Source organism: Oncorhynchus nerka, linkage group LG7 (genome assembly GCF_034236695.1).
Source record: "Oncorhynchus nerka isolate Pitt River linkage group LG7, Oner_Uvic_2.0, whole genome shotgun sequence".
Lineage (NCBI taxonomy): Eukaryota > Metazoa > Chordata > Actinopteri > Salmoniformes > Salmonidae > Oncorhynchus > Oncorhynchus nerka.
Window position 1 is genome coordinate 55,035,799 of NC_088402.1, and position 288,358 is coordinate 55,324,156.

General features: G+C 43.9%; 2 protein-coding genes and 1 long non-coding RNA gene across 7 annotated transcripts in view; 1 reads left to right on the forward strand and 2 right to left on the reverse strand.

Annotated features, from left to right (window-relative positions):
• The first annotated feature begins 3,171 nt into the window (after nucleotides 1–3,171).
• LOC115131984 (protein bassoon-like) lies at nucleotides 3,172–240,014 on the forward strand. The gene is given in 13 exon segments (XM_065020637.1): nucleotides 3,172–3,370; nucleotides 71,854–72,355; nucleotides 149,630–150,907; nucleotides 213,439–213,885; nucleotides 214,520–220,991; nucleotides 220,994–221,166; nucleotides 224,490–225,243; nucleotides 225,246–226,928; nucleotides 227,461–228,299; nucleotides 229,407–229,515; nucleotides 239,312–239,443; nucleotides 239,604–239,659; nucleotides 239,877–240,014. Coding segments are annotated over 12 exon segments (12,603 nt in total). The 5' UTR covers nucleotides 3,172–3,197; the 3' UTR covers nucleotides 239,645–239,659; nucleotides 239,877–240,014.
• Nucleotides 125,441–128,068, reverse strand: LOC135572526 (uncharacterized). Its single transcript, XR_010464369.1, has 2 exons — nucleotides 127,672–128,068; nucleotides 125,441–126,371 (listed from the first exon to the last, which is right to left on the reverse strand). It is a non-coding gene; the product is annotated as an uncharacterized LOC135572526 (long non-coding RNA).
• A 22,074-nt stretch (nucleotides 240,015–262,088) lies between the features above and the next one.
• The window catches only part of LOC115131987 (oxysterol-binding protein-related protein 2-like), a 27,882-nt gene continuing 1,612 nt past the window's right edge, over nucleotides 262,089–288,358 (reverse strand). Inside the window, exons 2-14 of one of the 5 annotated variants that reach the window (XM_029664130.2) lie at nucleotides 276,083–276,270; nucleotides 275,002–275,125; nucleotides 274,558–274,633; nucleotides 274,241–274,375; nucleotides 272,964–273,061; nucleotides 272,524–272,706; nucleotides 272,198–272,305; nucleotides 271,242–271,331; nucleotides 270,728–270,848; nucleotides 266,045–266,170; nucleotides 265,483–265,606; nucleotides 265,080–265,170; nucleotides 262,089–264,938 (exon numbers count right to left, since the gene is read on the reverse strand). In XM_029664130.2, the coding sequence (XP_029519990.1) occupies nucleotides 264,836–264,938; nucleotides 265,080–265,170; nucleotides 265,483–265,606; nucleotides 266,045–266,170; nucleotides 270,728–270,848; nucleotides 271,242–271,331; nucleotides 272,198–272,305; nucleotides 272,524–272,706; nucleotides 272,964–273,061; nucleotides 274,241–274,375; nucleotides 274,558–274,633; nucleotides 275,002–275,125; nucleotides 276,083–276,119 (1,416 nt within the window). In that variant the 5' untranslated portion in view covers nucleotides 276,120–276,270 and the 3' untranslated portion in view covers nucleotides 262,089–264,835. Of the gene's footprint in view, nucleotides 264,939–265,079; nucleotides 265,171–265,482; nucleotides 265,607–266,044; nucleotides 266,171–270,727; nucleotides 270,852–271,241; nucleotides 271,332–272,197; nucleotides 272,306–272,523; nucleotides 272,707–272,963; nucleotides 273,062–274,240; nucleotides 274,376–274,557; nucleotides 274,634–275,001; nucleotides 275,126–276,082; nucleotides 276,285–288,358 lie in introns of all 5 variants that reach the window. The other 4 variants (XM_029664127.2, XM_029664129.2, XM_029664128.2 and 1 more) reach the window with 4 other exon arrangements.

The following is a 288,358-nucleotide window of genomic DNA, read 5'->3' on the forward strand; positions in this document are numbered from 1 at the left end:
TTCTTAGTATTGCAAATTAAAAGAATGGCATTGAAAGCAAAACATAAATCCCAAAGTATTGAGAGCAAAAAAATATAATACAGCAAGGATCTTTTTTTATGGGAGAACAAATGAATTGTAAATAAATGTAAAACAAAAGCTTTCAGCGAAACATGTTTAATTATAAACAATTGAGATCAAACGCCTCCCTCTTTGCCTGTATTTTTTTTAAATTTGATGTTGGTTACATCATCACCCTGGCTTGTGCTTTCACTGCCTTCTCCATACATTCCAGCAGGTTACCACCTGGCGACCCACTGCTGGTTTGCCTCTGAAGCAAAGCAGAGTCGGTCACTAGATGGGAGACCAGATGTTGCTGGAAGTGGTGTTGGAGGGCCAGTAGGGCACACTCTTCCCTCTGGTGTTAATATCAAATCCCAATGCCCCAAGGGCAGTGATGGGGACATTGCCCTGCCAAGGCTGCTATCTTTCAGATGGGACATTAAAAGGATGTCCTGATTCTATGTGGTCAAAAATATCCCTTGGCACTTATTGTAACATGAGGCTGAACCATTACTCCGAAACTGATTGACCAAGCAGGTAATCAAAGAGCTTTTACATAGTAAAGGGAAACCTCACCTCATCCACAACCAATGTGTGGCAACTATTTTTTGCCGGAATGCTCACCACGCAACAGCTAGCATGGTTGAGAGGTGAGGAGTGATACAGTGGGGCAAAAAAGTATTTAGTCAGCCACCAATTGTGCAAGTTCTCACACTTAAAAAGATGAGAGAGGCCTTTAATTTTCATCATAGGTACACTTCAACTATGTCAGACAAAATGAGAAAAAAAACAGAAAATCACATTGTAGGATTTTTAATGAATTTATTTGCAAATTATGGTGGAAAATAAGTATTTGGTCACCTACAAACAAGCAAGATTTCTGGCTCTCACAGACCTGTAACTTCTTCTTTAAGGGGCTCCTCTGTCCTCCACTTGTTACCTGTATTAATGGCACCTGTTTGAAATTGTTATCAGTATAAAAGACATCTGTCCACAACCTCAAACAGTCACACTCCAAACTCCACTATGGCCAAGACCAAAGAGCTGTCAAAGGACACCAGAAACAAAATTGTAGACCTGCACCAGGCTGGGAAGACTGAATCTGCAATAGGTAAGCAGCTTGGTTTGAAGAAATCAACTGTGGAGCAATTATTAGGAAATGGAAGACATACAAGACCACTGATAATCTCCCTCGATCTGGGGCTCCACGCAAGATCTCACCCCGTGGGGTCAAAATGATCACAAGAACGGTGAGCAAAAATCCCAGAACCACACGGGGGGGGGACCTAGTGAATGACCTGCAGAGAGCTGGGACCAAAGTAACAAAGCCTACCATCAGTAACACACTACGCCGCCAGGGACTCAAATCCTGCAGTGCCAGACGTGTCCCCCTGCTTAAGCCAGTACATGTCCAGGCCCGTCTGAAGTTTGCTAGAGAGCATTTGGATGATCCGGAAGAAGATTGGGAGAATGTCATATGGTCAGATGAAACCAAAATATAACTTTTTGGTAAAAACTCAACTCGTTGTGTTTGGAGGACAAAGAATACTGAGTTACTTCCAAAGAACACCATACCTATTGTGAAGCATGGGGGTGGAAACATCATGCTTTGGGGCTGTTTTTCTGCAAAGGGACCAGGATGACTGATCCATGTAAAGGAAAGAATGAATGGGGCCATGTATCGTGAGATTTTGAGTGAAAACCTCCTTCCATCAGCAAGGGCATTGAAGATGAAATGTGGATGGGTCTTTCAGCATGACAATGATCCCAAACACACCGCCCGGGCAACGAAGGAGTGGCTTCGTAAGAAGCATTTCAAGGTCCTGGAGTGGCCTAGCCAGTCTCCAGATCTCAATCACATAGAAAATTCTTTGGAGGGAGTTGAAAGTCTGTGTTGCCCAGCAACAGCCCCAAAACATCACTGCTCTAGAGGAGATCTGCATGGAGGAATGGGCCAAAATACCAGCAACAGTGTGTGAAAACCTTGTGAAGACTTACAGAAAACGTTTGACCTCTGTCATTGCCAACAAATGGTATATAACAAAGTATTGAGATAAACTTTTGTTATTGACCAAATACTTATTTTCCACCATAATTTGCAAATAAATTCATTAAAAATCCTACAATGTGTTTTTCTGGATTTTTTTCTCTCATTTTGTCTGTCATAGTTGAAGTGTACCTATGATGACAATTACAGGCCTCTCTCATCTTTTTAAGTGGGAGAACTTGCACAATTGGTGGCTGACTAAATACTTTTTTGCCCCACTGTATATACAATTTAGGTGGCTATGATGGAATGGGGCCAGTTTGCCAATTTAGCCAGGACACTGGGACTAGCACCGCTACTTTTACCATAAGCGCCACAGGATTTTTAATGACCACCGAGGGTCAGGACTTCTGTTTCACATCACATTCGAAAGACGGCACCCTATGCAGGGTAATGTCCCCATCACTAGCCTGAGGCAATGGGGTTTGACCAGCAACATCTGATCTCCCTCCCAGGGACTAACCAGGACCAACCCTGCATAGGTTCAGTGGCAAAACCACAGTGGGATTTATGGTGGAGTACTGCTGGAATGAATCAAAAAACGTGCAAGTACAAAAATACATAGCCGAAGATAGGGAACATTGAAGAAAAATGTTTAACTGAAAACGAATTGTCTTGCATTCATTTACAATTCATTTGTTCTCGCATTTCTTAACAATTTTCTTTGCTATTTGTTTGTTGTTGCTCTCAACACTTCTGGGTTTATGTTTTGCTTTCAATATCATTATTTTTGTTTGCAATACTTTTGTTCTCGACGTCATAAGTTCGGCTTGATGTTAAAATGCCACGAAAGTAACTCAGACATCTGCATCCTACAACAGATCATCCCCCCAAGATATCCTCTAGGCTGTCTCTCTCCTCCAAGAACCGGGAGATACTTCTGATATAAGAACGCGCACGGCAACCTCGGCGTCAGCAGCAGAGCTCGTGCCCTGGCTGTTTCTCGCCTCCGTCTGTGCGCGTGCCCCATGCAGGTCTCTGGATCGGAGGTGATGATGGCGTTGGAGGAGCAGCATCGCTGAGTTCGCTCCTCTGAGCCTTTGATATTATTATAATTATAACAACGGTCGAAATACAATTACTCGCCTCGATCTCCTAACCAGAAAGGATGGGGAACGAAGGGAGCATCGAGGGAGGCGGACAACCCGGGGAACCGGGCTCCATCTCTATGGCGGGAGCGCCTGGTTCCATTTCAGCACCACTGGGCTCTGGACAGCTCATCAAGCCCGCCAATGGTGCTGCTGCCGGGGGAGGAATGGGTGGCGGACCGGGAATTAATAGGTAAGACCTGTCATTAGCAACCGGTGCAGTTGATGCCGAGTATTTGACAAATTATAGATTTGATATCCTTATACACTTGACATTGTAAATGATTGCTTTACATCATTTATATCGTCAAATACTCGTGTTGTGTTGTAGTCAGGGAAACGATGCTGTTAGGCTTTGGCACTTGGTTTTGTGATGCTTTTACGATTTAATTGGCTTTTGCCTAGCTGTTGGGACCTGTCATGGGTAGCGTTACCCCTTCATCAACTGCAAAGTCATTGGTAAAAAAAAAAAAAGTATGTAGCATTAAAAGAAATGACCACTGAATTGTGGCTTATTTTGAGGTTGTCATGAAGGATGCTCGAGCTCATTCGTTTCTGCATGGGTGCTTGCAGAGGAGGATGCTTTTGCTGCTGCTTTGTGTGTGTGTGTGAGAGAGAGTGTTGTTTAGCCTAGTAGTATGTAGGCTATCGTAAGACATTGAAGTACGTGTCGCCACTCTCTCGATAATGATGTGCAAACGACCCCATCTTCAGATTCTGGATGTTGTGTGTACCAGCTCGCATCAGTGTTGGGATGGCTGGAAGAATGACATTCATTGGTAATGCATAGCCTAACAAATATTGAATTGAACATGCATCGAATGATCAGTCCTGTATATTATTTCGATTTGTACATTGTGTTGTAGAAAGACAGACATATTAATGGCTTGATAATAACGTGTAGCTTAACACAGCATATCCGTCATTATATAATAGGTTAGATAGCTTCCAAAGGATGACAGCTCGTAGCTGCTGCAGGAAAAGTGACATTTCTGCATTTGAAATGAAATAAATTCCAAGTATTGACACACAAGAATGTTATTATGTAAAGTCCCAGTTGATCATAACGGTGGCGGGTTGGTATAACGGCATAATACAAGTCCATGTGAACCTATCTAGTCACGTGCAGCGTGAATTTGCTCGTCACCCTTTTGCGCGATTATCGCTCTATTGGTGGTTGTATAGTTAGAGGAGATGTGTTAGGCTTGTCCCCTGCTAGGACATTTGGACACGAGTGTGACTGTGATATGACAACACAGCATATTTATTTTTTTCCCCTATTTTGTCACCTTCGTCTAGTCTTGTCATCACATATTACAAACTACAAATCACAGTTCTGGGTAATAAGTAGGCCTACTTGGTCTGTGTTGAGATGAGGTGTGAAAGAGCTAATCATGCTACTGTGTGTGTGCATGTGTTTGGATGTGGGCCTACGTGCGCTCCCTGGAGGGAATGGGCCCCAATTTTCATGTTCATTATGACTGACACATAGACCAAGTGTGTGTGTGTGTGTGTGTCCAACCTGGCCTCAGGGTGTCGATGAAACATAGTAAATGTACATTTGATTCCCTCCACATAGTATGATATGTTACATTCGGTATGATATGTATGAATATGTGGATGTCCGTCATCCATTTCATACGATATGCTACATCCTGCAATTGGTATGATACGTTCCAAACTCTAATTCGTACAATATGTTACAAATTCGAATTTGTTGTGGCTATTGGCTAGGTGGCTAATGTTAGCTAGGCTAGAGGTTAGGAGTTATGGTTAGGGGTAAGGGTGAGCTAACAAGTTAATTAAGAAGTTGCTAATTAGCTAAAATACCAGAGTTGTCCATGACTTGATTCAAAAGTGCAAAAGGGCTGCTAGACGTTCAAGTTAAACAAGGGATTTGGAAAGTATTCAGACCCCTCGACTTTCTCCACATTCTGTTACGTTACAGCCTTGTTCTAAAATTGATTCAATAGTTTTTTTCCCTCATCAATCTACACACAATACCCCATAATGACAAAGCAAAAACAGGTTTTTAGAAATGTATAAGAAATTTTAAAAAACTGAAATATCGCATTTACATAAGTATTCAGACCCTTTACTCAGTACTTTGTTGACTCACTTTTGGCAGCGATTACAGCCTTGAGTCTTCTTGGGTATAATGCTACAAGCTTAGCACACCTGTATTCATGGAGTTTCTGCAGATCCTCTCAAACTCTGTCAGGTTGGATCGAGAGCGTCGCTGCACAGCTATTTTCAGGTCTCTCCAGAGATGTTGGACCGGGTTCAAGTCTGGGCTCTGGCTGGGCCACTCAAGGACATTCAGAGACTTGTCCCGAAGCCACTCCTACGTTGTCTGGTCTGTGTGCTTAGGGTCGTTGTCCTGTTGGAAGGTGAACCTTTGCCCCAGTCTAAGGTCCTGAGTTATCTCTCTGTACTTTGCTCTGTTCATCTCTCTCTCAGGTCTGACTAGTCTCCCAATCCCTGCTGCTGAAAAACATCCCCACAGCATGATGCTGCCAACACCATGCTTCACCGTTGGGATGATATTGGCCAGGTGATGAGCTGGTTTCCTCCAGATGTGACGCTTGACATTCAGGCCAAAGAGTTCATTGTTAGTTTCATCAGACCTGAGAATCTTGTTTCTCATGGTCTGAGAGTCCTTTAGGTGCCTTTTGGCAAACTCCAAGCGGGCTGTCATGTGCCTTTTACTGAGGAGTGGCTTCCATCTGGCCACTACCATAAACGTCTGATTGGTGGAGTGATGCAAAGATGGTTGTCCTTATGGAAGTTTATTCTATCTCTACAGAGGAACTCTGGAGCTCTGTCAGAGTGATCATCGTGTTCTTGGTCACCTCCATGACCAAGGCCCTTTCCCCCCGATTGCTCAGTTTGGCCGGGTGGTTTGCTCTAGGAAGAGTTTGGGTGGTTCTAAACTTCTTCCATTTAAAAATGATGGAGGACACTGTGTTCTTGGGGACCTTCAATGCGCAGACATTTTTTGGTACCCGTACCCAGATCTGTGCCTCAACACAATCCTGTCTCGGAGCTCTACGGACAATTCCTTCGACCTCATGGCTTGGTTTTTGCTCTGACATGCACTGTCAACTGTGGGACCTTATATAGACAGATTTGTGCCTTACCAAATCATGTCCAATCAATTGAGTTTACCACAGGTGGACTCCAATCAAGTTGTAGAAGTATCTCAAGAATGATCAATGGGAACAGGATGCACCTGAGCTCAATTTCGAGTCTCATAGCAAAAGGTCTGAATACTTATTTACATAAGGTATTTCTGTAAAAAAAAAAATATATATATATATATATAAAATTTGAAAACGTTTAAAAAAAACTGTTTTCACTTTGTCATTATGGAGTATTTTAGAATAAGGCTGTAACATAACAAAATGTGGAAAAAGGGAAGGGGTCTGAATACTTTCCGAATGCACTGTAATCCTACCCATCCTCCCCAATCAACCAGCCTCTGGGTTTAGGATATTTACTAGCTCATACCAGTGACAAACGTAGCTAGCTATTTTATTGATATGGCAGTACACCAACAAAATCCAGAGATCCTAAGATCACAAAATAAAATTTCCCATTGAGAAAAATCCGCAATCCACCCCTCCATAGAAAGCATGGCGCTAGGGGCTTCTCTGAAATGCCCCCAGATCCGATCCATGGCTGAAGCGTTGCATAAACCCACACGGCCGGCTGAATAGAAAACTCTCCCGGAGCCACATAATAGCCGGATTACCGCAATTATACAGTAAGTGACCTCCGTTGCTGTCAAAACTGCTCTTTCACATAGGTTTGTATGATCTATAACACGACAGCATCAGCAGTTAGCTACCAACAGCTTGCAGACATGTTTACATTTGGTTAGTTTTATTAGTGTTATTTAGATGGAAGTAAATGCACTATAGCTAGCTAACGTTAGCATGGAGGTAGCCATGACCTGCTCACTTCCATTCTCACGGTATTTGCTGGTGCTGCTGGCTGTTTGAGATGCTTTAGAAGCCCCATTGACGCTAAGGGGCAGCATCCACGTTGAGAAGCAACTTCTAGCTGAAGCCCTCCTTCCTTTATTGATATTTGTAGAAGTTTTAAGTAATGAAATGTGCCACACATATTGACGAGTCGACTCCCAATTCTCCCGCCTCGTTCTCACAAATGTATCCCACTTTTTACAAAGTTTTTCATTGATCGTGTAACGCTGGCCGCAGGATGGTGTGGGATTATTTCCAAAATTAGAGTTGATTTGAAATTAACCTCAAACCCAACTTTTAGAACAACATTAAGATTATAACAATTGATTTAAGAATTTGGCAATGTGTTCTTGGGGTGCTCTAAATTACAGTATACTTACTGTCTCATGTAACCATACAAAACATAACATATTTTACAGCAAATTTGCAAGTGTTCAAATCTCAGTGTTAAGGTCAAAAGTGTTGTGAGTGTTATATCTGAGTGTAGATTCTAGTGGGGTTAACACCTGTGGGATTGAAATTGACAAAACATGCAGTGAATAAATGAAGTCTTATTTGAATCACAGTGGAATCAACACTGCCTGGTGTTGTTCTTACTCCACTGTGTCGAGTTCATTTCCATTAACTCCATTAACTGAAAAAGATGTGGGAGGGGAATTATCATTCTTCCCAGAATGTGTTGTTGCAAGTAACCCTAAAAGGTCAAAAGTGTTGTGAGTGTTATATCTGAGTGTAGATTCTAGTGGGGTTAACACCTGTGGGATTGAAATTGACAAAACATGCAGTGAATAAATGAAGTCTTATTTGAATCACAGTGGAATCAACACTGCCTGGTGTTGTTCTTACTCCACTGTGTCGAGTTCATTTCCATTAACTCCATTAACTGAAAAAGATGTGGGAGGGGAATTATCATTCTTCCCAGAATGTGTTGTTGCAAGTAACCCTAACCCTCCCCCCCAAATACTGTAACACAACATGTGTTATTCCCTAACACTCAAAAGGTGTAACAGCAACAGCATTTAAGTTGCAATTTGCAACACCCATGGTGTTAGGGACTGACACTCTAGGGGAGTTAGTTTGTGAACACGTTGAAAAGTGTTCGTTTAAAAATTCCGAACAGTGAAAATCAAGTTTTTTCATCAAATAGGACGATATATTGATCAAATCAAATCAAATCAAATCAAATTTTATTTGTCACATACACATGGTTAGCAGATGTTAATGCGAGTGTAGCGAAATGCTTGTGCTTCTAGTTCCGACAATGCAGTGATAACCAACAAGTAATCTAACTAACAATTCTAAAACTACTGTCTTATACACAGTGTAAGGGGATAAGGAATATGTACATAAGGATATATGAATGAGTGATGGTACAGAGCAGCATACAGTAGATGGTATCGAGTACAGTATATACATATGAGATGAGTATGTAGACAAAATAAACAAAGTGGCATAGTTAAAATGGCTAGTGATACATGTATTATATAAGGATGCAGTCGATGATGTAGAGTACAGTATATACGTATGCATATGAGATGAATAATGTAGGGTAAGTAACATTATATAAGGTAGCATTGTTTAAAGTGGCTAGTGATATATTTACATCATTTCCCATCAATTCCCATTATTAAAGTGGCTGGAGTTGGGTCAGTGTCAATGACAGTGTGTTGGCAGCAGCCACTCAATGGTGGCTGTTTAACAGTCTGATAGCCTTGAGATAGAAGCTGTTTTTCAGTCTCTCAGTCCCAGCTTTGATGCACCTGTACTGACCTCGCCTTCTGGATGATAGCGGGGTGAACAGGCAGTGGTTCGGGTGGTTGATGTCCTTGATGATCTTTATGGCCTTCCTGTAACATCGGGTGGTGTAGGTGTCCTGGAGGGCAGGTAGTTTGCCCCGGTGATGCGTTGTGCAGACCTCACTACCCTCTGGAGAGCCTTACGGTTGAGGGCGGAGCAGTTGCCGTACCAGGCGGTGATACAGCCCGCCAGGATGCTCTCGATTGTGCATCTGTAGAAGTTTGTGAGTGCTTTTGGTGACAAGCCGAATTTCTTCAGCCTCCTGAGGTTGAAGAGGCGCTGCTGCGCCTTCTTCACAACGCTGTCAGTGTGAGTGGACCAATTCAGTTTGTCTGTGATGTGTATGCCGAGGAACTTAAAACTTGCTACCCTCTCCACTACTGTTCCATCGATGTGGATAGGGGTGTTCCCTCTGCTGTTTCCTGAAGTCCACAATCATCTCCTTAGTTTTGTTGACGTTGAGTGTGAGGTTATTTTCCTGACACCACACTCCGAGGGCCCTCACCTCCTCCCTGTAGGCCGTCTCGTCGTTGTTGGTAATCAAGCCTACCACTGTTGTGTCGTCCGCAAACTTGATGATTGAGTTGGAGGCGTGCGTGGCCACGCAGTCGTGGGTGAACAGGGAGTACAGGAGAGGGCTCAGAACGCACCCTTGTGGGGCCCCGTGTTGAGGATCAGCGGGGAGGAGATGTTGTTGCCTACCCTCACCACCTGGGGGCGGCCCGTCAGGAAGTCCAGTACCCAGTTGCACAGGGCGGGGTCGAGACCCAGGGTCTCGAGCTTGATGACGAGCTTGGAGGGTACTATGGTGTTGAATGCCGAGCTGTAGTCGATGAACAGCATTCTCACATAGGTATTCCTCTTGTCCAGGTGGGTTAGGGCAGTGTGCAGTGTGGTTGAGATTGCATCGTCTGTGGACCTATTTGGGCGGTAAGCAAATTGGAGTGGGTCTAGGGTGTCAGGTAGGGTGGAGGTGATATGGTCCTTGACTAGTCTCTCAAAGCACTTCATGATGACGGAAGTGAGTGCTACGGGCGGTAGTCGTTTAGCTCAGTTACCTTAGCTTTCTTGGGAACAGGAACAATGGTGGCCCTCTTGAAGCATGTGGGAACAGCAGACTGGTATAGGGATTGATTGAATATGTCCGTAAACACACCGGCCAGCTGGTCTGCGCATGCTCTGAGGGCGCGGCTGGGGATGCCGTCTGGGCCTGCAGCCTTGCGAGGGTTAACACGTTTAAATGTCTTACTCACCTCGGCTGCAGTGAAGGAGAGACCGCATGTTTTCGTTGCAGGCCGTGTCAGTGGCACTGTATTGTCCTCAAAGCGGGCAAAAGTTATTTAGTCTGCCTGGGAGCAAGACATCCTGGTCCGTGACTGGGCTGGGTTTCTTCTTGTAGTCCGTGATTGACTGTAGACCCTGCCACATGCCTCTTGTGTCTGAGCCATTGAATTGAGATTCCACTTTGTCTCTGTACTGACGCTTAGCTTGTTTAATAGCCTTGCGGAGGGAATAGCTGCATTGTTTATATTCGGACATGTTACCAGACACCTTGCCCTGATTAAAAGCAGTGGTTCGCGCTTTCAGTTTCACGCGAATGCTGCCATCAATCCACGGTTTCTGGTTTGGGAATGTTTTTATCGTTGCTATGGGAACGACATCTTCGACGCACGTTCTAATGAACTCGCACACCGAATCAGCGTATTCGTCAATATTTCCATCTGACTCAATACGAAACATGTCCCAGTCCACGTGATGGAAGCAGTCTTGGAGTGTGGAGTCAGCTTGGTCTGACCAGCGTTGGACAGACCTCAGCGTGGGAGCCTCTTGTTTAAGTTAGCTTTTCCGAAAGGGGGGCGGGGCAGGGCCTTATATGCGTCGCGGAAGTTAGAGTAACAATGATCCAAGGTTTTACCACCCCTGGTTGCGCAATCGATATGCTGATAAAATTTAGGGAGTCTTGTTTTCAGATTAGCTTTGTTAAAATCCCCAGCTACAATGAATGCAGCCTCCGGATAAATGGTTTCCAGTTTGCAAAGAGTTAAATAAAGTTCGTTCAGAGCCATCGATGTGTCTGCTTGGGGGGGGGATATATACGGCTGTGATTATAATCGAAGAGAATTCTCTTGGAAGATAATGCGGTCTACATTTGATTGTGAGGAATTCTAAATCAGGTGAACAGAAGGATTTGAGTTCCTGTATGTTTCCTTCATCACACCATGTCTCGTTAGTCATGAGGCATACGCCCCCGCCGCTCTTCTTACCAGAAAGATGTTTGTTTCTGTCGGCGCGATGCGTGGAGAAACCCGTTGGCTGCACCGCATCGGATAGCGTCTTCCCAGTAAGCCATGTTTCCGTGAAGCAGAGAACATTGCAGTCTCTGATGTCCCTCTGGAATGCTACCCTTGCTCGGATTTCATCAACCTTGTTGTCAAGAGACTGGACATTGGCAAGAAGAATGCTGGGGAGTGGTGCGCGATGTGCCCTTGTCCGGAGTCTGACCAGAAGACCGCTACGTTTCCCTCTTTTTCGGAGTCGTTTTCTTGGGTCGCTGCATGCGATCCATTCCGTTGTCCTGTTTGTAAGGCAGAACACAGGATCCGCGTCGCGGAAAACATATTCTTGGTCGTACTGATGGTGAGTTGACGCTGATCTTATATTCAGTAGTTCTTCTCGACTGTATGTAATGAAACCTAAGATGACCTGGGGTACTAATGTAAGAAATAACACGTAAAAAAACAAAAAACTGCATAGTTTCCTAGGAACGCGAAGCGAGGCGGCCATCTCTGTCGGCGCCGGAAGTTAGGAATCCAGTTCAAAGCATGAAAAATAACTGTAGCTGGTACATTCATAAAGTTACTGGTCCCCTCCCCACATGTCAAACGCTTGGATTCAGGAGGTAGGCATTACCAAGGATTTACTTCCAGCTTTATACAACGTCACATAAAGACGGAAACGTAATACACCAATGGTAGCGTCTAATCATCTTAACTCATTTCAATATGTACTGCCTTAAAACCGCCGTCACATATGCGCCTGCGCCTTCCTTTTGGCTTTGTTTACAAACCGTAAGATAGCTACTGGTAGCTAGCTCAAGCAGAAAGTACGATCAAAGATACCGGTGACCTTTCATCTGTGGTGGGACTGCTAGCTAGCAAGCTACTTATGCCGGCAAGAGCACACTGCGTTGTGATTGGATGCCATACTGTGGAGGAAGAATGAAGACATCCGACAGCAGTGGCTGATTTTCATTTCAGGTGGACAGGCTGCACAGGAAATGATGACCATGTGCAGTGAACGTTTCAAGGGATGTTGCTTGATCAGTTGGGCAGAACATTTGATGGTTCTTGCCAGGAAGCTAATCCTGAGAACGGAGGCTGTACCATCATTGACAGTGGCTCTTGCAAGCGCTGACCATAATGTAAGTATCAGAGTTGGATGAGTCTGACACGGTAGCCAACATTTTGAGGGGATCGGGGGTCTAACATTAGATAATGCAACGGTGGCTGCTTTGACTTGTGAATGGTACATTTTCTGTAACACACCTGATAGTCACTATATGGTTTTTGTTCTTCCATCCCTAAACCCTAAGTGTCTGAGAACTGCCAGCGCACACAGCTGACACGAAGGAATGTTGTCCACAAAAGGAGTTGCGGGTATGTATAGTATTTGCAATTTACCCCTGAAAATCGTATTTTCTATTGTATTTGTATTTATTAGGGATCCCCATTCAGCAGCTACTCTTCCTGGGCTCCTAACACATGATCGCACAAAAATCTAAAAAATAAAACAGTACATCATAAAACAACATTACATCACTATATATCTACAATACAAAATGTGTAATAGCTTGTATCATTGGGGCTAATCATGATGATTGGGAGGGGTGGTATTATTATTTCACTTTCCATCTCCTGTTGTCTCTCCACTATCATCAAGCTGTAATGATAGACATTTTAGAAAATGCAACAACTACTCTGTCTGCACAGCTTCCCAGGCAACCACCACAGCAGGAATGCTGTGAAATAAAATGAGCTTTCCCAAGGCAAAGAAGGGGAGGGGAGGGGAGGGGGGGGGGATATGCTGTGAAGCCTGTGAAGACAGACCCAACAAAACTGTAAGTCATAGTTATTCATTTCAAATCTGCATCATATGAGCATTTCAGGCACACAAACATTCCAAATACAAACATTAAAAAGTTTCACCAAAAAAGTGCGCAACCAAATATTGAATATTTGAAATTTAGTACTTCAAAAACACCAGAAAACGCATTGTAGAATGAGTAGATCACTACGTCAATGAATTGGTAGCATCGTAACTCAGAACACTAAGTAAAAGGAAATGTAATTCACTAGCCGTTTAACGAACGTTTCAAAAACATTACAGTCTATGTAGACAGGCTCCTGGATCCCCTCTTCAACGATGTCCTCCTTGATCCAGAGCCAATATGTGGGGAACCTGTGCGAACTGTCCATCCCAGGAACCCTTTCTGCCCAGTGTGAGGAACCTGTGCGAACTGTCCATCCCAGGAACCCTTTCTGCCCGTGTGAGGTCTGACAAGGAGGAAGTCATAGCTGGATTTGTCCCCCTCCTCTCCCTCTCCCCATCAGTCTCTGTAGTTGGTTGCGTTTCCTAAAGCCTAAGGAATTCACTTTTACGCGATATGATATAGTTAGTTACTTCTCATAGTTGTTTTTCAAGCATTCGGACAGGAGATGAGTGTTATATGTAAATGTAAATAAATTGTACGAATCAATGGGTCCTGCACAATGTAGGGCAGCCGGGGGGGGGACTATGTTACGCTTTCTCTAATGATATATATTTTTATATCAATTGATGTCTCTGCATTATTTTGTCACCTTTATGTGTTCATGTTCATCAATATTTCAGCTATGCTGGCCTAATTGTATAAGATCAATAAATGCCTGATCAATACTTACAGTTCTGAACATGTTGTCGTTTATAATGGTAATGCAGAGGCACCTATACATTGTCCAGTTCACTTATCGTATGCAGTTTTTTATATGTGCATTCACTTATGTCTAAGCTTCTAAGGTGACTCCGGCTTTACTAATCCTTGTGAAGAAGTGTATCAGTGAACTGTATTCTGTAATTAGTCACAAAACAATAGAAATGCAATTGTGTATTGATTCTGTTTGTCTGATACCCTCCAGGCCATGTTCAGCTCTGTTGACCATGAGAGCATTTTGCAGAGAAAATGGGTCGAGGCCTACTATTTAGGCTCAGAATCTCAGAATGACATGCAGCACATTGTTTACCTTGTTACCTGGCAACAACCACAAGGGTGTTTCAAAGAGCTGTCAGTCAAGGAAAGTCAAGTCAAGGAAAGCTCATGAATATAAGCTCCACTGCCCACTCAGCCTGTTCTTTCAGGCTTCCTGATAGTTAGAGATGAGAGTAAAGGTACAATTTCTTCAATTCTTAACATTTTAATAGTGTACAAATATGACAGATTATGTTTTGGTCAATCAAAGGATCATTTGACTTGGGAGATAGGATGACTGTAATGGGGACATTTAACACTATTTTGGTGGTTCACATAGTTTCTAAGAAACTGTTACATTTAACATTGCGGGTGTTAAAATTCGGATGTCAGATTTGCTGTGTACGTTTACTATGTTCGGTCTAGTCTGAGAGGCCAGGCTGGTGTGTCCAGGTCTTTTCCAATTTATCAAAAAAATCCCTCCCTTACAATAGCATCATACTAGGGTACTGTAGTGGGCTACAGCATCCACTCCACTGCTCTATAAAAGGCCTAGTGGCTCCAAGGGGTTGAGCTGGTCTATAGTTTTTACATGCTTGGTCTTTGTCATTGAAAAGGTTTTGAAAATAGTTTTGTGTGTGTGTGTCTGTGCGCCTGTGTCTCTGTGACATTAAATGCTACAACTACCTGCATTGAAACAACAAACTGCATGGAGTGGTCAATGGTAAAGATTGTCTATGACCAGACTCCCTACTCATGGCTGTAGTGAATCCTGGCTACCAGTATCCATATGCAGAGGCCAGAGGGGTCGCAGACACATATCCGACTGCCAAAGATTCCAACTTCTACTATTTTCTGACCCAGTCATGGCAGCAGCATTTAAAGTGCAGAGATTTTCCTTAACATGACTCCTAAGTTAAAACTTCCTCGGGATCGGTGTCCCTTCCATGGGACGGTTGAGCTAGCGTAGGCTAATGTGATTAGCATGAGGTTGTAAGTAACAAGAACATTTCCCAGGACATAGACATATCTGACATTGGCAGAAAGCTTAAATTCTTGTTAATCTAACTGCACTGTCCCAATTTACAGTAGCTATTACAGTGAAATAATACCATGCTATTGTTTGAGGAGAGTGTACAATTTTGAACATGAAAAATGATTAATAAACAAATTAGGCACATTTGGGTAGTCTTTATGCCACATTTTTAACAAATATACAATGGTTCATTGGATCAGTCTAAAACTTTGCACATACACTGCTGTCATCTAGTGGCCAAAATCTAAATTGCACTTGGGCTGGAATAATACATTATGGCCTTTCTCTTGCATTTCAAAGATGATAGTACAAAAAAAATACAAAAGAACAGTTTTTTTTTTTGTATCATCTTTTTACCAGATATTTTGTGTTATATTCTCCTACATTCCTTTCACATTTCCACAAATTCCAAGGTGTTTCCATTCAAATGGTACCAATAATATGAATATCCTTGCTTCAGGGCCTGAGCTACAGGCAGTTAGATTTGGGTATGTCATTTTAGGCGCTGCGACAGCCTCTACTTTTTATTCCAACTTTTTCTACATTGACTGAAAGCTGTGTGGTCACAACCCACGTTACTTGGCTTATTTTTTCTAAGCATTGCACTGCACCCATTTCAATTTGGAGTCTGCAGAGCTTTGCCAAGCATAAAACAAAAAAAGTAGGCCTACTGTTTTACCACCATGAAAATAAGTAACTGGATTTTCCATTTAGGTCTGTTGATTGATGATTCCAAAGGTTTGGTCATATTTTGTCTGCTTTCTGATTGGCTGGTTTAATTGGCTCAAATCCCTCCCTCTTCAATCACACAAATCATGATTCCTTCACTCCCATAAATCATCTGTGTACTCCAGAACTGTGGGCTGTTGTAGGAGGCGAAAGATGGATTCAAATCTTCTGACTCAATGTCGGTCTTAGAGGGCTGAAACACTTGTGTTTTGAATCCTCTCCTTCTAATTAATGGACGAATTCAGACCTGGGACACCAGATGAGTGCAATTAACACCCAGGTAGAAACAAAAACCAGAAGTGTTTCGGCCCTCCCAAGACCGGAATTGAACAGCCATGCTCTAACACAGGTTTTCCCAAACTCGGTCCTGGGGCTAAACCTTAATCCTGAGTTGGTTATTTGAGTCAGCTGTGTAGTGCTTGGGCAAAAATCTAAAAGTGCATCCGTGGGAGGCAGGACTGAGTTTGGAAAACCCTGCTCTTCTGTAGCTGCTTCCCTTCCCTCTGCCCCTGTTGTTTTTCCCTCTCATATCTACAAAGGATAGATAGATGTAAACAGTATGGTAATACCTTCACTTTCCCTCGGGTTGGACTAATTACGTCAGTAAGATCATTTTTCCTGCATAGTTATCAACACATTTTGATTGGTGTCTTCAGAAGTCTAGTCAACAATGGCAGAGCGAACCCAGATAGCACATTTGGTTCCTTGGAAGTTGTGGGAATTTAAGTTTTGGTTCTCCCTTGATTCTGGGAACGAAGCCATATGTTTCCTGACTGGTAAAACTGCCTGTTTTTAAAAAAATGTTCTGAGAATGGATGTGAAAATGTTGCCTGTTCTGGGAATGTATCATTTTTAGGTTGCAGGGAGGTTCTGAGAATGTTTTACTATGGTCCCTGAAAGTTTTCCTGGGAGGTTCTATAAATTATAGGTATTTTGAAGGTGTTCTGAGAACATTCTCTAAATGTTGTGAAGTTTTTGAAGAACATTTTAAAGGTAATTTGGAGGTTTTTGAATAACTTCCTTAAAACGTTCGCTGAATGTTTCAATAAGACATTAACACTGCTAGCGTAACTGTTTTGAAATCCAAGCACAGATAGGACACATTGACATTTATTTGCTTAGGCATTAATCATGCAAACACATTTTGTTTTGATTGTGGCATGCCGTCAAGTGAGATTCAAACCTATGTTCTTCCGCTCTCTATCCATTGAGTTAGTCCACTGCACTCCACGATAGAACTAGCATGCCATGTGGTTTTTAATTCATACGAAGTTGTTCATTTTAGTCTATTCAAAAATACCCATTTTCAAAAGGAAACCAGCACTCATTAAGATCAGATAGGGTTGACATTTAAATGGGCTATGTAAACACTAATAATTAGGAAGAAGTGTATAATTTAGTAATAGTCCCTATGTGTGATTTAGAACACGGGAAGGAGAGCGAGAGTGCTGCCCCTGAATGAGGGACACCTGTCTCTAGTCTATTTTATCATTACCTTACGGGATACAACTATTTCCTTATGGAGTTATAGTTTTAATTTGATTTGTTATTCTAATGAGTTTATTTTTGATTTAACAGGCAGTGTTGTTGTTTTTTAATTACCGGTCCCCTGGGGCCTTTGGTAAATATGCACATTTGTTTCTTCACAAGTCTGCCTATAAAAGAAAGAAAAGTTTTTCCCATCTCTAGTTTATATGAACAAGTGTATTGCTGTTATTGTGTTTGTCTTTGCCTTGTTTTGAAACAAATCTCACCAGATTGGGTCTGCTGTACGGTCTGGATTTTTCCCTAAGGGGTAACTCTGCGGGGAGGTCGCCAGTATGGTAACGGAATATAAGCAAATTTGCAAAATGGTTTCAACAAGTGTGTTGTTATGCTCTTTGAGATTTGTCTTAGAAATGTTGGTATTAAGAAAATTGGGAAAGTAATAATTGTCATGGGGTGAATGTCTTAAAATGTTGTTTTGGTCTGTCCTCTTTCGAAGTTATGGCGATAGTGACTACAGATGGTATCTTGTGATGCATGGAAAGAATACATTGATGATAACAGTGTGAACTTCACCCCCCCCCTAACCAACTGAAGAAATGGCGTTCACTATGACCTTGTCCTTCACCACTCCTACCGTGAGACCTGCGTCCGAGCCAGCAACCAGTACACAGCATCCAGTCGAAGCTATCAACTGCCTTTTCTCTCATGCCTTTTCTCTCAGGAGGGCGACATGAGTCCACGTGGAGTGATCATGGAAAGAGATCCTGTCAAAACTTATTTCATTCCACTGGTGTATTGGTAGGAAAATGGACAAGACATAATGGACTGTAAAAGACAGAGCGGCTCAGGTGAGAGACATTATCAAGGGCCATCCATTTTGAATATGTGCCATTGGGAGGATGAACTGAAACACTATCTGAAGCAGAACATGAAGAAACACCAGAAGAAGAGTGCTGTGAAGGAGGGGGGTGGTCAACTGTGCCTGAAAATTGATTTAGGGTTGCCCTAAACTGTTTATTTGAAGTATCATGTTGATTTTGGAGGTCTAAGTTTATTAGAATTTAGATTAAAATACATTGAGATACCAATCTGTCATTACCACAAGTGATGAGAATTGTTCATGCTGGTGAATATATGATGAATATACTGTTTTGTAAATCAAATCAAATCAAATCAAATCAAATTTATTTATATAGCCCTTCGTACATCAGCTGATATCTCAAAGTGCTGTACAGAAACCCAGCCTAAAACCCCAAACAGCAAACAATGCAGGTGTAAAAGCACGGTGGCTAGGAAAAACTCCCTAGAAAGGCCAAAACCTAGGAAGAAACCTAGAGAGGAACCAGGCTATGTGGGGTGGCCAGTCCTCTTCTGGCTGTGCCGGGTAGAGATTATAACAGAACATGACCAAGATGTTCAAATGTTCATAAATGACCAGCATGGTCGAATAATAATAAGGCAGAACAGTTGAAACTGGAGCAGCAGCACAGTCAGGTGGACTGGGGACAGCAAGGAGTCATCATGTCAGGTAGTCCTGGGGCACGGTCCTGGGCTCAGGTCCTCGAGAGAGAGAAAGAAAGAGAGAATTAGAGAGAGCATATGTGGGGTGGCCAGTCCTCTTCTGGCTGTGCCGGGTGGAGATTATAACAGAACGTGGCCAAGATGTTCAAATGTTCATAAATGACCAGCATGGTTGAATAATAGTAAGGCAGAACAGTTGAAACTGGAGCAGCAGCATGGCCAGGTGGACTGGGGACAGCAAGGAGTCATCATGTCAGGTAGTCCTGGGACATGGTCCTAGGGCCCAGGCCAGTTGAAACTGGAGCAGCAGCATGGCCAGGTGGACTGGGGACAGCAAGGAGTCATCATGTCAGGTAGTCCTGGGGCATGGTCCTAGGGCTCAAGTCCTCCGAGAGAGAGAAAGAAAGAGAGAAGGAGAGAATTAGAGAACGCACACTTAGATTCACACAGGACACCGAATAGGACAGAAGTACTCCAGATATAACAAACTGACCCTAGCCCCCCGACACATAAACTAATGCAGCATAAATACTGGAGGCTGAGACAGGAGGGGTCAGGAGACACTGTGGCCCCATCCGAGGACACCCCCGGACAGGGCCAAACAAATGTAAATGTACATTCTAACCGTGTCTGTGTGTGCTAAGTTGAGGGTCTTGAATTTGAATGACTCGACGTGAAGCACTAAGGACTGTAAATTTGGGTTGTATAACCATGATGGGGACATTGATAGTAGGGGTTTTGTTTTACCATGCTATTATAATTAAAATGTTAATGCGAATCAATACATATGGCTTTCTGGATTATGCAGTACAATTGACTTGAGCATGTTTATAACTATAGAAGTGGACTAGAAGTAGTGACTAACATGTTATGGGTAAGATGGAATGATATATGTACTTGTAACCGGAGGCTATGTACATATGGGGCATGTATTTGAGACAAAATGTTTGCATAAGGGTGTTAGTTGCAGATTGTAGCAGAGATAGTGTTGTCATTTCATACACTATTGTCAACTTCAGTGAGGGGTTTGTTAAAGAAGGTACAACACTTGAAATTATAGCCACAGATCCCTGTATACAATAGGCCACCTCCAACTGAAGGGAAGTTTGCTGTAGTAGTAGCATCACATCTCCTGCAGAGTGTGCCAAATGATAGGTGACCATTGCTGTACATTCATACCCCAGGGTGAGGGTAACTTGACTACTGTAGTGGAACATCTGAAAGCAGTGATCTCGCAAACAAACACCAAGTGATTTCCTTGTCTGTGGTGATGAAGTGTGAACTGATGTTTAATTCAAATGTTCCTTTCCCCTTCTAAGAATGAATTGTACTATGTGAAGGTTTGAAAATCTGACAGGTAATTTACCATTTTTATGTACTAAGTGTAAGAATGTCTTTCCTTTTCACTCTTTCCAAATTATGTTCATGCTTGCTTGATGATAATACTTTTAGTCATTTTCCATTAGTTTGGGACTTAGTCTCAAAAGGGAGGAAATGTTGTGGAGAATTACAACATTAGACATACTATGCTGTTTTTACCTCGAATTGTACATTGTTATATTCTAGTGTTTTTTTTTGCTGATACAGTCTTGTCTTGTGTGACTTAGCCATACGTCTGGGCGTACAGATAAGAGCCGGGTGCGAACTCAGTATGTGACATCCTGTTTGTACTATCTGTAGGAACTCCTCTGTCTGGAAATTTGCAGGAAGGAACAGACAATGGTGGCAATGTCAGCTATCTTAATCTGCACAGACAAGCTAAACACCTTTTATACACTATGTTCCCCACCCCTGTTTGCACACATCTGCTTTCTGCCAAATAGACAAAGAGGTTGGACTTCTCTATAAAAGCTGAGAGCCAACTCTGTTCATGGAGCTTTCAACTCTGACTATTCTTCATTTTTGCAAATTTTATATTAAAATTGTTTGAAAGAATCTGCAGTCTCTCTTCTTATACAATTTCTCTGACACATACAGTGGGGAGAACAAGTATTTGATACACTGCCGATTTGCAGGTTTTCCTACTTACAAAGCATGTAGAGGTCTGTAATTTTTATCATAGGTACACTTCAACTATGAGAGACGGAATCTAAAACAAAAATCCAGAAAATCACTTTGTATGGATTTTTAAGTAATTAATTAGCATTTTATTGCATGACATAAGTATTTGATCACCTACCAACCTGTAAGAATTCCGTCTCTCACAGACCTTAGTTAGTTTTTCTTTAAGAAGCCCCCCTGTTCTCCACTCATTACCTGTATTAACTGCACCTGTTTGAACTCGTTACCTGTATAAAAGACACCTGTCCACACACTCAATCAAACAGACTCCAACCTCTCCACAATGGCCAAGACCAGAGAGCTGTGTAAGGCCATCAGGGATAAAATTGTAGACCTGCACAAGGCTGGGATGGGCTACAGGACAATAGGCAAACAACTGTTGGCGCAATTATTAGAAAATGGAAGAAGTTCAAGATGACGGTCAATCACCCTCGGTCTGGGGCTCCATGCAAGATCTCACCTTGTGGGGCATCAATGATCATGAGGAAGGTGAGGGATCATCCCAGAACTACACGGCAGGACCTGGTCAATGACCTGAAGAGAGCTGGGACCACAGTCTCAAAGAAAACCATTAGTAACACACTACGCCGTCATGGATTAAAATCCTGCAGCGCACACAAGGTCCCCCTGCTCAAGCCAGTGCATGTCCAGGCCCGTCTGAATTTTGCCAATGACCATCTGGATGATCCAGAGGGGGAATGGGAGAAGGTCATGTGGTCTGATGAGACAAAAATAGAGGTTTTTGCTCTAAACTCCACTCGCCGTATTTGGAGGAAGAAGAAGGATGAGTACAACCCCAAGAACACCATCCCAACCATGAAGCATGGAGGTGGAAACATCATTCTTTGGGGATGCTTTTCTGCAAAGGGGACAGGACGACTGCACCGTATTGAGGGGAGGATGGATGGGGCCATGTATCGTGAGATCTTGGCCAACAACCTCCTTCCCTCAGTAAGAGCATTGAAGATGGGTCGTGGCTGGGTCTTCCAGCATGACAACGACCCGAAACACACAGCCAGGACAACTAAGGAGTGACTCCGTAAGAAGCATCTCAGGGTCCTGGAGTGGCCTAGCCAGTCTCCAGACCTGAACCCAATAGAAAATCTTTGGAGGGAGCTGAAAGTTCATATTGCCCAGCGACAGCCCCAAAACCTGAAGGATCTGGAGAAGGTCTGTATGCAGGAGTGGTCCAAAATCCCTGCTGCAGTGTGTGCAATCCTGGTCAAGAACTACAGGAAACATATGATCTCTGTAATTGCAAACAAAGGTTTCTGTACCAAATATTAAGTTCTGCTTTAACCTCGAACAATGCACAGACAGGAAACAGAAACAATGATGCCTGGGGAAGGAACCAAGGGGAGTGACATATATAGGGCAGGTAATCAAGGAAGTGATGGAGTCCAGGTGAGTCTGACGATGCACAGGTGCGTTTAACGATGGTGACAGGTGTGCGCCATAACGAGCAGCCTGGTGACCTAGAGGCCGGAGAGGGAGCACACGTGACAGTGCCAAGGGCCTGCGCATCTTCCAAGAGCTTGGGGAAGCACACACATATGATACAGCTGTTGAACTTTTGGATGGACATTTTGCAAAGAAACGGAGTGTGCTTCTAAAGAGGCTGCATTTTCGGGCAGCAAGCACAGCACGTGGTTTAGTCAGTGACACAGTATGTCAATGATCTTAAAGGGATAACGCAGTCATGTCAGTTTGGTTATTTTAGAGATTAAATGATCAGGGACCAGTTAATTGAAAGAACCTCAAGCTCACTCGTGCGGGAGAGGCTTCTCCTTGAAGATGATGATCTGACTTTAGCAAAAGCTGTACCCATAGCTTCCCAAGTGTAATCAGTAGTTCACTGTGCAACTAAGATATCTGAGGCACAGACACATGATTCCAGTGCCATTCAAGCTGTGCAGCAGTCTTAGTGCTCATAGTGTAGCTGTCACTCAGACAGTGACATGATTGCCTCAGTGCAGTTGATGAGACCCCAGGCGTGTCAACGGTGTGCCAACTGTGGTTCCGATAGACACAAAGCATGTGCTCCTGACTGCCCTGCTTGTGGACAGACAAGTAGACAATGTCAGATACAAACCATTTTTCAAAGTGGTGTAGGTCAGCTCCATCCCAGGCCCCTGTGCTCCAACGCTCATGCCCCATGGACACACCCCTGCTGTCATGCACACGGTTGGCTCAAACCCGAGTGGGTTTTCCACTTGCGCTGTATACCTGGGTGACTCCTGCATTCCTCTCGTGCTCCTCAACAATGCTACCTACGAGCAGTTCTTGTCCCACCTGCGCCTCCAGCCACCCAGCTTTAGCCTGTACGGATATAGGCATTCAGTGATTGATGTCATCGGCTTTACACCCTCACCTGTGCAGAATGGCAACAGGGTCCTCACTCAGTTCCCCTTCCACATCAGGGCACTAATATCTTAGGCCTGGACCTGTTCACCAGCCTGGGGTTCTCTCTGAGGGACAACAGTGGCTTAACAATAGTGCACGTGGCCTCCCCATGGAGGCCCTCTTCAACGGCGTAGGTACCCTGACAACAATCACACAACAATCACACATAAGCCCCTCCTCGACCCTACGGTGACTCCAGTCATTCAACCTCTACGCCGTATTCCACTGGCTTTATGCAAGGAGGTCACTAAGGAGCTACACAATGGGTGTCCAACTCGCTTTCCCATGGGTGTCCAACTTGGTCATCGCTAAAAAGAAGTCTGGAGAGCTGCGGGTCTACTTGGATCTGAGAGCGGCCAACAAGGCTATCATACCTGATTGTTACCCTGCTGACCATGGAGGAACTGATCAGTCACTTCTACAGGTTGACGGTCTTTACAAACCTGGACCTTTGCAAGGGCTACCTCAATGTTTCCCCTACACCCAGAGAGTAGGAACGTGACAGCCTTTGTCACTCATATCGGGGTATACCGCTACACAAGGATGCCTTTTGGTCTCAGTTCGGCCCCCAGCTATTTCCGGAAGATAATGTCCATTGCTTGCTAATTCGGCCTGCTAACGGCTAGCTTGTCAAGCTCCGGTCCGCTAACTGCTACCTTGTCTAGCTCGGGCCTACGAACTGTTAGCTTGTTAGCACAGGCCTGCTAACCGTCTGAACCACCGCGTCCCAATCACTCTCTGACCCCATTTACTTTCTATCTCTTATTGATTTTTAATTTGTTTATACCTTCCGGAAACCTGCCTCACCCAATGTGATACGGAATCGCTATTACTTTTACTCTTATTTTTATTTTTATGACACACTCAAGAACCTCCAGACGCTAACCAGCTAACTAGCTACAAGCTAGTTAGTCATTGTTAGTTTTTTAAAAAACCTGGATAACACTCGCCAGCCCAGCCCCCTGCCCATCCACCGCTGCCCCCTGGACACTGATCTCTTGGCTACATAGCTGACGCACGCTGGACTGTCCATTAATCACGGTACTCCTTTCTGCTTGTTTGTCTTACCTGTCGGCCCCGTTGCCTAGTCAACGCCATTTTACCTGCTGTTTGTTGTGCTAGCGGATTAGCCTCGCCTACTGTTTTTAGCTAGCTTTCCAAATTCAACTCCTGTGATTACTGTATGCCTCGCTGTATGTCTCTCTCAGATGTCAATATGCCTTGTATACTGTTGTTCAGGTTAGTTATAATTGTTTTAGTTCTTTAGTTCTATACCCCTGTTACCTCCTTTGTCCCACCTCCCACACATGCGGTGACCTCACCCATTACAACCAGCATGTCCAGAGATACAACCTGTCTCATCATCACCCAGTGCCTGGGCTTACCTCCGCTGTACCCGCACCCCACCATACCCCTGTCTGCGCATTATGCCCTGAATATATTCTACCATGCCCAGAAACCTGCTCCTCTTATCCTCTGCCCCCAACGCTCTAGGCGACCAGTTTTGATAGCCTTTAGCCGCACCCTCATACTACTCCTTCTCTGTTCCGCGGGTGATGTGGAGGTAAACCCAGGCCCTGCATGTCCCCAGGTACCCTCATTTGTTAACTTCTGTGAGCGAAAAAGCCTTGGTTTTATGCATGTCAACATCAGAAGCCTCCTCCTAAGTTTGTTTTACTCACTGCTTTAGCACACTCTGCTAACCCTGATGTCCTTGCCGTGTCTGAATCCTGGCTCAGGAAGGCCACCAAAAATTCAGAGATTTCCATACCCAACTATAACATCTTCCCTCAAGATAGAACTACCAAAGGGGGCGGAGTTGCAGTCTACTGCAGAGATAGCCTGCAAAGTAATGTCATACTTTCCAGGTCCATACCCAAACAGTTCGAACTACTAATTTTGAAAATTACCCTCTCCAGAAATAAGTCTCTCACTGTTGCCGCCTGCTACCGGCCACCCTCAGCTCCCAGCTGTGCCCTGGACACCATTTGTGAATTGATCGCCCCCATCTAGCTTCAGAGTTTGTTCTGTTAGGTGACCTAAACTGGGATATGCTTAACACCCCGGCAGTCCTACAATGTAAGCTAGATGCCCTCAATCTCACTCAAATCATCAAGGAACCCACCAGGTACAACCCTAACTCTGTAAACAAGGGCACCCTCATAGACGTCATCCTGACCAACTGGCCCTCCAAATACACCTCCGCTGTCTTCAACCAGGATCTCAGCGATCACTGCCTCATTGCCTGTATCCGCCACGGAGCCGCAGTCAAATGACCACCCTCATCACTGTCAAACGCTCCCTAAAACACTTCTGTGAGCAGGCCTTTCTAATCGACCTGGCCCGGGTATCCTGGAAGGACATTGACCTCATCCCGTCAGTTGAGGATGCCTGGTCATTCTTTAAAAGTAACTTCCTCACCATTTTAGATAAGCATGCTCCGTTCAAAAAATGCAGAACCAAGAACAGATACAGCCCTTGGTTCACTCCAGACCTGACTGCCCTCGACCAGCACAAAAACATCCTGTGGCGGACTGCAATAGCATCGAATAGCCCCGTGATATGCAACTGTTCAGGAAGTCAGGAACCAATACACGCAGTCAGTCAGGAAAGCTAAGGCCAGCTTCTTCAGGCAGAAGTTTGCATCCTGTAGCTCCAACTCCAAAAAGTTCTGGGACACTGTGAAGTCCATGGAGAACAAGAGCACCTCCTCCCAGCTGCCCACTGCACTGAGGCTAGGTAACACGGTCTCCACCGATAAATCCATGATTATTGAAAGCTTCAATAAGCACTTCTCAACGGCTGGCCATGCCTTCCGCCTGGCTACTCCAACCTCGGCCAACAGCTCCGCCCCCCGCAGCTCCTCGCCCAAGCCTCTCCAGGTTCTCCTTTACCCAAATCCAGATAGCAGATGTTCTGAAAGAGCTGCAAAACCTAGACCCGTACAAATCAGCTGGGCTTGACAATCTGGACCCTCTATTTCTGAAACTATCTGCCGCCATTGTCGCAACCCCTATTACCAGCCTGTTCAACCTCTCTTTCATATCGTCTGAGATCCCCAAGGATTGGAAAGCTGCCGCAGTCATCCCCCTCTTCAAAGGGGAGACACCCTGGACCCAAACTGCTATAGACCTATATCCATCCTGCCCTGCCTATCTAAGGTCTTCAAAGCCAAGTCAACAAACAGGTCACTGACCATCTCGAATCCCACCGTACCTTCTCCGCTGTGCAATCTGGTTTCCGAGCCGGTCACGGGTGCACCTCAGCCACGCTCAAGGTACTAAACGATATCATAACCGCCATCGATAAAGACAGTACTGTGCAGCCGTCTTCATCGACCTCGCCAAGGCTTTCGACTCTGTCAATCATCATATTCTTATCGGCAAACTCAATAGCCTCGGTTTCTCGGATGACTGCCTTGCCTGGTTCACCAATTACTTTGCAGACAGAGTTCAGTGTGTCAAATCGGAGGGCATGCTGTCCGGTCCTCTGGCAGTCTCTATGGGGGTGCCACAGGGTTCAATTCTCGGGCCGACTCTTTCTCTGTATATATCAATGATGTTGCTCTTGCTGCGGGCGATTCCCTGATCCACCTCTACGCAGACGACACCATTCTATATACTTTCGGCCCGTCATTGGACACTGTGCTATCTAACCTCCAAACGAGCTTCAATGCCATACAGCACTCCTTCCGTGGCCTCCAACTGCTCTTAAACGCGAGTAAAACCAAATGCATGCTTTTCAACCGATCGCTGCCTGCACCCGCATGCCCGACTAGCATCACCACCCTGGATGGTTCCGACCTTGAATATGTGGACATCTATAAGTACCTAGGTGTCTGGCTAGACTGCAAACTCTCCTTCCAGACTCACATCAAACATCTCCAATCGAAAATCAAATCAAGAGTCGGCTTTCTATTCCGCAACAAAGCCTCCTTCACTCACGCCGCCAAGCTTACCCTAGTAAAACTGACTATCCTACCGATCCTCGATTTCGCGATGTCATCTACAAAATGGCTTCCAACACTCTACTCAGCAAACTGGATGCAGTCTATCATAGTGCCATCCGTTTTGTCACCAAAGCACCTTATACCACCCACCACTGCGACTTGTATGCTCTAGTCGGCTGGCCCTCGCTACATATTCGTCGCCAGACCCACTGGCTCCAGGTCATCTACAGGTCCATGCTAGGTAAAGCTCCGCCTTATCTCAGTTCACTGGTCACGATGGCAACACCCATCCGTAGCACACGCTCCAGCAGGTGTATCTCACTGATCATCCCTAAAGCCAACACCTCATTTGGCCGCCTTCGTTCCAGTACTCTGCTGCCTGTGACTGGAACGAACTGCAAAAATCGCTGAAGTTGGAGACTTTTATCTCCCTCACCAACTTCAAACATCAGCTATCCGAGCAGCTAACCGATCGCTGCAGCTGTACATAGTCTATTGGTAAATAGCCCACCCATTTTCACCTACCTCATTCCCATACTGTTTTTATACTGTTTTTTTTTATTTTTTTATTTACTTTTCTGCTCTTTTGCACACCAATATCTCTACCTGTACATGACCATCTGATCATTTATCACCCCTGTGTTAATCTGCAAAATTGTATTATTCGCCTACCTCCTCATGCCTTTTGCACACATTGTATATAGACTGCCCATTTTTTTCTACTGTGTTATTGACTTGTTAATTGTTTACTCCATGTGTAACTCTGTGTTGTCTGTTCACACTGCTATGCTTTATCTTGGCCAGGTCGCAGTTGCAAATGAGAACTTGTTCTCAACTAGCCTACCTGGTTAAATAAAGGTGAAATAAAAAAAATAAAAAAATAAATCCTTTCCGGGGTCACTGGAGTGGCTGTCTGCTTGGATGACATCGTCGTCCATGGCCCCAACACTGCCGTCCATGACGAACGACTGCAAGCAGCCTTCGCAGCGCTCAGTCAACACAACCTCACACTCAACACTGTTCTCAATGCCAGAGATCAACTTTGTCAGGTTTCGCGTATCAGCCCAAAGGTTCGAACCGCTGCAGTCAAACATGGAAGCCATCCATCGTGTCCTGGAACTGACATCTGCTACACAACTTGCCTCATTTCTGGGAATGACGGGTTACTGCACTTCCTGCCCCAGTACTCAGCCATCCCTTTCCCTGTGTCAGCTATTGAAATATGAGGTGTACTGGGCCTCTCAACGAACTGCTGGCCACTTCAACCATCCTGGCCTACTTTAACCTCACCAGGCCAACTCTGGTCACCTGTGACGCATCAGCTACAGCAGTGGGAGCAGTCCTCTCTCATCTTCAGTATGGTATTGAGAAGCCGGTAGCTTCCGCGTCTTGCACATTGAGCCCCACTGAACAGAAGGACTCTGTTGGAGAGAGGGAGGCACTAGCATGCGTCTGGGCCTGTGAGCGGTGGCACATTTACCTCTACAGACATTCTTTCACCCTGTGCACTGACCACCAGGTCCTCACAGCCTTGATGTCTACCTCCGGGTCGGGTCACAACCTCCTCTGCATGTATCGCTGGTCAGACCGCCTCCAGCAGTATACCTTTAAGCTGTAGTTTACATCGGACAGGGACAATGTGGTGGCCTATCTCCTTTCGCGCTCTGATTCCCCAGACTCCACCTGTGCCTAGGATGACTCAGAGGAGGACCTCATCCAGCTCCTACACTCATGTCTCCAAGACAAAGTGTCGCTTAAGGAGCTGACCCAAGAATCAGCCAACGACCCCATTTTCATGACCCTGAGGGAATACATAGCCAATAGCTGGCTGGCACAGCTCCCGTCGGAACCATATGCCAGGTTCGAACATGAGCTGTCATGCTGGAATGACATGTCTGGCTTGCGGAAACTGCACCGTCATACCAAGCGTCCTCAGACGATGAGTGTTGGCCATGGTTTATGAGGGCCACCTTGTCATTGTGAAGCTGAAGCAGCGCTGCCCAGACCTGGTGTGGTGGCCAGGAATCAATTATGATTTTGAAGGCCTAGTACGTGACTGTGCTCCTTGTCTTGTCAGTGGAAAGACAGGCCCACTTCCACCGCCACTGCAACCACTGGCCTCGCCCTCCCATCCATGGGAACATATCCAACTGGACATCTGCGGTGAACTCTACAATGTGTCACATCACTAACACTTCCAGGTGGTTGCCTCTGACCTCCATTCAAAATGGCCTAAGGTCGCGCCCATGGGTTCAGTCACTTCAGGGGCCATCATAAACTTCCTGAATAAGCTATTTTCTTGCTGGGGAATGCCTGCAACTCTGACCACGGACAACGGTCCTCAGCAAGCACATCAGAACAGCCTACTACCACTCCCAGGTCAACAGGGGAGGGGGAGAGACGTTTGATCAATCACTGAAAAACTGAATGAGAGCTCACCTACCTCAGGGTTGCTCCTGCCCTGAGTCCTTGTCGCAAACTCTGCTGCACTACAGAGCTGCTCACCACTCCACCACTGGAGTTTCTCCTGCAAAGCTGACGCGAGGACGTGAACTAGAGCTGCCCATATACAGGCTCAGACCCTCTGTCGGTAACCCGACAGCCTCGACAGTCCACGCAGCAATGCAAAGCCAACAGCGTAAAAGTCAGGAGCGCTACAACAAAAGAAAGAGAGCACAGCTTCCTGGAATCCAAGTGAGGGATTGAGTCAGGGTGCAACGACCACACCACGCAGACAAGCTTTGCACCTTCAGGTCAACAACACCATGTCAAGTTCAACTTCAGCTGGGCCGAGCAACGTTTAAACTGACTGACGGATCTTGCTGGCATGCCAACTGAGGAAGATGCCACCTCATGCCACCTCATGCATGTCCCCACTCTGCCATTGATGCCACCCTGAGTGGTTCACTACCAGTGGCACACACTCCCTTGGCCCCACCTGCCCCACAGGCACCAGTTGCTGTCGCTGCAGCACCCATTCTGCGGCCTGTAAGGGTGCACTACCGCCCTGCTTACCTTCAAGACTTTATCACCTCCTTTCATGCCTAGTTTAATGGTGGTGGTGGTGGTGGTGATGGTGGTGGTGGTGGGGTGGGGGGGGGGTTGTGTTCAGCACTGATTGTTTAGTGTAGCATCCATGATTCGTATCATCGATTGGACAGTATATTTTGTTTTTATCTGAAATCACTAGGTGATTTGGTGGTTCTATTTTTGTTGCATTTGAGATGCTATTTGTTGAGATTATCGGGTTTCAGGTAAGACCCAAGTGCAGACTGTGTTGAAGTAACAATGTTTATTACAGCAATAGGGGCAGGCAAACGACAGGTCAAGGCAGGCAGGGGTCGATAATCCAGAGTAGTGGGGCCAAGGTACAGGACGTCAGGCAGGCTCAGAGTCAGATCAGGCAGAGGTCGATAATCCAGAGTAAGGTCAAAGGCACAGGACGGCAGGCAGGTTCAGAGTCAGGACAGGCAAGGGTCAAAACCAGGAGGACAAGAAAAAGAGAGATTGACGAAAAGCAGGAGCTGAGGCAAAACACTGGTTGACTTGAACAAACAAGACAAACTGGCACCGACAGACAGACAACACAGGTACAAATACCCAGGGGATAAATGGAGAAGACACCTGGAGGGGGGTAGAGACAAGCACAAGGACAGGTGAAACAGATCAGGGTGTGACTAAGGTAAATGTCAGCCTCAACTGATAAGTGTTTGTTTGGTTCTTTTTAAACATAACACCATGACGAAATGTACAGAAAGTACTGAGATTCCCACAGAAGAACGCTGTTTCTCGACGTTCTGAGAACATAACTTTAAATAGAACCATGAGGAAACCTTTAGAAATCGTTATACTGAAATACTGAAATTCCCACAGAAGAACAATGTTTCTTAACATTATCTGTGGTAGTAGTACACTACAGAGAGTGGGTGGTAGTAGTACACTACAGAGAGTGGGTGGTAGTAGTACACTACAGAGGGTGGGTGGTAGTAGTACACTACAGAGGGTGGGTGGTAGTAGTACACTACAGAGGGTGGGTGGTAGTAGTACACTACAGAGGGTGGGTGGTAGTAGTACACTACAGAGGGTGGGTAGTGGAGGGTGGGTGGTAGTAGCACACTACAGAGGGTGTAGTACACTACAGAGGGTAGGTGGTAGTAGTACACTACAGAGGGTGGGTGGTAGTAGTACACTACAGAGGGGTAGTGGGTAGTAGAGGGAGGGGTAGTAGTACACTACAGAGGGTAGGGTAGTACACTACAGAGGGTGGGTGGTAGTAGTACACTACAGAGGGTGGGTGGTAGTAGTACACTACAGTAGTACACTACAGAGGGTGGTGGTAGTAGTAGAGGGTAGTAGTAGTACACTACAGAGGGTGGGTGGTAGTAGTACACTACAGAGGGTGGGTGGTAGTAGTACACTACAGAGGGTGGGTGGTAGTACACTACAGAGGGTGGGTGGTAGTAGTACACTACAGAGGGTGGGTGGTAGTAGTACACAGAGGGTGGGTGGTAGTAGTACACTGAGGGTGGGTGGTAGTAGTACACTACAGAGTGGGTGGTAGTAGTACACTACAGAGGGTGGGTGGTAGTAGTACACTACAGAGGGTAGGTGGTAGTAGTACACTACAGAGGGTAGGAGGGTGGTAGTAGTACACTACAGAGGGTGGGTGGTAGTAGTACACTACAGAGGGTGGGTGGTAGTAGTACACTACAGAGGGTGGGTGGTAGTAGTACACTACAGAGGGTGGGTGGTAGTAGTACACTACAGAGGGTGAGGGTGGGTGGTAGTAGTACACTACAGAGGGTGGGTGGTAGTAGTACAGAGGGTGGGTGGTAGTAGTACACTACAGAGGGTGGGTGGTAGTAGTACACTACAGAGGGTGGGTGGTAGTAGTACACTACAGAGGGTAGGTGGTAGTAGTACACTACAGAGGGTGGGTGGTAGTGGGTGTAGAGGGTGGTGGTAGTAGTAGGGAGGGTGGGTGGTAGTAGTACACTACAGAGTAGGTGGTAGTAGTACACTACAGAGGGTAGTAGTACACTACAGTACACTAGGGTGGGTGGTAGTAGTAGGTGGTAGTAGTAGAGGGCTACACACAGAGGGTGGGTGGTAGTAGTACACTACAGAGGGTGGGTGGTAGTAGTACACTACAGAGGGTGGGTGGTAGTAGTACACTACAGAGGGTAGGGTGGTAGTAGTACACTACAGAGGGTGGGTGGTAGTAGTACACTACAGAGGGTGGGTGTAGTAGTACACTACAGAGGGTGGTGGTAGTAGTACACTACAGAGGGTGGGTGGAGGGTGGGTGGTAGTAGTACACTACAGAGGGTGGGTGGTAGTAGTACACTACAGAGGGTGGGGTAGTAGTACACACTACAGAGGGTAGGTGGTAGTAGTACACTACAGAGGGTGGGTGGTAGTACACTACAGAGGGTGGGTGGTAGTAGTACACTACAGAGGGTGGGTGTACACTAGAGGGAGTACACTACAGAGGGGTAGTGGTAGTAGTACACTGAGGGTAGGTGGTAGTAGTAGTACACTACAGAGGGTGGGTGGTAGTAGTACACAGAGGGAGGGTGGCAGTAGTACACTACAGAGGGAGGGTGGTGGTAGTACACCACAGAGGGTGGGTGGTAGTACAGAGAGGGTGGGTGGTAGTAGTACACTACAGAGGGTGGGTGGTAGTAGTACACTACAGAGGGTGGGTGGTAGTAGTACACTACAGAGGGTGGGTGGTAGTAGTACACTACAGAGGGTGGGTGGTAGTAGTACACTACAGAGGGTGGGTGGTAGTAGTACACTACAGAGGGTGGGTGGTAGAGGGTGGTGGTAGTAGTACACTACAGAGGGTGGGTGGTAGTAGTACACTACAGAGGGTGGGTGGTAGTAGTACACTACAGAGGGTAGGTGGTAGTAGTACACTACAGAGGGTGGGGTGGTAGTAGTAGGGTGGGGGTGGAGGGTGGGTGGTAGTACACTACAGAGGGTGGGTGGTAGTAGTACACTACAGAGGGTGGGTGGTAGTAGTACACTACAGAGGGTAGTAGTGGTAGTAGTACACTACAGGGTGGTAGGGAGGGTGGGGTGGTACACTACAGAGGGAGGGTGGTAGTAGTACACTACAGAGGGTAGGGTGGTAGTAGTACACTACAGAGGGTGGGTGGTAGTAGTACACTACAGAGGGTGGGTGGTAGTAGTACACTACAGAGGGTGGGTGGTAGTAGTACACTACAGAGGGAGGGTGGTAGTAGTACACTACAGAGGGTGGGTGGTAGTAGTACACTACAGAGGGTAGGTGGTAGTAGTACACTACAGAGGGTAGGTGGTAGTAGTACACTACAGAGGGTGGGTGGTAGTAGTACACTACAGAGGGTAGGTGGTAGTAGTACACTACAGAGGGTAGGTGGTAGTAGTACACTACAGAGGGTGGGTGGTAGTAGTACACTACAGAGGGTGGTAGTAGTACACTACAGAGGGTGGGTGGTAGTAGTACACTACAGAGGGTGGGTGGTAGTAGTACTACAGAGGGTGGTAGTAGTACACTACAGAGGGTAGTAGTACACTACAGAGGGTGGGTGGTAGTAGTACACTACAGAGGGTGGGTGGTAGTAGTACACTACAGAGGGTGGGTGGTAGTACACTACAGAGGGTGGGTGGTAGTAGTACACTACAGAGGGTGGTGGTAGTAGTACACTACAGAGGGTAGGTGGTAGTAGTACACTACAGAGGGTGGGTGGTAGTAGTGAGGGTAGTGGTAGTAGTACACTACAGAGGGTGGGTGGTAGTAGTACACTACAGAGGGTAGGTGGTAGTAGTACACTACAGAGGGTAGGTGGTAGTAGTACACTACAGAGGGTGGGTGGTAGTAGTACACTACAGAGGGTAGGTGGTAGTAGTACACTACAGAGGGTAGTAGTGGAGGGTAGGTGGTAGTAGTACACTACAGAGGGTAGTAGTGAGGGTAGTAGTACACTACAGAGGGTGGGTGGTAGTAGTACACTACAGAGGGTAGGTGGTAGTAGTACACTACAGAGGGTGGGTGGTAGTAGTACACTACAGAGGGTAGGTGGTAGTAGTACACTACAGAGGGTATGTGGTAGTAGTACACTACAGAGGGTAGGTGGTAGTAGTACACTACAGAGGGTGGGTGGTAGTAGAGGGTGGGTGGTAGTAGTACACTACAGAGGGTGGGTGGTAGTAGTACACTACAGAGGGTAGGTGGTAGTAGTACACTACAGAGGGTGGGTGGTAGTAGTACACTACAGAGGGTGGGTGGTAGTAGTACACTACAGAGGGTGGGTGGTAGTAGTACACTACAGAGAGTGGCTAAATGGGAGAAGGAAGGAACATCCCCCTCTCAGCCAAATCCTTTGGCAGTGTTCATTCAGTGAACTTTTGTCTCAAGTCTGGGTCTGCTCTCCTACTCTACGTTTTTCTGGGCTGCCTATTGTCAGAGAGACAAAGAAAGAGGATTTAGGTTTTATTTGAAACTGAAAGGACGTGTCTCGTTTGCTTCTCTGTCGTTCTGTAGCCGTCATCTCAGAGTGAATATGTCCTGGTTGATTCAATTATATAATAGACTGATTATTCCAGTCTGACTGACGCCCATCTCAACGTGATAATCAGTGAAGAACCGTTTCTAACACACAGGAACTGGATACAAATGAGTGTGTCATATCCATGGTTACCATGTCCATATTCATTATAGTCAAAGAAAGATTTGAGAGACTATCCGAGAAAGTTCAACATGATTTGTTTTATACTTTCTCTTGATCACTGATTTAAGTGACCGAAAAACATGATGTGAATGAAATGTAAGTCCTTAGTTAATAATAGATAATGGTGATTAGTTAGTTGTTATACCTCATTCTTACCAACGCTGCTTCAGTATATGAGTTCATTATAGTGTCCTCCTTTCCTTTATTTTCCTGTCAAACCACTAATACTGCACGGTTTGAGTTCACCCTGGAATCCCAAGTACATTTGCACTTAAGACCGAACACATAAACACAAACAGTGTTAGAAGCTTTCCTCCCTCCCTCTCCGTTTTTCTGTACGCCCTGCAAAACACTTGTCATTGGGAAGCCTCTATGTTCATAGTTATTACACCAGTTTGCCAAAGCCTTATACTTTGATATAGCCTTGGTTCAGGGAAAGTCTTCTCCAGCTCAGGAGTAGAGACTGCATTCACCGCTTGGTAGGGCAAATGCACCACCGTTGACCACAAAGCGCTACATACAGAGGGTGGTGCGGACAGCCCGGTACATCACTGAGGCCGAGCTCCCTGCCATCCAGGACCTCTATATTGGGCGGTGTCAGAGGAAGACTCCAGCCACCTAAGCCATAGACTGTTCACTCTGCTACCGTCCACCGAGATAGCTTCTACCCCCAAGCCTTAAGACTGTTAAATAGCCATAAGACTGCTAAATAGTTCATTTAATGGTTACACAGATTACCTGCATTGACCCTATCTTGCACTGTCTCTATGCACACTCACAAGAATATACACTGAGGGTACAAAACATTAGGAACACTTTTCTAATATTGAATTGCACCCCCTTTGCCCTCAGAACAGCCTCAATTTGTCGGGGGTATGGACTCTACAAGGTGTTGAAAGCGTTCCATAGGGAGGCTGGCCCATGTTGACTCCAATGCTTCCCACAGTGGTGTCAAGTTGGCTGGGTGTCCTTTGGGTGGTGGACCATTCTTGATGCACACGGGAAACTGTTGAGCGTGAAAAACCCAGAAGCATTGCAGTCCTTGTTACACAGTCAAACTGGTGCGCCTGGCGTCGACTACCACACCCTGTTCAAAGGAACTTAAATCTTTTGTCTGGCCCGTTCACCCTCTAAATGGCACACACACAATTCATGTCTCAAATGTCTCAAGGCTTAAAAATCCTTCTTTAACCTGTCCCCCCCCTTCATCTAGACTGATTTAACATGTGACATCAATAAGGGATCATAGCTTTCACCTGGATTCACCTGGTCAGTTTCTGTCATGGAAAGAGCAGGTGTTCCTAATGTTTCCACAGATTTCAATGGGTTTCAAGTCTGGGCTTTGGCTGGGCCACTCATTGACTTTCACATCCTTGTTCTGAAGCCATTCCAGCATTGCTTTGGATGTATGCTTGGGGTCGTTGTCCTGTTGGAACATAAATCTTCGCCAAAGTCTAAGGTCATTTGCTCTTTGAAGCAGGTTCTCATCAAGGATTTGCTTGTATTTGGCTCCATTCATAGTTTCCTCTATCCTTACCAGTCTCCCAGTCCCTGCCGCTGAAAAGCATCCCCTGGCTGCCTAGCATGACGCTGCCACCACCATGCTTCACAGTCGGGATGGTGTTAGACACCTTTTTGTCTCATCAGACCACATCATCTTTTGCTTTGTGATCTGTCTTTCACGCCTGCTGTCATGTGCCGTTTTCTCAGGAGTGGCTTCCATCTGGCAACCCTCCCATAAAGGCCAGATTGGTGAAGCGCTGTAGAGTAGGGTGACCACATTTAAAATACCCAAAATGCAGGAGGGCAGGATGATCTTGCGGGACATTGGCGGGACAGTGTATATGAATAAAAACATTTGGCAGCATTTGCGTATGCATTTAGAATCTTCTCGAAATACTGTTTCGTGAGCAAATTAGAGCAGATGGTGTTAAACTACATAACCTTCCTGTATTTTATTTCAGTCGAAGCACATGCTGCCTGGTGGCACATGCTGTTGAGTTATTTTTACTATTCAGCTAACCATCCTAAAATCGCATAAGGAATAAGGTGGTGTTTTTTTGTGTGTACTTTATACTATGCTATAATATTTGATTCTGTTGTGTAGAATACTAATTCATCATTGTGTGATCTTCCAAGACATCCAAGATTCAGCTTTCATATAATAACTTTACTAAAAGGGAATGGTTGTGAAGTTTCGGTTGTGAGAAGTTTCTGGAGTGACACTCCACATGTGCACGCTGCGCCCGAACGAGCAATTGAAGTGTAGCCAACGCTTTTGCCTTGCGCAACATTTGGTGACGCAGACGCGAGAGACCACATGCTGTGGCTGTTTTGTTGGGCTCAGGAACAGTTCAGATGAGAGACTTTAAAAAAAAAGGATTGAGTGAAGTAGCAGCAACGTTGAATGAGCAACTAATGAGCATGGAGAGCCTCACAAGTTTGACGAAATTACATTATATCGTTCAGTCTAATACATTTACATTTACATTTAAGTCATTTAGCAGACGCTCTTATCCAGAGCAACTTACAAATTGGTGCGTTCACCTTATGACATCCATACGGCTATTTACTTACTTTTGTAGCTCTTCATCAGAAGCATGCTATTTGTTAGTAGTTATAGGAGTCATAATTGTCCTCTCCCAAGTTTAGCTGGAATTTGCCCAAAAGGATTTGAGAAATAATGGTTGATGATCGGCCTATGACTCTTCTTGGCTACGCAGAATATCAGATCTTAACAACAATTGGAGAACTGTTTAACATTGCCATTACATGCTGACCAGACCGGACACATGGCGTGCGCGAGCGTCGCAAATTAAATTTAGAAATCCATGTTATTCAATTATTGCACCCACACTGCTCGCACGCCAACGAGCGTCCGCGACACCAAGGGCTAAAATAGAAGTCATTCCTATTTCTGACGCAGATCGCTTAAAGTCCTGCCTCTCCCATCTCCTCATTGGTTTATAGAAGCGCGTACCCACGTGCCATCTCCTCATTGGTTATACCCACGTGGGTGACTGAAAGACAAACTGTTTTGCTGGTAGTTGTGGTAATACAATGAAAGTTTAGATGCGATCACCATATAAGTTAAACGATGAAAAAGCCTGGAAGGAGGAGAGATGACTAGAAACGATTCGGTTGGCCATTTTATGTGTGGATTAATTGTTGGAGTAGAGGTCCTTGTGCATTTCAGGTAAAATAACAACTCAATGTTTATATCCCAGGACAAATTAGCTAGCAACAGCAAGCTAGCTAAATAGGACAAATTAACGTTAGCTAGCAAAGGCAAGCTAACTAGCTAAATTGCCATACATGTTTAATGATTTTAGACCTGTCCCCAAATTAATGTCATTTGTTTTGATATTTTATCCTGTGTGTCGTGTTCGCTTTTGGTGTGTGTGTGTGTGTGGGGGGGGCAAAATAAATGTATGCACGATAGCGCACGATGGCGCACGCACGCAGCCGGTTTGGGTTCGTGTTAGGCTTAGGCTACCACATCCTTATGATATACATTATGATTTTTCATGAGTGCAACGCGACTGCAAGAGACAGGTTGGAATATCTGACTGAAATATGGGACAAATTAACTTTTTTTCCCTAAATTGTTGATGTTTGAATGTGCTGATAAAATGCGGGATATGATTGTTTGGCTGAGGGACAAAGGGACAAAATGCGGGACTGTCCCGCACAATCCGGGATATGTGGTCACCCTACTGTAGAGACTGTTGTCCTTCTGGCAGGTTCTCACATCTCAGTCAAGGAACTGTGTAGGTCTTTCAGAGGGTTCTTTGGTCACCTCCTTGACCAGGCTCCTTCTTGCCAGGTTGCTCAGTTTGGACGGATGGCCTGCGCTAGGCAGAGTCTGGGAAATTCTATATGCTTTTCCATTTCCCAATGATGGAGACCACTGTGTTCTTGGAAACGTTCAACACTCTAGAAATAGTTTTATACCCTTCCCCAGATATACAGTACCAGTCAAAAGTTTGGACACACCTACTCATTCAAGGTTTTTTTTTTTTTTTTTTTCCTATTTTCTACGTCGTAGAATAATAGTGAAGCCATCAAAACTATGAAATGACACATATGGAATCATGTAGTAACCAAAAAAGTTTTAAACAAATCAAAATATATTTTATATTTGAGATTCTTCAAAGTAGCCACCCTTTGCCTTGATGACGACTTTGCACACTCTTGGCATTCTCTCAACCAGCTTCGTGAGGTAGTCACCTGGAATGCATTTCAATTAACAGGTGTGCCTTGTTAAAAGTTCATTTGTGGAATTTATTTCCTTCATGATGCATTTGAGCCAATCAGTTGTGTTGTGACAAGGTAGTATTAGTATACAGAAGATAGCCTTATTTGGTAAAAGACCAAGTCCGTTGTTACGAATCCCTTTTGGCCAGACAGTCTAGGGGGGGGGTGGTAATGAGACCCATAACATAACTCATGCAAATTATTATTGTGACAAAGTAAAAGTGTGAACGAAATAACCACGACAACAGAAATCTACCGTCAAACTCCAGGTTTATTTATAAACACACGGTAATGGGGGGAGCAGGAAAAGGGGCTGAGCTGGACCCAAGGAAAGAAACAATAAGTATTCAAAAACACCCCTAAGCTAGACTAGCCTACTTTAACAACAGCTAACTAACTAACCAAAAATACAGTGGGTGGTCCACCCAGTTCTAACTAGTGTATTTAACAAAGTTCACCTACGGGTAGTGTATGCCCATGGGTGACTTGTCTTGGTTTCCCCTTTTCCCACCAGCAAACAAACACAAACACCATAACCAAAAACAATACTCACAGGTGATGACAAAGTGCTATGAGGTGCTTAAACAAAAGAGAGGTTAAGACACAAAGCGAGAGTGAAACACAGAGACCTACAGACATGGCATTTACAGAGAGATTGAGCTCTAGAACAAACAAATGATGGGGTTTTTAAACCATGGGGAAGGAACTGTGATAGGATAGGAAGTAGGAGGAGGTGTGTCTTCTGATTGATGATTGATTGTTGACTGATTGGGGAGTGATGGTTTTCACCTGTGAGGGGAGAAGGAGAGAAAAGAAACACACACACAGGATACACACACACACACACAGGATAACTGTATCCGTAACACTCCCACCCTTAAAAGAGCAACCCTAGGGGTTGCGACTACAGTATTTCAATGAATACTCACAACAAAGCAACAACCTTGCAAAACATACAGAAATAATTTTCACACACGAGACAAAGCATCTGCCAACACATTATCAGAACCATTTTGTGGCGGATCTCCAAATTATAATTTTGTACAATCAGCGCCCAACGCATAAGGTGCTGGTTCTGGTTGTACATTCGGTGGAGAAAAACTAAGGGGTTATGGTCAGTATATACAATCACGGGTAGGGCACTGGAACCAATATATACTTCAAAGTATTGCAGAGCCAACAACAAAGCAAGAGCTTCTTGTTCTATTGTCGCATAGTTTGTTTGACATTTATTACATTTACGTGAAAAATAACAAACGGGATGATCCACTCCACTCTTGTCCTGCTGCAGTAGAACAGCACCAGCACCTCTGGCACTAGCATCTACCTCAAGTTTGAACGGTTGTTCAAAATCTGGAGCAGCAAGTACAGGTGTACTACATAAGAGTGCTTTCGCTGATTCAAAAGCTCTCTTACAATCAGGGGACCACACAAATGATCTAGCCGGACTAAGCAAATTGGTCAATGGAGCAACTACAGCAGAGAAATTTTTACAGAAGCGGCGTAGCTCTCGTCTGGTGGTAGGTGCAGGGAATGCAGTTATAGCCAAGACCTTGGCATCAACAGGGCGCACCTGTCCATGGCCAACCTCTTTACCGAGATAGGTAACAGTAGCCTTCCCAAACTCGCACTTTGCCAAGTTCAGGGTTAGAGAAGCAGCTGCCAACCGTTCACATACTACCCTTAGCGAGTCAACATGATCTGACCACTCAGAAGAATAAATCACTAGGTCATCAAGGTATGCACTACAATTAGGAACGCCAGCTAATACGGAGTTAACCAGTCGTTGGAAAGTGGCTGGTGCATTTCGCATCCCAAAAGCCATGACTGAGTACTGTAGGAAGTTGTCTGGGGTCACAAAGGCAGAAATCTCAGAAGCACGTGAAGTTAACGGAACCTGCCAGTAACCTTTTAAGAGGTCTAACTTGGTTACATACTTAGCAGCACCAATAGTGTCGATACAGTCGTCCAGTCGGGGTAACGGAACGAATCTGGCATTGTGACAGAATTTACCTTTCGATAATCCGTACATAACCTGGACGTACCATCAGGTTTAGGAACCAAAATGCAAGGAGAACTCCAAGGGCTTGAACTTGGCTTAGCCAGGTCATTCTCCAACAAATATTTCACCTCATCCCTCATTATCTTCCTCTTGGAAGCGTTGATACGATATGGGTGTTGCTTGATAGGTGTAGCATTTCCAACAATAATGTCATGTTCCAACACATTTGTGCGAGTAGGAACGTCATTAAAGAGACATGGAAAACTGTGTAGTAGCCTCACAATATCATTGGCCTGTCCATCCGTTAAATGAACCAGACCGGATTGGATAGACAGCAGCATTTCTGAGTTGGGCAATCTAACACACTGCTGCTGAGTATTGCGCAACTCCAAGCCATCAACATCATCAATATGACAGTCCACTATCATAGCAGTAGTAGCAGAGGAGACAGCAGTACCTTCCTCTGTTTTTGAACTCTCTAACTGTGTGATGGGTCGGGTGTGGTAAGCTTTCAACATGTTAATGTGACACACACGAGATTGGCGTTGTCTATCAGGAGTTTGAAGCACATAGTCAGTTTCACTTATTTTCTTTTCAATTAAATAAGGACCCGAGAAACGAGCTGACAGTGAAGATCCTGGAACAGGTAATAACACCAGTACTTGGTCACCTGGCTGTAGTGGACGAGAAACAGCCTCTTTATCATAGTGTCTTTTCATGCTCCTCTGTGAGGAAGACAGAGCTTCCTTTGCGAGAGCACAAGCTTGGTGTAGGCGCTCACGAAAGCGACTAACGTAGTCCAACACATTCTCATCTCTGGTACACAACTCTTGGGACAAGAACTGTTCTTTAAGGACTTTCATTGGTCCTCTCACTGTGTGACCAAACACCAGTTCAGCCGGGCTGAAACCTAGGGACTCCTGCACAGTTTCACGAGCAGCAAACAAAACTAGAGGAACTCCCTCATCCCAATCTTTCTCAGATTCCAAACAATATTTCCGTAGCATAGACTTCAGTGTCTGATGCCATCTTTCAAGTGCACCCTGAGACTCTGGGTGATAGGCGCTTGACACACGGTGCGTAATTGACAAGGATTTTAACACCTGCCTGAAGAGCTTGGATAGGAAATTGGTACCTTGATCGCTTTGTACCACCCTAGGTAACCCGAATGTCGTGAATAATTTTATTAAGGCTTTACTCACTACCGGGCTGTAATCCTTCTCAGAGGAATGGCCTCGGGTATCTTGTAGCCATACACATTATCGTTAACAAAAACTGGTTACCCGATTTTGTCTTCGTAACGGTCCGACACAATCAACCACCACATGCTCGAATGGTTCACCTATGACAGGTATGGGACAAAGAGGAGCGGGAGGAATAACCTGATTTGGTTTTCCTGTTATCTGACATGTGTGGCATGTCCGACAGAACTGAGCCACATCTTGTTTTAAACCCGGCCAAAAGAAATGTCGAAGGATCCGATCATAAGTTTTTGTGATTCCTAAATGACCAGACCACTGGTGATCATGAGCAAGGGATAACACATTTTGTCGAAAGGCTGTAGGAATCACTATTTGGTAAACAGCATTCCAATCTCCATCCGCGTCAACATGGGATTTCCATTTACGCATGAGACACACTGGAGCACAGACACACTGGAGCATGGCTTGTCAGCAACCCTTCTTCAATCCGGTAAAAATCTAATTTGACAGTATTTACATGTCTTTTTTTTAGCCCCCATTATGTTTGAGTTTCAGGAGTCATTTTGGTGATTATTTTTGGTGTAATGTCCACAATATTTTTATATTCTGGACCCACATATTTTCCTCTAGCCCAGCACGCACTAGCACATCCGATGCAACTAAAATTAGTTGTAATGGGTCTGCTAGTGATGGGTTTAGTGGACTAGAACAGGACTGAAAAACATTGAATAGGTCTGTCGATATTTCCTGTCATTTTCATATCCACCTTTGACACCTAAAACCTTAAGTGATTGATATAATTAATGAAAGAAGGTAAGGAGAAAGGAAACTAACCGTTGAGATTGTTATTGGTTACACAATGCTTGATGTGGCCATTGTTAGTGTAACGGATGTGAAATGGCTAGCTACTCAACTGAATGACCTGATTAGTGTAGTGTTAGCTAGCTACATAGTTGTCTTTGCTGTCTTCGTATCCAAGATAATTGTGTAGTTTAGAGTGTGTAGTCTTAGAGTGATTATCTTAATTTACCGAGGTTAGCTAGCCAGCTATTTGTCGTCCTTAACGTAGGAGACACTGCTAGCTAGCCAACAGCTAGCCAACGTCCACCGAATTGAACTTCCTCACTCAACAACCCGGTCGCATTCCGCTTCGCTCCACAGGTAGTATCACATTTTCATTTCATTTCATTACAGTACAACGGTTTGATTTGTTTGATCGTAGCTAGCTACATAGCTAGCTACATAGCCGTCTTTGTATCTAAGATAATTGTGTAGTCTAGAGCGATTTTCTAGGTTAGCTAGCCAGCTATTGTCGTTCTTTTAACGCAACGTAACGTAATCAACACTGCTAGCTAGCCAGCTAGCCCCCGAATAGCAGCACTGTCGAAACTATCACACCCAACGGAACGACTTGATTAGTGTAGTGTCAACAACGCAGCCACTGCCAGCTAGCCTACAAAGTCAACAACGCAGCCACTGCCAGCTAGCCTACTTCAGCAGTACTGTATCATTTTAATAATTTTAGTCAATAAGATTCTTGTTACGTAAGCTTAACTTTCTGAACATTCGAGACGTGTAGTCCACTTGTCATTCCAATCTCCTTTGCATTAGCGTAGCCTCTTCTGTAGCCTGTCAACTATGTGTCTGTCTATCCCTGTTCTCTCCTCTCTGCACAGACCATACAAACGCTCCACACCGCGTGGCCGCGGCCACCCTAATCTGGTGGTCCCAGCGCGCACGACCCACATGGAGTTCCAGGTCTCCAGTAGCCTCTAGAACTGCCGATCTGTGGCCAACAAGGCAGAGTTCATCTCAGCCTATGCCTCCCTCCAGTCCCTCGACTTCTTGGCACTGACGGAAACATGGATCACCACAGATAACACTGCTACTCCTACTGCTCTCTCTTCGTCCACCCACGTGTTCTCGCACACCCCGAGAGCTTCTGGTCAGCGGGGTGGTGGCACCGGGATCCTCATCTCTCCCAAGTGGTCATTCTCTCTTTCTCCCCTTACCCATCTGTCTATCGCCTCCTTTGAATTCCATGCTGTCACAGTTACCAGCCCTTTCAAGCTTAACATCCTTATCATTTATCGCCCTCCAGGTTCCCTCGGAGAGTTCATCAATGAGCTTGATGCCTTGATAAGCTCCTTTCCTGAGGACGGCTCACCTCTCACAGTTCTGGGCGACTTTAACCTCCCCACGTCTACCTTTGACTCATTCCTCTCTGCCTCCTTCTTTCCACTCCTCTCCTCTTTTGACCTCACCCTCTCTACCTTCCCCCCTACTCACAAGGCAGGCAATACGCTCGACCTCATCTTTACTAGATGCTGTTCTTCCACTAACCTCATTGCAACTCCTCCAAGTCTCCGACCACTACCTTGTATCCTTTTCCCTCTCGCTCTCATCCAACACTTCCCACACTGCCCCTACTGGATGGTATCGCGCCGTCCCAACCTTCGCTCTCTCTCCCCCCGCTACTCTCTCCTCTTCCATCCCATCATCTCTTCCCTCTGCTCAAACCTTCTCCAACCTATCTCCTGATTCTGCCTCCTCAACCCTCCTCTCCTCCCTTTCTGCATCCTTTGACTCTCTATGTCCCCTATCCTCCAGGCCGGCTCGGTCCTCCCTCCCGCTCCGTGGCTCGACGACTCATTGCGAGCTCACAGAACAGGGCTCCGGGCAGCCGAGCGGAAATGGAGGAAAACTCGCCTCCCTGCGGACCTGGCATCCTTTCACTCCCTCCTCTCTACATTTTCCTCTTCTGTCTCTGCTGCTAAAGCCACTTTCTACCACTCTAAATTCCAAGCATCTGCCTCTAACCCTAGGAAGCTCTTTGCCACCTTCTCCTCCCTCCTGAATCCTCCTCCCCCTCCCCCTCCTCCCTCTCTGCAGATGACTTCGTCAACCATTTTGAAAAAGAAGATCGACGACATCCGATCCTCGTTTGCTAAGTCAAACGACACCGCTGGTTCTGCTCACACTGCCCTAGCCTGTGCTCTGACCTCTTTCTCCCCTCTCTCTCCAGATGAAATCTCGAGTCTTGTGACGGCCGGCCGCCCAACAACCTGCCCGCTTGACCCTATCCCCTCCTCTCTTCTCCAGACCATTTCCGGAGACCTTCTCCCTTACCTCACCTCGCTCATCAACTCATCCCTGACCGCTGGCTACGTCCCTTCCGTCTTCAAGAGAGCGAGAGTTGCACCCCTTCTGAAAAAACCTACACTCGATCCCTCCGATGTCAACAACTACAGACCAGTATCCCTTCTTTCTTTTCTCTCCAAAACTCTTAAACGTGCCGTCCTTGGCCAGCTCTCCCGCTATCTCTCTCAGAATGATCTTCTTGATCCAAATCAGTCAGGTTTCAAGACTAGTCATTCAACTGAGACTGCTCTTCTCTGTATCACGGAGGCGCTCCGCACTGCTAAAGCTAACTCTCTCTCCTCTGCTCTCATCCTTCTAGACCTATCGGCTGCCTTCGATACTGTGAACCATCAGATCCTCCTCTCCACCCTCTCCGAGTTGGGCATCTCCGGCGCGGCCCACGCTTGGATTGCGTCCTACCTGACAGGTCGCCCCTACCAGGTGGCGTGGCGAGAATCTGTCTCCTCACCACGTGCTCTCACCACTGGTGTCCCCCAGGGCTCTGTTCTAGGCCCTCTCCTATTCTCGCTATACACCAAGTCACTTGGCTCTGTCATAACCTCACATGGTCTCTCCTATCATTGCTATGCAGACGACACACAATTAATCTTCTTCTTTCCCCCTTCTGACGACCAGGTGGCGAATCGCATCTCTGCATGTCTGGCAGACATATCAGTGTGGATGACGGATCATCACCTCAAGCTGAATCTCGGCAAGACGGAGCTGCTCTTCCTCCCGGGGAAGGACTGCCCGTTCCATTGACAACTCCATTGTGTCCTCCTCCCAGAGCGCTAAGAACCTTGGCGTGATCCTGGACAACACCCTGTCGTTCTCAAATAACATCAAGGCGGTGGCCCGTTCCTGTAGGTTCATGCTCTACAACATCCGCAGAGTACGACCCTGCCTCACACAGGAAGCGGCGCAGGTCCTAATCCAGGCACTTGTCATCTCCCGTCTGGATTACTGCAACTCGCTGTTGGCTGGGCTCCCTGCCTGTGCCATTAAACCCCTACAGCTCATCCAGAACGCCGCAGCCCGTCTGGTGTTCAACCTTCCCAAGTTCTCTCACGTCACCCCGCTCCTCCGCTCTCTCCACTGGCTTCCAGTTGAAGCTCGCATCCGCTACAAGACCATGGTGCTTGCCTACGGAGCTGTGAGGGGAACGGCACCTCAGTACCTCCAGGCTCTGATCAGGCCCTACACCCAAACAAGGGCACTGCGTTCATCCACCTCTGGCCTGCTCGCCTCCCTACCACTGAGGAAGTACAGTTCCCGCTCAGCCCAGTCAAAACTGTTCGCTGCTCTGGCCCCCAATGGTGGAACAAACTCCTCACGACGCCAGGACAGCGGAGTCAATCACCACCTTCCGGAGACACCTGAAACCCCACCTCTTTAAGGAATACCTAGGATAGGATAAAGTAATCCTTCCCACCCCCCCTTAAAAGATTTAGATGCACTATTGTAAAGTGGCAGTTCCACTGGATGTCATAAGGTGAACGCACCAATTTGTAAGTCGTTCTGGATAAGAGCGTCTGCTAAATGACTTAAATGTAAATGAGATTACCATCAATGAAGTAAGCCACGTTCTTCTTCTTCACATCTTCCAATGAGACAACACTAGAAAAACATTTAGCAAGCTTGTTGTCAACCTTTTGGTTAGCAATCAGCTGCTCACGAGTGACTGGTAACTGTATTGCATCAGCAATAAGTTCAACGTTCTTTGATTCTTTCCTGGGCTGTTTGTCAGAGGTGATCAGCTTCTCAGAGGTATCACACAATCCATCTTCTTGATCAACCTCTTTGAACAGAACAGTGTTCGACAAATCTATCACGTCACCCTCTTGTAGTGCCTGAGCATGAGTGACAGCACAAGCGGGGAACACATGTGGATAACTCTGTGCCAGCTCATTCGAGAGAGAGTGGTCACTTTTATCCAATACTTCCAATACGGGTACTACCTTTCCTCCGCCAATATCGTTACCCATTATAAAGGTCACACCTTTCACTGGCAACATAGGGCGTACCCCCACTCTGAATATTCCACTGATTAACTCAGAGTGTACTTTCACAAAGTGCAATGGCACTGGGACAAAACCCATTTCAATACCCTGCACTAACACACTGGAACCACAGTATGTATCGTCAGATAAGGGCAACACATCAGACAATATAAACGACTGCGCCGCACCAGTATCTCTAAGGATTTTAACCGGTCGCTGAGACGCCTCGTCATTCGTTAGGGACACAAACCCCTCGAAAATGAATGGTTCATAACTGCGGTCGGGGACTGAGACTTTCAAACTACAGTTACCCTGAGGCACCTGTTTTGTTGCAGACCTCACAACCGTACGAATTAGAGCAACACCTGTTGGTGGCTTGGCACGAAGAGGCATCCCTTGTTTGCGTTTAAGCAGGAAGCAATCATTAATCATATGTCCTACTTTATGACAATAGAAACAGGGACGCTCATTCTTCTGGCGTGCTTGATATACTACTGTGGGCCGACTAGGGCTAAAGGTAGGAAACTCAGTGGCTCTACTCTCAGTTTGAGCCGAAAACACACTCTTGTGCGTCAACACAAACTCGTCTGCCAACACAGACGCTTCTGACAGGGAGGATACTTTCTGTTCGTTTAGATAAACTACAATGCGTTCGGGTAAGCAATTTTTAAACTCTTCCAACAAGATTAACTCCCGGAGAGAGTTGAAATCAGTTACCTTACTAGCAGCGTGCCATTTATCAAACAGATTTCCCTTGTCTCTAGCAAATTCCACATAAGTCTTACTAGAAGACTTTCTATGAGACCTAAATCTCTGTCGGTATGCCTCAGGCACAAGCTCATAGGCACGAAGAACAGTAGCTTTGACCACTTCGTAATTCAAACTGTCCTCCAGAGGTAACGCTGACAAAACCTCTTGGGCTTTACCAGTTAATTTACACTGAAGTAATAGGCACCATACCTCTTCAGGCCATTTCTATGCTACGGCTATACGCTCAAATACACAAAAATAGGAGTCAACCTCTGACTCTCTGAACAAAGGTACTAAGGCAATCTGCCTACTAATGTCAAACATGTTTGAGGACACAGCAGGTGAGGACGGCTCACAAACAGGCACAGTAGGACCGGAGGCTAGCCTCGCTGTCTCTGCCTCCAGTTCCATCTGGCGCATTTTGAACTCCAACTGCCTTTGTTCTCTGTCTGCCTCAATTTTACACATCTCCAAATGCCGTTGTTCTCGTTCTTTTTCTGCCTCTATTTTACATATCTCCAACTGGAGAGTCTCTCGCCTAATTTGGGCTCTCTCTTCCACCTCCAGTTGGAACTGTGCTAAACAGACATCCCTCCTGGCATCACCATTTGACAGTGGGGAGAGTGGATCAAAACGGGACAATGTGGCTGGTGTTTTAGCCTCTCCCTCATTATCAGACACCAATGGGCTCACAGGAGCAGCAACATCCGCTACAGGGGTAGTAGGCTCAGGCAGCGGTAACACAAGCACCTGCTCTTCCAACAATACATTTAACACTAGCTGTTTAACCTCCGCCTTAACTAAACTCTGCGGAATCGATACTGAATAATGGTCAGCCAAGGTCATTAAATCAACTCTACGACATTTGTCAAAAACCTCCCACGAAGGGTTATCCAAAAAGGATTTCAAATCAAAAGTAGTCATTTTACACTACTTCACAAGTGCCAAAGAAAATAGCAAACACTAATGCTACTTCAGCTATGACGCTCAACACTGAACTATACCACTACAACAATCTACATGAGCGGCATGGGTGTCAGTTATGACAGATCCCGGACGAGGCCCCACTTATGTTACGAATCCCTTTTGGCCCGACAGTCTAGGGGGGGTGGTAATGAGACCCGTAACATAACTCATGCAAATTATTATTGTGACAAAGTAAAAGTGTGAACGAAATAACCACGACAACAGAAATCTACCGTCAAACTCCAGGTTTATTTATAAACACACGGTAATGGGGGGAGCAGGAAAAGGGGCTGAGCTGGACCCAAGGAAAGAAACAATAAGTATTCAAAAACACCCCTAAGCTAGACTAGCCTACTTTAACAACAGCTAACTAACTAACCAAAAATACAGTGGGTGGTCCGCCCAGTTCTAACTAGTGTATTTAACAAAGTTCACCTACGGGTAGTGTATGCCCATGGGTGACTTGTCTTGGTTTCCCCTTTTCCCACCAGCAAACAAACACAAACACCATAACCAAAAACAATACTCACAGGTGATGACAAAGTGCTATGAGGTGCTTAAACAAAAGAGAGGTTAAGACACAAAGCGAGAGTGAAACACAGAGACCTACAGACATGGCATTTACAGAGAGATTGAGCTCTAGAACAAACAAATGATGGGGTTTTTAAACCATGGGGAAGGAACTGTGATAGGATAGGAAGTAGGAGGAGGTGTGTCTTCTGATTGATGATTGATTGTTAACTGATTGGGGAGTGATGGTTTTCACCTGTGAGGGGAGAAGGAGAGAAAAGAAACACACACACAGGATACACACACACACACAGGATAACTGTATCCGTAACATCCGTATTATGGCAACAACAGCTCAAATAAGCAGAGAGAATTGACAGTCCATCATTACTTTAAGACATGAAGGTCAGTCAATCCGGATCATGTCAAGAACTTTTAAAGTTTCTTTAAGTGCAGGCGAATATAATGAAACTGTCTCTCATGAGGACCGCCATAGGAAAGGAAGACCATTAGTTACCTCTGCTGCAGAGGATAAGTTCATTAGAGTTACCAGCCTTAGAAAATCGGCAATTAACTGCACCTCAGATTGCAGCCCAAATAAATGCTTCACAGAGTTCAAGTAACAGACACATTTCAACATCAACTGTTCAGAGGAGACTGCGTGAATCAGGCCTTCATGGTTGAATTGCTGCAAAAAGGACACCAATAAGAAGAAGAGACTTGCTTGGGCCAAGAGACACGAGCAATGGACATTAGACCGGTGGAAATCTGTTCTGACATACATTGTCAACTGTGGGACCTTATATAGACAGGTTTGTGTCTTTCTAAATCCTGTCTAAAGAATTGAATTGGCCACAGGTGGACTCCAATGAAGTTGGAGAGACATTTCAAGGATGATCAAAAAGAGATTGGGATGCACATGAGCAACATCTGGAGTGTCATAGCAAAGTGGTGTGAATACACATGTAAATGAGATATTTCAGTGTTTCATTTTCAATATACACAAGTCCACTTTGATGTTATGGGATAGCGTGTGTCGGCAAGTGACACAATTGAATCCCTTTTTGAATTCAGGCTGTAACACAACAAAATGTGGAATAAGTCAAGTGGGTATGAATACTTTCTGAAGGCACTGTACACACACACACACACACACACACACACACACACACACACACACACACACACACACACACACACACACTTTCACACTAATCATATGCTGCTGCTACTCTGTTCTTTATTATTATATACCCTGATGCTTCGTCACTTTACCCTGCCTTTATGTACATATCTACCCCATATACCTTGTACCCCTGCACATTGATCTGGTACTGTGTCCTTTAGTGCAATGGGATCTTCTCACTCCCAGTGTTCCAATGAGTCAGGACATAATACAGATTGATGGACTCTGGTGCTCAAGGGGCTAAATTGGTGTCACACTTTTTCCCACATCCCTAGCCAATACGACTGATTTAAAGCAGCAGTTGCATTCTAAACCAGAGATGTGTATATAATGACGAGATGCTCCTGTCTACGCCCTAACAATGGGAGTCGTTGTCCCAAAGGCGGGAAGGCAGGCAACAAAATAAGCCCATAGAAATGCTTTGGGCTTATTTTTGGACAGATTTTTGGCGAGAGTGAAACCTCTCGCTTCGACCTCTTCCTCTCTGTCTAAACTAAAGAACATGATGAATTGATTATTGAAGTCAGGTTTGTTAGCTAGAGCTGCGGCTAAAGGGTGACACGGACCAGACCCCCAGACCCCCGGAGTTACCTAACTGATACTGGACAGCAAAATCAAATCAAATGTTATTTGTCACATGCTCCGAATACAACTGGTGTAGATTTGACAGTGGAATGCTTGTTTTACGAGCCCTTCGCAAACAATGCAGAGTCAAATATTTGACGTTAAAATAGCAACACAAGGGGAATAAAAACCACAGGAATGAAGCTACTGTGTCTACTTATAGGATACGAATGGGAGTTCTGCTTAGAGCAGCCCCCTTTGATTGTCATGTTTACACGATGGCATGCAAGTGATAATACAAACATCTACTATTTATGACAAAAGTTAAGTACTGTAGCCTGGTGTGGTCTGGCCAAACTCTCTTAATGCACAAATCATAAATTATCAATGGTACATTAACTAGGCTACCTGTTCATGCACTGTGTGGCCTTAAAGTGGGTCTCTCCTTTACATTGCTGCCATTTTAGTACAGCGGTGCTGAACCTCAATGAGAGTGCAGAAGATAAAGGAAAGGTTTTTGCAAAAGGCTTGCTGGAAATCTATTTATATCTCCTTTCCCATTTAGTCCCATTCTCAGCCTGAGCATTTTAAAATAATTCCATTATGACACAAAGCATGAAATAGCCTGCTCTCTGAAGCAAAGGGATGAGGAAATATTTAAATATGAGGAGCGAGGAAAGAGCGAGAGAGAGAGAGAGGTGGGAGAGGACATTGGAAGTCTGATGAGATATACTGTAGAGGGAGGCAGCGAGGGATTTGGGCAGATTTGTTTCACCGTAGCCCTGATTCACCAAATCTTTAATCTGGTTAAAGTATGTAGCTAGTTTGTTTAGTATGTGTGGGCTGAGGGAGAAGTGACACAGGTTTAGGAACAGAGGATCACTGTGTGTGTGTGTGTGTGGGATTGAGTGGACGGATTTAGATGTTGGTAAAACACCAGACAGCAGAAAAGGACTGAAAAAGAGGCCGCATTATGTTGTAATGTTTCTCCAGCATGTAAGACACATGGACCTACACACACACGGTATGCACTGATTGCCTGAGGGTTACAGTGTTCCTTTTCTTTCAGAAACACAGGCAGGTCCAGTGAAGAAATGAACTCCCTTCAGTCACGCTACACTCTAATGGCCACTGAAGGGCCGTAGAGATGGGAGAGAAGGGAAGATATTTCCACGGGTTAATTCCTCTGTATTTCTACCTTTACATCAGCGAGACTTTGAGCACCAATGTACCATTATCATCATCACGATTATGTTATACAATATTGTGTTGCTGTATGTTATGAGAAATATATAAGTGAATGCATGTGTTCATTCTCATAATTGGTTTAAGAGCTATTAAGGAAATCTCTGATGGACACCTTTGTTGGCGCAATAAGATTAATTAAGGAGTAATATGAAACAATTGTATGTGGTAAAACTCCTTCATGATCATGCCTAAGAACCAGGAGTATGTCCAGTCCTGATAGAGAGAGGCAGAGAGATGCAGAGAGAGCGAGAAGAGAGAGAGAGAGAGACATTGAGACAGAAAGAGTGAGTGAAAGAGGCATAGAAAGAGAGAGAGAGAGTGAGAGCAGCAGGCTTCTTTAATAAAGTCATTACCCGGGAGGGAAGCATCGAGGGAGAAGGCCGACAAGGAGCTGATAGAAAACAGATGCCGGTCATGGGAGGGGACCCTGGCCTGCATCCTTAGGGATGGAGATGGAGTGCGGCTGGGAGTGCATGGAAAGAAAAGGATGAGGTCAGGGTCAGAGGTGAATGGCCTAGTGTGTGTGTCTTTGTGTACGTGCGTGTGTGTGTGAAGAGGGTGGATGAGGGATCCGTGTTAAAATTGGTAAGATGAAAGAATGTTCCAGGAACCACTATTCAACCCCTCCCTCCCTCCCGCCCCATTTATTTATTTCCATTTGTCTTTCCATGGAGGTCACCACAAATTCAGATGGTACCTGAATAAACGCTTGACTGCTCCGCTTGACAGCTTGATTGCGGGGAGATCGCCCGACCCTCCGATTGCGGCAATGACTTACACCGTCATCGAGGGAATCGTCATGGCAACACGGACACCCCTCATCTCTCCAGAAATGTTGCGTGTAGAATGTTCCTTTGTGACACCCTTGATGGCCATACACCCACTCTGCCAATGAGTACAGGTGTAGATCCTCATCACCTCATCACAGCATGAATATTTTCCCTTGAAAAGGTGAATATTGCAGTAGCTCAGTAGTTTGGAGCGTGGTGCTGGAAACAGCAGGGTTGTAGGTTTGCACATTGACTCTGTGCTTGTACTCCCTGTACACTGAGTGCACAAAACATTAAGGACACCTGCTCCTTCCATGACCGGGTGACTCCAGGTGAAAGCTATGATCCCTTATTGATGCCACTTGTTCAATCTGTGACGATAAATGGGAGGAGACAGGTTAAAGAAGGATTTTTAAGCTTTTAAGACAATTGAGACATGGATTTTGTATGTGTGCCATTGAATGGGGAATGGTAGTAGGTGCCAGGCAATGTTCCCTCTAAGCTGCGCGTGGGCGCGTTGTAGCTCCGAGACTGGCCAGCAGCTCCCCCAGGACTGCCATGCAGAATAAATGTCAGCCCATAGAGAAGCACAAGATTTAACTTCACTCAACTATCTAGAGCAGTGGTTGCCAACGATCTCCAAGGAATTCTTAGTCGATCTCCAAACATTTCTGTAAAAAAAAGACAATGATGAAGCCTCGTGTTCCTATTACATTTTCTTCCGTCTGGGGCTGTTGGCGGTAGGTGCACCTGATTCAGCTGCCCTGCACGCTGGAGAGGCAAACTGTTGCCATTTTGAAGGTACAAACTCTGCCCTCCTGGCAGGCCAGATGTCTGAAGGTACAAACTCTGCCTTCCTGGCAGGACAGGAGAACAAAACAAGTGCACTATAGGCCTACCGCTGGCCAATCGGATGGCTCAGATTACCGTGTCTGCAGTAATGTAGCATGCATAGAAGAAAGCTACAGCAAAGTGATGCAGTGAGATTTCAAAATGTTTAAAACCACGACTAGAGAGAGAGTGTCAATGAATACAACAAAGAGCTGCAGCAATACATTTGTAGGAAAGAGTATCGATAGGCTTGCGTTGTTGTTATTATTAGCGGCTTGGGTCTTTAAAAAATTTTTCCCTTTTTCTGTTCATAGCAGTAACAACATGAGTTTGTGCATCAGGCAGAAATAATGGGATGGGACTCGAGTTTTGCCATCAGCTGGAAGATGGTGGCCCTTTTTGGTCAGTGGAGGAAAGGGAGGGCGGAGGGATGCTGAGAGGAGGACCCTCAGTCTGCTGAGACTGACCATCAGATGCAGGCACCATCAGCCCAGTAAAATAAAGATAAAAAGCGAATGATTTAAATGTCACTCAGTTGTGCCTTAAAAGTAATACAAAAGTGGATCAAGTACCGGTGTGATCAAATAGCCTACCTCGAATTTTGAAATATCATTTTAAAAAATGACCCGAACAAGAATGCATTGGCAGGGAAATTCAAGCAAAGCCAATATGCCGTGATAATGTATTGGGCCTATAGATTACTGCACAAATGGCATTGCTACAGTACTGTTTTTAATTTGTTCATGTTGCATAGGCTTACGTTTTTTAAAGTAATGTTTCAAAACAATCTGAGCGGTAGGTCTCGGCTTGCATTTTGACTCAGAAAGTGATCTTGACTCAGAAAAGGTTGGTGTCCACTGTTCTAGACTTTTCCCTGTTAACACTATCAACGTTTCCCTCTACTGTGGCAACTGCGATTGAATCAACACAATATTAGCCACTTTCAATGCAACATACCGAAACAAAACAAACTATGCCAGAGATTTTGTTGTAGGCAGAACGCATGACTCAGCCTGAACTTTACACAAACCGGTGCGACATAACCAATCAGAGCTGCAGTAGGCCTATATGCAAATAGACTATTTCCATACATGGATCTGTGTTGTTTACTTTGAACTGGACTGTGTTCACAGCATGAGCGGTTGTGAATAGATGCGCTTGTTTTGAGATCAAAATGCACATTAGTGTGTTATTAGCCCAGTTATAGATAATTTGTAGTCAGCAAATTTTTTCTACTGTGTTATTGACTTGTTAATTGTTTACTCCATGTGTAACTCTGTGTTGTCTGTTCACACTGCTATGCTTTATCTTGGCCAGGTCGCAGTTGCAAATGAGAACTTGTTCTCAACTAGCCTACCTGGTTAAATAAAGGTGAATTAAAAAAATAAAAAAATAGGGGAGTGATTTGCTTCCTAAAAGAGCACAAAACGTGTACATTTCCAGACATCTTTGAAAAGCGAGTCAGGTCAAATACATTTTTGGGGTCTTAAAGGGGCAGTGTTGTATTTTGAGACAGGCTTGAATAAGCTAAGTAGCCAATAGGCAGAGGGTAGCATAATTTGGCTGATTCTCTGTAATAATAGTATGGGAATAATAATGCATTTTATTTTGTAAAGTTGTTTCTTGCATATAACAACACAACAACATTTTCAGTCACATGCTTGTCTGAAGGACAAGTGGATAAACAGGTTAATGTCAAGTTCTGCATGTTTTTTTCAAAAGTCTCGTGGAATGTAGACCTATATTGAACACCACACTTTGGCTGCTACTGTAGGCTGAATGATAGAACAGCTATTTCCATGTTAAAATGTTATGGGATGCATTTTCTCCATTGCTTTAGATGGTTGGCCACTCTGGTAGGCCTACATTATGATCAAATAGCTACAGTAGCCTACTTGGCCACTGTTAAAAACTGTAACTTAAAGTGGGTAAAACCTCAGGGTTGTCATTAAACGCGCTCTGGAAGTTACACCGAATTTTCACAATGTTCAATTTTGCAGTCAGCAGACCTGAGATTAGCTTAGTACCTAAAGAAATTAGAGGGAACATTGGTGCCAGGTGCACCAGTGTGCATCAAGAACTACAACGCTGCTGGGTTTTTCAAGCTCATCAGTTTCCTGTGTGTATCAAGAATAGTCCACCACCCAAAGGGCATCCAGCCAACAGGACACAACTTTGGGAAGCATTGGAGTCAACATGGGCCAGCATCCCTGCATTGCTTTGCATCCATAAGTAAGCGTTTCACCTGTTGTTGACGAAACATGTGACAAATACAATTTGATTAGATTTGAGTCCTGCATTGGCCTTGTCTGCCTTACTGAATATATACTGGGATGTCTACCAGGCCCATCATATTCCCCATAAGTTAAGAATGCAACAGCAATACGTTTTTTGACTAAACATTGACATGTACTCTAACTAGTCTTAGGGGAAAGCCGGCTGCTGCAGCCAATCAGTGACAGCATTCATAGATATATTCCTTTACCTTTTAATTTGGTTGTCTCAGTCAGACGTTGTACTCAAGCTGCTGAAAATAAAATAAAATTTAGCTAGTAGCTAAAAGACATACTGCACGGTCATTATAGCTCAGCACGAGGCAGATGGAAAGTAAAACATACAAGAAATAAGTTACATCTGGCCCGTACAATATATCACCCATACTGGTTTACATCTGAATCATTTAGAGCAGTGTTTTCCCAACTCCAGTCCTCCACTATCCTCGACAGCCTAACTCCAGCTCCAGTCCTCCACTAACCTTGACAGCTCTGTCCCTAGCACCGCTCTGTCCCTAGCATGAAGGGCTAGCCACCTGTATTAGGCTAGTAGCACTGTGTTAGCTCTCTACTCAAGTGAAAGGTAATATGTTGTTTTCACAGCACTGAGGTATTGGCTTAAAGATGGATTTACATTCAATTTACATTAGATTTACAGTAGTATCTATATGTTCATTTGTTATCCTTTACTCGTGACTGTACAGAGCCATTAGGATATAGATACACAAAAGTATGTGGACACCCCTTGAAATTAGTGGATTCGGCTATTTCAGCCACACCCGTTACTGGTGTATAGAATTGGGCACACAGACATGCAATCTCCATAGACAATCATTGGCGGTATAATGGCTTTACTGAAGATCTCAGTGACTTTCAATGTAGCACCGTCATAGGATGCCACCTTTCCAACAAGTCAGAGCTGCCACGGGCAACTGTAAGTGCTGTTATTGTGAAGTGGAAACATCTAGGAACGACAACGGCTCAGCTATGAAATGGTAGGCCACATAAGCTCAGAGAACAGGACCACCGAGTGCTGAAGCGCGTAGCACGTAAAAATGGTCTGTCCTCGGTTGCAACACTCACTATCGAGTTCCAAACTGCCTCTGGAAGCAATGTCAGCACAAGAACGGTTTGTCTGGAGATTCATTAAATAGATTTCTATAGCCGAGCAACCGCATACAAGCCTGAGATCACCATGCGCAATGCCAAGCGTCGGCTGGAGTGGTGTAAAGCTCGCCGCCATTGGACTCTGTAGCAGTGGAAACGTGTTCTCTGGAGTGATGAATCCCGCTTCACATCTGGCAGTCCGACAGACGAATCTGGGTTTGGCGGATGCCAGGGGAATGTTATCTGCCCGAATGCATAGTTCCAACTGTAAAGTTTGGTAGAGGAGGAATAATGGTCTGGGGCTGTTTTTCATGGTTCGGGCCAGGCCCTTCAGTTCCATTGAAGGGAAATCTTAATGCTACAGCATACAATGAGATTCAAGATGATTCTGTGTTTCCAACTTTGTGGCAACAGTTTGGGGAAGGCCCTGTCCAGTTTCAGCATGACAATGCCCCAGTGCACAAAGCGAGGTCCATTCAGAAATGGTTTGTCGAGATTGGTGTGGAAGAACTTGACTGGCCTGACCTGAACCCCATTGAACACTTTTGGGAAGAATTGGAACGCTGACTGCGAGCCAGGTCTAATCGTCCAACATCAGTGGCCGACCTCACTAAAGCTTTTGTGGCTGAATGAAAGCAAGTCCCCACAGCAACTTTCCAACATCTAGTGGAAAGCCTTCCCAGAAGAGTGGAGGCTGTTGTAGCAGCAAAGAGGGGACCAACTCCATATTAATACCCATGATTTTGGAATGAGATGTTCGACTAACAGATGTCCACATACTTTTGTTCATGTAGTGTTTGTCTGATTTTAACCTCGTGAGTCGATCCAGTCCAGCTATTTGCATTTATAAATCCTTTGGTAAAATCCTTAAAGATGGACTCCAGCTATAACAATATCCCATGTATGAATGTGCTCCCGAGTGGCACAGCGGTCTAAGGCACTACATCTCAGTACAAGATGTGTCACTACAGTCCCTGGTTCAAATCCAGGCTGTATCACATCCGGCTGTGATTGGAAGTCCCATAGGGCGGTGCACAGTTGGGCCGTCATTGTAAATAAGAATTTGTTCTTACCTGACTTTTCTAGTTTAATAAAGGTTAAACAATAAAATAATAATAATAAATACAGTAAGGGTAAAAAAAATATATGTTTTAAGCAAAATAGTTTAGTTTATTTACACAAGTCCAAACTTCAAAGAGTAGGCCATTCAAGGAGTTGGTCTGTGGGGCCCTCTGATGTCATCAGCCTCTCCCCCTTGTTTGAAGAACAATAGAGAACAAAAAAGGAAACACCTGGACCACCTATTGAGATCAAATCCAATCAAATTGTACTTGTCACATGCGTCGAGTACAACAGGTGTTGTAGACCTTACAGTGAAATGCTTACTTATGAGCATCTAACCAACAATGCAGTACAAATAAGAATAAGAAATAAAAGTAACAAGTAATTAAAGAGCAGCAGTAAAATAACAATACCGAGACTACATACAGGGGGGGTACTGGTACAGAGTCAATGTGCGGGGGCACCGGTTTGTCGAGGTAACTGAGGTAATATGTACATGTAGGTAGAGTTATTAAAGTGGCCATGCATAGATGATAGCAACAGATAGCCATTTGATTAGATGTTCAGGAGTCTTATGGCTTGGGAGTAGAAGCTGTTTAGAAGCCTCTTGGACCTACACTTGGACCTAGACCTAGACTTGGACCTAGACCTAGACTTGGCGCTCCGGTACTGCTGGCCGTGCGGTAGCAGAGAGAACAGTCTATGACTAGGGTGGCTGGAGTCTTTGACAATTTTTAGGGCCTTCCTCTGACACCGCCTGGTATAGAGGTCCTGAATGGCAGAAAGCTTGGCCCAGTGATGTATTGGGCTGTTCACACTACCCTCTGTAGTGCCTTGCGGTCGGAGGCCAAGCAGTTGACATACAAGGCAGTGATGCAACTAGTCAGGATGCTCTAAATGGTGCAGCTGTAGAACCTTTTAAGGATCTGAGGACCCATGCCAGATCCTTTTGTTAAGTAAATGATAAATGAGCTGAAAAGGAGACAGGAGTAGGACTTTAAATTGTCAAGTTTGGCTTGAACCCTGTGAACACACATGCACGGCCACACATATGAACACACACGAACACAGGCCTACCCAAAGCAACCTCCAGAATTACGATCCCCCATTTGGAATTTCGAAACAGCCAAATACAAATCCTATGTCAAACCAGATCCTGTCAGTGCTGTCATTCATTCTTCAATCCGACACTAAACCCGAGGGTTATGTTTAGGCATTCATTCGGAGTAGTTTTGCCTAGCAACGGGGTTGAACCTGTGATTTTTTTCCGAGTAGTAGCTCACCTAACGCCCTTCCCTGTCGTGAGGCTATTAGATGTTAACAGGCACTCGCATTGCCCCTAGTGGATGAGTAATTGTAATGTAAATACATAAACTTGCCATCATGTAATTTCACCCTGGCAGAAATCCGTGGCTAGCACGTAATCCACTGGAGTTTGGGCTTGGCCTACCACAAAGCTCCATTATCGTTCAGCAGGGGCAGAGGGACCCAGCACGGAATGTTAAGTGAGTCTGAACGCTCATATTCATTGAAAAACACACAGAGAGAAAAAATGATTACCTGACATTTATTTATTTTATTTATCCTCCTCCCGTCTGTGTGTATACTTGTTCATTCATCTCTTCAGGCTGATAAGAATTTCAATTAAAAAGGACAGAGGAATTGGGGGGGTGTTGCAGCCTTGAAGATTCAATTTGAAGATGAGACCGTGCACAGCTATTCTCAGTGAGAGCATGGCTAGCTCCACACAAATTATATTTAGGGAACTATAGCACCTGCGGCCAACTCCACATGCATGGAACACACTATCTCTATCTATAGGGACTATAATAGAATAGATAGGCCTAATAGCCAGGACGTTTAGTGGTGCAAAGTGGCCTGCATAACTAAAATGTATGCATACATATTATTCCACAAGTGCATTGGCCTATTTGATTAGCTTAGTGTCATACTGTACACAGTGCAATGTGATAAAAAGTTAATATATACTATACCGATCTCTATTGGATGTGATTCTACACAACAATGCCAGTACTGAGGGTGATTAGAAGTGTACAGGGGCATACGAGGAGTGGGTGTGTATCTGTGTGTGTGAGTGTGTGTAGGGCTGTTGCTGTGACCATATTACTTCCACATCCGCAGTCATGAGTCATGACCGCAGTAAAATTCCACGCGACCAAGTCACGGTAATCTCCTTTTAAGCACTCAGGACATGCGTTGGTAATATCCAACTAGCTAATGGCCTGGTACTCAGGGCTCTATTGTCCTTTTAACCACTCTGACATCAATGCAATCGAAATTACATCACACACTTATCATCAAAACATTATGGTACTTTTAAAACTCACCTCACTGTGATTGATCAATTTGAAGAAAGACGTTCAACGAGAGATTGAAACTGAGTGGAAAACATGGTCATTATGGATGTTGTTCGAAAGCCTGACAACGGAATTGACTGGATTTCTAAGGTGATGATCAATTCAAAACACCCATATGCATATTAGACCTTATAGGCTTCGGAGCCCAAGCCTGAACAGTTTTTTTGGATTAAAAGAATGATTGTGCAGTTCATTATACAATACATATCCTACTGCACATTATGCACCGCAGAAAAACACGAAGAAAGAAACATTGATTTAAGATGTATTTAATTGGTCTAGCCTATATTCCAAAATGTGACAAACTCTAGTAATCGCCTTTGAGTGTGGACTGTATTATAATGCATACTAGATGAGCTGGTTACTTTATGCTACGGTCCAAACTTTCTATTCATGAGTCTGGGAGAGAACGTAGCCCTGGGCCAGTGGGTCCCCAACCATGGGTACTAGGACCCCTGGGGGCACTTGGCCTATCCATTCGTTGAGAAGAATCATGAGATCATAGGGTTACTGGTAAAATGCACATGAGAGGTACTTCAGGGGTATTCCGGGCAGAGTAAAATTCCTTTTTTTCTGAACCACTGGCCTAGGCGATGCTGTTGGTTCATTGGTTGTGCTGGGCGGCTTACAGAGTTATTCCTACAATTATAGTGAATTTGTATTTGTTTTTGAATAGCGTAGTAATAGGGTGAGTGACACAAGTAGGCTACCTTTATCTACAGAATGTCCACCTCCTCCCATCTCACCTTCATTACTTTCTCAAAGCGTACAGAGAGAGGAGGTGTCAACAGTTTAATACAATATGTTTAGTTGTGAAAACATGTTACTTTGTATGTTCCCGAATAGATTTCACTTGGTTTCCCAAATTAAGCACTGGGTAGCTTCAGGAACAGGGATGGGGAGTCCATTGCATACAGAGTTTTTGGCGGAATATCATCTGTCGCGCAGCGAGATCATGTTCCTCGAACAGCGGTTGATGAGTGGAGTGAAATAGCTGGGGTAGCCTACCCGAACGAACAGGCGGGAAAGTTTTTTAAAAAAATGGTCCATTCTTAATCGAAACTAATTTAGAGTTTTAGTAAAGACAATATTAAATTGAGAATAGTCTGATGGGTGATAATATGACCGCTGGAGAGAGAGCTTTTTTTTGCGACTTTCACAAATCATCAATAGCCTATAGTCGTATCATGCAGCCCATATATGTTTTGTCGTTTCTAAGGTTTGTCTCATTACAAACTAAAGTTGCTAAATAAATCTAAATCTATCATATAGGACCTGTTTCAAATGTTCACTTTTATGCTCAACATAGCCTTCATATGCGCACTAGCTCCGGAATGTGAAAAATATCCATTCTGTTTTATTCAGCTAAATTCAATTATATTCTTCTTACTATCAAATTATATAATATAAAATAATAACACGGGACTTAGAAGCCTGTCTTGTCTGCTAAATGAACAAACCTACAGCCTACTACGGCATGCCACATAGCCAAATAACATTCGTTATAGACCGACTCATATTCTGTTCTTATTAAATACATTTTCTTCATATAATAATGTTTCTTTAGACCTGACTAAAATAAATCATATATTTATTATTATGGTGTATATTAGCAGTTTGTATGAGTGGAGGCCTGGAGATGCTGAACGTGTTTATCTTCATTAACGGTCAATTACCATGAGACCGGAAGTCTTAAGCATGTCAATAACCTGCCGACAACATTTCAAGAGCGCCACAGCCCTAGGCATGTGTCTATGCAATGAATATACGCACATGTATATGTGCCTGTCTCACTGGCCGGCAACCCCTCTCTCTTGGTAGTGTGGTGAGGAAAATGACAATGCAAGGGGTAGTTTCCCGGCTCTCTGCGATGTGGAGCGGAATGCTAAACAGGAGGATTCTTCACAGAGAGCACCCTCTCTGAGCTTTTCCCTTTGATCAATTTCACACAAAACACCCATTTATCGGAGCAGGGGGCTTTCACCACCACGCACAGATCGAAGCCACTGCGCAGCGAACCCAGCAGCCGCAGAAATCAAATCTGCATTCAGAAATTATATTTAGATGTGATTCGTTTGGTTTGGTGGATTTCACAAGGCAGGCTAATAAATGAAGCGCTCTACCCTTCAGTCAGTTGTGTGTGAGGGGGTTTATGTGTATGTGTGTATTAACGCGTGCAAGCATGTGTGAGTGTACCCTATGTGCTGAGAGTGTGTGCGCGCGCGTGTGCCTCCATGTGTCGTTGTGATTCATAGTGCACGGTCTGTTTCACACAGGACCGCTAATGGTATATCTAACTGCAGGAAGCAGAGAGCCTGTTTTTTCCCCCTGAAACGTGGGCAGGTAACAGATGCGGGGGAAATAATGTATGTATGTTTGTGTGTGTGTGTGTGCGTGTGTGAGAATGCGTGTGTATTTATTCTCGTGTCAGTGTGAACTGTACATGTGAACATTCATGTAGCTGATAAATCTGACCGGGCCAGATGGGTCCGCCCATGCAGGGGTGCTATAAAATGATAATATCAATCCCCTACCAACACGGTTAGGCTCCAGAGAATTTACGATACCTGTTTGTTAAAGAATGCTAGGAGGTAGAGGGAGTTACATAAAATTATTAAAGGATACGTTGGCTACCTTGCTGTTGGAGCATATTTTAACTAAGTGCAGGCCACATGCCACTTGAGTCATCTTAATTTATTATGGTGAACATTTATCTTCTAGTGGTCGGTCTGGTTTGGCTCCTATACAGTAGAGCAATGGTATTCAAACCTGTTCATTTCTCGTGAAATCTGTCCATTTCGATTTTTACATCAACAATTAACATTCAATTCATTACATTTTCATCTCTTATCAAAATGAAAAGTAACCAATAAATACATTAACTCAAGAAAGTTGTATTTTTCGAATGATCTTTCTCAAAAACTTTTGCATATTGTCCCATACAATAATCGGTACTATTTTTTGAATACCACTGCAGGAGAGGAATATTATCCACGTCAAAGCCTGTGTGTTACCATCTTTATCGGTGTGTGTATGTGTGTGTAATCACTCCTTTATGTACCTTATCTTTCTGTGTGTGTGTGTGTGTGCGTCCGGTACAGTGTATGTACTATGTCTAATAGAACACTGACTGTGGCTGTCAGTGTCAGCAGTTTAGAGTTGGCCCTCGGGTGCCCCTGCCTGCTTGCCTGATCAAGTGACGCCTTAATAGAAGGTCACCGTCGACGTCACCTGCTCCGCTGGTACCAGTATCACCAGAATGCATCCCTAATGGGACCCTGTTAGACAACCCCACTACACAGCAGCACTCGACAGGTGTGCTTTAAATGGGTAATGTTGGACAAGGGAGCTTGATGACGCTGAACTGTAAGGAGTAGTTAGAGTTAATGTTCGGGGTTGAAATTCAACCCGGGTTTTCCTTTTTTTCCTTTTTTTTTTTTTTTACTGTTACAGTGTGTACTGTAGTGGATGAAAAAAGCTGTCAAGACAAAACGTGAATTTGTTGAAGAGCCTATTGAAACTACTTTTGGGCCTTGTGTATTTCTCTGTTTGGGCCTCTGTGTGTGTGCTACGAACTGAAGAATCGATAGCAGTGAAAGTCCTAGTAATGGCAGTGAAATATCCAACAAGAAAAGACACGCACAGCCGAGAGAGAGAGAGAGTGAGAGAGAGAGAGTGAGAGTGAGAGAGAGAGTGGGAGAGAGAGAGAGTGGGAGAGAGAGAGAGAGTGAGAGAGAGAGAGAGAGAGTGAGAGAGAGAGTGAGAGAGAGAGAGAGAGAGAGAGAGAGAGAGAGAGAAAACACCATTAGCCTACTGCAGGAACCTACCCAGCTGTGAACAACAGAGAAAGAGCCGTTCAAAGAACAGGAGACCCAGCTATACAGTATGACAGCACAACGCGCGGCTAGCTACGACTAGCGCTTTCCTTTCACACATCAGCTTTAATTGGTGACCCCTGAATCTAACCTCCTGTAGCCAGCTGAAGAGAAGGGGGAGGCTAGCACGGTCAGAGTCATTAACTTCTTACGCAACACTGATGAATGACCTCCGGGAAACTGCCGGAGCCTCTGTAAACACTGAGAAATGGTGTTGCGTTGGAGGAAAGTGTGTTTTTCACGTCGTCTTTGCTGAGTAATTATGAGACGCCTGCGTTATTGTAGCGAGGTGTGGCGCGGCGTTAGCATCAGTCCGGACGTCTATGAGTCCATTCTGTGGTCGTGTTCTGCTCCTCGGACAGCTCACAAAGAGCTGCTCTGCCCATGCACGGACTCACCCGGTTAATGGGTGAATGTACAAAGAATGACAGGTTCACAGGCCTAAAGCAGCTTGATTCTATCTCCTCTGCCTCTCTGGCTCTCCTGCTGTCCACAGATGAGAGAGGGGGAGGGAGCTCAGAAATGGCTGCAAGTCTTTCTTACAGCCCCAGTGCTGTTTCATGCTCATTTCCTCGAGCACTTTGAGTGAATCAGGGTAAAGGCTTTAGGTTTAGAATGAGTCACCCCCCACCCCCTGACCTGAGCAGTGTGACCGCTTGAATGTAGGTTGGGCGGCAGCCGCCTTTGTGAGCTGCTTGAGCTTGATGCGCTCCTCTGTATGTGTAATAACACCCCCACTACTGGTAATAGATTGAATAAACCCAGGTGTCCTTTTGAAGAGATCCCCCCCGCGTACCACATTTGCGTCCCTCTTCTTCTGCAGCATCTGGAGACAGAGGGAATGCTAGACAATCCCTGATCTTTGTAGCAGAAAGCTAAACCTCTCAAAAACTGCTAGGTGAGTGTGTGTGTGCGTGCGTGCGCGCGTGTGTGTTTGCACGTGTGTATGTGTGTTTTTGCACGTGTACTGTGTGCGTACACGAGTGTAAGTTTTGTGTTCAACACTGTCCGGAACTGCACTGGAAAGTTCAACACAAAGGGAAACAAGGAAGATAAATCAGTCGACTGTTACAAGGCGAAAACCGTTTTAAGGCTTCTGTTATGTACCAAGCTTCTTCTCCGACAGGCTTTGTTGTCGATAGATTGTCACAGCAGTCGGAAACAAATACCACCTGCCTCAGAGCAGTGAATAACCTCACACTCTACATTACGCTTTCATTATTTGCTTTCCGGCAAACATTTCTATTGGAAGACATGTTTGGAGGGCCACAAAACAATCACCAGCTTGACCACAGTTTCTTTTTCAGGGGGTAGATCAGCTTCCCCCTTCCCCTAATTGGAGTAAACTAATAAACAACAACACTTGGGCTTCTACTTCCAGCTTATAAATACTATATAATACTATATGTTCTAAGGCCAGTTTTATTGCTTCTTTAACCAGCACAACAGATTCAGCTGTGCTAACATAATTGCAAAAGGGTTTTCTAATGATGAATTAGCCTTTTCAATTGATAAACTTGGATTAGCTAACACAACGTTCTATTGGAGTGATGGTTGCTAATAATGGGCCTCTGTACCCCTATGTAGATGTTCCATAAAAAATGTGTTGTTTCCAGTTACAATAGTCATTTACAACATTAACAATGTCTACACTGTGTTTATGGTCAATTAGATGTTATTTTAATTTTAATTTTCTTTCAAAAACAAGGACATTTCTAAGTGACCCCAAACTTTTGAACGGTAGTGTACATTTTACGTACACAATCTTTTTTTTACAATTGTTATATTTAGTTTGTTTTTAGTCCTGGCCTTCTTCTACCCTCAACCTCTCCCATCCATTTCTGATGTCCATCCAGTTTGATTTCTATTTGCCATATATTTTTAACTGTGCTATTTCACAAAAGTCCTGAACCTAAATACATTTTACACACACAGTGTATTTTACATGTGTTATCTTGTTGTTATCAGTCCCACCCTCCAGCTCCATTCAAACCCTCCCGTCTATCTCTTAACACCATTCATATTGGGTCTCTATTTGCCATATATTTTTAGACTGTGCTATGATGCTTCACTACACTTCTGAACCTTTCTATTCTCATCAGTTTCTACAGATTGTAAATGAAAGAGAAACATTTTTGTTAAAAGTATTATTATATTATTGATCGATTGACTGTGACTTTTCAAATCACCCAGTATTGCTGTCTGCAGTGTTAGTTCTGGGTAAATGTTGCAATTCTTCAGCCATTCCTGGACCTGTGACCAAAAACAAGCTACATATGGGGCAAAAAAAAGTATTTAGTCAGCCACCAATTGTGCAAATCTCCCACTTTAAAATATGAGAGAGGCCTGTAATTTTCATCATAGGGACACTTCAACTATGACAGACAAAATTAGGAAAACAATCCAGAAAATCACATTGTAGGATTTTTAATTTATTTATTTGCAAATTATGGTGGAAAATAAGTATTTGGTCACCTACAAACAAGCAAGATTTCTGGCTCTCACAGACCAGTAACTTCTTCTTTAAGAGGCTCCTCTGTCCTCCACTCGTTACCTGTATTAATGGCACCTGTTTGAACTTGTTATCAGTATAAAAGACACCTGTCCACAACCTCAAACAGTCACACTCCAAACTCCACTATGGCCAAGACCAAAGAGCTGTCAAAGGACACCAGAAACAAAATTGTAGACCTGCACCAGGCTGGGAAGACTGAATCTGCAATAGGTAAGCAGCTTGGTTTGAAGAAATCAACTGTGGAGCAATTATTAGGAAATGGAAGACATACAAGACCACTGATAATCTCCCTCGATCTGGGGCTCCATGCAAGATCTCACCCCGTGGGGTCAAAATGATCACAAAAACAGTGAGCAAAAATCTCAGAACCCCATGGGGGGACCTAGTGAATGACCTGCAGAGAGCTGGGACCAAAGTAACAAAGCCTACCATCAGTAACACACTACGCCGCCAGGGACTCAAATCCTGCAGTGCCAGATGTGTCCCCCTGCTTAAGCCAGTATATGTCCAGGCCCGTTGAAGTTTGCTAGAGAGCATTTGGATGATCCAGAAGAAGATTGGGAGAATGTCATATGGTCAGATGAAAACAAAATATAACTTTTTGGTAAAAACTCAACTCGAGCTGAGCTGAGTTGCATCCAAATAACACCATACCTACTGTGAAGCATGGGGGTGGAAACATCATGCTTTGGGGCTGTTTTTCTGCAAAGGGACCAGGACGACTGATCCATGTAAAGGAAAGAATGAATGGGGCCATGTATCGTGAGATTTTGAGTGAAAACCTCCTTCCATCAGCAAGGGCATTAAAGATGAAACGTGGCTGGGTCTTTCAGCATGACAATGATCCCAAACACACCGCCCGGGCAACGAAGGAGTGGCTTTGTAAGAAGCATTTCAAGGTCCTGGAGTGGCCTAGCCAGTCTCCAGATCTCAACCCCATAGAAAATCTTTGGAGGGAGGTGAAAGTCTGTGTTGCCCAGCAACAGCCCCAAAACATCACTGCTCTAGAGGAGATCTGCATGGAGAAATGGGCCAAAATACCAGCAACAGTGTGTGAAAACCTTGTGAAGACTTACAGAAAACGTTTTTTTTATTAGTATATTTGAGTTTAACCACCAGATTTGTTGTATTATTTGTTCTGTCTTTTCTGGTGGATTAAACTGAAATTGCAACCAACTTTCTATGGCTTCTTTAAAAAATAACCATATTTTGGAGATGATTTGGTTTTCAAATAACCAAAAGTGAGTGGTTGGAATCTGTATAATGGGAAAAAGGCCATTCTTGAACATGGGGTGAGACATTCTTCTAATTTGCGATAAAGCAGTTCGGATTTAATTATAATTTTTGCATGACTGATGCCTTTAGTGAGAGGTCTAATGCTTTAATATTTAATAATTTCTGCAATCCGAATTCATATTAATGATATAAATAGGCTCATTTAATTTTGTCTGGCTTGCCATTCCCCCCCCCAAAATATTTTTTGCTCAGATCATTTAAAAAGCAGATCGCTAGGTGTAGGCAAAACCAAATAGATCAACTGATTTGACCGATGATTTTTCCACAAATATTTTCCTTTCCATGGTAGCAAGATCTTATCTATTTTTGCTAACTTTCTATAAAAATGTGAGATTATTTCTTTCTTTTGGCATATGCATAACGAGCATGTCAACATCCCCGTCAGACCATTTTATTGATGAACTACACAGTAATGCAAAAGTTGACTTTTTTTTTTTAGAGATCCAATACGTAATATTGTACACTTATCATAAATTGGTTTTAATCCAGAGAGGTTAGACAAAGTATTCAGATCCTCTATGAGGCTGTGGGGATTCTAATTGTGGATTCAAAAGAAAACATGAATTATCAGCGTGCAATGACACCTTAATGTTATTGTTGGATCTAGTTTTAACAGCTAACATTTTGATGGCAAAAATAAATAGATATGCCGATAGTGGACAACCTTGTGTTACTCCTCTTGACAGTTTAAATCTTTCTGAGAAGTAGCCATTATTTTCTATTTTACACCTAGGGCTACGATACATAACTTTAACCCATTTTATGAGAGATTCTCCAAAATTGAAATATTCCTGGCATTTATATTTAAACTCCAGTCGTACTTTATCAAATGTCATTTTAAAGTCAGCAGTTTCCCAGAATGTTCTATTGTTTCCAGTACTTGTCTTATATTATCTCTAATGTATAGTCCATGTAAAAAAAAGGATAAATTATATCAGACAATACCTTTTTAATTCTATGCGCTAAGCATTTTGCTAGAACTTTTGCATCACAACACTGAAGTGTAAGAGGCCACCAATTTTTTTAAGTGGACTGGATCTTTATATTTACCACTTGGATACTGTTTCAGTAATAATGACATCAGACCTTCTTGTTGCATGTCCGTTAATCTACCGTTTATATAGGAGTGGTTAAAACATGCTAATAATGGTCCTCTGAATATATATTTTAAAAAGTTTTCCTGGATTGAAAGGCTTTAATTGCATCAAGAAGTTCCTCCTCTGTAATTTGGCCTTCACATGAGTCCTTCTGTACAGCTGTTAATTTTACATTATTAATAGGAAAAAAATCCATACAATTAGCTTCGGTTAGTGGAGATGCAGAAGACTGAAACGAAAACATATGCTTAAAGTACTTTACTTCCTCTTTTAAAAATATTGTTTGGTGAATCATGGGTAACAAGTTTCAGTCAATTATTTCTGGTAGCATTTCTATGTTGAAGATTGAAAAATAATTTGGTGCATTTTTCCCTCATATTCCATCCAGTTCGCTTTATGTTTTATAATATATTACACTGGATCTTTCTTGAATAACTTCCTCCATTTCTGTTTCTGTGCCTCTATGGTAGAGTTTTGATTGCTATCTATCTGTACTGTTAGTCCTTCCATTTTCTTTGTTAATATGGACTCTTTTGACCTAAATTGCTTTTGTTTTATAGATGAGTACTAAATTGCATGGCCTCTAAAGGCACATTTAAAAGTGTCCCACGTATCCACTAATTCTTATATATAAGTGCATGAGCATGATACGTTGAGGTATGATTTCCTTTACGGTCCATAGAGTTATTTAGATTACTGAATGAAAAGATGATTATTATATTTTTTTAACATGAAGAGAGTACAGTAAGCACAGTGCTTGAGTTAATAATAGATCCTTTGTTAAAAATTTAATTAACATTTGAACCATTTTAGCCTGCATACAGACACATGGCAAACATATTGTTCACATTAGGTGGGACTGATTTAGTTGTTTACTTTAGGTGGGACTGTAAGCGTTTAGGACAAAGTGAGTCATGTCTATGTGTAAGTGGACAGCGCCATGGTGCTAAAATGGTGCTGAAATGACTCATGGTGCTGAAATGGCTCAAGCACGGTAGAAGCTTCCGGACAGCCTGCAAAAAAAAAAACGTATGCACTTTAGCCTGCTTTCTATGTGTTGAACCCCTCATTATAGCACTTTGCTCCAGCCGCCTGGTTGGTTTGATGCTCCTGTGGCCTTTGTAGCCTTTTACCTGCTGGGGTAGAGCTTACAGTGAAGAGGGCAAACTGTTATGAGAGCTGCCAGGAGACATTTAACATCATTAGACCAGATGAGACTGTATTAAGTGTACACACACACGCACAGCCTCCCTAAGTCCGCTCCATGTGAAGGTCACTAGGTGAAGTCTGGCTCGCAGGGCTTTGAGTAGATGTGAATTTGGAGACAGTAACTTCAGATCTAAGGCGTGGGGGTGGATGAGAGAGATTTTGTGACATTCACATGTAGCTGAAAGCAAATGTCTCATACCGACTCAGGCTGTCGCAAAATAGGTCTCTCCCTACAATGAATACTTGTGTCAAACTCCCCATGAATCAACTGAAGCAAATTAAGCAAATGATTGGCCGGAACTACTGTGGTTCTCTTTGATCCAAATTGATGCTTTCCCCAGATCAGAGCAGTTTTTCAGTGTTTTGTTTCGGTCTTAGCCGGAGGTGAGGGACATTTTTTGATAGAATGATAAGATTCAGGGATACTGACCAAACCACCAAATATCTTGTTCACAATCTGTAGAAGAGCTAAACAGAAGGGATGTTATATTTGAAATTAATTTGATTCCTGTTGTTTTTCTTCAGGGTTCCCATGGGGAGTCCTAAATCTGGGATGCAGACTGGCTACGGAGGAATGGGTGGAGGAGGAGGTCAGAGACTGGCCAACCAAGAGAGCCACAGGCCGATGCAGCATAGCTCAGGCCTAGTCCATGGCTCAGGCCACGGCCCAGGCCCAGGGCAGGCTCAGGGTCATGAGCCAGGGATGGGTGGTGGTCCAGGTCAGCATGGCCAGAGCCCCGGTCAGCCCGGTCAGCACGCCTCCCGACGAAACCTCCAGGTGGACTTTAGTGGTTCGGGTGGCCGGACGGGTCGCTCCTCCTCAATGTCCCCGGACCGTGGGATCACCCCCACCTCACCCTACTCAGTGCCCCAGATCGCCCCCATGCCCGTCAGCAAGCTGTGCCCACTCTGCTCCACCACGGAGCTGACCAATCCGCCGGCCCTGCCAAACTACAACACCTGCACACAGTGCCGCTCCACCGTCTGCAACCAGTGTGGCTTCAACCCCAACCCCCACCTCACAGAGGTAAGCAACAAGCACTGCCTGTTAACATGCTGACTCTAATACAGCTAGAGGTGCCATTGGCTCCAGTCCAGAGTGCTGGTCTACGATCAGTGTTCTCCATACCTTAATACTTAGGGAATGCAACCAGTCTACTAAATAAAACTGACTCCAGATCAGCTCTTAAGGGGCATCTTATCGCTTCATGTTTAGTCACAAAAATAAGCACATCCTTTTATATCTAGAGACCTTGCGGAGTCCTGGTGTGAGGCCTAAAGAAGTATGTTTCAATAGACTCAAGTCTCTCTCATGCAGATATATGTCATTTAGTCTTCTCCAATCTCTGAGTCCCAGACATAGAAAAGTCCCTTCCTTAATGAGTGTGAAGCTCTCCCATCTCCTGTGTCTCCAGTTTCTGTGACCTCTCTCTCTCGGCGAGAGCCCGACAGAGCCTGCTGTCAGTAGGGTGTCCCGCCTAGGCCGTCTTAGCGTCTTCATCGGTCTCGCTTGTCAGCTTCTGTTTTGACAGCAGCCATTGGCAGGAGATTGACAGGGGGGCCATCTCTCTGTCCTTCCCCTCAACGTGTGGGCAGGCGGGCAAGCGGCACCAGGCAGGCAGGTTTTAGAGAATGAAGTGAGGGAGGAGATGCTGTGGCATGTTTTTCGCCCCAAGGATGTGGAAGAAGCAGTGTTCTCTCCGGAGCGGAGAGAGCCACTGAGGCACGGATCTAACCCCACCGCAGTGTTGAGATGAGTTCTAGTCGGCCTGCCATCATGTCTTATTGTGAGAGTCATTTGGGTGCATTATATTCTGGGAGTGGGACCAGGGAGAGAGAGAATGTGGGGAAATGATGAAGAGAGAGTGGGAAGTGGAGTGTTAGAGAAACACGGCCAAGAAAGAGAGTGATGAGGGAGAAAGAGAGAGAAGGGGGGAGAAAGAGTGTGTGTATTGGTAAGTGGCAGTAATTTCTCTCGAGGCGATGACAGAATCTCCATTAGTCTACCTAGGCAGGATGGAGTGTGTAGGGTGTATGGTAAATGGATTGAAATGTACAGAATGGGTACCTGTAGTAAAATGGGGGAGGGTCATGCTTTTTCAATTTCAGGGGAGGGTTTAGTTTAAAAAATATATATGTAGTTCAGGGCAGGGTCGTGCTTGGAGAAGCAGGGAGCAAAGTAATATTTCTAAGACTGTGGCGGTCGGTGCCGTTTAAGATAAGGGAGGACTTTGTTTTTGTTTTTATGAGCATAGATGTATTTCTATTTGAGCATATTGGATGACTGTAATTCATTTTCCATTCACCGAGCTCAAAGTAACACCGACAGGTTTAGGTTACAACATGACACTCAAATTTTCCCTATACCCATCATTAGGTTGCTACAACCTAGCCTATGAATGAACGTTTACAACGCAGGTGCACACAGGTCGAGAGAAAAATGTGAGTAATCAAGGTAACAGTGACAAATTCAGGTAGGCTTATCTCCGTTTCGTTCCGTGTGCTTTCATTTAAGAAATGTTTTTCAACAGAATTGGCAGAATGAACACACCTCTGATAACAGTAAGCACAGTTTACTTTCATAGCAACCACATACAATAATGATAATTTGCTCGTTGTATAATTTCTTCTTCATCTACGCGCTCTCCTCCTCTCACCTTTTTCCTTCACTTGTGGACTTCAGTGCACAATAAAACAGATGAAAAAACCTTTCCAAGTCAAACCTTCATCCCATTACTGTTAACCACTACACACAGCCTACACTGTTGTCACCATATTAGCTAACACAGCTAGTAACGCATTAGTAAACCCGCAACAATCATGCAGTACAGTGTACAGCAAGCAGTTTAGCAGTTATACCGGCGGGCCCCGTTGGCAATACATTTATAAAACCAAAAGCTTACCTTGACTTGTAAGAGCTCCAGTGTTGGATAGCCATAGCCAGCTATCTAACATAGCATCCTGCTCTGTTTGAGCCAGGTGTTTGAGTAGGCTAAACTAGCTAGCTACATTTGCTAGATAAGTGAAAGTAAAAAACAAATACAACTAATTATCTCTCTCGCTCCCTCTCTCTTGCTACTCCTTCATTTTTAAAGAAATGAATTTGTTAAAAATCGTTCAACTTTTGTCATTCTTTGAGTCAACTATTCACCACATTTTCTGCACTGCAATGCTAGCTCTAGCTTATGCTTTCAGTACTAGATTGGTTCTCAGATATTTTGATTGGGTCGACAACACGTCAGCTCTGATAGGTTGGAGGACATTCTCCGGACGTTGTCATAATTACTGTTTATGTGCATGGAAGGGGGAGAAAACTATCAGTCTCCTAGGTTTTGTATTGATTGTATTGCATTCAATGTACCCAAAGGAGGACGGAAACTAACTGTCCTCCAGCTACACCATGATGCGGCCCCAGAGAGTGCTGTTGAGGCTACTGTAAGACCTTCATTGGAAAACAGTGTGTTTTAATCAATTATTTGGTGACTTGAATATATTTAGTATAGTTTTATCTGAAAAATTTTTTTTATTCACTGAGGGGGGAGGGTCCTCCCCTTCCTCCTCTGAGGAGCCTCCACTGTTCTAAGATAGCTGCTGGGATGGTGTAAATAAAACTAGACTGCCTTACACACCGAAATGGATATTCCAACCCTGAGCCCCAGCTCCTAACCAGTGCTGTGCTGTGTAAGCCTACTGTGGCAGATCAAGGCGAGAGTCAAAGAATTCTTCAGAAAATACATTTTGATTAGGCCAAGTCCAAAAGATGCTATATCTTGCACCTGGACTAGCCTATAGCCTATGTTCTGTTCAATTTGAGAAGGAGAGCGCAGAGATGAGGAGGACTGGAGGTCAACCTTAATAGCTTGCTACTACGATAATTTATTTCAATAAACACAATATGTTCCTTGCCCATGATGTGTTTATCAGAGTTATTGTCCTCAGAATAAGCCATGTTTGAGTAACGTACATTGTGGTCCTGAAACTTGAAACAGCAGTCGCAGAGGCAATCAATCGGAAATAGACAGCTCATGGTGCTCGTGGTGCTGAAGTAAGCAAATTCCAGTTGATATTATTCATTTCAACCGTCTTCATTTTAATTAGACTAACAACAAGAGGGCTTTGTGTTGGAGCTTATTTCTTCCCGAAGAAATATGACGTAGGGCTACCTCTTTGACAGAATACATTTGTCTTTAGGCTTCCATATAACGTTATATAGATTTTTGTCGGCCAATTCCTCCACCCACCAAGCACTCTTTAAATATCCTAACTCTGTGTCAGTGAACCAGGCAGTTAAGTTCAAACAATAAATAAAACCGAGGAGACATAAAATTGAGAAGGGAAGTAACCTAATTTTGTAACTATCAATCGATTAAGCTATTCACTTTCTGTACAATGGAAGATGTTTAAACCCAGACATCTTTAAGGGAAACACTTGTGACCTTGTCTCGTTGGGTTAAGCCACAGAGGAAGAGTAGCCAACAGTTAAGCTTAAATTTTTCTGCATCGGTAGACCTACTGTCTGGGGTGGAAAGGTAGACCTACTGTCTGGGGTGGAAAGGTAGGCCTACTGTCTGGGGTGGAAAGGTAGACCTACTGTCTGGGGTGGAAAGGTAGACCTACTGTCTGGGGTGGAAAGGTAGACCTACTGTCTGGGGTGGAAAGGTAGGCCTACTGTCTGGGGTGGAAAGGTAGGCCTACTGTCTGGGGTGGAAAGGTAGGCCTACTGTCTGGGGTGGAAAGGTAGACCTACTGTCTGGGGTGGAAAGGTAGGCCTACTGTCTGGGGTGGAAAGGTAGACCTACTGTCTGGGGTGGAAAGGTAGGCCTACTGTCTGGGGTGGAAAGGTAGGCCTACTGTCTGGGGTGGAAAGATAGGCCTACTTTCTGAGGTGGAAAGGTAGGCCTACTGTCTGGGGTGGAAAGGTAGGCCTACTGTCTGGGGTGGAAAGGTAGGCCTACTGTCTGGGGTGGAAAGGTAGGCCTACTTTCTGGGGTGGAAAGGTAGGCCTACTGTCTGGGGTGGAAAGGTAGGCCTACTGTCTGGGGTGGAAAGGTAGGCCTACTGTCTGGGGTGGAAAGGTAGGCCTACTGTCTGGGGTGGAAAGATAGGCCTACTGTCTGGGGTGGAAAGGTAGGCCTACTGTCTGGGGTGGAAAGGTAGTGGGGTGGAAAGGTAGGCCTACTGTCTGGGGTGGAAAGGTAGTGGGGTGGAAAGGTAGGCCTACTGTCTGGGGTGGAAAGGTAGTGGGGTGGAAAGGTAGGCCTACTGTCTGGGGTGGAAAGGTAGTGGGGTGGAAAGGTAGGCCTACTGTCTGGGGTGGAAAGGTAGGCCTACTGTCTGGGGTGGAAAGGTAGGCCTACTGTCTGGGGTGGAAAGGTAGGCCTACTGTCTGGGGTGGAAAGGTAGTGGGGTGGAAAGGTAGGCCTACTGTCTGGGGTGGAAAGGTAGTGGGGTGGAAAGGTAGGCCTATTGTCTGGGGTGGAAAGGTAGTGGGGTGGAAAGGTAGGCCTAGGTTTTGAAAGAAGCCTACCAAGCTCAAATTCCTAATGACGTCTCACATTAAATTATTTGCAAACAGGGACAGTTACGTTGCAAACAAGACACACTGAGTACGTTGACATGCACACTAATCATTTGATATTAAACGGATTACGGCAGTAGGTTATAGATTATGCAATAGTCACGTAAACGCCTTACTCAGTTTATCTTAATCAGCGTAAGGTCAAAATCAAAGTAACCGCATGCTGATTAAAACACCTGGTGTTCTGAGCAATCTTTCCAGTGATTACGTCATGTGAACACCTTAGTCATGTGAACACCTTAATCGGCATTACAGTGGTGTATTTGTTCTGCACATGTGCCAGCATCAGCCGAGAGCCTCCCTCTTCAGCGCGAGTGAAGTGAGTTCGTTTCTATGTCCCAACTCAGAATCAAATATGCTTCCCAAAAATATTGTTCGCTGTGGTACAATGTTTATTTTGATTGGCGATTTTCTGCGTTTATCAGAGCGCCATCAGGTAGCCTTTTCAGATGTGTCCATGTAACAGGATTGTTTGGGGAGTCGTTCTACGTGTAAAACATGTAAACGCTTTAATAAAACTATTATATTCATCTGACTATTAACAATTATCGCATTAATGTGTGCATGTGACCGTACTCACTGATTTGGCATTGGTGAAATATGATAAGATGAACACATAGGCCTGTCTCTCTGTCCGTTCTTAGCCTGTCATTTTGGTCATTTGTGTGGTATGAAATGTTTATAAAAGACTATTTTTTCTCGGACCTGTAAATACATGTTTTACAGTTTGACACAGTTCATGTGTTTGACACAGTTCATGTGCTTTACAGTTTGACACAGTTCATGTGTTTGACAGTTTGGCACAATTCATGTGTTTGACAGTTTGACACAGTTCATCTGTTTGACACAGTTCATGTGTTTTACAGTTTGACACAGTTCATGTGTTTGACACAGTTCATGTGTTTGACAGTTTGACACAGTTCATGTGTTTGACAGTTTGACACAATTCATGTGTTTGACAGTTTGACACAGTTCATGTGTTTGACAGTTTGACACAGTTCATGTGTTTGACAGTTTGACAGTTTGACACAGTTCATGTGTTTGACAGTTTGACACAGTTCATGTGTTTGACAGTTTGACACAGTTCATGTGTTTGACAGTTTGACACAGTTCATGTGTTTGACAGTTTGACACAGTTCATGTGTTTGACAGTTTGACAAAATTAATGTGTTTGACACAGTTCATGTGTTTTACAGTTTGACACAATTCATGTGTTTGACAGTTTGACACAGTTCATGTGTTTTACAGTTTGACACAGTTCATGTGTTTGACAGTTTGACACAGTTCATGTGTTTGACAGTTTGACACAGTTCATGTGTTTGACACAGTTCATGTGTTTGACAGTTTGACACAGTTCATGTGTTTGACACAGTTCATGTGTTTTACAGTTTGACAGTTTGACAAAATTTGACAAAATGCACGTGTTTGACAGTTTGACACAGTTCATGTGTTTTACACTTTGACACAGTTCATGTGTTTTACAGTTTGACAAAATGCATGTGTTTGACACAGTTCATGTGTTTTACAGTTTGACACAGTTCATGTGTTTGACACAGTTCATGTGTTTGACAGTTTGACAAAATGCATGTGTTTGACAGTTTGACACAGTTCATGTGTTTGACAGTTTGACACAGTTCATGTGTTTGACACAGTTCATGTGTTTGACACAGTTCATGTGTTTGACAGTTTGACACAATTCATGTGTTTGACAGTTTGACACAGTTCATGTGTTTGACACAGTTCATGTGCTTTACAGTTTGACACAGTTCATGTGTTTTACAGTTTGACACAGTTCATGTGCTTTACAGTTTGACACAGTTAATGTGTTTTACAGTTTGACACAATTCATGTGTTTGACAGTTTGACACAATTCATGTGTTTGACAGTTTGACACAGTTCATGTGTTTGACACAGTTCATGTGTTTTACAGTTTGACACAGTTCATGTGTTTTACAGTTTGACACAGTTCATGTGTTTTACAGTTTGACACAGTTCATGTGTTTGACAGTTTGACACAGTTCATGTGTTTGACAGTTTGACACAGTTCATGTGTTTGACACAGTTCATGTGTTTGACAGTTTGACACAGTTCATGTGTTTGACAGTTTGACACAGTTCATGTGTTTGACAGTTTGACACAGTTCATGTGCTTTACAGTTTGACACAGTTCATGTGTTTTACAGTTTGACACAGTTCATGTGTTTGACAGTTTGACACAGTTCATGTGTTTGACAGTTTGACACAGTTCATGTGTTTTACAGTTTGACACAGTTCATGTGTTTGACAGTTTGACACAGTTCATGTGTTTTACAGTTTGACACAGTTCATGTGTTTGACAGTTTGACACAGTTCATGTGTTTGACAGTTTGACACAGTTCATGTGTTTGACAGTTTGACACAGTTCGTGTGTTTGACAGTTTGACACAGTTCATGTGTTTGACAGTTTGACACAGTTCATGTGTTTGACAGTTTGACACAGTTCATGTGTTTGACACAGTTCATGTGTTTGACAGTTTGACACAGTTCATGTGTTTGACAGTTTGACACAGTTCATGTGTTTTACAGTTTGACAAAATTCATGTGTTTGACACAGTTCATGTGTTTGACAGTTTGACAAAATGCATGTGTTTGACATTTTGACACAGTTCATGTGTTTTACACTTTGACACAGTTCATGTGTTTTACAGTTTGACAAAATGCATGTGTTTGACACAGTTCATGTGTTTTACAGTTTGACACAGTTCATGTGTTTGACACAGTTCATGTGTTTGACAGTTTGACAAAATGCATGTGTTTGACAGTTTGACACAGTTCATGTGTTTTACACTTTGACACAGTTCATGTGTTTTACAGTTTGACAAAATGCATGTGTTTGACACAGTTCATGTGTTTTACAGTTTGACACAGTTCATGTGTTTGACACAGTTCATGTGTTTTACAGTTTGACACAATTCATGTGTTTTACAGTTTGACACAGTTCATGTGTTTGACAGTTTGACACAGTTCATGTGTTTGACACAGTTCATGTGTTTTACAGTTTGACACAATTCATGTGTTTGACAGTTTGACACAGTTCATGTGTTTGACACAGTTCATGTGCTTTACAGTTTGACACAGTTCATGTGTTTTACAGTTTGACACAGTTAATGTGTTTTACAGTTTGACACAGTTAATGTGTTTGACAGTTTGACACAGTTCATGTGTTTGACACAGTTCATGTGTTTTACAGTTTGACACAGTTCATGTGTTTGACACAGTTCATGTGTTTGACAGTTTGACAAAATGCATGTGTTTGACAGTTTGACACAGTTCATGTGTTTTACACTTTGACACAGTTCATGTGTTTTACAGTTTGACAAAATGCATGTGTTTGACACAGTTCATGTGTTTTACAGTTTGACACAATTCATGTGTTTGACAGTTTGACACAGTTCATGTGCTTTACAGTTTGACACAGTTCATGTGTTTTACAGTTTGACACAGTTCATGTGCTTTACAGTTTGACACAGTTAATGTGTTTTACAGTTTGACACAATTCATGTGTTTGACAGTTTGACACAATTCATGTGTTTGACAGTTTGACACAATTCATGTGTTTGACAGTTTGACAAAATTCATGTGTTTGACAGTTTGACACAGTTCATGTGTTTTACACTTTGACACAGTTCATGTGTTTTACAGTTTGACAAAATGCATGTGTTTGACACAGTTCATGTGTTTTACAGTTTGACACAGTTCATGTGTTTGACACAGTTCATGTGTTTTACAGTTCATTCATGTGTTTGACAGTTTGACACAGTTCATGTGCTTTACAGTTTGACACAGTTCATGTGTTTTACAGTTTGACACAGTTCATGTGCTTTACAGTTTGACACAATTCATGTGTTTGACAGTTTGACACAGTTCATGTGTTTTACAGTTTGACACAGTTCATGTGTTTGACAGTTTGACACAGTTCATGTGTTTGACACAGTTCATGTGTTTTACAGTTTGACACAATTCATGTGTTTGACAGTTTGACACAGTTCATGTGTTTGACACAGTTCATGTGCTTTACAGTTTGACACAGTTCATGTGTTTTACAGTTTGACACAGTTCATGTGCTTTACAGTTTGACACAGTTAATGTGTTTTACAGTTTGACACAATTCATGTGTTTGACAGTTTGACACAATTCATGTGTTTGACAGTTTGACACAGTTCATGTGTTTGACACAGTTCATGTGTTTGACAGTTTGACACAGTTCATGTGTTTGACAGTTTGACACAGTTCATGTGTTTGACAGTTTGACACAGTTCATGTGTTTTACAGTTTGACACAGTTCATGTGTTTGACAGTTTGACACAGTTCATGTGTTTTACAGTTTGACACAGTTCATGTGTTTGACCGTTTGACACAGTTCATGTGTTTGACAGTTTGACACAGTTCATGTGTTTGACAGTTTGACACAGTTCATGTGTTTGACAGTTTGACACAGTTCATGTGTTTTACAGTTTGACACAGTTCATGTGCTTTACAGTTTGACACAGTTCATGTGTTTGACAGTTTGACACAGTTCATGTGTTTGACACAGTTCATGTGTTTGACAGTTTGACACAGTTCATGTGTTTTACAGTTTGACACAGTTCATGTGCTTTACAGTTTGACACAGTTAATGTGTTTGACACAGTTCATGTGTTTGACAGTTTGACACAGTTCATGTGTTTTACAGTTTGACACAGTTCATGTGTTTGACAGTTTGACACAGTTCATGTGTTTGACACAGTTCATGTTTTTGACAGTTTGACACAGTTCATGTGTTTTACAGTTTGACACAGTTCATGTGTTTGACAGTTTGACACAGTTCATGTGTTTGACAGTTTGACACAGTTCATGTTTTTTACATTTTGACACAGTTCATGTGTTTGACAGTTTGACACAGTTCATGTGTTTGACAGTTTGACACAGTTAATGTGTTTGACAGTTTGACACAGTTCATGTGCTTTACAGTTTGACACAATTCATGTGTTTGACAGTTTGACACAGTTCATGTGTTTTACAGTTTGACACAGTTCATGTGTTTGACACAGTTCATGTGTTTTACAGTTTGACACAATTCATGTGTTTGACAGTTTGACACAGTTCATGTGTTTGACACAGTTCATGTGCTTTACAGTTTGACACAGTTCATGTGTTTGACAGTTTGACACAGTTCATGTGTTTGACAGTTTGACACAGTTCATGTGTTTTACAGTTTGACACAGTTCATGTGCTTTACAGTTTGACACAGTTCATGTGTTTGACAGTTTGACACAGTTCATGTGTTTGACACAGTTCATGTGTTTGACAGTTTGACACAGTTCATGTGTTTGACAGTTTGACACAGTTCATGTGTTTTACAGTTTGACACAGTTCATGTGCTTTACAGTTTGACACAGTTAATGTGTTTGACACAGTTCATGTGTTTGACAGTTTGACACAGTTCATGTGTTTTACAGTTTGACACAGTTCATGTGTTTGACACAGTTCATGTTTTTGACAGTTTGACACAGTTCATGTGTTTGACAGTTTGACACAGTTCATGTTTTTTACATTTTGACACAGTTCATGTGTTTGACAGTTTGACACAGTTCATGTGTTTGACAGTTTGACACAGTTAATGTGTTTGACAGTTTGACACAGTTCATGTGCTTTACAGTTTGACACAATTCATGTGTTTGACAGTTTGACACAGTTCATGTGTTTTACAGTTTGACACAGTTCATGTGTTTGACAGTTTGACACAGTTCATGTGTTTGACACAGTTCATGTGTTTTACAGTTTGACACAATTCATGTGTTTGACAGTTTGACACAGTTCATGTGTTTGACACAGTTCATGTGCTTTACAGTTTGACACAGTTCATGTGTTTTACAGTTTGACACAGTTCATGTGCTTTACAGTTTGACACAGTTAATGTGTTTTACAGTTTGACACAATTCATGTGTTTGACAGTTTGACACAATTCATGTGTTTGACAGTTTGACACAGTTCATGTGTTTGACACAGTTCATGTGTTTGACAGTTTGACACAGTTCATGTGTTTGACAGTTTGACACAGTTCATGTGTTTGACAGTTTGACACAGTTCATGTGTTTTACAGTTTGACACAGTTCATGTGTTTGACAGTTTGACACAGTTCATGTGTTTGACAGTTTGACACAGTTCATGTGTTTGACAGTTTGACACAGTTCATGTGTTTGACAGTTTGACACAGTTCATGTGTTTGACAGTTTGACACAGTTCATGTGTTTGACAGTTTGACACAGTTCATGTGTTTTACACTGACACAGTTCATGTGTTTTACAGTTTGACACAGTTCATGTGTTTGACAGTTTGACACAGTTCATGTGTTTGACACAGTTCATGTGTTTGACAGTTTGACACAGTTCATGTGTTTTACACTTTGACACAGTTCATGTGTTTTACAGTTTGACAAAATGCATGTGTTTGACACAGTTCATGTGTTTTACAGTTTGACACAGTTCATGTGTTTGACACAGTTCATGTGTTTGACAGTTTGACACAGTTCATGTGTTTTACACTTTGACACAGTTCATGTGTTTTACAGTTTGACAAAATGCATGTGTTTGACACAGTTCATGTGTTTTACAGTTTGACACAGTTCATGTGTTTGACAGTTTGACACAGTTCATGTGTTTGACACAGTTCATGTGTTTGACAGTTTGACACAGTTCATGTGTTTTACACTTTGACACAGTTCATGTGTTTTACAGTTTGACAAAATGCATGTGTTTGACACAGTTCATGTGTTTTACAGTTTGACACAATTCATGTGTTTGACAGTTTGACACAGTTCATGTGTTTGACAGTTTGACACAGTTCATGTGTTTGACAGTTTGACACAGTTCATGTGTTTGACACAGTTCATGTGTTTTACAGTTTGACACAGTTCATGTGTTTTACAGTTTGACACACAGTTCATGTGTTTTACAGTTTGACACAGTTCATGTGTTTTGACAGTTTGACACAGTTCATGTGTTTTACAGTTTGACACAGTTCATGTGTTTGACAGTTTGACACAGTTCATGTGTTTGACACAGTTCATGTGTTTTACAGTTTGACACAATTCATGTGTTTGACAGTTTGACACAGTTCATGTGTTTGACACAGTTCATGTGCTTTACAGTTTGACACAGTTCATGTGTTTTACAGTTTGACACAGTTCATGTGTTTGACACAGTTAATGTGTTTTACAGTTTGACACAATTCATGTGTTTGACAGTTTGACACAATTCATGTGTTTGACAGTTTGACACAGTTCATGTGTTTGACACAGTTCATGTGTTTGACAGTTTGACACAGTTCATGTGTTTGACAGTTTGACACAGCTCATGTGTTTGACAGTTTGACACAGTTCATGTGTTTTACAGTTTGACACAGTTCATGTGTTTGACAGTTTGACACAGTTCATGTGTTTTACAGTTTGACACAGTTCATGTGTTTGACAGTTTGACACAGTTCATGTGTTTGACAGTTTGACACAGTTCATGTGTTTGACAGTTTGACACAGTTCATGTGTTTGACAGTTTGACACAGTTCATGTGTTTTACAGTTTGACACAGTTCATGTGCTTTACAGTTTGACACAGTTCATGTGTTTGACAGTTTGACACAGTTCATGTGTTTTACAGTTTGATACAGTTCATGTGCTTTACAGTTTGACACAGTTCATGTGTTTGACACAGTTCATGTGTTTGACAGTTTGACACAGTTCATGTGTTTTACAGTTTGACACAGTTCATGTGTTTGACAGTTTGACACAGTTCATGTGTTTGACACAGTTCATGTTTTTGACAGTTTGACACAGTTCATGTGTTTTACAGTTTGACACAGTTCATGTGTTTGACAGTTTGACACAGTTCATGTGTTTGACAGTTTGACACAGTTCATGTTTTTTACATTTTGACACAGTTCATGTGTTTGACAGTTTGACACAGTTCATGTGTTTGACAGTTTGACACAGTTAATGTGTTTGACAGTTTGACACAGTTCATGTGCTTTACAGTTTGACACAATTCATGTGTTTGACAGTTTGACACAGTTCATGTGTTTTACAGTTTGACACAGTTCATGTGTTTGACAGTTTGACACAGTTCATGTGTTTGACACAGTTCATGTGTTTTACAGTTTGACACAATTCATGTGTTTGACAGTTTGACACAGTTCATGTGTTTGACACAGTTCATGTGCTTTACAGTTTGACACAGTTCATGTGTTTTACAGTTTGACACAGTTCATGTGCTTTACAGTTTGACACAGTTAATGTGTTTTACAGTTTGACACAATTCATGTGTTTGACAGTTTGACACAATTCATGTGTTTGACAGTTTGACACAGTTCATGTGTTTGACACAGTTCATGTGTTTGACAGTTTGACACAGTTCATGTGTTTGACAGTTTGACACAGTTCATGTGTTTGACAGTTTGACACAGTTCATGTGTTTTACAGTTTGACACAGTTCATGTGTTTGACAGTTTGACACAGTTCATGTGTTTTACAGTTTGACACAGTTCATGTGTTTGACAGTTTGACACAGTTCATGTGTTTGACAGTTTGACACAGTTCATGTGTTTGACAGTTTGACACAGTTCATGTGTTTGACAGTTTGACACAGTTCATGTGTTTTACAGTTTGACACAGTTCATGTGTTTTACAGTTTGACACAGTTCATGTGTTTGACAGTTTGACACAGTTCATGTGTTTGACAGTTTGACACAGTTCATGTGTTTGACAGTTTGACACAGTTCATGTGTTTTACAGTTTGACACAGTTCATGTGCTTTACAGTTTGACACAGTTAATGTGTTTGACACAGTTCATGTGTTTGACAGTTTGACACGGTTCATGTGTTTGACAGTTTGACACAGTTCATGTGTTTTACAGTTTGACAAAATTCATGTGTTTGACACAGTTCATGTGTTTGACAGTTTGACAAAATGCATGTGTTTGACAGTTTGACACAGTTCATGTGTTTTACACTTTGACACAGTTCATGTGTTTTACAGTTTGACAAAATGCATGTGTTTGACACAGTTCATGTGTTTTACAGTTTGACACAGTTCATGTGTTTGACACAGTTCATGTGTTTGACAGTTTGACAAAATGCATGTGTTTGACAGTTTGACACAGTTCATGTGTTTTACACTTTGACACAGTTCATGTGTTTTACAGTTTGACAAAATGCATGTGTTTGACACAGTTCATGTGTTTTACAGTTTGACACAGTTCATGTGTTTGACACAGTTCATGTGTTTTACAGTTTGACACAATTCATGTGTTTTACAGTTTGACACAGTTCATGTGTTTGACAGTTTGACACAGTTCATGTGTTTGACACAGTTCATGTGTTTTACAGTTTGACACAATTCATGTGTTTGACAGTTTGACACAGTTCATGTGTTTGACACAGTTCATGTGCTTTACAGTTTGACACAGTTCATGTGTTTTACAGTTTGACACAGTTAATGTGTTTTACAGTTTGACACAGTTAATGTGTTTTACAGTTTGACACAGTTCATGTGTTTGACAGTTTGACACAGTTCATGTGTTTGACACAGTTCATGTGTTTTACAGTTTGACACAGTTCATGTGTTTGACACAGTTCATGTGTTTGACAGTTTGACAAAATGCATGTGTTTGACAGTTTGACACAGTTCATGTGTTTTACACTTTGACACAGTTCATGTGTTTTACAGTTTGACAAAATGCATGTGTTTGACACAGTTCATGTGTTTTACAGTTTGACACAATTCATGTGTTTGACAGTTTGACACAGTTCATGTGCTTTACAGTTTGACACAGTTCATGTGTTTTACAGTTTGACACAGTTCATGTGCTTTACAGTTTGACACAGTTAATGTGTTTTACAGTTTGACACAATTCATGTGTTTGACAGTTTGACACAATTCATGTGTTTGACAGTTTGACACAATTCATGTGTTTGACAGTTTGACAAAATTCATGTGTTTGACAGTTTGACACAGTTCATGTGTTTTACAGTTTGACTTCATGACACAGTTCATGTGTTTTACAGTTTGACAAAATGCATGTGTTTGACACAGTTCATGTGTTTTACAGTTTGACACAGTTCATGTGTTTGACACAGTTCATGTGTTTTACAGTTTGACACAATTCATGTGTTTGACAGTTTGACACAGTTCATGTGTTTTACAGTTTGACACAGTTCATGTGTTTGACAGTTTGACACAGTTCATGTGTTTTACAGTTTGACACAGTTCATGTGTTTGACAGTTTGAGTTTGACACAATTCATGTGTTTGACAGTTTGACACAGTTCATGTGTTTTGACACAGTTCATGTGTTTTTACAGTTTGACACAGTTCATGTGTTTTACAGTTTGACACAGTTCATGTGCTTTACAGTTTGACACAATTCATGTGTTTGACAGTTTGACACAGTTCATGTGTTTTACAGTTTGACACAGTTCATGTGTTTGACAGTTTGACACAGTTCATGTGTTTGACACAGTTCATGTGTTTTACAGTTTGACACAATTCATGTGTTTGACAGTTTGACACAGTTCATGTGTTTTACAGTTTGACACAGTTCATGTGCTTTACAGTTTGACACAGTTCATGTGTTTTACAGTTTGACACAGTTCATGTGTTTTGCAGTTTGACACAATTCATGTGTTTGACAGTTTGACACAGTTCATGTGTTTGACAGTTTGACACAATTCATGTGTTTGACACAATTCATGTGTTTGACAGTTGACACAGTTCATGTGTTTGACAGTTTGTGCTTTACAGTTTGACAGTTCATGTGTTTTACAGTTTGACACAGTTCATGTGTTTGTTTGACACAGTTAATGTGTTTTACAGTTTGACACAGTTCATGTGACAGTTTGACAGTTTGACACAGTTCATGTGTTTTTTTACAGTTTGACACAGTTCATGTGTTTGACAGTTTGACACAAATGCATGTGTTTGACAGTTTGACACAGTTCATGTGTTTTACACTTTGACACAGTTCATGTGTTTTACAGTTTGACAAAATGCATGTGTTTGACACAGTTCATGTGTTTGACAGTGTTGACACAGTTCATGTGTTTGTTTGACACAGTTCATGTGTTTTACAGTTTGACACAGTTCATGTGTTTTACAGTTTGACACAGTTCATGTGTTTGACAGTTTGTGTTTGACACAGTTCATGACACAACCATGTGTTTGACAGCCTGACACAGTTCATGTGTTTTACAGTTTGACACAGTTCATGTGTTTTACACAGTTCATGTTTTTACAGTGACACAATGTTTGTTTGACACAGTTCATGTGTTTGACAGTTTGACACAGTTTGACATGTGTTTTACAGTTTGACACAGTTCATGTGTTTTACAGTTTGACACAGTTCATGTGTTTGACAGTTTGACACAGTTCATGTGTTTTACAGTTTGACACAGTTCATGTGTTTGACAGTTTGACACAGTTCATGTGTTTGACACAGTTCATGTGTTTTACAGTTTGACACAGTTCATGTGTTTGACAGTTTGACACAGTTCATGTGTTTGACAGTTTGACACAGTTCATGTGTTTGACAGTTTGACACAGTTCATGTGTTTGACAGTTTGACACAGTTCATGTGTTTGACAGTTTGACACAGTTCATGTGTTTGACAGTTTGACAGTTCATGTGTTTTACAGTTTGACACAGTTCATGTGTTTGACAGTTTGACACAGTTCATGTGTTTGACAGTTTGACACAGTTCATGTGTTTGACAGTTTGACACAGTTCATGTGCTTTACAGTTTGACACAGTTCATGTGTTTTACAGTTTGACACAGTTAATGTGTTTGACACACAGTTCATGTGTTTAACACAGTTCCATGTGGCCTACAGTTTGACACAGTTCATGTGTTTGACAGCCTTGACACAGTTCATGTGTTTGACAGCACACAGTTCATGTGTTTGACACAGTTCATGTGTTTGACAGTTTGACACAGTTCATGTGTTTGACATTTTGACACAGTTCATGTGTTTGACAGTTTGACACACAGTTCATGTGTTTGACAGTTTGACACAGTTCATGTGTTTTACAGTTTGACACAGTTCATGTGTTTTACAGTTTGACACAGTTCATGTGTTTGACAGTTTGACACAGTTCATGTGTTTGACAGTTTGACACAGTTCATGTGTTTGACACACAGTTCATGTGTTTGACACAGTTGACACAGTTCATGTGTTTGACAGTTGGACACAGACACAGTTCATGTGTTTTTACAGTTTGACACAGTTCATGTGTTTGACAGTTTGACACAGTTCATGTGTTTGACACAGTTCATGTGTTTGACAGTTTGACACAGTTCATGTGTTTGACAGTTTGACACAGTTCATGTGTTTGACAGTTTGACACAGTTCATGTGTTTGACAGTTTGACACAGTTAATGTGTTTGACACAGTTCATGTGTTTGACAGTTTGACAGTTTGACACAGTTCATGTGTTTGACAGTTTGACACAGTTCATGTGTTTGACACAGTTTGTGTTTGACAGTTTGACACAGTTCATGTGTTTGACAGTTTGACACAGTTCATGTGTTTGACAGTTTGACACAGTTCATGTGTTTGACAGTTTGACACAGTTCATGTGTTTGACAGTTTGACACAGTTCATGTGTTTGACAGTTTGACACAGTTCATGTGTTTGACAGTTTGACACAGTTCATGTGTTTTACAGTTTGACACAGTTCATGTGTTTGACAGTTTGACACAGTTCATGTGTTTGACAGTTTGACACAGTTCATGTGTTTGACACAGTTCATGTGTTTGACAGTTTGACACAGTTCATGTGTTTGACAGTTTGACACAGTTCATGTGTTTGACACAGTTCATGTGTTTGACAGTTTGACACAGTTCATGTGTTTCACAGTTTGACACAGTTCATGTGTTTACAGTTTGACACAGTTAATGTGTTTTACATGACACAGTTCATGTGTTTGACAGTTTGACACAGTTCATGTGTTTGACAGTTTGACACAGTTCATGTGTTTGACACAGTTCATGTGTTTGACAGTTTGACACAGTTCATGTGTTTGACAGTTTGACACAGTTCATGTGTTTGACAGTTTGACACAGTTCATGTGTTTTACAGTTTGACACAGTTCATGTGTTTGACAGTTTGACACAGTTCATGTGTTTGACAGTTTGACACAGTTCATGTGTTTGACAGTTTGACACAGTTCATGTGTTTGACAGTTTGACACAGTTCATGTGTTTGACAGTTTGACACAGTTCATGTGTTTGACAGTTTGACACAGTTCATGTGTTTTACAGTTTGACACAGTTCATGTGCTTTACAGTTTGACACAGTTCATGTGTTTGACAGTTTGACACAGTTCATGTGTTTGACACAGTTCATGTGTTTGACAGTTTTGACACAGTTCATGTGTTTGACAGTTTGACACAGTTCATGTGTTTTACAGTTTGACACAGTTCATGTGTTTTACAGTTTGACACAGTTCATGTGTTTGACAGTTTGACACAATTCATGTGTTTGACAGTTTGACACAGTTCATGTGTTTGACACAGTTCATGTGACAGTTTGACACAGTTCCTGTGTTTGACAGTTCATTCATGTGTTTGACAGTTTGACACAGTTCATGTGTTTGACAGTTTGACACAGTTCATGTGTTTTACAGTTTGACACAGTTCATGTGTTTGACAGTTTGACACAGTTCATGTGTTTTACAGTTTGACACAGTTCATGTGTTTGACAGTTTGACACAGTTCATGTGTTTGACAGTTTGACACAGTTCATGTGTTTGACAGTTTGACACAGTTCATGTGTTTTGACAGTTTGACACAGTTCATGTGTTTGACAGTTTGACACAGTTCATGTGTTTGACACAGTTCATGTGTTTGACAGTTTGACACAGTTCATGTGTTTTACAGTTTGACACAGTTCATGTGTTTTACAGTTTGACACAGTTCATGTGTTTGACAGTTTGACACAGTTTGACACAGTTCATGTGTTTGACAGTTTGACACAGTTCATGTGTTTGACAGTTTGACACAGTTCATGTGTTTGACAGTTTGACACAGTTCATGTGTTTTGACAGTTTGACAGTTTGACACAGTTCATGTGTTTGACAGTTTGACACAGTTCATGTGTTTGACAGTTTGACAGTTCATGTGTTTGACAGTTTGACACAGTTCATGTGTTTGACAGTTTGACACAGTTCATGTGTTTGACACAGTTCATGTGTTTGACAGTTTGACACAGTTCATGTGTTTGACAGTTTGACAGTTCATGTGTTTGACACAGTTCATGACAGTTTGACAAAATGCATGTGTTTGACAGTTTGACACAGTTCATGTGTTTGACAGTTTGACACAGTTCATGTGTTTTACAGTTTGACACAGTTCATGTGTTTGACACAGTTCATGTGTTTTACAGTTTGACACAATTCATGTGCTTTACAGTTTGACACAGTTAATGTGTTTTACAGTTTGACACAATTCATGTGTTTGACAGTTTGACACAGTTCATGTGTTTGACAGTTTGACACAGTTCATGTGTTTGACACAGTTCATGTGTTTTACAGTTTGACACAGTTCATGTGTTTTACAGTTTGACACAGTTCATGTGTTTGACAGTTTGACACAGTTCATGTGTTTGACAGTTTGACACAGTTCATGTGTTTGACAGTTTGACAAAATTAATGTGTTTGACACAGTTCATGTGTTTTACAGTTTGACACAGTTCATGTGTTTGACAGTTTGACACAGTTCATGTGTTTGACAGTTTGACACAGTTCATGTGTTTGACAGTTTGACACAGTTCATGTGTTTGTTTGACAAAATTAGTGTTTGACACAGTTCATGTGTTTTACAGTTTGACACAGTTCATGTGTTTGACAGTTTGACACAGTTCATGTGTTTGACAGTTTGACACAGTTCATGTGTTTTACAGTTTGACACAGTTCATGTGTTTTACAGTTTGACACAGTTCATGTGTTTGACAGTTTGACACAGTTCATGTGTTTGACAGTTTGACACAGTTCATGTGTTTGACAGTTTGACACAGTTCATGTGTTTGACAGTTTGACACAGTTCATGTGTTTGACAGTTTGACACAGTTCATGTGTTTTACAGTTTGACACAGTTCATGTGTTTGACAGTTTGACACAGTTCATGTGTTTGACACAGTTCATGTGTTTGACAGTTTGACACAGTTCATGTGTTTGACAGTTTGACAGTTCATGTGTTTTACAGTTTGACACAGTTCATGTGTTTACAGTTTGACACAGTTCATGTGTTTGACATGTGTTTGACACAGTTCATGTGTTTGACAGTTTGACACAGTTCATGTGTTTGACAGTTTGACACAGTTCATGTGTTTGACAGTTTGACACAGTTCATGTGTTTGACAGTTGTGACAGTTTGACACAGTTCATGTGTTTGACAGTTTGACACAGTTCATGTGTTTGACAGTTTGACACAGTTCATGTGTTTGACAGTTTGACACAGTTCATGTGTTTGACAGTTTGACACAGTTCATGTGTTTGACACAGTTCATGTGTTTGACAGTTTGACACAGTTCATGTGTGTTTGACAGTTTGACACAGTTCATGTGTTTGACACAGTTCATGTGTTTGACAGTTTGAAATGCATGTGTTTGACAGTTTGACACAGTCATGTGTTTGACAGTTTGACACAGTTCATGTGTTGACACACACAGTTCATGTGTTTTGACAGTTTTGACACAGTTCATGTGTTTTACAGTTTGACACAATTCATGTGCTTTACAGTTTGACACAGTTAATGTGTTTTACAGTTTGACACAATTCATGTGTTTGACAGTTTGACACAATTCATGTGTTTGACAGTTTGACACAGTTCATGTGTTTGACACAGTTCATGTGTTTTACAGTTTGACACAGTTCATGTGTTTTACAGTTTGACACAGTTCATGTGTTTGACAGTTTGACACAGTTCATGTGTTTGACAGTTTGACACAGTTCATGTGTTTGACAGTTTGACAAAATTAATGTGTTTGACACAGTTCATGTGTTTTACAGTTTGACACAGTTCATGTGTTTGACAGTTTGACACAGTTCATGTGTTTGACAGTTTGACACAGTTCATGTGTTTGACAGTTTGACAAAATTAATGTGTTTGACACAGTTCATGTGTTTTACAGTTTGACACAATTCATGTGTTTGACAGTTTGACACAGTTCATGTGTTTTACAGTTTGACACAGTTCATGTGTTTGACAGTTTGACACAGTTCATGTGTTTGACACAGTTCATGTGCTTTACAGTTTGACACAGTTCATGTGTTTTACAGTTTGACACAATTCATGTGTTTGACAGTTTGACACAGTTCATGTGTTTGACAGTTTGACACAGTTCATGTGTTTGACAGTTTGACACAGTTCATGTGTTTGACAGTTTGACACAGTTCATGTGTTTGACAGTTTGACACAGTTCATGTGTTTGACAGTTTGACACAGTTCATGTGTTTGACAGTTTGACACAGTTCATGTGTTTGACAGTTTGACACAGTTCATGTGTTTGACAGTTTGACACAGTTCATGTGTTTGACAGTTTGACACAGTTCATGTGTTTGACAGTTTGACACAGTTCATATGTTTGACAGTTTGACACAGTTCATGTGTTTGACAGTTTGACACAGTTCATGTGTTTGACAGTTTGACACAGTTCATGTGTTTGACACAGTTCATGTGTTTGACACAGTTCATGTGTTTGACACAGTTCATGTGTTTGACACAGTTTGTGTTTGACAGTTGACAGTTCATGTGTTTGACAGTTTGACACAGTTCATGTGTTTGACAGTTTGACACAGTTCATGTGTTTGACAGTTTGACACAGTTCATGTGTTTGACACAGTTCATGTGTTTGACAGTTTGACACAGTTCATGTGTTTGACAGTTTGACACAGTTCATGTGTTTGACAGTTTTGACACAGTTCATGTGTTTGACAGTTTGACACAGTTTGACAGTCATTCATGTGTTTGACACAGTTCATGTGTTTGACAGTTTGACACAGTTCATGTGTTTTACAGTTTGACACAGTTCATGTGCTTTACAGTTTGACACAGTTAATGTGTTTTACAGTTTGACACAATTCATGTGTTTGACAGTTTGACACAATTCATGTGTTTGACAGTTTGACACAGTTCATGTGTTTGACACAGTTCATGTGTTTTACAGTTTGACACAGTTCATGTGTTTTACAGTTTGACACAGTTCATGTGTTTTACAGTTTGACACAGTTCATGTGTTTGACAGTTTGACACAGTTCATGTGTTTGACAGTTTGACACAGTTCATGTGTTTGACACAGTTCATGTGTTTGACAGTTTGACACAGTTCATGTGTTTGACAGTTTGACACAGTTCATGTGTTTGACAGTTTGACACAGTTCATGTGTTTGACAGTTTGACACAGTTCATGTGTTTGACACAGTTCATGTGTTTGACAGTTTGACACAATTCATGTGTTTGACAGTTTGACACAGTTCATGTGTTTGACACAGTTCATGTGCTTTACAGTTTGACACAGTTCATGTGTTTTACAGTTTGACACAGTTCATGTGCTTTACAGTTTGACACAGTTAATGTGTTTTACAGTTTGACACAATTCATGTGTTTGACAGTTTGACACAATTCATGTGTTTGACAGTTTGACACAGTTCATGTGTTTGACACAGTTCATGTGTTTTACAGTTTGACACAGTTCATGTGTTTTACAGTTTGACACAGCTCATGTGTTTTACAGTTTGACACAGTTCATGTGTTTGACAGTTTGACACAGTTCATGTGTTTGACAGTTTGACACAGTTCATGTGTTTGACACAGTTCATGTGTTTGACAGTTTGACACAGTTCATGTGTTTGACAGTTTGACACAGTTCATGTGTTTGACAGTTTGACACAGTTCATGTGTTTTACAGTTTGACACAGTTCATGTGTTTGACAGTTTGACACAGTTCATGTGTTTTGACAGTTTGACACAGTTCATGTGTTTTACAGTTTGACACAGTTCATGTGTTTGACAGTTTGACACAGTTCATGTGTTTGACAGTTTGACACAGTTCATGTGTTTGACAGTTTGACACAGTTCATGTGTTTGACAGTTTGACACAGTTCATGTGTTTGACAGTTTGACACAGTTCATGTGTTTGACAGTTTGACACAATTCATGTGTTTGACAGTTTGACACAGTTCATGTGTTTGACAGTTTGACACAGTTCATGTGTTTGACAGTTTGACACAGTTCATGTGTTTGACAGTTTGACACAGTTCATGTGTTTGACAGTTTGACACAGTTCATATGTTTGACAGTTTGACACAGTTCATGTGTTTGACAGTTTGACACAGTTCATGTGTTTGACAGTTTGACACAGTTCATGTGTTTGACAGTTTGACAAAATTAATGTGTTTGACACAGTTCATGTGTTTGTCAGTTTGACACAGTTCATGTGTTTTACAGTTTGACACAGTTCATGTGTTTGACACAGTTCATGTGTTTGACACAGTTCATGTGTTTGACACAGTTCATGTGTTTGACAGTTTGACACAGTTCGTGTGTTTGACAGTTTGACACAGTTCATGTGTTTGACAGTTTGACACAGTTCATGTGTTTGACAGTTTGACACAGTTCATGTGTTTGACACAGTTCATGTGTTTGACAGTTTGACACAGTTCATGTGTTTGACAGTTTGACACAGTTCATGTGTTTGACACAGTTCATGTGTTTGACACAGTTCATGTGTTTGACAGTTTGACACAATTCATGTGTTTGACAGTTTGACACAGTTCATGTGTTTGACACAGTTCATGTGTTTTTTGACACAGTTCATGTGTTTTACACAGTTCATGTGTTTGACAGTTTGACACAGTTCATGTGTTTTACAGTTTGACACAATTCATGTGTTTGACAGTTTGACACAATTCATGTGTTTGACAGTTTGACACAGTTCATGTGTTTGACACAGTTCATGTGTTTTACAGTTTGACACAGTTCATGTGTTTGACAGTTTGACACAGTTCATGTGTTTTACAGTTTGACACAGTTCATGTGTTTGACAGTTTGACACAGTTCATGTGTTTGACAGTTTGACACAGTTCATGTGTTTGACACAGTTCATGTGTTTGACAGTTTGACACAGTTCATGTGTTTGACAGTTTGACACAGTTTGACACAGTTCATGTGTTTGACAGTTTGACACAGTTCATGTGTTTGACACAGTTCATGTGTTTGACAGTTTGACACAATTCATGTGTTTGACAGTTTGACACAGTTCATGTGTTTGACACAGTTCATGTGCTTTACAGTTTGACACAGTTCATGTGTTTTACAGTTTGACACAGTTCATGTGCTTTACAGTTTGACACAGTTAATGTGTTTTACAGTTTGACACAATTCATGTGTTTGACAGTTTGACACAATTCATGTGTTTGACAGTTTGACACAGTTCATGTGTTTGACACAGTTCATGTGTTTTACAGTTTGACACAGTTCATGTGTTTTACAGTTTGACACAGCTCATGTGTTTTACAGTTTGACACAGTTCATGTGTTTGACAGTTTGACACAGTTCATGTGTTTGACAGTTTGACACAGTTCATGTGTTTGACACAGTTCATGTGTTTGACAGTTTGACACAGTTCATGTGTTTGACAGTTTGACACAGTTCATGTGCTTTACAGTTTGACACAGTTCATGTGTTTTACAGTTTGACACAGTTCATGTGTTTGACAGTTTGACACAGTTCATGTGTTTTACAGTTTGACACAGTTCATGTGTTTTACAGTTTGACACAGTTCATGTGTTTGACAGTTTGACACAGTTCATGTGTTTGACAGTTTGACACAGTTTGTGTTTGACACAGTTCATGTGTTTTACAGTTTGACACAGTTCATGTGTTTGACAGTTTGACACAGTTCATGTGTTTGTTTGACACAGTTCATGACACAGTTCATGTGTTTGACAGTTTGACACAGTTCATGTGTTTGACAGTTTGACACAGTTCGTGTGTTTGACAGTTTGACACAGTTCATGTGTTTGACAGTTTGACACAGTTCATGTGTTTGACAGTTTGACACAGTTCATGTGTTTGACACAGTTTGACAGTTTGACACAGTTCATGTGTTTGACACAGTTCATGTGTTTGACAGTTTGACACAGTTCATGTGTTTGACAGTTTGACACAGTTCATGTGTTTGACAGTTCATGACAGTTTGACAGTTCATGTGTTTGACAGTTTGACACAGTTCATGTGTTTGACACAGTTCATGTGTTTGACAGTTTGACACAGTTCATGTGTTTGACAGTTTGACACAGTTCATGTGTTTTACAGTTTGACAAAATTCATGTGTTTGACACAGTTCATGTGTTTGACAGTTTGACAAAATGCATGTGTTTGACAGTTTGACACAGTTCATGTGTTTTACACTTTGACACAGTTCATGTGTTTTACAGTTTGACAAAATGCATGTGTTTGACACAGTTCATGTGTTTTACAGTTTGACACAGTTCATGTGTTTGACACAGTTCATGTGTTTGACAGTTTGACAAAATGCATGTGTTTGACAGTTTGACACAGTTCATGTGTTTGACACAGTTCATGTGTTTGACAGTTTGACACAGTTCATGTGTTTGACACAGTTCATGTGTTTGACAGTTTGACACAATTCATGTGTTTGACAGTTTGACACAGTTCATGTGTTTGACACAGTTCATGTGCTTTACAGTTTGACACAGTTCATGTGTTTTACAGTTTGACACAGTTCATGTGCTTTACAGTTTGACACAGTTAATGTGTTTTACAGTTTGACACAATTCATGTGTTTGACAGTTTGACACAATTCATGTGTTTGACAGTTTGACACAGTTCATGTGTTTGACACAGTTCATGTGTTTTACAGTTTGACACAGTTCATGTGTTTTACAGTTTGACACAGTTCATGTGTTTTACAGTTTGACACAGTTCATGTGTTTGACAGTTTGACACAGTTCATGTGTTTGACAGTTTGACACAGTTCATGTGTTTGACACAGTTCATGTGTTTGACAGTTTGACACAGTTCATGTGTTTGACAGTTTGACACAGTTCATGTGTTTGACAGTTTGACACAGTTCATGTGCTTTACAGTTTGACACAGTTCATGTGTTTGACAGTTTGACACAGTTCATGTGTTTGACAGTTTGACACAGTTCATGTGTTTGACAGTTTGACACAGTTCATGTGTTTGACATTCATGTGTTTGACAGTTTGACAAAATGCATGTGTTTGACAGTTTGACACAGTTCATGTGTTTTACAGTTTGACACAGTTCATGTGTTTTACAGTTTGACACACAGTTCATGTGTTTTACAGTTTGACACAGTTCATGTGTTTGACACAGTTCATGTGTTTTACAGTTTGACACAGTTCATGTGTTTGACAGTTTGACACAGTTCATGTGTTTTACAGTTTGACACAGTTCATGTGTTTGACAGTTTGACACAGTTCATGTGTTTGACAGTTTGACACAGTTCATGTGTTTGACAGTTTGACACAGTTCATGTGTTTGACAGTTTGACACAGTTCATGTGTTTTTACAGTTTGACACAGTTCATGTGTTTGACAGTTTGACACAGTTCATGTGTTTGACAGTGACACAGTTCATGTGTTTGACAGTTTGACACAGTTCATGTGTTTGACACAGTTCATGTGTTTGACAGTTTGACACAATTCATGTGTTTGACAGTTTGACACAGTTCATGTGTTTGACACAGTTCATGTGCTTTACAGTTTGACACAGTTCATGTGTTTGACAGTTTGACACAGTTCATGTGTTTGACAGTTTGACACAGTTCATGTGTTTTACAGTTTGACACAATTCATGTGTTTGACAGTTTGACACAATTCATGTGTTTGACAGTTTGACACAGTTCATGTGTTTGACACAGTTCATGTGTTTTACAGTTTTTACACAGTTCATGTGTTTGACAGTTTGACACAGTTCATGTGTTTTACAGACACAGTTCATGTGTTTGACAGTTTGACACAGTTCATGTGTTTGACAGTTTGACACAGTTCATGTGTTTGACACAGTTCATGTGTTTGACAGTTTGACACAGTTCATGTGTTTGACAGTTTGACACAGTTCATGTGTTTGACAGTTTGACACAGTTCATGTGTTTGACAGTTTGACACAGTTCATGTGTTTTACAGTTTGACACAGTTCATGTGTTTGACAGTTTGACACAGTTCATGTGTTTGACAGTTTGACACAGTTCATGTGTTTTACAGTTTGACACAGTTCATGTGTTTGACAGTTTGACACAGTTCATGTGTTTGACACAGTTCATGTGTTTTTGACACAGTTCGTTTTTGACAGTTTGGAGTTCATGTGTTTGACAGTTTGACACAGTTCATGTGTTTGACAGTTTGACACAGTTCATGTGTTTGACACAGTTCATGTGTTTGACAGTTTGACACAGTTCATGACACAGTTCATGTGTTTGACAGTTTGACACAGTTCATGTTTTGACACAGTTCATGTGTTTGACAGTTTGACACAGTTCATGTGTTTGACAGTTTGACACAGTTCATGTGTTTGACAGTTTGACAAAATTCATGTGTTTGACACAGTTCATGTGTTTGACAGTTTGACATGTGTGTTTGACAGTTTGACACAGTTCATGTGTTTGACAGTTTGACACAGTTCATGTGTTTTACAGTTTGACAAATGCATGTGTTTGACACAGTTCATGTGTTTTACAGTTTGACACAGTTCATGTGTTTGACATGTTCATGTTTGACAGTTTGACAAAATGCATGTGTTTGACAGTTTGACAGTTCATGTGTTTGACACAGTTCATGTGTTTGACAGTTTGACACAGTTCATGTGTTTGACACAGTTCATGTGTTTGACAGTTTGACAGTTCATGTGACACAGTTGTGCTTTTACAGTTTGACACAGTTCATGTGTTTGACACAGTTCATGTGTTTGTTTGACACAGTTAATGTGTTTTACAGTTTGACACAATTCATGTGTTTGACAGTTTGACACAATTCATGTGTTTGACAGTTTGACACAGTTCATGTGTTTGACACAGTTCATGTGTTTTACAGTTTGACACAGTTCATGTGTTTTACAGTTTGACACAGTTCATGTGTTTTACAGTTTGACACAGTTCATGTGTTTGACAGTTTGACACAGTTCATGTGTTTGACAGTTTGACACAGTTCATGTGTTTGACACAGTTCATGTGTTTGACAGTTTGACACAGTTCATGTGTTTGACAGTTTGACACAGTTCATGTGTTTGACAGTTTGACACAGTTCATGTGCTTTACAGTTTGACACAGTTCATGTGTTTTACAGTTTGACACAGTTCATGTGTTTGACAGTTTGACACAGTTCATGTGTTTGACACAGTTCATGTGTTTTACAGTTTGACACAGTTCATGTGTTTGACAGTTTGTGTTTGACAGTTTGACAAAATGCATGTGTTTGACAGTTTGACACAGTTCATGTGTTTTACACTTTGACACAGTTCATGTGTTTTACAGTTTGACATAATGCATGTGTTTGACACAGTTCATGTGTTTTACAGTTTGACACAGTTCATGTGTTTGACACAGTTCATGTGTTTTACAGTTTGACACAATTCATGTGTTTGACAGTTTGACACAGTTCATGTGTTTTACAGTTTGACACAGTTCATGTGTTTGTTCATGTGTTTTACAGTTTGACACAATTCATGTGTTTGACAGTTTGACACAGTTCATGTGTTTGACACAGTTCATGTGCTTTACAGTTTGACACAGTTCATGTGTTTTACAGTTTGACACAGTTCATGTGCTTTACAGTTTGACACAGTTAATGTGTTTTACAGTTTGACACAATTCATGTGTTTGACAGTTTGACACAATTCATGTGTTTGACAGTTTGACACAATTCATGTGTTTGACAGTTTGGCAAAATTCATGTGTTTGACAGTTTGACACAGTTCATGTGTTTTACACTTTGACACAGTTCATGTGTTTTACAGTTTGACAAAATGCATGTGTTTGACACAGTTCATGTGTTTTACACTTTGACACAGTTCATGTGTTTGACACAGTTCATGTGTTTTACAGTTTGACACAATTCATGTGTTTGACAGTTTGACACAGTTCATGTGTTTTACAGTTTGACACAGTTCATGTGTTTGACAGTTTGACACAGTTCATGTGTTTGACAGTTTGACACAATTCATGTGTTTGACAGTTTGACACAGTTCATGTGTTTGACAGTTTGACACAGTTCATGTGTTTTACAGTTTGACACAGTTCATGTGTTTGACAGTTTGACACAGTTCATGTGTTTGACAGTTTGACACAGTTCATGTGTTTGACACAGTTCATGTGTTTGACAGACACAGTTCATGTGTTTGACAGTTTGACACAGTTCATGTGTTTACAGTTTGACACAGTTCATGTGTTTTACAGTTTGACACAGTTCATGTGTTTGACAGTTTGACACAGTTCATGTGTTTTACAGTTTGACACAGTTCATGTGTTTGACAGTTTGACACAGTTCATGTGTTTGACAGTTTGACACAGTTCATGTGTTTGACACAGTTCATGTGTTTGACAGTTTGACACAGTTCATGTGTTTGACAGTTTGACACAGTTCATGTGTTTGACACAGTTCATGTGTTTTACAGTTTGACACAGTTCATGTGTTTTACAGTTTGACACAGTTCATGTGTTTTACAGTTTGACACAGTTCATGTGTTTGACAGTTTGACACAGTTCATGTGTTTGACAGTTTGACACAGTTCATGTGTTTGACACAGTTTTTGACACAGTTCATGTGTTTGACAGTTTGACACAGTTCATGTGTTTGACAGTTTGACACAGTTCATGTGCTTTACAGTTTGACACAGTTCATGTGTTTTACAGTTTGACACAGTTCATGTGTTTGACAGTTTGACACAGTTCATGTGTTTGACACAGTTCATGTGTTTTACAGTTTGACACAGTTCATGTGTTTGACACAGTTCATGTGTTTGACAGTTTGACAAAATGCATGTGTTTGACAGTTTGACACAGTTCATGTGTTTTACACTTTGACACAGTTCATGTGTTTTACAGTTTGACATAATGCATGTGTTTGACACAGTTCATGTGTTTTACAGTTTGACACAGTTCATGTGTTTGACACAGTTCATGTGTTTTACAGTTTGACACAATTCATGTGTTTGACAGTTTGACACAGTTCATGTGTTTTACAGTTTGACACAGTTCATGTGTTTGACACAGTTCATGTGTTTTACAGTTTGACACAATTCATGTGTTTGACAGTTTGACACAGTTCATGTGTTTGACACAGTTCATGTGCTTTACAGTTTGACACAGTTCATGTGTTTTACAGTTTGACACAGTTCATGTGCTTTACAGTTTGACACAGTTAATGTGTTTTACAGTTTGACACAATTCATGTGTTTGACAGTTTGACACAATTCATGTGTTTGACAGTTTGACACAATTCATGTGTTTGACAGTTTGGCAAAATTCATGTGTTTGACAGTTTGACACAGTTCATGTGTTTTACACTTTGACACAGTTCATGTGTTTTACAGTTTGACAAAATGCACACAGTTCATGTGTTTTACACTTTGACACAGTTCATGTGTTTGACACAGTTCATGTGTTTTACAGTTTGACACAATTCATGTGTTTGACAGTTTGACACAGTTCATGTGTTTTACAGTTTGACACAGTTCATGTGTTTGACAGTTTGACACAATTCATGTGTTTGACAGTTTGACACAGTTCATGTGTTTGACACAGTTCATGTGTTTTACAGTTTGACACAGTTCATGTGTTTTACAGTTTGACACAGTTCATGTGTTTTACAGTTTGACACAGTTCATGTGTTTGACAGTTTGACACAGTTCATGTGTTTGACAGTTTGACACAGTTCATGTGTTTGACACAGTTCATGTGTTTGACAGTTTGACACAGTTCATGTGTTTGACAGTTTGACACAGTTCATGTGTTTGACAGTTTGACACAGTTCATGTGTTTTGACACAGTTCATGTTTTTACAGTTTGACACAGTTCATGTGTTTGACAGTTTGACACAGTTCATGTGTTTGACACAGTTCATGTGTTTTACAGTTTGACACAGTTCATGTGTTTGACACAGTTCATGTGTTTGACAGTTTGACAAAATGCATGTGTTTGACAGTTTGACACAGTTCATGTGTTTTACACTTTGACACAGTTCATGTGTTTTACAGTTTGACATAATGCATGTGTTTGACACAGTTCATGTGTTTTACAGTTTGACACAGTTCATGTGTTTGACACAGTTCATGTGTTTTACAGTTTGACACAATTCATGTGTTTGACAGTTTGACACAGTTCATGTGTTTTACAGTTTGACACAGTTCATGTGTTTGACAGTTTGACACAGTTCATGTGTTTGACACAGTTCATGTGTTTTACAGTTTGACACAATTCATGTGTTTGACAGTTTGACACAGTTCATGTGTTTGACACAGTTCATGTGCTTTACAGTTTGACACAGTTCATGTGTTTTACAGTTTGACACAGTTCATGTGTTTACAGTTTGACACAGTTCATGTGTTTGACAGTGTTTGACACAATTCATGTGTTTGACAGTTTGACACAATTCATGTGTTTGACAGTTTGACACAGTTCATGTGTTTGACACAGTTCATGACAGTTTGACAAAATTCATGTGTTTGACACAGATGTGTTTTACAGTTTGACACAGTTCATGTGTTTGACACAGTTCATGTGTTTTACAGTTTGACACACAGTTCATGTGTTTGACAGTTTGACACAGTTCATGTGTTTTACAGTTTGACACAGTTCATGTGTTTGACAGTTTGACACAGTTCATGTGTTTGACACAGTTCATGTGTTTTACAGTTTGACACAATTCATGTGTTTGACAGTTTGACACAGTTCATGTGTTTGACACAGTTCATGTGCTTTACAGTTTGACACAGTTCATGTGTTTCACAGTTTGACACAGTTCATGTGTTTGACACAGTTCATGTGTTTGACAGTTTGACACAGTTCATGTGTTTGACAGTTTGACACAGTTCATGTGTTTGACAGTTCATTGACATGTTTTGACACAGTTCATGTGTTTTACAGTTTGACACAATTCATGTGTTTGACAGTTTGACACAGTTCATGTTCATGTGACACAGTTTGTGCTTTACAGTTTGACACAGTTCATGTGTTTTACAGTTTGACACAATTCATGTGTTTGACACAGTTCATGTGTTTGACAGTTTGACACAGTTCATGTGTTTGACAGTTTGACACAGTTCATGTGTTTGACAGTTTGACACAATTCATGTGTTTGACAGTTTGACAAAATTCATGTGTTTGACAGTTTGACACAGTTCATGTGTTTTACACTTTGACACAGTTCATGTGTTTTACAGTTTGACAAAATGCATGTGTTTGACACAGTTCATGTGTTTTACAGTTTGACACAGTTCATGTGTTTGACACAGTTCATGTGTTTTACAGTTTGACACAATTCATGTGTTTGACAGTTTGACACAGTTCATGTGTTTTACAGTTTGACACAGTTCATGTGTTTGACAGTTTGACACAATTCATGTGTTTGACAGTTTGACACAGTTCATGTGTTTGACACAGTTCATGTGCTTTACAGTTTGACACAGTTCATGTGTTTCACAGTTTGACACAGTTCATGTGCTTTACAGTTTGACACAATTCATGTGTTTGACAGTTTGACACAGTTCATGTGTTTTACAGTTTGACACAGTTCGTGTGTTTGACAGTTTGACACAGTTCATGTGTTTTGACACAGTTCATGTTTAGTTCATGTGTTTTACAGTTTGACACAATTCATGTGTTTGACAGTTTGACACAGTTCATGTGTTTTACAGTTTGACACAGTTCATGTGTTTTACAGTTTGACACAGTTCATGTGTTTTACAGTTTGACACAATTCATGTGTTTGACAGTTTGACACAATTCATGTGTTTGACAGTTTGACACAGTTCATGTGTTTGACACAGTTCATGTGTTTGACAGTTTGACACAGTTCATGTGTTTGACAGTTTGACACAGTTCATGTGTTTGACAGTTTGACACAGTTCATGTGTTTGACAGTTTGACACAGTTCATGTGTTTGACAGTTTGACACAGTTCATGTGTTTTACAGTTTGACACAGTTCATGTGTTTGACAGTTTGACACAGTTCATGTGTTTGACAGTTTGACACAGTTCATGTGTTTGACAGTTTGACACAGTTCATGTGTTTGACAGTTTGACACAGTTCATGTGTTTTACAGTTTGACACAGTTCATGTGTTTTACAGTTTGACACAGTTCATGTGTTTGACAGTTTGACACAGTTCATCTGTTTGACACAGTTCATGTGTTTGACAGTTTGACACAGTTCATGTGTTTGACAGTTTGACACAGTTCATGTGTTTTACAGTTTGACACAGTTCATGTGCTTTACAGTTTGACACAGTTAATGTGTTTGACACAGTTCATGTGTTTGACAGTTTGACACAGTTCATGTGTTTTACAGTTTGACACAGTTCATGTGTTTGACAGTTTGACACAGTTCATGTGTTTGACACAGTTCATGTTTTTGACAGTTTGACACAGTTCATGTGTTTTACAGTTTGACACAGTTCATGTGTTTGACAGTTTGACACAGTTCATGTTTTTTACATTTTGACACAGTTCCTGTGTTTGACAGTTTGACAGAGTTCATGTGTTTGACAGTTTGACACAGTTAATGTGTTTGACAGTTTGACACAGTTCATGTGCTTTACAGTTTGACACAATTCATGTGTTTGACAGTTTGACACAGTTCATGTGTTTTACAGTTTGACACAGTTCATGTGTTTGACAGTTTGACACAGTTCATGTGTTTGACACAGTTCATGTGTTTTACAGTTTGACACAATTCATGTGTTTGACAGTTTGACACAGTTCATGTGTTTGACACAGTTCATGTGCTTTACAGTTTGACACAGTTCATGTGTTTTACAGTTTGACACAGTTCATGTGCTTTACAGTTTGACACAGTTAATGTGTTTTACAGTTTGACACAATTCATGTGTTTGACAGTTTGACACAATTCATGTGTTTGACAGTTTGACACAGTTCATGTGTTTGACACAGTTCATGTGTTTGACAGTTTGACACAGTTCATGTGTTTGACAGTTTGACACAGTTCATGTGTTTGACAGTTTGACACAGTTCATGTGTTTTACAGTTTGACACAGTTCATGTGTTTGACAGTTTGACACAGTTCATGTGTTTTACAGTTTGACACAGTTCATGTGTTTGACAGTTTGACACAGTTCATGTGTTTGACAGTTTGACACAGTTCATGTGTTTGACAGTTTGACACAGTTCATGTGTTTGACAGTTTGACACAGTTCATGTGTTTTACAGTTTGACACAGTTCATGTGTTTTACAGTTTGACACAGTTCATGTGTTTGACAGTTTGACACAGTTCATGTGTTTGACACAGTTCATGTGTTTGACAGTTTGACACAGTTCATGTGTTTGACAGTTTGACACAGTTCATGTGTTTTACAGTTTGACACAGTTCATGTGCTTTACAGTTTGACACAGTTAATGTGTTTGACACAGTTCATGTGTTTGACAGTTTGACACAGTTCATGTGTTTTACAGTTTGACACAGTTCATGTGTTTGACAGTTTGACACAGTTCATGTGTTTGACACAGTTCATGTTTTTGACAGTTTGACACAGTTCATGTGTTTTACAGTTTGACACAGTTCATGTGTTTGACAGTTTGACACAGTTCATGTGTTTGACAGTTTGACACAGTTCATGTTTTTTACATTTTGACACAGTTCATGTGTTTGACAGTTTGACACAGTTCATGTGTTTGACAGTTTGACACAGTTAATGTGTTTGACAGTTTGACACAGTTCATGTGTTTGACAGTTTGACACAGTTCGTGTGTTTGACAGTTTGACACAGTTCATGTGTTTGACAATTTGACACAGTTCATGTGTTTGACACAGTTCATGTGTTTGACAGTTTGACACAGTTCATGTGTTTTACAGTTTGACAAAATTCATGTGTTTGACACAGTTCATGTGTTTGACAGTTTGACAAAATGCATGTGTTTGACAGTTTGACACAGTTCATGTGTTTTACACTTTGACACAGTTCATGTGTTTTACAGTTTGACAAAATGCATGTGTTTGACACAGTTCATGTGTTTTACAGTTTGACACAATTCATGTGTTTGACAGTTTGACACAGTTCATGTGTTTTACAGTTTGACACAATTCATGTGTTTGACAGTTTGACACAGTTCATGTGTTTGACACAGTTCATGTGCTTTACAGTTTGACACAGTTCATGTGTTTTACAGTTTGACACAGTTCATGTGCTTTACAGTTTGACACAGTTAATGTGTTTTAAAGTTTGACACAATTCAATTGTTTGACAGTTTGACACAATTCATGTGTTTGACAGTTTGACACAGTTCATGTGTTTGACACAGTTCATGTGTTTTACAGTTTGACACAGTTCATGTGTTTTACAGTTTGACACAGTTCATGTGTTTGACAGTTTGACACAGTTCATGTGTTTGACAGTTTGACACAGTTCATGTATTTGACACAGTTCATGTGCTTTACAGTTTGACACAGTTCATGTGTTTTACAGTTTGACACAGTTCATGTGTTTGACACAGTTCATGTGCTTTACAGTTTGACACAGCTCATGTGTTTTACAGTTTGACACAATTCATGTGTTTGACAGTTTGACACAATTCATGTGTTTGACAGTTTGACACAGTTCATGTGTTTTACAGTTTGACACAGTTCATGTGTTTTACAGTTTGACACAATTCATGTGTTTGACAGTTTGACACAGTTCATGTGTTTGACAGTTTGACACAGTTCATGTGTTTGACAGTTTGACACAGTTCATGTGTTTGACAGTTTGACACAGTTCATGTGTTTGACACAGTTCATGTGTTTTACAGTTTGACACAGTTCATGTGCTTTACAGTTTGACACAGTTAATGTGTTTTACAGTTTGACACAGTTCATGTGCTTTACAGTTTGACACAGTTAATGTGTTTTACAGTTTGACACAGTTCATGTGCTTTACAGTTTGACACAGTTAATGTGTTTTACAGTTTGACACAATTCATGTGCTTTACAGTTTGACACAGTTAATGTGTTTTACAGTTTGACACAGTTCATGTGCTTTACAGTTTGACACAGTTAATGTGTTTTACAGTTGGACACAATTCATGTGTTTGACAGTTTGACACAATTCATGTGTTTTACAGTTTGACACAGTTCATGTGTTTGACAGTTTGACACAGTTCATGTGTTTGACAGTTTGACACAGTTCATGTGTTTGACAGTTCATGTGTTTGACAGTTTGACACAGTTCATGTGTTTGACAGTTTGACACAGTTCACGTGTTTGACAGTTTGACACAGTTCATGTGTTTGACAGTTTGACACATTTCATGTGTTTGACACAGTTCATGTGTTTTACAGTTTGACACAGTTTGTGTGTGACAGTTTGACACAGTTCATGTGTTTGACACAGTTCATGTGTTTTACAGTTTGATACAGTTAATGTGTTTTACAGTTTGACACAGTTCATGTGTTTGACAGTTTGACACAGTTCATGTGTTTGACACAGTTCATGTGTTTACAGTTTGACACAGTTCATGTGTTTTACAGTTTGACACAATTCATGTGTTTGACAGTTTGACACAGTTCATGTGTTTGACACAGTTCATGTGTTTTACAGTTTGACACAGTTCATGTGCTTTACAGTTTGACACAGTTAATGTGTTTTACAGTTTGACACAGTTCATGTGCTTTACAGTTTGACACAGTTAATGTGTTTTACAGTTTGACACAGTTCATGTGCTTTACAGTTTGACACAGTTAATGTGTTTTACAGTTTGACACAATTCATGTGCTTTACAGTTTGACACAGTTAATGTGTTTTACAGTTTGACACAGTTCATGTGCTTTACAGTTTGACACAGTTAATGTGTTTTACAGTTGGACACAATTCATGTGTTTGACAGTTTGACACAATTCATGTGTTTGACAGTTTGACACAGTTCATGTGTTTTACAGTTTGACACAGTTCATGTGTTTGACAGTTTGACACAGTTCATGTGTTTGACAGTTCATGTGTTTGACAGTTTGACACAGTTCATGTGTTTGACAGTTTGACACAGTTCACGTGTTTGACAGTTTGACACAGTTCATGTGTTTGACAGTTTGATACAGTTAATGTGTTTTACAGTTTGACACAGTTCATGTGTTTGACAGTTTGACACAGTTCATGTGTTTGACACAGTTCATGTGTTTACAGTTTGACACAGTTCATGTGTTTGACACAGTTCATGTGTTTGACAGTTTGACACAGTTCATGTGTTTGGCACAGTTCATGTGTTTTACAGTTTGACACAGTTCATGTGTTTGGCACAGTTCATGTGTTTTACAGTTTGACACAGTTCATGTGTTTTACAGTTTGGCACAGTTCATGTGTTTTACAGTTTGACACCGTTCACGTGTTTTACAGTTTGACACAGTTCACGTGTTCTTTTCAGAGGTAAAGAATCCAACAATATCACACTAGGCTAAATGCAATAGGCATAATAGAAATACCTTCTGGACGTGCCTTTGGTAATAGTGGTGGCCTAAGCAGCTGCTTCTGTTCGTTTGTTTTAAGACGAAAATAGAAACTGTTATAATGTTGCCAGATGTTAACAAAGTGTACTTATGTTTGGAAAAGAGCAACAATAGCTGCCCTGTAGAGCAGGCGTATTCCTATTTTTAACAGCTGGGAACCCATTTAAATCTCCAAAATGTCCAGTGACTCCACTCACCAGCGGCCACTACTCCCTCCCTCCACGCAGAGGAGAGAGGAACAGACCTGATCGATCTGCCAAGGATGAGCTGTTTAACACAGGATTAACTGACATTATGTTGTAGTTACAGCACACTTAGAATCCTGATTTAAAACGGATTGCGATCAGTGATTTCCTATTGTTCTCTTACTGCCCTTGAATTGGGAGACTCGTGGACCCCCAAGACAAGTCATTCATGTCTGTGTTGATTTGGAAATTAATACAACTAATTAGTCTATCTCTGTGCTCCCCTTGTCTGGCCTTGTGCAATTCATGTCGTCTTTGTAATGAAATTTGGCTCTGAATTAATCGAAGGAATCACTAGGTCTTTTCTGCGACTAGGCAACAGCCGTTAATGTGTTCCTGTCTTCCTTCCTGTCCTCCACCAGATCTCTCAAAGTCCCGTCTGGCTTGTCCACAGATCAAATCCATGGTAATTCTCATTCTCACATGCTCAACCTGAATAGGTTCTTATTTCTTTTGCATCCACTAATAGCTATTTGTGCGACTGCTTATGAGGCAGAGATTAGGTTAGATCCACAACACAGTGTTTGACGTTTAGTGTGACGTTTAGTACCACATGTTCATGTCCACTCTTGGCTTGTGCAGTGTTTTGTATCTTTTTGATACGGCCCTCTAGTGTAATTTAGCGTGTTTAACAATGGCTCTTTGTTGCAGTGTTTACAAACGTAAATGAGTGATTGCGGAGACTTTTGTTACAGTGAGTAAATCCAGAAATCGAAGTATGTTCTCACCATATCCTGTGTCAGACATGTACAGCCCCAGCCTTTCGCCACCTCAAAGTGCCTGTTTGTAAGACCTCCCCTCATTCAAATGAGCTCTTTCTGCTCTCTTGCCAATTCTTTGGAATTATCGTGCCATATAATGCGTGACAATGACTGTCAGGGAGTTGGCAATCGAGCACAAGCAGACTTCTCTCTCATTTTCTCTCTCTCTTTCCATCTCTTTCTCTCAATTCAATTCAATTGGGCTTTATTGGCATGGGAATCATATGTTGAGGCAAGTGAAATAAACAATCACAAATTACATTACATTTACATTTAAGTCATTTAGCAGACGCTCTTATCCAGAGCGACTTACAAATTGGTGCATTCACCTTATGACATCCGGTGGAAAAGTAGTGCATCTAAATCTTTTAAGGGGGGGTGAGAGGGATTACTTTATCCTATCCTAGGTATTCCTTAAAGAGGTGGGGTTTCAGGTGTCTCCGGAAGGTGGTGATTGACTCCGCTGTCCTGGCGTCGTGAGGGAGTTTGTTCCACCATTGGGGGGCCAGAGCAGCGAACAGTTTTGACTGGGCTGAGCGGGAACTGTACTTCCTCAGTGGTAGGGAGGCGAGCAGGCCAGAGGTGGATGAACGCAGTGCCCTTGTTTGGGTGTAGGGCCTGATCAGAGCCTGGAGGTACTGAGGTGCCGTTCCCCTCACAGCTCCGTAGGCAAGCACCATGGTCTTGTAGCGGATGCGAGCTTCAACTGGAAGCCAGTGGCTAGAGCGGAGGAGCGGGGTGACATGAGAGAACTTGGGAAGGTTGAACACCAGACGGGCTGCGGCGTTCTGGATGAGTTGTAGGGGTTTAATGGCACAGGCAGGGAGCCCAGCCAACAGCGAGTTGCAGTAATCCAGACGGGAGATGACGAGTGCCTGGATTAGGGACCTGCGCCGCTTCCTGTGTGAGGCAGGGTCGTACTCTGCGGATGTTGTAGAGCATGAACCTACAGGAACGGGCCACCGCCTTGATGTTAGTTGAGAACGACAGGGTGTTGTCCAGGATCACGCCAAGGTTCTTAGCGCTCTGGGAGGAGGACACAATGGAGTTGTCAACCGTGATGGCGAGATCATGGAACGGGCAGTCCTTCCCGGGAGGAAGAGCAGCTCCGTCTTGCCGAGGTTCAGCTTGAGGTGGTGATCCGTCATCCACACTGATATGTCTGCCAGACATGCAGAGATGCGATTCGCCACCTGATCATCAGAAGGGGGAAAGGAGAAGATTAATTGTGTGTCGTCTGCATAGCAATGATAGGAGATACCATGTGAGGTTATGACAGAGCCAAGTGACTTGGTGTATAGCGAGAATAGGAGAGGGCCTAGAACAGAGCCCTGGGGGACACCAGTGGTGAGAGCACGTGGTGTGGAGACGGATTCTCGCCACGCCACCTGGTAGGAGCGACCTGTCAGGTAGGACGCAATCAAGCGTGGGCCGCGCCGGAGATGCCCAACTCGGAGAGGGTGGAGAGGAGGATCTGATGGTTCACAGTATCAAAGGCAGCCGATAGGTCTAGAAGGATGAGAGCAGAGGAGAGAGAGTTAGCTTTAGCAGTGCGGAGCGCCTCCGTGATACAGAGAAGAGCAGTCTCAGTTGAATGACTAGTCTTGAAACCTGACTGATTTGGATCAAGAAGGTCATTCTGAGAGAGATAGCGGGAGAGCTGGCCAAGGACGGCACGTTCAATAGTTTTGGAGAGAAAAGAAAGAAGGGATACTGGTCTGTAGTTGTTGACATCGGGGGGATCGAGTGTAGGTTTTTTCAGAAGGGGTGCAACTCTCGCTCTCTTGAAGACGGAAGGGACGTAGCCAGCGGTCAGGGATGAGTTGATGAGCGAGGTGAGGTAAGGGAGAAGGTCTCCGGAAATGGTCTGGAGAAGAGAGGAGGGGATAGGGTCAAGCGGGCAGGTTGTTGGGCGGCCGGCCGTCACAAGACGCGAGATTTCATCTGGAGAGAGAGGGGAGAAAGAGGTCAGAGCACAGGCTAGGGCAGTGTGAGCAGAACCAGCGGTGTCGTTTGACTTAGCAAACGAGGATCGGATGTCGTCGACCTTCTTTTCAAAATGGTTGACGAAGTCATCTGCAGAGAGGGAGGAGGGGGAGGGGGAGGAGGATTCAGGAGGGAGGAGAAGGTTGCAAAGAGCTTCCTAGGGTTAGAGGCAGATGCTTGGAATTTAGAGTGGTAGAAAGTGGCTTTAGCAGCAGAGAGAGAAGAGGAAAATGTAGAGAGGAGGGAGTGAAAGGATGTCAGGTCCGCAGGGGAGGCGAGTTTTCCTCCATTTCCGCTCGGCTGCCCGGAGCCCTGTTCTGTGAGCTCGCAATGAGTCGTTGAGCCACGGAGCGGGAGGGGAGGACCGAGCCGGCCTGGAGGATAGGGGACATAGAGAGTCAAAGGATGCAGAAAGGGAGGAGAGGAGGGTTGAGGAGGCAGAATCAGGAGATAGGTTGGAGAAGGTTTGAGCAGAGGGAAGAGATGATAGGATGGAAGAGGAGAGAGTAGCGGGGGAGAGAGCGAAGGTTGGGACGGCGCGATACCATCCGAGTAGGGGCAGTGTGGGAAGTGTTGGATGAGAGCGAGAGGGAGAAGGATACAAGGTAGTGGTCGGAGACTTGGAGGGGAGTTGCAATGAGGTTAGTGGAAGAACAGCATCTAGTAAAGATGAGGTCGAGCGTATTTCCTGCCTTGTGAGTAGGGGGGAAGGTGAGAGGGTGAGGTCAAAAGAGGAGAGGAGTGGAAAGAAGGAGGCAGAGAGGAATGAGTCAAAGGTAGACGTGGGGAGGTTAAAGTCGCCCAGAACTGTGAGAGGTGAGCCGTCCTCAGGAAAGGAGCTTATCAAGGCATCAAGCTCATTGATGAACTCTCCGAGGGAACCTGGAGGGCGATAAATGATAAGGATGTTAAGCTTGAAAGGGCTGGTAACTGTGACAGCATGGAATTCAAAGGAGGCGATAGACAGATGGGTAAGGGGAGAAAGAGAGAATGACCACTTGGGAGAGATGAGGATCCCGGTGCCACCACCCCGCTGACCAGAAGCTCTCGGGGTGTGCGAGAACACGTGGGCAGACGAAGAGAGAGCAGTAGGAGTAGCAGTGTTGTCTGTGGTGATCCATGTTTCCGTCAGTGCCAAGAAGTCGAGGGACTGGAGGGAGGCATAGGCTGAGATGAACTCTGCCTTGTTGGCCGCAGAACGGCAGTTCCAGAGGCTACCGGAGACCTGGAACTCCACGTGGGTCGTGCGCGCTGGGACCACCAGATTAGGTGGCCGCGGCCACGCGGTGTGGAGCGTTTGTATGGTCTGTGCAGAGAGGAGAGAACAGGGATAGACAGACACATAGTTGACAGGCTACACAAGAGGCTACGCTAATGCAAAGGAGATTGGAATGACAAGTGGACTACACGTCTCGAGTGTTCAGAAAGTTAAGCTTACGTAGCAAGAATCTTATTGACTAAAATGATTAAAATGATACAGTACTGCTGAAGTAGGCTAGCTGGCAGAGGCTGCGTTGTTGACTATGTAGGCTAGCTGGCAGTGTCTGCGTTGTTGACACTACACTAATCAAGTCGTTCCGTTGAGTGTAATGGTTTCTACTGTGCTGCTATTCGGGGCTAGCTGTGTAGCTATGTAGCTAGCTACGATCAAACAAATCAAGCCGTTGTACTGTAATGAAATGAAAAATGTGATACTACCTGTGGAGCGAAGCGAAATGCGACCGGATTGTTGAGTGCGGAAGTTCTGTTACGTTAAGGACGACGAATAGCTGGCTAGCTAACCTCGGTAAATTAAGATAATCACTCTAAAACTACACACTCTAAACTACACAATTATCTTGGATACGAAGACAGCAAAGACAACTATGTAGCTAGCTAACACTACACTAATCAAGTCGTTCAGTTGAGTGTAAGTTGTGCTGCTAATCGGTAGACGGTGGACTAGCTAACGGTGGACGTTAGCTAGCTAGCTAGCTGCAGGGCGGTGTAGACTGCGGTGTAGACTGCCCTAGGACGACGAAATACGATAATTACGCAATTATCTATGATACAAAGACGGCTATGTAGCTAGCCTAGCTAGCTAGTCTAATTGCTAAGATTAGACAAATCAAACCGTTGTACTATAATGAAATGTAATGAAATGTAATACTACCTGCGGACCGAGTGCAGATGTTAACAGTTAACATTAAACGCACACAAGTTTCAAAATAGTAAGACATTTGAAATGTTAAATTATTAACTATGTGCAAAAAACAAACACAAAAATGAGTGGTTCGGTCTGGATCTGTACACGCTGTCGGTCTATACACTCGAAATAAAATAGAAAATGGCCTATAAATGAAGATAAAATACCTGACAAACTAATTGACCCACTCCAACCTTACACCACTTGCTGGCTCCACTATGGCCCCCTTAGCAAGCTGGTTCCAATAGGGCCCCTCAGCAGGCAGCTGTGTGTGTGCAGGTGTGTGTCCTGTGTGTGCAAAAAGTACAAGTACAAATGGCAAGGAAAACTAAAGAAACAGATAACTGTAGCTTAGGTTTGATTTACTTTGGTGTTTGTTCTCCACTCATAATCCTTTCCTTATCGCAACACAAATGTTGCTGTGGTGAGTGCACACTGCGGTATTTCACCTAACAGATACGGTAGCTTGTCAATATTTTATTTTATTTCTAATTCTTTTGGGGTCCTTCGGAGGGGAATATGCGTATCTTATTTCGTCATACATTTGGCAGGAGGTTAGGAAGTGCAGCTCAGTTTCCATCTCATTTTGTGGGCAGTGGACACATAGCCTGTCTTCTCTCTCGCCTATGGCGGCCTCTCTCAATAGCAAGGCTACGCTCACTGTGTCTGTACATTGTCAATTTCTTTCTCTGTTTTCTATCAGTCACAGGGGTCAGATAGTCTGCCTCCATGTACTGTCTGTTTAGGGCCAAATAGCATTTAATTTCACTTTGAGATTTTGTAATGTTTTCCCAATAGGTAATGTCATTTTCTTTTTGTTTGCTTATAATTTGTTTGGGCCAGACTGTCTGAGTGCTGTCCTGAGGCTTTGCTGGGTTTGTAGTAGTTTGTGAATTTAGCATCAGGATGAGGGGAATTGTTTCTACGTTCATCTCTTAACATTTCAGTGCGTTGTACAGTGGCGGTAAGAGTGGGGGTCGCTTCGTTTTTAGGTGGTTATAGGATTTGATGGTCTGTTTTGAGATATGAATTAGTAATGGATATTGCCTTCATTCTGCCCTGCATGCATTATTTGGGGCTTTTCTCTGTACTCTAAGAATGCTTTTGCAGAATCCTGCATGCAGGATATCAATTAGATGTTTATCCCATTTTTTTCATATATCTTGAGCGGACCCCACACCTCACTTCCATATAAGGCAATTGCTTAAATTGTAGATTTGAATATATTATATGCATTGAGCCAGGTTCCAAATGATATGACAATTTGAATTTGTCTTTCGATACATAAAAAGCCCTTCTTGCTTTCTCTTTCAGTTCGTTGACAGCCAAGCAGAAATTACCTGTGGAGCTTAGATATGAATAGACTGTAGTGTGTTCTGTGTCTTCCGTTCCTACTGTGAAATTGTGTTTTAAGTCTTAGGATTCAGATCTTTTTTTGTGAAATCATGTTTTTTTGTCTTCTTGAAGCTTACTGTGAGGGACCATGTTGATAGAACCGATGTAGGATATTTAGATTATGTTGTAGATGGTCTGTCTGTACACAGCAGGGATTTAACTTCCTCATGCAGGGTGGGACCAGGTGTTGTGGACTTTTCTAATAGTTTGGCCAATTCATATATACAGTACCAGTCAAAGGTTTGGACAGTAACAGATACATCTCAACTGTTCAGAGGAGACTGCGTGAATCAGGCCATCATGGTCGAATTGCTGTAAAAAAAAAACACTACTAAAGATCACCAATAAGAAGAAGAGACTTGCTTGGGCCAAGAAACACGAGCAATAGACATTAAACGGTTTGACAATTTTTCCTTTGGTCTGAGCAGTCCAAATTTTGAGATTTTTCAACCGCCGTGTCTTTGTGAGACGCGGATTAGGTGAACGGATGATCTCCGCAAGTGTGGTTCTCACCGTGAAACATGGAGGAGGAGGTGTGATGGTGCTTTGCTTGTGACACTGTCTGTCATTTATTTAGAATTCCAGGCACACCTAACCAGCATGGCTACCACAGCATTCTGCAGCGATACGCCATCCCATCTGGTTTGCGCTTAGTGGGACTATCATTTGTTTTTCAAAAGGATAATGACCCAAAACACATCTCCAGGCTGTGTAAGGGCTGTTTGGCCAAGGAGAGTATGGAGTGCTGCATCAGATGACCTGGCCTCCACAATCATATGACCTCAATTGAGATGGTTTGGGATGAGTTGGACCGCAGAGTGAAGGAAAAGCAGCCAAGAAGTGTACAGCATACTCAATAAATGTTCCTTTTGTTCGATGAAGTCTCTTTATATCCAAAAACCTCTGTTTTGTTAGCTCGTTTTCTTCAGTAATCCACAGGCTCAAACTCAGCCAAAACAATCAGACAAAAAAATCCAAATTGTATCCGTAAAGTTCATAGAAACATGTCAAACGATGTTTATATTCAATCCTCAGGTTGTTTTTTAGCCTAAATTATCTATAATATTTCAACCGGACAATAACGTTGTCAATATAAAAGGTAAACAAGAAATGCACTTGCGCCTGAAAAAACTGCGACGCGTTAGGGTCCACTCGTTCAGACTGGTCTTGCTCCCTCATTTATAAGAATACAAGCCTGAAACGATTTCTAAAGACTGTTGACATCTAGTGGAAGGCATAGGAACTGCAAATTGAGTCCTAAGTCAGTGGATACTGTAATGGCATTAAATAGAAAACTACAAAAAAAAAAAAAAAAAAAAACTTCCTGAATGGATTTTTCTCAGGTTTTCGGCTGCTAAATCAGTTCTGTTATACTCAGACACTATTTTAACAGTTTTTGAAACTTTTGAGTGTTTTCTATCCAAATCTACCAGTTATATGCATATCATATCTTCTGGGCCCGAGTAGCAGGCCGTTTAATTTGGGCATGCTTTTCATCCAAAATTCCGAATGCTGCCCCCTAACCTAGAGAGGTTAAGACAAAGCTGTTGGAGAAAAGGCCAAGAGTGTGCAAAGCTGTCATCAAGGCAAAGGGTGGCTACTTTGAAGAACTCTACTCTTACTCTCTCCTGCCTGTCATGTCTTAGCCTGGCCAGTATAAGGCATAGAGCTGCAGTAGTATTGCCTTTCAACAGCAGGCCAGCGCTGCACAGCAGCTCTCATTCATCATCCCCCTGACAAGGTCACTGTCTGTCTGTCTGTCTGTCTGTCTGTCTGTCTGTCTGTCTGTCTGTCTGTCTGTCTGTCTGTCTGTCTGTCTGTCTGTCTGTCTGTCTGTCTGTCTGTCGAGAGATAGGGGGGAAAGTATTTGATCCCCTGCTGATTTTGTACGTTTGCCCACTGACAAAGAAATGATCAGTCTATAATTTTAATGGGTCATTGTCATGCTGGAATACCCATACACGACACATTTTCAATGCCCTGGCTGAGGGAAGGAGGTTTTCACCCAAGATTTGACGGTACATGGCCCCGTCCATCGTCCCTTTGATGCGGTGAAGTTGTCCTGTCCCCTTAGCAGAAAAACACCCCCAAAGCATAATGTTTCCACCTCCATGTTTGACGGTGGGGATGGTGTGCTTGGGGTCATAGGCAGCATTCCTCCTCCTCCAAACATGGCGAGTTGAGTTGATGCCAAAGACCTCCATTTTGGTCTCATCTGACCACAACACTTTCACCCAGTTGTCCTCTGAATCATTCAGATGTTCATTGGCAAACTTCATATAAACTTCTGTATATGTGCTTTCTTGAGCAGGGGGACCTTGCGGGAGCTGCAGGATTTCAGTCCTTCACCGCGCAGTGTGTTACCAATTGCTTTCTTGGTGACTATGGTCCCAGCTGCCTTGAGATCATTGACAATATCCTCCCGTGTAGTTCTGGGCTGATTCATTGCAACTCCACGAGGTGAGATCTTGCATGGAGCCCCAGGCCGAGGGAGATTGACAGTTCTATTGTGTTTCTTCCATTTGCGAATAATCGTACCAACTGTCGTCACCTTCTCACCAAGCTGCTTGGCGATGGTCTTGTAGCCCATTCCAGCCTTGTGTAGGTCTACAATCTTGTCCCTGACATCCTTGGAGAGCTCTTTGGTCTTGGCCATGGTGGAGAGTTTGGGATCGGATTGATTGATTGCTTCTGTGGACAGGTGTCTTTTATAGCTCCTAATCTCAGCTCATTACCTGTATAAAAGACACCTGGGAGCCAAAAATCTTTCTGATTGAGAGGGGGTCAAATACTTATTTCCCTCATTAAAATGCAAATCAATGTATAACATTTTTTACATGTGTTTTTCTGTTTTTTTGTTGTTGTTTTTCTGTCTCTCACTGTTCAAATAAACCTAGGATTAAAATGATAGACTGATAATTTCTTTGTCAGTGGGCAAATGTACAAAATCAGCAGGGGATCAAATACTTTTTTCTCTCACTGTACCTTAACAGGTCTGAGAGTGAAAATCTCAGATAGATTCCAGCAGGACGACAATCGTAGCTGAACATAAATCTGCTCACTTCCTAAAGAAAAGAAAACTAGAGTGAAAGGTTGTACATTAGAAACGTATGTTATACTCACCCAGCAGTGAAAAAAGATTCATATCTCAAGAAATGTGTTTCAACTTGAAGAGAACGAAGTCTGGCCCCAGCGAGCTGCAGTAATGAAGGCAAAGTTAGTTCTGTGAAAGTTAAGGCCCAGAAACTAATGAACAGGGGAGTGTTCCCACTGAGAGGGAGACTTCTGAAGACTTGTCTGCAGAGTATGAAGAAAGTGAACGTGTGTGTGTGTGTGTGTGTGTGTGTGTGTGTGTGTGTGTGTGTGTGTGTGTGTGTGTGTGTGCCAGCCTGTATCTGTGTGTATGCGCCAGCCTGTGTGTGTGTGGTTTAGGGAGAGAGAAGGGGGCAAGTGGGGGAGAGTGAGGTGAGATAGATGGACTGGAGAGAGGAAGCAAAGGAAGGAAGAGACAGAGGGAGAATAAAGGAGAGGGAAGGAAACAGAATGTGGGTGTGTGTGAAGTCCCATTTAAGCTTATTGAAGTGAGTTATTTTGATGTTTCCTGTCCCGCTTCTTAGAGTTGATAGGGATCTGCATCACAAATCCTGCCTGCCATAAACTGCACCGTTCAGCACCTCACACTCTGCTGCAACAAGCCTCTGAGCGAAAGAGAGAAAGACTGAGTGAGAGAGATAGAGAGAGACACTCAGTGAGCATAGCCTTGCTATTGAGAAAGGCCGACGTAGGCAGACATGGCTCTCAAGAGAAGACAGACAGGTGTGCACACTGCCCACAAAATGAGGTGGAAACTGAGCTGTACTTCCTAACCTCCTGCCCAATGTATGACCATATTAGAGACACATATTTCCCTCAGATTACACAGATCCACAAAGAATTTGAAAACAAACCCGATTTTGATAAACTCCCACATCTACCTGGTGAAATACCACAGTGTGCCATCACTGCAGCAAGATTTGTGACCCGTTGCCACAAGAAAAGGTCAACCAGTGAAGAACAAATACCATTGTAAATACAACCCATATTTATGGTTATTTATTTTCCCTTTTGTACATTAACCATTTGTACATCGTTACAACACTGTATATATACAGTGGGGAGAACAAGTATTTGATACACTGCCGATTTTGCAGGTTTTCCGACTTACAAAGCATGTAGAGATCTGTCATTTTTGATCATAGGTACACTTCAACTGTGAGAAACGGAATCTAAAACAAGAATCCAGAAAATCATATTGTATGATTTTTAAGTAATTAATTAGCATTTTATTGCATGACATAAGTATTTGATACATCAGAAAAGCAGAACTTAATATTTGGTACAGGAACCTTTGTTTGCAATTACAGAGATCATACGTTTCCTGTAGTTCTTGACCAGGTTTGCACACACTGCAGCAGGGATTTTGGCCCACTCCTGCATACAGACCTTCTCCAGATCCTTCAGGTTTCGGGTCGCTGGGCAATACGAACTTTCAGCTCCCTCCAAAGGTTTTCTATTGGGTTCAGGTCTGGAGACTGGCAAGGCCACTCCAGGACCTTGAGATGCTTCTTACGGAGCCACTCCTTAGTTTCCCTGTCTGTGTGTTTCGGGTCATTGTCATGCTGGAAGACCCATCCACGACCCATCTTCAATGCTCTTACTGAGGGAAGGAGGTTGTTGGCCAAGATCTCGCAATACATGGCCCCATCCATCCTCCCCTCAATACGGTGCAGTCATCCTGTCCCTTTTGCAGAAAAGCATCCCCAAAGAATGATGTTTCCATCTCCATGCTTCACGGTTGGGATGGTGTTCTTGGGGTTGTACTCATTCTTCTTCCTCCAAACACAGCGAGTGGAGTTTAGACCAAAAATATATATTTTTGTCTCATCAGACCACATGACCTTCTCCCATTCCTCTTCTGGATCATCGAGATGGTCATTGGCAAAATTCAGACAGGCCTGGACATGCGCTGGCTTGAGCAGGGGGACCTTGCGTGTGCTGCAGGATTTTAATCCATGACGGCGTAGTGTGTTACTAATGGTTTTCTTTGAGACTGTGGTCCCAGCTCTCTTCAGGTCATTGACCAGTTCTTTCCGGGTAGTTCTGGGCTGATCCCTCACCTTCCTCGTGATCATTGATGCCCCACGAGGTGAGATGGATGGAGCCCCAGACCGAGGGTGATTGACCGTCATCTTGAACTTCTTCCATTTTCTAATAATTGCACCAACAGTTGTTGCCTTCTCACCAAGCTACTTGCCTATTGTCCTGTAGCCCATCCCAGCCATGTGCAAGTCTACAATTTTATCCCTGATGTCCTTACAGAGCTCTCTGGTCTTGGCCATTGTGGAGAGGTTGGAGTCTGTTTGATTGAGTGTGTGGACAGATGTCTTTTATACAGGTAATGAGTTCAAACAGGTGCAGTTCAAACAGGTAATGAGTGGAGAACAGGAGGGCTTCTTAAAGAAAAACTAACAGGTCTGTGAAAGCCGTAATTCTTACTGGTTGGTAGGTGATCAAATAGTTATGTCATGCAATAAAATGCTAATTAATTACAAAAATCACACAATGTGATTTTCTGGATTTTTTTGTTTTAGAATTCCGTCTCTCACAGTTGAAGTGTACCTATGATAAAAATTACAGACCTCTACATGCTTTGTAAGTAGGAAAACCTGCAAAATCGGCAGGGTATCAAATACTTGTTCTCCCCACTGTACATAATGTGACATTTGTAATGTCTTTGTTCTTTTGAAACTTCTGTATGTTAAATGTTGACTGTTAATTTGTATTGTTTATTTCACTTGTATATATTATCTACCTCACTTGCTTTGGCATTGTTAACACATGTTTCCCATGCCAATAAAGCCCCTTGAATTGAGAAAGAGAGCGGAGGGAGGGAGAGAAGGGACAGAGAGAGACTGTGTGTAGACTACTTTGACGGAGTGTCAAACTTGGGATTTTATTTCAAAACCGACAACTTCCATGTGGGGAAACAATCATTGATAAGGGTGTAATGGTGGAGAACGCAACACGCACAGTTCAGTCACGCAGCTAATCCAAACCTGTTCAGAAATAACATCCAGAGTTTTTAAAATAATAACACTGTTATTTTCTTTTCATCCTCCCATCCCTTTCTCATCCCCTGAAAAGGTGACTGTGTGTGGGAGAGATTGAAAGAGAAAATGACGATGATGATCAATGCCTGGTCCACCTGGTTTAGTTGGTGTGCATAACAATGCCTTAATTAAGCATGGAAATGGATGCACACCTTGTCATAACCCTCCATGCTGCTAGGGGAATATTCCAGTCCATTTAACGCTGGATATTTGTATTCCTCATCATGCATCATTTTTCTTTTATTTCAGAGGTGACACTCAGTCAACACCTGTATGGCTGCATATAGGAATCTGTTGTTGGCAGCTTTATCAAAACAGGTTTTTAGACATTTTTTGCTAATTGAATGAAATATCACATTTACATAAGTATTCAGACCTTTTACTCAGTACTTTGTTGAAGCACCTTTGGCAGCGATTAAAGTCCACGATCATCCCCTTTGTTTTGGCGACGTTGAGTGAGAGGGTTATTTTCCTGACACCACACTCCCAGAGCCCTCACCTCCTCCCTGTAGGTTGTCTCGTTGTTGTTGGTAATCAAGCTTACTATTGTTGTGTCGTCTGCAAACTTGATGTTTGATTTGGAGGCGTGCGAGGCCACGCAGTCATGGGTGAACAGGGAGTACAGGAGGGGGCTGAGCACGAACCCTTGTTGGGCCCCAGTGTTGAGGGTCACCTGGGGGGAGGGGGGCCCGTCAGGAAGTCCAGGGCCTCGAGCTTAATGATGAGCTTGGAGGGTACTATGGTGTTGAATGTTGAGCTATAGTCAATGAACAAAATTCTTACATAGGTATTTCTCTTGTCCAGATGGGATAGGGCGGTGTGCAGTGTGATGGCGATTGCATCGTCTGTGCACCTATTGGGGTGGTAAGCAAATTGAAGTGGGTCTAGGGTGACAGGTAAGGTGGAGGTGATATGGTCTCTCAAAGCACTTCATGATGACAGAAGTAAGTGCTACGGGGCGATTGTCATTTAGTTCAGTTACCTTTGCATTCTTGGGTACAGGAACAATGGTGGCCATCTTGAAGCATGTGGGGACAGCAGACTAGGATAGGGAGAGATTGAATATGTCATAAACACACCAGCCAGCTAGTCTGTGCATACTCTGAGGACGCGGCTAGGGATGTAGTCTGGGCCGGCAGCCTTGCGAGGGTTAACACGTTTAAATGTCTTACTCACGTCGTCCACGGAGAAGGAGAACCCACAGTCCTTGGTAGCTGGCCGCGTCGGTGGCACTGTGCTATCCTAAAAGCAGGCAAAGAACGTGCTTAGCTTGTCAAGAAGCAAGACATCGGTGTCTGCAACGTGGCTGGTTTTTATTTTGTAGTTGTAACGGCATTCAGCGGTGGAAGAAGGATCGGACCAAAGCGCAGCGTGGTAAGTGTTCATGATGATTTATTCAAAATGAACTGAACACTGAAATAAAAAACAATAAACGATGTGAACGAAACGAAAACCGAAACAGTACCGTGTGGCCCAAACTCTCACACAGAAACAAACACCCACAAACCAAAAGTGAAACCCATGGTACCTAAGTATGATTCTCAAATAGAGACAACTAACAACACCTGCCTCTGATTGAGAACCATACTAGGCCGAAAACAAAAACGAACATAGAAAAACAAACATAGACTGCCACCCCAACTCACGCCCTGACCATACTAAAACAAATAATAAAATAACAGAACTATGGTCAGAACGTGACAGTAGTCTGTGATTGCCTGTAGACCCTCCCACATACGTCTCTTGTCTGAGCCGTTGAATTGCGAACTCCACTTTTTCTCTATACTTTACGTTTTGCCTGTTTGATTGCCTTGCGGAGAGAATGACTACTCTGTTTGTATTCTGCCATATTCCCACTCACCTTGCCATGGTTAAATGCAGTGGTTGCACTTTCAGCTTTGAGCGAAAGCGCAAATGCACGGTTTCTGGTTAGGGTACTGTCGGTTTTAATAGTCACAGGGTACAACATCTCCTATACACTTCGTGATAAACTCAGTAACCATTTCTGTGTACACGTCAATATTATTCTCAGAAGCTACCCGGAACATATCCAAGTCCCTCTGATCAAAACAATCTTGAAATGTGGATTCCAATTGGTCAGGCCAGCATTGAATAGTCCTTAGCACAGGTACTTCCTGTTTGAGTTTCAGGCTATAGGAAGGGAGGAGCAAAATGGAGTCGTGGTCAGATTTCTCTGAAAGGAGGGAGGGGGAGGGCCTTGTATGCATCCGGGAAGTGTTTTTCCAGCTCGAGTATTACAGTCGATATGCTGATAGAATTTAGGTAGCCTATTCCTCAAATTTGTTTTGTTAAAATCCTCAGCTACAATAAATGCAGCCTCAGGATATATGGTTTCCAGTTTGCCTAAAGTCCAGTGAAGTTCCTTGAGGGCCATCGTGGTATCGGCTTGAGGGGGGATATACACGGCTGTGACTATAACTGAAGAGAATTCTCTTGGGAGATAATACGGTCGGCATTTGATTCTGAGGTATTCTAGGTCGGGTGAACAAAGGACTTGAGCTCCTTTATGTTATTACAATTACACCATGATTTGTTAATCATGAAACATACACCCCCCCCCCCTCTTCTTCGCGGAGAGATATTTATTCCTGTCGGCGCGATGAACTGAGATTCCAGATGGTTGGACCGACTCCGACAGTATATCCCGAGAGAGCCATGTTTCCCTGAAACAGAGTTACAATGTTACAATCCCTGATGTCTCTCTGGAAAGAAGCCCTTGCCCTGATCTCATCAACTTTGTTATCCAGGGACTGAACATTAGTGGGTAATATACTCGGAAGCGGTGGGTAAGTCGGCGTTGTTTTGGGTCGGCCTCTGGAATCAGTTAAATTGCCCTGGGTGGAGCGAACAAAGGATCCGCTTCGGGAAAGTCGTATTCCTGGCCATAATGCTGGTAATGCCGGAGAGTTACCGCCGCACTGATATCCAATGGTTCTTCCCAGCTGTATGTAATAACACATAACATTTTCTGGGCTAACAATATAAGAAATAATACATAAAAAACGAAATAATGGTATAAAGGATTTTGGAGACAGGCGCAGGAATACACAATGTTTTTTTTTAATACACCCAAAACAAACACGTATACAAAAACACTGGGCTGTACCCAAACAAAAGAGCGAGGGTAAACCTCATTGAACGACACCCGTAATACACACTATATATAGCACGCAGCATAACAGAAGCACCAACGCATAGGTACTCACACCACCAACGGACATGGGAACAATAATCAACCCCACCATGGTGAACAAAGGGCACATAAATACAAATAGGGGCCAGGTGTGCGCAAATGAAAGTTCCAGAGGGATCCGTGACTATACTGCAAAGTTTCCTAAGAACTAGAAGCGAGGCAGCCCTCTCTGTCGGTGCCATCTTTAGGTGCATTTCAACTTTGAACTTTTTATTACATTTCAAAAATGTACTAGAAACACAATTTCACTTTGACATTATGTGGTATTGTGTGTAAATCAGGGACACAAAATCTAAATGTCATAAATATTACATGCTGTGTGTGATACAACAATATGTGGAAAAAGTAAAGGGGTGTGAATACTTTCTGAAGGCATGGTATATTTATATTTGATATATTTAGCTCTGTATGTGGATGGTTCTCTAGGAGCAATATGCAAAATTATCATTTATAAAAGAGAATAATAACGATGATGACGACAATGGAGATTGTCATGATACTCACGGTGGTGACAGGGAAATGACAATGTTTATATTTATCACCCTAATGATGATGACTAACATTTCATAATCATGGTCCTTTTGAGTGCTAACATTAGCACGGTTGGCAGGTAGGTAGTCTTCTGTCTCTCGTGTATCTCCTCCCAGGCTGTAGATTCAACAGTATCTCCGGTCTGCAAACCCCAGAGTCTGCAGCCTCCGAGTCTGCAGCCAGCGTTAGAACAAGACTGTCATGCCAGTGAGAGGAGGATGAATCAAAATCCCCGATGTCGGCACAAACCGCTGTGAAGCAGGAAGAAATCCCATTTAGGTCCTCAAGTCACAGTGACATCCCTATAGCCACGTACATAAACCTATATTTCACTCTGTACTGACTGAGGTCTCTCTCTCTCTCTTTCTCCCTCTTTCTCCTTTTTTCTGCTTTGAGTCTCATTCTTCATCTTCTTCTTCTCTTCCCTCCACGTGTCTCTAATACACCTCTTTGATCTTCCAGCCTTCTTCTCTCTTGTCCTTGTAAAGTGTGTTTCGTACAGTGTTGTTGTGTGTTTGAATGTTTATGTGTGTGTGCGTGTGCGTGTGTGTGTGTGTTTATGTGGGTGGGTGGGTGTTTATGTGGGTGGGTGTATGTGTGGTTTGTGTTCTGCGTTCTTCACACATGACCCCTGAGTTCACACACCCTGACATTAGTGTGAGGCTGTTGCCATGGAGACTGACGTGGTGCTGGTGCTGAAGGTCACAGTATATACAGGGCTGTGTGTATGTGTGTGTGTTCTCCGTGTAGCATCAAGGCTGAACATAATAGTGATGCTGGACGTGTGTGTGTGGGGGGGGGGGGGGGTGTTAGAACGAATAGCCCTTCTGTTGCGATTCATTTTGATAGCATCATGTTTGATAACAACAACAGCCCTGGCAAAGGACTCTGTTTGAAAGTGGGAGAAACATGCTTGCGAAAAATGAATTCCACCACAGGAAAAAGGATGAAGACACTAGAGCCTCCAGTGACAATCTCTCCAACTGCTGTGTGTGATGATACTTGCTGTCGTGACATGACTACCATTTATGTGATGACTGCTATTCATCAAATAATGACTTACTATATTTAATTATTACACAATTAAATTAATCATGTAACAATTAACTCATTAGGAATTTGGGGCACCACGGGAAAAAGTTTATTTAATGAGTTACCGTTTCCCGAATTAACTCAAGAATATATAGATATCATTCCAGTATCAGTCTCATTCTGAACGTCGTTGACTTCGTAAATCTGCACGAACCCTAACCTAAGTGATGAATCAGCGATACACAAATTGGCTTAATTATCTACTTACTAACTAAATAAACACACACACACGGTATAGGTTATTGATTACTAACATAATGCAATGAAAAGTCCCTGGTGGACTAACCCGATATGACAGCTTGTTACACAATGGAAAAGTGGAGGGGAAAGATAAAAAGCGGGAGAGACAAAGAGAGTGGACATATCGTACATACATTTGGAAACGATGCTCACCGTAAATATGAATATTTAGCACACTAACAAACGCTCATTCTTATTAGAAATGCAACATATATTTACGCGTAGATGTCTTTCTCTGTTGTCTCTCTGTTGAGACCACTCGATCCGTCTATGGGAAGTAGTTCAATGCAAGTCTCTGGTTGTCCACCAGAGGTCCCAATGTCCTTCTTAGTTGTAGGCTTCTATTGTTCATAGAATGTTCATAGAGTGTTCTTAGAATGGATACATCAGAGGTGTGCTCCTCGGTGGTGAGAGGGATGTGTTCTTCCCTCCCATCTTTGGTCAATTATCCTAGACTACTTTACATGGAGAGCTGCAGACGGAGCATGGTTTTGGTCTAGTCTTCACCTTTTCCACTCGTCGAGAGATTCAGAGGGTCTTACCATTTCCTGGTCTTGTAGTTTTAACCATTTCAACGCGTGGACCACGTCCTTACATTCTCTGGTCTGTATTTCAATTCTCAGTGATTCCTTTTAAGCACTCTGGCCTTGGAGGGTGGTTCCATCATGTGGACACGCACTCTGGCCTCATTAGGGGCGTGGCTTAGTTAGTGTGCAACACATATGAATAACCATGACCCTAATTTGAAGACTAAACTCACCTTTCTATCTTTTCAAACATAGTTTCATCGATCTTCATATTATTTGAACATCCTATAGAGTGGCAACTTACAGTTGGAATGTGTTTCCTTCCTAAGTTGCATTATTTCTGTTATACAGTCTTTCGGATAATTTTAATGACATCACAAAACATACATACATTTTCCATATTCCATCCCTCATCATCCCCAACGTTTGGATGTTTAAGTATATTGTTCCAGTGTCCGTTGTTTGATGTTGAAGTTTCTAGGCAAGAGTCTCTCTCTACACACAACACATTTCTTAGTTCAGTACTGCAGGGCAACAGAGAGAAAGTTTACAACCGGAATTAAGTCATAAAACCGGCCCAACTCCCCCTGGTGGTGGTGGTGGTGGTGGTGGTGGTGGGGGGGGGGGTCTGGCTATCTGTCAGCGCTGTGCCGAGCTGATCTGGTGTCTTTGATCCTCTCCAAGGAGAGAGACCAATGATAATGTTGTATTTAACCAATAAACATCTATCTTTCTAGTGCTCTAGTCTAGAAAGTACATAGAGGGAGAAGAGGGTGTAGAACTGTGGGAATCACTACTTCTTCTACAGGGAGCTGTTGAGAAGCATATGTTGAGCTACAGCTGCTGCTGCTGGCAGTGTTTAGCCCACTGCAGGGGCTGACTGTACTCCAGATAGAACACAGGAGAGCCAGTCCAACTGGAGCAGGCATCTGACTGGGCAGCCGCCAAGTCCACTCCAAGGAACAGTCAGTCTCACAAAGTATGATCTATTAAGATTATCTATGCCATGGGCATCCACTTATATGAGTACATTTGTAACAGGCTAAACATTACTGAACTAAAGATTATAGTTTTTACTCACAAGGGCAGTGACTGTAGCTGTCAGCTACTGTAGCTAATATCACTAACAGTCCCTTTTCTGGGGACAGCTTGATAATTAGTCAGGCGTTGCTCATTAGATTACGTTGCAGGTGTGGTTTTGTTCCCTGGTATGTGAGCAGGGAGTATTATGGCTTCATTTAGCCCAGCAGAACTATCACAGAGAGGTGCCCCTTTCTGCCTGCTCTCCCTTGTAACACACTACAGAATGGTACAGGACTGGTACAGGTAATGGTACAGGACTGGAGAGCACAGAGAGGGAGAATAAGAGAGAGGGAGAATAAGAGAGAGGGAGAATAAGTAATAAGTCGACTGTTAATTTTTATTGTTTATTTCACTTTATATATTATCTACCTCACTTGCTTTGGCAATGTTAACACATGTTTCCCATGCCAATAAAGCCCTTGAATTGAATTGAATTGAATTGAATAAGAGAGAGGGAGAATGAGAGAGAGGGAGAATAAGAGTGGCAGAATGAGAGAGAGAGAATTGAGCACACATCCATGCAATCTACATAGACAAACATTGGCAGTAGAATGGCCTGTACTGAAGAGCTCAGTTACAGCTGCCCCGGTCAACTGTAAGTGCTGTTATTCTGAAGTGGAAATGTCTAGAAGCAACAACGGCTCAGTCGCGAAGTGATAGGCTACACAAGCTCACGTAAAAATTGTCTGTCCTCAGTTGCAAGACACTACCGAGTTCCAAACTGCCTCTGGAAGCAACGTCAACACAATAACTGTTCGTCGGGAGCTTCATGAAATGGGTTTCCATGGCCGAGCAGCCGCAAACAAGCCTAAGATCACCATGGGCAATTCCAAGGATCGGCTGGAGTGGTGTACCACTTGTTCCCATTGGACTCTGGAGCAGTGGAAATGCATTCTCTATAATTATGAATCACGCTTCACCGTCCGACTGATGCATCTGGTGTTGGCGGATGTCAGGCGATCTCTACCTGCCCAAATGCATAGTGCTCACTGTAAAGTTTGGTGGAGTAGGAATAATGGCCTGGAGCTGTTTTTCATGGTTCAAGCTAGGCCCCTTAGTTCCAGTGAAGAGAGATCTTAACGCTACAGCATACAATGACATTCTAGATGATTCTGTACTTTTTTTCAGCAGGACAATGCTCCCATGCACAAAGCGAGATCCATACAGAAATGCTTTGTCTAGATCGGTGTGGAAGAACTTGACTGGCCTGCACAGAGCCCTGACCTCAACTCCATCAAACACCTTTGGGATGAATTGGAACGCTGACGAGACAGGCCTAATCGCCCAACATCAGTGCCCAACCTCACTAATGCTCTGTGGCTGAATGGAAAAAAGTCCCTGCAGCAATGTTTCAACATCTAGAGGAAAACCTTCCCAGAAGAGTGGAGACTGTAATGGCAGCAAAGGTGGGACCAACTCCATATTAATGCCCATGATTTTAGAATAAGATGTTCGACGAGCAGGTGCCCTTTGTGTTATACCACACAGGCGAGAGTGTGTACAGTACTACATAATATGTTCTAATGTATATTTGTACATTAGTGTTGAAATAATGGCGAGGACGACAATGGAAACTTGATGTACACAGGAGAATACACACAAGGATGGTATTGACAGAGTATTATAAACCCATAGATTTACGGGGAGGTCCTCGAGAGCCATATGCAAAATATGGCATTTGCACGTAGACGTGAGAAGATACTCTTGTCTGTAAAATGTACAATACAGACAAGGCAATCTTGCAGCTGTTCTGATAGTATACAGGCTAACCATGGGATTTCTCATTCAGGCAATAGTGTGAATAGAACTATATAATATGTACTGCACAACATGTTTTTCATGTTTTTCATTAGTGAGCAGTATGTAATATGCCATGTATCATCCCAATATATCTTCCAAGCTCTCCCCAGGGGTTATGCTCCGTGTCCATGTCTCCAGATGGCCATCATGTCATTCTTTATGTCTCTGACTGTCACTCAAGCACTCCTAATGTTTCTAATGGCTATGGGCGGTGTGCTGGAGAGCCAATAAAACCAATAGCCTTTGTCTCTCAGCAGCTTGTCTGTGGGTGGAAACTGGCAGGGCACATGCTAGTGATGGGGGCTATTGGGCTGGATCAGTCTACTGTATATGGAAGGGTAATAATATTTTTTTCATACAGGTGTAGGATATTCATTTGAGACTGTTCGCTACAGCAGGAAAATAATCCTGCAGCAACAGGACATGTAAATTATTATGTGGATTATAATTAACTGACATTTTTGTTGGGGTTGATAAATTTTTTTGTTAGAGCAAATCAAGTCTGACATTTCTTCAGAAGCCTTTTTAAATCTCAGATAGACTACAAGTTTAAATTTCCTGTTGTACAGGAACATTCTCAGCAAGAAATGAGGGATCAATTTAAGTTCTGACATCTGTATGAGCTTTGAAAGTGGTACCAAATCGCCTGAAAGTCCTTACTTGGAGAATAATGGTACTTAAAGGCTCCTCTACACACACAACCCACCACAAGTTAGCAGTGTTGTTCTGTACAGTACAGCACAGCAGCAGCACTCAGACTGGGTTCCTCTGGGCTCTACTGCTATTCTGGGGTCCAGGTGTCATCCATTATACATGAGCAGGGCCCATCAGGACTGTGCACCCGGCTCCACATAGGCCAGAGAGGAGCCATAGGAAGGCAGACACACTGCTCACACACACACACACACACACACACACACACACACACACACACACACACACACACACACACACACACACACACACACACACACACACACACACACACACACACACATACACACACACACACACGCACGAACGAGCGTACAAACATGCGCGTACAAAATCACACACAGTCTCCATCAGACTACAGTTACAAAAAAAGGTGCTATTTGAACGTAAAAAGGGTTATTTGGCTGTCGCTACAGTTGAAAACTATTTTTGGTTCCAAGTGGAAATTTTTCAGGTTCCATATAGAACCCTTTTCTACAGAAGGTTCTATATGGAACCCAAAAGGGTACTAACCTGTAACCAAAAAGGGTTCTACCTGGAAACAAAAAAGGGCTCTCCTATGGGGACAACCAAAGAACCCTTTTGGAATGCTTTTTCTCTAAGAGTGTGTACATAGAACAGGCAGTTAACAGGCAGTTAACCCACTGTTCCTAGGCCGTCCTGGTAAATAAGAATTTGTTCTTAACTGACTTGCCTAGTTAAATAAAGGTTAAAAAAATAAAAAATTAAATAGCGCTTAATAGTGCAGTTGACTGCAGTTTGTGTAACTCACGGGTACATGTGCAAAGGGCTGGACTTGTGCAGTTCATGCACAACAACATCTTAAGTATGAACAGAGTACATGCCGTTTTCACTGTGACTGATTATTAAACTTTATGGTCTTTATCGGTTGAACAGGGTTTGGATTACAAACAGTTCATGTGTTTTGTATTGTCTCTTTTTACTTTAACATGCAAGTCAAATAGCCAGGGGTGAAAGTAAGGCGGTGCGGTCTGGTACTGCGTCCCGGTGTGGTACACCGTACTGTTAAAACGTGACCCTATCACAATAATTCAAACAAAATGTCCAGAAAACGGTAGGCTTTTGCACCATTAGGCATGACAAATTTGCCAACGTAGGCCAATGACATTCGCCAAATGTTACTGGCCTACACTTTCTGGTGGTTTGTGTAAAAGACTCAACACCGTTTGTAGGTTGGAAATATGTTGCGTGTGGATGAACGTCCACGGGTAGCCTAGTAAATGAGCCCTTTGACGTGATTACTTGACAATCAGAGGAAAACATCATGACTTGTTGTGTTTATGCTACAATAAAAAGTAACACATTTTAAAAGTGAAATAATACAAAAAAATCAACAAAATGAAGACTAGGCCCACAGAGATCCTATTGAATTAATCATGTAATTCTATGAATATTTTGGGAGGGAGGGGGGATCTCCCGTACTGGGAAGAAATTAAATATACTTTCACCCCTGCGAATAGATCAAATAGCTGCGTCAAGTTTGGAAGAAAGGCATTTCTAATGAGCACTTTCATGTTTTATTCCTGCTGCCCTGCTCAAAGATGTCTTCATCGCAGTTCGCGGTTGAGTCTGACAGCAGTAGTTTTTTGACGGTCAGCAAAGCTGGTCACGGACAATTACACGTGTTGTTTCAGGATGACGCCTCCTCCTCTGGCGTGTTATGCCTGCCTGTCTGCCTGCACCATCTCACCATTGTTTTCATCTCCAATTCATGTCACACAATGGGGAAGACAAATTGACCAAAAACCAGAGGCTGCCATTGATCAAGTAAAATAGCTTTTTGGAGAAGTTTAAAGGCCGACCTGAAGCTGATTCTTAGTGATAACTAAGGTTCCCTAAAACCCCCAGTTGTGTTCCAGCCTGAAGGCTGTTGTCTATCTGTATGTCTGTGTCTATACCGCAGAACTCCTTTTTACATTGATTGGTCACTGTAAACACTTTAAAGGTAGCGAGCACGCTTCTGGAGCCACATCGCATTTAAAACATGAATACAACCCCCCAGCCCCCTCCCCTAACCCCCTGGCTGGGTTCTGTTGAGGGTATTGTTTTCCAGTTTTACTGCTGTGTGTGTGTGTGTGTGTGTGTGTGTGTGTGTGTGTTTATAACTTCCTCAATGAGAAGTTGGTGTGATCCAGTAGTAATTCCAGTGAGATTGGGAATGACCTGATTGTGTATTTCATCTCTTAGATCTTGCCTAAGTCTAAGCTATCTGCTGCAACTCCACAGCTCATATAAGGAAGTAAGAGTGATGGGGCATTTTACCCGCAGGACTTTGATGAGTTGAGTTCTAACTCTAAGTTAAGTTTATCATGCCCTTTGGCCGACACTTTTCCTGCATTCTTTTTACACGGAGTATGTATGATTATGTTCATAGAAAAGTTTAGTCAAATATCCAATGTAGCCCTTCATTTTTCTCATCGTCATCCCTATCATCCCTATTTCAGAGATCTAAAACATTCCTTGCAATTACTCTGATCTTACTTTCACACGTAAAATTCATCGGAATTTCAGACAGCTGAGCACGAGGAAAATCTCAACGTTTCAGTTGAAGAAACAGTGGAGAGTTCAGAATGTAGACATGTTCAGATGATGCAGACTCATTGTTACATCCATTAAGTACATGTTCATCTGAATCAAAGAGCTACAGTAAAGTACATTATTCAACCATGCTGGTCATTTATGAACATTTGAACATCTTGGCCACGTTCTGTTATAATCTCCACCCGGCACAGCCAGAAGAGGACTGGCCACCCCACATATGCTCTCTCTAATTCTCTCTTTCTTTCTCTCTCTCGGAGGACCTGAGCCCTAGGACCGTGCCCCAGGACTACCTGACATGATGACTCCTTGCTGTCCCCAGTCCACCTGACTGTGCTGCTGCTCCAGTTTCAACTGTTCTGCCTTATTATTATTCGACCATGCTGGTCATTTATGAACATTTGAACATCTTGGTCATGTTCTGTTATAATCTCTACCCGGCACAGCCAGAAGAGGACTGGCCACCCCACATAGCCTGGTTCCTCTCTAGGTTTCTTCCTAGGTTTTGGCCTTTCTAGGGAGTTTTTCCTAGCCACCGTGCTTTTACACCTGCATTGTTTGCTGTTTGGGGTTTTAGGCTGGGTTTCTGTACAGCACTTTGAGATATCAGCTGATGTACGAAGGGCTATATAAATACATTTGATTTGATTTGATTTGAAGTACATAACAGTGCAACACAGCCATGTGGAAACGTTAGCGGTAGCTCTAGCTGGTGAAAATGGCCGCCGCTGGGCTCGTATTGTCAGGTTGTAAATACTGAAGGACTGTTAGGATACACTTACTAGCACGCTGCTGTAATGGAGCACCGATGGAGTTTTATATTATCACTACAGGGGCTGTTCTCTAACCAAATGGAGAAGAATTCACCTGAGAAAAGGTATACAATTGGGTTAGGTGGATGTTTCCAAAGGGAAAAATGAATTGATATTCAGTCCTCATATACTGCAGTTGACGTGCTCTTGTACTGTGGAAAATGTAGGTAACATTTCTTAAACTACTATAAAGCACTATTGAATATTTCAAATGTTATCCAATCCATCACATATTGCATGCTATTTAGCCAACTTCTCAGATTACAGTTGTCATGGCATTCTCGTATGGAGTTGGTTTTGATTGGTGGAAGGTGATGAAATGGATTGAAACAGGAACTACCTAAACTTGTTCAATAAGAAACACTTAATTTGTTCCATAATGAACACAACCCTGGGTTCATATTGACTGGTTCTTCCTGTCCCACGGTAGATGATCAATCTCACTGGCTGGTCTATAGCCATAATGAGGCAGATGATTATTCATTATGACAGTAATCATCTATTGGCCACTCTGTACACATAATTAGGGTGTGAATAGGGTGCTTCATCACCATCACCATGGCGGCATCCAAAATGGTACCCTATTCCCTAAATAGTGCACTACTTTTGACTAGGGCCTGTAGGGTTCTGGTCAAAAGTGGTGCACTATGTAGGGGACAGGTTGCCGTTGGGGATACAAGCCTATCAGTACCGGTACATCTACTGTTCTGTATGTTTCTGGAAATTTGATCAATACATTGTCTCACATACTCTACAGTCCTCTCCCTTATTCATCAAACTTTTGATAAATGTGTACACGAAAGCCACCATTCGGAAAGTATTCAGACAACTTGACTTTTTCCACATTTTGTTACGTTACAGCCTTATTCTAAAATTTATTAAATTGTCCCCCCCATCAATCTACACACAATACCCCATAATGACAAAGCTAAAACAGTTTTAAAAAATGGAAATATCACATTTACACGTTTCTATGTTGGGATTTTGGCTTTAGGCTACTTTGAAGCTTGGTCAGACATGCCTCAAAATATGAAGTAAAAGGTCCAGGTTTCAACAATTAAGGTGTAACGATGTTCATCTGAGGGAGGTGTGGACCAAAGAGCAGCGTGGTAAGCGTTCATGTTATCTTTATTTAAACTGAACGCAAAACAAAATAACAAAGAGAATGACCGAAACAGTCCTGTCAGGTGCAGAAGCACAAAACAGAAAACAACTACCCATAAAACCCATGTGGGCAAGAGCTACCTAAGTATGGTTCTCAATCAGAGACAACGACAGACAGCTGTCCCTGATTGAGAACCATACCCAGCCAAAAACAAAAAAATACAAAAACATAGAAAAAAGAACATAGAATGCCCACCCTAGTCACACCCTGGCCTAACCAAAATAGAGAATAAAAAGCCTTTCTATGGCCAGGGCGTGACATAAGGAACAGGAAACATAAAAGATGCTAATGATAGGTGTAACCATCTTCTGGTAGATTGAAAGGCTTTCCCAAAAACCCTCTCAATTAAATGCCAACTAGCTACAAAGTAGCCTATGCAAAATTCGAGTTAACCCACTTTTCCAGGCACCTCTACACCACTGAATAGAACAGTACAAATGATCATTTGTTCTTGTGCTCAACAACATGCATTGACAAAACGCTACCTTGACTGATTGGCGAGGTTAATACTCCTCAAGTATAACTAAAATGTAGCAAGTGGATATATAGAGACGGAGTGCACTCTAAATAATATGATTCAGAAAGACTACATTGAAGTTCTCCATGGAGAGAAAGACACTTGGAGAATTCAAAAGAGTAAAGTGTTCTGACTGACTCATTGTAAACAGTAGTAAAGATGGACTGGCCAGAACTCGTAACATCTGATTGCTTCCCTAAAACGAGATTGGAAGACATTAAAAGACATAGACACGCACATACACACACTCTCTCTCTGAGCTGCAAGGGGGATGGCTGGTTGACCGGCAGGTCTAAAAGCCTGGTAGTGCTGTGACTGGGCTCTGATGTTCAGTAGCCTTTCCCTCTGACAGAGTGGGTAATGAGCTTTCCCGGAGCGGCCTGTTGTTTCTCAATGAGAGTTTCATCATGTTACGCCTCAGATAGCACTACCACCACCACCGCACTACCACCACCACCGCACCACCACTACCACCGCCACCACCACCACACTACCACCACCGCACCACCACTACCACCTCCACCACCACCAACACCATAACCACCACCGCACCACCAACACCACCATAACCACCACCACCACCACCTTACCACCACCACCACCACCACCACCACCACCACCACAACCACCGCACCACCACCACCACCGCACCACCACTACCAACACCACCACAACAACCACCACCGCACCGCACCACCACTACCAACACCACCGCACATCCGCCACCCCCATCAACACGACCGCACCACCAACACCACCACAACCACCATCGCACCACCACCACACCACCACCACCGCACCACCACCACCAACACCACCACAACCACCATCGCACCACCACAACCACCACCGCACCACCACCACCATCGCCACCGCACCACCACCACCAACACCACCACCACCAACACCACCACCACCGCACCAACACCACCATCACCACCACCACACCACCACCACCACCACACCACCACCACCACACCACCACCGCCGCACCACCACCACACCACCACCACCGCCACACCACCACCGCCGCACCACTACACCACCACTCCTGCGTTGTCTTGGCTGTGTGATTAGGGTCATTGTCCTGTTGAAGACACCTCAGTCTGAGGTCCTGAGCGCTTTGGAGCAGGGTTTCATCAAGGATCTCTCTGTACTTTGCTCCATTCATCTTTCCCTCGATCCTGACTAGTCTCCCAGTCCCTGAAATTGAAAAACATTCCCATAGCATGATGCTGGCACCACCATGCTTCACCGTAGGGATGGTATTGACCAGGTGATGAGCTGTGCCTGGTTTTCTCCGGATGTGACGCTTGGCTTTCAGGCCAAAGAATCTTGTTTGTCATGGTATGAGAGTCCTTTGGGTGCCTTTTGGCAAACTCCAAGCAGGCTGATTGGTGGAGTGCTGCAGAGATGGTTGTCTTTCTGGAAGTTTCTCCCATCTCCACAAAGAAAGTCTGGAGCTCTGTCAGAGTGAGCATGGGGTTCTTGTCATCTCCCTGACCAAGGTCCTTCTCCCACGATTGCTCAGTTTGGCCGGGCAGCCAGCTCTAGGAAGAGTCTTAGTGGTTCCAAACTTCTTCCATTTAAGAATGATAGAGGCCACTGTGTTCATGGGGACCTTCAATGTTGCAGAATTGTTTTGCTACCCTTCCCCAGATCTGTGCCTCGACACATTCCTTCGACCTCATGGCTCGGTTTTTGCTCTGACATGTACTGTTAACTGTGCGACTTTAAATAGACAGGCGTGTGCCTTTCCAAATCATGTCCAATCAATTACATTTACCACCGGTGGACTCTAATCAAGTTTTATAAACATCTCAAAGATGGTCAATGGAAACAGGATGCACCTGAGCTCATTTTCGAGTCTCATAGCAAAGGGTCTGAATATTTAAGGTTTTTCTGTTTGTTCTGTTTATTAAATTAGCTAATTGTTTTCACTTTGTTGTTATGGGGTATTGGGTAGATTGATGAGGGGGAAAAAAATTATTGAATGAATTTTAGAATAAGGCTGTAACGTGACAAAATGTAGAAAAAGTATTCAGTGATCTGAATGCATTGTATCTTCATAACCATTTCAAATAAGCAGGGACTCAGGCTATAGCGTTTTCAACATTGTCTTTTCAGATGCTTATATTGTAGAAAGACTATCTCTGTGTACGCCACATGCATGTCTAAATGATATTGTAATCGTTCTTCAAAAAGCTACAAATACTATAGGAACGGTTCAGGCCATCGTCGGTGTCTCTCCATAGTGTTCCTTCCTCATTGGTTAGCTATCGGCTTACATTGAAGTGAAAGGCTGAAATGACATTTTTGACTTTACCTATCATTTTTGAGTTTTGTTTGTATTTTGGTCCATTAAAATATGAGTATTTTCCAAAAAGTAAACAAGCATTTCAAAAACGTGGATGGAATGTTATATTTTCTTTTAGTTTATCATGCTATCTGAACATTTTATTGAATGTTAACCACTTTAAAAGGAACACGCATCAATTATTTTAAAGCTCACTACATTTTTTATTTGATCTTTATTTAACTAGGCAAGTCAGTTAAGAACAAATTCTTATTTTCAATGACGGCCTAGGAACAGTGGGTTAACTGCCTGTTCAAGGGCAGAACTACAGATTTGTACCTTGTCAGCTCAGGGATTTGAACTTGCAACCTTTTGGTTACTAGTCCAACACTCTAACCACTAGGCTACCCTGCTGCCCCAATTCATAAGCCCATTTCATAGAGAATGTTACAAACTGGACTATGTTTAGTAACTTACTTTGAAGAGATGGTGATTGGGTATAAATAAACATTTGGTGTTTGGTGGTCTAAATTCAGTGCACTTTATCTTCCATTTCACTCAAGTCAGACTCTTCCCACATGCCAACACGTTTATCTTCAGAAGCATCTGCATTCACCAAACGTTTTGTGGTTATACTTAGATATATTCTCCAGACTGGCTTAGAGGAAGTTATTTATATTTTGTTCATGTTTTATTCTAGATGTCTCATTTTACAGATAGAAAGATAAAATCTGCTGTGTCATAACAACATGAAACCAAAACATTCAGGCTGACTTCCTCCAGAGTTAGTGAGTGAATGGAAATTGTGGTGGGCGCCGGTCAGGCTGGCAATGCCAACAACTGAGATATAGAGCTGACAGGTGACACACACACACACACACACACACACACACACACACACACACACACACACACACACACACACACACACACACACACACACACACACACACACACACACACACACACACACACACACACACTGGGCCGTCTGGAGAAGAGTAATCATCACTGATTGGCTAATTAAGACTCTGTTGGAGTAAAACTTCTTCACTAAGGAAGTACTCAGTGGGAGCTGGCCTCCACTGTGCCTGTGTGCCTGCGTCCAGTGAGTAGTGTTGTTTTGTAGTAGGAGTTTTTTGCACTCTCAATAAGCCACAGTGTGTACAATGTGTACAAAAAACACAGGGCTTGGAATAGCACTACTTGTATCGCTAGTTATATTACAGTTATCTTTCTACTAATAAAAAATATATTAAACGTTTGTTTTAGTGTATTTATGGGCTTACCATATTGTTTATTTAGCAGTAGCTGTGTTTCCAAACCTGTCTGATTAATTTTTCATGGGGGGGGGCAACTGGTGCCTGTGTGTCTGTGGCAGAGGCGTGATGCCTGTTTTTGCCTGCGCGTCACACGGGTGTGCAAGTCGACAGGCCACAGAAATTGCCACGCTTGTTGGGGCAACGTAAGACGTCAGACTTCGTTTTCCGCAAACAATGGCGTTTCCGACCCCTTCTTAGTCTGTTGATGCTGATCTATCAGTGTGTGTGTGTGTGTGTGTGTGTGTGTGTGTGTGTTTGTGTGTTCATGTGCCCACGTGCGCACTGTGCATGTGTGCACATGTATGCAAGTGTGTGTGTTTACATGTATCCGGCTAATAGCTTAAGGCGCACTACCATCGAAAAAGTGACTTACAAGAACATCTCTGGCATAACAACTCCAACTATAGCACTGCCTGTGTCTCCTCTGTCCTCTTAGTAGTGTGACACCAGTCGAGGTCCTAGTTCCTGGGCTGTCTCTCCTGCCATGCGCACGCACGCACACGCACGCACGCACGCACGCACGCACGCACGCACACACACACACACACACACACACACACACACACACACACACACACAAGCTAGTTCCTGGGCTGTCTCCTCTGCCCCTCGTTGTACCAGTAATTAATTACAGATTAAATTAGAGCTCCTGAGTACTTCCTCATACTGCTCCGCTGCTCTGGAGGAGTGATGGGAGGGCACAGGGACACGGGCTGAGATGCTCTGATAAGGCCTTGGATGATTAGAACAGAACACCTCCGCTTCCATCCTTCCATTTACAGAGCTCCGCTGTGGAGACAGAACACACGGAGAGGAGGATGATCTCTGGATTAGTTTAATTAGTTCGAAATGACCCCCTGGATTAATGATTGACAATCAGAACAGGAAGTGTGTGTGTGTGGGTGGGGGGTTGTGTGTGTGTGTGTGTGTTTCTGTCTGTCTCTGTGTGTGGGAGCGCATCTGTGTCTTTTCGTGGATGGTGGATGAGTAGCCTGGTCCCAGATTTGCATGTGATTTAGCCAACTACGACGGTCAGACATATTGGCTGCGGTAAACGCGCATACAGATCTGGGACCAGGAAAAGGGATGAGGGGCTCACAAATGAAAAAGGAAAAGGATAGTCTGGAAATGGGTGGCATTTGGCAGTGAAGGTTTGAGTAAGAAGCCACAATAGGCAACAGTAGGGGATGTTGCGAAGGGTGCTTGGTAGGAACGCCACATCCCACGTATATACATACCCAAGGACCTTGTGCTGTATGATCAGCTAGTGATGCTGCTGAAACCTGAGGCTACTGGTTTCATGTACTCCCCTGACCGCCTGCCTAGCTGCCTTTCCACTGGCTTGTGTGAGAGCAGAGAATGAGGTGAGTTGGCATGATCAGTGTGGAAGACCTGCCTCCTAAATGCTGACTGTTCGCTCTGTGCGGACCTGGCTTGCTGACTGCTCCCTGCCATGCACAGAGCCACGGGACGCATACACTCATCAACATCAATGCCTTCTGACCTGATGCGCAGGATGATAGCGACAGAGGAGGTTTTTCGGTGTCAGGTGAAAGGAATTGACTTTTAACTTATCGCCAATTACTATTCGAGGAAGGATATCTACATTTTCTGTAATTAGAGGGAACAGAAGAAGAGGGAAGAGGAGTGCAAAGATAATACGTGAGAAATATATACACAACCGTGTATATCCCCCCCTCCTCAATCGAACACCGCAACGGCTCTCAAGAAACTACATTGGACTTTGTGCAAACTGGAAACCGCATATCCTGAGGTCGCATTTTTTGTAGCTGGGGATTTGAACCCTTTGATGCATAAAATCACACAATTGTGATCATTGTCGAGTGGTCCCTGTAGCATACCGAGTGGTCCCTGTAGCATACCGAGTGGTCCCTGTAGCATACCGAGTGGTCCCTGTAGCATACCGAGTGGTCCCTGTAGCATACCGAGCGGTCCCTGTAGCATACCGAGTGGTCCCTGTAGCATACCGAACGGTCCCTGTAGCATACCGAGCGGTCCCTGTAGCATACCGAGCGGTCCCTGTAGCATACCATCGCAAATATGTGGTTGTAACAGTAACAACAGAACGTATGATGCAACAAAAGTGTCTAAACAGCATTGCTGTCTGAAAAGCATCCAAACAATACTTTGTACTGATGTGAAATAAAGGTCTTCACTACTTTATCCACAGCCAAACACATCCACAGCCAAACTAATTCAATAAACCAGTCTAAATAAAATGTTCCACTGACAAAAAAATGAAACATAAGTTAGCGACCTAACAGCTAGACTTGTTTACAATGTACGACATCTCTGGTGAGCACAAGGGAGAAATGTAAAATTGTTTAGAAAATAAATGCGTGTCAGCTAAGCTAACAGCAGCTAAATTCTTTATGATGGCAGCCATGTTTGACATCGAAAACTCCTTAGTCCCAGAATACTATTCACTATGAGACGCAAATAAACAAAGTCAAAGTCAAAAATTGCTGCGCCCATTGACAGAAAAATATTCACTTTGTTTCGGCCACTTTTCAGCATATTACAAATCTTCGATGTAGTTGTTACGGTGTATACAAGAACCGGAGCACATGACTTGACAAGTCATTTGCAGTTTTTGACAAATCACAAAGCAAATAAAATGTTATCACTTCACAGATCATCACCCCAAATACAAGCCTACTGCCTAGCCCAGGGGTGGGTAAACGTTTTGGCTCGAGGGCCACAAAGGGATTTTGAAATTCAAAGGAGGGCCGCATTTTTTGGGGGACCAATTGTTTGTTAAAATCAATTTGCGGGTGACTCCCGTGTGGCACAGTGGTCTAAGGCACTGCATCGCAGTGCTTGAGGTGTCACTACAGACCTGGGTTTGATTCCCAGGCTGTGTGTCATAGCTGGCCATGACTGGGAGACCCATGATGCGGCACACAATTGGCCCAGCGTCGTCTGGGTTAGGAGAGGGTTTGGCAGGCCTGAGATTTCCTTGTCCCACCGCGCTCTAGCGACACCTGTGGCGGGCGGGCGCATGCACCCATTGGCCTAGCCTAACCGTAGCACAGAAGCTAAACAGGGTTCCCAGATTTGGGGGAAACCATTTTAGGTGGGTTTTTTAGGTGTAATTTGTGGGGTTTTCAAGTCCATGGGGGTGTAAACATGGAGGAAGGTATCGTGGTTGGACAAGAAACAGGAAATATTGATATGCTGGAGATTTATCAATAAATGGGGGGGAACACAGGAGAAGTTTATAAGCTAAATAAAAATAAACCCCCTTTTTATCGTTAAGTCAATCGAATGAACCCTCCCTTCACCTTGTTTTGTTATAAACTCTTTGGTCTGACAGACCAGAATGCATTGTATGATGTCAACAAACATGGTGCCACACATAGCTGGCATTTAGCTTAGCATAAATACATACGGTGTGCTACATTAGAAACAACAACACAATATACAGAATCTATATTGATAATAAGGCACTTACCCTAATAGGACGAACACGTCCAAAATTATTATTAGTAAGGAAAACAACACCAGCCTCGGGCACCAGCCGGAAATGCCAGAGGGAAAGTTTGAGCACACCGTATTTGAGCAAGTTATTTTCTGACTGGAGATGGGCAAATGTCTGCTTCAGTAGGCAAGATGGCAAGAAGGCAAGATGGCGCCGACAGAGATGGTCGTCTCGCTTCGAGTCCTTAGGGAAACTATGCAGTATTTTTTTAAATGTATTATTTCTTACATTGTTAGCCCAGAAAATCTGAAGTGTTATTACAAACACCCAGGAGGAACTATTGGATATAAGAGCGAAATCAACTTACCAACAATACGACCAGGAATAAGACTTTATCGAAGTGGATTCTTTGTTCGGACCACCACCCAGGACATTGGATCTAATCCCAGAGGCTGATTCAAAACAACAGCCACTGGGTTTCTTCATGCATCATGCCAACAGAAACAAACATCTCTCTGGTAAGAAGAACGGCGGGAGCGTATGCTTCATGATTAACGACTCATGGTGTAATCATAACAACATAAAGGAACTCAAGTCCTTCTGTTCAGCTGACCTAGAATTCCTTACAATCAAATACTGACCACATTATCTCCCAAGAGAATTCTCTTCAATTATAGTCACAGCCGTGCATATCCCCCCCAAGCAGATACCTCGACGGCCCTCGAAGAACTTCACTGGACTCTGTGTAAATTGGAAACAATATATTCTGCGTCTGCATTTATTGTAGCAGGCGATTTTAACAAAGCTAATTTGAGAACAAGGCAACGTAAATTCTATCAGCACATTGACTGCAGCACTCGCTCGGTCAATACACTGGACCACTGCTACTCTAACTTCCACCATGCATATAAACCCCCCCTCCCGCCCTCCCTTCTGCAAATCCGACCACGACTCCATTTTGCTCCTACCATCCTACAGGCAGAAACTCAAACAGGATGTACCCATGACTAGAACAATTCAACACTGGTCTGACCAATTGGAATCCACACTTCAAGATTGTTTTGATTACGTGGACTGGGAAATGTTCGGGAAGCCTCAGAGAATAACATAGATTAACATAGCAAAACTGAAAGCGCGAGCCACCACATTCAACCATGGAAAGATGTCTGCGAATATGGCAGAATATAAACAGTGTAGTTATTCCCTCCGCAAGGCAATCAAACTAGCAAAATGTCGGTATAGGGACAAAGTGGAGACGTAATTCAATGGCTCAGACACGAGACGTATGTGGCAGGGTCTACAGGCAATTACAGACTACAAAAAGATAACCAGCCACGTCACGGACACCGACGTCTTGCTTCCAGACAAACTAAACACCTTCTTTGCCCGCTTTGAGGATAATACAGTGCCACCAATGCCACCCGCTACCAAGAACAGAGGCCCGCCCTCTCCTTCTCCGTGAGAAAGACATTTAACGTTGTTAACGCTCTCAAGGCTGCTGGCCCAGATGGCATCCCTAGCCACATCCTCAGAGCATGCGCTGACCAGCTGGCTGGTGTGTTTACTGACATATTCAATCGCTCCCTATCCCAGTCTGCTGTCCCCACATTCTTCAAGATGGCCACCATTGTTCCTGTACCCAAGAAGGCAAAGGTAACAGAACTAAATGGCTATCGCCCCATAGCACTCACTTACGTCATCATGAAGTGCTTTGAGAGACTAGCCAAGGATCATATCACCTCCACCTTACCTGCCACTCTAGACCCACTTCAGTTTGCATACCGCCCCAACAGGTCCACAGACGATGCAATCGCCATCACAATGCATACTGCCCGGTCCCATCTGTACAAGAGAAATACCTATATAAGAATGCTGTTCATTAACTCTCAGCATTCAACACCACAGTACCCTCCAAGCTCATCATTAAGCTTGAGGTCCTGGGTCTCAACCCCGCCCTGTGCAATTGGGTCCTGGACTTTCTGACGGGCCACCCCCAGGTGGTTAAAGTAGGAAACAACATCTCACAACACGGACGAACTGAAATGGTCCACCCACACAGACAGTGTGGTGAAGAAAGCGCAACAGCTGTATCCCCACAGCTTCATTAAATTGTCCCTGCAAAACATCAGTCTCACCGTCAACATTGAAGAGAATACTCTGAGATGCTGGCCTTCTAGGCAGAGTTCCTCTGTCCAGTGTCTGTTATCTTGCCCATCTTAATCTTTTCTTTATTTGGCCAGTCTGAGATGTGGCTTTTTCTTTGCAACTCTGCCTAGAAGGCCACTAGTCTTCTCACTAAAGACTAGTGAGATCGGGCCACCTGACAAGCTATCCACTCAACCTCATCCCCTCCTCCCTTCTCCAGACCATCTCTGGAGACCTTCTCCCATTCCTCACTTCCCTCATCAACTCATTCCTGACCTCTGACTTCAAAATGGCCCGAGTCGCTCCCCTCCTCAAGAAACCAACAGTCGACTCATCTGACGTCAAAAAATATAGACCTGTTCGTTCTTTTCTTTCCAAAACACTTGATTGTTCTGTCTCTGATCAACTCTCTTGTTATCTCTGTCACGAACCGGCTCGAAGCCCGTAACAAAAAGGGAGACAACGTGGAGATAAAGAATAACAAAATATATTTATTAACTGAAGTAAAGTAAATACAATTAAAAATGGTGTGTGTTTTTAGTCAGTAGTGTAAGTGAGTGGTCGCGTGATAATGAGGGGTGCTGAAAGGTGCCAACGTAAACAAACCAAATAGCAGACAGAGTGGGAGGGTTGTCACATCTCACTCATAATGATCTTCTCGTTCCTTCAAGACAGGTCACTCAACCAAGACTGTTCTTCTCTGTGTCATGCATGCTCTCCGCACTGCCAAAGCTGACTCTCTCTCCTCTGTCTCATTCTCCTAGATATATCCACTGCCTTTGACACCGTGAACCGTCAGATCCTCCTCTCCACCCTCTCAAGGCTGGGCGTCTCAGGCTCTGCACCCTATTGGATCTGTGTCTGCACCACATACTCTCACTACTGGTGTCCCCCAGGGCTCAGTTCAAGGCCCTCTCCTCTTCTCTCTATACACCAAGTCACTCGGCTTCATCATATCCTCATATGTTCTCTCCTATCATTGCTATGCGGATGACACTCGAATCCTTTTCCACCTTTGACACCCAGGTGACGACACGCATCTCTGCGTCCCTGGCAGATATCTCAGCTTGGACGTTGGCCCACCACCTTAAGCTTAACCTCGACAAGATAGAGCTGCTCTTCCTCCCGGGCAAGGCCTACTCGCTCAAAGACCTCTCCATCACGGTTGACAACTCCACACTGTCGCCCTTCCAGTGTGCAAAGAACCTTGGCGTAACTAGGGCTGTTGCGGTGACTGTATTACCGCTACACCGGCAGTCATGAGTTATGACCGCAGTAAAGTTATATGTGACCATTAGGTACTACATGCTTTGGTAGTACCCAACTTGCTAAAGACCAACAGGTCCTCATGGCCTGGTACTCAGGGCTCTATTGTCCCTCGAACCACTCTGGCAACAATGCAAATGCAATCAAAAATCACATCAAATACGTATCATGCAAACAGTATCATGCATTAAAACTCACTTCACTGTGATGCTCAATTTGAAGAAAGAAGTTCAACAGCAGGTTGAAACGGAGTGTAAAACATGGTCGTTGTGGATGTTGTTTCAAAACCTAACACAACGAAATGGACAGCTTTCTAAGGTGATGATTCATTCAAAACAGCCATATGCATATTAGAGCTTATTTATAGCCATAGGCTTCTGAGCCCAAGTCCCACCCAAAATATTGTGCCGTTACAAACATAGAACAAAACTGATTCAAGATGTCTTTGTTACATAATTGGTCTAGCCTATACTCCAATATTAAACACCTTTGACTAATCGCCTTTGAGTGTGGACTGTATTATTATGCTTGCTGAATGGTTACCTTATGCTCTGCTCCAAAATGTATGTCCAGGAGCCTGGGAGAGAACGGTTGTTGATTGTGGAGGTCAATTTCAAATCGCCTAGTAATTTAAAAATATTTTCATTATTAATTGGGTGACATTAACTTTAGCTATACAGAATATCTCAGCACCGTGCATTTTCATCTCCTCCTCTCTCTCCTTTGTCGCTTTCTCGAGCGCGCAGAGGGGCTGTCAACAGCTTAGTGAAATATGTTTTGTTGCAAAAACATGTTACTATGATGTTGCCCCAACTGATTTCACTTGGTTTCCCAAATGAACCACTGGGTGGCTGCAGGAACAGGGTTGGAGAGCCAATGACATACAGAGTTTCGGTGGACAATCACCTGGCGCCGCAGCGAGAGGAGGCTCCTCAAAGAGTGGTTGATGCATGGAGTGAAATAAGTGTTTTTATATATTCTTTGATATTTTTTACTTATTCTCAGATGCACATGCTCAGCAATAAAACCGAGGCAGCCTACCAGGCATCAATGAAAAACGCACTGGCAGGAAAGAGCATGGCATCCATTCGCTATCTGAGTGCATACAGATAACATGTATTTTCCCCCCTGCCCTATTTCCTGCCCATTTGATGAATGGGCCGTTCTAAATCGAAACCAATTTTACATATTAGTTAAGACAAGATAGAATTGAGAATAGTCTGATGGGTGAAAACATGATCACTTGATGAGAAAACTGCTGTGCAGCCTGAGGCAAGGCTTTCTTTGCTACTTTCTCAAATTATCAAAAGCCGATAGTCGCTTCATGTTTTTGATTCCTAAGACATTGTAAGGTTTGTATTATTCACAACTAACAAAATGTCCTGACCCCGACAGCCTTAGGGCGTGACCCTGGACAACACCCTGTCGTTCTCTGCAAACATCAACAGCAGTGACTCGCTCCTGCAGGTTCATGTGCTACAACATTCGTAGAGTACGATCCTACCTCACACAGGATGCGGAGCATCTCCTAATCCAGGCACTTGTCATCTCCCTTCTGGAATTCTGCAACTCGCTGTTGGCTGGGCTCCCCCCTGCAACCTATCCAGAATGCTGTGGCCCGCCTGATTTTCAACCTTCCCGAGTTCTTCCATCTCACCCCGCTCCTCCGCACACTCCACTGGCTTCTAGTCAAAGCTCGCATCCACTTCAAGACCATGGTACTTGCCTATGGGGAACTGCCTCTCCCTACCTTCAGGCTATGCTCAAACCCTACACCCCCCAACAGGAGCACTCCGTTCTGCCACCTCTGGTCTCTTGGCCTTCCCACCCCTACGGGAGGGTAGCTCCCACTCAGCCCAGTCCTGAACTAACACTCACACTTGACTCCCCCCTTTCTAGCTCTGACTTTGCTGATAGCTACTTCATTGTGGAAAAGGGTACTTACTATGCCTTTGATATGTGGTTGTCCCACCTAACTATCTTAAGATGAATGCAATAACTGTAAGTCGCTCTGGATAAGAGTGTTTGCTAAAGGACTCAAATGTAAAAAATAATAATAATAATAATAAAACAGGTAAACATAATGACGGGGCAGTGGAGGCTGGTTTAGCTCACTTGGAGAGCCGCTTCTCTCCAGCTGGAGGTGGAGTGGGAAAGCAGGCTTGGACACAGGGGAGGACATCCCTGGATCTGTAAGAGGAGGAGGAGGAGGAGCTGTGAGCTCATTATCTCTAGATTATGAAGTGAATCTACTGCCAGGCTGCGGTTATTTACTCAGCAATCAGTCTGTTCTGCGGTCCATTTGTGGTTAAATTGCTACTGGATATTACTCATTTGTAAATTTACATTCTTCAATCCCATAAGTCAAAACTTGGACAAATAGATACATTAGAAGGTTCCAATTACAGTAGCATTGACCAAATGTTTCAAATACTTGATATGTTTAAAAAGATCACAGAGGAGTACATGAATGAATATACTGAATATTGTGCTGTTAACATGTTTTTTTCTCTTGTTTGCGTTTCCCAGGTCCAGGAGTGGCTCTGTCTCAACTGCCAGATGCAGAGGGCGTTGGGCATTGATATGACCACCGCACGATCCAAGAGCCAGCCGCAGATCCACTCTCCATCCCACCAAGCCAAACCCATTGTCCAGCCATCACCTGTTCATCCAGCCCAGCTAAAATCCCATCCCCAGCCCCCACTTCAGTCTTTACCCCACTCCCAGCCCCAGGCCCAACCCTATGGTCAAACTCAGCCCCAGGCCCAGCCCTACGGTCAATCCCAGCCACAGTCCTTTGGCCAAACTCAGCCCCAGCCCTATGGTCAATCCCAGCCTCAGCAACAGCCCTACAGCCAAACTCAGCCCCAACCCTATGGTCAATCCCAGCCCTATGGGCAGTCCCAGCAACAGCTCTATGGTCAATCCCAGCCCCAACAACAGCCCTACGGCAAAAGCCAGCCCCAGCAACAGCCCTTTGGCCAAACCCAGCCTCAAGACAACCCCCAGGCTCAGCATCAGCCACAGCCCTCCCCTGGCCTACAGAGACACCCTGTCGCCGGCTCAGCCTCCCTGCCCGGGTCTTCGACAAGCTCTCCCCAGCACATCCCATATGGCCAGAGAGGGCCTGGAGGTCCCGGCCAGCCTCGGATACCCCACCCTGGGGCAGTCCCCCTGGTGGGCATGGCCAAGGCTCCCTCCCAGCCAGACCTGGGCAGAGGAATACCGATGCACCAGGGCGGCCGCCAGGCTGCCAGCGCTGGCTCCTCCCCCGCACATCGACCCTCCGCCCCCCAGGGGCAGCCCCCCCAGGACGGCCTGACCAAACTGTTTGGCTTTGGGGCGTCGCTCCTCAACCAAGCGGCCAGCACCCTGGCATCTGTGGACCCCCTCTCAGGGCCACCGTCCTCCCAGCCCTCCCCTGCCAGGGGTGGACCTGCCAATAAACAAGAAGGACCTCCTGGTGCCAAACCTTTCCAGACAGGTGGCCCGCATGCACCCCAAGTGGGTGGCCTCCATGCACCAACTCAGAAAGGGCCCCAACAGCAGCAGTCGCCTGCGCATCAACACAAGGGGCCACAGCAGCATCAAGGGTCTCCCCTCAAACAGCAGCAGCAGCAGCCGGCGGCCAGACAGGAGCCTGCTCCCAAGCCTGTCGAGCCTGAGAAGCCCAAAGTCAACTGCCCCCTGTGTAAGACGGAGCTCAACATCGGCAGCACAGCTGAGCCGCCCAACTACACCTCCTGCACCCAGTGCCACGCCCAAGTGTGCAACCTGTGCGGATTCAACCCAGCGCCTCACCTGGAGGTAAGCAAGACTTTCCCTTCTTCCACATGCTCTACCTCCTCTCTCACCCTTTCTGTCTGTTTCTACCCCCCATCTCTCTCTCTCTCTCCCTGCCTCTCAGTCACGTTTCTCTCTTCTCCCAACTATCAAATGTGTATTGTGTCCCTTTCAGGGAATGTGGCTTGTATCTCATCTCAAACTCGACATCATAGCATCCCCACATAGTGGTGCGATCTCGCGGTAATATCCTCCTCCCTTTCTCTTCTCTCTTTCTCTCGCAGTCTCACTCTGTCTGTCTCTCTCTCTCTTTCTCGCTCACTCACTCACTCTCTCTCTCTCTCTCCTTCTCTCCCCCTCTTATTGCCCTTGATCCTTCGCTGAGCGGTGTGCTCCTGTTTGTCATTACTTTGTGAATAATGCGGCTCGACCAAACTTATTTACAGCAATCACACCTTGACAGTGTCGCGGCACGTCAAGCTTTATATCTCTACCATGTTTGCCCGCTGCAACAATTCATTTCTTCTCTTATTTTGCCGTTCCAATTGATAGAGGCAGTTTTTCAATTTTGACGAGTGGTTCTTCAAGGATACCTGGTTAAAGGGGTGCGTGGGAAACACAAAACGTAGTTTTTTCCTCCCATTCATTGGTATTCAAAAGAGTTGTTCCAATCACTGATAATGAAGCCCTTCTTCCCTCTCAGACCTCTTTTCTGTAGATAAGCACACAGAACTTGGAAACACCGCATGTGCATACTAATGATTTGATGGTGGAGTGAGCGATGAAAGGAGCTGGACAGACATAGCTGTTGAGAGGCTTAGTAAAACCCCAACTTTTTTTTAGTTAACCTTTAGTTAAGGACAAATTATTATTTACAAACCTATCCCGGACAACGCTGGGCCAATTGTGCGCTGCCCTATGGGACTCCCAATCACGGCCGGTTGTGATACAGCCTGGAATCGAACCAGGGTCTGTAGTGACGCCTTAGACGGCTGCGTCACTTGGGAGCCCCCTAACATCAGGGATGTTCAGTCTCAAGGACTGTTGTGTGTGTACTGTACTTGCCTGGTCTTCTCTTTTCGTTGGACAGGGGGGGGGGGGGGGAACACGGCCTGTGAAACAGTAGCTATACTCTATGGGCCAGTTTCTCGAACACAGATTTAAGCCTAGTCCTGGTCTAAAATACATTTTTTGAATGGAGATCCTTGATTGCGCTTTCTTTTTCGTCTAGGGTTAATATGTGTCCTGGAACCTGCTGTTATCTCTCATACAACTTATTTATTTGGTAGGCTATACAGTGGTGAAATACGTTAGTGAATCGTCCGTAAACGGATGTCAGGTGTTAACCAAATTGATGAGGGTAAGAAACGGGATTATTTGATATTCTCTCCCTCTCTGCAGAAAGCCAGGTCAGACGTCCTCCTAAATGGGGGTTGAGGAGTCTGGGGGAAAAGGTTGAGTAAATCACCATTGTGCATATCTGCAGGTTGCCAATTAACGGATGGGAGATGTGTTTCTCTATAGCCTCTATGATTCAGGGAGGTTCAGGCTTTCGTCTGTGTGTGTGTGACCAGAATTTAGAGTGCTGCCGTTGTGGCGTACCAATCACGGGGTGTTTTTAATCCTCCACACTGACTCACAGCCTGGCATAAGGCACGTCAGAGAAATCATAAAGCAGCATTTAGATCCCCGGGTTTGAATTCAGACAAACCTACTGGGCGTGTCTTGGTTGATGGGTAGCTTTGTGAAATATGGGGGTCGGGGAAGGCTTGTAAGATGTTATTAGCTGTCTCTATTCTCAAGTTGCTCTCTGAAACCTGATCCTATTTACCTCGTCTAGGCCTTTGTGATTTCATACAGCGACATCACATTGTTCATCACAATTTCATCCCAAGTGTTTCCCGTGAAATAACTTCATAGTTTGAGTACACAATAGGATTTGAACTCGGAATATATACTGAACAAAAGTGTTTGTCCCATGTTTCATGAGCTGAAATAAAAGATCCCAGAAATGATCAATTCGCACAAAAAGCACATTTGTTTACATTTCTTTTAGTGAGCATTTCTCCTTTGCCAAGATAATCCATCCACGTAACAGGTGTGGCATATCAATAAGTTGATTAAACAGCATGCTCATTACACAGGTGCACCTTGTGCTTGGGACAATAAAAGACCACTCTAAAAAGTACAGTTTTGTCAAACAACACAATGCCACAGATGTCTCAAGTTTTGAGGGAGCGTGCAATTGGCATGCTGACTACAGGAATGTCCACCAGAGCTGTTGCCAAATAATTGAATGTTAATTTCTCGACCTTAAGCCGCCTCCAATGTCGTTTTAAAGAATTTGGCAGTACGTCCAACCGGCTTCACAACCGCAGACCACGTGTGACCACGCCAGCCCAGGACCTCCACATCCGGCTTCTTCTCCTGCGGGATCGTCTGAGACCAGCCTCCCGGACAGTTGATGAAACTGTGGGTTTGCAGTTCAGCGTCATAACTGACTTCAGTGGGAAAATGCTCACCTTCAATGGCCACTGGCATGCTGGAGAAGTGTGCTATTCATGGATGAATCCTGCTTTCAACTGTATTGGGAAATGGCAGACAGCGTGTATGGTGTCGTGTGGACGAGTGGTTTACTGATGTCAACGTTATGAACAGAGGGCCCCATGGTGGCAGTGGGGTTATGGTATGGGCAGGCACGAGCTACGGACAATGAACATAATTGCATTCTATCCACCGCTATCACCTCATGTTTCAGCATAATAATGCACGGTCCCATGCCGCAAGCAATTCCTGGAAGCTGAAATTGTCCCAGTTCTTCCATGGCCTGCATACTCACCAGAAATGTCACACATTGAGCATGTTTGGGATGCTCTGGATCGACGTGTATGACAGTCACACCAGATACCGGCTGGTTTTCTTACCCACAGCACCAAACCTTTTTTTAAAGGTATATGTGACTAACAGATCCATAGATTACGTCCTAATTAATTTATTTCAATTGACTGATTTCGTTATATGAACTGTAACTCAGTCAAATCTTTGAAATTGTTGCATGTTGCGCTTATATTTTATTCCGTGTAGATTTTTAAAAACATTTGAGTCATTTAGCAGAAGCTCTTATCCAGAGCAACTTAAAGTAGTGAGTGCATCCATTTTTCATACTTTTCATACTGGTTCCCCATGGGAATCGAACCCACCAACTGAGCCACACGGGACCCATCTAACAGTAAGTTTTGCAGATCATATATTAAGCATTGTGCTCCCCAAAGGTCTATGTGACATGTTGTATAGTACAATGGGTCAATGCCAGAGCCAGCCAGACCTAAAGACAATGGCAGGGCTAGAAATAGACCCCAGAGTACAGCCTGAGTGACTGATTGGGGACCAAGATGCGTTGGATCAAGTGATTTACACTGAGAGGAATCCCAGCCCATCCATACTGTTAGAGCCACACAGACAGAAAGGGGCTGCGGAAGTTTGCTGAATATCGGCTCTTTAAATAAAGGAGGCCAGGAAGCTTTTAAGTGTAGTGGGCCACTGCAGGAGCATCGGTAGGCTGGCTTTCAGAACCTTGGCATGTTGTGGCATGTTGTGGCATGTCCTGGCGTGTCGTGGCCTGTGTGACCTGTGACTCCTCCGCTGGAAAAGGATGGAGAGACAGGCTGAGTAGGAGACTCTGAAAGGTGCATGCTATAGCTGGGTCACGTGGTCAGTCCAGAGGGAGAGCTGCTTTAGAGGGAGAGATACAGACCAAGAGGGAGAGGGGGTAGTGGAACAGATGAGAAGTGAAAAGATGGAGAGAGAGAGAGGTAGGATCTTAATTTGAGCCAGTTTGTTACAGCAGGAAAATAATCATGCAGCAACAGGAATCTTGATTTATTACGTGAATTGTAATTAATGGAATTTTTTTGTAGGGGTTGATACATTCTTTGTAAGGGGAAACTAACTTCAGAAGCCCTTTTAAACGTCAAATACACTACAAGTTGAACATTTCCTGTTCTCCTGCAACAGGGTGATCAAATTAAGATCCTGCATCTGTCTGTATGACGTCTAAAACAGTGTCTCAGCAGAAAGAAAGAATGAAAGGGGGGGGGGGGAACAAAACATGGCAACTTTTCTGAGCTGGGTTGGATTAGTCTACCTCGAGTGCCTGATGGGCAGTTTGCAACGGCGTGACTACTCAGGCATGCTCAATTAAGCCCAGATGAAGTATTTGAAAGGATTTCAAATTGTATTTGAACCCAGGTCTGGAGGGTAGTCAGTGTACAGTACACCGTGCTCCTCTACATATTTAATCGTTCACTATTTATAAAGCACAAACCCCCGGTGAATTATTAATCAGCACTCTTCTTCTCTCTTCGCTCCATCTGTTCGCTGTTCACAAAAAAATGGTTGTCACGAAACAAAAGGTGGACGTGCATTTTATCAACTATACCAACGTGCACTTTATCAACTCTACCAACGTGCAATTTATCAACTCTACCGACGTGCACTTTATCAACCAACGGACCAAGTCTTGGCATCCTCCTCTATTTCATTCAGAACCCCCCCCCCTTCCAGGCTTGTGGAAATCATTAGCTTATCCACTTGGGACATGTCTCTTATGTTGTGGAACTTTTCATCCTTTTCCCTTTTCCTCACTAACACCTTCTCCTTTTCCTCCGGTATCCCTTTTTCTCTCTTATGAGAATGAAGAAAGAAACAACTCTCTTCTCTTCCTCCTCTGTCTGCGCCCATGACTTGAGAGCAATCTTCATTGTACATTCATTCAGAATGGTATTGTGGGAGGGGACCTTTTTCTCGGGCGCACAGTGCCCCTTTTTGGAGGCAGTGGCTCAGTGGAGCCGTGGCTGATCCAGCAGCCAGCCGTCTCCCATGCAGCCTGTAATGAAACATGAAAGGACATGAAAGAGAATAAGACAGAGGACAGGGAGGATGGGACAGTGACGGAAACAAAGCCAGCACTGGGCATCCAGAGGACCGGGATGATGACACACTGTGAATCACACACACACACACACACACACACACACACACACACACACACACACACACACACACACACACACACACAAACACACACAAACACACACACACACACACACACACACACACACACACACACACACACACACACACACACACACACACACACACACAAACACACACACACACACACACACACAAACACACACACACACACACGCACGCACATGCACGTGTACGCATGCACATCCAGGGATGAACGAAAGCAGGTATGCATACAGGCGTAGACTGATACACACACACACAAACACCCACACTCCGACTGGCTCATCGGGCCTTGTTGCACACTTCCCTCTCTTTATCAAATGTATCTGAGTCGCTCCCAAAGCGACCTTCACTTTATGTTGAGCTGAGAAAACTTCACACCTACACTGTCTTTTTCATCAACTCTCAAGCTATGATAAACCTTTTGGTGGAGCACAGAGATGTGGAATGCATAACAATGTTGTGTCATTTTTTCATGGGAGGTATTGTATTTTTACATTCTCATTTTAGATCATTTTTTGTTCCGATAATTGTCATTTCTTTGAAATTTTTGTGCGAGGAATAGACTGTGTTCGTGGTACTGGTAACAAATACATACCAACTACTGTCAGAGTGGCCAGAGAATACTAATATAGATTCAAAAACAACTACTTAAATATCAGTCGTTGGTGGACTCCAGTCTCTCGCTCCGGGAACCAGAACAGTAGGTGAGTCAGGGCAATCATGACACACTGTGAATCACACAAACCTGGAAAGGTTAGTAGCACAATGTGTCCTAAATGGCGCCCTATTCCAAAATGTTTAATCGACTCTGCAGCCCAGGAGGAGGGCGCTGCAGGTGGGGGGGAATTATGGGACGCAAAGAAAAACTGAATGAATTCATCATCCAGGAAGTGTCTTGTCTGTCACAAAGGACTTCACAGCTGCCGTCACAAGTGTACCAACAATTACTCTGTCTCTCACTCTACTGTCTGTATGTGTGTGTGTGTGTGTGTGTGTGTGTGTGTGTGTGTGTGTGTGTGTGTGTGTGTGTGTGTGTGTGTCTGTGTGTGTGTGTGTGTGTGTGTGTGTGTGTGTGTGTGTGTGTGTGTGTGTGTGTGTGTGTGTGTGTGTGTGTGTGTGCCTGCGGGTATGAAGGCAGTGGGGACAAGGGGTCAGGGTATACCACAGAGAGGATGAGGATTGGTAAAGGTAATTGGTTAGCTTGTTATCTGTATGTGGGTTAGCAGGGCTAGCAGTAGAGTGTATGCTACACTCCTCTTTCATAAAGTTGATCAGCTTCACTGACATCTTCCTTAATGACCTTCCACCCGGGCTGCATCTCAAATGGCACCCTGTTCCCTATGTAGTGTACGACTAGGACACATTAGGACAGGGATACTCACATAGAGACACTGTACGTGCATGTCTATTCCTACTACTAGGATTGCTACTAGAACAATTGACCAGAGATTGCTTCTCAATTGGTTAATCCCAAGTCTGAATCAGTCCCTGATTGGTGGGTAAAATAATGAAAATCGTCTGTGCTTCAGACTTTAGAGGAAAGTGGGGGGATGTGGGGGGGGGGATCTCTCTCTCTCTCTCTGGTTCTCTCTTACAGATTAGAGTTGTCCTCCTCATAGCTTTTGCTGGTGAGAACTCAGTGATTCACCATGTCCAGATGCTCCTCACTGCTCTGTCAATGCAGTCTTCAATCTGTCCCTCCGATCTGTATGTGTTCTCTGCTTGCTGGGCTGCAGGTGGGAGATGTATGACTCACATGGCCAGTGACTAACCAACACCGTGCGTGCACACACACACACACACACACGCACGCACGCACGCACACACACACACACACACACGCACGCACGCACACACACACACACACACACACGCACGCACGCACGCACACACACACACACGCACGCACGCACGCACGCACGCACACACACACACACACACACACACGCACACACACACACACGCACGCACGCACGCACGCACGCACGCACACACACACACACACACACACACACACGTGTGAGTGTGTGCGTATGACATGGAGTATGGATTTGTGATGTGTGTGTGTGTGCACGTGTATGTGTGTGTTCTGCTAGTTTTAGTCTGTGCCCCCACGTGCTAGTTCACCTCTCCAAATTGGAGGAATTAGTATCCTGTTGTATCGACTGATCAACAGCTACAGTGCCTTTGGAAAGTATTCAAAATTGATTTAATTGTCAACGATGTACACAAAATACTCTGTATGTCAAGGTGGGAGAATAAAATCAAAACATTTTTTAAGAATGAATGTAAAATTAAAAACATATATCTTAAATATGTATTCTATATACAGTACATGTATGTTAGGAACACCTTCGGCAGCAATTACAGCTGTGAGTCTTTTTTGGTCTCTAAGTCTCTAAGTCTAAGAGCTTTGCAGATCTGGATTTTACAATATTTACGCATCATCATTTTTTTTATTCTTCAAGCTCTGTCAAATTGGTTGTTGATCATTGCTAGAAGGCCAGTTTCATGTCTTGCCATACATTTTTATGCCAATTTAAGTCAAAACTGTAACTAGGCCACTCAGGAACATTCAATGTCGTCTTGGTAAGCAAATTTGGCCTTGTGTTTTAAGTTATTGTCCATCTGAAAGGTGAATTTGTCTTCCAATGTCTGGTGGAAAGCAGACTGAACCAGGTTTTCCTCTAGGATTTTGCCGGTGCTTAGCCTAGCTCCATTCCGTTTCCTTTTATCTTAAAAACCTCCCTAGTTCTAGCCGATGACAAACATAGCCATAACATGATGCAGCCACCACCATGCTTTAAATAGGTAGAGTGGTTCTAAGTTATGTGTTGTGTTGGATTTTCCCCAAACATAATGCTTTGTATTCAGGACAAAAAGTACATACTGTATCTACGCCCTGTTTTTTACATTTGTTTTATTTGATTTATTTAGTGCCTTGTTGCAAACAGGATGTTTAGGAATATTTGTATTCTGTACAGGCTTCCTTCTTTTCACTCTGTTATTTAGGTTAGTATCTTGGAGTAACTACAATGTTGTTGATCTGTCCTCAGTTTCACAGCCATTAAACTCTGTAACGGTTGAAAGATTACTATTGGCCTCATGTTGAAATCCCTGAGCAGTTTCCTTCCTCTCCGGCAACTGATTTAGGAAGGAAGCCTTTATCTTTGTAGTGACTGGGTGTATTGATGCACAATCTAAAGACTAATGAATAACTTCACCATGCTCAAAATGATATTCAATGTTATTTCTTTATCCATCCACCAATCGGTGCCCTTTTTTGCGAGATGTTGGAAAACCTCCCTGGTCTTTGTGTTTGAAAATGTGCTTGACTGAGGCACCCTACAGATAATTGTATGTGTGTGGTGCAAAGATGGGTTAGTCATACAAAAATCATGTGAAACGTTATTATTGCACACAGAGTGAGTCCATGCAACTTATTATGTGACTTGTTAAGGACATTTATACTCCTGAACTTATTTAGGCTTGCCATAACTCAAGACATTTCAGCTTTTCATTTGAATTTTTAAATTTTTTAAAAGTCAAAACACAACATTCTACTTTGACTTAGATTAGTGACGCAAAATCTCAATTTAATCAATATTAAATTCAGGCTGTAACACAACAAAATGTGGAAAAAGTCAAGGGAGTTGAATGCTTTCTGAAGGCGCTGTTATAATGTGTTAGCACCCTACACCCTACACACACACACGCACACGCGCACGCGCACGCACACACACACACACACACACACACACACACACACACACACACACACACACACACACACACACACATGAACACACATCCCAACACTGGAGAGAAGGAAGGAGAGATGGATTATATGTCGGTAGTTTTGTAGGTTAGACATCAGAATTTGCCCTAAACCCATGTGTCAGTGTCAGATATTTCTTATTCCCCTGATGGTTAAGGTTGGGCTTGGGGGTAAGGGTAATCTGATCCTAAATCTGTGGCTGAGGGTAACATCTATCTCAAGTATTTTAGAAACGCCGACAGTCTCTGTAGTGTATTCAATCCTTCATGAGGAGGGAGCAGTGCGCGGCAAGTAGCATCAGCGTGGCGTTCCATATTAGACTAATTTACAGCCACACCTCCTACGTCCACACTGCAAACCTCATCAATCACAATGTTCTCCTAGCCTTATCCATGAATACCTTAACACTGCCACAGATCAAGATAAATCATGTCGAGATCTAACGATCCTGTGTGTGTGTGTGTGTGTGTATGTGTGTGTGTGTGTGTGTGTGTGTGTGTGGTGTGTGTGTGTGTGTGTGTGTGTGTGTGTGTGTGTGTGTGTGTGTGTGTGTGTGTGTGTGTGTGTGTGTGTGCGTGCGTGTGTCTGTGTGTGTGCGTGTGTGTGTGTGTGTGTGTCTGTGCGTGTGTGTGTGTGTGTGTGTTTGTTTGCCTATGTTCGTGTGTGAGTGGTGATATTCATTCATCTGTGATGCTGGTGAATACCAGTCTGGTTTAGACCAATTCATGCAGTCCACAAGACCCGCTCCATGCGCGTCTAGCCCTCTGAATGAGTTACTCAGAAATAACCTGAAAATGCTTGTGTGAACCTTGAAAATGGCGTGTGTGTGTGTGTGTAGGTGCAGAAAAGTGATCTGTGTCTTTGTATGTAATAATTATCACTATGGATAACTAATCCATCCCACGTGTTAGTGTGTGTGCGTGTGTGTGTGTGTGTGCGCATGCATATTTGCTTGCTTGCTAATCTATTTGTGTTTGTTTTTTAAAACGTGTGTAATCCTGCTCTCCGGCACATGTGTGTGATGAAAGCACTGACAGAAACCCCTGTCCCATTTATACTTCCCCGTCACAGAGAGGCTGGAAATAGACTAGCCGGAAGTATAGAACAGCTGTCACCGTCATGGCTGGGCTTTCACATGGAAGGAAGACTGACTGAGAGTAGAGCTTAAGTCCACAGGGAAAGAAAGAGGGTGAAAGAGCGAGAGGGGGACAGAGAAGGAGAGGGGGAGTGAGAGAGAGAGAGAGAGAGAGAGAGAGAGAGAGAGACCCTCTCTCTCTGCCTCTCTCTTTCTCTCACACATGACTGTGCAGAAGGAGATAATTGGGTGTCATTTATGATATGCAATAAAAACGTTTGGGAGAGTACAAGAAGAAAAATAAAGCGGCAGCGTTAGCCTCATGAATATCGATGATCTGCTAATCTTTTTTTCAGCACTTCCGATTGATGATTGATGTGGATGCATTGTCAAACGCCTAAAATGGGTTGTGGATTTTGCAACAGTACACTGCAGAAATCATGTGAATTCATGTTGAAATTCATGTTGAATTCCAAATAAAAAAAGTCCCGCGCCAGAAAGCCCCGTCTGATTGCTCTTCGCCTTCACTCTCTCAGCAGAGCTGACTTGAAGTGTCAGGTTTCAGACCCCACTTTTGCATAGGGAGGGAAGTGTCATATTTTCTGCGTCCTATCCAGACAAAAGAATCGATTTGTTCTTTCTCGGAACGATGGAGGCCCAGGCAAATAATAGATTATCTCTTCTTCTGAGCGAGTGAGCCCAGCTTGGGAGAAGGCAAACGAACGTTTGGGTATGTCTATTTACGCAGAAATCTACATTTTTCCCTGTCGCTCAACTTTTCAATGGAGTCCCCATCTCAGTTCCATCAATAATACAACATGCTACCCTCCTCCTCTTCTTCCTCCTCCTCCTCTTCTTCCTCCTCCTCCTCCTCCTCCTCCTCCTCTTCCTCCTCCTCCTCCTCCTCCTCTTCCTCCTCTTCCTCCTCCCTCCTCCTCCCCCTCCCCTCCTCCTCCTCCTCCTCCTCATCCTCCTCCTCCTCTTCCTCCTCTTCCTCCTCCTCCTCTTCCTCCTCCTCCTCCTCATCCTCCTCCTCCTCCTCCTCTTCCTCCTCCCCCTCCTCCTCCTCCTCATGCTCCTCATCCTTTCCCCTCATACAGAACCAACTGCCCACGCCCTCAATGCCCAAGCGCCTTGCCTTGCCCTGCCCGGCACAGCCCAGCTCCTAAGTTATTCAACCAACGTAACTCCAGCAATGTCATTTTTAGATGCCATGTAATATTTACAGTGGTAGGAGGAAATTGCAAGACAGACAAGTTTGCTGTGTTGCACCGGCTGTGCAGCCAATGAGTCATCATTCATTACGCAGCTCTAAACACACCCCAAGTTCTCAACTCCTCGCTCTTAACTTTGTGTCTTGCAATATTGATGGTGGTTTCCGTGCGTCACAGCTAACATCTCTCTGTGGCTACGTAGAGAATACTGTAGCGCATTGCTCCGTAAAACCAGGAATGAGATAATCCATGTCACCTCACATTGCCTCTCTCCTCGCTCCATCTGCGCCCTCCTCCCTCCTGCCTCCTCCCTAGACCTGCGAGGGAGAGAGAGAGAGGGGGGAGACAATAGTGCATTGATTTTGACCACAGCCCTATGCGGATGTGGATGAGGAATGGCTGTCCTGTCTGCCACGCCTGCCACTGAGGTCCATGACACTTCCATACTCTATTTATATACAGTTGTAGTCGGAAGTTTACATACACTTAGGTCGGAGTCATTAAAATTTCTTGTTAAGAAACTGTAGTTTTGGCAAGTTTTTCCACCAATTGTTTACAGGCAGATTATTTCACTTATAATTCACTGTATCACAATTCCAGTGGGTCAGAAGTTTACATACACTAAGTTGACTGTGCATTTAAACAGCTTGGAAAATTCCAATGCTTTAGAAGCTTCTGATAGGCTAATTGACATAATTTGAGTCAATTGGAGGTGTACCTGCGGATGTATTTCAAGGCCTACCTTCAAACTCAGTGCCTCTTTGCTTGACATCATGGGAAAATCAAAAGAAATCAGCCAAGACCTCAGAAAAAAATTGTAGACCTCCATAAGTGGTTCATCCTTGAGAGCAATTTCCAAATGCCTGAAGGTACCACGTTCATCTGTACAAACAATAGTATAAATACCATGAAGGCCACACAGTCATCATACCGCTCAGGAAGGAGACACGTTCTGTCTCCTAGAGATGAACGTACTTTAGTGCGAAAAGTGCAAATCAATCCCAGAACAACAGCAAAGGACCATGTGAAGATGCTGGAGGAAACAGGTACAAAAGTATCTATATCCACAGTAAAACGAGTCCTATATCGACATAACCTGAAAGGCCGCTCAGCAAGTAAGAAGCCACTGCTCCAAAACCGCCATTATAAAGCCAGACTACAGTTTGCAACAGCACATGGGGACAAAGATCATACTTTTTGGAGAAATGTCTGATGAAACAAAAATAGAACTATTTGGCCATAATGACCATCGTTATGTTTGGAGGAAAAGTGGGATGCTTGGAAGCCGAATAAAGCACGGGGGTGGCGGCATCATGTTGTGGGGGTGCTTTGCTGCAGGAGGGACTGGTGCACTTCACAAAATAGATGGCATCATGAGGGGGGAAAATTACGTGGATATACTGAAGCAACATCTCAAGACGTCAGTCAGGAAGTTAAAGCTTGGTCGCAAATGGGTCTTCCAAATGGACAATGACCCCAAGCATACTTCCAGAGTTGTGGCAAAATGGCTTAAGGACAACAAAGTCAAGGTATTGGAGTGGCCATCACAAAGCCCTGATCTCAATCTTATATAAAATGTGTGGGCAGAACTGAAAAAGCGTGTGCGAGCAAGGAGGCCTACAAACCTGACTCAGTTACACCAGCTCTGTCAGGAGGAATGGGCCAAAATTCACCCAACTTATTGTGGGAAGCTTGTGGAAGGTTACATGACATGTTTGACCCAAGTTAAACAATTTACAGGCAATCCTACCAAATACTAATTGAGTGTATGTAAACTTCTGACCCACTGGGAATGTGATGAAAGAAATAAAAGCTGAAATAAATCATTCTCTCTACTATTATTCTGACATTTCACATTCTTAAAATAAAGTGGTGATCCTAACTGACCTAAAACAAGGAATTTCTACTCAGATTAAATGTCAGGAATTGTGAAAAACTGAGTTTAAATGTATTTGGCTAAGGTGTTTGTAAACTTCCGACTTCAACTGTATCTCTTATCTTAATGGCTTCCCTACGTGTAAGGTGCCATCTATGCAGGGGCCAGTTGGTGTGCCACAGAATGATAAGGAAGTAGGGATAGAATTTGATGCATCAAAGGAGAACTCTAAAGAGTGGGGCTGTTGCAAAATGGGTTGTTTCGTCCCTGCTCAGGTGTGTGTGGAATTTCGGTCTGAAGGAACTAATGTCTTCTCTCCAGCAAAACGTTTTGCTCCTGGTGCCAAGTGCCCACCCGGAGTGGATGTACATGCCTGCGTGTGTGTGTGTGTGTACGCGTGCGGGTATGCCGACCCCATTTAGACAGTGGTTGTTGTTGTCTTGAGAAGTGCTATACAGCCAGGCCGTAATGGAGGGTTTAGAGAGAGTGGCCCCCCTGGGAACCATGAAGAGAGAGAGCCTCCCTACTTCAGAGATGGGGGGGGTGAAAGACATTTCACAGTCGGACTGTATATTCTCAGACAACAAAGCATGTGCAGGCGATAGAGACCTTCTCAATGAAAGAATCTGTATGTAATTATATGGCGTAGGCTTCCAGACTGGGTTGGGAATTGAAACACGTTGTCAGTAGAGTACAGCCTGTAGCAGGTTATCTATCTTTGGCAGGACAGGTATAACATCTCTGTGTCCCACAGAGAGCTCTTAGCGAATCAAGATGGAGCAATGCGGCGCGAACCACGTGATTGGATGAGGCAGGTGATTTCCCTGGCACATTCCACCTCTGCCCGTGAAACCCTGGATCTAAATAGGTCAGTCAGCAAGGCAGGTGACCCAAGGGCCTCGCTGGGGTGGAGAGCGCAGGAGCCGCTGAGCAACTGGTGCGAGCGGAGCCGGATTAGTTGGAGCCGGGTAATGCTGTGCTACAACAAGACTGAGCCGTAATAGAGTTGCGGTTGCCTACCCCACTCTCTCAGTCTCTCTCTCTCTCTGTGGGATTGTGTTTGTGTTCGTATCACGGGCAAACACATTGATCTACCGCCACACTGTTAGCCCCCCACCCCCACCCACGCTTTCTGAGTGACTCACGAGCTGTTCCCGTGTTGGAATAGAAGGGCCTCACTCTTGTATTTTCATCGGACACATGTGAAGAGGACATGATCCATCGAGGACCCCTCCAATTCGCTCTGACTCATCACCGTACTGTCAGAGCGCCCAATGACTCAGAACGGCCTCGTCTTCTGTTACTCCCCTCTATCACACCCCTCTTTCTGCACTCTTTCCTTCGACGCCTACCTCCCTCCCTTACTGCCTCTCTTATCCTCCTTGCTCCCTCGCTTGTGTCTGTCTCTCAACAAGAGAGGGAGGTGTGTGCTGTTGGGTTTCTGTCACGGACAGACAGAGCATTGATTCACACCTTTTACTCACTCTTGTATTCCCCTGGATGGGAACCGAGTTCTCTTCTTCCCTCTCCTGTGCTTTCCGTTATTATACGCTCTAGCGTCTTGGACCCCAGTCACCTTGGACTTTGGTGGGAGAAACACCTCCAGTGAAAAATGTGTTTGACTTGTGCTTGTAGATGTGTTCATAGTCATTCACACAGGCAGGTCAGATAAATCATTCAATGCAAATGTTTGTCTTTCACTCATTCAATACAGTGTCTGCACAGATTGTTTCGTCTTGGTCACTTAAAGGAGAAGTTATTTGGGATGCCAGGCTAGATCAGGTGATTTATCGCACGGCGCCCTCTCGGACGAGCTGTTAACCTCTCTCTGTTGGCTTTCCTGTGATTGGCTGGTAGAGAGCCGGGGAACTGTGGGATATGTTTTATTTTATTCTTTATTCTCTTTATTTTACTTTATTTAACCAGGTAGGCAAGTTGAGAACAAGTTCTCATTTACAATTGCGACCTGGCCAAGATAAAGCAAAGCAGTTCGATACATACAACGACACAGAGTTACACATGGAGTAAAACAAACATACAGTCAATAATACAGTAGGAACAAGTCTATATACGATGTGAGCAAATGAGGTGAGATAAGGGAAGTAAAGGCAAAAAAGGCCATTGTGGCAAAGTAAATACAAAATAGCAAGTAAAACACTGGAATGGTAGATTTGCAGTGGAAGAATGTGCAAAGTAGAAATAAAAATAATGGGGTGCAACGGAGCAAAATAAATAAATAAAATAAATAAATACAGTAGGGAAAGAGGTAGTTGTTTGGGCTAAATTATAGGTGGGCTATGTACAGGTGCAGTAATCTGTGAGCTGCTCTGACAGTTGGTGCTTAAAGCTAGTGAGGGAGATAAGTGTTTCCAGTTTCAGAGATTTTTGTAGTTCGTTCCAGTCATTGGCAGCAGAGAACTGGAAGGAGAGGTGGCCAAAGAAAGAATTGGTTTTGGGGGTGACCAGAGAGATATATCTGCTGGAGCGCGTGCTACAGGTGGGTGATGCTATGGTGACCAGCGAGCTGAGATAAGGGGGGACTTTACCTAGCAGGTTCTTGTAGATGACATGGAGCCAGTGGGTTTGGCGACGAGTATGAAGCGAGGGCCAGCCAACGAGAGCGTACAGGTCGCAATGGTGGGTAGTATATGGGGCTTTGGTGACAAAACGGATTGCACTGTGATAGACTGCATCCAATTTGTTGAGTAGGGTATTGGAGGCTATTTTGTAAATGACATCGCCGAAGTCGAGGATTGGTAGGATGGTCAATTTTACAAGGGTATGTTTGGCAGCATGAGTGAAGGATGCTTTGTTGCGAAATAGGAAGCCAATTCTAGATTTAACTTTGGATTGGAGATGTTTGATGTGAGTCTGGAAGGAGAGTTTACAGTCTAACCAGACACCTAGGTATTTGTAGTTGTCCACGTATTCTAAGTCAGAGCCGTCCAGAGTAGTGATGTTGGACAGGCGGGCAGGTGCAGGCAGCGATCGGTTGAAGCATGCATTTAGTTTTACTTGTATTTAAGAGCAATTGGAGGCCACGGAAGGAGAGTTGTATGGCATCGAAGCTTGCCTGGAGGGTTGTTAACACAGTGTCCATATGTATGTATATGTGTCAGTGAGTAGGCTGTCTCTCTGATGGATAAATGGTTATCCATATTCCTTTACAATCCCACCTCCATACAGCTTCATGTACAGCCTTGGCGGGAAGGGGGGGGGGGGGCAGTTGATTTTAACTCCAAGCTATATCTCCGCAGGGCTACTCTATGTGTTGCTGCAGAGGGGTGGACATCCAACGACACTCGGGCTTTTCATACAGCACAGGTCTATGATGGAATGGCCGGTAGCCACCTATCTGTCAATCATCTGTCAGGTCCTGTATCCCGAGATGTCTCTCTCACGCGCTGTCAGCCTCGGCGCCTCCTCGCTTCTCCCTGTCACTACGCTGTACATGCAACATCACCCCGTGGTTTACTCCACAGTTTGTTTCCTCGGCATTATGAAAGAATGGTTGGAGAGTAGAGTACCTGCGTCTGAAATGGACACCTATTTTCTATAAAATACACTACTTTTAAGTAGTGCCCTATGGGCCCTGGTCAAAAGTAGTGCCCTATTTAGACCAGGGAGCAGGGTGCCATTTCGGACTCCTTCTCCCCACTGACTCACTCCACATAAAACATCCCATGAGTGTGTGATTGTTTGTGCATTTTGCTGTCAGCGTGAGGAAAATAAATGGCCTGTGTCGTTGTCACTTTGTTTGGCTAGAACACGAGGAGGTTGTGAGCTGGACACGAGCATCAGTGATTCAATGAACCCTGGAGTGTGAGCTTATTCGTTTTGTTGAGGCGGAGACACGCGGAAGTGCTGTACGGCGGAACACTCCTCTAGCCTGGTGCTCCGTGACAACATAGACAGGAGGCCTGATCATGTACAGGGCTTAATCAGTGGAGTGCTCATGTTTCCTCCACTACACTAGTGCGTGTCTGTGTGTGTGTGTATTTCTGCGTGTCTGTGTGTTTCTGTGTGTGTGTGCCGGCACATGAGCGTACATGCCTCCTTATCCTGCTCTACAGAGTGACTTAGCTACTTAGTGATCACTGATGGCAATACTATTATTTACATATCCCCACGTACTGTTTGTCCACAGCAGGCATACTGACCTTTTCTGCAGAATGTTGAACAGATGCTCAAAAGAGAGGGAGAAACTGAGAGAGAGAGAGAGAGAGAGAGAGAGAGAGAGAGAGAGAGAGAGAGAGAGTCAGTCAAATGATCATTTCCATTTGGCATGAAGATCTCCTCTACAAACATATTGAAACTGGTGTTTGGGGTAAGACATATGCTACTATGTGAGGGAGCAGGGAGACAGACTCAAGGGTTGGAGAGGGAGAGAGAGCAGTAAGATTTCCATTCAGAGTGCCCTATACTTATCTCCCCTCAATTTATTTCTGAATGGATGAATCCCAATGTGGGCTGCACCACTGTGTTTACGTTTTGCAGGGGTGTGTTGTGTTGTGTGGATGCTGTTGGGTCTGCCCCTGAGACCAGGGCTTGCCTTTCTGCTCCGTTACATTTCAACCCCTCTGGGTGTTCCAGGTCTTTATCACTTCCCTCTCTCTGTCTTCATCATTTTATTAGCCAACTTGTTTGTGCTGGACAACGGTACGGAACTACTCTCCCACAGATTATCCCGACTGACTCTATGCCCATCCACACTGCTAGTAAATTGATTTCAATGTATTCCTCCATTACGTTGCTGTTCATTGATTACTAATAACATTAGTATATTACCATAAATATTTAGATATTCTTGCTACCAGTCACTTTTTAGCCCTGTTTACATGTATATCCTACTAACAGTCACTTTTTAGCCCTGTTTACATGTATATCCTGCTACCAGTCACTTTTTAGCCCTGTTTACATGTATATCCTACTACCAGTCACTTTTTAGCCCTGTTTGAATGTATATCCTACTAACAGTCACTTTTTAGCCCTGTTTACATGTATATCCTACTACCAGTCACTTTTTAGCCCTGTTTACATGTATATCCTACTACCAGTCACTTTTTAGCCCTGTTTACATGTATATCCTACTACCAGTCACTTTTTAGCCCTGTTTACATGTATATCCTACTACCAGTCACTTTTTAGCCCTGTTTACATGTATATCCTGCTACCAGTCACTTTTTAGCCCTGTTTACATGTATATCCTACTACCAGTCACTTTTTAGCCCTGTTTACATGTATATCCTACTACCAGTCACTTTTTAGCCCTGTTTACATGTATATCCTGCTACCAGTCACTTTTTAGCCCTGTTTACATGTATATCCTGCTACCAGTCACTTTTTAGCCCTGTTTACATGTATATCCTGCTACCAGTCACTTTTTAGCCCTGTTTACATGTATATCCTACTACCAGTCACTTTTTAGCCCTGTTTACATGTATATCCTACTACCAGTCACTTTTTAGCCCTGTTTACATGTATATCCTACTACCAGTCACTTTTTAGCCCTGTTTACATGTATATCCTACTACCAGTCACTTTTTAGCCCTGTTTACATGTATATCCTGCTACCAGTCACTTGTTATGTATTAACCAGCCAGGTCACCCGTGATACAAGTCAGTATTCGACGTCCATCCATGTCTGAGGACGTCGGGAGATGACATGAAAACTGGCCACTAGAGGCAGCAGTGAGCTCCATAACCTGTTTCTGTTTTGCCCGGGCACTGTGGGCGTAAAGCATCTGCCTCTGATTCCAAAGGTTTCTAGTTCAAATCCAGCCCTAGAGAGTATTTGTTTAGACAATATATCTATATTGTTACTATATTGTTACTATTATCACCGCATTCATTGTTGGACAGAGCTCTCAACGTAAGAATGTCACTGTATTGTTTTAGACTTGCATCCTGTGTGTCCGTTGACATTTTTTTCTGTGTGGAGCTTCCCTTCCGCCCAGAACGAGGGTGAGACGGAGCGAGAGAGCGAGTGATGAGAGAGATTTCCCTTTCTCCACAGCAACACACGCAATGAAAATCCTAGGACATGCCACAGTTTGAATTAAAAAAGCATAGCTTATCCCTCTTTGTCAAACAGGATCGGGAGAGCATTGTGTCGTGGAGAGACGAGAGACGAGAGACGAGCTGACGTCAGGACGTTTTTGCTTTTGTCTCTTTCTCTTCCGGAGAGAAAAGCGGGACAGAAGGGATTGCTAATTGAAAATGGATGCTTTGGTCTGTTTCGCGCCCTGTGTTGTTGTTCAATCCGCTGTGTTTCTCCAAGGAGCAGTTCAGTGTTTTGTGTGAGTGATTGTGGTTTATAAAAATGATTTGTCTGTAAAGACCTGTGTGGCCTGGTGGCGATCTGCCTCACCCCTATCTCACTGTGGAGAGATGAACAGATTTAAACAATAATGACCCTCATAAACATAGGGGGTGAGGAAAAAGAGGGGATGGATGAGAGGAGGATAATAAGGTGGAGGCAGAAGGACGTACCAGGAAGGATGCTGGGGTACAGGGATTTACCAAAAAGGAAAGAGAGGGTACGATCACACAAGAGAATTGAGAGAGAGAGAGAGAGACAGAGAGAGAGAGAGAGAGACAGAGAGAGAGAGAGAGAGAGAGAGAGAGAGAGAGAGAGAGAGATGGCCATCTCTCAGAGAGAGAGAGGTGGTAGAATGAGGATGTAGAGGGAGGAGTGAAGCGAGAGTTGTCGACGACGCGAGGGGGCCGTGTTCTGCGCTAGTGTGTGTGTGTGTGTGTGTGTGTGTGTGTGTGTGTGTGTGTGTGTGTGTGTGTGTGTGTGTGTGTGTGTGTGTGTGTGTGTGTGAAGGGAAGAGCCACAGCGCGGATGGGGAGAACTAGAAAAATCCAGCTGCAGCCAGTACAGTGCTTTATATTCAAGTGCTGCCTTACTGTAGATGACAGGGTAGAGACCCCAGTCAGCCATTCATCCAGTCAGTCACTCAGCTGTTTTTCCTACCAGTGACATCATCTTTTACAATCTTGTGTATTGGTCAGTCAGTCAGGCCCCTAACAGTGTCAGTAGTCATTCAAGCTGCCAGGTGACCTGTGATCAGCTACAGGCCTGTTACGGCTGTGGATGAGAGAGGGGAGGGCGGGCACATAATGTACATGTTGGAGTGGGCATCAGAGAGCGAAGGAGTGGGTTCTACCTAGAGCGCAGAGGGAGTTCACACAACATTTAAAACATCAGTCATCTCAATTATAATGTAACCATAACGTACACTGACACTTTCCTTCATCCACTGCCATTTCCACCCAGAGAAATGAGTGGCTTCGAAGCTAGAACTAACTCTGTCAGAGGGGGATGGATACTGCATTTTCTCCAACTTTATTCCGTTGATTTGGTCGGCGCCTTGAGAAACGTCCTTTGTTTGATCAGGGGGGCTGTTAAAAGAAAGACTGTGATGATTGATGGATTTTTTTCTTCAGTTTCCATTCAAATGTTGACATTTTACAAACATTAGTGGCATGTGTAGCGCCAACACATCACTTAAACTGTCTTGTATGTTGTCATAACATTCTATTAGCCTTGTGGATGAATTTCACGATGGAGAGAGAGAGAGAGGGAGAGGGGGAGAGAGGATGGAGAGAGGAGGGAGAGAGAGGGAGGAGAGAGAGAGAGAGAGAGAGAGAGGGAGGGAGAGAGGAGGGAGAGAGAGAGAGAGGGAGAGAGAGAGAGAGAGAGATGGGGAGGGAGGGAGAGAGAGAGAGAGAATTGAAAAGGCATTTGAAAGAGAGAGAGAGAGAGAACAAGAAAGGTTACGTATGATAGGATAAATATGAGAAGGATGCAGAAGAATAGAGAAAGAGAAGAAGAAAAAGGAGAGAAGGAGAGGTTTTTAGCATGTGTGTGTTGGTCCCTGGGGAGAACAGAAATCACCAGTGTGAACACAGAGGAGATTAGAGTGGTAGAACTGTGCAGGCATTCTGAGAGGATACCCCAGCTCTTTCTCTTTAAGATAAATCTTCGACAGGGAGGGGGCTTGGCAGGCAGAACCCAACAGACACACCCACGCGCGCATGCATGCACACACACACACACACACGTGCAGGCACACACACACAAAAACGCACACACATACACACACAACAAATAACTAACCTAACACTCCAACTCAACGTTGTCCTTGGGTGTACCAAACACTCTCTCAACCCTGGCCTCGGTGTGACACACACACACTCTTTGTCATGCCACTTACTGTGCGCACTCATTCAGAAACACAATCAACTCTCAGCAATGACGATCATGTGAAATGATGAGCACTGATGTTCATAGGATCCCAGTCCTGCGGTGTGGCTTCGTGTGCCAGGGTATAAATTAAATCAAATCAAATGTTATGTGTCACATGCGCCGAATACAACAGTAGACCTTAAAGGGAAATGCTTACCTACAAGCCCTTAACCAACAATGCAGTTTTTTGAAAAATAAGTATTACGAAAATATTTACTCAAATAAACTGAAGTTACATTATTATTTTTTTAAATAAATAAACATAAGAAAATAGAAAAATAACTAATTAAAGAGCAGCAATAAAACGAGGCTATGTACAGACCGGTACCATGGGCTTGTGTATTAATCACTGTAGCAGGGATTACTACAGGACTACACTGCACCTGCCTAGAAGGCCCCTGAAACTGATTTTGCTCAGTGAGACTGCTATTCAACGTCCAACCCCGACATTTGGTCACACTTTATTTGGATAGTCCGTATGCTCTACAGATGGTCGTACTAACAACAAACCATCTGCCTCAGAAAACCAGGGTAGTCCTGTTTGGCAACCAGCAAAATTTGAGACACACGAAAGTATCACAATAACAGGCAGTCAAAACACGCAGGAACAAGTAAAGTGCCTAGGGATGAAGTTGGAACCACACCTACACTGGACTGAACACTCCAGCCGGGTCACAGGGAAACTGCTGTCTGGGCTTGGCGCTCTTACAAGGGCAAGGGCCTTCGTCTCCAAGGACATCCTCCTGACAATCTACCACACCACGATAACTTCACCTGGACTACTGGACCACAGTGTGGCTTCCCACCCTACATCAATAAGACATGGCCTCCCAAGGCAGTCTGCAGTTCTATGGAGCATTGCTCTGGAGCAAGCTGGACTTACCCACATGACAGCTGGCTCGCATGTTCCCCTTTAAAAGAGCCGGACACATATCTAGATAGCTGTAAGTTGAGCGTTGTTTCGTGTGTACGCTGATGACTGTGCTGTATGTGCTTCTGTGTATGCTGTGCTTTTATCTCTTTTCATTGATTCTATGGCCTCACATTGATTCTATGGCCTCACATTGATTCTATGGCCTCACATTGATTCTATGGCCTCACATTGATTCTATGGTCTCTTATTGATGCTATGGCCTCATATTGATTCTATGGCCTCATATTGATTCTATGGCCTCACATTGATTCTATGTCCTCACAGCCCAGTGCAGTTCCAAAAGAGTTCTTCGGCTGTCCCCATAGGAGAACCATTTTTGGTTCCAGAGTATTGGAGAATCTGCCTTAATGAGATTAAAGCCCCCAGATAAAAGGCAGCTTAAAGTTGTTGCTCACGTCCCCTTGTAGTCCTCCCCGAGGTGCTCCCCGAGGTGCTACCCGAAGTGTGTGTGTGTGTGTGTACAGTGTCTTGAAAAAGTATTCATCCCCCTTGGTGTTTTTCCTATTTTGTTGCTTTACAACCTGTAATTTAAATTGATTTAGCTGCAAAGCTCCACAGCGGAGATTGGAGTAACTGTCCATAGGACCACTTTAAGCCGTACACTCCACAGAGCTGGGCTTTACGGAAGAGTGGCCAGAAAAAAAGCCATTGCTTAAAGAAAAAAATAGGAAAACACATTTGGTGTTTGCCAAAAGGCATGTGGGAGACTCCCCAAACATATGGAAGAAGATACTCTGGTCAGATGAGACCAAAATCTAGCTTTTTGGCATCAAGGAAAACTCTATGTCTGGTGCAAACCCAACACCTCTTATCACCCCGAGAACACCATCCCCACAGTGAAGCATGGTGGTGGCAGCATCTGTGGGGATGTTTTTCATCAGCAGTGACTGGGAAACTGATCAGAATTGAAGGAATGATGGATGGCGCTAAATACATGGAAATTCTTGGGGAAACCTGTTTCAGTCTTCCAGAGATTTGAGACTGGGACAGAGGTTCACCTTCCAGCGGGACAATGACCCTAAGCATACTGCTAAAGCAACACACGAGTGGTTTAAGGGGAAACATTTAAATGTCTTGGAATGGCCTAGTTAAAGCCCAGACCTCAATCCAATTGAGAATCTGTGGTATGACTTAAAGATTGCTGTACACCAGCGGAACCTATCCAACATGAAGGAGCTGGAGAAGTTTTGCCTTGAAGAATGAGCAAAAATCCCAGTGGCAAGATGCGCCAAGCTTATAGATACATACCCCATGAGACTTGCAGCTTTAATTGCTGCAAAAGGTGACTCTACAAATGTCACGTCCTGACCATAGAGAGTCCTTATTTTCTATGGTAGAGTAGGTCAGGGCGTGACTGGGGGGTTAGTCTAGTTTATTATATTTCTATGTGGGGTTCTAGGTTTGTTTTTCTATGTTGGTGTTTGTGTATGATTCCCAATTAGAGGCAGCTGGTAATCGAGGTCTCTAATTGGGGATCATATTTAAGTAGCTGTTTTTCCCACCTGTGTTGATGGGATATTGTTTTTGAGTTATTGCACGTAGCATCTCTGTAGTCACGGTTCGTTGTTAGTTTATTGTTTATTCGTTTTTTTGTCTTTGTCTTTTGTTTGTTTCACTTTATTCATTAACATTATGTGGAACTCAACATCCGCTGCGCCTTGGTCCGATATTCATTCCAACGAACGTGACAACAAAGTATTGACTTTGGGGGGTGAATAGTTATGCACGCTCAAGTTGTACGTTTTTTTTTGTCTTTCTTTGTTTGTTTCACAATAAAAAATATTTAGCATCTTCAAAGTGGTAGGCATGTTGTGTAAATCAAATGATACAAACCCCCCAAGGAAATCAATTTTAATTCCAGGTTGTAAGGCAATAAAATAGGGAAAAGGTGAATACATTCGCTACCTACTGTATGTGTGTGTGTGTGTGTGTGTGTGTGTGTGTGTCTGTGTGTGTGTGTGTCTGTGTGTGTGTGTGTGTGTTCTAAGGGCTGTTTATGCCTGTGCAGTGGAACAAGGAGAGGCTATATATTTCCCTTAAGGCTGACTGTTTGAGTTTAACATTGAGGCTTTCCAAGGGGAGGAAGGCCAGGCTATTAGGCATGGCCTGGCATTACTGTGTAGGCTTGTGTGGACTCTATAAGGTTGATTACTGTACAGTACAGTTGGCCTTTACTACTGGATATAGGCCTATACAGTAAGTTGGTGTTATGTGAGTTTGTATGGAGTACTATGTAGGCTGATGTTCCCTTTGTCCCACTGAGCTAAACCAATACACACACATGAGGAATAGTCTCGAGGATTGATTGACAGTCTTGGTTTAAGGCGACTTACAGTAAATGTAGTAATACTTTGTTTGTGCTTGCGTGTGGGCATCAGTGGAGTGTGTTCATGGATGCCAAGGGAAGTACCAAGAATAAAACATTAAAAAAATATATACATATATAATTGATCTTTCGTCTCTCTGTATTTCATAAATGTCCTTCAATTCGCAAGAGGCTAAATGTATCTCACTGAAGAAAGCATCCGAGCGAGCGAAACAGCACCCCTCTGTCTCTGTACGTAGCCCGTCTGGTGTTCAACCTTCCCAAGTTCTCTCACGTCACCCCGCTCCTCCGCTCCCTCCACTGGCTTCCAGTTGAAGCTCGCATCCGCTACAAGACCATGGTGCTTGCCTACGGAGCTGTGAGGGGAACGGCACCTCAGTACCTCCAGGCTCTGATCAGGCCCTACACCCAAACAAGGGCACTGCGTTCATCCACCTCTGGCCTGCTCGCCTCCCTACCACTGAGGAAGTACAGTTCCCGCTCAGCCCAGTCAAAACTGTTCGCTGCTCTGGCCCCCCAATGGTGGAACAAACTCCCTCACGACGCCAGGACAGCGGAGTCAATCACCACCTTCCGGAGACACCTGAAACCCCACCTCTTTAAGGAATACCTAGGATAGGATAAAGTAATCCCTCTCACCCCCTCCCCTGAAAAGATTTAGATGCACTACTGTTCCACTGGAGGTCATAAGGTGAATGCACCAATTTGTAAGTCGCTCTGGATAAGAGCGTCTGCTAAATGACTTAAATGTAATGTAAATGTAGACCATCTATCTGATGCTGTCTGGTCAAAAAGAGTATGACCTTATTGTCACCCGTAGCATTGAATGCAAGGGAAGCCAGCGAGCATTTGGCCTCACTTGATTATTTAAAAAATGATACAATAATATCCCATCAACGTTGCGCTAAACTGAGTGAGCTCAACTATGAATGGTCCTGGTGCACCAAAAAAATGTGTCAAGGGAAGCCAGTTTGGATTTGGCTTCACACCAATCGCATCATTTGTCTACTTACTTATGCACACGCACGCACACACACACACACACACGCACACACACACACACACACACACACACACACACAGAAATCAGTACCATGGACAGCCACATTATATTTAGCTTACGTTGGATGGCCTAAATTGTTTTTGTATTTTTTAGATTTCACTGTATTAGACTAAGCAGAGGTGATTTGATGATGTTGAAATATTGAAATTGATATGGTGCTGGAATAGTGGAGGCATCCCCTGTTTTCTTGCTTGTTCAATAGTTGTTTAGTTGTCCGAAAATGTTGATAGCATTAACTTGCTTGGCCGTGCTGTAGGTCATGTAACTGTTTGTTACATGCAATGTGCTTTGTGGACTCCACCGGACAGATGTGGCTCTCCGGTTTTGTAATGAAACAAAGGTGCGGTTGAATTGATTCTTCCACTGCGTCTTCTTATTGTCTCTGCCTTTTAGGCCTGTATATCATGGTGGCAAGACATATGAACTAACAGGTTATAGAGCAAACAACGCAATTATCACAACACATAGGTTGTACTATGGCTTTTTTCCCGCCCTGGCTTGTCTTCCCCAAGTGATTTTACCCACGCACCACTGCTGGCGCGCATGTAGGCGTGTTTAAGTCTTTAAGTATTTGTTCTTGGAGTCATTCATTCACAGGTGAAGTGACTCTCTGCATCCGATCCTTGTGCCTCAGCTTGACTGGGGTTGAACGGAGAAACAGGCCCCTATAGTTACATAGTGACGTATCTCATGTCTTATCCACAGACGGCATTTTTTAGGAGTAGTGGTTGTAGCACATTGTCATTCAGCCCAACAACCTCTCTGTCTCACTGCAGAATCCGACGTTTGTCCGTAAACCTCACATTTGGAAGGTGAAGTTTAGGCATTCATTCTGAATGGTTACGGTTTGAGATCAGAGATCAGAAATCTCAGAAAACAGCTTGCTATTGTTGGATTCGAACATAAGAGGCACATGTTTACACCCATCCGCCATGTCCTCGCTAAACTGAAACCTACTTTAAGTAACAGCCCTCGCTGTTGCCCCTAGTGGCTGGTTTCCACGTCATCTGACGTCCTCAGACAGGGTTGGACGTCGAATACCAACTTGTATCACGGGTGACCTGGCTGGATGCATTTGTGTGTGATTGTGTTTTACTTTGAGTGTATTCAAAATTAGTGTGTGTGTGTGTGTGTGTGTGTGTGTGTGTGTGTGTGTGTGTGTGTGTGTGTGTGTGTGTGTGTGTGCGTTAGTCCATTTGATTACATAACTGCTGGACAGCTGCTGTTTTGCATGCAATCCGGGTCAGTACCTTGATGACCCCTCTTCCCTCCCGCTCTCACCACCTTCCCCCTCCCCCCTCCCCCATCCCTGACACTACCTCACCCCACAACCCATCACTATCACGGCGGGGCCACATTCAGTATTCAAATAGTGTTGAACGTTACAAGTAGAAATGTCATGAATAGACCTGACATCAGTTCTCATTGTACATGTCAGAAAGACATGTTTGTTCTACGTAACATATTTGTCTCTGAACATTCCGCGACGTGGTTCCCTGCGCGTGCCCCAGTCCTCTCTAAAATAACACTCACAATACGTGGAAGAAATGTACTTTCTACCCAGAGGAAAAAACACAATGTGGACAATTTCTCCTCTTCCTCAGTTGCTTATTTTCTAGTTTACCTTGTGGGGTTTAACAGCCAACAATGGATTACTTGTCACGTCTCTTCGTCAACCATGGTGGTACGAGTCCTGCTTATCGTCTATTGATTCCCGCAGATCAAAGTGTAATCAACAGGAAAGACTATTTAAATCCCTCCCGAGTGTGCTAATACCTCAGCAGCCATGATTACAGCTAAACTCAGTGTGTCCAAAATGACACCCTATTCCCTACATAGCACACAACTTTTTTTTTTTTTTACCAGAGCCCTATGGGCCCTAGTCGAAAGAGGTGCACTACATAGGGAATAGGGTGCAATTTGGGACACAACCTGTGACTCATTCACTGTAAGACTGCAGCAGCAGAGAGTTGCAGACGTAGAGGAGAATGTGTCATGCTGATGACTGGGGCCATATATTGAGACGGACACTTAATCGATGTTCATTTGAGCCACATGAAATAGGAGTGACAGATAGCATCAAATAACTGCATATTGTAAATGACCGTGTAGCTCCCGCCTGTATTGGTTGGAAGCATAATAAACAGCAATCTCTCTCTCTCTCTCTCTCTCTCTCTCCTCTCTCTCTCTCTTTCTCTCTCTCTCAATTTCTTGCTCTCTCTCAATTTCATGCTCTCTCTCTCTCTCGCAACAACATTTGCAAATAGACAATTCCAGAGGCCCAGTTTGAGCACGAGCCGTGCTGATTGGCTGACAGGATGAGAGCTCAGTGTGAGTGTAATTGGGGATGTGGGGCGTCAGAGTCAAACCCCTCAGAAGCATCCCCCTGCAGGTGTAGACACACACACACACACACACACACACACACACACACACACACACACACACACACACACACACACACACACACACACACACACACACACACACACACACACACACACACACACACACACACACACACACACATACACACACACACACACAGGTTGTAGATCCATTTTGCTTGAAGGACACACTGCTTATTGTGTGAATGAAACTGCGTGGTTGTTTTGAATAGGTTAAGTTGTAGTGGAAAGAAAGAGTGGAAAGTGAATTCCATGGAATGTTCTCTCTCCTTTTACATACAGTAGTTTCTGTAGCGGGCAGGTTTGTTTATTAATGTAGGGCAATCGGTGATTGATTGTTTGTTATGGCCTGTTTGTGGGGAAATGAATAATGGATTAAAGGCACAGACGATAAAAGGCCTCGTCTCTGTCTCCCTGATGACACTGCCTTACTTCCTTACGTCCTCCCAGGGATCTCTCCTGGGCTAGAGCTGTGTGTGTGCGTGCGTGTACAGTGCCTTCGGGAAAGGATTCAGCAATTGATTGAACATGATTTGGAAAGGCACACACCTGTCTATATAAGGTCCCTCAGTTGACAGTGCACGTCAGAGCAAAAACCAAGTCTTGAGTTGGAAGGAATTGTCTGTAGAGCTCTGAGACAGGATTGTGTCGAGGCACAAATGTAGGGAAGGGAACCTAAACATTTCTGCGGCATTAAAGGTCCATAAGAACACAGAGGCCATCATTCTTAAATAGAAGATGTTTGGAACCACCAAGACCCTTCCTAGAGCTGGTTGCCCGGCCAAACTGAGCAATTGTAGGAGAAGGGTCTTGGTCAGGGAGGCGACCAATAACCTGATGGTCACTCTGACAGAACTCTAGAGTGTCTCTGTGGAGATGGAAGAACCTTCCAGAAGGACAACCATCTCTGCAGCACTCCACCAATCAGGCCTTTATGGTAGAGTGGCCAGACGGAAGACGCTGCTCAGTAAAAAGCACATGACAGCCCGCTTGGAGTTTGCCAAAAGGCACCTAAAGACTCTCAGTCCATGAGAAACAAGATTCTCTGGTCTGATGAAACCAAGATTGAACTCTTTGGCCTGAATGCTAATCATCACGTCTCAGTGTTGCATGGGGGTGGCAGCATCATGCTGTCGGCAGGGACTGGGAGACTAGCCAAGATCGAGGAAAAGATTAACAGAGCGAAGCACAAAGAGGTCCTTGATGAAAACCTGCTCCAGAGCGCTCAGGACCTCAGACTGGGGTGAAAGTTCACCTTTCAACAGGACAACGTCCCTAAGCACACAGCCAAGACAATGCAGGAGTAGCTTCAGGACAAGTCTCTGAATGTCCATCAGTGGCCCAGCCAGAGCCTGGCCATGAACCCAATCGAAAATCTCTGGAGAGACCTGATAATAGCTGTGCAGCAACGCTCCCCATCCAACCTGACAGAGCTTGAGAGGATCAGCAGAGAAGAATGGGAGAAACTCCCCAAATACAGGTGTGCCAAGCTTGTAGCGTCATATCCAAGAAGACTCGAGGCTGCATCACTGCCAAAGGTGCTTCAACAAAGTACTGAGTAAAGGGTCTGAACACTTGTTCAAATGTGATATTTCATTTGGATGTTGGATGTCCTGACCATTCTAAACGCGTTTGTCAAAAGCAGTTGCTGAACACTCCGTTTGCCTGATTATGCCCACTGTGTTGTCTGTGTGAGGGGTTTTGTGTGAATGGTGGTGATCGGGCTGGTTTTGGTTTGGCCCCATCAGTCAGAGTGCTTGACGAACTGTAAGGCTTGTTCAGCACCGTGTCCAAAAACACTTTTTCCTCTAAAGCACGGTTCATCCTTTTTTCTCTGGGTGGCTCCAAGTGTGTTCCAATGACAGTGTGTTATGAAAGTGTGTGCGTACATGTGTGTGTGCGTGTGTCAGGCGTTGCGTGAGACGCTGATACAGCACACTGTACCCAGCGGGGGCTGCTGAAGGGAGGACGGCTCGTAATAACAGCTGAAACGGAGAAACTCCGAAGGGCACCAAACGCATGGAAGCCACGTCTTTCGTTCCTGATTCCGCTCCAGCCACTACCACCAGCCCAGTCCTCCCTATTTAAGGTGCCACCAACCTCCTGTGGCGGAGCCCAACACTGTAACCTAGAATCTGTTGTCAGCGCTCTCTCTCTCGTGTGTGTGTGTTCGCCCGCGTGCATGCTTGTACGTACTGTGTGTGTGTTGGCAGGCTAGAGTTAGTAGATGTACACCAGACGAGCCAATCAACAGAGCATTACACCCACTAACATCATTCTCATGTCACCCTGCGTTCTTTTTTTATCGAAGGCAACAGAGTTTGCTTTCGTTGCTTTGCTAAAGCCCTCAAAAACGTGACTGGCTTAAAATGGCAGCAGCATTTCTGCTGCTGTGTTTGGGCCGGCAATGATGTTAAAGACACGCCTGCGTCCCTTACCCGGCCCCCCTATTGCTTTCATGGAGCCCTCCTTCTGACCAGGGCCCATAGGGTATAGGGTGCCATTTGGGACACAGGCATAGCGTGACGGATGAGGATCTTCACCCAAAGCACATCTCCACCAGGAGCAGAATGCTGCCAACTTGATAAGGTGGAACTCATTCACTGTACCTCTTTGGAAGGCTCTTTTCATCTGTCACAGACGAATATGCTCCTCCTCCCTTTCTCTCTCTCTCTCGCTCTCTCTCATTCAATCTCTCTCTCTCTCATTCAATTTCTCTCATTCAATCTCTCTCTCTCGCTCTCATTCAACTTCTCTCTCTCTCTCTCTCTCTCAATTCAATTCAATTCAAGGGCTTTATTGGCATGGGAAACATGTGTTAACATTGCCAAAGCAAGTGAGGTAGACAACATACAAAGTGCTCTCTCTCTCTCTCTCTCTCTCTCTCTCTCTCTCATTCAACTTCTCTGTCTCTCATTCAACTTCTCTCTCTCTCTCTCTCTGTCTCTCATTCAACTTCTCTCTCTCTCTCTCTCTCATTCCATTTCTTTCTCTCTCTCATTCAATTTCTCTCTCTCTCTCAATCAATTTCTCTCAATTCAATTCAATTCAAGGGCTTTATTGGCATGGGAAACATGTGTTAACATTGCCAAAGCAAGTGAGGTAGATCATATACAAAATTAACAGTAAACATTACACATACAGAAGTTTCAAAACAATAAAGACATTAAAAATGTCATATTATATATATACAGTGTTTTAACAATGTACAAATGGTTAAAGGACACAATATAAAATAAATAAGCATAAATATGGATTGTATTTACAATGGTGTTTGTTCTTCACTGGTTGCCCTTTTCTCGTGGCAACAGGTCACAAATATTGCTGCTGTGATGGCACACTGTGGAATTTCACCCAGTAGATATGGGAGTTTATCAAAATTGGATTTGTTTTCGAATTCTTTGTGGATCTGTGTAATCTGAGGAATATATATATCTCTAATATGGTCATACATTGGGCAGGAGGGTAGGAAGTGCAGCTCAGTTTCCACCTCATTTTGTGGGCAGTGAGCACATAGCCTGTCTTCTCTTCTCTCTCTCTCTCTCTCTCTCTCTCTCTCTCATTCTATTGCTCTCTCTCTCTCATTCTATTGCTCTCCCTCTCATTCTATTGCTCTCCCTCTCTCGCTCTCTGTGTCCTCCCCCAACAGGATGGGTAGCCTATCCTCATCAGAGAGGTCTTTGAAACCTTGAATAAGGGTTTCAAATTTGGGGAAATGACACTCTCTAATTGTTTTATATTTTTGACATTTTGTCAGGAAATGCAGCTCTGTCTCAGGTTCTGCTGTTGTGCAGTGGTTGCACAGCCTTTCCTCTACAGGGAGCCAGGTTTTCCTGTGTCTACCCTTCTCAATGGCAAGGCTATGCTCACATAGCCTGTCTTCTCTTTTCTCTCTCCCTCTCATTCTATTGCTCTCTCCCTCTCCCTCTCATTCTATTGCTCTCTCTCTCTCTCTCTCTCTCTCTCTCTCTCTCTCTCTCATTCTATTCCTCTCTCTCTCTCATTCTATTGCTCTCTCCCTCTCATTATATTGCTCTCTCTCTCTCTCATTCTATTGCTCTCTCTCCCTCTCATTCTATTGCTCTCTCTCCCTCTCATTCTATTGCTCTCTCTCTCCCTCTCATTCTATTGATCTCTCTCTCTCTCCCTCTCATTCTATTCCTCTCTCTCCCTCTCATTATATTGCTCTCTCTCTCTCCCTCTCATTATATTGCTCTCTCTCTCTCCCTCTCATTATATTGCTCTCTCTCTCCCTCTCATTATATTGCTCTCTCTCTCCCTCTCATTATATTGCTCTCTCTCTCTCTCTCTCTCTCTCTCTCTCTCTCTCTCTCTCTCTCTCTCTCATTCTATTGCTCTCTCTCCCTCTCATTCTATTGCTCTCTCTCCCTCTCATTCTATTGCTCTCTCTCTCTCTCCCTCTCATTCTATTGCTCTCTCTCTCTCTCTCTCTCTCTCTCTCTCTCTCTCTCTCTCCCCCTCTAATTATATTGCTCTCTCTCTCTCTTATTCTATTGCTCTCTCTCTCTCTCTCCCTCTCATTGTATTGCTCTCTCTCACTCTCTCTCTCTCTTTCTCATTCTATTGCTCTCTTTCTCTCTCATTCTATCTCTGCCTCCCTCTCTCCCTGTCCGTCTATCTCTCTCTCTATTTCTCTCGTTCTACCCACCCTCTCTTTTTAGCTTTCTCTATCTCTTTTATTCCACTCCCTCTCTCCGCCTCATCCGTCTCAATCAAGCTGTTTACAGACTAAGTTCTGGAGGAGGCAGTTTTGGGGTGTCTGATCACGCCCTCAGCCTCTTCCCTCCGGCCGCCGTCGAAGTGTGCACTTCAAAGCATCAAAGAGGACAACGCTCTCCTCCATACTAAAACAGGAGAGCTGAGAGCCATTAAAACAAATGAATATCAAACACCTCTTCACTGTGGAGCGAGAGCGAAAGAGAGAGAGGGCTCGTTTAGCCCGGAGGTCACAATGTACCCTGCACTTTACAGTTTGGTAGATTTGGAGCTGTATGTGTTCATTGTCTCAGAGTCGGAGTGCTTCTGGAATCAGGTCCCTCCTGTCCATGTAATCTTGTCCATTATGATCTAAAAGGCCAAACTGATTCTAGATCAGCACTCCTGCTATGAGACACTAGATACATGTAGATCCTGGCGTTTCCTTTGCTCTCGCCTCTGCTGTTCCTATTTCATTAGTCAGATACTGATTTTATGACTTCATTTCAAGATATAAAAACATAATAATCTGCTAAGGGTAGGAGGTCCTAGCTATCACACACCTCCGCTGACCCCTGTCGAGCCCTGTGACAGCTGACCTGGCTCCACGTCATTACAGCACCGCTGGGGCTTTGATAATCCCCCCCCCCCCCGGTGGCACTTCCTGCTTTAGATGACCGTGCTCCCGGACCAACGGGACTCCTAATCCTATTAAAGAGAGTCCTAATGCCAGACATGTGTGTCGCTGAGATATGCACCACGGCCCATGCCGGCCTCGGCCCCACCCATCCCTCAGCACTCACCTGCTATCCGCTACTGCTCTCAGAATGGAAGGACGGAAGGATGGAGGGAGAGGGAGGGGGGGGTGTGCTCTCTCTCGTCTCCCTCCACACTGCCATCACCCCCTCCACCACCTTTCCCTGGCTCAGCTCAAACTCTTCCTGAGTTTCTGTCAGTCTCTCCCCATATTCTAAATACTCACTTCGTATACACTCTCCTTCTCATTTAACCCCCCCCCACCACCCACCACCTCTGTCTCCCTCTGTTTCCTTTGAATCACCTCCTCCCATCTCATACCTCCCATACTCTGCTGTTGTAGACAGCAGGCAACGAGTGTTTGAATTCAGCCGGTAATGTCTTTCTACATAGCTGTTGCCTGACACCCCCTACTCCACCTACACACACACACACGCACACACAATACTCCCTAATACTAGGGTGTCGCGGGAGGAGGGAGTGTGTGCGTGTGTGTAAAGAAACATCCCATGGTTTAGACTCAGTTCTGTGACGACTAGATATACAGATCACCGTGGGCACACGCACGCGCGCACACACACACGGGCACAAACACACTGTTCTGGCTGTCAGATAGTGAGTTACGCAATCCAAGTCCCTCTTTTGTTATGATAATACCAGTCTTTTAAATCCCTGAAATGGAAGCTGAACCTGCCATTGCGTAAGCCCACTACTCAGCGGGAATGGATGGGGAGTTTGCTAGCTATAGCTAGCTAGCGACACTCTCTGTCTGAGAACGCTCTCTCTAAGCCAAGTCTGTCTTTCAGTGGCCCGTGTGTGCCTGCTCACAAGTAATGCACTAGATAGGTGATACGGTGCCCTTTCAGGTGAAGCCACGGTCTTCTGTTTACTACTTCCCTTGTTCCTTTGTGTCTTGCATGGAGTAGTAGCGTTTTTACTTTGAATGATCCTGATTTGGTTCTGTACCGATGTTTTAAGGGACCCACTTACACGCCCCCATATACACGCAGTCACAACAGACTGGATGAGTCACTGCTACAACCCCTTCAACCCTCCCTCCTTTCCTCCCTCTTTCCCTCATCCCATCCAGGAGCTGAAGGAGGTGTTGGATAAAATCCTTTGCTCCTGATCCAGCCTGTGTGTGTGTGTGTGTGTGTGTGTGTGTGTGTGTGTGTGTGTGTGTGTGTGTGTGTGTGTGTGTGTGTGTGTGTGTGTGTGTGTGTGTGTGTGTGTGTGTGTGTGTGTGTGTGTGTGTGTGTGTGTGTGTGTGTGCTGGCAGCAGGATTAAGATTACACGCTGTCTCTGAAATTCCATAAACCCTTCAGCATTTCACTGTGTGTGCGGCGTCTCAAATGGCGCCCTATTCCCTATGTAGTGTACTACATTTGACCGCTAGAGCTCTGGTCAAGAGTAACGCACCATCTAAGGAGTAGGGTGCCATTTGGGACACAGACTAAGTCCCCTCCTCGTGGGCTAGACTGTCACATGGACCAGCGGGCTCCGAGCACACTAGTCTCCCCGGCTGGGCTGCCTCGGCTATGTCAGCATTTCCAGTCCAGCATCGCCTGCCTGTCTCCGCTGGGCTGCTGTCTCGGTCTCTGGATCTGTAAGAGGGTGTGCGTGTTTGGAAGCATGTGTGTGCATGTACAGTATTTAGCATTGGACACGTCCCATGAAGTCACGGTGCAGCTCTGCGGACTGTGTTCTCCCACATGACGCTGGCTGGTCTTCGTAATGGCTGTTCCGTTTAGTCTCTCTCCACAGCTACAGGTTTACTATGTCATTGTTGTCGTTATCTAATCCCCCCCCCCTCTTTATCTCTCTTTCACTCCCTCGCTCGCTCTCTCACGCTCTGGCAACCACTTCTTTGCTGTTCTGACTCCCTCTAAGTCCCCTGGGTCTCTTTCTTTCCCTCCCTCCCTCCCTCCCTCCCTCCCTCCCTCCCTCCCTCTTCTCTGTGACTAACACTTCTGAGGTCTGTTGAGAGCGGCTGTACAAGTGTGATGAATAATTGGATGGCGATGTCCTGTCCTCAGTGTGCGGCAACACTAGCAGCTTCAGTGCAGATCTGCTGGCCTCAGCCAAACACTTTGATGGAGTGCAGTATAGGGAGGGAGGGAGGGAGGGAGGGAGGGAGGGAGGGAGGAGGAGGGAGGGAGGGAGGGAGGGAGGGAGGGGAGATGGAGTGTCTCCCGTGTCGCTGCAGGCAACTCTCAGAAGCCCTGTGATCTTGTCGGACACTGAAAGGTTGACGACCGAGCAGACTGAGCAAGGACATTGTGTGTGTGTGTGTGTGTGTGTGTGTGTGTGTGTGTGTGTGTGTGTGTGTGTGTGTGTGTGTGTGTGTGTGTGTGTGTGTGTGTGTGTGTGTGTGTGTGTGTGTGTGTGTGTTTATGTAGCCATGTCACACCACATTCTCCTGGTGACCCTGACAACCGTGTTGGGTAAACACTTTCTCTGCCTCTTTGTCAGACAGACGGAGGAGTTCAGCGCCAAACCGCTCATGACTTCACACTTTTTAGAGAAGTGTTCAGGCTACACTGCTTGCGAAACAAAGTGGACTGTGAGGACACATGGTTTCACAAGAGTTCCATTTTCCTTCACTTTTTGCTTATCTTCAACAATCGAAGTATATATTTTTTAATAGATTTTATCTCTGTCCTCCAGAGTTGTTTTCTTAGTGTTGTTGAGTTGAGGGGGAGCAGTATGCTCAGTCTTCTTCAATTCAATTTAAGGGCTTATTGGCATGGGAAACATATGTTTACGTTGCCAACGCAAGTGACAGATAATAAACAAAAGTGAAGTAAACATTTTTTTTTTTAAATAACAGTAAACATTAAACCAACGAATAGAGACATTTCATATGTCATATTATGTGCAAAAAGTAAAGAAGGGAAAATAAATCAACATAAATATGGGTTGTATTTACAATGGTGTTTGTTATTATTCACTGTGGTATTTCACCCAATAGATATGGGAGTTTATCAAAATTGGGTTTGTTTCCTAATCTTTTTCGGTCTGTGTAATCTCATACATTTGGCAGGAGGTCAGGAAGTGCAGCTCAGTTTCCACCTCATTTTGTGGGCAGTGTGCACATAGCCTGTCTTCTCTTGAGAGCGAGGTCTGCCTACGGAGGCCATTCTCAATAGCAAGGCTATGCTCATTGAGTCTGTACATAGTCAAAGCTTTCCTTATGTTTGGGTCAGTCAAAGTGGTCAGGTATTCTACCACTGTGTACTCTCTGTTTAGGGCCAAATAGCATTCTAGTTTGCTCTGTTTTTTTTGTTAATTCTTTACAATGTGTCAAGTAATGATCTTTTCTCATGATTTGGTTGGGTCTAATTGTGTTACTGTCCTGGGGCTCTGTGGGGTCTATTTGTGTTTGTGAACAGAGCCCCAGGACCAGCTTACTTAGGGGACTCTTCTCCAGGTTCATCTCTCTGTAAGTGATGGCTTTTATGGTTTGGGAATCGCTTCCTTTTAGGTGGTTGTAAATTTTAAAGTTTATATTCTGGATTGTGAGAATTAGCGGGTATCGGCCTAATTCGGCTCTGCATGCATTATTTGGTGTTTTACGTTGTACACAGAGGAGATTTTTGCAGAATTTGGTTTGTCCCATTTTGTGAATTCTTGGTTGTTGGGTGGACCCCAGAACTTACAATATTAAAGGGCAATGAGTTCTATAACTGATTCAAGTATTTTTTTGCCAGATCCTAATTGGTATGTCGAATTCTATATTCTTTTTGATGGCATAGAAGGCCCTTCTTGCCTTGAATCAGAACAGAAATTACAAGATTATGTTATAGTACTGTAATTGCATCAAATGGTTGTTTAATGCCACAGAATAGAGGGTTCTTATAACTCTATTGTGTGAACTGCAAGTGGGCGTCTGGGAGATTTAACACTGACAGAAGATTTACAATGTCTTTGGGTATTAAGCCAGACAAGACCGCATTCCATAGCATGAGTCAATGTTTCTGAATTATTACTAACCTTGTGACCCATTCCATACATCTGTTGTTTGTCGTGAACATCTAGGAGGATGGACTTTGCTATAAAATGCTGTGACTCAAATCCGCTCGTTGGGCTCTCACCTATGGGGGTCTCGTTGACACGCTCTATCACTGCAGTAATTAAATAATAAAATGGACTTGTTTTGAAGAACTGTAAAAGTCTCTCCTTTTGATGACAATAATTCTACGACACTTGTCTCTCGGATCGTGTACAGCTTTGTGGAAGTTACCTGTGGCGCTGATGTTTATGCTGAGGTATGTATAGTTTTCTGTGTGCTCTAGGGCAGGTATTCCCAAACTGCAATGCCGTCGGGGGTACGCCAAATAAAAATGTGATTCACATTTTTAATTTTATTTTTTAAAAGTGAAATACAGGTAACCTAGTCAAATAATTAACATCCAATCACATTAACCGTTACTCTCTCGCGGGAAACCTTCACTCCTGCGCAGACATTTAGAAACGAAGCATGACAACTTGAGAAATAAACCACGGGAGTTTTTTGAGTGGGAATAAAGACGACTTTTGAGTAGTAAGACATTTATAGAAGTAACAGATACCATTAATAAGAAGGGGCTAGAAGCATCTTATATGGTGAGCTACCGAGTGGCTAGGACAGGCAAGCCCCATACTATGAGGACTTTTTTTATTCCTGCTTCCGCAGATATGGCTGGGACAATGCTGGGGGGAAAAGGCCCAAAAAACTATACAGACAATGCCTTCATCAAACAACACTGTTTCACGACGCATCAGTGACATGGCAGGAGATGTTTTGAAACAATTACTGCTTCGCATACAAGCCAGTGAATTATTTGCGTTACAGCTGGATGAGTCAACAGACGTGACGGGCCTTGCACAGCTCCTGGTATATGTCTGTTATGTTTATGGGGGGGTCAATTAAGGAAGACATCCTCTTCTGCAAATCACTGGAAACCAGGACAACATGAGAGGATATTTTTAAAGTACTGGACAGCTTTGTGAGATCAAATGGACTTTGGTGGTCAAGATGTGTTAGTATCTGTACTGATGGCGCAAAAGCCATGACAGGGAGACATGGTGGAGTGGTAACACGCGTGCAAGCAGTTGCTCCCGAGGCCACTTAGGTACACTGCAGCCTCTTGCTGCCAAGGGAATGAATGACAGCTTGAAAGATGTTTTGGACACTACAGTGAAAATGGCCGCTGAACTCTTGTGTATTTTCTGCATTATGCAATGATATGGGCAGCGACCATGTAACGCTTTTACAACATACAGAAGTGCACTGGTCATCAAGGGGCAAAGTATTGACACGTTTTTTTAAAATTGAGAGACGAGCTTAAAGTTTTCTTTACTGACCATAATTTTCACTTGTCTGACCGCTTGCATCATGACGAGTTTCTCACACGACTGGCCTATCTGGGTGATGTTTATTCTCGCCTGAATGATCTGAATCTAGGACTACAGGGACTCTCCACAACTATATTCAATGTGCGGGACAAAATTGAGGCTATGATTAAGAAGTTGGAGCTCTTCTCTGTCTGCATTAACAAGGACAACACACATGTCTTTCCATCATTGTATGATTTTTTGTGTGTAAATCAACTCAAGCTTACAGACAACGTCAAACGTGATATAACAAAGCACCTGGGTGAGCTGGGTGCGCAATTACGCAGGTACTTTCCCAAAACAGATGACACAAACAACTGGATTCGTTATCCCTTTCATGCCCTGCCTCCAGTCCACTTAAAGATATCTGAACAAGAGAGCCTCATTGAAATTGCAACAAGTGGTTCTGTGAAAATTGAATTGGATCAGAAGCCACTGACAGATTTCTGGATAGGGCTATGCTCAGAGTGTCTTGCCTTGGCAAATCGCGCTTTCCACGTGCCAGGTTGTGACAAAAATTCTTATTTTAATAAATGTATCGTATAGTGTGTGTGTGGCAGGCTTACAATGATGGCAAAACACAACATTTGAGAGTACGCTGACCCTGGTGCTAGAGGGGGTACGCAGCTGGAGGTTGAATGTTTGAAGGGGTACAGGACTATAAAAAGGTTGGGAACCACTGTTCTAGGGCAACAGTGTCTAGATGGAATTTGGATTTGTGCTCCTGGCAACTGGACCTTTGTTTGGAACACCATTATTTTTGGCTTACTGAGATTTACTGTCAAGGCCCAGGTCTGACAGAATCTGTGCAGAAGATCTATGTGCTGCTGTAGGCCCTCCTTGGATGGGAACAGATCTAGGTGATGCTGTAGGCCCTCCTTGATTGGGAACAGATCTAGGTGATGCTGTAGGCCCTCCTTGGTTGGGAACAGATCTAGGTGATGCTGTAGGCCCTCCTTGGTTGGGAACAGATCTAGGTGATGCTGTAGGCCCTCCTTGATTGGGAACAGATCTAGGTGATGCTGTAGGCCCTCGTTGGTTGGGAACAGATCTAGGTGATGCTGTAGGCCCTCCTTGGTTGGGAACAGACATAGGTGATGCTGTAGGCCCTCCTTGGTTGGGAACAGATCTAGGTGATGCTGTAGGCCCTCCTTGGTTGGAAACAGAAGCACCAGATCATCAGCAAACAGTAGACATTTGACGTCAGATTCTAGTAGGGTGAGACTGGGTGCTGCAGACTGTTATATTGCCCGTGCCAATTTGATAACATATGTTGAAGAGGGTGGGGCTTACGCTGCATCCCTGTCTCATCCTACGGCCCTGTGGAAAGAAATGTGTGTTTTTTGCCATATGTTTGCCAATCTCTCTCTCTCCTCATCTACATTCTCCATTTGGTGCTAGGGTTTATATTTGAGAATCTATTGAACAAATGCATTAATTATTCTTGAACCAGATAATAATAATAATAATAATACACTTTATTTGTATAGCACAATTTGTACACAACTGAAGGTACTTTGCTCTACATTTCTGGAAAACCAGGGAAGTTCCCTGAATTTTGCAACCTTACTTCCTACTCATCTCTCTCTCTCTCTCTCTCTTTCTCTCTCTCTCTCTCTCTCTCTCTCTCTCTCTCTCTCAGAAGAGACCTGCTACTGCTCCTCGTCTACATTATAGAACCTTACAGTGTATTCAGTAAACACTCTCTCATAGAAATGCTTGGTCTACTTTTACTGGAAGTTCATGTACTAGGCAAAAATATAATTTGACCTCAGTGGCTTTTCCCAACCTAACTAACACACTGTCAGATTATTTTTACACTATGGTATTTATTACCCAAGAGGACTGAGAGCCAGAGCTCTTCTCTGCTTGAAAACATTCATAGTCCCACTACTTGTCCTAACAGAAGAGTCATGGTGCCAGATCAGAAGTGGATGTTTCTCTCCCAAGACCCGTAGACACACACGACTCAATGAAGCAGGTCACGGGTAGGCAGTTCTAAAGCTCAGCAGTCAAGCAGATAGTAGTCTCAATCAATCACTGAAGTGGGAAGACAAGCTCTTTGTGGATAACTTGATTTAGTGACACTTTAACCCCGAGAGAGAGAGAGAGAGAGAGAGAGAGAGAGAGAGAGAGAGAGAGAGAGAGAATCAAATTTTATTTGTTACGTGCCGAATACAACAGGTGAAATGCTAATACAGATTAGTGGAGGTAATTGAGGTAATATGTATATGTAGGTAGGGGTAAAGTGACTATGCATAGATAATAAACAGCGAGTAGCAGCAGCGTAAAAAAAAGGGGGGTGGATCAATGCAAATAGTCCGGGTAGCAATTTAATTAGATGTTCAGCAGTCTTATGGCTTGGGGGTAGAAGCTGTTCTGACGCCTTTTGGACCTAGACTTGGCGCTCCGATACCGCTTGCCGTGCAGTAGCAGAGAGAACAGTCTATGACTAGGGTGCCTGAAGTCTTTGGCAATTTTTATGGCCTTCCTCTGACACCGCCTGGTATATAGGTCCTGGAACGCAGGAAGCTTGGCCCCAATGATGTACTGGGCTGAACGCATTACCCTTTGTAGCGCCTTGCGGTCGGAGACCGAGCAGTTGCCATACCAGGCGGTGATGCAACCAGCCAGGATGCTCTCGATCGTGCAGCTGTAGAACTCTCCTGAGGGGGAATAGGCATTGCCATGCCCTCTTCATGACTGTCTTGGTGTGTTTGGACCATGATAGTTTGTTGGTGATGTGGACACCAAGGAACTTGAAGCTCTCAACCTGCTCTACTACAGCCCAGTCGATGAGAATGGGGGCGTGCTCGGCCCTCCTTTTCCTGTAGTCCACAATCATCTCCTTTGTCTTGATCACATTGAGGGAGAGGTTGTTGATGGTTGTGAGAAAGGGTGAGAGAGTAACAGCAAAATAAAAGGATTGAGAGTAAAGAAAAGGTGTGTGTGTGCTTGCATGCGTGGGTGTGTGTCCCATTCGTGTGGCATTGTGTTTCTATAGGGCCCTGTGTGAATGATAGGTTGAGGAGTCTGAGATGGTGTTTGCTCTCTTGGAGGTCTACCTTATCTCTCTCCCAGCTGTGTGAACAGACGAAAAGCCTTCTTTTCTCTATGGCCAGAAACACTGCCCTCACCCTTGGTTACCACCAGTGATTACAAACATACTCTCTCACCTTTTTTCTTTGACAACAATCTTTATAAGACCAGACTTTGGTAAGAGTTCAAATGGGACAATTCAACTCCCTCCCTCCCTACCCACCAGAGACCATCAGCCCACTCAGGGGCCGGTCTTCAGATGAATTATACTGGAACTGCCAATGGTAGCAGGCAATGTTAACTGATTACTAGCCCAGATAGCCATGTAGTGAGATCCCAGATGAGAACTGACAGGTGGAGAGGGCAGGGGGAGTGACCGAGAGGAGGGGGACAGGAGGAGATGGAATCGGCTCTGCATCATTGTAACACCACATGAGGCCTCCTACTCTCTGCTTAGGTACACTTAACACCAGGGGGATCGATAATGAGTCGTGTCAATGGGATGGGGGAACATGTTTCTAGCAGAGGAGGTTTGACTGATGGTGTTACAGTAGCTATGGGGGACTGGACTGTGGCCACCCGCCTAGGAGTGGAGATACAGTGTGGATGGAAGTCAAACTCTAGCTCTGAGAGGTTCATCAAGAGGTTAGATGGGTGGAAGGAAGCAATCCCACCAGGCTTTTACTCCCCCTGTCATAGGAGACTTTATAGGCCCCCATATGGAATAGAGTGCCATTTGGGATGCAGCCCTGGTCTCCATATCCCTCTCCTCTATATTGTATATTATCATCTGACCAGCTACAGCAGCTCTTCTCTCCTCTCTACCGTATATTATCATCTGACCAGCTACAGTAGATCTTCTCTCCTCTCTACTGTATATTATCTTCTGACCAGCTTCAGTAGATCTTCTCTCCTCTCCACCGTATATTATCATCTGACCAGGCAACAACATCTCCTCCCCGCTGATCCTCAACACGGGGGCCCCACAAGGGTGCGTTCTGAGCCCTCTCCTGTACTCTCTGTTCACCCACGACTGCGTGGCCACGCACACCTCCAACTCAATCATCAAGTTTGCGGACGACACAACAGTGGTAGGCTTGATTACCAACAACGACGAGACGGCCTACAGGGAGGAGGTGAGGGCCCTCGGAGTGTGGTGTCAGGAAAATAACCTCACACTCAACGTCAACAAAACTAAGGAGATGATTGTGGACTTCAGGAAACAGCAGAGGGAACACCCCCCTATCCACATCGATGGAACAGTAGTGGAGAGGGTAGCAAGTTTTAAGTTCCTCGGCATACACATCACAGACAAACTGAATTGGTCCAATCACACTGACAGCGTCGTGAAGAAGGCGCAGCAGCGCCTCTTCAACCTCAGGAGGCTGAAGAAATTCGGCTTGTCACCAAAAGCACTCACAAACTTCTACAGATGCACAATCGAGAGCATCCTGGCGGGCTGTATCACCGCCTGGTACGGCAACTGCTCCGCCTCAACCGTAAGGCTCTCCCAGAGGGTAGTGAGGTCTGCACAACGCATCACCGGGGCAAACTACCTGCCCTCCAGGACACCTACACCACCCGATGTTACAGGAAGGCCATAAAGATCATCAAGGACATCAACCACCCGAACCACTGCCTGTTCACCCCGCTATCATCCAGAAGGCGAGGTCAGTACAGGTGCATCAAAGCTGGGACCGAGAGACTGAAAAACAGCTTCTATCTCAAGGCCATCAGACTGTTAAACAGCCACCACTAACATTGAGTGGCTGCTGCCAACACACTGTCATTGACACTGACCCAACTCCAGCCACTTTAATAATGGGAATTGATGGGAAATGATGTAAATATATCACTAGCCACTTTAAACAATGCTACCTTATATAATGTTACTTACCCTACATTATTCATCTCATATGCATACGTATATACTGTACTCTACATCATCGACTGCATCCTTATGTAATACATGTATCACTAGCCACTTTAACTATGCCACTTTGTTTACTTTGTCTACATACTCATCTCATATGTATATACTGTACTCGATACCATCTACTGTATGCTGCTCTGTACCATCACTCATTCATATATCCTTATGTACATATTCCTTATCCCCTTACACTGTGTATAAGACAGTAGTTTTGGAATTGTTAGTTAGATTACTTGTTGGTTATCACTGCATTGTCGGAACTAGAAGCACAAGCATTTCGCTACACTCGCATTAACATCTGCTAACCATGTGTATGTGACAAATAAAATTTGATTTGATTTGATTTTTTTTTTTTTTGAGTAGATCTTCTCTCCTCTCTACTGTATATTATCTTCTGACCAGCTTCAGTAGATCTTCTCTCCTCTCTACTGTATATTATCTTCTGACCAGCTTCAGTAGATCTTCTCTCCTCTCTACTGTATATTATCTTCTGACCAGCTTCAGTAGATCTTCTCTCCTCTCTACTGTATATTATCTTCTGACCAGCTTCAGTAGATCTTCTCTCCTCTCTACCGTATATTATCATCTGACCAGCTTCAGTAGATCTTCTCTCCTCTCTACCATATATTATCATCTGACCAGCTTCAGTAGATCTTCTCTCCTCTCTACCGTATATTATCATCTGACCAGCTACAGTAGATCTTCTCTCCTCTCTACCGTATATTATCATCTGACCAGCTACAGTAGATCTTCTCTCCTCTCTACCGTATATTATCATCTGACCAGCTACAGTAGATCTTCTCTCCTCCGTCTCTGACCACCGTATATTATCATCTGACCAGCTACAGTAGATCTTCTCTCCTCTCTACCGTATATTATCATCTGACCAGCTACAGTATATCTTCTCTCCTTTCTACTGCATATTATCTTCTGACCAGCTTCAGTAGATCTTCTCTCCTCTCTACTGTATATTATCATCTGACCAGCTACAGTAGATCTTCTCTCCTCTCTACCGTATATTATCATCTGACCAGCTACAGTAGATCTTCTCTCCTCTCTACCGTATATTATCATCTGACCAGCTACAGTATAGCTTCTCTCCTCTCTACCGTATATTATCATCTGACCAGCTACAGTAGATCTTCTCTCCTCTCTACCGTATATTATCATCTGACCAGCTACAGTATAGCTTCTCTCCTCTCTACTGTATATTATCATCTGACCAGCTACAGTAGATCTTCTCTCCGCTCTACCGTATATTACCATCTAACCAGCTACAGTAGATCTTCTCTCCTCTCTACCGTATATTATCATCTGACCAGCTTCAGTAGATCTTCTCTCCTCTCTACCATATATTATCATCTGACCAGCTTCAGTAGATCTTCTCTCCTCTCTACCGTATATTATCATCTGACCAGCTACAGTAGATCTTCTCTCCTCTCTACTGTATATTATCATCTGTCCAGCTACAGTAGCTCTTCTCTCCTCTCTACCGTATATTATCATCTGACCAGCTACAGTAGATCTTCTCTCCTCTCTACCGTATATTATCATCTGACCAGCTACAGTATTATCATCTGCTTCTCTCCTCTCTACTGTATATTATCATCTGACCAGCTACAGTAGATCTTCTCTCCTCTCTACCGTATATTACCATCTAACCAGCTACAGTAGATCTTCTCTCCTCTCTGACCGTATATTATCATCTGACCAGCTACAGCAGATCTTCACTCCTCTCTACTGTATATTATCATCTGTCCAGCTATAGTAGCTCTTCCCTCCTCTCTACCGTATATTATCATCTGACCAGCTACAGTAGATCTTCTCTCCTCTCTACCGTATATTATCATCTGACCAGCTACAGTATAGCTTCTCTCTCTCTACCGTATATTATCATCTGACCAGCTACAGTAGATCTTCTCTCCTCTCTACCGTATATTATCATCTGACCAGCTACAGTATAGCTTCTCTCTCTCTACTGTATATTATCATCTGACCAGCTTCAGCATACAGTAGATCTTCTCTCTTCTCTCTCTACCGTATATTACCATCTAACCAGCTACAGTAGATCTTCTCTCCGCTCTACCATATATTATCATCTGACCAGCTACAGTAGATCTTCTCACCTCTCTACCGTATATTATCATCTGACCAGCTTCAGTAGATCTTCTCTCCTTTCTACCGTATATTATCATCTGACCAGCTTCAGTAGATCTTCTCTCCTCTCTACCGTATATTATCATCTGACCAGCTACAGTAGATCTTCTCTCCTCTCTACCGTATATTATCATCTGACCAGCTACAGTAGATCTTCTCTCCTCTCTACCGTATATTATCATCTGACCAGCTACAGTAGATCTTCTCTCCTCTCTACCGTATATTATCATCTGACCAGCTACAGTAGATCTTCTCTCCTCTCTACCGTATATTATCATCTGACCAGCTACAGTATATCTTCTCTCCTTTCTACTGCATGTTATCTTCTGACCAGCTTCAGTAGATCTTCTCTCCTCTCTACTGTATATTATCATCTGACCAGCTACAGTAGATCTTCTCTCCTCTCTACTGTATATTATCATCTGACCAGCTACAGCAGATCTTCACTCCTCTCTACTGTATATTATCATCTGTCCAGCTACAGTAGCTCCAGCTTCTCTCCTCCTCTCTACCGTATATTATCACCGTATATTATCATCTGACCAGCTACAGTAGATCTTCTCCTCCAGCTCTACCGTATATTATCATCTGACCAGCTACAGTATAGCTTCCAGCTCTCCTCTCTACCGTATATTATCATCTGACCAGCTACAGTAGATCTTCTCTCCTCTCTACCAGCTATCTTCTCCCTCTCTATTATCATCTGACCAGCTACAGTATCTTCCTCCTCTACCGTATATTATCTTCTCTCTTCTCTACTGTATATTATCATCTGACCAGCTACAGTAGATCTTCTCTCCTCTCTACCGTATATTATCCATCTAACCAGCTACAGTAGATCTTCTCTCCTCTCTACCGTATATTATCATCTGACCAGCTTCAGTAGATCTTCTCTCCTCTCTACCATATATTATCATCTGACCAGCTTCAGTAGATCTTCTCTCCTCTCTACCGTATATTATCATCTGACCAGCTACAGTAGATCTTCTCTCCTCTCTACCGTATATTATCATCTGACCAGCTACAGTAGATCTTCTCCTCCTACTCTCACCGTATATTATCATCTGACCAGCTACAGTAGATCTTCTCTCCTCTCTACCGTATATTATCATCTGACCAGCTACAGTAGATCTTCTCTCCTCTCTACCGTATATTATCATCTGACCAGCTACAGTATATCTTCTCTCCTTTCTACTGCATATTATCTTCTGACCAGCTTCAGTAGATCTTCTCTCCTCTCTACTGTATATTATCATCTGACCAGCTACAGTAGATCTTCTCTCTCTCTACTGTATATTATCATCTACAGTAGATCTCAGCTCTCTACCGTATATTATCATCTGACCAGCTACAGTAGTATATTATCATCTGACCAGCTCAGTCTTCTCTCTCTACCGTATATTATCATCTGACCAGCTACAGCTACAGTAGATCTCTCTCCTCTCTACCGTATATTATCATCTGACCAGCTACAGTAGATCTTCTCTCCTCTCTACCGTATATTATCATCTGACCAGCTACAGTAGATCTTCTCTCCTCTCTACCGTATATTATCATCTGACCAGCTACAGTATATCTTCTCTCCTTTCTACTGCATGTTATCTTCTGACCAGCTTCAGTAGATCTTCTCTCCTCTCTACTGTATATTATCATCTGACCAGCTACAGTAGATCTTCTCTCCTCTCTACTGTATATTATCATCTGACCAGCTACAGCAGATCTTCACTCCTCTCTACTGTATATTATCATCTGTCCAGCTACAGTAGCTCTTCTCTCCTCTCTACCGTATATTATCATCTGACCAGCTACAGTAGATCTTCTCTCCTCTCTACCGTATATTATCATCTGACCAGCTACAGTATAGCTTCTCTCTCTCTCTACCGTATATTATCATCTGACCAGCTACAGTAGATCTTCTCTCCTCTCTACCGTATATTATCATCTGACCAGCTACAGTATAGCTTCTCTCCTCTCTACTGTATATTATCATCTGACCAGCTACAGTAGATCTTCTCTCCTCTCTACCGTATATTACCATCTAACCAGCTACAGTAGATCTTCTCTCCTCTCTACCGTATATTATCATCTGACCAGCTTCAGTAGATCTTCTCTCCTCTCTACCATATATTATCATCTGACCAGCTTCAGTAGATCTTCTCTCCTCTCTACCGTATATTATCATCTGACCAGCTACAGTAGATCTTCTCTCCTCTCTACCGTATATTATCATCTGACCAGCTACAGTAGATCTTCTCTCCTCTCTACCGTATATTATCATCTGACCAGCTACAGTAGATCTTCTCTCCTCTCTACCGTATATTATCATCTGACCAGCTACAGTAGATCTTCTCTCCTCTCTACCGTATATTATCATCTGACCAGCTACAGTATATCTTCTCTCCTTTCTACTGCATATTATCTTCTGACCAGCTTCAGTAGATCTTCTCTCCTCTCTACTGTATATTATCATCTGACCAGCTACAGTAGATCTTCTCTCCTCTCTACTGTATATTATCATCTGTCCAGCTACAGTAGCTCTTCTCTCCTCTCTACCGTATATTATCATCTGACCAGCTACAGTAGATCTTCTCTCCTCTCTACCGTATATTATCATCTGACCAGCTACAGTATAGCTTCTCTCCTCTCTACCGTATATTATCATCTGACCAGCTACAGTAGATCTTCTCTCCTCTCTACCGTATATTATCATCTGACCAGCTACAGTATAGCTTCTCTCCTCTCTACTGTATATTATCATCTGACCAGCTACAGTAGATCTTCTCTCCTCTCTACCGTATATTACCATCTAACCAGCTACAGTAGATCTTCTCTCCTCTCTACCGTATATTATCATCTGACCAGCTACAGCAGATCTTCACTCCTCTCTACTGTATATTATCATCTGTCCAGCTATAGTAGCTCTTCTCTCCTCTCTACCGTATATTATCATCTGACCAGCTACAGTAGATCTTCTCTCCTCTCTACCGTATATTATCATCTGACCAGCTACAGTATAGCTTCTCTCCTCTCTACCGTATATTATCATCTGACCAGCTACAGTAGATCTTCTCTCCTCTCTACCGTATATTATCATCTGACCAGCTACAGTATAGCTTCTCTCCTCTCTACTGTATATTATCATCTGACCAGCTACAGTAGATCTTCTCTCCTCTCTACCGTATATTACCATCTAACCAGCTACAGTAGATCTTCTCTCCGCTCTACCATATATTATCATCTGACCAGCTACAGTAGATCTTCTCACCTCTCTACCGTATATTATCATCTGACCAGCTTCAGTAGATCTTCTCTCCTTTCTACCGTATATTATCATCTGACCAGCTTCAGTAGATCTTCTCTCCTCTCTACCGTATATTATCATCTGACTACAGTAGATCTTCTCTCCTCTCTACCGTATATTATCATCTGACCAGCTACTGTAGAGATTCGCTCCTCTCTTCCTAGTCATGCTCTCCATCTCTTTATGTTTTTATTCTGACTTCTAGTTCTTCTGTTCACGCCCCCATCTCCGTGACCGCTCTCATTTCCAAACTGCTCGCCCCCCCTCGTCTTCATTCGTCGTATTTCACTCTTCTATCCCCCTCCCTCTATTTCTTTGCTTCCCTTCCTCCTCACACACTATGGGGCTTTACCCCTTTTCTTCGCTTATTTCTCTGTCGTCTGTGTCCGGTGGGCCACTCCGGCTCTCTTCTTCTTCCTCTGGTCGTCCCTGTGCTGTCTTCCTCCATTTTGCGGCGTTGTGCTGTGCTGTAGTGATGTGCTGCCTGGAGCAGCAGTGGTAGAACTGGGGAGGGAATGGAAGTGTGCGCTAGAGCAGAACAATGGTACCCTGGGTAAAAATAGCTATCTTCCAGCTTGGCGGGGGGAGGGGCACTGCCTCCTGCACTATATACAGTACAAAGAGAGGGGAGATTGAGTGGTCTTTATGCAGATGTACAATGTACTTCATACAGAAGAAAGGATGGGAATCCAATCCACACGTTGAAGGGGAGCTGGGGGAATTGTATAGAAGAGAAGGGAGAGTTGTGTATGTCGGGGAGATGTTGGCTAAGTGGAGAGACAGTGGAGAGGACCGCCATATACATCCAATTGTGGATGTGTTCTGTTGTATTCTGCTTTATCTTTTTGGGGGTCTCCAGGGTATGCAGTATACAACATGGTGATCTATTGTGAGGTCTGCCGGGCTCAATATACAAGAAGGCTTAGGGTGAGGGAAAGCACTTCATACCCTACAAGGCATGGATAATAGCGCACTATGAGAAAAGCCTGACGACTCACAGTAAATTCTTCAGCTGCTCTGTCGTTCGCTACATATTTTAGTCTGAGACTGCCATCATTGAAGTCATTTGTGGTGACGAGGGGCACAAGGGGCGTTGGTACAAAACAAAGTCATCAGCATTTGGATCGTCTCTAACCAATCAGAGGTGTCAAAGGCAAAGATACATTTCCCAACCGCCACTTTACCCACGTGTATTCTGGCTCTGGACAACCCATCAGTTTCTGGACCAATCAGACTGCCCCGCATGTGTTCCCATTTGGTGAAGGATCGGGGAGGTACTCCGAGGTACTCTGAAACTGACGTCCGTGGGCGTGGTGTAGCGTTTGGCTGGCGTAAAGAGTCTGGGTAGCCGGGCAATTACGAGAAGGGCTGTCGTGCACTTTACTTTAGTCCGAACAATATAGCAAAGTGGGGCCACAGTATTGCTCTCTGTCTTAATTAAGATTAATATGTATGAGTCCACTAGCAAATGAGAAAGAGGGATACAATTTGTGGCTTTGCTAATCACACTTGAGAGAAAGAAGAAGAAAAAAACACCCACTGCTGGAAATAAACTATTAAACAGCTTGGCAGGTCTCGGAGGAAGGCTTTTATGGTTTTGTCAATACCTCATTCAATCTCGGTCAGAAAAGTAGAGAATCCCCCCAACACTATTGATAGTGGAGTCTTGACAGGAGCTTTTTCATTAAATTCAGTTTTTCCCTTCAGTCATCACCAGTAGGCTGGAAGCTTACTTTGAAGTCTTACAATTTCATCTTAATGAACTTATTGCACTCATTTCAGTAACAATGTTTTTTTTTACCATCCACCAGTTTTCTTCATAATGTTTTATAGCCTGGAGTGCAGATAAAGAATAGTGTGAGGAGAGTGTCATTGGAGAATTTAATCCAAACCGAATGAATTAAAGGATCATTTTTCTTTTTTATAACCAAATCTCTATTACGCAAATGGAATGTTATAGAGGGGTCCGGACACCTTTCACTTGTTTTTGATAAGAGCGAATCCCTTCCTCATCCTCGTTGTGCAGTATGGAGACCCTGAAAAAAAACAATAACAAAGGCTCCAAAAAACACCGAAATATGTCCTTAAAAAAAACTCTTGATACTACCCATCCCGGGTCCGGGAGCATTGTCATCAACTGACACTAATTATCATAACGCAGCGGACATAAATATTACTAGAAAATATTCCTATTCATGAAATCACAAGTGAAATATATTGACATACAGCTTAGCCATTTGTTAATCACCCTGTCATCTCAGATTTTGAAAATATGCTTTACAGCCAAAGCAAGACAAGCATTTGTGTAAGTTTATTGATAGCCTGGCATAGCATTATGCCTAGCTAGCAGCAGGCAACCTGGTCGCGAAAATCAGAAAAGCAATCAAATTAAATCGTTTACCTTTGATGAGCTTCGGATGGTTTCACTCACGAGACTCCCAGTTAGATAGCAAATGTTCCTTTTTTCCAAAAATATTATTTTTGTAGGGGAAATAGAGGAAATTGAGGTCACGACAACGCCGAAAAATATTCCAAATTAGCTCCATAATATCGACAGAAACATGGCAAACGTTGTTTATAATCAATCCTCAAGGTGTTTTTCAAATATCTATTCGATAATATATCAACCGGGACTGGTGGCTTCTTAGTAGGAAAGAGAGAAACAATGGCCGCATTTGTCCTTTACGCACAAAACACTCTGACCACTGACGCAATGTTGACGTTCAGGCTCATTTTTCAAAATAAAAGCCTGAAACTATGTATTGTGACACTAGACACATTAGGGAAGCCATAGAAAAAGGAATCTGGTTGATATCCCTTTCACTACTTAATAGGGACGCATAGGGACGCAGAGGTTTCTAAATAAGAGTCACTTCCTGATTGGATTTTTCTCAGGCTTTCGCTTGCAATATCAGTTCTGTTATACTCACAGACAATATTCTTACAGTTTTGGAAACTTTAGAGTGTTTTCTATCCTAAGCTGTCACTTATATGCATATTCTAGCATCTTGTCCTAACAAAATAGCCCATTTACTTTGGGGACGTTATTTTTCCAAAAATGAAAATAGTGCCCCATCATTAAGAAACTGCAAACCTAGCAGTATAGTGATGCGGGTCTTTAGATGTTGTACACATGAAATTGTGCAAATTCTGAACTTTACCCGCAATGTTATATTCCCTTTTGTGCTACTTGAGACGTTTCCCCTATCCAGCTGTTCCATTCTCTGTGTAGCCTGCTGCTACAGGTAACTGCCAAAATAAAGGAAACACCAACATAAAGTGTCTTAATAGGGTGTTGGGCCACCACAAACTGCCAGATCAGCTTTAATGCACCCGATCTGACACTCGGACGGAGACAGTCCAGTGGACGAGTTCTGGAGTGATTGTGAGCATACTCCAACCAGACGAAGAACTTGCTCCAGTTGCTGGCCTGGGTGGAGACGAAACTTCTCCAGCTCCTGGTTATCCTGCTCAGTTTGCCCATTCGAATGTGGTGTAATCCCGAGGAGAGACTCACTGACACCCCCAACAGGGAGCAGAAGGCTTTCCAATACCGTGCGATGAACTGGGGCCCACGATCCGAGACAATGCCCTAGGATCGTCTGTGTAGTCGAAAGACATCAGTATTCATGAGCCCAGCGGTCTCCTTCACTGAGGGCAACTTGGGTAAGGCAATGAAATAGGCTGCCTTGGAGAACTAATCAACGACCACCAGGATAGTGGCAAGCCCTTGGGATGGAGGTAACCCTGTAATAAAGTCTACAGACAGGTGGGACCAGGGCCGGCTAGGTTGCTCCAACCTCTGCCCATCCCCAGTCGGCCCTGGTCCACGTTGCTGTCGTGAGGACTTGCTTTGGGCACAGGTGGAACAAACCTCAACCAAGGATCTCACATCCTAAATCATGTTGGGCTACCAGAATTTCCGCCTCAGGAACTCCCGTGTCCGATTAACCCCTGGATGCCCAGTTCATTTAGATGAGTGTCGCCATTGTAGTACTGATTCTTGGATACCGGGCGATAGGCTAGTGTGAAATCGAACCTGTTAAAAAACAGAGCCCACCTAGCCTGGCGAGCATTCAAGCTCTTGGCTTCTTGAATGAATACCAAGTTCTTATGGTCCGTCCAGATTACGACGGATGAGGTTCCCCCTCCAACCAGTGTCTCCACCCCTCTAGGGCCCATTTAACTGCCAAGAGCTCCCAGTTGCATTCCGCTGGCAAGAACCACTTCGAGAGAAAAGTGCATGGGTGCAGTTTATTGTCCTCCTCGTTCCACTGTGAAAGGACCACCCCTGCTCTGGTGTCCGAGGCATCCACCTCTACCACAAAGGGACGAGTAGGATCAGGATGAACGAGGATGGGTCCAGAAGTGAAATGTCCCTTGAGCTTCATGAATGCTCTGTCAGCCTTGGGAGTCGAGCAAAAACAGGTCTGGGACTTGAGGAACAGCTGGACCTGCTTGAGTGAGGTGGGATGGGGCCAGTCAGTGACCGCCTCAACCTCTATGGGTTCCATTCGGATGCCTGTGGTAGAGATAATGTGACCCAGGAAGGAAACCTGGGACACTTCTCTATCTTGACATATAGTTGGCTCTGCAGGAGGCGTCTCAGGACTTGGCGGATGTGCAGTATGTGTTCCAGAAGGGTTTTGGAGAAGATCAGGATGTAAGGTTGGACCCAGGTGCAGATAAGAGACCAGACAAGGAATCAGTGGTTAAGGATAAACATGATACTTTACTGAGAAACGGTAGCCGCAGGATCACAGTGCACTTGAAAAAACAACAAACACTAAGTCTCAAAAACTCACTCAGGAAACAAACGCACACGGTAAACAATTGAAGCTTCTGCAAAGGACAACAGAAAACACACCTCTTTTAACAGGGAAATCACAATGAGTAAATTGGACACATCCGGTGTCGTTAATGTCTCTAGGACGGTCTCTGCCGCCCTCTGGTGACAGGTGGAACCATGACAACAACGTTGAGGGTAAAGTTTGGAATAACACCATTTTAATGTGGCGTGTACAACATCTAAAGACCTGCATCACTATACGTGCTTTTGTATTTTCTAAAAATACATATTTGGGTGTCTTTGGAGCCTTTGTTCATGTTTTTGCAGGGTCCCCAAACTGCACAACGAGAATGAGCAAGTGATTAGCTGTTCGGGGTAAGTTTCTCAAAATACAAGTGAAATCACAAAAAAAGATGTCTGGACCTTTTTCAATCAATTATAATAATCAATTAACATAAAATATTTTGATTTAGTTGTAAAAAAATGGAACTATTTGTTAACAACAACAGTGAATAAATGATCAGCTATGAAGAGGAATGAATGCAAAGAAGAGTATCTTTTTTTATCAAGACTTTCCTTTTCTCAATGTGCGCCAGTCCAGCGATGACTGTGACAGTTAAGTTTCAAAATCTAATTCCAAGATGGCGTGAGCGCTGATGATAATCTGAATAAAGACACACAAACCTTTGTATATTCTCATACTCTTCTGCTCTGCAGGAGGAGAGAAAAAAACTCCATTCATTGAAACCATAATCACATTTCTTTTGTAAATCTTTCTGAAATGTTTTTATTTGATTTTCCCCCCTCAATGTGGGGGGAAAAGGGGACTGGGTGCATTTCAGTCTTCGGTATGTGAAATGGATGATAAAGAGATGGTGTATTATTAGTGAAGGCTTTTACCTCTCTTTTACGGTCTGCTTTTCAGAGAGCGATACAATATTTATGTATCTGTGGGCTGCGTGCCTATGACAGGTTTGTACAGTTCATACCATTCCCTGACTTTTGAAAACCTGCATGAAAGGAGAGAATAGAGAGAAAATGAAACATTAGCCTCAAAATTGTGCCTGGTGTTAATGGTCAATACTGTTCCGTTCAGTTAGTCCTCTCTGACCTATTCTCTCCTGTCTTCCTTGTTCTCTCTCGGTGTCTCTGTACCAGTGGTGTAAAGTACTTCAGCAAAAATACTAAAGTACTACTAAACTTTAACTTTTACTTCGCTACGTTCCTAAAGAAAATAATACATGTTTTACGACATGCATTTTCCCTGACACCCAAAAGTACTCGCTACATTTTGAATGCTTAGCAAGATGGGAAAATGGTCCAATTCACACACTTCTGGTCATCAGTAACGCATCTGATCTGGCGGACTGGCTAAACACACATGCTTTGTTTGTAAATTATGTCTGAGTGTTGGAGTTTGCTATTCGTTAAAAAAATCAATTATAATAAAATGGTACCGTTTGGTTTGCTTAATATAAGGAATTTGCAATGATTTATACTTTTACGTTTGATACTTAAGTATATTTTAGCAATTACATGTACTTTTAATGCTGAAGTATATTTAAAACCAAATATTTTTAGACTTTTACTCAAGTAGTATTTTACTGGGTGACTCACTTTTACTTAAGTCATGTTCCAATCAGTTTGCCAATTGGGTACTTTTTCCTCCACTACTCTGTACACCATACATCTGCCCTTCAGTGAGAAAGGACTCAATGTGTTTGACAGCACAACACGCAGACGGTTTATTGTTGACATGCTGGTTTTAGATGCTGACTTGCTGTTGCCTCAACCCCCCCTCTAAATTCAATAGAGATTCTCTGAACAATGTTAATAGCTTCCTGATTTAAAAAAGAAAAAACAGAATGGCTGTGATTCTGGAATTTCTGGAACTCAACTAGCTGGGTTTAGAGATATCTGCGCATGCAGGATCCACCAGCCTACCTCCTTTCAGCTGCTGCTCCGTCACTCTTTTACACAAAACCATTCGATTTACTACTTAGTTCTTCGTCTGTTGTAAAAGTTGGCTATTGCAAACATCAAATCAAATCAAAGGTATTTATATAGCCCTTCTTACATCAGCTGATATATCAAAGTGCTGTACAGAAACCCAGCCTAAAACCCCCAAACAGCAAGCAATGCAGGTGTAGAAGGCCAAAACCTAGGAAGAAACCTGAAGAGGAACCAGGCTATGAGGGGTGGCCAGTCCTCTTCTGGCTGTGCCGGGTGGAGATAAGAACAGAACATGGCCAAGATGTTCAAATGTTCATAAATGATCAGCATGGTTAAATAATAATAATCACAGTAGTTGTCGAGGGTGCAACAGATCAGCACCTCAGGAGTAAATGTCAGTTGGCTTTTCGTAGCCGATCATTGAGAGTATCGCTACCACTCCTGCTGTCTCTAGAGAGTTGGAAACAGCAGGTCTGGGACAGGTAGCACATCCGGTGAACAGGTCAGGGTTCCATAGCCACAGGCAGAACAGTTGAAACTGGAGCAGCAGCACGGCCAGGTGGACTGGGGACAGCAAGGAGTCATCATGGCAGGTAGTCCTGAGGCATGGTCCTAGGGCTCAGGTCCTCAGAGAGAGAGAAAGAAAGAAAGAGAGAATTAGAGAGAGCATACTTAAATTCACATAGGACACCGGATAAGACAGGAGAAATACCCCAGATATAACAGACTATCCCAAGCCCCCCGAGACATAAACTACTGCAGCATAAATACTGGAGGCTGAGACAGGAGGGATCAGGAGACACTGTGGCCCCATCCGATGTCACCCCCAGACAGGGCCAAACAGGCAGGATATAACCCCACCCACTTTGCCAAAGTACAGCCCCCACACCACTAGAGGGATATCTTCAACCACCAACTTACCATCCTGAGACAAGGCCGAGTATAGCCCACAAAGATCTCCGCCATGGCACAACCCAAGGGGGGGCGCCAACTCTGACAGGAAGACCACGTCAGTGACTCAACCCACTCAAGTGACGCACCCCTCCTAGGGACGGCATGAAAGAGCACTAGTAAGCCAGTGACTCAGCCCTGTAATAGGGTTAGAGGCAGTGAATCCCAGTGCAGAGAGGGGAACCGGCCAGACAGAGACAGCAAGGGCGGTTCGTTGCTCCAGTGCCTTTCCATTCACCTTCACACTCCTGGGCCAGACTACACTCAATCATATGACCTACTGAAGAGATGATTCTTCAGTAAAGACTTAAAGGTTGAGACTGAGTCTGCATCTCTCACATGGGTAGCCTGACCATTCCATAAAATTGAGCTCTATAGGAGAAAGCCCTGCCTCCAGCTGTTTGCTTAGAAATTGTAGGGACAATTAGGAGGCCTGCGTCTTGTGACCGTAGTGTACGTGTAGGTATGTACGGCAGGACCAAATCGGAAAGATAGGTAGGAGCAAGCCCATGTAATGCTTTGTAGGTTAGCAGTAAAACCTTAAGCCCTTGCCTTAACAGGAAGCCAGTGTAGGGAGACTAGCACTGGAGTAATATGATCAATTTTTTGGGTTCTAGTCAGGATTCTAGCAGTCGTATTTATCAGTAACTGAAGTTTATTTAGTGCTTTATCCGGGTAGCCGGAAGGTAGAGCATAGCAGTAGTCTAACCAAGAAGTAACAAAAGCATGGATTCATTTTTCTGCATCATTTTTGGACAGAAAGTTTCTGATTTTTGCAATGTTACGTAGATGGAAAAAAGCTGTCCTTGAAACAGTCTTGATATGTTCGTCAAAAGAGAGATCAGGGTCCAGAGTAACGCCGAGGTCCTTCACAGTTTTATTTGAGACAACTGTACAACCATCAAGATTAATTGTCAGATTCAACAGAAGATCTCTTTGTTTCTTGGGACCTAGAACAAGCATCTCTGTTTTGTCCGAGTTTAAAAGTAGAAAGTTTTCAGCCATCCACTTCCTTATGTCTGAAACACAGGCTTCGAGCGAGGGCATTTTGGGGCTTCACCATGTTTCATTGAAATGTACAACTGTGTGTCATCCACATAGCAGTGAAAGTTAACATTATGTTTTCGATTGACATCCAAGAGGTAAAATATATAGTGAAAGCAATAGTGGTCCTAAAACGGAACCTTGAGGAACACCAACATTTACAGTTGTTTTGTCAGAGGACAAACCATTCACAGAGACAAACTGATATCTTTCTGACAGATAAGATCTAAACCAGGCCAGAACTTGTCCATGTAGACCAATTTGGGTTTCCAATCTCTCCAAAAGAATGTGGTGATCGATGGTATCAAAAGCAGCACTAAGGTCTAGGAGCATGAAGACAGATGCAGAGCCTCGGTCTGACGCCATTAAAAGGTAATTTACCACCTTCACAAGTGCAGTCTCAGTGCTATGATGGGGTCTAAAACCAGACTGAAGCATTTCGTATACATTGTTTGTCTTCAGGAAGGCAGTGAGTTGCTGCGCAACAGTTTTTCAACCAAAAAATTGAGAGGAACGGAAGATTCGATATCGGCCGGTAGTTTTAAAATATTTTCCGGGTCAAGGTTTGGCTTTTTCAAGAGAGGCTTTATTACTACTACTTTTAGTGAGTTTGGTTACACATCAGGTGCATGGAGAGCCGTTTATTATGTTCAACACAGGAGGGCCAAGCACAGGAAGCAGCTCTTTAAGTAGTTTAGTTGGAATAGGGTCCAGTATGCAGCTTGAAGGTTTAGAGGCCATGATTATTTTCATCATTGTGTCAAGATATATAGTACTAAAACACTTGAGTGTCTCCCCTGATCCTATGTCCTGGCAGAGTTGTGCAGACTCAGGACAACTGAGCTTTGGAGGAATATGCAAATTTAAAGAGGAGTCCGTAATTTGCTTTCTAATGGTCATGATCTTTTCCTCAAAGAAGTTCATGAATTTATTACTGCTAAAGTGAAAGCCATCCTCTCTTGGGGAATGCTGTTTTTTAGTTAGCTTTACGACAGTATCAAAAATAAATTTCGGATTGTTCTTATTTTCCTCAATTAAGTTGGAAAAATAGGATGATTGAGCAGCAGTGAGGGCTCTTCAATACTGCACGGTACTGTCTTTCCAAGCTAGTCGGAAGACTTCCAGTTTGGTGTGGCGCCATTTCCGTTCCAATTTTCTGGAAGCTTGCTTCAGAGCTCGGCTATTTTCTGTATACCAGGGAGCTAGTTTCTTATGACAAATATTTTTAGTTTTTAGGGTGGCAACTGCATCTAGGGTATTGCGCAAGGTTAAAGTGGTTAAATGATTTTTGTCCTCTGACGTCCTTGGGTTGGCAGAGGGAGTCTGAAAGGGCATCAAGATATCTTTGGGTTGTCTGAGAATTTATAGCACGACTTTTGACCCCTTGGTTGGAGTCTGAGCAGATTATTTGTTGCGATTGCAAACGTAATAAAATGGTGGTCCGATAGTCCAGGATTATGAGGAAAAACATTAAGATCCACAACATCTATTCCATGGGACAAAATTAGGTCCAGACTGTGGCAGTGAATAGGTCCGGAGACATGTTGGACAAAACCCACTGAGTTGATGATGGCTTCGAAAGCCTTTTTGAATGGGTCTGAGGACTTTTCCATGTGAATATTAAAGTCACCAATATTGAATATTATCTGCTATGACTACAAGGTCCGATAGGAATTTAGGGAACTCAGTGAGGAACACTGTACATGGCCCAGGAGGCCTGTAAACAGTAGCTATAAAAAGTGACTAGAGTAGGCTGCATAGATTTCATGACTAGAAGCTCAAAAGACAAAAACGTCGGGGGGTTTGTAAATTGAAATTTGCTATTGTAAATGTTAGCAACACCTCCGCCTTTGCGGGATGCACGGGGGATATGGTCACTAGTGTAACCAGGAGGTGAGGCCTCATTTAACACAGTAAATTCATCAGGCTTAAGCCATGTTTCAGTCAGGCCAATCACGTAAAGATTATGATCAGTGACTATAACTGCCTTTGAAGTGAGGGATCTAACATTAAGTAGCCCTATTTTAAGATGTGAGGTATCACTATCTCTTTCAATAATGGCAGGAATGGAGGAGGTCTTTATCCTAGTGAGATTGCTAAGGCGAACACCGCCATGTTTAGTTTTGCCCAACCTAGGTTGAGGCACAGACACGGTCTCAATGGGAATAGCTGAGCTGACTACACTGACTGTGCTAGTGGCAGACTCCACTAAGCTGGCAGGCTGGCTAACAGCCTGCTGCCTGGCCTGCACCCTATTTCATTGTGGAGCTAGGGGAGTTAGAGCCCTGTCTATGTTCGTAGATAGGATGAGAGCACCCCTCCAGCTAGGATGGAGTCCATCACTCCTCAACAGGCCAGGCTTGGTCCTGTTTGTGGGTGAGTCCCAGAAAGAGGGCCAATTATCTACAAATTCTATCTTTTGGGAGGGGCAGAAAACAGTTTTCAACCAGCAATTGAGTTGTGAGACTGCTGTAGAGCTCATCACTCCCCCTAACTGGGAGGGGGCCAGAGACAATTACTCGATGCCGACATATTTCTAGCTGATTTACACGCTGAAGCTATATTGCGCTTGGTGATCTCTGACTGTTTCATCCTAACATCGTTGGTGCCGACGTGGATAACAATATCTCTATACTCTCTACACTCACCAGTTTTAGCTTTAGCCAGCACCATCTTCAGATTAGCCTTAACATCGGTAGCCCTGCCCCCTGGTAAACAGTGTATGATCACTGGATGATTCGTTTTAAGTCTAATACTGCAGGTAATGGAGTCGCCAATGACTCAGGTTTTCAATTTGTCAGAGCTAATGGTGGGAAGCTTCGGCGTCTCAGACCCCGTATCGGGAGGAGTAGAGACCAGAGAAGTCTCGGCCTCTGACTCCGACTTGTTGCTTAATGGGGAAAACCGGTTGAAAGTTTCTGTCGGCTGATGAGCGACACCGGTTGAGCATTCCTACAGCATTTCCCTCCAGAAGCCTTGAGAAAGTCGTCCAGCTGCGGGGACCGTGCGAGGGGATTTATACTACTATCTATACTTACTGGTGGCACAGACGCTGTTTCATCCTTTCCTACACTGAAAGTACTCTTGCCTAACGATTGCGTGGTGGGCACTATCCTCGCCGTAAGACGATCGTTCTCCTGTATATTCAGCAGCGTCTGCAATTAGAAGGCATCATGTTAATGTTACTACTTAGCTTCGGGTGTTGGAGGTCCTGACGAACCACGTCCAGATAAAGCGTCCGGAGTGAAAAAGTTGAATGAACAAAAACGTTGAGTGAGGGAAAAACTAAAAATATAAACTGTAGTTAAAAAGTTTTAAAAATTAAGTTGTCAGGTAGTCAGGTAGCAAAGTAAGGTTGCATGACACAAACAGGTTGTCTAGCAATTTCATGTTATTTTTTTAGGAGGGGAGTTAGATGCCACAACAAGTTATATGTAGCCCACACAGAATATCAAACAAGCAAGAAACAAACAGGCAGTCAATAGCGATTTAATGTTATTTTTCATCATCATTGCAAACATTGGCTTAAGAGGAGGCAGACTCCTGGCGATATATTGCAGCATAAGTATGAAGATGACATCATCAAAACACAAATAGTTTTGCCCCAATGCAATGCGTCTTGCTTGTCCAACGGCAATATCCGTTACAAAAGACAGAGGAGGTTGTAGCCTTCATATATATTTTTTGAACGTTTGCTCAAATCGCAGCTGTTCAGAAATATTCGTCTGAGAGATAGGCCACATCATGATATCGATCAAATTGGTCGGGGCTTCAGAAGAGGGTGAGTAAAAGAGAGAAACGGGAATGTGTGTGTAAAAATAACACGTGCAGAACGTGATTCAGATCTTTAGTTTTGAGAAAAAAAAATTCAGAGGGGCGGGACAGGGGTAAAAACTCTGTACTGTAGCCTCAACCTCAAAGACATAGAGCCTACGCGAGCAATAAGAAACCATCTATTTGAGGATCAAACACAACACCAGTAAAGATAGATGGAATGATGTCTCATAGTTTTAAGAGGTTTACTTCTTAGAGTAGTACTATTGTAGGTGTTGGGACTGGGCCTCCACTCAGCCTCAACCTCAAAGACATAGAGCCTACGCGAGCAATAAGAAACCATCTATTTGAGGATCAAACACAACACCAGTAAAGATAGATGGAATGATGTCTCATAGTTTTAAGAGGTTTACTTCTTAGAGTAGTACTATTGTAGGTGTTGGGACTGGGCCTCCACTCAGTCCCATTGTTATGGGAACATCATGTCTATGTATGCCGGCCCCCCAAAATGTGTCGTAGAAGGGCGATGTCTCTCGATCGGGTGGCTGCCTGCCAATAAACAGTATGACTTTCTACTCAGAGAACCGCAGACTTAATCCCAGGGAAGTCGCGCTGTCACTCTTTTCTTTATCCACAGAAACACAGTGGAGATGTACATGGAATGTGGGAGGGATGTTCTACTCTTGTCAGATTCTTCCATGCCCTACTTGACTTCCTAACTTTCTCTCTCTTTTTTTTCCTTTTAATTTTTTAATCAAAAGATTCATATAATAGTTTTGTTTTTCTGATTTGTTTTTCAGAAGAGGGAGTGGCTCTGTCTGAACTGTCAGACCCAGCGGCTGATGTCCGGAGGACTCGGAGACCCCTCTCCTGTTCCTCATCCTTCTCCAAAGCACCAACCAATGGGATCTCCACGCCACCTGGCACCAGCCATTCAGCAGCCAGCTCAGAAGCCGCCCTTCCTGAAATCGACCAATCAGCAGCAGCAAGGGCCAAGAACGATGCAGCCGCAGCCGCAGAAGCCACAGACAGGCCTGGGGAGCGGACCTTTCGCAGTGAAGCAATCCGGGGACACAAAGGCTCCTGTCCAGCCCACACCTTCCAATGAGCCCCCAAAACAACCGAAGGCCACGGAAGAGACTATGCCAAAGTCAGAGGAGCTGGTGGAACCTGCTATAGACACCAAACTAACTCAGAAGAAGGGAGAGCCAATCACAAAAGACCTAAAGAAGTCAAGACATTATGACGTAAGTCACCTTTTAGGTCTCCTAGAAATTCATGTTGATATACAGCTGATAAAGCTTAGTTATTGTTATGTAGTAAAGCAAGATGTTTATCGAGGGACATTTAGTGGAGTTGAAATGGAATAAGGTATTGATAGTTTATTGCCACAGTACCTCAAATGATTTGAAAATGGCATCCAATCTTTTCTGTGCCTTCCCTCTTCTCCTGCACCTTGTTATTGACGTCTAGAAAAAAGCAGTGCTGACGAAGCAGGCGCCAGCCACAGCACTGATGGATTTACTCCACTCAGAGAAAAGGAATGTGTTTTTTCTCTCACTCCATTTTAGCCGTCGCCCCTCTTGAAACATAATATGCTACGATTGGTACAACCATGAATATGCATAGCCATCAAGGCCTTAGTGGTACTGAATTAGTGCTGGTGTGAATACAAAATGAAAGTGATCCACTCTAATGCCCACTGTTCTCCAATGTTCAATGTGAGCATGGGTGGAATAATATGAGGAGTAGAACATTACAAATAAGTATTTTAGAATAATCATTGCATAAGATCATCTCAGGGTTTTTCAGGTCTTTTTTTCAGGTCTTTTTCCCAGTCTGCTGTTTTGTTTTTGGCTGATTTCTTATGTCCCTCCTTAGGAGACCAAGAACAGCACTCAAGACCTGTCACGAAGTCCCCAGAGCCTGAGCGACACCGGCTACTCCTCGGATGGCATCTCCAGCTCACACAGTGAGATCACCGGCCTCATCCAGGAGGAGGAGATGAAGCTGAGCGAGAGGGGCATCAGCGGACGTGGCAGCCCCCCCAGCCCTTCCGAGATCACCAAGCTAGAGAGTTCCATGAGGCCCCTGTTGGAGTCCAAGACCCTGCCGGCCGAGGAGAGGGAGCGCGAACGGGGCCGGGGCAGGCACCACCGAGAGCAGAGGCCCCGGTCGCTCTCCATCACCCCAGAGGCCTACGACTCTGATGAGGAGCTGGAGGACATAGTGGAGGAGGAGGAGGACGGAGGGGACTGGGAGTCCAAACGGGAGCACAAGAGCAGTGCCGCTCCCAAGGACGAGAAGAAAGTGGCCGAGCCGGTGCCAATGACAGATGAGGAGTTCATGAGGAGGCAGATCATGGAGATGAGCGCAGACGAGGACAACGAAGAAGAGGAGGACATGGAGGAGGAGGACGAGGAGGACGAAGGCTACGGCTACCAAAAACCGAAAAAGACACACAAGCACATCTCGGAGTCAATGAAAGAGAAACGCCGCCTATCTCACCACTCCAGCAGCTTCGAGGAGGAGACCAAAAGCTCCAGTGACATCTACAAAGGTTCTGCGGAGGAAGGAGAGGAGGGGGGCCTGGGGGGCCTGCGCCGCTTCAAGACCATTGAGCTCAACAACACCAACAGCTACAGCCATGACATGGAGCTCAACAATGAAAATGACCTCAGTCTGGACCGAGAGCCCGAGCTAGAGATGGAGAGCCTGACGGGATCTCCTGAGGAGCGCTCCAGGGGAGAGTACTCCTCCACCCTGCCACCCACCACCTCCAGCTATAACTCTGGCACCTCACCCACCTCCATCTCCTCCATGGAGGACGACAGTGACAGCAGTCCCAGCCGCAGACAGAGACTGGAGGACGCCAAGCAGCAGAGGAAAGCCCGGCACCGCTCCCATGGCTCCCTGCTGCCCACCATCGAGGACTCCTCTGAGGAGGATGAGCTGAGGGAGGAGGAGGAGCTGCTGCGGGAGCAGGAGAAGATGAGGGACCTGGAGCAACAGAGGATCCGCAGCACGGCCAGGAAGACCAAAAGAGACAAAGAGGAGCTGAGGGCCCAGAGACGCAGGGAGAGATCCAAGACGCCCCCCAGCAACCTCTCCCCCATCGAGGATGCCTCCCCTACTGAGGAGCTGCGACAGGCTGCAGAGATGGAGGAGCTCCACCGATCCTCTGCCTCAGAATACTCCCCCCAGAGCCTGGACTCAGAGGCTGAGGGATACGAGTCTAAACTCTACAAGTCTGGAAGTGAATATAACCTGCCCACGTTCATGTCTCTGTACTCTCCGACCGAGAAGTCATTGACGACCACGACGATCACTGCTCCCTCCAGCAGCAAGCCCCTGAAGAGTGCTGAGGAGGTGTATGAGGAAATGATGAGGAAAGCTGAGTTGCTGCAGAAACAACAGAAACCGCAGCAGCATCAGAAACAACAGAAACTGCAGCAGCAACAAGGGAGACACAACAGTACATACAAGGATGACAAAAACGGCCAACAGTATGAAGATGAGTATGAGTATAAGCAGGCAGAGACTGGCTATGAAAACGAAGCAGCAGAGACAGGAGACATCTACGAAGAGATCCGCCAGACCTCCCAGAACATCACTAAGATGCACCAGTCCTCCGCCCTGGAGTTACAGCAGCAGGCAGACGACCAGGTGGAAGTAGACAACAGTACCTATCCAGATAAGCAGCTTTTAGATACTGGGTCAGCCTTCACTAAGCTGCTTGAGCAGACCAATGACCTATTGACTCCTGGCACCAGCCCCACTCAGCTCTCTGCACCTGTGTCCTTCTCTGAGACCGGAGGAAGGATCCCTGATGTACGGGTGACACAACACTACTCAAAAGGGATGAAGAGCCAGACGGGTAAAAATGGCATCACTCCAGTGGCGGTCGTCACCACAATAGCCGCCTACGGGGTTTATTCCCGGGATGCAGTGACCATCTCCCAGACCAGCGTTAGTCAAACGATGACTACCACCCAATCCACCATGTATGGTCGGCAAACTGGAGGTCCCACCACTTCAACCACAACCGTCTCAAATGTGTGCAGCAAGATAGCGGAGATAACACAGGCATACAGCCAGAGAGAAGTGGTTGCGAGGAGCGTGGGGGAGAACCGAGGGGTCCAAGTCAGAGACAGTGCAACATCTTCAGAGCACGTCATAGAGACCCGCTCGCCAAAGATGTCTTCATACTACAAGAGCTCCAGCCCCCCTCTGTCTCCCTCCGCATCGCCCACTGAGAGCCTAAGTCGCTCCCCCTCCAGGAGGGTCGAGATCTCCACCCAGACGTTCAGCCCAGGCATAGTGGCTCCGTCGGCTGGCTCAGGGCCCACCTCCCCAGTGATGGTCCAGGGGACCCAGACATCTCACAGAGTCGTATCCCCACGTCTTTTCAGACAGCAATCCTCCCAGGACTCCCACTACATGGACACCGAGCACACAAGCCCTGCCAAACCAGTGACGGTCAACACGGCCACCTCACCTTTATCCTCGCCCACCAGATTCTGCCGACAGTTGACATTAGATGGCTACTCTCCACAGGCCAGTCCGCCAGACAGCCCTCCATACAACCAGTCTCCTCACCGCAGCTTCTATAGGATGCAGAAGGTGGACAAGGTCAATGTTGGCACCAGCATGGTCACCACAGCTAGCACCTACAGCCGTGGTTCGATGTCTATGGACAACATCTCTCTCTGCAGGATCTCCACTGTCCCAGGGACCTCGAGAGTGGAGCAGGGCCAGATGATCTATGGTGGGAGCGTGGTGGATCTGAGAACAGTGGATCAGAGAACAGCCACTATACCAGCTCCCATCATCATGACTGACCACGGCATGGATCTTACGTCTCTGGCCACAGAAACACGCAAATACACCAGTGGGCACGAGGGGAGCCACCCTTCCACCATCATTCAGCCTCTCATAATGAACCTGAACACCCAGCAGCACCCCCATGTGATGGTATCAACCGCAACCACGGTGAGCATCACGGTGGCCGCCTCCATGTTCATATCACAGCCCCAACAGCCCATGGTCTACGGGGACCCTTTACAAAACAGAGTGGACCTGGGCCAGGGTTTGGGCTCAGCCATGTGCCTGTCACAGAACAAACCACCACCCACTGACCCATCCATCCCCAAGATTGACGCCAAGCTGGAGGACCTGAGCATCCAGCAGCAGCAGCTAATGGAGCAGCAGCAGAAGCTTCAACAGCAGCAGCAGCTCTTGGAGCAGCAGCTCCAGCAACACCATCAGATGCAGCAGCAGTCCTCCTTAGGTCGGTACAACCTACCAGGCCAGATGACTCTGCTCAAAAAGGACCTTCTGGTCAGCCAAACCAGCAACTCCCCAGCCGTGGTCAGTGCTATATCCTCCGCCGTCGCCCCTGACATCTACAGCACTGGAGGTCCCCTGGAGCTGAAGAGCAAGCCAATCCCGGCAGGTGTGATGAACCTGGCAGGCGGTGGGCCTCATGGTATGATGGTCCAGATGAATGGAGCCCCACAGGGAGGACCAGTGACCCAGCTGGTGAAGACAGAAATGAGCCAGGATGCCATGGACCTCACAGGGGGGCAGATCAAAGCTGAGAACCAACCGGCCTGCTGTGATGTAGTGTACCGCCTCCCATTCGGAGGTAGCTGTGTTGGTGGTCCGTTCTCCCAGAAGCAAAATGTTGATGAGACAGTGGCCACTCAAGAGCCAAGACCACCCTCTGCGCCACCACTCTCCTACGAGTCGGACCAGGAGGGCCAGTATCAGGATATTTCTATGGACGGGCGTAAAGCCTACACACTACCGTACCCTGGGCGGCTACAGCCCTCGATGTCTGACACCAACCTAGCAGAGGTCGGACTCCAGTCCTACCACTCCAAGATGGACCCACACATCACGGCCTCTGGAGAGCTGGCCGTGGACCTCAGCACCATGAAGCATGCCTATGAGGGAGGCTTCCTGGGACTGGGCATGCAGTACGGCTCCTACACTGACCTACGCCATGGGGGTGACCTCACTGCTACTGCCCTGCCCATACGCAGATTCAACTCCCTGTCAAACATTAGCTCAGACTACGGCTACTCGCCCCGAGACCTCGCTAACTTCCAGGAGTCCAACCTGGCCCAGTACAGTGCCACCACTGCCAGAGAGATCAGCCGAATGTGCGCTGCCCTCAACTTAATGGACCGCTATGGGAGCAATCCGGAGCTTGTGCAGTACGGTGTAGGAAGGGGAACAGGTCCAGGTGGCAGACTTAACTCTATGAGACAAAATATGCTCTACGGACCTGATGGGAAGCCAATCTCTCAAACCCAAGCGCTCACCAACATGATCAATGCCAGGCAAGCCAGCCTCCGAGCCATGTACCCGTCTGCCATGAGGTCTGCTGATGGAATGACCTACTCCACCATCAACACGCCCATCGCATCCACCTTGCCAATCACTACCCAGCCTGCCTCAGTGCTGTGCCCACTACTGAGGGGAGTGTACAGGCCTTTACCCACTGCCAACATGACACCCGTGCCTCTGGCCAGCCTCACCAGGATGCCTGTGAACCCAAGGATGCCTTTGTCTGGGCAGGCTCCATACCGTTATCCGGCTCCCAACATCTTCCCATTCACCACGTCGGCCTCTGTGAGCATGCCTGCTGCTATCACCACCACCCAGGATGCCCCAGTCTACCTAGGGAAGCCCTCTGTGAAATCAGGTGCATCTGATCCATCATCTCAACCTCTCTTTGCCCATACATCAGCCCCGGTCAACTTGCCAACAGAGCCCCAGCAGCAACCCATGAACCTGACCCAGGCTCACCTCCACACTCAGGCCACAGGGCAGCCCCGGGTCCAGCCTCAGAACCAACCTCCAGCCCAGCCCCACCACATGCAACCTCAATCCCATCCTCAGAGCCAGCCTCCACCCCAGAGCCAGCCCCCTCCAGCCCACATTTACCCTCCAACACAAAGCTACACTGGGCCCCAGAGCAACACCCAGCCCCCTCCGTCTGGCCCACCCTCCAGCAGCCCAGTCAACACTGCGACGGAGACGGAGGAAAGGATGCAGCGCCAGCATGAGCAGCTGTTGCAAATGGAGCGGGAGCGTGTGGAGCTGGAGAAGCTGCGTCAGCTACGTCTGCAGGAGGAGCTGGAGAGGGAGCGCATGGAGCTGCAGCGGCACCGCGAGAAGGAGCAGATGCTAGTGCACAGGGAGATTCAGGAGCTTCAGACCATCAAGGAGCAGGTCCTGCAGCAGCAGCAGGCTGAGAGGGAGAGCCAGCTGGTGATGCAGAAGGAGCAGTTGGCCCAGCAGAAAGCCCAGCTCGACCAGATACAGTCGCTGCAGCAGCAGCTTCAGCAGCAGCTCGAGGAGCAGAGGAGGCAGAAGACTGCTGCAGCTGCTGCTGCTGCAGCCGCCGCAGCCGCTCAGGTGGACCAGAACGGCCAGACCCTGCTGCCCTATGGAGATCAAGTGGGCTTCATTTCCTTGCCCAACTCCTCCTCGGACATGTGTCTAAGGAACAATGAAGAGCATATAGAGACCAGAACCAACATGAAGAGGCAGAACTCCACCTCCATGCCCCGGCTGAGGGACGGAATGGAGGGCGAGAGCATCCAGTTCTATGGAGCACGGAGGATCGTGGATAGCTGTGTCCAGACAGACGAAGAGGATGGCGAGGAGAGGTACATCATGTCCCGGCGCAGACGCAACAGGCGCAGTGTAGACTGCAGTGTCCAAACCGATGATGATGAGGAGAAAGTGGAGTGGGAGCAGCCTGTGAGGCGCAGGCGCTCTCGCTTCTCTAAGCACTCGGATCCCGGGGCCGAAAACAAGACAGACACAGCCTCCAAGACAGCCGCCTCATCCAGCATCGCCATCCAGACCATTCGAGATAGCTCCTGTCAGACCGAAACAAACCAACTGGGGAAGGTGTCCCCGGCTATCCACGTCACCGTGCCAGACCCGAACAAAGTCGAGATTATCCACTACATCTCAGGCCCTGAGAGGACCCAGAAGGGCCAAAGCCTAGCCTGCCAAACAGACGTTGAGGCCCAGTCTCAGGGCGTGGTGGTGCCTCAGCTCAGCGTGCCCACCACCGTCAGCCCCTACTCCACAAGCATCCAGCTGGTGGGGTCCGCCGACCCGCGCCAGCAGCAGAACAGGAGGAGGCCAGACCCCCTAGAGATCAGCTACCAGACCCAGCCAATGAACCACCTCCACAATGAGTCCCTCTCCAGCCTGATCCGTCAGCCCCCCAAGTCCCCCCAGGTGCTCTACTCCCCTGTTTCCCCCGTATCCCCCCACCGCCTCTTGGAGACGTCCCTCTCCAGCAGCGGGCTGAACAAGGCCCACGTCACCCCCAGCAGAAAGCCTACACGGTCGAGTCACCCCAGCGCCACCCCAGCATGCCCCGGCCCATTAAGAGCACACAGAGGTCCATGTCGGACCCCAAGCCCCTAAGCCCCACTACAGATGAGACAACCAAGGCCAGGCTAAACCTGTACCAGCAGCAAGCTCTTCAGAGCCAGGTAGGTCATAAGGTCAATCCTTTGATCCTCAACAGCTATTTCTGTACACATGCAGAGACCGAAAGACTCAAATCGCAAGATGACATGGACAGTTGTCTTTTTACTGTTAAGTACTGTATGCATTCTACTGTACTATGTATCAAATTGGCAGCATAATATTAAAATATGGCCCCATAAACATACAGTGCAGTACCATGTGATGCTACACTCTTAGAATTAGTGGTGACTCGAGGAACTCTCACGTGTCTAGATCATTCCACAGAGGACCGAATGTCTGTTTTCATTTACATTTACATTTAAGTCATTTAGCAGACGCTCTTATCCAGAGCGACTTACAAATTGGTGCATTCACCTTATGACATCCAGTGGAGCAGCCACTTTACAATAGTGCATCTAAATCTTTTAAGGGGGTGAGAAGGATTACCTTATCCTATCCTAGGTATTCCTTAAAGAGGTGGGGTTTCAGGTGTCTCTGGAAGGTGGTGATTGACTCCGCTGTCCTGGCGTCGTGAGGGAGTTTGTTCCACCATTGGGGGGCCAGAGCAGCGAACAGTTTTGACTGGGCTGAGCGGGAACTGTACTTCCTCAGTGGTAGGGAGGCGAGCAGGCCAGAGGTGGATGAACGCAGTGCCCTTGTTTGGGTGTAGGGCCTGATCAGAGCCTGGAGGTACTGAGGTGCCGTTCCCCTCACAGCTCTGTAGGCAAGCACCATGGTCTTGTAGCGGATGCGAGCTTCAACTGGAAGCCAGTGGAGAGAGCGGAGGAGCGGGGTGACGTGAGAGAACTTGGGAAGGTTGAACACCAGACGGGCTGCGGCGTTCTGGATGAGTTGTAGGGGTTTAATGGCACAGGCAGGGAGCCCAGCCAACAGCGAGTTGCAGTAATCCAGACGGGAGATGACAAGTGCCTGGATTAGGACCTGCGCCGCTTCCTGTGTGAGGCAGGGTCGTACTCTGCGGATGTTGTAGAGCATGAACCTACAGGAACGGGCCACCACCTTGATGTTAGTTGAGAACGACAGGGTGTTGTCCAGGATCACGCCAAGGTTCTTAGCGCTCTGGGAGGAGGACACAGTGGAGTTGTCAACCGAGTTGTCAACTCCTCTCTTGTACTTGATAGATGAATTAAGGTCACTCATTAGTAAAGAACTCCTCTCACCTGGTTGTCTAGGTCTTAATTAAAAGGAAAACCCAAAAACCCAGCAGCCACTAGGTTCTCCATGGAATGAGTTTGACACCACTGCTTTAATGTTTCAATGTAATGTTCCTGGAGGAACCCTGGACTGGAGGAACCCTGGACTAGAGGAGTGGCTTAGTAAGGGCGTGGCTTTCAGATAGATCTTTTTTAGGCCACCCGTGGAAGTAAATGTAATTCCTGTTAATCTGTTCTGTTGTATTGTCCTCACATGTTAAGGTTGAACATTGACAATTTTGTAGCTTCAACGAGGCTTACAGTGGTGTATAAGTTCCTCAAGAGCGTGTGCAAATCCCAAAACTGGAATAGTTACCATTTTATTACTATATGTAATCAGTAATGTTAATATTGTAATAGAATATGTAATATGCATAAATATTCAAGAAACATTTTAATTTACAGTGTACAAACTTAACTTCATGAACAGGAATTACATTTACTCACACGGGTGGCCCAAAATAGCTATGTGAAAGCCACGCCTTCAATCTTCTGATAGTCTGCCACCTCTATAATATATATTTAAAAAGGCTCTAAAATGAACCCCTCTCGTCACAAAAAGGTTCCGGTTTGATCCTTTACATAGGGGTTCCTCGAGGAACCTTTTTCCACTGGAAAGGTTCGCGGAGAGGCAATTTCTAGAACCCCGAAAGGTTCTTCCAGGCTCCTTTACTTCTAAGAGTGTATACTCAACATAAAACAACACAACTTACACACAGTTACACTGTGAACGTCATCATAGGCAAATGCTGTCAATAATATCTCCATTCATCTAAAACGAACTCCAGCTGTTTGTTACACTTGCTAAGGTGGCAAATTTCGGATTGATGTTTGTCCCCCCTATATACAGATTGAAACAATTCCGAAATTTAAGTGACCGTCTATCGTATTTGGGAACAATGCTTTCTTTGTTAATTATTTTTCACACAAGAAAATACTAAATAATATGATGAGTTTAAAAGGCAACTGGAAAGAGCAGGAGAAGTTTATCAAAAACCCAGAGAGGCTAAGGCACCTCCCTCTATTTATAGAATAAAAAGTATCCTGATATTTAAGACTAACAAACAAATAATTGGAGATTTGCACAAAGAACAAGGTAAACTTCATGATTTGGGGTGGGGGGGGGAGAGAGAAAAAAGACATTCAAGTAAAACGCATAATCAAAATAAGTGACTGATAGGCAGGAAATTATTCATTTTTGTATTTGAAGGAGTTGTTGAAGGAGCTGATATGGTATTTGAGGTGGTCAAGGAGACTGTTAAAAAAACTGACCTCTGTAGGTGATGGAGAATTGACCTAATCTTGTATGGGAATAAAGGGGTGTGGAGATCTGTGGCAGTTCTTGTAGAGTAATGATAAACCTGTGTTTTGAATTTGAATAGCATTTGATAATAAACAGGGAGTAGATTCATTTTGAATTGGATGACAAACAACAGACTTGAAGTTGGTTGATTTCATAAATATAGAGGATTTGAAGACAATTTAAGAGCGGAGAGGAATTTATTTTATACCCTACTCATAGATTATGCTAGAATTGCTGAAGAGAAGTGCATGATTGTAAAACATTTGCTGAGGTTTATGTAGAGCTGCTATTGTGGGAGCATCTTTATGAAATGGTCCTAGTTCATTAAACATTCATGTTGCTGACAGATACTGGGGCTATCTTCCCAGAGCTTTCTTGAGACTATTGCTGTGATTCATTTGACTCCCAATGGAATCTAAATTGAATTACCACTACGTTTGATTCTTTCCCCACTTAGTGCTGCATGCACAGTTGTGGCATGGCTGAGGATGTTACATAATAGAGAAATGTTCGTGGAAATGTTCAATTATAGACATTTGTACTGTTATGTAACTGTAGCAATGCCATTTAAAGCAAAAAAAACACACAAAAAAGCAAAAATATTGATACAGTATTTATCAAGTTTCAGTTTACAGCAATTTGTTTATTGCTTTTCTCTTTTGCACAGGCACATTAAGTAATGTAATGTGTAATCACACTTTAAGAATGTACCTTGTTTTTCGTATCGTCCTTGAGGAACAATACATATCTCTGTCACGTGTGATGCTCTATTGTGCAAGCACTTTCCCAAACCCCTGCTCTCATGGCCCTGCCCCCTGTCTCCCTGCAGCTGGCCGCCCTGCAGCAGAGTGCCCTGAGGAAGGTGAAGAGGACCCTGCCCAGCCCCCCTCCAGAGGAAAGCCACCTCCCCATCATCACACCGGCGCTCCCCCAGATGTACATGCCGTCCGTGCCCTCCCTGAGGGCCGGAACCAGGCCAGGTCTGGCAGCCAAAGCCAGCCTGCTGAAGGACCTCACCCACGAGTTGAAGGCTGTGGAGCAGGAGTCCACCAAGCTTCGCAAGCAGCAGCAGGAGCTGGAGGAGGAGGAGAAGGAGATTGATGCCAAGCTGCGATACCTAGAGCTGGGCATCCATCAGCGCAAGGAGACCCTGGTGAAGGAGAGGGAGAGGAGGGATATGGCCTATCTGCGCTGCATGGGCGACCCGCGAGACTACATGTCAGACAGCGAGCTGAATAACCTGCGGCTGGTGGCCGCTGTAGCTTCCTACGAGAGCAACGGGGTGCTGACCAGACCCAGCACAGCACCAATGAGCCAGTTCACCAGCGACTTCAACACAGCCGCCCAGTTTCCTCCCACCTCCTCCTTCGTCTCCTACCAGTCCTACCACACCCTGAGCCAGCCAGCTCCAGCTCCAGCTCCCCAGCCCGGCACCCCTTACCAGACTGCAGCCTTCAACCAGCCCCCCTACCCTTCAGTGTCCCAGGCAGCGGCTCTCCCCCAGCCCACCCCCCTGCAGACCCAACATCCTCCCCCATCCTACCAGACCCATTCCTTCTCCTCCCACACATTCCCACAGAGCCATCCCCCTACCCGACAGAGCAGGGTGTGCACCCACTGCCTCAGCAACAGCCACAGCCTAGCCACCAGGGATTCCAGCATGCCCAGCCTGGCCAACCTCCCTACCCCACCCACACCTCTCCATACCCCAGTCAGGTGTCCTACCCAGCTGGCCCTGGGCAGATCACTCCCTACCAGCCCCAGGTAGACATCCTCACTGTCCACCAGAGACCGAGACAGACCTCGCTGGCTGACCTGGAGCATAAGATGCCCACCAATTATGAGGTTGTAAGCAACCCCACTGTAGGGGTGATCACCACGGCCCAAGACACCATCTACTCCTCCTCCAGTGGGGCACCCCCATACGGACAGTATACTGGTGGTACCACCATGGTCAACACTTATGGGCCATACTCTACGGCAGTCTCCAGTACATATGGCCAGTACACCACGACAGTATCCAACACATACGGGCAGCAGTACACTTCCACCCCGGCCAGTACGTATGGCCAGTATACCACCACCACAGCTAACACCTATGGCTACACCACCACTACAGCCAGCTCCTACGGCCAATACACTGCGACAGTGGCCAACAGCTATGGCCATGGCACTCCATCTGACCGTCTGCACTCAGTTGACAGCCCCTCTACCTACGCACAGGACGGTCTCTATGGTCCCGCAAGCCTGGAGCAGAATGTCCCAAGGAACTACGTCATGTGCGATGACATCAGCGAGCTGACCAAGGAGGGCCTGGGCGGCACAGTGGACATGCACCGGAGCGACGGCCACGGTGGACGCTACGCAGGGGAGAGCGGTCCGGCGAGAGGAGGAAGCTCCTACGGCAGGCCGGAGGACGAGCTGACCAGGGAGGAAGACCTGTATGAGCACCACAGCAGGGGTAAGAGCAGTTACCACCCACGAGGGTCAGACACATACGGCCGAGTAGTGGGCAGCAGCAGCACTAGCATGGGTGGGGGGTCCTCCTATTACTATGACGACTACACCAAACATGGTGCACAGCGCCCCGGTGTCCAGAAGCATGCCTCCAAGAGCCTGGCTCCGGCCGTCATGTCCTCCAAGCGCAGCAAGCACCGCAAGCAAGGCGAGGAGCAGAAGATCTCCAAGTTCTCCCCCATCGAGGAAGCACGCGACGTGGAGGCAGACCTGGCCTCCTACGCCGCGAGCACGTCGGGCGGCGGCAGCTTCAGCGTGGCGTCGCGGGCCAGGAAGCTGCAGGACGACATGGCCCACGGCCTGAGGAAGAGCGCCTACGAGCAGAAGAGATACTCCTATCCGGAGGAGCGCATGTACTACACCTCAGGCCGTTCGCGCTCCACGGGCTACGGCATGGACAAGATCTCGTCCCGGGACTACGCCGGCTACCGCAGCCGCTCCTACGAGAGAGATGGGGACAAGGAGCGCTCATCGTACAGGGCGAGCTATAGCCGGGGCAGACCCCCCATGCGCTCTCAGTATTCTTCGGAGGAGAGCCCTCTCAGCCCCATGGGTGTTCATGTGAGGGCCTCCTCCCTGGGCCCAGAGCTGTACGACAGCCGTAGTAGTCAGTATTATGGCCAGTACGACTACAGCCACTCCATGCCTGACGTGCAGGATCACATGAGAGACTTGCCCCGGACACACGTCTACAAGCCCGACAATTCTTACATTATAGACGATATGCATTGCGCTGTTTCGGACAGTGAAGGTAAATGAGTGCTGAATGCCAGTCTCTGCCCACGAATAAACATCCCCCACCCAACCAAAGATAAGGCTAGATGAGAGAAAGAGAGAGAGTTGCATGCTGTGCTGGTTTTGTGTCTCAAGGCGTATTCTGGCTGCTCACGTCCCGACTGACTGACTGTCTGTGCTGTCTGCATGAGCAGCCACGTCCAATTTCTTCACTTAGTTCGTCAACTTTCTTTTCACTTGCATGTTATTCTGAGAGATGCACAACTTTTTTTCACACAAAACCGTCGTCTTGTCAAAGTTGTTTCATTTACTTGTTGTGATTAACTTATTTTGTGATTTTTTTGCATCAGTGTTTTACATTTGTTTTCTTGTTTTATGTGTGTCTTGTTTTTGCATTATGCATGGGTGTAAATCTTGACTTCTCTTTAGTTTTTTCCTTTCTCTTTCTATTCTCGCCTTCCTGTTCTTCTTTTGCATGGCCTCAGTCTGCATGCCTCTGTCGCCGTCAGACTTGGAGATTGACTGTGATCTACTCTTGGTTTCCAAAGCCTACCATCTTGGCCAGGAAGAGACGGACTGGTTTGAGAAGCCCAGGGACCTGCGCTCTAGCTCCCGCCACTATGGCAGTGGTGGCCACTCCTCGTCCGGCCGTAGCCGCCACGTCAAGCACACCTACCATGACTATGACGAGCCCCCAGAGGAGGACCTGTGGCCCCAGGACGAGTACGGCCACAGCCGCCAATCTTCCACCTCGCGAGACCATCGCCACCACGGCAGCACCAGTTCTGGGAGACACTCCGCCTCGTCCCGCCACTCGGACGAACCGCGCACCTCGCGCTCCTCCAAGGGCCACCCCAAAGACCCGTCCATGCGCCACGACTCCCGCCAGATGTCCTCATCAGGGAAGAGGGGTGACCCGCGCTCCCAGGGGGGGTATCACTCATCGGACTACTCCAGGGACCCGTCGGGCCACCACCACAGCCAGGGCCGCTCCTCCAAGTCCTCATCCTCGCACGATGGGCGGACTTCCTCCAGGAAGCAGCAAGAACTCCAGGGTCACCCTCCTTCCTCCTCCAGGGGCCAGGGCAGCTCTGGCCGTGTGCCAGGATCCACCGGTGGGCCCCCGGGCTCTAGAGGACAGGGTCCTACCTCCCAGCAGGACGGGCTGCAGCAAGGCCAACGCACCCAGCTGCAGCAGCAGCCCCAGACCTTGGCGGCACGACAGACAGGCACCACCCCTGCAGGCACCACTCCTGGGGGCCAGCAGCCTCTGGGCCTGGCCCAAGCCCAGCAGGGTCTACAGGCCAAGCCTGGTCAGCTTGGTCCTGGTCAAGCCGGTCGCCAGCCACAGGCAGGAGGCCCACTGGGGCAACTGCCACTAACTGCGGTGAGTACAGGATTGTGACATAGTGCATTGCAAGTGTGGTTACAAACAATCAGTGACTCTGGATTGAAAGTGTCATGATTATTCAAATCTACCATCTACATGAGAATCACTGTAAATGTGTGTAGAGTATTATTTCACGCGTTGAGGCGGCTTTAGAGGTCTCTGGTGGCATCTCTCCCTCTCATCTCTTTCTTGCCTCTTTTTCGTCTGTCTCCCTCCTCCTTTTCCTCTCTCTTCCACCTCCCCTCTCTCTCATTCTCTCTCCATCTCCCTCTCTACTGCCTCTCTCTCTGTCTGATAAGGCCTAGCACATCATTGTGAGAAGAGGTTTTATTTAAATGTGTGTGAAATCCTGTTGGCAGACCTTATCTGGTCTTGTGATTAGCACTGTGGCTGTAGATAGTAGCAGTGTAACAGCCTCTGTCTAGTCCACAGATGGAGGAGAGAGATTCATCCCCCAAAATGTCTTCCACTGCAAATCATTCCCTGTCCTCCCGTTACCGTTTGTTTTCTTATGTCTCTGAATACATCAACATGTTTATAATATACAGAACTATACAACATGCAAACGATTTTTGGCTATGTGTTGTGTTTTGCATCTAATCCTGTACTCTAGGCCATAGAGAACCTGAATTATAGGAATTATAGGATCTCTGTGCTATAGCCTATACTGATAACGTAAAATGAAATATTCCATATTGTGGATGATCATCAGTCTTATGTGCAGACTGAGATATGGTTCTGAAAGATGGTTCTATGCTCCAAATAGAAATACAGTTGTTAGAGAATCATATACATTCAATCACATTCATCCCGTACCACATTCAATTGAACTGTCATGGCGCCTGTTCTCTCTGAAAGGCCCGATGAGTGATTTAACATCATTTATTCAAAATGCTAATTGAGGGTTGAAATGAATGGAATGTATCCGTTTGCTGGGTAAAGTGAATGCAAAACCTATCCTGTGTTGTTATTTGGCAAATGTAGGTGGTTTAACATGATATGAATCACATTTTTCAGTGCATCAGAACAAAATGAGCCATGTACAGTCAGTTTGCCACGTTTAACCGTGTTCCTCATCTCTTTGTCTCTGTCTCGCTCTTCCAGCAAGCACCTGTCGCAAACACACCCCCTGTGACTGCCATAGGGGCCAAAGCTGTCATAGGAGGGGCAGCCCAACCTGCAAAAACACCTCAACCCCCACTCACAGGAATAGGTAAACACCCCTGTATGCACTCAAACTGCTCCTGCTCTACCCACTGAACATTTCACTGAGAGTGATTAGTACACTTGTTCTCTCCTACACTCTAAAACATTCTGGGTTGTTGGGATGACCCAACTGCTGGGTTGAATGCATTGGGTCACTGAGTTGGCCCAGCCGCACGCCTAATAGACCACGCCTCCTGAAAATAAGGGATTACTTTTCAAAAAAGACCCAGCTGCTACGTCAACCCAGCATGAAAGTGAATAAAAACCCAACTGATGGTTGAATTAACCAATGTTCGGGTATAACCCGACTGGCTGGGTCAAAATAACCCAGCCTGTGTTCTTTCCATTATTCACCCAGCACTGGGATCCCAAATAACCCAAATTGGATTGTTTTTAACCAAGAATTTTTTTTTTGAGTGTAGGCATACATTAGTCAATCTCCCACAGACAAAACAGACAGACAGACCAACAGGAAGACAGACAGATGTACGCACGCACACACATGCACGCACGTACCCCCCCCCACACACACACACACACACACACACACTCACACTCACACTCACACACACACTCACACACACACACACACACACACACACACACACACACAGAGAGAGAGAGAAAAGAGTGTTACGTAATCAGGTATCACGGGTGTCCTGTTTAATCCCAGGCATTAATTCTGAGAAGGCTTTGGAAAGTTGATGGATATCCCTAACTTTGGAAACACAGAGGGAAAGTTCATTTCAACGTCAAGTTTCATTTGTCACATGCCCAAATATAGAGAAATGCTTAACTTGCAAGCCCTCCCCAACAGTGCAGTGTTCAATATCAAAATTGTGTAACACATTTTTTTTTCACTAAAAAAATAAGAAATATGAGAGGAAGCTATTTCCAGGGTCAGTGTCAGTACCACATGTACAATCGTGGCCAAAAGTTTTGAGAATGACATAAATATGAATTTTCACAAAGTCTGCTGCCTCAGTTTGTATGATGGCAATTTGATTACAGTGCCTTGCGAAAGTATTCGGCCCCCTTGAACTTTGCGACCTTTTGCCACATTTCAGGCTTCAAACATAAAGATATAAAACAGTATTTTTTTGTGAAGAATCAACAACAAGTGGGACACAATCATGAAGTGGAACGACATTTATTGGATATTTCAAACTTTTTTAACAAATCAAAAACTGAAAAATTGGGCGTGCAAAATTATTCAGCCCCTTTACTTTCAGTGCAGCAAACTCTCTCCAGAAGTTCAGTGAGGATCTCTGAATGATCCAATGTTGACTTAAATGACTAATGATGATAAATACAATCCACCTGTGTGTAATCAAGTCTCCGTATAAATGCACCTGCACTGTGATAGTCTCAGAGGTCCGTTAAAAGCGCAGAGAGCATCATGAAGAACAAGGAACACACCAGGCAGGTCCGAGATACTGTTGTGAAGAAGTTTAAAGCCGGATTTGGATACAAAAATATTTCCCAAGCTTTAAACATCCCAAGGAGCACTGTGCAAGCGATAATATTGAAATGGAAGGAGTATCAGACCACTGCAAATCTACCAAGACCTGGCCGTCCCTCTAAACTTTCAGCTCATACAAGGAGAAGACTGATCAGAGATGCAGCCAAGAGGCCCATGATCACTCTGGATGAACTGCAGAGATCTACAGCTGAGGTGGGAGACTCTGTCCATAGGACAACAATCAGTCGTATATTGCACAAATCTGGCCTTTATGGAAGAGTGGCAAGAAGAAAGCCATTTCTTAAAGATATCCATAAAAAGTGTCATTTAAAGTTTGCCACAAGCCACCTGGGAGACACACCAAACATTTGGAAGAAGGTGCTCTGGTCAGATGAAACCAAAATTGAACTTTTTGGCAACCATGCAAAACGTTATGTTTGGCGTAAAAGCAACACAGCTCATCACTCTGAACACACCATCCCCACTGTCAAACATGGTGGTGGCAGCATCATGGTTTGGGCCTGCTTTTCTTCAGCAGGGACAGGGAAGATGGTTAAAATTGATGGGAAGATGGATGGAGCCAAATACAGGACCATTCTGGAAGAAAACCAGATGGAGTCTGCAAAAGACCTGAGACTGGGACGGAGATTTGTCTTCCAATAAGACAATGATCCAAAACATAAAGCAAAATCTACAATGGAATGGTTCAAAAATAAACATATCCAGGTGTTAGAATGGCCAAGTCAAAGTCCAGACCTGAATCCAATCGAGAATCTGTGGAAAGAACTGAAAACTGCTGTTCACAAATGCTCTCCATCCAACCTCACTGAGCTCGAGCTGTTTTGCAAGGAGGAATGGGAAAAAATGTCAGTCTCTCGATGTGCAAAACTGATAGAGACATACCCCAAGCGACTTACAGCTGTAATCGCAGCAAAAGGTGGCGCTACAAAGTATTAACTTAAGGGGGCTGAATAATTTTGCACGCCCAATTGTTCAGTTTTTGATTTGTTAAAAAAGTTTGAAATATCCAATAAATGTCGTTCCACTTCATGATAGTGTCCCACTTGTTGTTGATTCTTCACAAAAAAATACAGTTTTATATCTTTATGTTTGAAGCCTGAAATGTGGCAAAAGGTCGCAAAGTTCAAGGGGGCCGAATACTTTCGCAAGGCACTGTATACTCCAGAATGTTATGAAGAGTGATCAGATGAATTGCAATTAATTGCAAAGTCCCTCTTTGCCATGCAAATGAACTGAATCCCCCAAAAACATTTCCACTGCATTTCAACCCTGCCACAAAAAGACCAGCTGACCGCATGTCAGTGATTCTCTCATTAACACAGGTGTGAGTGTTGACGAGGACAAGGCTGGAGATCACTCTGTCATGCTGAATGACTGGAAGTTTCAAAAGGAGGGTGGTGCTTGGAATCATTGTTCTTCCTCTGTCAACCATGGTCATGTGCAAGGAAACACGTGCCGTCATCATTGCTTTGCACAAAAAGGGCTTCACAGGCAAGGATATTGCTGCCAGTAAGATTGCACCTGAATCAACCATTTATCAGATCATCAAGAACTTCAAGGAGAGCGGTTCAACTGTTGTGAAGAAGGCTTCAGGGCGCCCAAGAAAGTCCTGCAAGCGCCAGGACCGTCTCCTAAAGTTGATTCAGCTGCGGAATCGGGGCACCACCAGTATAGCGCTTGCTCAGGAATGGCAGCAGACAGGTGTGAGTGCATCTGCACGCAATAATTTTGGAGGATGGCCTGGTGTCAAGAAGGGCAGCAAATAATTCACTTCTCTCCAGGAAAAACATCAGGGACAGACGGATTGGACTGCTGAGGACTGGGGTAAAGTAATTTTCTCTGATGAATCCCCTTTCTGATTGTTTGGGTCATCCGGATAAAAAGCTTGTCCGGAGAAGACAAGGTGAGCGCGCTACCTGTGTCATGCCAACAGTAAAGCATCCTGAGACCATTCATGTGTGGGGTTGCTTCTCAACCAAGGGAGTGGGCTCACTCACAAATATGCCTAAGAACACAGCCATGAATAAAGAATGGTTCCAACACATCCTAAGGGAGCAACTTCTCCCAACCATCCAGGAACAATTTGGTGACGAACAATGCCTTTTCGAGCATGATGGAGCACCTTGTCATAAGGCAAAAGTGATAACTAAGTTGCTCGGGGAACAGAACATCGATATTTTGGGTCCATGGCCAGGAAACTCCCCAGACCTTAATCCCATTGAGAACTTGTGGTCAATCCTCAAGAAGCGGGTGGACAAACAAAACCCCACAAATTCTGACAAACTCCAAGCATTGATTATGCAAGAAGGAGCTGCCGTCAGTCAGGATGTGGCCCAGAAGTTAATTGACAGCATGTCAGGTCGGATTGCAGAGGAATGCTTGTAATTATACTTCAGTATTCCATAGTAACATCTGACAAAAACATCTAAAGACACCGAAGCAGCAAACTTTGTGGAAATGAATATTTGTGTCATTCTCAAAACTTTTGGCCACGACTGTACAATGTGCAGGGATACTGGAGCATTAGAGGTAGATATGAACATGTCAGCAGGGATTAGGAGAAAGCGACTGGTAGCAGGCTGAATAATAATCCTAATAATAATATTAAACAGTATGGCAGCAGCATAAGTGGTGGATGGGTGTGTGTGTGCAAGGTGGTGAGTGTCTGTACTGTGTGAATACTGCCTTCAGAAAGAATTCACTGCCTTCAGAAAGAATTCACACCCTTTGACTTGTTCCAAATGTTGTTGTGTTACTAGGTGGGGTTTAAATGGATTTAATTGTCTTTTTTTTGTCAATGAAGTGGAAGAAAAATTCGAACATTTGTAAAAACCATTAGAAAACTTAAATACTAATATATCTTGATGACATAAGTATTCAGCCCCCTGAATTAATAAATGTTCGAATCACCTTTGGCAGCAATTACAGTAATTTAGTCTTTTTGAGTAAGTCTCTAAGACAAATTTACACGTGGGCGGTTTTATTTGACACCCCAAATTTATCTGCGGGATAATTTTGGACATAAAATACTGTAAAAACAACAGGAAATCAGCTCCAAGTGATTTCAATTCAAGAAATCTTTTCCCGGGAATCCCCTCTCACGTATAATATAGAGAGAGAAACAGCCGAAGTTGGACATTTACATACACTTAGGTTGGAGTCAATAAAACTCGTTTTTCAACCACTTCACAAATTTCTTGTTAACAAACTATAGTTTTGGCAAGTCGGCTGGGACATCTACTTTGTGCATGACACAAGTAATTTTTCCAACAATTGTTTACAGACAGATTATTTTACTTATAATTCACTCTATCACAATTCTAGTGTGTCAGAAGTTTCCTTACACTAAATTGACTGTGCCTATAAACAGCTTGGAATATTCCAGAAAATGATGTCATGGCTTTAGAAGCTTCTGATAGGCTAATTGACATAATTTGAGTCAACTGGAGGTGTACCGGTGGATGCATTTCAAGGTCTACCTTCAAACAGTGCCTCTTTGCTTGACATCATGGAAAAATCAAAGAAAAGATCTCAGGAAAAAATTGTAGACCTCCACAAGTCTGGTTCATCCTTGGGAGCAATTTCCAAACGCCTGAAGGTACCACGGTCATCTGTACAAACAATAGTACGCAAGTATAAACACCATGGGACCACGCAGCAGTCATACCGCTCAGGAAGGAGACGCATTCTGTCTCCTAGAGATGAACGTACTTTGGTGCGAAAAGTGCAAATCAATACCAGAACAACAGCAAAGGACCTTGTGAAAATGCTGGAGGAAACAGGTACAAAAGTATCTATATCCACAGAGTCCTATATCGACATAACCTGAAAGGCCGCTCAGCAAGGAAGAAGCCAATGCTCCAAAACTGCCATAAATAAACCAGACTACGGTTTGCAACTGTACATGGGGACAAAGATCGTACTTTCTGGATGAATGTCCTCTGGTCTGATGAAACAAAAATGGAACTGTTTGGCCATAATCACCATCGTTATGTTTGGAGGAAAAAGGGGGAGGCTTGCAAGCCGAGAACACCATCCCAACAGCATCTTGTTGTGGGGGTGCTACGTTGCAGGAGGGACATGTGTACTTCACAAAATAGATGGCATCATGAGGTAGGAAAGTAGTGTGGATATATTGAAGCAGCATATTAAGACATCAGTCAGGAAGTTAAAGCATGTTCGCAAATGGGTCTTCCAAATGGACAATGACCCCAAGCATACTTCCAAAGTTGTGGCAAAATGACATAAGGAAAACAAAGTCAAGGTATTGGAGTAGCCATCACAAAGCCCTGACCTCAATTCTATAGAAAATGTGTGGGCAGAACTGAAAAAGCATGTGCGAGCAAGGAGGCCTACAAACCTGACTCAGTTACACCAGCTCTGTCAGGAGGATGGGACAAAATTCCCCCAACTTATTGTGGGAAGCTTGTGGAATGCTACCTGAAACATTTGACCCAAGTTAAACAATTTAAAGGCAATGTTACCAAATACTAATTGAGTGTATGTAAACTTCTGACCCACTGGGAATGTGATGAAAGAAATAAAAGCTGAATAAATCATTCTCTCTACTATTATTCTGACATTTCACATTCTTAAAATAACGTGGTGATCCTAACTGACCTAAGATAGGGAATTGTTACGAGGATGAAATGACAGGAATTGTGAAAAACTGAGTGTAAATGTATTTGGCTAAAAATGTTTAATAATAATTCTCCCCAATTTTAATCTTGTATCATCGCTGCAACTCTCCAATGGGCTCAGCAGGTAAAGGTCCTACGAAACATGATCCGCAAAAACGCGCTTCTTAACACCTGCCCGCTTAACCCGGAAGCCAGCCACCAATGTGTTGGAGGAAACACCGTTCACCTGACGACCGTGGTCAGCCTGCAGGCGCCCTGCCCGCCACAAGGAGTCACTAGGGCACATTGAGCCAAGTAAAGCCCCCCCGGCCAAAACCTCACCTAACCCAGACGACGCTAGGCCAACTGTGCGCCGCCCTATGGGACTCCCGATCACGGCCGGTTGTGATACAGCCCAGGATCGAGCCCGGGTCTGTAGAAACGCCTCTAGCATTGCGATGCAGGGCCTTAGACCGCTGCTCCACTCGGGAGGCCCCATTTTCAAGTCTTGCCATAGATTGTCAAGCTGATTTAAGTCAAAACTGCAACTAGGCCACTCAGAATCATTCAATGTTGTCTTGGTAAGCAACTCCAATGTATATTGTGTTTTAGGTTATTATCCTGCTGAAAGATTAATTTGTCTCCCCGTGTCTGTTGGAAAGCAGACTGAACCAGGTTTGCCTGTGCTTAGCTCTTTTCTGTTTATTTTTATCCTTAAAAAAAACGAATTCAAGACTTTTGGAAAAGCATTCCAGGTGAAGCTGGTTGAGAGAATGCCAAGAGTGTGCAAAGCTGTCATCAAGGCAAAGGGTGGCTTCTTTGAACAATCTGTTTAACACTTTTTTTTTTGTTAATTTTTTGGTTACTACATGATTCCATGTGTGTTATTTGATGTCTTCACTATTATTCTACAATGTAGAAAATAGCAAAAATAAAGAAAAACCCTTGAATGAGTAGGTGTGTCCAAACTTTTGACTGTTACTGTGCATGTAAACAGGGCTGAAAAGTGACTGGTAGCAGGAATATATAAATACTTGTGGTAATATACTAATGGTAATATATACATGTAAAAGGAAGTAATAGTGACCAGTAGTAGGATAAATAGATAGATATTAATGGTAATAGAAGAGTAGCGGTGGTAATAAATCAAATCAATAATCATTTTAGAAGCAGCTTAGGTGTGAGTGAGAGCAGTAGTTGTTAGCTATTTATTAACAGTCTTGTGGCCAGGGGATAGAAACTGTTTAGGAGTCTGTTTATCTGAGCCTTGATTCACCGGTACCGCCTGCTGGATGGGAGCATGGAGAACAGTCCATGTCTCGGGTGACTGAAGTCTTTGACATTTGTTTAGGTCTTTTTTTCTGAAATGCTGGCATGTACGTCCTGGATGGCTGGGAACACACCCCCAGTGGGCCGCCCGCACCACCCTTTGTAGGGCCTTCAGGTTGAGAGTGGTGCAGTTGCCATACCATACTGTGATACAACCAGTCAGGATGCTCTCGGTGGTGCAGTTGTAAAAGTTCATAAGGATCTTTAGGGGCCATGCTAAATCATTTCAGCCATTTTCGTGTCACGGTTCAATTGTGTCTGTGTTGACATGCTCTAGTCCAGTGGTTCCCAAACCTTTTATAGTCCTGTACCCCTTCAAACATTCAACCTCCAGCTGCATGCCCCCTCTAGCACCAGGGTCAGCGCACTCTCAAATGCTGTGTTTTGCCATCATTGTAAGCCTGCCACACACACACTATACGATACATTTATTAAACACAAGAATGAGTGTGGGTTTTTGTCACAACCCGGCTCGTGGGAAGTGACAAAGAGCTCTTATAGGACCAGGAAACAAATGATAATATAATAATAATCAATAATTTTGCTCTTTATTTAACCATCTTACAGTTTTAAACCTTATTTGTGAATTGAAAATTGTGAATAACCCACCACAGGCTGATGAGAAGGATGTGCTTGAAAGGCTGCACATAACTCTGTAATGTTGGGTTGTATTGGAGAGAGTCTCCATCTTAAATCATTTTCCACACACAGTGTGTGCCTGTATTTAGTCGTTTTCATGCTAGTGAGGGCTGAGAATCCACTCTCACATAGGTACGTGGTTGCAAAGGGCACCAGTGTCTTAACAGCGCGATTTGCCAAGGCAGGATACTCTGAGCGCAGCCCAATCCAGAAATCTGGCAGTGACTTCTGATTCAATTAAATTTTCACAGAACCGATTGTTGCAATTTCAATGAGGCTCTCTTGTTCAGATATTGGTAAATGGACTGGAGGCAGGGCATGAAAGGGATAACGAATCCAGTTGTTTGTGTCATCTGTTTTGGGAAAGTACCTGCGTAATTGCACACCCAGCTCACCCAGGTGCTTTGTTATATCACGTTTGACGTTGTCTGTAAGCTTGAGTTGATTTACACAAAAAAAATCATACAATGATGGAAAGACCTGTGTGTTGTCCTTGTTAATGCAGACAGAGAAGAGCTCCAACTTCTTAATCATAGCCTCAATTTTGTCCTGCACATTGAATATAGTTGTGGAGAGTCCCTGTAATCCTAGATTCAGATCATTCAGGCGAGAATAAACATCACCCAGATAGGCCAGTCGTGTGAGAAACTCGTCACCATGCAAGCGGTCAGACAAGTGAAAATTATGGTCAGTAAAGAAAACTTTAAGCTCGTCTCTCAAATAAAAAAAACGTCTCAATACTTTGCCCCTTGATACCCAGCGCACTTCTGTATGTTGTAAAAGTGTTGCATGGTCGCTGCCCATATCATTGCATAGTACAGAAAATACACGAGAGTTCAGGGGCTTTGCTATAACAAAGTTAACCATTTTCACTGTGTGTCCAAAACGTCTTTCAAGCTGTCAGTCATTACCTTGGCAGCAAGAGCCTCTCTGTGGATGATGCAGTTTACCCAAGTGGCGTCGGGAGCAACTGCTTGCACGGGCATTACCACTCCACTATGTCTCCCTGTCATGGGTTTTGCGCCATCAGTACAGATACCAACATGAGCAGCAGCTAATTTTGGCTACATATGGCCTGTTAGTGGAGTTCCCGCGAGAGAGTAACGGTTAATGTGACTGGATGTTAATTATTTGACTAGGCTACCTGTATTTGACATTGTGTTGTTATTTCGCTGAACACTAGATGGTTGAATTTTATTTTTGGCCTTGAAACGAGGCTACTCAGGCGAGAAAAAAACCTCACCCAAATGTATAGATTTGTTGGAAAATATAAACGGATTGTTCAATTCTTTTTTTTAAATTTAAAATGTGAATCACATTTTTATTTGGTGTACCCCCGACGGCATTGCGCGTACCCCTGGGAGAATACCTGCTATAGTCTATACAGTCCCATCACCTCGATAACAGTTGCATAGACAGTTCTGTGGAAATAGAGACCCGGGTCAGAAACAGTCTGTAAAGCGCAAATTGGGAATCAGATTTATGTCAAAAGCTGGTGCAGTCATCTCCAGATAAATGCAATGCCTTCAGACTGTTGTGATAGTGTGCACTAAACCGGAGTATGGCATCAACTGGATTAAAAAGAAAGTATTTGAATTGAAAAGTACACCAAACAAGGTTTATACTAATCAGGATTCAACTATATTTTAAGATTCTTTCTCATACTGTAGATACATTTTCAGAGAATCAGTTTCTAATCATCATCCACCCCCCCCCCCCCCTTCTCCCTGCAGGCTCCAAGGCCGCCCCTAGACCCAGTGGCATCGGGAGCGCGGCAACAGGTCAACCGGGGATGGAGGGGGATAGTCTCCTCTCTAAAGTCCTACCAGGAAACCCTGCAGAGGCAGCAGGAAAACTAGGAGAAGGTGATATGCTGGATCTCAGACTCGTTTTTACTCTCTCTCTCTGTGGAACTTTCATGTTATTCCATCAACGTCACCTTTACGGTGCATTCTCCTTGCTACAATATGCCTAATCTCTCTCTCTCTCTCTCTCTCTCCCTCCCTCCCTCCCTCCCTCCAACAGCTATCTCCGGTTTCGGCAAGAAGTTCACCTCATTGTGGTGAGGTGTTGAGATGATGGTAAGTGTTCGCCTGCATTACCAAGTAAAAAGACTATTGATTCTGACTGTGTGTGGGTGGTTCCGTTTTTCCCCCGGACCACTTTGTGCACATTGTTTGTAGGCACTGTGTGGAGGTTTGAGTGTCTCTCCTGTGTCCCGAACAAGGCTTTTAGAACAGGATGACAGCTCACCCCAGTAAGTGACAAGTGGGAGTCTCACGGATCGTGTGATTTCAGGTGTCTGTAAATGTTATGGAGGACGTTGTGAGGCTTCGTACCAGAAAAACCTAGGAAGACCCCTGCTTTGTTTTACTATGAGAGAGAGAGAGAGAGGAGGGTGGGAAAGATATAGCCATTGATAGAGGAAATCTGAGCGCACTGGTGAGTACAAAATCTCTATTCCCTGCCTAAAGCTCCCTCATTTTCAGAATATTACATTAAAACAACTACTTTGTAAAGTATTTATTTTCCAATGAGACCCGATGGCTTTATTGTAGTGTAATATGGAAAAACATAAATGACACTGAACTTAGTAAGTAGTACATACAGTATTGTGTATATTTCAAGTTGCAGAATTTTAAAATGTAATTGGAAAAGATTAGCGAACCTAACATGATCATGATCAATCAGCTCAAGATTGATTGTTTTTTCCCACCCTCATTCAGCCAATGAGGACAGGAATCAATGGATGCTGCGTGTCCCAGGCCTGAGCCCACGATTGCAGAGAAACAATGCTGCTTTCTCTGGCAAGCCAGACAGTAAGTAGTGCACACAGACTCATCGAGCACAACTAAGATTAGAAAAAGTAGGATGGTGGGCACCTCTTAGTGATACACTAATGACACAAGAATTATCACAAAACAATCATCATTATTTACTAATATAGTTAATTATGCAGTGATGGTGTGGGAAAGATTTAGTTCACAGCCAAGGTAGATTCTAGATTCTTTCATCTCTTAATATGTTGCAGTCAAGTCACTCCTGCTATTGTTTACATATAGAAGGTCTATACTGTTTACTGCAAAACAGCACTGCACCTTGCGCTAACCTTTTCATGAACCCTGACCCTTGACCCATGGGCTCTCTGTCAGCCTCTGGATGAGTGCACTGTAACAGCCATATTACTGTAACATCCATACACTGTGATTCTCTAGGGCCAACCGCAGGTCACATTTCAATGGGCATCCAGGGCTATAGAAGAGTCTGCCGAATGGCCTTCGGTGTCCAAATGTATGTGGCACAACCTTCATGAAGAGTTTTGACCTTACCTCCGAGGGTTAATATAAGGCACATCGAAAGATTCAATGAGATAGCATGTAATCCCAGGGCAAATTCTACCTACACCTGTCTGTGGCATTGTGTCATTCGTTTTGGCAGTGTTAGCACTATTTTGTTATCTTCTACCTCTTCTTCCAGTTTCTAGAGAGAATAGAACATCCCATATTTGATTACAGTAGTTTGTAACTGAACAGCAGAGTATCTTGTGGTTCAACTGCAGTCCCTTTATATCACAAAGCACCGGGAGACAAATAGTTTAAAAAAAACACCACTCAAAAAACGATTGTTTGGTATTTTCTTCATTAGTCCACTGTTGATACATTCCTAAAATGTTTTGCAAGTCAGCAATCAAGCGCAGCACAAGATATTGGACTCTCAAGAAGCAAAATGTCACTTTCATGAAGCAAATGGTCACAAAAATGTGTAGTGGATTTTTCTTTTAAACAAAACACTCTACCCTCAAGCATGTATAGTTAGGGTATTGTTACTTTCTGGCTAGCCCGCTGTTTTTAATAATGCATCGGTGAATTAGATGAGGGGGTTATCCGGTTATGAACAACACTCATCATATTCACAGAGAACAGAGCACGCTCTCTGACTATGGAACGGCTCTTTGGCCGCTAACAGTATCCGTGGATGGATATGAGATTGAGTGACGTGGTAATGTGTGCCAGAAGATTGTGTATCCATCCACCTCCGCCCCGGTACCCTTTATTCTCCACTCCCCCACCCCACAGCATACATTGTATACTTCTCAACTCCTCACTGTTCATCCGCTACAAGTACAGAGGGCTCTGGTTTACCTTCGTTTGCTAAAGTAACCATTCTTTACCTTCCGTTCTCTCTCTACCAACTCTTCTCTCTACCTCCTCCTCATCTCTCTGCCTCCTCCTCATCTCTCTACCTCCTCCTCTTCTCTCTACCTCCTCATCTCTCTACCTCCTCCTCTTCTCTCTACCTCCTCCTCTCTACCTCCTCCTCTTCTCTCTACCTCCTCCTCATCTCTCTACCTCCTCCTCTTCTCTCTACCTCCTCCTCTTCTCTCTACCTCCTCCTCATTTCTCTACCTCCTCCTCTTCTCTCTACCTCCTCCTCTCTACCTCCTCCTCTTCTCTCTACCTCCTCCTCATCTCTCTGCCTCCTCCTCATTTCTCTACCTCCTCCTCTTCTCTCTACCTCCTCCTCTTCTCTCTACCTCCTCCTCATCTCTCTACCTCCTCCTAATTTCTCTACCTCCTCCTCATCTCTCTACCTCCTCCTCATTTCTCTACCTCCTCCTCTTCTCTCTACCTCCTCCTCTCTACCTCCTCCTCTTCTCTCTACCTCCTCCTCATCTCTCTACCTCCTCCTCTTCTCTCTACCTCCTCATCTCTCTACCTCCTCCTCTTCTCTCTACCTCCTCCTCTCTACCTCCTCCTCTTCTCTCTACCTCCTCCTCATCTCTCTACCTCCTCCTCTTCTCTCTACCTCCTCCTCTTCTCTCTACCTCCTCCTCTTCTCTCTACCTCCTCCTCTTATCTCTACCTCCTCCTCTCTACCTCCTCCTCTTCTCTCTACCTCCTCCTCATCTCTCTGCCTCCTCCTCATTTCTCTACCTCCTCCTCTTCTCTCTACCTCCTCCTCATCTCTCTACCTTCTCCTCATTTCTCTACCTCCTCCTCATCTCTCTACCTCCTCCTCATCTCTCTACCTCCTCCTCTTCTCTCTACCTCCTCCTCATCTCTCTACCTCCTCCTCTCTACCTCCTCCTCTTCTCTCTACCTCCTCCTCATCTCTCTACCTCCTCCTCATCTCTCTACCTCCTCCTCTTCTCTCTACCTCCTCCTCTTCTCTCTACCTCCTCCTCATTTCTCTACCTCCTCCTCTTCTCTCTACCTCCTCCTCTCTACCTCCTCCTCTTCTCTCTACCTCCTCCTCATCTCTCTGCCTCCTCCTCATTTCTCTACCTCCTCCTCTTCTCTCTACCTCCTCCTCATCTCTCTACCTCCTCCTCATCTCTCTACCTCCTCCTCATCTCTCTACCTCCTCCTCATCTCTCTACCTCCTCCTCATCCTTCTACCTCCTCCTCATCTCTCTACCTCCTCCTCATCTCTCTACCTCCTCCTCTTCTCTCTACCTCCTCCTCATCTCTCTACCTCCTCCTCATTTCTCTACCTCCTCCTCTTCTCTCTACCTCCTCCTCATCTCTCTGCCTCCTCCTCATCTCTCTACCTCCTCCTCTTCTCTCTACCTCCTCCTCATCTCTCTACCTCCTCCTCATCTCTCTGCCTCCTCCTCATCTCTCTACCTCCTCCTCATCTCTCTACCTCCTCCTCTTCTCTCTACCTCCTCCTCATCTCTCTACCTCCTCCTCATCTCTCTACCTCCTCCTCATTTCTCTACCTCCTCCTCTTCTCTACCTCCTCCTCTTCTCTACCTCCTCCTCATCTCTCTGCCTCCTCCTCATCTCTCTACCTCCTCCTCTTCTCTCTACCTCCTCCTCATCTCTCTACCTCCTCCTCTTCTCTCTACCTCCTCCTCATCTCTCTGCCTCCTCCTCATCTCTCTACCTCCTCCTCATCTCTCTGCCTCCTCCTCATCTCTCTACCTCCTCCTCATCTCTCTACCTCCTCCTCATCTCTCTGCCTCCTCCTCATCTCTCTACCTCCTCCTCACCTCTCTACCTCCTCCTCATCTCTCTACCTCCTCCTCATCTCTCTACCTCCTCCTCATCTCTCTGCCTCCTCCTCATCTCTCTGCCTCCTCCTCATCTCTCTACCTCCTCCTCTTCCCCCATGGTGCGCAATAGATTTCATATCGCGCAGCAGTAATGTATGATGGCTTTGCTACGTTGAAAATGACAAACCAGCATTGTCATATGACCTCTCCAGAGTAATTAACTAGGGCCCAAGAATAGAGCTGTGGAACCAAGGCGAGCAGCGTTGGAGGAGCAAACGGAACAACCACAACGTTTGTTTATATTATAGCATCGTTGCCTTTGTGACAGAAGAGAGCATCCCTGATTGTTTTTGAATTGTGTTGTGAAATTGTGACATCGGAGCCCTGCTCTCCCAGTGCCCGTTGAGGTCACGGCCTTTTAGGGTCACTGGGATGTAAATGTAATGAATACGGCTAGCAGCTAACTGTTCCACACAATACGTTTCGATGTGATATCTAAACTTACTGTAACGTGACACCTGAACAGACCCGTCATGCTTAACATAGCATAATTGAAGGTAGCATTACCGTGTGGATCACCTGGCATCTACTGAGACTCGCAGGAAGGCAGGAATATCACGCACATCAAATTGTGCAGGAACACACAGACATTTTAGGAATTGACCACTACGCTCACAGAGGCTTCCTTCTACCACAGTGGGGCAGCAGTGCACAGAATATGAGAGAGAAAGGGAGAGAGAGAGACCATGTTACAGTACATTACATCATAGCAACCCAATGAACCCAATATAAAAAAAAACTAGTGTTGAGAACTGGAACTTTGGTTTTGAATGGCTGTCCCCATGGGGTCCTGTTAGACAAGCTCAAGGAGAACGCCTTAACAGGCTTTACCGTAGCTTCCCCTAGTGTATCTGATTAACACGCCTTCATTTAGCACAACACCCAGTCACATCTCCTTAAACACATACTCCCACTGGCTTATGTTGTACACCATGCTACATGAAACACAACTACAGCACCCATAATGCTCTGTAATCATATACGGCTGTCATCTCAGTGGAGACGTTCCCCGGAAGCGAACACAGCGTCCCCTTAATAAATAATACATCTAAGCGTGGTTGATTTCCTTCTGGAGAAGATGCTTTTGAAGCCTGTGTGTGACTGATGCATTATCCGTCGACGACATACAGTGTGTCCATCGGGGTCCGGCTGTCAGAAATGGCAGTGTTCTGCCTGAGACGGAGACTCATGCTGTATCTGTAGTGCAAGGTGTTGCAGCCAACCGCGCCGTGATGACTAACCACCTCATGTGACCACAGCCCCAGTCTGTCTCGCTCAGCATTAGCGTTCTCGTGGACAGATATTGGTGCCGCTGATGGAATGAATGGAGCCTCGTGCACAGTGGACCATCTTGTGTTTGGAGCTGTCTGTGAAATGGACTGTGTTTATGTCCGATTCGGTGAGAGAGAGCCAGCCTACATGTAGGCTGCCATGCCCTTACAGTCACAATATTCAATGGATGGTTGTTACTGTTCATATTTTGTTAAATGTGTTTTACTGAGGATAAACTAAGTGTAATGTAATAGAGAGGTAGTATAATTACATAACCTGCACAGACCTCAGCACACTGTACAGTTCAGTTCTGTGTTTCTTCTGCTCTTCTGCCATCTAGTGTTGAATCATGGGATTTCACTCTGTTCTAATCGTATTCTCAACTCTGCAGATCATGAGAGGGTTCATTTAGAACGCTTATTTCCACAGAATGATTTAATTAAGTTGTTCATTGGAGATCCAATTAATGTATTTACTGTTTCATTCAGGTAAGATACTCATAGGATACCAGTCACCTGACTTTGTGTTCACGTTCTCCAGATCGTTTTGAGGCCACCAGGCTGCAATGCCCACAGCCAAAGAACCAGGCCCCTGACACCCTGGGACCCCCAGAACACCCTAGGGCTGTGGTCTGCACTGAGGTCACAAGCCCCGAGGACCATTCCAGAGAGCGGCTAGCTGGATAGAGAGCCTGTTCCCCCTGGTCTCTGCCTCTGTCCGGGTTTTCAGCACCAACTCGCAAACAGCCATTATCCTTTGGGGAATGGGCTCTGTACTAAGGAATACTCCATCCAGCTGCTCTGTAAGAGGATGGGAGGGAGCCACAATACTGTGACACCCCAGCACACTGATGATGCTGTCCTCTAGTCCAGTGGTTCCCAACCTTTTTTCGGGTAACTGAATTTTGATCTGCCCGGAGTACCCCTGAAGTACCCCCTCATGTGCATTTTACCAGTCGGCCTACTATCTCATGAGTCTTCTCAAGTACCCCTCTGTTGATAGGCCAAATACTCCCAGGAGTCCTAGTACCCCTGGTTGGGAACCACTGCTCTAGTCTGTGGGCTGTTGTGCTGCTGCCTGCTGGGGGCGGAATACATCCCAGGGGGCGTGGCCATGGTGGCAGGTTAGGATCCTTGATTCCGTACGCCTGTGCTCAGACACACTCTCCTTTCATCTCCGAAATAAAGAAAAGAAAACTGAAGCGCTTCATAGGTTTTTCTGGTACTAAATACTTCCTGTTTCATTTGGATGCTGATAACAATTTAGGGAAGAAGAAGAAGAAGAAAGAAGAAGAAAAAACATAATAAGGATGACTAGCATGACGACTCCACGGTTTGTTCTGGTTTTATCTTTACATTCCAGAATGAAAGAAGGCACCTTTTTGTTTTATGCTGACTCATTCTTTTTTTTTATGTGTCTAAGAAGTGTATAGTGGATTTAGGATTTTGAATGCATGGAACTTTATATCCAAGACCTTACACTGTTCACCATTTCAATCACAGAGGCCATAAGACACTGGTTAATAATAAAACTAATTTTTAAAAACTCCAAAAGAAGACAAGGTGGACATAACACTGAATCTGGCTACAGAATGGGAGAATCATCATTCGGGAGGTTTTGGTTGCACCATGAGAGCCGAATGTGGCTAGTTTTTTTTTTTTTTTTGCCATTGCCGAGCCATTAATTCGAAAATAAAAAACATCCCCGGAACATTTGGGTTCATAGTGTTTCTGAACCTTCCCACAACGTTTGGGTTCGTAGTGTTTCTGAACCTTCCCACAACGTTTGGGTTCATAGTGTTTCTGAACCTTCCCACAACGTTTGGGTTCATAGTGTTTCTGAACCTTCCCACAACGTTTGGGTTCGTAGTGTTTCCGAACCTTCCCACAACATTTGGGTTCGTAGTGTTTCTGAACCTTCCCACAACGTTTGGGTTCATAGTGTTTCTGAACCTTCCCACAACATTTGGGTTCGTAGTGTTTCTGAACCTTCCCACAACGTTTGGGTTCATAGTGTTTCTGAACCTTCCCACAACGTTTGGGTTTGTAGTGTTTCTGAACCTTCCCACAACATTTGGGTTCGTAGTGTTTCTGAACCTTCCCACAACGTTTGGGTTCATAGTGTTTCTGAACCTTCCCACAACGTTTGGGTTCGTAGTGTTTCCGAACCTTCCCACAACATTTGGGTTCGTAGTGTTTCTGAACCTTCCCACAACGTTTGGGTTCGTAGTGTTTCCGAACCTTCCCACAACATTTGGGTTCGTAGTGTTTCCGAACCTTCCCACAACGTTTGGATCTCTGGTGTTTTTTTATTTTAATATTTTTTTTACAACAGTTTTTTGTTCTCGCTCTGTATTTGCCTGATTTTCTGTTACATGATAGCGGATTCGCCTTAATCATGCCATTGTTTTTATTTCAAGTAAAGTGACTTAAATATCTTATTTTTGTACTCCCATGTTGTGTCCATAAAGCTTATTTTCATTGCAGACTTTTTTTTAATGTGATAATGATGTCAGCTGGAACAACAGCTGTGAGATTCATTTAATATTTTTGTATGTTTTACTTTTAGGTTTGAAATGATTTATATGATTTATTTTTCATACATTTATGTGTTTATGGTTGCCATAATAATTGATTACGTTATTTATTGATTTATGATTATTAATAATGAAAATGCAATAGTATGTGGAAGGAAGTCAGTAAAGAGCACAGTCTTGTGTCATTTAAAAGAAAATCATTGGTCAGGAATGTGTTGCCTCTGTCTGCATATCTGAGTTGTGCAATTTCCTGCTATCACATCTTAACAGGGCCACACCTGGGTCAGATTCACTAGGCACCAAACCGAAGAAACAATGGACTGAAACAGGGAGGGACTACCTGAAATTGTCCAATAAGAAACCCTCATTTTCATTTTCCGTTGTAAAACGTTTTGCAACAGTGTGCTCTAATGAATACGACCCTGGAAATCCATTCTTGTACTTTGTTACTGCCCAGACAAGGCACATAATATCTGCCCATTTTGATATGTGAGCACTGCAAGACAGCAGAGAGGCACTGAATACAAACCAGTGCAAATCACCATTGAATCTGACTTGAAGTACTTTAGCATTCTTTTGTTGACTGTCATCGTCGTCAATGGGTTTTCATGTTCTCTGGCTAACTACAAATGTTTTAATATCCAAAAGAACACAAAAGGGAAAAGAGATAATATTTACTGACAAGTAGTACATATATATGTGTTTCAAATATACTGAGGTTGACACACTGGAGAAACCTAGTCTGCGCACACTCACATATGGCGATATGAGTTATGTGCACGTTCAAGGTGTTTGGAGCGTTAGACGCTGAAGAGTCAAAGATACAGTTGGTTCAGTCACCGATAGTTATTTGCCTTTTGTTTTTGCGACCAAACTGCAAACCCCAAGATGTTGACAGTTGTCACAGAAACCTCTCAGGTCAGTGTTCTTCCTGCTGTTCTTTGCAGTGCAGTGTAGTTGGACTGGTCAGGTGGGACTGGTCAGGCACTCCGATGCTACAGAGGCCTACTGATGGGATCCCAAACCTGATGTATATTGTCTCTCTCTCTCTCTCTCTCTCTGTGTGTGGACGCTGGGATAAAGCATGCTCCGGCAAAATCTCAGTAACAGTCACTTCTGTATAGTTATGTTCCTGATGTCTGTGTGTATGTGTGAGTATGCGTGTGTTTCTCATCATCCTATTACAAAACAAAACAATATTTGACAAATAAAACAGAAGTGTGTGGTCGACAGCAACTTTTCCATTTCAAACGTTCTATGCAATGAATCATATTTAGGGGAAATACTAGGGAAGAAAAAACAACAACTGAATATCGTTGTCATGCCTGAGAAAAATACTGCTTTATTGTAGCGTTCCTGCTACAAAAACAAAATTGACTTGTTTGTATATAGCTACAATACTTTTAAGTCAGGGATTTGATTCAATGTTTTTTGTTTGTTGTTGGCATGTTTGAGTCTCCTCACTGAAAACCGTGACCTGTTGCCAAAGGATTAACTATATAGGCACCCTAAAATCGGCACGCTATTTCTATTTGTGCACTAAAGGCTATAGTGAATCGGATGCCATTTTTTAAAATGTAGAATACTGTCATTAAAGTCTGCCATCTTATTGCTTCAAGCATGGGTTGCTGGGTACAGTGAATGGTCTTCTACGTACAGTACAGCCGTGGATCCCAATATCTGGCTGCCAGTTTGTGCACTTCTTATTTCGTAAAGTGAATAAAGCTGCTGAAGAATTAAGCCAATTCTATGAAGAGATTAAATATATCGATTATATATACAGTACCAGGCAAATGTTTAGACACCAACTCATTTTTTAATCTACACTGTTATCTACACTGTAACTATGAAATAACACATATGGAATCGTGTAGTAACCAAAAGTGTTAAACAAATCTAAATATATTTGAGATTTTTCAGAGTTGCCACCCTTTGCCTTGATAACAGCTTTGCACACTCTTGGCATTCTCTCAACCAGCTTCATGAAGTAGTCACCTGGAATGCACTTCAATTAATAACAGGTGTGCCTTGTTAATTTGTGGAATTTCTTTCCTTAATGCATTTGAGTAAATCAATTGTGTTGTGACAAGGTAGGGGTGGTATACAGAAGATTGTATTTTACCAAATAGGGCTAAGTCCATATTATGGCAAGAACAGCTCAAATAAGCAAAGAGAAATGACAGTCCATCATTACTTTAAAACATGAAGGTCAGTCAATACGGAACATTTCATGAACTTTTAAAGTTTTTTCAAGTGCAGTCGCACAAACCCATCATGCGCAATGTTGAAACTGGTTTTCATGAGAACAGCCACAGGAAAGGAAGACCCAGTTATCTCTGCTGCAGAGGATAAGTTCATTAAAGTTACCAGAAATTGCAGCCCAAATAAATGCTTCACAGTGTTCAAGTAACAGACACATCTCAACAACTGTTCAGAGGAGACTGCATGATTCTGGTCTTTATGGTCGATTTGCTGCATAGAAACCACTACTTAAGGACACCAATAAGATGAGACTTGCTTGGGCTAAGTAACACGGGCAATGGACATTAGACCGGTGGAATTCTGTCCTTTGGTCTGATGAGTCCAAATTTGAGATTTTTGGATCCAAACGCTGTGTTTTTGTGAGATGCCGAGTAGGTGAACGGATGATCTCTGCATGTGTGGTTCCCACCGTGAATCATGGAGGAGGTGGATTGATTGTGTGGGGGTGCTTTGCTGGTGACACTATCTGTGATTTATTTAGAATTCAAGGCACACTTAACCAGCATGGCTACCACAGCATTCTGCAGCGATACTCCATCCCATCTGGTTTGCACTTAGTGGGACTATGATTTGTTTTTCAACCGGACAATGACCCAACACACCTCCGGGCTGTGTAAGGGATATTTGACCAAGAAGGAGAGTGATGGAGTGCTACATAAGATGACCTGGCCTCCATAATCACCCGACCTCAACCCAATTGAGATGGTTTGGGATGAGTTGGACCGCAGAGTGAAGGAAAAGCAGCCAACAAGTGCTCAGAATATGTGGGAACTCATTCAAGACTGTTGGAAAAGCATTCCAGGTGAAGCTGGTTGAAAGAATGCCAAGAGTGTGCAAAGCTGTCATCAAGGCAAAGGGTGGCTACTTTAAAAAATCTAAAATAAAATAAATATTTTTTATTTGTTAAACACTTTTTTGGTTACTACATGATTCCATATGTGTTATTTCATAGTTTTGATGTCTTCACTATTATTCTATGATGTAAAAAAAATAGTAAAAGAAAAAATGGTGGTTCTGGTACTGGTACTGTATATAAATATACAATATATGTAAAACAAATACTATATATTAAATATATATGATAATATATAACACAAATATTTCTGTAATGACAGGCACTTTTCATGATCAAAGGGGTTGACCGTGTGTGTGTACACTGCCAGTACCTATAAATATAATATGATACACGTGTAGTTTGAACGTTGATGGGAGGCTGCTGGCACTACAAAGCTTGTTTCCTTTTGGTGTGACCCACAGAAAACCATTGTAGGCTATATCCACTCACCATTCATCTGGCTTGAAGGACCTTGGGAGGCTATAGTGTGAACATCCCTTAACCCACAACTCACTCGGTACACTAACTGCTATTTCAAGTATGGGCGAATTAGTTCAATGTAAAAAATATATATAAAAAAACATTTTAAAAAAGTGGAGATATTTTTATGACTTCTTATGACTTACATTTATGGAATATCTATACAGAAATATTATTTTATCATACAGATGAATAGAGTCATTGGTACGCTGTCCATATCTCTATGGACTTTATGGAATAGAATCATGATCGTATCAATATTGGCCTAATGGAGCTGGTGCAAAGGCCTGCTGACAGTCAATAGACACTGGCATGGAAAAGCACCTCACAGGCTCACTGCCATTAGAACAGACTAGTGACATATAGTCATTGTCCCCTGACTGGAATATTAGATATGTGTAAATTAGATATAGATATAATAGAGGTCAGAATAATAAAGCTGTAAAAAAATAAATAGAAATAAAGGGAAATGATATTTATCCAAATCCAATTATGACTTGTGTATGTTTATGTTTGTAACTGTGTTCAATCACTTTGCCTCAGGAAAGCACACACAAAATGCACCGCAGCGAAACGAACGGGGACGTTAATATGCATAGTAGTAAGGGCTTATTATTCCAATGTTGGTCAATCAAGAAAGCCATCTTGTTACTGTCCCATCCAGTTCTACATCTACTCTGGATTGCACGGGCTTCAGACCACAGCATTTTGCCAGGGACAAAATACAAACACTCATGTCTTTTTTTTACGTCAACCAAAAATGTTGCTTTTAAAGTAGCATAGCAAACTGTGACGATCTGCCCTTACTGTGGGTGGTTGTGGATGGCTATGCACAGTGAACAACACAAGTATTTATTACTCTGGATGAAGAGAAAAAGGGTGACAGACAGGTTTAGGAAGGGAATGTTGAAACGAAGAAATAAAAAGCTACAGGAAAATGTTTCACAACCAACCAGGGAGCAGAGTCATCTTTTTAAAATAGTGAAAAGTAACAAATGCATGAGCTAATGCAACCTAACGCCCGACTCCCCAGCCTCAGGCCTCTCCTTTCACCTGGCAACCATATTCACTGTAAATACCAGTCAGGACCATAGACCACGCTGTACAACATGTAAAATGTCATACGAAACACCATCACAGGCACGGGACGCCATAGTGTGCAGTGAAGCCACACAGGCCGACATCGCCAAACGTGTGCTTTTGTGTAACAAAAAAAAGAAAATACAAAAAAAAAAAGAGCAGTTATTGCTTTTTTTTTAAAGCATTGTGTATGTGGCTGGCTCGTGCAGACTGTTGAAAAAGAAAAAGTTGTATTCAGAAACATATTGGTCAGTGTAGAGTTTCTATACATGTTGTGTTTGTAAAATGAGAAGAAAAAAAAGCCTCAAAAGGGATATCCTAGCTTCCATATACAAACATGTTTGGGGGGGGTATAAAAAAAATGTAATCTAATTGAAAAAAAGTGACAGAAAATAAAGGCAGAGTCCCTAAATGAATAAGATGTTACATTCACTGTTGTAAGTGCAATGAGCTATACTTCATGTATCCATTGTAAAACATTGTGTATGTTTCAGTGTATTCCTGTAAACAATTGTATTAGACTTGGTGCATCATGTCATGTAATGTGATGAATGAAATTATGACCTTACAATACATTTCAAATCAGGAAAGGAATAAAAGTGAACAAAAAAGAACAAACAACTGTTGTGTCTCGTAATCTGTCTAGAATTAGTTAGAAATACAGTCAGGTCTCTGCTGCTTCTTCATATTCAAATTCAAGGTTATTATCATTTTGTAATTTTATAACAGTTCTTATTTATATTCATTTTTTAAAGATTTTTTTTAAACCAGAAATTCAGTTTAGTTTCAGTTTGTTTTCAGACTTGATTTGATAAAAAAATAAAATCTATTTCATTTTTTATATGATTTAGTTTGTTTTATTGTTCGGGAAAGAGGGTTGATTTAAGCATGGGAGGCGAGAAGACATTTGTGTTGTAGGCGTATGGACAGGGGTACTCAAGTACTATTCGACAAGGTCCCGTCACACACATTTCCTAGCTGGCAAACGTCAACATTGATATTGTCATTTATCAGGAGGCATACTACATGATAAAGAGGTATTTTACTGGTTAAAATCTGGTCGGGACATTTTATAACCAGATCACAACCAGCTTAAGACATATTTATCGTGACGTCTTTTTGACGTTATTTTTGTTGATATCTGATTGAACTACTGACCAGTTATCAAAATTATTCGTATATAAACATGGGCACAGTGTTTTGTGGGCCATGTACCCATTGCATATAAGACACTAGAGCATTGCAATTATACATTTTTTAGTAATGTTTTTTTTTAGCCAGCAGGGTCTGCATGATTCAGTTTAGCACACTTGGCAAACAGCTGGCAGCGCACATCAAAGTGGGTTAGGGTCTCGAGGCATACCGTACCCAGTCAACACGCTAGGCTCAGGCCTAATCTGAGACTCGGAATACTCCACATGGACTCTGAGAACTTCATGCAGACCAAGGCCTTCCCAAATCCAGCAGAAAAGTGATGTATTTATGGAATTTGCTAGGTCATTAAAAGCTTGAATGTGTGACAGTCTCTTCCGTCCTACAGCTATCAGAGATTGTCTCTACTTTAGATCATCTCGGATAGTTTAAACGCTTTTGATTTTACTACAGGCGTCGCCAGTGGTTTTTGTAGTCGCAGTCCAACCACATAGAAAGTGCACATTCACTTCAATAATATTTGTTCCAGGCTAACAGCAAGACAAACATGCACAATAATACAGGATACCCTTACAGAAATGCACTGCCGTTAAAATGGTAGTTTAATTAATGATATATGGTAGCTTGCTGTGTGTGTTGGCTTCTAAATGGTCATCTCTTGTCTGTGTTAGCGAATTGCACTGTTTTATTGTGCTGCACATTTTCTTCTGTTCCACTGAATGCTGTTTTGAAGTTCCATTATGACTAACTCAATTTGTTCTCAGAATTTAACAAATAACACGTAGCCTATGTAAACTCAGCAAAAAAAGAAAACGCCCTCTCACTGTCAACTGCGTTTATTTTCAGCAAACTTAACATGTGTAAATATTTGTATGAACATACGATTCAACAACTGAGACAAACTGAACAAGTTCCACAGACATATGACTAATAAATGGAATAATGTGTCCCTGAACAAAGGGTGGGTCAAAATCAAAAGTAACAGTCAGTATCTGGTGTGGCCACCAGCTGCATTAAGTACTGCAGTGCATCTCCTCATGGACTGCACCAGATTTGCTGTGAGATGTTACCCCACTCTTCCACCAAGGCACCTGCAAGTTCCCGGACATTTCTGGGGGGGAATGGCCCTAGCCCTCACCCTCAGATCCAACAGGTCCCAGACATGGTCAATGGGATTGAGATCCGGGCTCTTTGCTGGCCATGGCAGAACACTGACATTCCTGTCTTGTAGGAAATCACACACATAATGAGCAATATGGCTGGTGGCATTGTCATGCTGGAGGGTCATGTCAGGATGAGCCTGCAGGAAGGGTACCACATGAGGGAGGAGGATGTCTTCCCTGTAACACACAGCGTTGAGATTGCCTGCAATGACAACAAGCTAAAGCTCAGTCCGATGATGCTGTGACACACCGCCCCAGACCATGACGGACCCTCCACCTCCAAATTGATCCCGCTCCAGAGTACAGGCCTCGGTGTAACGCTCACCCCTGGTGAGACAAAAACGTGACTCGTGTGAGAGCACTTTTTGCCAGTCCTGTCTGGTCCAGCAACGGTGGGTTTGTGCCCATAGGCGACGTTGTTGCCGGTGATGTAAGGCAGGTCCTCACCAGACAACAGGCCTACAAGCCCTCAGTCCAGCCCCTCTCAGCCTATTGCGGACAATCTGAGCACTGATGGAGGGATTGTGCGTTCCTGGTGTAACTCGGGCAGTTGTTGTTGCCATCCTGTACCTGTCTACAGGTGTGATGTTCGGATGTACTGATCCTGTGCAGGTGTTGCTACACGTGGTCTGCCACGGAGAGTACGATCAGCTGTCCGTCCTGTCTCCCTGTGGCGCTGTCTTAGGCGTCTCACAGTACGGACACTGCAATTTATTGTCCTTTATTACCCCTGGCCGCATCTGCAGTCCTCATGCCTCCTTGCAGCATGCCTAAGGCACGTTCACGCAGATGAGCAGGGACCCTGGGCATCTTTCTGTTGGTATTTTTCAGAGTCAGTAGAAAGGCCTCTTTAGTGTCCTACGTTTTCATAACTGTGAGCTTAATTGCCTACCGTCTGTAAGCTGTTAGTGTCTTAACGACAGTTCCACAGGTGCATGTTCATGAATTGTTTATGGTTCATTGAACCAGCATGGGAAACAGTGTTTATACCCTTTACAATGAAGATCTGTGAAGTTATTTGGACTTCTACGAATTATCTTTGAAAAGACAGGGTCCTGAAAAGGGGACCTTTTTTTGCTGAGTTTAGTTTATTTCAATATCATAATTACAATCCATTTACAAAACCCTATTTATCGCATTTATTTCCATAAATAATCCAAAAATAATAACTGAAAATATGACTATTCTATTTTACCTTGAAGATTTTAAGCAATTAAAATAATGTGCGCAGTATATTAGTTTAATTTCAGTAGCTCAATAAGGAGGTAGGTATATCAGTTCCAGGTAAAACTTGAATAGGAATCTGTGCCTCGAGCACATTCCATACAGCAGCTGGGAAGAGTGTTTTGTAAGTGAAGTGGAGGAATGTTGGAGAGAACTTAGATGAAATATTAGCTTGCTAGCCAGTGGGTGCCCACTGGCCACGCGCACAGACGTTGATGCCGAGCTCCGGTGCCAGCTAGAAGAAGACATAATCAAGCCTATTGATGCATCCCCCTGGATCTCAAACCTGGTGGGGGTAAGAATAAAGAAATCAGGGGGCCTGCGTACCTGCGTGGACCTTAGAGCAGCAAGCAAGGCAATCATCCCAGACAAATACCCCCGTGCTCACTGCCTTATTCTATTGCTCCAGTGATCGCCACAGGATCCGCAACCTCACAGCATTCATCACCCATTTAGGGGTCTACGCTTACAAGCGCATGGCGTTTGGATTAAGCTCTGCCCCCAGCTGCTTCCAAAATATCATGTCTCTCTTCGCAGAGTCCCAGAGGGGCCATCTACCCCTATGACATTGTTGCTCACGGGCCCACCACAAAGGTCCATAGTCAGCGCCTCCACAGTGTGTTCTCTGCACTGGCAAAACACCACCTCATTCTCAATGGAGAAGTGTTTATTCTCCACCCCTCCCCAGTGTCCCTCATGCTGGGACGTGAGCTGCAGCCGGTCCTGCAGCTGACCCTGGACAGACTGCCCCTCATCCGGTTCAACCACCCGCTCACAATGCTCAGGCCAGTCACAGCCAACCAGCAGCGGATGAAAGACCGCTTTGACAAGTTACGGTGGGTTAGGCCACCTGTCATAACCACCTCCGACTGGGTCAGGATCAGACGGCCCAACCGCGACAAGCTCCAGTCCTTCTGGTCAAACGTCAGATTGGACCAGCCACTTTCCAGCTGACCCGCTTAGGGGTCACACAGTTAAGGAGTCTTCCGCTACAAGCGCAACTTTAGTCGCTGTCACTAGCCGGCTACCACCCCTTACTCTTAACATGCACCTAAGAACACTGGTCACTTGAATGTTGACATACCGGCCTATCCTATTTAACTATTGCTGTACATATACTATTGTTCAGATATACCACATTTATATTTATACTCTGGACTATGACATTTGCTCGTCCTAATATTTCTAAATTCAATTATTTTACTTTTTAGATGCATGCATTGTTGTGAATTGTTCGATATTACTGCACTATTGGAGCTGGGAACACAAGCATTTTGCTAAACCCACAATATATGCTAAATACAGTGTATTCATAAAGTATTCAGACCCCTTCACTTTGTTACATTACAGCCTTATTCTAAAATGAATTAAATTGAAAAGCATAGAAAATAATTATCTACACAATACCCCATAATGACAAAGCAAAAATAGGTTTCCAGATGTATAAAAACCTGAAATATCACATTTACATAAGTATTCAGACCCTTTACTCAGTACTTTGTTGAAGCACCTTTGGCAGCGATTACGGCCTCGAGTCTTCTTGGATATGACGCTATAAGCTTGGCACACAAGCATTTGGGGAGTTTCTCCCATTCTTCTCTGCAGATCCTCTCAAGCTCTGTCAGGTTGGATGGGGAGCGTCGCTGCACAGCTATTTTCAGGTCTCTCCAGAGATGTTCGATCAGGTTCAAGTTCGGGCTCTGGCTGGGCCACTCAAGGACATTGAGACTTGTCCCGAAGCCACTCCTGGGTTGTCTTGGCTGTGTGCTTAGGGTCGTGGTTCTCTTGAAAGGTGAACCTTCACCCCAGCCTAAGATCCCGAGCACTCTAGATCAGGTTTTCATCAAGGATCTCTCTGTACTTTGCTCTGTTCATCTTTCCCCTCGATCCTGACTAGTTTCCCCATCCCTGCCTCTGAAAAACATCCCCACAGCATGACCCTGTCACCACCATGCTTCAACGTAGGGATGGTATTGGCCAGGTGATGAGCAGTGCATGGTTTCCTCCAGACATGACGCATGACAAACAGTCCAAAGATTTCAATCTTGGTTTCATCAGACCAGAGTCCTTTTAGGTGCTTTTTGGCAAACTCCAAGTGGGCTGTCATGTGCCTTTTACTGAGGAGAGGCTTCTGTCTGGCCACAATACCATAAAGGCCTGATTGGTTGAGTGCTGCAGAGATGGTTGTCCTTCTGGAAGGTTTTCCCATCTCCACAGAGGAACTCTGGAGCTCTTGTCAGAGTGACCATCGGGTTCTTGGTCACCTCCCTGACCAAGGCCCTTCTCCCGATTGCTCAGTTTGGCCAGGCAGCCAGCTCTAGGAAGATTATTAGTTGTTCCAAACTTCTTCCATTTAAGAATGATGGAGGCCACTGTGTTCTTGGGGACCTTCAATTATGCAGAAATATTTTGGTACTTTTCCCCAGATCTGTGCCTCGACACAATCATGTCTCAGAGCTCTATGGATAATTCCTTCGATCTCGGCTTTTGCTCTGACATGCACTGTCAACTGTGGGAGTTTATATGTGGGGCAGCAGGTAGCCTAGTGGTTAGAGCGTTGGAATAGTAACCGAAAGGTTGTAAGATTGAATCCCCGAGCTGACAAGGTTAAAAACAAATATATATATATATTTTTTTTTTTAAATTATTTTTATTTTTTTAATCGGTCTTTCTGCCTCTGAACAAGGCAGTTAGCCTAGGAACAGTGGGTTGTCATTGAAAATAAGAATTTGTTCTTAACTGACTTTCCTAGTTTAAAATAAAACATAGACCAATGTGCGCCTTTCCAAATCATGTCCAATTGAATTGACCTCAGGTGGGCTCCAATCAAGTTGAAGGAACATTGCAAGGATGATCAATTTAAACAGGATGCACCTGAGCTCATTTGGAGTCTCATTTCAAAGAGTCTTAATACTTACAAGGTATCAGTTTAGTTTTTTATACATTTAAAAAAAACTGTTTGCTCTGTCATTGTGTGTGGATTGATGAGGGGGAAAAAATATTTAATAGATTTTAGAAAAAGGTTGTAACGTAACCAAATTTGGAAAAATTTAAAAAACTGTGTATGCAACCAATAAGACTTGATTTGGAGCTATTGAAAATAAGAATTTGTTCTAAACTGACTTGCCTAGTTAAATAAAGGTAAAAAATATTCAGCCACCCGTGTCATAGACTGTTCTCTCTGCTACCCGCGTGGTAATTTCCTGTATTACTAAACATTGAGAGAGCAAACCACACACAAGTCAGAGTTATATTATAAAGTCCATCTTTAATTAAATGAGCTTCACCATAGCCCTTTTTGACTCTCAGATCAATTCAGTGTCTATAAATCAATTCTCTGAGCCTCTTAGGTCATATACAGTGCCTTGCGAAAGTATTCGGCCCCCTTGAACTTTGCGACCTTTTGCCACATTTCAGGCTTCAAACATAAAGATATAAAACTGTATTTTTTTGTGATGAATCAACAACAAGTGGGACACAATCATGAAGTGGAACGACATTTATTGGATATTTCAAACTTTTTTTAACAAATCAAAAACTGAAAAATTGGGCGTGCAAAATTATTCAGCCCCTTTACTTTCAGTGCAGCAAACTCTCTCCAGAAGTTCAGTGAGGATCCATGAATGATCCAATGTTGACCTAAATGACTAATGATGATAAATACAATCCACCTGTGTGTAATCAAGTCTCCGTATAAATGCACATGCACTGTGATAGTCTCAGAGGTCCGTTAAAAGCGCAGAGAGCATCATGAAGAACAAGGAACACACCAGGCAGGTCCGAGATACTGTTGTGAAGAAGTTTAAAGCCGGATTTGGATACAAAAAGATTTCCCAAGCTTTAAACATCCCAAGGAGCACTGTGCAAGCGATAATATTGAAATGGAAGGAGTATCAGACCACTGCAAATCTACCAAGACCTGGCCGTCCCTCTAAACTTTCAGCTCATACAAGGAGAAGACTGATCAGAGATGCAGCCAAGAGGCCCATGATCACTCTGGATGAACTGCAGAGATCTACAGCTGAGGTGGGAGACTCTGTCCATAGGACAACAATCAGTCGTATATTGCACAAATCTGGCCTTTATGGAAGAGTGGCAAGAAGAAAGCCATTTCTTAAAGATATCCATAAAAAGTGTCATTTAAAGTTTGCCACAAGCCACCTGGGAGACACACCAAACATGTGGAAGAAGGTGCTCTGGTCAGATGAAACCAAAATTGAACTTTTTGGCAACCATGCAAAACGTTATGTTTGGCGTAAAAGCAACACAGCTCATCACTCTGAACACACCATCCCCACTGTCAAACATGGTGGTGGCAGCATCATGGTTTGGGCCTGCTTTTCTTTAGCAGGGACAGGGAAGATGGTTAAAATTGATGGGAAGATGGATGGAGCCAAATACAGGACCATTCTGGAAGAAAACCTGATGGAGTCTGCAAAAGACCTGAGACTAGGACGGAGATTTGTCTTCCAACAAGACAATGATCCAAAACATAAAGCAAAATCTACAATGGAATGGTTCAAAAATAAACATATCCAGGTGTTAGAATGGCCAAGTCAAAGTCCAGACCTGAATCCAATCGAGAATCTGTGGAAAGAACTGAAAACTGCTGTTCACAAATGCTCTCCATCCAACCTCACTGAGCTCGAGCTGTTTTGCAAGGAGGAATGGGAAAAAATGTCAGTCTCTCGATGTGCAAAACTGATAGACATACCCCAAGCGACTTACAGCTGTAATCGCAGCAAAAGGTGGCGCTACAAAGTATTAACTTAAGGGGGCTGAATAATTTTGCACGCCCAATTTTTCAGTTTTTGATTTGTTAAAAAAGTTTGAAATATCCAATAAATGTCGTTCCACTTCATGATAGTGTCCCACTTGTTGTTGATTCTTCACAAAAAAAATACAGTTTTATATCTTTATGTTTGAAGCCTGAAATGTGGCAAAAGGTCGCAAAGTTCAAGGGGGCCGAATACTTTCGCAAAGCACTGTACTAGGTCAACATCAGAGCGGACATACAATGGTTTCAGACACTGCCATACTCTTCCCCCAAATGGGAAAACTAGGGAGCGACTAGCACACAGACATTGTGGAGCCAAGAGATAATTGGTTCCCCCTCAATCATCTCTTCACATGGTTTAAAAGATACGTTCACATATGAAGACAAGCCTGACCTCTTACCTCTCTGGGGCCCAAGTAACTTTTCCCACATAAGCATACTTATGAAAATTGATAAAAACATCTTATCAATCTTACCTAACTAATTCTGATTCAGCCACGGCATACCTCATGGCAAGCGGTTGCAGAGCACCAAGTCTAGGTCCAAAAGGCTTAACAGCTTCTACTCCCAAGCCACAAGACTGAACAGCTAATCAAATGGCTACCCAAACTATTTGCATTGTCCATCCCATTTAAATTTGACTAATTAAAAAAAAAACAGTTACACCTGTTGTATTCGGCACGTGACAAATAACATTTGATTTGAATTAAAAAGGAAAGATTCACCCATTTTGAATGTTATCATATTTGTGCATATCTGAGCGATGTGCTATCGGCCAAAAACATGAAATGACCCTGGGAAATCGATAGAACATTGCTCAGTGATGCACAAATTCGATATAACATTCAAAATGGATTAATCTTTCCTTTTGAGGAAGTTCACTTAATGTTCAAAATTTATGTTAAAATAAAAAAGCATGTAGTTAAACTATAATTAGGATTTCATTAGATATTGCCCATAAACTAGCAAGCTGTCTAAAGTACAGAAATTACACAAATATTCCCATTTCAAAATAAAACATCTGGAATAATGTTATTGCTAAAGGTTTGTTTAAATAATTTTAAAAATAAATCAATTTCACAAAATATGCTATTTGCTTGTGATTCCACTGTACTAATAAACACCTCTGTGAGACAGGGGAAAAGATTTGAAAGTCAAGTCAAAATGGTCAAACACAATTTACACAGTGTACAAAACATTAGGAACATCTTCCTAATATTGAGTTGCACACGCTTTTCACCCTCAGAACAGCCTCAATTCATCAGGGCATGGCCTCTTCAAGTTGTCGAAAGCGTTCCACATGGATGCTGGCCCATGTCAACTCCAATGCAGTTGTGTCAAGTTGGCTGGATGTCCTTTGGGTGGTGGACCACTCTTTATAGACATGGGAAACTGTTGCGCCTGCCACTATACCCCATTCAAATGGGCAATTAAATCAGTCTTGCCCACATAAACAATTGTCTCGAGGCTTAAAATAATTATTTAACCCATCTCCTCCACTTAATCTACAATGACTGAAGTGGATTTTCACAAGTGACATCAATAAGGGATCATAGACTGACCAGGAAAATCCAGGTGAAAGCGATGTCATGGAAAAACAGAGTGTACAAATCATTAGGAATGTCAGTGTATGAAGGTACTCTTACACAATTAAACACCACACAAAGCAAGTTAAAATCTACTTTTTTTAATGTTGGTGCATTAGTCTTAAAGTTGCTAGTTAACAAATTAGAATTTGATGAAATGTGATGAAGTGTGTGGACACAACCCGAAGTAGTGATCAGTTTTACATACATTTCCTGTACACACGGTGAAAAAAACGGACACTTCTTCTGACCTAAACATTTCAAAGTGTTATGGACAAAAATAAAGTACTGTATAGAGCGATGGGTTAGAAAAACAAAATGGGCCAAAAACTCTGATAAACCTAAAAACACCTTAAATATTAAATGAAATGCAGGTAAAAAATAAATAAAAAAATCACCAAAAAAAAGGGTTCAGAAAATTGGCTCACTTAAATGTAGGCACTAAGTATAACCATGGAAAAAAAAACATATCAATCAACCGAAGACACAACGCAAGGCTTCTTGGTTCGCCGTATCTTTTTGCCACATTCCGTTGCCCATTTCTCAAACCACCAGCAATTCCACAACAACAAAAAAGACAGTTGTTAAAGCAATAGATGTCATTTTGTGACGTGTCGGGCTAAAAGAAAGAAAAATAAGTAGCAAACTGAGGCGAGAGAGGCACAAATACTCCGTCAAGATCAAATTGCTCTAAACTGTCAAGTCATCTTTACACTCTTTACTTAGAGACTCTACCATGGTGATCCACAAACCAAATGGACACAATCACTTATGAGATGGGCTCATCTTACAGTCAAGGAAGCTGCCAATACAGTCATCTAAATGTCGGTTTGCCTGCCGGTGACAAAACTAAAGTATTTATGTGTATTATTATACATGTAAAAGGTATACAGAGACACTAAGCGCTATTGGTTGGTTGCATAGATTTTGACAGTCGTTTCAAATGCACAGTGTAACATGGTATATCCAAACTAAATCCCCCTACATTTCAATATCGTATAACGTCAAGAGATTCCGTTTGGACTCGCATGAAGAGCATTCCCAATGGTCAACATAACATGTTTCACTAGACAGACACTAGAGTCGTCTGCTGCTTTGAAAGTCCGCGTTTCTGCTCTGGAGTTGGTTTACACTTTGATTCACGCATGCAGATCTAATCTACAAGACTAAATGTTCACCGCAGTACAATTAACTGCACATGAATCCCACCCAAAAATAAATATATACCCCTATCGTATATTGCATGAGTGTGAATATTTCTGTTTAAAAAAAAAAAAAAATTAAATGCCACAGTCTCTTATAAATAAGAACTTCCACATAATGGCTCGTCGTTGTGAAAGAGATTGGTGATGTGAGAGTGTGTGGTTTAAAGCCACAAAGAGTTCCTAACACGAGGAAGGCAACAATATGCTTACAAGGGAAGCTGGTAATATTACACAATGACTTCTACTTCATATAGGCTAGAATTCCATTCAATTCCAAATTCACTTTGAGCTGGTTGGACAGTATTATGATGATTAGCTAGCTATATTTATAAAAAAGTAGGTATTTACATACATGTATATCTTACATGAAAAATGCTTTATCATGCTCTGGCGATAACTATTATTTAGTTCTTGAGGTAACAATTATCAATTCATTTATTCATAGCCAAATGACTGCACGCACAGCAAACCACCCTTGCCAGTTATACCTGTAGTTAAAAGGAACCACATGGCTTAAGATTCTGTACAAATCACTACGGTCATTCATACACACACTCACACACACCGTAGTGGAGGCTAGTGGGAGGGGCTATAGGAGAACGGGCTCATTGTAATGTCTGGGATGGAGTCAAACGTGATTTCCATATGCTCGACGCGTTTGATACCGTTCCAATAATTCCATTCCAGCCATTACAATGAACTCTTCCTCCTATAGCTCCCACACCAGCCTCCTCTGGTACCTATTATACTCTTCTTATAGTCTTAGTTACGCTCATTGTTATTTTCTTACTCGTGATTACGAGAACACTCTAAACTGACTGACTAGGTAAACAACAGCAGCCGGGCCAAACGTACGGTAGGTCCACCGCCACAGAGCCAGCTAACACTGTTAGTTAGCTAGCCAAAAGCCATGCAGAAGAATAACAAAAGGAATATTTTGTGATGGGGGAATTACTAGCAGACTGCCCGAATCAGGGGCTGTATTCACAGACTGAGCAGTGGCCAATGTGGCTAGATGTGTGTGATTGGCCTATATGGTCACATGATCATTCTTATCTATACATACAGGTTACATTACAGTGATGAGAAGCTTGTCCTCTGGACGTATATAGGGGACAGCCAGACCTGGGCGGAATACTCCAGGTGTGCTTTGTTTAGCTTGTCAGGCGCAACGGAACCAATGAAATCATTCCAAAAGTGCAAACTCCACATGCCAAACAATTTAAATCAAGCTCAAGTATTTTGAATATTTGAAATAGGTACTCAACCCAGGTCTGATAGGGAGGGGTACCCACAATGCACTCCTGTTCAAGAACTAAACAGTCTCCTCCAGACTCACAGTATCTGTTCATGTCTGCTTCCGCCTGTGCTGCCACCAACATGTCCCAAAGAACCCGTTATCAGTCAAAGGAGCATTCACATCCCTGATTTCACCGTTGACCGTTCCCTTTCATCACTGTCAGGAGACTGGGGAGGAGAGGGTTGTGCTAACACAGACGCATGTGTTGTACAAGGAGAGGCTATCACCGCTTCAGAGTTCCAACGGGAGACCGTGTGGTGCTTAGAACAGGGGCGTGCCGGGGGGGGGGTTGGTTCAGCAGGTGTTCATAGAACCCCCCCCCCTGGATCAGTAGATATCAGGAAGGTCAGAGTATTTCCTATCAAAGTAGCCCCCTTTGTAGAGCCAGTCCTGAGAGGACGTGTAGGGGTTTGTACCTGACTGGAACCATCTGGAAGACACGATAAAACACAATTATGGTTTACTTAAAAAAATAAAAAATATACACACACACCACTGTTTACCTTATTATTATGCAAGTATTTTATGAAAAAAAGTTCATCTTGAAATGTGAGGACACCCAAGTTCTCACCGAGTGGACCATTCCTCCTCGTCCTTGGAACGGTCTTTCCGCGCCGACCTCTGTTTCTCCTCCAGCCTCGCCTTCTCTCGACTGGCCTGATCTGCACAAACAGGAACATAGGATCTTTATTACTCATTTGATACATGACCCTCCTGACCACTGTATTATTCTGTAATTAAAAACTGACACACAACCATAACTTCAATAAACAAGACTAATACTTTGGCTATGTGGATATTTGACTGTTCAATGGATTTTAACCCCGCCACCCCACACACACACACACACACACACACACTAAGAACAGAAAGGACTCTGAAAACAAATGGGACATGTGAATGCACCACCCAAAGGGAATGCTAGAGGGCAGCCTCGTCTAGCAAGTGTGGGGATGTAGCAGAAAGACTATTACCCATATCTCCGTTCTCCATGGCTCTGATGTCGGGCCGCAGGCGGCAGTCTGTGGGGGCCAGGGTGGCCTGCATACCAGGCTCCAGCTCATTCAGTGACATGGCAAAGTTAGTGAAGTTATACATCTGGAAAAACAAGATCCTACAGAATTAACACCATCAAAATCGATGTGCGTGTGTGTGTGTGTGTGTGTGTATAAACTTAAGTAGGAGTGCTTAAGGTAATCCAGAACAATCACAGGTGCTCTTGGAAGGGAATAGTAATTGAAAAGAAAAAGGCAAAATTATAGTCCAGGCACTCGTGTGGGTTTGAACGATTTAAAAGCCTTTATTTATGGGCCAAGTCATTATTAAAATACACCAACGGGCATCGGCGTAGGCCTTCATCAGTGTGTGGAGGACAAAGCAATGAAATATCCTAGACACACCTGTGCCTAGGTGATCACAGGTAATTGATCTATTGGCCACTAGGGACCTGCATAAGAAACATATACGCTCAACTTGTATGTGTGTACGAGCATGTGAATGTACACGTTTCTTTGTTTACACGCCGGCGTGCGTTACCTGAGCAGAGTGTTGGGGTCGTGACGATATCCTCCACAGCAGGGTGCTGCCAGGGATCACAGCTACCGTCTCCAGGACCTCAGGCATGTTGTCTGCATCGTCACCGTCGACCCCCTCAGGCTCCTCCTGTGTACAGGTACACAGACCACACCGGTACACACAGACCACACAGGTACACACAGACCACACAGGTACACACAGGCGCGCGCAGACACACGTCTGATATAAATAGCCCTTTTTTCAAAACCAAATGAAATGTGTATTTTTCCTCATGAATAAAAGCAACAAAAAACATCAGAAATTACTTATAAGCAAGGGATGTTTACTTCGTGTACCATGAGTATACCATGTCTACTACAAACAGAATACTGAAACTAACATATAACATACTATATGGGTCTTTCTAGAAACTAGGGTACCGGCGAGGATTTTCTGCGGTGGACAACTTATTTCCGCTGTTGATAAGTCATCGATAATAATCTGCCAATTTTGTTCATGTCAATACATTAAGGGGGGCCCGGGTTCGATGACAGATTGTCACAACCGGACGTGACCAGGAGTCTCCCATAGGGCGGCGCACAATTGGCCCAGCGTCGACCGGGTTAGGGTGAGACAAGATCAGAATTGGATCGCAATTGGATATCACGAAATTGGGGAGAAAAAGGGGCTATAAATAAATAAATAATCCTGGATCTTGTCGTTGGACAGTTTTTATGGCATCGAGATCTCGCAAATGCTTGGGCTCCCGAGTGGTGCAGCAGTCTAAGGCACTGTACCTGAGTGCTAGAGGTGTCACTACAGACCCTGGTTCGATTCCAGGCTATATCACACCCGGCCGTGATTGGGAGTGCCACAGGGCGGCGCACAATTGGCCCAGCGTCGTCGGGGTTCGAGTTTGGCAATCATTGTAAATAAGAAATTGTTCTTAACTGACATGCCTGGTTAAAGGTTAAATATATATATATATATATTTTAATTGAATGTGCTGTGACTACGTAATATTTAGTGTCCTTATGTCACGGCGTGAAATCAGTTTTCATGGGCACACAAAACCAAAATAATGTCTGGGTTAGTAAAAATCAAACGCTTCTAACCGAAAGTCACCTTAAACTTAAAACCAATATCGATACGGTCATTAACGTGGTTCTTCAATAATTATGCAGAATACTTACCAGGTGAATAACAGCTAAAGTGCGGGGGAAAACGTGTTTGCAAAGAAAGTTTTGGCGTCCCATTCATTGCGTCGGTGAAGACAGTTGTGCCGTGATCCACGTTGGAACTAATATCCCTAGTAAATTGATGTTGATTATGTGTTGTCTGTTTGATTTACAGCAGGATCTTGTTTGATTTCACAGAGAATGAATCAAGGTAATGACTGAATGTTTTCATACATTTCTGTGCCTCAGGTTTGACAGTCTACTGTGTGCAATTGTGTTGGATAGACTATTGCACAGCACCCGACACTATATTCCTTTCCATTATTCTGGATAGTAGAATGACAAGTGGGCTTAAGGTCAACATACAGCATTTAAAAACAGTCTGCAGTCATCTAAATTAATTCAGGGCTTGTCAAATTATATCTAGGCTAAATATAAGTCTTCCACAACCATAAGACCCACTTATCAAAATAGTTTAACTTTCCTTTTTGCAGTAATCATTTGATCTTGCTTTTTTATGAAAATGCCCTTTTTGTTACAAATTTAACCAGGACCGTCCACAAAGAATTTTACATAATGACTGAATGCATTATGGAAAATTAACACGTCTCTCATGCACAAGACAACTTGCTAATGAGCGGCCAGATTAATGTTTATACTTCAAGTCTAGCGAGGGTTGCCATGTCTGTAGTTTTCCTGTCAAATTGGTTTATTTTGAAAACAGTGTCGCGGGTGAAAATGTATCGGTCGCGGGTTGTGTTGTTTTGGTCTACTTCTAAATTAAACCGCGGCATCTTTTTTTTTCTCTTCCTTCTTTAAAAAAAATATATATATTTATTTCACTGTGACCTGCTTCTGCTGGCTATCAGGCAGTTGCTGAGTGAGTGTGTGAGTGTTGGGAGGAAGGGTGCATTGGCCTCTCTCGCTCGTGACCATTTGATCTGAATGAACTATGCCTTGAAGGTGTCAGAAACACAATTTTAATAATACTACATTAAAATTGTCAAAACAGACTGCCGTTTAGCCTATATTTATGTCATTAGCTACATTTTCTGTCGCCTCTCATGTCAGCATTGATGTGGACATGAGGCTGTAGCCAACACGCATATAACCTAGGCTAAACTTTTACATGCAGGCTAATTATGTATGTACATTTATGCTAAATGTATATAAATATTATAAAAATGTTGGCTTTTTTGAAGATGTTGGCTCAATTGACAGTCCCCTTTGATCTATTTCAGTAGTAGACTACTCACATTAGTTTCTGTTGTAAATCACTGAATGACCCAGGTCCTAGAGTAGACCCATGTTGGCATATCAAAACATTCCAAATGTCATTTGGGACAGTTCTTCATAAGTTTGGGACAATTCTGGGACAGTGATGAAAAGAAAAGGTAGTTTCGAGCCCTGTAGATAGTAGCAGGCTAGCTAACATTTGCTAGAAAGTTGAAGTCTGAGTTACAGATTAACTTAATTACTGACTATCAAATTATAAATAGTAGTTATTGATTAATTAGTAGAATAGAACTCATAATGTACTGGACTCATGATAGATCTCCTCTCTCTCCCTCTCTCCTTTCCATCTTGCTACAGAGGGATGGATAACTGGGACATCGGGCTTGGAGCCACACATGAATTCATTTTTTAAAAATTAAATAAAATTAGCCAAAAAGGAAACTTGGGGCTTTTCGATTTTCAGTTTTCATACTCCAGTTGAAAATGTGATTTTTATTAATACTATTTAACATTGTGTTTAAGTTAATGAAAAAAAGACATCCTACATCTTAACCATTCACTATCAACCACTTCTACAGTTCAGACTAAATAATTTGGTGTGATGAACCAATAGTTAGCTTATTGGATAAATGCGCCAACTCCTCTCTTGCTGCAAAAAAAAAAATTGGGGGGCTAGTTTTCAGGCCTAGTGGGCAGGTTTTGAGTGGTCATTAGGCTAGAAATTGTAGCTAGCCGTGGCAACCCTGAGACAACATCGATCTATATTAGCTAGCTAACAAGGTAGAACAGTTGAACTGCCATGAACATACACCTGTGAACAGCATGCTAGCCTGTCCACTTTGTTTAGATGTTGAGATCGAGTGGTCTACCTACCTGGATAAGAATATGCTTATTTCTCAGAATGAGAACGAGTTGTCAATTCGTCATATAAATGCTTTTTAAGCTCATGATACATTTATAAAAACAGACTAAACAGCTACCACATATCACTTTGTGGCTAAAATGCTGCTCGCCTTAGGCTACTTGGCACCGTAATGTTGTGCCAACAGAAACCGAGCGTTTTTCCAGAATCAATGTTCCTTAATACTCCCGTTTAGTAGTCTGCTCTGTGCGTAATTTTGAGAGTCAAGACAAAGAGGGCGTTAGAAAGGTTAAGTTCTCCTCTGTTACAGTAAAATAATGTCTCAATGTGTTTCGGTGTCCATAGGACCGATTCTGTTGGACCAAACCGGTCGCTGATAACCGCAGAGAGGCGATCTCTGTTGTTGTGAGTTTCAGGGGGAGGGGATTGTTGTGTCCTGGAAGGTGCCTACTGCAAAGCACGGAAAGCGCGAAGGAGACGAGACCAAAAAGACATGAAAACAAACCAGAAAACTAGATACTTGCAATACAGGCATTTGGAAACACGCGCTACTAAATACATTTGAATTAACTCGATATGACGCCAGGCCCTATTCACGACATAATCTGGTGATAAAGTTATGAAATTACACATTTTAAAATGATATATAGTCCTAGGCCTATGTTGTTGTTCGGTGGAGTTACGGGCTAATTTGGCATCAATTCACTTTTATTTCTCCAAATACACGAGGAACTGCATAGCAATCTTTTTCATTTTTGTTTCAAACCATTGATCCACACAAACCATTGTCACACATTGGCCCCATCATAGAAAGACCCATATATAGAACATACATAGAGGCTACAGACTACCAATAGTGACCTACCATAGGCTACGTTTTTGTTTTTTACCTTGACATAACGTCATGGCATGCTGCCAGAATCATCAGGAAATCAAAATGAGAGAGAGTTATATGAAGAAAAGTAAATGTTGTATAGGCCTTATTTACAATGTGTCAAACATTAAAACACAAGCTATGAAAACAAAAAAGAGCCGCACACTCCATATCTATAACCTCCCAGTAATTGATTGGATAAGAAACCACCGACGTTTCGGCATCCCTGTGCCTTCTTTAGGGTAATTTTTAAAAAACAGACTATTAGGCTCAATCTGCTTTGAAAATAACTTGCAGGGAGGTGGACCACTGGGGGCGACCAAGCTATACTGTGTGCGAGATGTAAAGCAAGCTCTACGTTAGTATTCTGAAATGAATTCTCTGGATTCTGAGGTGTTGATGCGTGTACATGTATGTATGCGTGTAGGTGTGTGTGTGTGTCTTTTTCCACTGGTTTCCAATTTTTGACATGTATGACTTGTTACATCTTTCCTGCTAAAATAAATGCGTTTTTTTACATCTCATTTGCTCCATGTTGTGAGACACCCACTCACCGGACTCTTCTGTTTCTTAGAGTCTGCCTTCTTCTCAGCCTTCTTGTTGGACTCGTACGTCTGGGGGTCCACGCTCCACATGCACTCGGTCCACTTCCCATAGATCACACAAAGCTTCTTTCTACTGCCAGGGACAGAGATGGGAGGAGACGTCAGCAACCAAATACTGCTGTACTGACAGAGAATGACACTGTGCTATCATTGTGTGTCCTGTACGGCTCAGTTGGTAGAGCATGGCACTTTCAACCCCAGGAATGTGGGTTGATTCCCAGGGCCACCCATTCGTAAAATAGATGCACGCATGACTAAGTCGCTTTGGAGTCTCCTAAATGGAAGACATTATTTATTATACCCACCAGGGACATGTTTAGCAGGGAGAAAACATTTAGAAACCTTACTGAACACGATACGGGCAAAAGTGTCACAAAAACACTTAGAACTGGACCAGTGAATTCAGGACCAGAGAAGAAAGCCGTAGTCAGTTTATCAAAATGATGCCAATACCTTCACATACCTCTTATCTTGAATGTAGCCCTCCACCCTGTGCAGCTCCTTCCCAAACATGCCACACGGCTTGAAGTTCAGCACACACTTATCTCCAGTACTGCTCAGGACAGAAAGGAATGAACAATGAGGAGAACAGACAAACCATGCCATGCAATTATGGCTCAACGACAGTCTTCAGTCCATACCATTATGGCTCAACGACAGTCTTCACTCCATACCATTATGGCTCAACGACAGTCTTCACTCCATACCATTATGGCTCAACGACAGTCTTCAGTCCATACCATTATGGCTCAACGACAGTCTTCAGTCCATACCATTATGGCTCAACGACAGTATTCAGTCCATACCATTATGGCTCAACGACAGTCTTCAGTCCATACCATTATGGCTCAACGACAGTCTTCAGGCCATACCATTATGGCTCAACGACAGTCTTCACTCCATACCATTATGGCTCAACGACAGTCTTCACTCCATACCATTATGGCTCAACGACAGTCTTCACTCCATACCATTATGGCTCAACGACAGTCTTCACTCCATACCATTATGGCTCAACGACAGTCTTCACTCCATACCATTATGGCTCAACGACAGTCTTCACTCCATACCATTATATACCATACCGTGCTTCTACACCTGCATTGCTTGCTGTTTGGGGTTTTAGGCTGGGTTTCTGTACAGCACTTTGAGATATCAGCTGATGTACGAAGGGCTATATAAATACATTTGATTTCATTTGATTATGGCTCAACTACTGTCTTTACAAATTAAAGGGTGAATCCTAACTACCACTTAAGACACATTTTCACTTGGTTTCCCATTGACGTCAATGCATGATGAAGTGAACATTTGACTTAAATGGAAGACTAACCCCTAAGTCCGCTATGCTGAAAGTGCTTCCAAACCAGGAATTGAAGGTAAAATAAGATAAACTATAATATCCAGTCCTTTACTCACCTGTGGTTGAGGATTTCTACAGTGCCATACTGCTCGATCCACAGTTTGCCCAGGATGACATTGTGTACACAGCAGAAAGGGTTGGTCCACGTATAGACCTCACCGTGCCTGGGGAGAGGAGGGGAGGAGAGGGGCAGCAAACACAGCCTCAGTGCAATGGACTCACACACACAACAAGAGAGACTTGGTAAAGAAAAATAGGATTACAGAAGCTGAAGCGGTACTGGCTTTGACAAAGCACTGAGAAAACAACCAAACAAAACCCTATGACCAGGTATAGAAAAATAAATAAATAAAGCCCACCCAACCACCCACGTTTGACTCACTTGAGGAGTTCTAGTGTGATAGTTCCCTTGGGCTCAGCCTCCACACTCTTGCCCCAGAACTTGAGTTTGGGGTAGATGGAGCCATGGAAGACAAAGTCCCCGACCAGGCTCTCAGCATGGAAGGCACTGACAGGGGGGTGGTGGCTGACCTGCTCCGAGATCAGCCTGTAGCCCTGGTCCTCGCTGGGGGGCGAGAGTAGGCAGGAGAGGAAGTGAAAAGGAGAAAGGTTGTTATCATAGCCTACTGAAAATAAGGTCAGCAGAGGAAAACAAGTGTTGTTAAATTCATGCTTGAAGGCAGGTAAAGACGTCCTATTAAAAAGGCCAATAACGTGTGCAGTCTAGTCAAAGACAGGAAGGAACTGTCCAGGGCTACACAGCTTTTTACAACTCCTCTCTGTGTCACTTTGTATGGGAGCGTTGCAGCCCTGTCCCCTCACCGCGTTAGTTCATAGGTCTCTCCTAGCAGAGGGTTGAAGGGCTTTCCAGTCCTGTCCCACTGCGAGGCCACGGCCGACACGGCAAAAGCAGCTACCGCCTGGGAAGAACGGAGGGGAGGAGTCAGCCACAGGATTCACTGGCTCACACACACACACACACACTCTAGTTGTGATCCAGCTACATTCAGTCAATTTTCAATTCAATTCGCTTTATTGGCATGACGTAACAATGTACATATTGCCAAAGCTTATTTTGGATATTTACAATATAAAAAATAAATTTAAATGAGAATCTAAATTCAACAGACAACAGTAACAACAATAACCATACATTGAACAATAACAATAAGCATACAGTAGAGGACATGTGCAGGTTGATTGGTCTGTCAGACACTGTCCCTCATCTTATGGCAGGCAGCAATGTAGTGCGCTGCCAACCCACAGCTCTCTGTGTCCTCCTCCAAACAGCACAGGTAGCCTATCCTCATCAGAGAGGTCTTTGAAACCTTGAATAAGGGTTTCAAATTTGGGAAAATGAGACTAATTGTTTTATATTTTTGACATTTTGTCAGGAAATGCAGCTCCATCTCAGGTTCTGCTGTTGTGCAGTGGTTGCACAGCCTTTCCTCTACAGGGAGCCAGGTTTTCCTGTGTCTACCCTTCTCAATGGCAAGGCTGTGCTCACTGAGCCTGTACTTTGTCAAGGTTTTGATCAGTAAACATGGTCAAATATTTCGCCACAGTGTACTGTCGATTTAGGGCCAGATAGCACTGCGTTTTGCTTTGTGCTTGTGATTCCCAATAAGCAATATAGTTTTGTTTTGACTGTGTTGTAATTTGGTTTATCCTGATTGATTGGATGTTCTGGTCCTGAGGCTTCAGTGTGTTAGTAGAACAGGTTTGTGAACTCAGCCCCAGCTCTTGGCATTGCAGGGCTTGGTAATGATATGAGAGGGGGTCACTGTATTTTAGATGTTTCCAAAACTTAATTGCTCTTTTTTGAGTTTGTATTGTTAGTGGATATTGGCCTAATTCTGCCCTGCATGCATTGTTTGTAGTTTTCCTCTGGACATGTCGGAGAATCTTACAGAACTCTGCATGCGGGGTTTCAATGGGGCATCTGTCCCATTTGATGAAATCTTGTTTTGCATGTGGACCCCACACCTCTCTGCCATAAAGTACAATTGGTTCAATGACATATTCAATTAGTTTTAGCCAAATTTTAATAGGCATTTCAATTTGAATTAGCTTTTTAATGCCGTAGAATGCCCTCTCACCTGCATGCGCTCTATGGAGTCGGACAGCAAGCAGGCTTTGTTGATGAGGTATGTGTGCTCCATGTACTCTGTGATCCGCTGGAGGAAGCTCAGGGGCTCGTTGAACACGATGGGCATGGTGATCTTGGACAGCTCCTGCACACACACACACACACACACACACACACAGAGAGAGAGAGAGAGAGAGAAAATGAGCAAGATTAGAACGCAAAATACTTTCACACAAGTGGGATGAAATCAAACTCACTGGCATAGTAGAGACCCAGAGAACGTCACGGTCTAAAAGTGGTCCTTTAGATATGGTCTGTAGCCCTTACCAGTCCAATGCATTTCTTCAGAATGCCCCACACACTGAAGTTGTTCCTGGAGAACATTGGGGCAGGTAGCGTTGTCCTGAAAGACGTCAGGAGGAGAAAGTCAAAAACACACACAGAGAGACAACACATTAGTGTCTAGCAGAGAATCCGAGGGAAGGAGAGTATCCCTATGATGACTATCAGTAATACAGTGTGCGATGGTAGAGGCTGACCTGTTTGGTGTCGTCATGCGGACTGACTGGGTTTAGAGTTAAGAGGAGCATGAGAACTGCCCAGTCTTCTACCAGGGTTAAAGCTATTAACAATGTGGAAAGGGGTGAGAGGGAGAGAGACTAAGGTGAAGAAAGAGTGTCGGCAGCGACAGAAAGCAAGAGAGAGAGAGACGACAGAAAGAAACAGAGAGAAGCCTCGGGAGGAGAGGACACGGCAGGAATCGGAGCGTACCTGCGCTTCCTGATTCCGTTCTCCGGTGACGTGGAGCCATTGCTCCTCGGGGTGACGTCGTACACCCCTGCGTCTTTAAAACTGGCCTCCGACGCGCCTTCATACGACTCATCAGAGTCCAAGCCTAACACACATGAAACGGTCGGCCACAAATGAGGGAAAGGCTATACAGCACACAACTCACCTTGCCTGACAAGGTTACCTAATATAGAAATGATATAACATGCTCGGATAATAATAAAGTAGACAGTCTTGCAATTGGGCTACAGGTCAAAGCAATGACTACATGAGGGGGAGCCGCAGAACTGATTGCAATATGGACGTTGTGACATGAGCCACTGTCTGACGCTGAACTAAGCATCGTAGGCGTGGAAGAGAGAAAAGGTGTGGTGCCCCTTTAACATTTTAAAATAAATAATTGGGGCCCCCGAGTCAAACGGAACACCTCTTGATAAGGGTCCTTCTACACCTGCGTTGCTTGCTGTTTGGTGTTTTCGGCTGGGCTTCTGTACAGCACTGAGACATCAGCTGATGTAAGAAGGGCTTTATAAATCAAATTGATTTGATACGAGACGGACAGGAACAATAACGTGACGACACAGCGTGCGCTCCGCAGTTCACCCCACATTGTGTGCTTTCACCTTGCACGCCGTTTCCATCCCCTCTCCCTCACACATCCCCGCTGATGCTGATGGCAAAGCCAAAATCATGGACGCTGAATAGACCGCTGCGTTGTTGAAGCTGTCAGTTAAGCTGCTCAGGTTACAGCATATTGTGTGGCACTGTGCCACAACGTGAAGTACAGTACAAAGACACACCTCTACCTCCTGAGTCCTGACCATGACAGAGCAACGTTCCAAAACACCAAAAGGCCGCCCCTTGCTGAAACAAGTAACTTCTCCCGTTTCAGAACTTCCATGTTGAAGGACCCTGATAATTGTGATTTAAAAAAATGCTGAGTAACACTGTCAATGTTCTCTCCCTCTGTGTGCGTGTGCTCCTACAGGTTTGTGGTTACCTCTGAAGGTCTGGTAAGTCATTCTATTATGTACACCCCCCCCGTGCGGACAGGGACACCCACCTGTTACGGCGTCGTAGAATTCATCATCGTTGTTCATTGTACAGGGTCAAAGCCGGACCTCCAGGTGCTATCGGAGAGGGAGGTGAGCCTCTAGAACATGGTCCCTATAGCGGGCCTCACTGGTCTCTGGCACGGCAACTTCCTCCTCCGCAACCACGTCAGAACAGGCAGCAGCTCACACAGCAAACCTGCTGGACACATACTATAAACAGTTCAGGATTGTATTCATTAGTGCACATCGTAGCAAAATGATTTGCAAAGGAAGACAAAAACAAGTTCTGGTAGCCCCTCCCCTCCATGAGGTTTTTCTGGGTGGTGACCTGAGTGTAGGAGGACTAGGGTGGGTGACTGACTGTTCTCAGGGAATGCCTCAAAAAACACACTCACTGGGGAATTTTGGACTGTACCAACGATCAACAAGCGAGGAGAAGCCGTGTTGGTGTAGGCCCTGTAGGCCCTGTGGGTGTAGGCCCTGTGGGTGGTAGGCCCTGTGGGGGTAGGCCCTGTGGTCCATGCCATATGAAAGTGTGTATGGCGGTATTTGACGGTCATTTTTTTAAATGTCTTATGAGATGTGCATGATCCAAGGACTGCGAAGGACAATTCCATTTTTTGCCAACTCCACTTGCAGATTTTTAAATCTACCTGCCACAGTGGCTGGTGAGTTTGCAAAACAAATGGCCACTGGATTGATGCAAATAATCATTGTATCATTCTGCCAGGTAGGCATAGGCTACTTTGTAGTTAACAATGAATTGAGAAGGAAAGGTAGTCAGTAGCATAAGTGGTAGACACGAGGACTGCACACACACAGGACTGCACACACACAGACAGGGAAATTCTCGTTGCCTCTTCAGAAAGTCGCAGGAAACAAAATCACTGATGCATTCTGTTCAAGTCTTATGATAAAAATAGAGCAAATAAATTACATTTTCAATACATTTAGTTGATTCCCGAATAAGGTCAATAGATTTTGAAATATTCCGTTTGAATGCCTGGATTCCGCGAGGGCCCTAATTATTACAGTTGGACAAGAATGAGGCTCTCCGCTACCTATTGTTCCTGCAGTGATGACTCACCATCTTCATTGAATGTTTTTAGAATTTATCTGCAGATTAATCGCCAAAAAGACTAGGCCTACCAGTAGCATATGCAAATTATGGAGCCAAATGAACAGCGCTCTGTCGGTAGGCTACACTGACTCACTTTAGCGACACTATCTGGCAAGCCCCGACATCCTAGGAAAGGAAACCTAGGATAATCATTTGGTTTACTTGTCCCAATGCGATACCATGGATTTAAGTTAGACATTCTAAAAACACAATGCCACTTTGACATTATGGGGTGTTGTGTGTGTGTGTGTGTGTGTGTGTAGGCCAGTGACAAATCTCAAATGTAATCCAGTTTGAATTCAGGCTGTAACACAACAAAATGAATCAGTCAAGGGGTGTGAATACTTTCTGAAGGCACTGTATAACCACGTTGCATGCTTTATGAATGGCAAAGTGATGTAGCGGATCGACTTTATTCAGACAGTTGACAACTTATAAAAACAAGTCAACACTTGCTGTTCAGTTGTCAATCAAAAGCACAGTAAATAGCCTACAATGCGCCACGACTCCACATGGCTGCCTAAAGTGAACTTTAAAAGAAAATGAATGAATGTGACAGAAAACAATAACTAAGCTAATTAGTCATTCATTTTCACTCATCATTCCCACTTACATTACACAGGAAGTGTACATTTAGGAGCATTGTGCTCTCGACCTCCTCTGTGTAAAGAAATTTGACTGCAACCAACCACAGCGCACGCAAATTGTACCAGGGGGCGGGACAGACAGCAGACCGTTTCCCTGTCGTTGCTCGCTTTGTGACTGACAGCCCCCTATCCTATCAACAGATTGCTAGAAGATGCATATCGAATCATTCTAGCGGGAGAGGGCTTGGACGGAATGGCAAATTAAAACTTTTAAACGAAAAGTAGCCTAGTTAATATGAAGTGGAAAAAGTAGCTGGCTGAAAATGAGTCTGTACCCGGCTGATTGGAAAACGGCCGGCGCTGAACGGAAAATAATGCAAGATGGCGGCAAAGGCATTCTAAGTGGTTTTAATTGGCTCTCAATTCTGATTTGCTTTATACAAAACCAAACTACGACAAAACTGACAGTGAAGAAGCACTGTATTAACATAAATCGTTATCCATACGGTATTGTACAAATCTATACCAGTATACCTTAAAATTCTAAATATTTTAAGGCCTACCTCCCCACACTGTTGTATGATCAACACAAATACAGAGCACCGGATTCCAAAACATCACAGCTGAACTATAACTGAAACTCCTTATCCTTCACCTGTTCTTACCCGAACAGCACTCTCGCCTCCAGCTTCTCATGTAACAGGGTTACACCTGCACGAGAGAAACTAGCACCTAAAGTAAGGGGAGTGTTGCATCCCAAAACATCACGTACATTCACAATAAGTGTTATCGACTAGGCTTGGGCCATATCGCTCCTTCTCTCATCCCAGGATTTACAGTATTAAACGGCATAGGGGGCGCTAAAAACGCAAGAAACGCCCATTGGGCCTCAATTACCAGAATGCTAACAAAATTAGCACAAACAAATAGTGAAATCACAGTTTTTGCTCGTTGACATTTAGCTAAAAGTGTAACTAAAATTGCAAAGACAGGCAAATCCAGCTCATTAAGTTACACAAGCATAGCTAGTAGCTACCGAAAGAGAGAAATTGTGCAAATGAACAAAGTTGTGATGCTGCCCTTCCTTCAGAAAAGCACACGTGTGTACGCGGAGCAGACGGGAGAAGAACGGAGGAGAAAACAAAGCAGCTCGTAGGAAGAAATGGCAGCTGTACAGATTACTCATCTGCAGGTAACAGCTGAAGAAAGTAGCTACAAATATAATAAGAAGCTACAAAAACTGTCTGCTCCTACAGGCCAAAGGGCCCTAGGACTTGGAGGATACTTTGATCTCAGGTGGTTTGCATGGCCTACAGCTTCAGGCCTTTGTGCTGTAACAGGATAGGCAGCACATTTGATTTAAGTACTAAAAAGTGTTGCAGTCACCTCACCTCAGACAAGAAAGTTCAGGCAACTTATGACAACGCACAATCACGAGTCAAATTAAATGTATGGTTTTACCCATCTATGCTTGAACTAAGTGGTGAGGAGGGCTAAAGTCGGCAGACAATGACCAATTACTGGGTAAATTTCTGAGGAGTAACCGATCTCCCACTGCTAAACCCATCCTTGACCCTTGGAAGTTGGTCCCGAAATTCTGTAGTTGTCCCTCAGGTTGGATCCCAGGTTGGTTCCCGCTCGGTGACCACCGACCTCGGGTCTGCGTGAAAATATGTGAAATACCGACCGGATCCGACATGTTTAAAGAGTTTCGTTCCTTCAAAATTTCACACATTTAATTATCTTAAAACGATTGTCAGGGGGTCAGTCCCCTTTCATCAAAACAAATGTGTCAAAATATCATTTTATGACAAACCGGCATATTTGCTTTCTGAAAACGAGCCCACTGCGATCTGCACATGTTATGGGGTAAAAAAGACCACTTGTTGTGGGAGAGGAGCTGCTCTTTCAAGACCTGAGTTATTTAATTCATTTGTTTTACTTATTCAATTTGCTAGTTTATTCCATTTATTAGTTTGGGCTATTTTCTTTCAAATAAAACTAATGTTGAATGGCTCAAGTCAAGTGTGATATGCTAACAAATTTGTTAGCATAAAGTAGTTAGACACATTCTTTCCGAACAAATATTCTTGACCAAGTTAATCTTCCTGTGTGTGTGTGTGTGTGTATCGGATTCCTATTCTACAAAAAAATATTGTAGCCTAGTGTTAAAAGGCTGCCGATCGTGACCACTGCCAACTAGTGGTCACGATACCAGAACTAACTTCGATACCGATACCAGGTTTAGTATTATGATACTCTATACCATCAAAACACCACAGCAACAAACAAAAAAGAATGGCACTTGATCCAGACAGATCTTTTGAGGTCAACAGCATTACATTTGCCCATTGTTCTGAGAATGTAAAGGAAAGGGGATACATAGTCAGTTGTAAAACTGAATGCGTTCAACCGCATTTAACCCAACCACTAAGAATGAGAGGGTTGCGGGGGGCTGCCTTAAATCGATGTCAATTAAACTATCAAATCTGACTTTGTTTTTAACAACCTAACGGTAATCATTTATTTGAATGGTAAATCTATTGATTACCTGGGAAAATCAAGATGTAGCCTAGGTCTAAGTCAGGTGAATGCATATTCAATAGGAGTGTGTGCACGCATTGAGTCAGCGAGTTTTGTTTTGGCTGATTTCATGGGCATACTGATGAAAAACAATCACTTCTCTTTCCATTTGGGACTTATTTTATTGTACCTATCAACAACATTTGCATAGAATAAGCAATCTCTTTCATAAAAGTCTCTCTCTTTAGGACCTAATCACGTCATTTACACAGACAGTGAGAGACAGGATAAACGTGACTAGGCCGAGGGAGATGAAGTGAATGCATAACATTTTTTCCAATGACTATTGTTTTTGGTGACAAACAGCTTTGAAGTCAACATATTATCACAAAGTACCAGTGTAGTGAATTGATAGCTTCAGCCTACAAAGCTGGAAGCTACTAGTATCTTCTTGCATTGGTAAAGTGTTCTAGCCTGTAATTAAGCAATAAGGCACAAGATGATGTGGTCCAGAAAAAATAAAAAATAAAATAATAAAGAATACTTTTTTTAATATAGATTTTTTTATTTTACCCCTTTTTCGTGGTATCCAATTGTTAGTAGCTACTATCTTGTCTCATCGCTACAACTCCCGTACAGGCTCGAGAGAGACGAAGGTTGAAAGTCATGCGTCCTCCGATACACAACCCAACCAAGCCGCACTGCTTCTTAACACAGCGCGCATCCAACCCGGAAGCCAGCCGCACCAATGTGTCGGCGGAAACACTGTGCACCTGGCAACCTTGGTTAGCGTGCACTGCGCATGGCTCGCCACAGGAGTCGCTGGTGCGCGATGAGACAAGGATATCCCTACCGGTCAAACCCTCCCAAACCCGGACGACGCTTGACCAATTGTGCATCGCCCAACGGACCTCCCGGTCACGACAGAGCTTGGGCGCGAACCTCTGGTGGCACAGCTGGCGCTGCAGTACAGCTCCCTTAACCACTGCGCCACAAATACAAATACAATGTATATATATATATATATTAAAAAATATATACATGTAGTGAAGTAAAAGTTGTCAAAATAAAAGCGTATAAAGTACAGATACCCCCAAAAACGACTTAAGTAGTACTTTCAAGTATTTTTACTTCAGTACTTTACATCACTGGTAATAATGGAGACACCAGCTACCAGATTCTCTATAGTGCTCCTAATACGGTCCTGTGTGGTTGGTAAACAACATACAAAGCCAGTGGGAGTCAGAGATGAGACCGGAAGGGAAGAGAGAACTCAAGCCGGGGAGAGATGTTACCATGCGAGACACACACAAACACACCTCTGTGTGCATGTGAGGACTTGGTCGGTCTGTCATGGACTGTGAGAAACGGTAGCTACAGCAACGACCTAGCTCATTTGAATAGAATCCCTTTTGGCAAGCAGAGTGGCTTCTTAAGGGTGAGCTGAGAGCAAAATGACAAAGGGGAGAGGACCAACACACCCAGGAGCCCCATTAGAAGATAATGAGGTTGTGCATGTGGAAAGCTAACTTTAACAAGTTTTCACATGATAGGCTAGTTTCACTGTGTACTCACGCTATTGGTTAGTCCATATATGGCCAAAACATTTTATACTTTGCAATTCGAAAATGAAGTTAACTTTTGCCGTGGTTTTAGCCATTTTGACAGCCTGTGTCTTGCTTGTGTTTGATATGCTTGCTTATATACACAGTGCATTCGGAAAGTATTCAGACACCTCAACTTTTTCCAGATACGTTACAGCCTTATTCTCAAATGGATTAAAATACATGTTTTCCTCAATCTACACACAATACCCCATAATGACAATGCAAAAACTGGTTTTTAGGAATGTTTGCAAATGTATAATTTAAAAAAAAAAGGAATACCTTATTTACATAAATATTCAGACCCTTTGCGATGACACTTGAAATTGAGCTCAGGTGCATCCGGTTTCCATTGATCATCCATGAGCTGTTTCTACAACTTCATTAGAGTTCACCTGTGGTAAATTCAATTGATTGCACATGATTTGGAAAGGCATGTCAGAGCAAAAACCAAGCCACGACGTCGAAGGAATTGTCCGTAGAGCTCGAAAGAGTCTTGATCTGTTATTTTTCTTACACAGTACTTCCGAGTCGGGAGTGGGTAATTTATGCACCTGCCGCCTTAATCCTTGGGTATGGTAGCCGTTTCTCAGGCTCCCTGTCTAGAATCGAACCCCCGATTTCCCAGTACCTGTGGTCACTATGGTAGGCACAGGAAGTCAAGTTAAATCTAATGTTGATAGGGCAGACATTTGAATGAGACGTCACCGCCTTGAAGGGCACACGATCAGCTTGAGGTTATTTAGTCACAAAAAGTGACTGGGGTGCCAGAGAGAACTCCGCATGGGTTTTGAGTAAGATTAATATAAAACGCAACATGTAAAGTGTTGGTCCCATGTTCCATGAGATAAAATATTCCTTAAATATTAGGCCGAGCTCTAGAATTGACAGTTAGACAAGGAACGTTGGCGTGATCAAAGGAACCATAACTGGTGAACAATTTACAGTTTCAATGTACCGGCCGTGTGTACGTAGACTAGCATGGCTTAATCTTTGAGACAAGCATATGCCAAGGGGTCGTATTAGCTTTGAAAAATCAAGCATTTTTTGTGCACAAACTACGCATGGCCATCAGATTTCTAAATGTTTATCATAGAAAGAATGTAGCCAGCTACATTTCCTAATGATTTGCTTTTAGTTCATCTTGCCTTTTAACTACAGGAAAAACAACTACACCGGAGAAAAGTACCTGGGGAAAAAAACGCTGTCTGCAGACCAAATGCGGGAACCTGATTTATCAAGACGGCAAACATTTTCTCATCCGAGTGGAGAAGTGCAACTCAAGCACAAAGTGTCCTCTTAAATTCTGGATTTGGAGATAGCCGTGACTGTAGCCAAGCAGAAATTACAATAAGAAGCATTTTAGAACTATACTGTTTCTACGTGCTTTTTTTGTGTGTGTGTGAAAAACATGATTTTATTTATTACAAGCAGGCTTGACTACTGTAATGCGCTCATGTCTGGTCTACCCAAGAAAGTACATTTGTAAACTGCAAAACATACAGACGGAGAGCACACAATACACCGGTTTTATGGTCTCTGCGCTGGCTGCCTGTGAGTTTTAGAATTAATTTTAAGAGTCTTCTATTGGTTTTTAAGTCAACCCACGATTGTGCACCCCAATACATGTCAGACATGCTTTAAAGTTGTGTACCCAGTATGTCCCTCAGGTCCTCTGGCACTCTCTTTTTAACCTCCCAAAACCTAGGACCAAGTCACATGGATTGGAAGCCTTAACCTTAAGTTACTATGCCCCCAGCCTTTGGAATAGCCTGCCAGAGAACCAGAATGGGGCCAAAACTGTGGACATGTTTAAAAGTCGTTAACTTTGTCATTCTTTAGTTGTTTTTTTTATCCTCGTGTTTGTGTAATAAATATTAACGGGTTTTCTTCTCCATTGTTTTAATGTTTTTTTCCCCCCCTGTATACTACATTGTGTTGCATTCCATGTCTGAAATGTGCTGTATGAATAAAGATTGATTTGATGAGAATAGTGAAGGCCTGGCTTCCCTAATATATATGAATACATGCTATTGACAGCTGTAGTGGGGAAAGGTCAGCCTGAGTTTCAAAAAAAGCTCATCCACATGGAAATTAGAGAGAATGGGAGAGATTGATAGTGCGAGCAGTGAGTCAACCTTGGAAAAGGACATACAGCACATGGCTTCAGAGTAAGACAGGATAGAGAAAACAGTGGGTTAAAAATAGGTAGGTACCTCATATCCTGAGGCCGCATTTATTGTAGCTGGGGATTTTAACAAAGCAAATGAGGAAAACCCTACCGAAGATCTTCCAACACATTGACTGTAGCGCTCGCTCTGAGAAAACGTTAGACCACTGCTACTCAGCATTTTGAAATGACTACAAGGTCCTCGACCGCCCTCCCTTCGGCAAATCTGACCACGACTCCATTTTGGCTTCCTTTCCAAAAGGCAGAAACTCAAAACAGGAAGTAACCGGGCTAAGGACTATTCAACACTGGTCTGACCAATCAGAATCCACGCTTCCTGATTGTTTTGATCACGCGGACTGGGATATGTTCCGGGTAGCCTCTAAGAATAACATCAACGAATACACCGATATGGTGACTGAGTTTATCAGGAAGTCTATAGGGGGATGTTGTACCCACTATGACTATTAAAACCTACCCAAACCATAAACCGTGGATAGATGGCAGAATTCGTGCAAAACTGAAAGTGGAGAAACAGTGTAGTTATTCCCTCCATAAGGCAATCAAACAGGCAAAACGTCAGCATAGAGACGCAATTCAAAGGCTCAGACAAGAGCCGTACGCATGAGGCAGGGTCTACAGAAAATCACAGACAACAAAGGGAAAACCAGCCACGTCTCGGACAACAACGTCTTGCTTCCGGACAAGCAAAACACCTTCTACGCCCACTTTGAGGATAACACAGTGCCACCGACACTGCCCGCTACCAAGGACTGTGAGCTCTCCTTCTCCGTGGCAAAACGTGAGTAAGACATTTAAACGTGTAAACCCTCGCAACACTGCCGGCCCAGACAGCATCCCTAGCTGCGTCCTCAGCGCATGCGCAGACCAGCTGGCTGGAGTGTTTACAGACATATTTAATCTCTCCCTATCCCAGTCTGCTGTCCACACTTGCTTCAAGATGTCCACCATTGCTTTTTTGGGTACAGGAACAAAGGTAACTGAAGTGCTTTGAAAGGCTAGTTAAGGATCATATCACCTCTACCTTGCACCCTAGACCCACTTCAATTTTCTTACAGCCAAAATAGATCCACAGACGACGCAATCGCACTGCCCACTGCCCTATCCCACCTGGACAAGAGGAATACCTATGTAAGAATGCTGTTCATTGACTATAGCTCAGCGTTCAACACCATAGTACCCTCCAAGCTTATCATTAAGCTTGGGGACCTGGGTCTGAACCCCGCCCTGTGCAACTGGCTCCTGGACTTCCTGACGGGCCACCCCCAGGTGGTGAAGGTAGGAAACAACACCTCCACTTCGCTGATCCTCGACACAGGGGCCCCACAAGGGTGCGTGCTCAGCTCCCTCCTGTACTCCCTGTTCACCTATGACTGCGTGGCCATGCACACCTCCAACTCAATCATCAAGTTTGATTACCAATAATGACGAGACAGCCTACAGAGAAGAGGTGAGGGCCCTGGGAGTGTGGTGCCAGGAAAATAATCTCTCACCCAATGCCAACAAAACAAAGGAGCTGATTGTGGACTTCAGGAAACAGCTAAATGAGCACGCCCCTATCAACACCAACAGGACCACAGTGAAAGTGGGATACCTAGTCAGTTGTACAACAGAATGCCTTCAACTGAAATGTGTCTTCCGTATTTAACCCAACCCCGCTGAATCAAAGAGGTGCGGGGGATTGCCTTAAATCGTCATCCACGTCTTCGGCGCCCTGGAGCAGGTGAAAAGTGTCAAGTTCCTCAGTGTACACGTCACTGATGACCTGAAATGGTCCACCAACACAGACAGTGTGATGAAAAAGGCACAACAACACCTCTTCAACCTCAGGAGGCTGAAAAAAAGTGGCTTGGCACCTAAAACCCTCACAAACGATAAGAGGTGCATAATTGAGAGCATCCTGTCATGCTACATCACCGCCTTGTACAGCAACTACACCGCCCACAACCGCAGGGCTCTACATGGGGTGGTGCGGTCTGCCCAAAGGATCATCGGGCGCAAACTACCTGCCATCCAGGACACTTACAGCACCTGATGTCACAGGAACGCCAAAAATCATCAAGGACAACCACCCGAGCCACTGCCTGTTAACCCCGCTATAATCCAGAAGGCGAGGTCAGTACAGGTGCATCAAAGGTTAACCCTGCTATAATCCAGAAGGCGAGGTCAGTACAGGTGCATCAAAGCTGGGACCGAGAGACTGAAAAACAGCTTCTATCACAAGGCCATCAGACTGTTAAATAGTCATCACTAGGCGGTTTCCACCCGGTTACGTAACCCTGCACCTTAGAGGCTGCTGCCACATATACATAGACTTGAAATCACTGGTCACTTTAATAATGTTTACATATTTTTTGCTTTACTCATCTCATATGTACAGTTGAAGTCAGAAGTTTACATACACCTTAACCAAATACATTTAAACTCAGTTTTTCACAATTGCTGACATTTAATCTGAGTAAAGATTCCCTCTCTTAGGTCAGTTAGGATCACCACTTTATTTTATTTTAAGAATGTGAAATGTCAGAATAATATAGAATGATTTATTTATTTCAGCTTTAATTTCGTTCATCACATTCCCAGTGGGTCAGAGGTTTACATACACTCAATTAGTATTTGGTAGAACTGCCTTTAAATTGTTTAGCTTGGGTCAAACGTTTTGGGTAGCCTTCCACAATAAGTTGGGTGAATTTTGGCCCATTCCTCCTGACAGAGCTGGTGTAACTGAGTCAGGTGTGTAGGCCTCCTTACTTGCACATGCTTTTCAGTTCTGCCCACACATTTTCTATAGGATTTCTATAGGATTGAGGTCAGGGCTTTGTGATGGCCATTCCAATACCTTGACTTTGTTGTCCATAAGCCATTTTGCCACAACTTTGGAAGTATGCTTGGGGTCATTGTCCATTTGGAAGACCCATTTTACGACCAAGCTTTAACTTCCTGACTGATGTCTTGATGTTGCTTCAATATATCCACATAATTTTCTTTCTTTCCTCATGATGCCATCTATTTTGTGAAGTGCACCAGTCCCTCCTGCAGCAAAGCACCCCCACAACATGATGCTGCCACCCTGTGCTTCACGGTTGGGATGGTGTTCTTCGGCTTGCAAGCCTCCCCTCACTTTTCGCACCAAAGTATGTTCATCTCTAGGAGATAGGCCACGTCTCCTTCCTGAGCTGTATGACGGCTGCGTGGTCCCATGGTGTTTATACTTGAGTACTATTGTTTGTACAGATGAACATGGTACCTTCATGCATTTGGAAATTGCTCCCAAGGATGAACCAGACTTGTGGAGGTCTACAATTTGTTTTTCTGGGGTCTTGGCTGATTTGTTTTGAGTTTCCCATGATGTCAAGCAAAGAGGCACTAAGTTTGAAGGTAGGCCTTGAAATACATCCACAGGTACACCTCCAATTGACTCAAATTATGTCAATTAGCCTACCAGAAGCTTCTAAAGCCATAACATAATTTTCTGAAATTTTCCGAGCTGTTTAAAGGCACAGTCAACTTAATGTATGTAAACTTCTGACCCACTGGAATTGTGATACAGTGAATTATAAGTGAAATAATCTGTCTGTAAACAATTGCTGGAAAAATTACTTGTGTCATGCTCAAAGTAGATGTCCTAACCGACTTGCTAAAAATATAGTTTGTTAACAAGAAATGTGTGGAGTGGTTGAATAACGAGATTTAATGAGTCCAAACGAATTGTATGTAAACTTCAGACTTCAACTGTATTCTACTCTACTGTATTTCGTCAATGGCACTGACATTGCTCATCCTAATATTTATATATTCCCTAATTCCATTATTTTACTTTTAGGTTGTGTATATTGTAAATTGTTAGATATTACTGTATTACTTTTGGAGCTATAAACACAAGCATTTCACTACACCCACAATAACATCTGCATGTGACAAATAAAAATGCATTTGATTGACTAATAGTGAGGCACAGTGCCATGAGTTTACATTGTTCCAGTTCTAGGAAATGTGGGGCTTTATCTGGTACTCTGTGATTCAAACTAACAGACAAAGGCACCACAAACACACGTCATGCATGTGTCTACATTGGCAAACTATAAAGGACAAATACTCAGACAAACATGGAGTTAATACGTCCCACCGTGGCACCCCTCAGGAAAGCCTTCAGGAATGTAACCTCTCTAACACAGATGACAAGGTAACCCAAGGCAGGGCAGGACACTGCTGCTGTTGACTACAGATACACACCTCCACTGAGTAAGTTAAAGTTAGTG